This window comes from Aptenodytes patagonicus, chromosome 3 (genome assembly GCF_965638725.1).
Source record: "Aptenodytes patagonicus chromosome 3, bAptPat1.pri.cur, whole genome shotgun sequence".
NCBI lineage: Eukaryota > Metazoa > Chordata > Aves > Sphenisciformes > Spheniscidae > Aptenodytes > Aptenodytes patagonicus.
In genome coordinates this window covers 78,728,933-78,972,028 of record NC_134951.1, presented here as the reverse complement: position 1 = coordinate 78,972,028, position 243,096 = coordinate 78,728,933, and the positions used below count along the sequence as shown (strand labels likewise).

The following is a 243,096-nucleotide window of genomic DNA, read 5'->3' as shown; positions in this document are numbered from 1 at the left end:
AAGTAAATCATTGGGTGCAGTAAGCTCAATAAGCAACACTTGCAACAAGTTAGGAAGGATAAAGCATACTATCAACTCTGAAGACTGGTTGGCCCCATGCTGACTTAATTTATCTGATTCAGCGTTTGACTACTATGGTGGTGGCTGATCTAGACAAACCCTACGCAGAGATGGAGAGCTGCAGTATCGCTCTGAACAACTAGATTTTGTTCCCAGGCAGCAAAATTCTCATGCTTCCTTTAGTTCCCCTTCAAGCAACAGAAAAGCCTGAAGAAGACAGCACCGGACCAAGGCTGCCAGAAGAAGGAAACCCCATGTCTAATTGGTCCTGATGGTCCTTCAGCAACTTCACCCAGATGTATCTGACAGCACAGCATTGACAGTGATTCAGCAAAAAGAGGCAAATGTACTACTTCACATTTTATCTGACTTGATTACAGTTTGTAAGGAAGTATTTCCATCTCTAATTAGCAAATTTAGAAAAACACCTCTCCCTTTTTTTCAAACATGTTTGTCTACTGATTCCTATTATGTTTATTTGTGTATGTATTTCCCCATGTGGTTCCCTTTGTGTATCATCTACTGATTTCCAGCTGTGGCTTCTCTTCAGATAGTTAATGCTCTAGCAGTTTTCAACTTGATTGTCTAGGAACTACTAGAGTACATGCACTGAGAGTCCCTTCTCATATTATGGGTAAGTATGTGCAGACCAGAAAACATTTAAATAGCTTTAAGCAAGCAGTAAGGTAGGCAAGTTGAGAGAAGCTCATTTAATCATATGGAGAATCATATTTAATGTAGCGGTTTGTGTATCTGCAGGGATTTTTTTTTTAGAAATCAGGTCATATGCCATTTTGGTTTTCTTCATTATTATTAATGGTGCTTTTTACTTTGCTTTTAATTTGTTTTTCTTGTCTGTGTCTCCACTTTTCTGAATAATGGAGTAATGGTTCTATGCCAGTAGATAAAATATGCAACAAGACATCACCTGTTACATTATTTTTTGGCTTTTATCCCTAGAAAGCTTGAGGAATACACATAACCCATGTAGCCAGGGAAGTGCCATTATCTGTATTTTACAGTCAGGGAATTCAGTTCAGAGAGCATGTCATGGTTTAACCTCAGTTGGCAACCGAGTACCACACAGCCACTCGCTCACTCCCCACCCTCTCTGGTGGGATGGGGCAGAGAATCGGAAGAGTAGAAGCAAGAAAAACTCGTGGGTTGAGATAAAAACAGTTTAATAATTGAAATAAAATAATAATAACAATAATAACAATAATAATGTAATAATAATAATACACAAAGCAAGTGATGCACAGTGCAATTGCTCACCACCCGCCGACCGATGCCCAGCCAGTCCCCGAGCAGCGGCCCCCCCGGCCAGCTTTCCCCAGTTTATGTACTGAGCATGACGTCACATGGTATGGAATGTCCCTTGGGCCAGTTTGGGTCAGCTGTCCTGGCTGTGCCCCCTCCCAGCTTCTTGTGCACCTCCAGCCTTCTCAGTCGGTAGAGCATGGGAAGCTGAAAAGCCCTTGACTAGTGTAAGCACTACCTAGCAACAACTAAAACATCGGTGTGTTATCAACTTTATTCTCATCCTAAATCCAAACCACAGCACTGTACCAGCTACTAGGAAGAAAATTAACTCTAGCCCTGCCAAAACCAGGACAGAGCACAACCAGACTACATGGAGGCAACAGCTCAAATGCACACCTGCCCTTTCCTCACAACTGCGGAAATCTGTGGCTGCACCAAAGTGGAGGCTACCTGTGAGCCGGCACGGTGATGACACAAGCTCAGGGAAGCAGGAAGCAAGTTTGAAGTTTAAGGTCCAGAGGACACCAGTATGACATTAGGGACACAAAGAAATAGTAAAAAAAAAGGTAGGATTTTCTGTGGCCTAAAGAGTAGTGACCTAACCTGATATCCTTTGCAACCACTGGGAATTTCACCACTGGCTTCACTGGGACAAGGCTAATTTAGAGACTTTGAAAACACCATTTAGTTCGACTTTTTAGCAGTACATAGGAGAGCTCTGGGAGAACTTCATGTCCCAGTTTCTTCTTTGTCTCTTTGTTAGTTGAATATTTCATCTACAAAACACATTCACGCCCACTCTCTCCACCTCATTTTAGTGCAAACTAAAATCCACCAAGCACTGATGTCAGACTTGTTTTAAAAATCTTTAGTTAAGTAAAGCTGAAGCAACACACTGTATATTCATTCTTACATGGTACATGACTGTATTGTCTGCCTCATAAACAGTAATCTCGACAGCCTGCTAACTTCATCTGCTGGTTACCAGGCCCGAAACTGGTTGGATGAAGACCTCAAGTAATGATCAAAAGATAGCGCTAAAATGAAAAGCAGCAATCAATAAATAGTATTCAGGCACTACTTCTGTTGGAGCCAATATAATGTTTTTCTTGGAATGGATGCTAAATGCTCCAGAATACGTTCAGACAACTGAATTTGTTTATGCCTGGAAGCTAAACCTGGAAAGCCCTGCACTGCTCTTTTCCAAAGTAAAGAGATCACAATATGGTAAAAGGGTTTGAAATTTTTTTAATGAATAGCTGAAGTCCATGTGTTCCACAGCTGATGGAGTTAAAAACAAGCTACCTCACTAAGCTACACTGTGCTTAGTAATACAACAAATGCCAGGTTTGCTTTTTTTTTAAATCTGCTTCTCAAAGGCAAAAATGACTGTGATATTTACATTAAAATCAGTCAGTTAATGAAGCTGAAATCAATTCTGATTCAAGCTTGTAAGTTTTAGCAGTGGTGTAACTGAATCTAACACTAGACCAAAATGTTACTTAGTCTTTCCTTAGCAAATATTAAGGTGCTTATTAGCTGAGTTGCAATCACTCAGGTCCCTTTCTTATTTCAGAAGTACAATGATCAAGGCTATTCCTATTGCCTCATTCTGTTGGATTTTACAGAAAGCAAACATAGGCTTCAAAACAGTGCTAGCAATAAGTTCCTGCATGGTAGGATATCTTCTCCTGAACTAGTAATCTCTTCTCGTGTGACATTTAATGCGCACAAGTTAAAAACAATCAATGGCATTTCATTTTTAGTCCTCTTCTTTGTGTAAGCTTTGGGTTAGAATTGAATAAATAAAAATATAAAGCCAAGTCAACACAACAGAAAGCCTACTTTTCTTGCTGTTCCAGTACAGCTATACCACAGGCCTACCCAATACAGTATACCAGCTTGGTAGACCATTGCGGTATACAAAATAAGCTGTAAATCAGCAAATTTGCATATTTATTTATGCCATTATATTGCACTATTCTTTAAGACCTTTGCCAGTCTCGAAAACTCATAAGCCCCTTCCCTCCTCAGGAAGTGCCCGTTCCAATAGATCCCTGCAATGAGTGGTCGCTGGGGCAGTCCAACTGCTTGCACATAAATTGTATCATCATCTGGGTGAGCTACGGTACAGATTGCTCCCATACAGTTTGATGTTTGTAAGCGCTCAGCTCCCACTCAGGAACCCAAAAAAGGCCAGGTTGTCAAAGGTCACCATCAGATGTAGTTTGAAAAAAAATACCTTCTTTTGGTGTCTAAGCAAAGGTAGTACACATACATAAAAGAGAAGAGTTGAAATTTTTTCTCTGATTCTGGATGCTGAGCAGTATGGAAAAATCTGGCCCTGAGAAACTTTAAATCAATAAGTTTGCTTCTTCAAAAAACAAAGAAGTCCATGATCCAGAGCCCTTTGTGATGAGTGCATCCAATGTCACTTTTTTGTTACATTTCCAGCAAACAATATATACTTCATACTATTTTGCTATGTGCTTATTTAAACATTTGTATTAGATTGTAAAAACCCTTAGCAGAGCTTTAGCAAGTCTCAGATAAATGATGTATACTTATTATTATGCTTGATCCAAAGAAAAATGCGTTTTCTTCTTGCCTTCATCCCACTATGGAAGAGAGCACTATTATTACAAGCAGTAGGCCTTGACAGATAAGACGATCTTATGAGGTCCCTTCATATGTTCCTACAGTATTGTGTTGGCCTACTCCCAAATGAAAATTCCGACTTTGAGGACTATTCAATCAATTATTTAATTGCTTGCAGAAAGAGAGAGAGAGATCCAGAAGCCTTTCTTATTAATGCAGTCATTGTCTCAGATCCAGCAGCTTCCCTTGCTAGTCAATGGCATTACCAGACAGATCTCCATACCAGGAGGTTCTTCTGATACTTAATGCCACCTAATTTTTTCCCTTTCATGATATTAAGATCTCAGGAGCAGAAAGGTCTTGCTGGTTTGTTGTGTCCAGCCCACCATCACAGGCACCTTCTTATGTAAGTCTTTCCATAAATTTACAGAGTGCTCTTGCAAGCAATTTTTATTTAAGTCCCATTTGCTTTCATGGCAAGGCAATTCTGGAACCTGATTCCAGCTGCTAGTGATGAGAAACCTTTTCATTCCAAGGTGTTAATGGCCAGCTTATAATTACTTATCATTATAACAATATGGTTTGTAAGCTTAAGGTTTTCTTTTCCCATTTATGTTGCCTATTCCCTTCATCCCCTGATTGGATGGAGTAGACAGCAATCATATTTGCACTCCATTTGTTTTATTAGGCATAATTGGCCAAGCTCAAAATCTTGGATCACCATTTCTCTAAACACCCTCGAATCAAGTTATTCCAATTTTATTTTACCTTTTTTCGAATACGAGTGATGGACTTTTGCATACGACGGCACACGTGGTTGCACCACTGCCTTCTGTGGCACTCATGCCTCCGTGTCTCTATTAGAAACACTTCTGACACATGCCAGATCACAACATGTTGTTCACAGAGAAATCATGCTGGTAATTCATAGTCATCCTATGATGGTCTACATCACCCAAAGCCTTCCTCACCTTGTTTCCAAATGATGCACTTCTGATTTATCAGATATCTACACTTTCTTTCTGATTTTATTTTTCTGTTTCTGCATTTATACAGTGCTAGCTGGCTGCTGTGTTGCATCTCAGGGTACAAGCAAGTTACTACAAAGTGAGCAAATACAGGAACATCCTTTGGTAATCATCCCTGTACACATTTGTATTCTGTTATAAATGTTTTTGCCAGATGCTACAAGAGCATTTTTTTACTACTTTACAGTACTGTAAATCTGCTATGTTCAATGAATCAAGGAGCTTGATGGGTTAGAATACCTCTAGTTTGGTAACTTATTTAATTGTTTGCCAAACCTGTTTCAGTTCTTTACCCTCAAGGTTCATCTATTACTGCTATTGGTAGACATCACATAGATGTAGATGAATGTGGTGGGTTGACCCTGGCCAGCAACTAAGTACCCACCCAAATGCTCACCCACTCCCACACCCAGTAAGCTGAGGCAGAGACTAGGAAGAGGAAAAGCAAGAAAAAAACTCATGGTCAAGACACAGACAGTTTAATAACTGAAGGAAAGAAGAAAAAAAAAAAAAGTGATAACAAAAGCAATCACTCACCACCTCCCACAATCAGATAGGTGCCCAGCCCAGGCCCATGGCCATTGCTGTTATCAAAATGTTCCCAGGCACAGCAGGGTAAGATGATAAGCAGTACAGCAAGCAGCGAAAGCAAAAAGCAGCCACTAATGAGTACTAGACTCTAATATACAGTAAGGCAAGCAAGCCCCATGGCAAGCACAGGAGCCTGTCAGTTAATAGCTAAACAGCTATAACAGCTATAAATTCGATATAGCACATTCCAATCAAGCCTGTCATTATCTCAAACCCTTCGAGCCCCACGTTGGGCACCAAAAAAGGACTGTCGTGGTTTAATTCCAGCCAGCAACTAAGCACCACACAGCGCTTGCTCATTCCCCCCTGGTGGGGTGGGGGAGAGGATCAGAAGGGTAAAAGTGAGAAAACTCGTCGGTTGAGATAAAGACAGTTTAATAGGGAAAGCAAAAGCCGCGCACGCAAGCAAAGCAAAACAAGGAATTCATTCACTACTTCCCACCGGCAGGCAGGTGTTCAGCCATCTCCAGGAAGGCAGGGCTCCATCACACATAATGGTTACTTGGGAAGACAAACACCATCACTCCGAACGTCCCCCCATTCCTTCTTCTTCCCCCAGCTTCATATGCTGAGCGTGACATCATATGGTGTGGGATATCCCTTTGGTCAGTTGGGGTCAGCTGTCCCAGCTGTGTCCCCTCCCAACTTCTTGTGCACCCCCAGCCTACTCGCTGGTGGGGTGGGGTGAGAAGCAGAAAAGGCCTTGACTCTGTGTAAGCACTGCTCAGCAGTAACAAAAACATCCCTGTGTTATCAACACTGTTTTCAGCACAAATCCAAAAGGTAGCCCCATTCTAGCTACTATGAAGAAAATTAACTCTACCCCAGCCAAAACCAGCACACAGTCTCTGAGCAACCACTACTTTAGAAAGACAGCCTCCCAGGTTTTATCACTGGGCATGACATTATACGGCATGGAATATCCCCTTGGTCAGTTTGGGTCAGCTGTCCTGGTTGCATCCCCTCCTAACTTCTCGTGCACCCCCAACCTACTTGCTGGGGGGCAGAGTGGGAAAAAGAACAAGCCTTGATGCTGTGCAAGCACTGTTCAGCAATAGCCAAAACACTGGTGTGTTGTCAACACTGTTTTAGTCACAAACCCAAAACACAGCACCATACAGGCTGCTATGAAGAAAATTAAGTCTGTACCAGCCAGACCCAGTACAAAAAGCTTGCTTTAAACTAGCTGGCGCAGGATACTGCTATACATGTGGTCACAGCAGTGTAAATTACCTCCTCCCTTGGTGTCTCTAAGTGTTCTGATGCCTAACAAGGGTTGAACTAACGAAGTTTTTTTCTCAGTGTGAGTATTAACAGGTTTTCTGTACTTGACTGGCAGCCTATTTTTATAAATTTAGTATCTTTGAGATCTTTTTGCCCTGGCAAAATCTGATTGAAATTGGCTAACATTGAAAAGCTTCTGCGGGAGGGCTGACAGACAGCTGCACAAACAGACAGATTTGGACAGCAAAGAAGCTAGGCTAAAACCCAGACAGCTACATTAAATTCTCACTGATCTACTGGCGAGTGTGGAGTAAAGTCAGAGAGATGAAGCTAAGGAGGCTAAACAGCCTCATTTTATCATTAAATGATGGCTACACAAAGCATTAAGCATTCCCCAGTCCAGTCTTAATTTCTACTTTAAATTGAGGTCAGAAGTTCCCCATTAACTTAAGGGGAAAGGTATTGCATAAATTTGGATAGGTGGCTGTGATAAATGGATTAACTCCCCCCCCCTCACTCTTTTGGGGCTGTACAGGAAGCATGAAAAAGTTTGTAGGATTCAACCCAAAAGCTGGGCCTTGTCCTGTGGTGTTATTGGGTGTAGTTTCTACTGACTCGTGGGGAGAATGAAGTTGGCATTAATTAAAATACGTCAGTGACGAAAATTGCAGAAATTATCTGATTCTTTTTCACCAAGTGTCTGCCTGTCTCTTTCTTGACTACAGATGAAGTTTGGAGCAATCACACTCCTAAGTCGGGTATCTTGGTTAAGTATCTCGAGTTGATGGGATGACACCAGCAGCAGAGAGCCTGCTTTTGGCTACTATTTAAAGATCAGTAAGACACATGCAGCACAACTCCCAGCTCACCAGAGAGGACATTCAAGTCACGGCTGGTTACAGTCAAACTTCTTTCTGTGGTAGCAGTAGCCCGGTGATACATGGATTATGGAACCAACCTTCTCACTTCATGCAGCTTCAAAGCATGTGACACTCAGGGGAGAGATGAGAGGAGGAAGGACATAAAGGTGGCTTTCAGTGATCTTGGTCTTCGATCTGCCAGATTCCAGGCTGGGCCCAGTTTATTGGCAAGGAGGGAATAACAAGAGTTTTCCAGAGGGGATTATAATGGTTCTTTATCAGTAAGTGTCAGTGTTTGAAATAATGCCACATAATCACATCCTTATATTTTCCTACTTAAACATCTCATGGGGGATTTTTAAAAGTACGTTTTGCTTCTTTTTTATTGAACTCGTTGTACTATATTGATTGGCAGAATATAAACTGTATCGCTAGATAATAACTTTTTAAAAAAATTTAAATGGGACACATTTTTAATGTGCTTTGCTTTTTTTCACTCTTGATTGCAGTATCTAAGAAACCTAAAGTTAAAATAGGCTTTTGTCTTCTCTGCCATTTATGCACTTTTGAACATTTTCCCCAGAATTAGTTTTGCCTTATACTACCTAGTAGGGACTAAATAAATTGCATTCTATAGACATTGAGTAGAATATTAAGAAGGTATACCACATAGCAGCTATGATTTTATCTCCTATATATGCTTCTTGGAACATATAATACTTTATAGCATGGATAGAGTTTTCATTTCTTTCTGTAGGAAGGAATAAAAAAACTCCTAAAGTCTTTTATAGGATTTTTTTTTTTCATAAGAAAACAAAACCAAAACACTTCACTGGTCAGAAAATTATTCCAAAACACATATAACATTTTAACAAACTCCTTAGTGGAAAACCCAGCAGGAAATACAGCACCACTGGCTAAGCGGCCTCAGTGCACCCTCTCTGCAGAAAGCAATGGCTTGTCAGAAACGATTTCTCCAAAATATGGTTTAATGCTCCTGGACACCCTGAGACTCCCATACTCTGACAGCAAACATAATAATATTAAAATCTTTTCATGTAGCTATAGATCCTGTGCAGTTCATTCACATCCTACTTCAGGGAGAAAGGAAAAAATAAGCCTTTTATGTACAACCTTATCTCTTCATTATTTTCTAGTTACAGACATTGCGAATCTTGCATTACAAACTTCATGAACAGTGGTACCATACACCTGCTGAACTACCACAATTACAGGAGCAACACTTCGGTCAGGATTCATTCAAAAAAAGGTAGTCTTTGCATCAACAAATGAACTTTGTTATAAATACGTCAACCAACACAGGAAGTCAGTAAAAACGGATTATGCATCCTGACCTGCCTCTGATGACTTGTCTGGCCTTAAGCAAAGTGCATTAATGTGTACTTGCAGATCTCTGGCAGAATTATTCTGTGACAAGGTATCTCCTTCTGTAGTAAACTGCTGAGTTTACTGTAGTGAACAGTTGCTCCAAATATTACTCAATATTTCTCATTTAATAGCAAAAAAAAACCCCAAACAAACCCTAATGGGTGCTTTTGCTTCAATTCTGGCTTCTTATTATCTTAAATAAACAAAGCAAGCACCTTGTAATTTCACCAAGAATTGAGTCTTGAAGAGTGAGCAGTGGTAGGAAATTTCAATTTGAAAGCTGAAAGGTTTCTAGGGTTATATGAGATTGGAAGAGCTTTGCTATAAAGGAAAGCATTAGGCATGCTTTTCCCTTTTGCTGTTACAATCTCTTATATCCTGACTGTAGTTTTCATTAATTACAATAGTAGCTATTATATCTAAGGGACAATGTTTTGACCCTGTGCACACAAACAGCTGGGTTATCAAATGTCCTGTATTATAGTACAGAGGAAGTTGTTAAGTAGGACGATAAAACAATTTCATCCTCTTTCCTCTGCCACTGTTTCAGGCTGTCTCTGCATACTTTAGTCTCTGCCAGCCAGGAGTGCCGTGCATTATGACTGAAAGAGGCTGCATATGAGGATTTATGTGACTAGAAACTGTACATAAGATAATGGAAAAACTGCATTTTCAGAACAACATCTAGACTTAATGACACATCTCTCTCTCATCGACAATCCAGATTCCTCCTCTTTGAACTTGGTGTCACATTCATTCTACATCTCGCTGATAAGAACATAACTCATCCAGATGATGACTATCATGTTCCCACATACCTTCCTGGTGCAAGGGGGGCATTTAGAAGAAGCACAAATATGCTGACTCTAAAACAGCCCTGAATTTTCTTTCCTTTTTCTGAAGAGCAGCACCAGTAATCATGAAGGCAGTTACTCACCACTTAGAGTTAAGATGGCAGAATCAAACTGATGCCCCCGGCCTCACTTCACAGACAAGCTGTGAAAATAAACTTGGACACTGTAACAGTCAGTACCATTAAAAATGCCCATGAGGGTTTAAACAACATGCAATAAATATGAGCTTGTGTTGCTGCCACACACATTGAACAAGGAAGAAAAAACAGTTTTGAGTAACTCTCATTAAATGAGGCTTGTTTGGTCTGTGCTTTGAATATGGGAGGGGCTCTGTGGAAAAAGAACTGGACAGCCACGTAAACTCAAACCTACACAGCATATGAAGACCCACAGAGGAGGCCACTTTCATTCTGGCATTCCATCTTTGAGTGGTTGACTTTGCAACATACCTTTTGCTATTTATGGGTGTGTAGCATATATATCTAAACTGAAACAGTGCATTAAAACACTTAGGTCTATGAAGTTTGAAATCTCATGCTGTAGCCACATTTTGCTACTCAGACTCATTTCAAGATCTGTTGCACGTTTGTGCCCTCTTCCCTCTCCTCAGGAGAGCTAACTGTGGAAAGTAAGTCACTGTTCCTTCCATACCTTTCTGCATAGATTCAATTTCAGCGAGGACCTTGGCAAACGTCCTCTGAAGAATTTTGCTGAAGTGGCTGAAGACACTATTATGCCCGTCTGTGTACTCTGCCCTTCTTCTGTTACTTGCCTTATTCCAATGAACAGTTAGCATTGAGCAGTTCGCCTTTGGGGATGATTTTGCTGAAAACTTGGGCTATGCCTTGGAGCAGTTAAGACACTGGCACATGTTGCTCCTGCCTCTTCTATAGGATCAGTAATCGAGGAGGGTAAGAAGGACAGCTAGGAGACCAGTAACATCTGAAAGTGCCCCTGTGAGATTTGCCAGAGTCTGTCTGCTAAAAAGTCCCTTAGCTATGTTGGTAAAGCACAGTTAGAGGGACACTGTCTTCTCTAGTGTAAACCGGTATCTAGTGTCATGGAAATCCATGGAGCTACACCAGGTTTACACCAGTTAACAGTTATACCTGTCATAGTTTATGCCCTGATAAATATTTAGCCAGCAGAAGGCAAGGTTCCCTATACTCTACACTGACCAGATGCATGTCAGGCCAGGGCATATCTTCCCTCTACAGAGCTGCAGGTCCATCCCATCCCCACCTGCCCCCACATCACCCCAAACAGAGCTGCCACAACCTTCCCCAAAGTGATTTGCAGTAACTCAGGTAGCGAGCTGAATGCAACGTTAAGGAATTCAACTGTTGTCTAATTAAGACGATGCAATCAACTGGTCCACAAACACTTAAGGATCTTCTTAATAACTCTATTTTTATCAGCTTGAGTGCCAGACACTGTGGTGCAAGGTGATCATTAGTGCTGATATTTGAAGTCAGGGAAGTTTTATCTTACTGTACTTTCCCTCATGAGCATTTGCTCTCTGCTAACCCACTCCCTCTGCCATTACTGTGCTGGCTCCCATTTGCTGCTAGCATCCAGTATAAAGTCATTTGCTCTAAATTACTTTAAAAGTACTGATGGCCATGCTTCCAAAAATACACTCTTAATAACTAGCTTCTAGGAACGATTTTAGGATACAGGAAACTAAAAGAAGAAAAGGAACAAACTCGAATTGCTTTAAGTGAAAAAATTTGGGAAAGAAGGTTTTCAAGAGCTACTTTCTTGTGGGAAGATGCATATTGTCTATTTGTTTGCCTTCATTTCCTAACTCAGAAATGGCTTTTAGATTCCCAAAGACATTTATAATAAAATAGTTTATCTATAAAATTAAACAACCTCTGTTGCCCAAGCCTGTCACTTGCTGCCTCCATTTAGCTGTGGAGTATTATTAGTAATATTTTAGCAGTTCTTACAAAGCCTTATTGCGCTTCGTATTGTCTAGTGTTATAGGAAAAGAAGACTGCTCACGCCCAGGTGGCTGGTATTTCCTCCCTCCCACTCCCTCTTGTGAGCTCTACTGTAGTAAGAGAGCAACAGTCCGAGGGCAAGTTACTCTTGGAGACACATCAGATTCCCACAAGGTCCTATTCCATTAAGAGAAGAACTGGAACTTGATGGCAAAATCCACAAAATGCTAACAAGACAGCTGGACCCTCCAGCTACGATACATAGTGATTCAGCACACAAGCCCAGGAATCTCTTTTGGCTGTTGGGTGAAGCATACCACTCCATGCTGAAGTCTTTACCACGGGGTTGTGCAAACCTCACTTGTTTTCCCACATGATGGAGTCTCCTGCACATGCAGGGCATTGCTGTTTCAAAGTCCTTATGTCTTGGTGAGTGAATGTAACACTGGCTGTAAGATCCTTATGCTGCACTAAACTGAGCACTGGCAAATCCCCTTGTCTTCGTAGAAGCTTTATTAATTTCAAGTGGATTTTGGGAAAGTCCCCTTAGCACAATTCAGTGCAGGAGGGAGGGTCCAATTAGGATTGCAATCATTTGACCAGTGCCAATGCATAGGATTTGTTTTCAGAGTTCATTTCTTTGCCTAAATAAGGTATTTGAATTAAGAGAGAGAAAAGCATTTCATACCTGCCAGGTAGAAAGTTTTCCCTCTGGCAAAAGCCTTTTTAATTAGTTGTTATGATGGTATCACACTGTCTGATGTAGGTCTTGTAACAGTGCTAGTGTGAGGTGGAGATTTTTCAGCCATGGGTTTTGGAATTCTATCGCCTGTGTTGAAATAAACACTGATTTTTTGATTGTTTGTGATTCCCCTTATGAAGAAAAAGGGACAGGAAAAGAAGACAACAGGACAGAAGAGACATTTCCAGTGTATAAACAAGCTCAGACTACTAGGTCACTGATGTCTCAAATGCTACAACTCATTGTGGGTGGCAAGAGAAAGCGATGTTTAGGGAGTCAGCTGCAGCCATCTGTCTCCAAGGAGCAGCTGGTGATGAGATGCTGATATTAATGAAATGGGATTGCTCAGTGCTGTCTTTTACTGCAGTTAATGTGGCCAATTCTGATACCTGCTACCATTATGGCTACCATGCCTGGGAGGCAGCAGGCTTTGTTGGTAGTATTGATAATACTTAGGACACCTGCTTCAAAAAAATTGTGAAAAGCAGTAAGATTCAGAGTGTAGACTGTTTTGTGGTTGAATGGCCAGGTGACGGATTGACAGATCCCAGAGCTCAGAGTTTCCTGCCCTAGTGATTCTTAGTCATCGGGGAGTTGGTGAGTAGGAAATGACATTAGCTATGTTATTCAGATTGGAAAAAAGTATGAAACAGTAAGGGTTGTAAGATTAATAACATACTGGTAGCATGGAAGCGAGCATACAAATAAGACTGTGTCAAATCACTCTGAGAATGGTTGTGTTAAAGCTGCCGCTACACCAAACAGCTGGGTCTGAGCTCCTAGATCCAGGAGCTGGTAAGGACAGGGCTCACCAGGCTGTGAGTGTGCACAACAAGCCTTTTTTTGTTAACATTGATGGCTTGAGCTCAGGGGCACCTGAACTCCTGTGAGAAATGACAGTCAGTAGGATGACATTGAGGATTCTCTGTAGAGCAAGAGGTGTCTCTTAACAGCAATCCAGGTCTTTCGCCCCAATCAGTTTTTAATATATCATGCAAAAAATACCAGACATGTAATGCACTCAGCTTTGGTACTTCTGTATTTCCTACTGCATTTTCTATAAAACGGCATTGTTGATGTTTTTATGCCTTCTTCTAATACAAACACATGCCTAGTCAAAGCAATTCTGATGCTGGGCTATAGAGTCGGTCTTTCTCAGAAAACAAGCCATCCTGTATACTGTATATAACAGTTTTCATGAGGGATTATCTAAACTTCTGGTTTTGACACTCATCTGACACAAGGTCTTGGGTGTTTGAGTCCCATTTGTGAAGCAGACAGCCCCCTGATGAGGTCTCGCCTAGCGACTGTTTTTAGGTACCTCCTTAGTACCTTAGTACCAGGCTTAGGTGGCCATCTCCAAGAGGTTTGCCCCTCCAGGGCCAAGTGGGAGAATTGCCCAATTTCTGGCTGAGCCATTTGGGCATTTAGCCATAAGGTCACTTAGCACAGTTTTCTACTAGAGAGGTATTTGGAGCAGGGCCTTTGCCTCATGCTTGAGGAACATATTAAATTGGTGACAAGGGACCCAGCAGTCTCAGGCAATGCGATGCCCAAGGAACTTGAGGATTGGTTTCAGGACAGCCTGCCAATGGTTTGTAAGAGGTTGTTAATTACTATCAATTGCAGTGATTTTTTCCAAAGGAAGTGGATTGCAATTGCAAATTCACAATTGCAATTTCACATAGACCACAAAGGAGTCATATGAATAAACAGCCCTTGATTCACCACCATCCTTTGCTGGATTCAAACTGCTGACTAGCTCCATACCCTGTTGTCACACCCCCAGCTATCCCCTAGGCCCCGAGCTTCTCACAGGATCAAAGAACAGAAGGGAGGAAGATACAATGGGGCAGCTTGTGCCATGAAGCAAAGATGGAAGGGCTGATTTCTAGCGCACACAGAGAATCAGGGCCCTTATACTGAAACAGTGCTGAGGGTTGCTGTGCTTTGTGCTGGAGGCCACACTTAGGACTGAGGCAGACAAGAGTCCAGACAGCACAGAGGGGCAGCTGGAGGCAAAAGCAAGCTGTTACATGAATGGCCTGATCTTCTGTGTGTGACAGTGGTCGTGCAGAGGCTCTGCCACTGCACAGTGACTGGCACTGTTTTGGAAAGGGAAAAGGTGTAGCATCATCACTTAGTTTGCACCTACCCAAAGGCATCCCTGCATTACAAGCCTTTCTTACATCTCTGGCAAATCCTCTTAAGCATTCCCCATGCACAGGACAGCAGGGCATGGTACAGAACTGGAACCAAACACGTATAAAATACTACGGTTAAGGATTCAAAGGTAAATAATTAGTAGATGCCGGCAAGGCACCCAGAAAATCTTTCACATTGAGGCAATTTCACTTCAGAAAGTATAACATCCCTCTGTCAACAATGTTTTGTTTTCATTACAGCCTGCCTTAAGAGCATTGTGCTGTTTTAAATAGCCTAAGCACTATGAGGCCTGGGCTTCTGAGAACTACTTGGTCATTTTTCTCACAGGTGTCCAGTCTGCTTTTTGTTTCCTGGATCCTTTTCTTTTTAAGCGTCTGCTGCTGAGGGAATGATAGGATGTCTCGATGAGATTTCCAGTTATTTTATGTAAAAACATTCCTGTTTTAAGGTTTTCATGGTCACTTAAGAGTTTTATATTTGGGAATTATTTTTCTTTTCTCTGGAACTTAGTATTTTTCTTAATACAGCATCCTTATGCAAGAGCCAGTTCTGGAGCTGTGTCTACATCCACTGAAATCAATGAAATGCCACTGGGAGCAAGACCAGGCCAAGTCATAGAAAAAGAAGAACTAAGGGGTCAAGGCAGGAGACCTGTCTCCTGCTGTGACATTGGAAATACGTAGGTTCCCAAGACCACAGCTTCAGAGAGGGAGAAAGATTAACTGGAAGAAAAAAGAGAAAAAGTAGTGTCCTGTATGGTTTTCACAGAGGACACAGATTTGCTGTATTTAGTGGGATAAGGCAGTCTAAATGTATAGTGTACTGTATTGTTTTCAGTGGTATCACAGGTATTTGGCAGCCCAAGGCAAAATCAGTACAAAATCTTACCTGACTCTTTCACCCCTTTTCTCTAAGTCCTGAACTTCTAATGCTGTTTGTCTCTGTATTCCCTGTTATCATGTCTTATGCAATCTGTTTCTGTGATTTAGTATCAAAGATGTCCCAAATTTTTTCATTCCTTAATGTGCGTAATAGACATTTACAAGAACTGTAAGTATTCAGCTTTTACCCAATTAGCTTTTAGCTAATGCCTTTTTATTTAAAAATCTATTTCATCATCCACCAGCTCATTTTAAGAAAGAAAACAACAGTACAGAATGCCAGTTATCTCCATTTTTTGAGGGGTCAACTTTGTTCACACTGAGTATCTTATTCTATAGGGTGTTCTACTAAATTTAACCCTTGAGTCTTCAAGAACCATACTTCCCAGAATGTCTCTAAAGTGTGGGGTCTTTATGAAAAATTAGTGGGTTCTATTAAAGTATACAGAATAAAATTTGACACAAATCTGTTCTTCAAATATATCAGACTACACAGAAATAATAAAAAAATATATCCACCATCCATATAAAGACTGCTGCATAGTGGATATTTCCTGCCACCTAACCAGGGCTTATCCCACAATTTTCTTGGGAAATAGCTCCCTGATCTTCCCTTCAGATAAAGCAGTCTTTACAAAAGTAGCACATAAGAGAACACTGGATAGAGACTGCAACAGCTGATCAAGACGAGAGTTGTGTCACATCTTGTGTTTCCGGTATGGAAAGCATGGTGCAGGGTTGGTGACAGGAGCTGCAGCAGGCAACAGTTCTTCAGTGAGCAACATGTAAGGATGAGTATTTTGCCTGCCGCTTCTTAAAAGTTTTTTTTTTAAATGACCTTTCCAATTCTGTGTAATTGAATGACAAGGAGATAATCAAATGCCAGCTTCAATGTAAATTTGGCAAGGGAACTAGAGTTGCTCCCTGGCAGAATGAAGATGAATACTTTAAGTGTGGCTTAAAGCTGCTGTCTTTTATGGGCAGGGTGAGCATGCAGCCTTTCACAGGGTGAGGACACTGCTACAGAATTCATTATGAGCTAGATAAAGCAGCACACACTTACTGCAGAGATATTGCCATTTTCTGTAAGTTTGTAAAAGTTCAAAATGGCAGGCTCGCATAGCTTGTCTCTACACATTATTGCAACATAAAGCAGCCTTGTCCTCATCATACTGAAATAATTATTTCTTCTTCTAGGTGAGGAAATGTACACGTACAAGCGAAAAGAATGGTTGTGTGGATTTGTTTCTGACTGTTAATGTCTGTGTAACTATATATGCAGATTAGGTATTGCCCTTGAAGACCTGGAGAGCAGCCAGTGTGCCTCTTCCCTGGTAAACTTGATGTAAACAACAGATCTATGCATAAGCAGCATTTGTTATTACAGGGTCTGAGCTACTCCAGCTTCCAAGTCGTTCAGACCAAGATTTTGTTCTACAGTTTCTTATTTCTGCTTCTGGAAGAGTGGCAGTTTCCTGAGTACCCTCTAAACAGCACTTACTCAAGCTCCAAAGTGATTTTTCCTCTAAGATCTTAGAGGAATTTCACACACACACACACATATCCATGACCATGACATTAACAGATGTTGGCATCTTTGTGTTTCCAAGGTGCCATTGAAGCCCTCACCTTTTTGTCACCCTCTGAACTGTGTTTGATCAGAGTTGCAAGATTTCCTCCTACCAGAGTGGTGTTGGGGTGTATGTGTGCTGGGGGTCCTACCCTCATTTTAAGTTATCATTGTAATGCAAAAAAAAAACTTGTAGAAAGAAGACAAGATCAATATTAGTAAAATGTCAGGCTTGTCTGTGCTATGGCTTGGCAGAGGAAATGGCAGCCTTGCAACACTCGAGCAGAGCATGCCACTTAGCTGGCACAATCACTCTCCTATGTATGGTTCACTATAGTTTATATACTAACAGATTTGGGCTATTTGTATTTTTCAGCCTGACATTTAAGTCCAGGTGGCTTAGCACTGCTTGCATCTGAAAAATTTCTGCTCTGTCATCTGCACATACAGGTATCTCTAAAGCCAGTTACCTGAGCCACCAAGTTTGGGCCCGAAGTGGTCCACGCAGAAGTCTCCATTTTAATCAAGCTTTAAGAAAACAGGGAAAACAAATCTGTGGCATCTTGTATTAGATATGTGCGTAGAGAGAAATAAAGGCCCCTCTTCTCCTCATAGGTAGCCTAAGTTGAATACTTAAAACAGCCATGGAGATAATATTTGCACGTGTGTAAGGAGTGCTTATTTTGTGGATGGCAGTAGATGTGAAAATATTTGGTCTAATTCTGCAAAGAGTAATCTGGAAAACTGTTAGTATGGTATGATCCCTGGTATTTATTAAAGGAATGGTATTCCTTAAAAATGATAAATGCACCATAATTGATTAGTAGCCATGGACTTGTTGCAGAAAATGAAGCATGCTGAAAAAAGAAACATGTTAAAAGAAACATGTTTTTTCTGCATCTCAGCCAGTATTCTTTCTGTATGTACTAGACTTCGTAAAGGGTCAAGTTGGACAGTCTGGAGCTTAAATTCCTGTAATGCATCTCACACAGCTCTTTTGCTAATGTGTATTCAGTTAAAGAATGAGTCTATTCTAAAATTAACGGTGGTCCCAGGGTTTTTCACAGGATGTTTCCATTTGTGGGTACTGTGTGGCTTCTGTGCAGGGAAGTGGGGTTTTCTATATAAAAATAGTGGATCCACTGTATAGCTGAGGTAGAGGAGAAGCTGGCAGGTGTCACAGTTAGGGTTAGTCTGCACTAGAAAAACTTGCCCAGAAAAGCTAGTTACACAGGCTATAAGTGTGTGATTTTCACACCACCACCCCCCACTGGCATATTTAAACTGATAACCTGCATCTGTATTAGGACTTCTATCATTATCTATCAATGCATTGTATCAGTACCTTTCATTTTTGGTTTCCATATTTAAATAAACTGTTAGCATATATCAACCTACATACATGTATTTTCATCTGGTTTCCTAAAGGGAAAAAAATTGTGCAGTCATGCTATACGCATCAATCCTTACAATAGTTCCTGAACTTGTTAGCTGATTTTAATCAAGCCCAAAAAAGCAGCAGAGATCTCAGACACAATTACTTTCCCACAGATTTCATAAAGATGGATAAGCCAAGTACAGGAAAGACTTCCTGTTATTGCCTGCACGGAGGGACAGCCTGCAGTTCAGCCTTTATTACACTCAACCTACACAGAAGAGGACCATTATGAATGCTTTTAAATGCAGGAAACATGTCTTTTATAATCCACACCTTATTAGATATTAGAGAATCTAACCATAAGACATGCAGCAAGAGCAAACTGGGCTCCTTGAGTCCAGCTGCTCACGGCAGCGCATCATAGCATATCCCTATATAGTATCTGCTCTATCAGTCTAGCAGCATCAACACTACAGGTGCTGCCTCCTTCTCTAGGCTGGCATAGCTAGAACCACAGAACTTTCCAGAATAGACAAGCTTTTAACTCCAATTAAATTTGTGAAATGGAATTCACAAGGCACTCAAAAGTGCATGTGGTGAGCAGGGTTGGGGTCCAGCTGTTAGAACCAGCAAGCAGTTAATTTCACTTCAGCCAAGAGAGATACCTGGGTCCTTACCGATTGGAACGCGTGCTTTGCCCAGCAGGAGTCTGGGGTTTTTTGGTTTGGTTTTTTTTTTGTGTGTTTTTTTGTTGTTGTGGTGGTTTTGGTTTGGTTTTATCTTGCAGGGAAACTCATTGAAAGTCATCCATTTCATGCACAGACCTGGGCTTAAATGGAGCCCTGGTCCACGGGCAGAGCGTGTGGGTGGGGGTTCCAGGTGAGGCTGATCAGGGTCATTAACACCTAGTGGTGTCGTCAGGGCCCTGACAAATTCCTGCTGGTGGGGTGGGTAAGTATGTACTGTTCAGGAGGTCAAGATTTGGCACCCTTCCTCCCATTTGGTCATAAAGGACTTGAATCCAGCTCACTGACAGCCTCAGGCTAGTGGTCTAACTGCTGAACTGTTACATGGAGGGACATTGGTAAAGGGTATTTCTCCAGCCTTACTTTAAAAGACTGACCCTGTGGCTGCATTTTAAAAAAGGGACACTTCCAGGCACAGGGAGAACACTTAAAATCCCTGAATAAGGTACTTAATTCCAGAGCGTGGCTAGGCTTGTAGCACAGCTATGTCCTACGCATCCCCTACTAGCCACTTTAAGCAGCTTTGTGTACTACACATACAGATTTTTGGGATATTATTCCAAGGCACCTCACTCAGGGTCTAGGTGTTATCCTGAGAGCCAAGGGTCCAAAAGTCAGGCACCCTGATGCTGAGTGTGGTAGTACCTGAACATCTTTAACTTATCTGGCCTTGAGACCAAACTCTCTGCAGCTGGTTATTTGTATGTTCCCCATTTTCTGGGAAGCCATAATAAAAATCTGGCTTCTTGCTTCCATTAACGTTAAGCTGCAGCTGAATATAACAGGATTTATGGATGCTTTACACCTGAGAAAACTCTCCAGTGGTGAGAGAAATCCTAGTTTTGGTGCAGTACACCTATTTCTCAAAAGTCTAACCAGGAAAATGTGAATAATAAACCCCTCATTTAAATTGGGGTTTAAAAGGTAAATTAATCTTATGAAGCTGTTAGATACCATGGTAAAGACTGAGACTGGAAAGCTCATAGCAAAAAAATACTTCTGTATCAAGACCAAGGTTTGCAGGGTCCTCACTGTGTATTTTTTAAGTGCCATGAACAAAGAGGATAAAAACGAATCAGACTATCTTTCTCTTTCCTTAAGTTCTACCCTCCAGAGCACTGAATAGAGTATATTAAGATTTGTGCAGCTAATTAAAAAAACGCCCACCATATGGCCAAGGGCAGCTAAATTAAGTTTCTTCAAGTCTCAGTTTTGGCATTTCCTTGTTCTGAGTTCTTGAGTTTGCAACCTGAATGAAGTTCTTTCCTTGTCGCTTGTGGGCATGCAAATACCTTATTTGCATTGGGCAAGACTCAAGAGTTGAGTCAGGAACTTACACCAGGCGATGACTCCTCCCAACTATCCAAGGGCCATTTTGTAAGTCTTGCTTACACCCTCCTTCTGCCCGTTTAATGCATAGTACAACTTCCATAGTTCAGTGTTTGCTTCAAGTACTTTTAAAAAATAAAAATGAAAAAAATTACATCGAGGATAAACAGTGATGCTTTGTGGCTGTTATGGACCAGAACTGTAACAGGGCTCTGCTCCAGACAGCTCATCCTAGCCTCCCCCTGCCAGACCCCAGGCTCAGGAGCCCTCCAGCCCCGCTGCAACCGCACACCCTGCAGAGCTGACAGTGCTGTCCCAGTGATATGTCATCCCAGGTATTACCACCTTCCAATGCTCTGGGTGTTTAATAGACTCGGTTCTCGCTATTCTCTATTCAGGGAAGCTGCTCTTCACTCCGCAATCACAGCCTGACAGCAAACGTTTGCTTTTTCACAGACAGCGAATATTGTGTGTCAGGGTACTCGGTGCTTGGATGACTGCCACCTGCATTTATTTTTCTCCACAGCACCCAGGTCATGGAGTTGGTATTCTGTTCCCCAACTTCTACTTGAAGTAGCAGATACTCACAGGTGCCCTTCACCCTGCGACAGCTTGCAGCCTGCCCTCCAGGAGGGCCTCCGTGCAGGCACGGCACAGCCCAGCCCGCCCCCTCCATCTTTACCCCACGTTTGTGCCCGTAAGGGATGACGAGTAGTCGGCCCAGACGCCGGCGGCCCCCAGGGGACTGGGGCTGCCCTGCACTCCTTTCCCCGGGCCGCTGCCTCCCCCAGGGGGCCGCCCCCACCCCCCGGCTCCAACTCTCTCCTCAGAGCCGTCCCCCCGCGCTCCTCAGTAGCGGACCGGGGCCGGGGGCCGTGGCAGAGCCCTCCCGCTCCGGCCTCCGTCGGGCGGCGCCCCGAGAGGCAGGCGAAGCGGGCGCGGGGATGGGGCACCCCTTCCAGCCGCCCCGAGAGGAAGTGACATGGCGGCGGCGGGGAGGGAAGGCGAGGGGCGCCCTTTTCTTCCCGGAGCCGCCCGGCGGGTGGAGCCTGGCGGCCCCGCCTGAGCCGGCCGCCTCCCGGCGCGTGCAAACTAGTGGCAGTTGGTGCGGCTCAGCTGCTGCCCCGCCGCCCGCCCGCTCCCGGCGCCTCAGCGCGGCACGCGTGCCAAGGCCCGGCGGCGCCAGGTATGTGCTCTTCCCCGAGCTCCTCAGGCGTGGGGCCCCACTGGGAAAAAACAACCCGAAAACAGACCCACCCCAGCCCCCTCCCCAGAACAGCCGCCCCCCGGCGTGCCGTAGCGGCGAGGCGAGGGGCCGCTAGCCGCCGGTAGCCGCCGGCGGGCTGTGCGAGCGAGGCGGGGCGCGGCGGAGCGGGAGGCAGGCTGCGGACAGAAGTTCCCCGATTTATTCGCCGCCGGGCTGGGTCTCCCCCGTCGCCCGGCCCCGTCGCGCCGTTTCTCCTGCGGCCGCCGGGAATTTTCCTGCCGCCCGCGGGCCCCCTTTGTGTGGCGAGCGCGGCCCGCGCCGGAGTTTCCGTGGAAACGGCAGAGCTGCGGCGGCCTTGCCCCGCTGGGTCCCCCTCTGCCGGCGGGCGCGGGGCGCTGCCGGGCGGGCACTCGCGGCGGCCCCTTCCACTTCGCTTTCGGTCTTCCCCTCTCTCAGCGGCGGGACTGGCGGTGGCAGGGGGAGGGGGCGGGTAGGGCGGTTGCCGTGGAAACGGGCGGGTGCGATCGCCTGTTTGCTGCCTCCTCCCCGCGGGCGCTTCTCCGTAGCGAGAAGGCGTAGCGTGCCCCGATCGCGGGGGGGTTCGGAGGGGACGTGCGAGTGCACAGTCACAGGTCGCGGTGGCTGTTTCTTCCGTGGTACCTACAAGTCCGTGAGCCGAGGCAGTGTGAGCGGTGGTTAGGCGGAGGAGTCTGCCTCCCTGGTGATGTGTTCACGTGTTGTAGGAGCTCTGTCTTTCATCTGTGTGCGTCTCTTCATAAAGATATTTAAGCCGAATTAAATAATGGCCACAAACTGACTTAAGGTGTGTCGACCGATATCGTCTGGTGCCGGGAAAACTCCAAGGGGGGGTATTGTTTAACTAAGAAGTAATCCTTCGTAGCATTTATTTCAACAAGTGAGCACTCACTCGTATGGCTGAAAAGACAACCAAGAAAAGAGTCCGTTTGAACAATGTCACACGGAGATTTCTAGTCTTTATCTTTGTTACGCATTTCTAAGAGTTGTGTTTCAAGACCATGTGCAAACATCTAAGAATGATCTACCTTATGCAGGTGCTTGTGTGGGAGAGAGCAACCTTGCTGCTACATGAAAACTGAAAATACTTTACATGAGATGGAAGGATGCAAGAAACTCTCTCAAAAAAAAATCCCCCAAGCATTTCTTTAAAAACAGTGATGTGTCCAGCCCAGGAAGTTCTAGCAGGTGATTGTAGCCTCAGCTTGTACTGATAATCACTTCACACTAAGAGTGAGTTGCAAAAGAATTAAAAGCTGGTGGAGTAGAGAAACTATTGCAGAACAACTTAAGCTGAAATTTGCAGCCTTTTTTCTTCTCTAACTTCTCATGTGAATGATAAGATTACTGTAAACATACAGAGGTCTGTTTATAGTGTGCCTGGACTACCTCTGTATAAATACTGCATGGATCACTAGAATAGTTGATGTGCTGTAAGTGTTTGCTGTCATTTACTGACTAGCAGCTTTCTCCAGCTGTTTGATCTAGTGCTGTGTTTTTCCAAATACTATGGATTAAAATACACTTTGATTCATTTTAGGAATTTGTGTAAATACTATGCATAGCTTTGCTCTTTCCCATTAATGTTTTGAAAAAAATGTCTGAATAAGCTGTATCTAAAAATGAAACTTTAACTGTATTTTATGGAAGATGGAGGGCCAGGATTCATGTGGAAGAATATATCAGAAAGCCTGCAATGAACAGAGAAAGTATTGTAAGCTGCTGATGGATAAAGGTTGCTCTTAAGCAAAGTTTGGTTGTGTTGTTGACAAGCACTTAAATAACAGATTTTAGTAAGTGCTTCATGAGAAGCTGTAAGTATTATATTTTAGGAGTGGAGAAACTGCTCAGAGAGGTCAGCGCCTGCCCAGAGTCACAGAACAGAGAACGCTGTGCCCAGAGCACAGTAATTAATTGTGTTTCTTGAAACCCAGTAGGTGTCAGTTTGGTGGGGAGGTTGTTTTTTCAGTCAGTCTTGCTCTGTCCAGCCAAGATCCAGAGGCACTGAAGCAGTGTTCATCTTCTCTCTGAAGTGAGGCATGCTTTCCTGGAGTGACGGTTGTACATCGCTTATAGTTTAATGTACTTACTGTACCATAACGGAGAAGAGCTTCTCTGTAGGAGAAGGGTTCTCTTGCAGGTGATGTATGAGGATCCTACGACTGTGCTCTGCCCTGCTGAAAAGAGGGGGTTTATTGTTTTCTGTTATATACCCTGATTTTATTGCTGGAAGGTGAAGACTGCCAATAATGCCCCTTGAAATCTCTTCAATGCAGGATGATGCTGTCACAGCTGTGCTGAGGTTAGCAAGATATTATTCTCATGTCACAAATGTGCACTTGTGGCCCTTAGAACTTGTATTAGTAATTTGGTCTTAAACTTACAAAGTCGAATGTCCACTGCATGATGTAGAAGAATACTTCCCTAACTAATTGCATCACTACTACTGTTGTTGCTATGTCCTGATAAGGGGGCAGATAAACAAGAGGGTAAGAATGCATTGTAGTGCACTGTGCATGTGCTTTAGTCTGCGAAAGCTTTTGCAGCTGTGGGCCTCCCTCATGAGAGAAAATGTTACATGAGTCAAGGCAAACCGTCTCCTCAGGTGTGTTTGATTTAGCTGTACTGAATGCAGTGGGCTTTTTTGTAAGGAAACTAGAAATGTGACTGAGAGCAGTACCCTGTATGCTTTGTTGCATTTCAGCACTGGTACGCAGCAGCTGAGTATGTTATTTTTCCCAAGTGCTTTGTCTGTGGGGTGGCTTTCCCCAGGGATTCAGTTTCAGGTGTTTGGGAAAGTTTGCCCACCAATCTGTTGTTTGGTGGTCTTAAGCTCATTCACATCTGACTGTGTGGTGAGTACCCTGATCACCTCTGACTAATGCTCATGTGCTTCTCAGAAACTGCTGACTCACTTCATTTTCCTGCTTTTCTCTTGTCCTTCTCCAGTGCCTTGGACTAGAGATGTGGTAGAGTCAAGGTAAGGTCAGGGAAAGAGGAAATGGAAATGAATGAGAATAACTGTGTGTTGTGGCAAGGATGAAGATGCTGCAAAGACCCTTCTTTGATAATGTGAGAAAAAGGTGATGGCTGTAATGGACTTCCTGAAAAAGTACAAAAAACATGTATTAGGAACTGGGCAGAGCAGTCTAATAACTGTAGTGAGCCCACAGTTGGGAGATGCTGGGTTATGGTCCTGCTAGTGGTCTGCTCTTCATTTTGAACTTAAAGCCTTTTTACTTACATGCCTCCGTTTTCACCTTCAGCCCTTCTATCTGCCTTGTTACATTCTGCCATGAAGAGCTTAACACTGAAGTAATTTTCTGCCGCTTGCAGAAGGGCTGACCAGGCTTTAGGTTTCTGCTGTAGCATAAGTAACAGGAACAGGGAAAGACAATTAACAAGTTCTAGGCTGGAAAGAAGTCAGAGGTAAAGGTCACTGAGAGAGGGTTTACCTGCCAGAAGGTTAGGAGCTGCAGGCAGAGATGAGCACAGTGATTTCACGTGCATGTGTGACTGTTCATTAACATCTGAAAAATTTCTGACATGCACCAGGTTTGCTTTGATCAACAAAGTTAAATTTCAGTCACATTTTTTCAGCAGGATCCAGGTGAATGAAAAGGTTTGCATGTGCAGATTCAGTTGGCAGATTATGCAAGTTTTTTCACCTATCAGAAAAAGGGGAAGACCTGACTTAAACCTGCTGTTAAAGACAGGGAAAGAATATATTTGGGGGAAATCTATGTGTAGAAATAGCACATGATTTTTAATCCATTTCAAGTGACAACTACTGCGTGAAAGTTAAACTGTGTCCTGTTTATTCCCCTCTCCATGTTATCCCTGTCTTCACACATCATAGATTGCCTTTTCTTACTATGTTTTTCAGCACTTTGGAAAATACCATTACTACAGATGCTGCTTTGCACTTCTGGAAGGTCTGGAAGCATTCGGTCTGCAGTAGCCTACACCTCCACTTGAATCATTTATGAGGTTTTCCCCCTTCAAGTCACAGGTGGTTTGTCAAGGGTTAACAAGGCTTTAGTTTATTTTATGGTTCTGAGGATATGTTTAGATAGTGCTGAAACTTGCACAGACATTTACTTTTTTTTTTTTTTCCCCTTGATCTGGTATTAGTGAAAATTACTGTAGAACAGTGCAGTAACATCAGTGTTGTCAAATGTGCAGATGGTAAGCAGGAGCAATAACACTATATTCCCACAACCAACAAATGCAAAACAAGTATCTAGAGGATCAAAGTAATTGAAAGAAACTGTCCGTTCCCATTGTCCAATAGTGGAAGAGACGCAATAGGGTTTTAATTAAGCAGAAAGATAACTAGGAAAGTGTTATTCCCAAGTTCACTGAGCCTTCAGTGTGTCACTGTCTGGTTTTTACATGCCTATGCCTGTACCTCTGAGAGTGTGCATAAATACTGCATTTCACCCAAGATGGAGAGAGAGAAAAGCTTCATTCTGAAATTAAGCCTTGTAAAACTGTCACAAATTCATTTGAAGTTAGCAGGACAAATGCTCAAAGTCAGGCTTTTAAAAGGATTTGGGCACCTGAAGTTGTGCAGAGATGTTGTAGAAAATCCAGGTAGGTGTTGATGTATCTGATGATTAACGTAGTGCAAAATTTCTAAAAATGTTACTGGATTCTTACCAGCATGTTTAGGAACTGTAACATCTGCACACTTGCCATCCAGTAAGGTAAATGCTGTTGGATCAAGCACTATCTCTGAACGATTTTGCTGAAGTTTAAGGTGGTTTTGACTAGCCCTGGTTTAGGTGCTGAGAATACAAGTTCATTGATTAGTTATATCACATCTGGCTGTTTTTGAGGGATAATGTTTTCCAAACAGCAAGGACTATTGAAGCTTGTTGGCAGATTTCTTTTGGCTTCAGCAGGATTTGAATCAGGTCCAAAATGAAACCTCCCTTTATTATTGGACTTGATAAATCTGGTGCCTGTGATAAAGGCTTTTATTTTCTGAAGTTCTCAAATTCAATCAGGCTGTTAGGGGACTGATGATTGGGGAGAATGAGGAGGCTGAAAGCATTCTGAGTTCGTGGTGTAGCAAAACAGTTCTGAACACTCATGTGTCAGAGGCAGAGGTGAGTGAAAACTGATGTGGAATAGGACCACTGAAATGTGGGTAAAGCAGTCACCATGTTTATTTTAATTTTTACCTGGCATCTGGATGTCTGATTGTTTTTTGTGTGGGTGCAGCTGAGCCTTTCACTGAAGCCAGCATCTTATTTTTTGGAACCATGCCAACCACATCTCAGCTGTGAGACATATGTTTTTCTAAGTATTGGGTGTTACCTCTTTAAGGCAGGAGTTGGTTTTCTTTGAATAATAAATCTAGAATCTTCCCTGCCACATTCATTCTTCAGTTAAACTATTTTCTACGGAAAGAAGCATTAGAAAACACTTAATAAATATTAATATCCTGTGTATCCCTGTCTTGGTGCGGCTACATCTTGTGTATGCATTGTCATGTCCAGTTTGGGGATGTGATTTTCATAAAGGAGAAATTCAGCTACTTCATGCTCTTCAGTGTCATATGATAGAATACAGCCAAATTAAGTGAATACTTGGAGGTTAAAAAAAAAAATGTTGGAAATCTTTTTGTTTAACACTTCCTTAGTATTCAAAGAACATACTAATGAATGTTATTTCATATTAATTAAAAATATGCAAATGGCTTAGCTGAAGGAGGCAGTCTGCTGTCATAGAAGATCAAAAAAACTAACAGCTCACTTGGAGTTGTAATCAGGTGGATGGCACTTTTCATTTCCAGCAGTGTTAACAACATCTTGTGATTTGTACTGGAAGCTTTTGGATCGCCTCACAGAGGAGGTCAGCGCTGTTCCCTCATATCCCTGTGATTAGGAAGCATGGAGGATGCGGTCTGTCCCATGTACCCGATGCGTCTGTGGCAGCGTTGTCAGCAGGGCTCAGATCTGCCAAGTGGGAGAATGTGGTTTTCTCCAGCAGGCCATACAGGTGCTTGGAAAGAGACACTATGTTAACAGTATTTATACTGTTTTTTGGGGGACGGTAGAAAATTTGTTACCAGCCCACAGTCTGGTGGTGGAAGTCCCACTTGTAAACCAGTGGTACTGCCACCATGGTGTTTTTCTCAGCTCAGTGATTTATGCCCTATCTCTGCCAGTTTCCAGATCTTTTTAAAAGATTTTTGCTGCCACAAATCCTATATTGTTCATTAGTTGCGTTTTCTGTCTTTCTTGATTAAACAAAACAACAAAGCCACACAAGTTAGGAATTAGACTTCTAGGAAAAGGCTTAAAGAGGCTGCCCAAATTTACTAAAATGTAAATCACAATTCCAGAAAATATGAAGAGGTGATTTATGGGAGCGTATTGAGGAAAGTAAATTACCCTTTTCCCAGTGCTGATGATTTTTATCTTCTGATTGTTGTCCTTGAAGCATTTAGCAATGCCTTTAATTCTTTCTTGGGTAGGAATAATGAGAGAGATGCATGTTTGTGTGCACATGCACACAATACTGTTGGCTTGGTCCTAAAGTAACGTTAGTTGTACAGAACCATCCAAGTTGCTGAGTACTTAGTTTTCGTTTCTTGAGGAATGGAGAAAGGAAGGGAAAGTAGAGTTCATTAGATCAGCGCATACATCCTGGTTTGAACCATCTCCTGCATTTATACCCGTTCCATCATCTGCTGCCACTGAAAGTCCTTGTGGGATGTGTCCGTTCCCTCTCTGCTCTCTGTGCATGGCCTGTGTCCGTTCCCTCTCTGCTCTCTATACGTGGCCTGTCAGAAGCTGTTGCAAGGAAAACTTGAGCGTGGGCAAGAAGGCAAATAAAGGAGGATGAAAATTACTGGTTTATGTTGAAAGCTGGAGCCTGGGGAATTGGCAGGTCGTGGTTCTGGAGTTGGCTCTGCCATGGATTTGCCATGTGACTGTCGCAAGCTCTCTAACAGCGTTGTTTTGAGTTCCTGGTGTATAAGATGGGCAGCAAGACAGATCTTGCCAGGCTTACTTCACTAGCGTCTTCTAAATGGCTGGAGCTTTTCATATGAAAGGGGATGGATAAATCCAGGAAAGAATTGTCAGAAATCCACACTGTTTTCTAATCCTATCCATAAAGGGTTTGATCCTGCATGTAGAAGTGGACTTGCTCATGCTACTAAGTCTGCTGAGTGGATGTGAAACTTCTCTGCCTGGATACAACTGCTTGTATGTGTTTGTGGTGTGGAAAGCTGTCTGTTGCAGAACTGGAGTTAGGAGGTCATACTTTCGTAGTCCAACTTTGTAACTAACTCATTGTGGGTAAGAATAGGAGGATTAAATATTTAAAGCTTTGAACTAAACATATGATCCATGTTTCCTTGTTGCCTTGTGCCTAAAGCTGGTTTGAATGCAGGCGGATTATTTTGTCTGTTGGGAGTATAGGCACCTCCTGTACCTTGCGCGGACCCGTTGCGTTGCTGTGAATGTAATTTACACTTCTTTAAAACAAGATGAGAGTGATCAATGTTTGGCAAGCATAAACCATGAGTCTTCATAGAAGAGACCTCCTTTCCAAAGCTTATCTCTTACCAAGAGAATGTTTGGGCTCCCAGCATAATTTAAAAAAAAAAAAAAAAAAAAAAAAAGCAACCCTGGTTTTATACCAGCTCCTGAATGATCCTTTGTCTGCCTCCCTCCCTTCCTCCCTCCCCCCCATTTCTTTGGGCTCTTCTAAAAGAAATGTTTTTGTAATAACCACTGGAAAACTCAGTAGCCACATCTGTGTTGGATCTGTTCCTGAAATGCCCAGTGCAGAGGTGATCAACCACAGTGCTGTGTGCCCTTGATGCTGGATAAATACCACGATGCGGGTGGCAGCATCCTACTGTACTGCCCCTGCTGCATCTCTAGTTTTTAATGTGTTAATTTCCTGCACACCGCAGTGATGGTGTGGATCTCACCATTGAGAGATTTCTCACAGGCCGTGCATTGAGGACCAATGGCTTAACTAGACAGACTCTGATCTCTGTACCTCAAGTGTACAGTTTCCTCAAATGGTCCATGTTCTGTACACAAATTCATGTATCATAAACACAAAAGCATCCGTACTTACGTGCATACATATTTGTATTTGAGAAGGTTTAGTTTGTTGCAGACATTCAGATACTGTTATTTGATAAGCCTCCTGTACTTCTGCAGCAAGCCAGATCATTCACTGAAGTGACTTTGTAGAAACACATTTTGGGGGGGTTGATTTTTATAGAGGAGGGTGCCAGATGACAGTAATGTGTTGGCCTGGTTACCTTTGGCTAAGCACTTAATGTTGCCTATGAGAGCAAATATTAAATTGGCTATGAGCACATGATATATTTGCTTGTCCTAGACTGTTTGTTGTTGTTCACCCTGGTTATTTTTGAGGAACTATCCAGGTTGCTTACACTTGTGTGACAGCGTAGCCCACATCCTGCTTAGATTCTCAGTATACTTGCTTGTAAATTTTTGTTTGCTGTTTAGTCCTGCTCCCTTGCTCAGTCCCTAAATTTGACTTGTGTTTGTTATGTTGCCCCTGTTGGCAGCGCAAGTAACTTGTATGATTAATGGAGCCAGATAAAGTAAAAGAAGAAACAAAGGGATTCTGCGGTCCCCAGAGCTGAACTCTGGGGCTGAACTCTGATAGACTCCTCCAGGTCTTAAATATCTTAATGCAGCTCTTTATTTTCTGAAGCAAATTGCAGATAATTGTGTTTTGGAGAAATACGTGTATATAAATATATATATATATATATATAAAATGTATTAAAATACAGAAACTTGGGTGGGAAACAGTTGAAGAGCAACACTTGGCATGCTGGAAGGAAGCAACTTGCCTTCCACTGCTATTTTTGTGAACTTGATGTTCTGCACCCGAGAGAACTTCTCCCTGATATATTTTTTTTTTTAGGATCTCTGCAGGAGCTTGGAACAGAAATGCTTAACTTCAAGGGGTTTACCCTCTTCAAATAAATGCCTGCCTCAGCATCAAGCCCTGCAGTCCCTAAACACTGCACCTCCAGGAGTTCTGTATTGCCTTGTGTTTAAGCCCAGCTCCCTACAGCTTCCTTGTTCAGTTCCCTCCTCCCTGAATATTTCGTGCTCCTGGAAGAAGGAGCAAGACTGAACTGCTTCTCACCAGAACTTGGGCAGCGGCTTCCCATCTTTCCCTCTCCTTCCCAGACTATGCGTGTCTCTCCCAGGCTGCCGTCATCCTCCTTGCCTTGCTGTATAAACACTTTCTACGTGGTAAGGGGACAAGCAGTGAGGGTGTCAGGGCTAACAGCAGCTGTGCTGTGCATTTTACCAGCAGAGAGTGTGCATACACAGATAGAGAACTTGCATCCTGGCAGGCATGTGGTTTGCATAGCTGTCTTGCTCTACATTAGATCACAGCAGGAAGAAAATATAAAACGGGAAAGCATTATTATACAGTAACCATTTCAAAAACTCCTGGGTTACTTTCATTTCTTCAGTTTATACTCTGTTGTGCTAATTATCTCCATGCTCAATAGAAAATAAATAAAAATTCAGTTTTATAGCAAGTCTATAAATTGGGAATCCTAAAACTGGCTGGTAGATGGTATTCATTCTTCAGCCTTTGAAACAGCCAAACTGACTGATCTCTCCTTTGTAGCGGTGTGTGTTACAAAATATGCAGTTTGGGACTTTTCTGAGAAGGTGTGCTGGGTTGACCTTCGCTGGCTGCCAGGTGCACATCAAACCACTCCCTCGCTCCCCTTCCTCAGCAGGACAGGGGAAGAAAATAAGATGAAAAAGCTCGTGGGCTGAGATAAGGACAGGGAGGTCACTCGCAAGTTACCATCATGGGCAAAACAGACTCTGCTTGGGGAAGATTAATTTAATTTATTGCCAATTGATAAAACAGAGTAGGGCAGTGAAAAACAAGAGACAAAACTAAAACTACCTTCCCTCCAAGCCCTTTCTTCTTCTCAGGCTCAACTTGACTCCTGACTCTTCTACCTCCCCCCTGCCACACCCTGAGCAGTGCAGGGGAATGGGAACAGTTCCTCTCTGCTGCTCCTTCTTCCTTTCGCTGTTCCCCTGCTCCTGCTGGGGTTCCTCCCACAGGTTATGGTCCTTCAGGAACAGACTGCTCCAGCCTGGGTCCCCCATGGTTTTTCCTGCCAGAAAACCTGTCCTGAGTGGGCTCCCCTCCATGGGCTGCGGTGGGACAACCTGCTTTACCATGGTCTTCACCATGGGCTGCAGGAGAATATCTGCTCCGATGCCTGGAGTACATCCTCCCCCTCCTTCTTCGCTGGCCTTGGTGTCTGCAGGGCTGTTTCTCTCACGTTTTTCTCACTCCTCACTCACGTCTGCTGTGCAGCATTTTTTACCCATTCGTAAATGTGTTATCACAGAGGTGCCAGCAGCATCGCTGACGGGTTCAGCTTTGGCCTGCGGTGAGTCCTTTCTGGAACTGGCTGGCACTGGCTCTGTCTGACATTGGGGGCAGCTCCTGGTGTCTTCTCAAAGAAGCTATCCCTGCAGCTCCCCCCACTACCAAAACCTTGCCACGTAAACCCAACACAGGAAGTAATGCTCTACTAGTTGCCTTTGGGGGAGGTGGGAAGTGATTCAAACCCTAATTAAGCATGAGGCAAATAGATGGATAATTCTTCCTCCAGACTTGGGGTTTTTTTGTGTGCCATGTACAGATATATTCTCCTTGAAGGCAAATACATACATGGACACAACCTCACTTTTGCTAACTTTTGATGCTCACTGACAGAAAAGAGCACAAGGGCTTCCTGTGACTTGCCTTGCATATATATTTCATATACAGAAGCATTGTTAAAATGGACTCTGATATGAAATACAGTGCTGCTATTTGTGCTGTTCTGATGGCAACTGAAATTCACTTAGAGGCACTACTGAAATTGCTATAATCTGACCTGAGCATATCTGACCTGGCCTCTGTAACGCATCCATCCAAGAATCTGGTTTGGATGAGAAAATGCAAGAATGGGCATCATCATCATATGCTTGGTTGTTCTTAACTTGCAGCAAAGCATTTAAGGACTTTATCAAAGAGTAGATAAAAGTGAAAACCTTTGCATAGGCACAGAACATGCTGTTCTGAAAATAACCGGGTATAGTGCTGTCTTGCATCTATTTGTAAGTATGGACAATATTAGCTTAGTCCAGATGCTGTCAAATCGGTACCATGTTGCTTTCTACACTCCAAGGACTCTATTTACTACATAAACTTTGGACAAGGTGGGTGAGAGTTCTTTGCTTCATTCTTGTGCTTTCTATAAAAGTGCAAACAGTTGTGTTCTTTACGAGATCTCTAGTTGTAGTCTCAACTCTTACAGTCTTTGAAGTATGAAATAGCATTGTTAATTGGCTGCAGCCTCTGCCAGAAGAGAGGTGTTCACCTTGCATTTCACTGGTGTAACATTGCCCTTTCTTCTATGTCCTCCTGGTCAGTTTTTCTAAGCAGAAGGAAATGCTGAGAGTAGTTGAAGTAGAAATCACAGTGGATCTTGCTGAAGAATGAAACTTGGGGGGAAAAGCAGTAGAACGAATAGTCATGGAGTTTGCTTTTAAACCTGATCTTGTGATCTCTTAGTCACATGAATAGATGCTTGTTGACTTGCTCCCTAGACAGACATTTGAGGTTTGAGTCTTTTGTTCTATATCCAAAGGAAAACTGTTATTAAAGAATGTCCCTATCTTTTTTTGATGCTCTGGCTGGCCATTTTCTCCTAATTCATTTAAGGGGTGTTTGATAGAAGAGAGCTTCTTGGCAGCTCTCCGATCTTAATAGCTTCTGAGAAAATGCATTGATTGGCCCTTTTGTTTTCAAAAGATTGCTGTAATTTTCAGTCATTATCTATAAGGAAATCAGTGTAATTTATTAAACCGGCATCATGGATTAAGAATTAAAGACGTGATTCTTTATCACTTAAACTGGTGTTATGTTGATGTTACCCATGAGGAACTTTAGTACAACAAAGAGCAAGTGGAAGAAGTTCCTATGAACTCTTAAAAAGCAAGCTTCTAGACCTCTTTCATAAGCTCAGAATTGATTCTTGAAAATAAATTTCTACTTTTTTGTTGCTTGTACCAAGAATAAACTGCATTTTTTGGAGTTTGGAAAACAGTCCAAAAAGTATCATATTAAAAAAAAAAAAAAGTTCTAAGAGTGAGCTTATGCCTGAGAAACAGAACACTTAGCTAGCACTCTGTATACAGTGTTTGGGTTGCAAATTTTGTAGGGAATACAGTTTGCATTTAATCAGAAGAGAAAATTAACCTCTCTAGTCTCGTTACTTTTCAGAAAAGCAAAACTTAAGCAGTGGCTCTAATTTCTTGCTCCTTTCATAAGCAAGTTAGGTTAGATGCATTTCAGTGGTACTGCTTAGGTAGATTTAGTTTGCCTTTAAAACATGTCTTAGAAGCTTTACAGAATTGAAATTTGATGACTGAGGTAGGAAAACAAGGAATAAATTACTTTCAAACATTCCATTGTGGCTTCATAAAATTGTAAGACAGTAATTATGTTTTATCAGGGTCATCTCATCTTTGTTTATTTTAATTCTGTGAAGTTTTGTTTTAAAGACTCAGTATGAAGTAAATGATTCACATAAACATAACATTTTAATGCAGTTTGATTACTATTACAATGAAAAAAACCTGAATTGGTGAACTAATGTTCTGGTGAACTCTTCCTTGTCACAAAATCTGTTGATCAACTGCTTACTACAGTAGATTTCTGTTGATTGTATCAAATAGTGAATTTCCAGGTCTCCACTGTAAGTAGACAGTGCTTTAATCTTATTTTATATATGGATTTTTTTTTTTTTTATCCAGTCCCTATGGTTTTTCTTTATCTCTGGGAATTACATTAGATTAGAGTGATTCTGTGGGATGGAATTAAACAGGCCAGCTAGCACAAAAAACTTTTGATCAGTTTTAGCCAAGGATGGTAGGATAAACCCAATCATCAGGGTTTCGGGCACTACACAGTCTTTTAAACCATCTACTTGTAAGTAACTGGTTGCTTCCATTCTGACTGTTTTAAAGAAGTGATCTAATCCTGCTACTTGGTGAAGTACAGTAGTCTGAATTAGGGAAGTGAAATCGTGTATCTTTCACTGTAAACTTACTCAAAACTTGGGTTTGCACTTTTTTTAAGTGTTTGGCTCTATCGTCAGAGTTCTGTGATGGAGGGGCTGAGGCATGAATCATTGTACCGGTTCCTACAAGACAACATTTCTCATTCTACTTAGCCTTCAACAAAAACAGTCTTTGGTCAAAGCCTATGCTAATAAATTGTCTGCCACCCTCAGAAACGTATCTTTAGTAGAATGGTTGGTTAAAGCTGGAAAAGCTTTTTGCAAGTATCATGACAGTAGTTACTACAATGAACAGAGGCCCGTTCTGCCATTCTGTGCTACAGATGGTGTCTGCTTTGGTGCTGAATAGTACAGCAAGATAAAGGGAACAAAGTCTGTGATACACAAAGGGCACATTTTGTCTCCTAATAATAGGCTTGGGACTGCCATAAATTCTTTATATAAATTATACAACAATACAGATTCTCTTTCTTAAATTTTTCTTCATCTTCCTTGTGGTTGAAAACCTGGCTAAATAACTTCCTATCGCTTTGCAGCAATTCTTGTGTGTGCTTTTTGCTGTGGTAAGCATAGTCAGCAAGGGCAGTAAAACAAATGTTTTGGGACACCGATCTAGACTTTGTGCCTCACATAATGGGGTCTCATATAAACTAAAAGGATAGGCATAAAGGTTTTTTTTTTTTATCAGTTAATTCCCTGGGATGCTGACAGCTGCCGTTGTGCCAGTCATAGGCAATAACAAATTCAGAAATACTGTCTCAGGGCTTCTTCCCTGGGCAAACTCTTCTACACCTCAAAGGGAGAAACAGTATAGGAATGGAATGGGATGGCAGCACCTTCTGCTTAACTGTATTCAAAATATTGTGGTGTTGTTTACTGAGAGATCATGTCTTCATATTTTTTCTCCTAACAAATGAGGCTAGCATTGGTGGTAGTGATGGTGGGGGGAGGTCAATACGGTATTTAGAATCATAGAATCATTAAGGTTGGAAGAGACCTCTAAGATCATCGAGTCCAACTGTCAACCCAACACCACCATGCCCACTAAACCATGTCCCTAAGCGCCTCATCTACACGTCTTTTAAATACCTCCAGGGATGGTGACTCAACCGCTTCCCTGGGCAGCCTGTTCCAATGTTTAACCACTCTTTCAGTAAAGAAATTTTTCCTCACGTCCAATCTAAACCTCCCCTGGCGCAACTTGAGGCCGTTTCCTCTTGTCCTATCAATAGAATCGTGGAGTACTTGGCAGAGGACGCTTCCTCTGAATGCTCAGCTGTTAAGGTTGGACTGGTCCTTTCCAAAATTATACAAACATTTCTTAAGTACCCTAAGAGTTGATTTTTTCTGGAAACACTGCTGGGTCATGGGTTGGTACTGTTATTGATGTTTCCTTTCTGGGCTTATGGAGTATAACTGACAGAATTACAGTGTCAAGGAATAATTGAACAAATTGTGTGTATTGTGCATAGGCAAGCTTTTATTCTCTTGCCAAAATCAACTGATATTTGAATCTGACAAGGGAACAAGCCAATAAAGCTAGAATTAAGGAACTACTGCTACCTCTTGGTTGGGGAACATGGCTGGCATAGCCTGTAGAAGAAGGCACAACTTCTAACAAAAAGCTGCAAAGCTTGCGTTTACTTTGGAGCTGCTCTTGAAGATAGCAGAGGCCACAGTATATGTCTTAGGAAGTACAGACAATTCAAATCAAAATACAAGTGGATTCTTTTGCTCATATCTTATCAATAAAGACCTGATAGAGGAGTATTGTAGTCTATGGAATGGAGTCATATGCTCATGGGTTTTGCAGAATTAGGACTGAAATGTGAAAATTTGTTTCCAAAGCTGAATGTAAGTTGATTCAGAAATACGGTATTCTCTTTCCATGCTTACTTTTGCAAATATTGTCATCGGGCCTTTTTCTACAATAGAATTAACTTTCATTTTAGTGTATTTAAGTGTAAAACAGGAAGTCTATATTAACAGTATGTTTATAGAAATAAATGCACTTTGTAACTGCTGATACTGCTTGGTTTTGCAGGTTGTCTTCTGAGTTTTGGGTCTGAAGGTACCCTCTTGCTTTCTCAGCAAACCATGGACATCGTTGGCTTTCTGAAGTCTCAATTCATTTGCCACCTTCTGATCTGCTACATATTTATAGCATCAGGACTGATCATTAACTTCATTCAACTCTTTACACTTATACTTTGGCCAATCAACAAGCAACTGTTCAGGAGGATCAACTGCAGGCTGGCTTACTGCATTTCAAGCCGTAAGATTTCATTTTGTTTTTTAAAATATTTTCATATTTTGTCTTGAGGGAATTGGTAGAAAAGTTCTGAAACAGATTTCAAAGTAACCTATATAAAGGTCATTACTGCTTCCGACAGCACTTGTATTTGTGTGAAGAGGTATATGCTTTGTTGAAATGTCCTGTTCTGCTGAAATGTTTTGCTCTTTTATATCGGGATACTTGCTTGACTCAGGATGTTGAAGAAAGAGTGCCTCTCATTTGGCTATGCATCATGTTCCATTAAGCCAAATGGGAAATATTGACCAAATAATAGCTGAACTTGCTGAGATGCATTATCTGTAGGCTTACAGTGTTAACAAGTCACTTCCAATAATGCTTTCAATCTTTTTATCATGCGTGATTTTGTTTATGATCTTGGTTTAAGTGTTTCATGTGCAAATACTGTTCAGGACTGGGAAATAACGGTAAAAAAAGGAAAAAAAACTTTGATTCCATGTGCTTCTTTCTTAAGCCAGTTGTAAACTGTTGTTTCTTTGAATAGGCATTTCAGACCTTAAGCTGCATCTGTATGTGTTCAGTATGTGCATATAGTTATAATGTAGAATACAGCAGGTAGCCTGTAAGCATTGAAAGAAGCGGGGGTTGCAATTATTTTTATTTTCTGGGGGAGATGGGAGCATAAGCTCTGGATATTACTTGTAGAAAGACCAGACCTTTGTAACTGCTGGGAGACATGACAATTCACTGACACTTGACTAAACAGGTAGTTCCAGTGGAATGAATGAGACCTGTATCCATTAATTTCTTCTTTGTTAGTAGGAGGTTGGTAGAATCTCCACCCATCGACAGTGGATTATCAGAGCATGTGTAGTTTTCTTGATATTATCAGTCTGCTTATATATTTCTTTTTAAAGAGCTATGTCTGCAGTTTCAGCACTGATTTATTGCAGTGCAACTTCTGACTTCCACATAATTGCTCTCAATTTACAGCAGGGAGCATTCTCCACAGAAGCTTTTAAAAAATAGAGTAATGTGCCTGTGTTCGGTAGCTGGGAGTGTGCTGTTAAATGTGTCTACCTTCCAGAGAGATTTCCCTGGGCCTTTCTGAAACTCAAAAGTACTTTATGAAAACGAAACTGTTGCAAAGTGCATGCCTTTTGAGGCTTCCTGAAGATTATTCAAGTGTGATGTCACTGTCAATGCCGAGTGAGTTATGGATGGTTTCATACCAGGGAAGACAGCCCTCCAACACAGCGTTTTAGAATTGTGTTGCAGAAATGCAGCAAAATGGTTTCCTGCAGGTCACCTGTTCTGCTACTAGGAACCTGAAAAGGGAAGGCATTGTTAGTATTCATAATGAACTGCTTGAGGGAGAAATCTGCCACATGCCTCAAATTGGAGGCCACTAGGGATTATTTGTCTCTCATCAGTGACTCTGATGTGCAACTATTCAAAGCATTTCTTTTAAACATACTTTTGACTTAAATTTCAAAGCTGCATCAGCGTGTATAGACGCGAATAAATTGGGCATGCTGTTTTATTATTTCTGTAATAGAGAGGATGTTCCTGCTGAAAAATTTCATTTTTGCTGTCCGTGTCTATGTCCCTGAAGTAGTGAGTTTGCAAGTACTATTCATTTGTATGTACAGTGGCATGAATATGGCCAGGTTTTTACCTTTTGCCTGGTAGCATAGTATATGTTTGAAGCCATGGAATGTAGAAGATACTGTACAGCTATATACAGGTATATATATAGGTATATTATTTTTCATGCAATGCCTTCTGCCCCATTCTTTCTTTTGGCTACTTAGTGCAGAGACATCAGCTACTCTAGAGTCTCCACACTGAATCCTTTAGCTGCTCTCAATCTAGTCTCATCTATACTGGGGCTGGTCACTGCATAAGAGTGAGCAATACTGCATGCTTGTCCTTGGTTGGGCAAATGGCTTTGTACTCAGGGTTGCTGATCTAGTCTTCAGTGTTGACACCACTGGAAAAGGTTGTGTTGTGAGATTTTTGCCCAATCATGCTCAGAACAATCTCTAGGTTAAAGACAGTTATTTTAGCTTTACAACAGAGCGAGCTAAGCATTTGATATGAGTCACCCTTATCTGAGTGATATTTGAAAAGAGGAAAATGATAGTTAATTTTAAAAAGTATTTGGAAGGACTGAAGAACGCGGTAGACCAATTAATCAAAACAGATATGTTTTTGTAGTAGTGTACATGTAAGATAATGCCTTTTGGGGGACACTGGTGTGCTGACTAATAAATAACTTAAGTTGGGTCTGTATGGGTCTGATGGAAGTCATGGAAACAGCTTACAGTTTGAGACAATGAAGCTTGGCCTTGGAGGATGTAAATGGTGACAAGCATCATGTTGCTTCGAGGGGCTGGTACAGCCTAAGTCAACAAAAGAGTGAAACAGAGCGGGCATGGTTTAACTTAAGAATGGAATGAAAGCAGCAGCTGCCTTTAGGCCTTGCAAGTTCAGTCAGTTTCCATTTGATGTCAAAGGTAGAGATAAATGGTTCCATAAAATCAGGGGAGAGCGTTTCATCTTTGACACTGTGCTCTTTGGGAAAGTTTTTTTGTATTTCAAGTAGTGGTGGTGTTTTCTTCTACCCCTTTTCTTCCTATCTCCTTTCTAATATAAGAACTAATATTCTCACTTCTCCATGTGCAATGTCTGCTGTCATACTGCATATGGGAAGCTAAACTGCTATTGTGATTAATGACTTGTCCCCACTTCACTAGCCTAGCTTGAGTTGGGGGTGCTTATCTGTTCACGTGAATCAAGCCAGACTAGTTCAAGTAAAAGTATTCATTGAATCATAGAATCATTTAGGTTGGAAAAGACCCTTACGATCATTGAGTCCAACCGTAAACCTAATGGTGCCAAGTACACCACTAAACCATGTCCCTAAGCACCACGTCTACATGTCTTTTAAATACCTCCAGGGATGGTTGCTCAACCACTTCCCTGGGCAGCCTGTTCCAATGCTTGATAACCCTTTTGATGAAGAAATTTTTCCTAATATCCAATCTAAACCTTCCCTGGCGCAACTTGAGGCCATTTCCTCTTGTCCTATCACTTGCTACCTGGGAGAAGAGACTAACACCCACCTTGCTACAACCTCCTTTCAGGTAGTTGTAGAGAGCAATGAGGTCTCCCCTCAGCCTCCTTTTCTCCAGACTAAACAACCCCAGTTACCTCAGCCACTGTTCATAAGACTTGTTCTCTAGACCCTTCACCAGCTTCATAGCGTAAAATGGCTGTATGGAGTAACTGTGGTTTGGTAGTTGAGGACATGTAGTTGTGTGAGCTGCTGCTTCTCTATTGTGAGTATGGCAACAGCACTACAGCTTTTCACTGTAACTACTGACAACCCAGCAGGCTAAAGCCACAGACTTCAAACTTCTCTTCATCAATGCAAGTTAGAGAACAGGTAGAAACCTGGTTTCCAGTTTGAATTTACAGTGGAAAGGATTAACTAGAGCAACAACTTGCTTTTAATGGAACAGAGCAGGTGTAATGGCACATCAAGTTACCTTCAGTAATTGGTGTTGAGAAGTTGTTGTTCTTCAAACCAACTGTGAATCCTGGGTTGGTCAGATAGGGTGAGTTTAGCTTCTCTACTGTCCTGCTTCATTATATATTAGCATTGGGGAGAACTTTCTAATGACAGCGTTGCGAACGAAAAAATATTGTTTCTGATAAACTGCCAATTTTGCTGCCGTGGCTTTTTATGAAATTTGAATTGGGTAAATGTTCTTTAATTGCAGATTGGAAGCCTTGTTTAGCTCGAGTCTCCTGCTCCCCAAAGGGTGTGTTAGCCATTTACCAGATTGCAGTTTGGGTTGCTTTTATATCTCCAAGGTACTTTTCATGTTTTACTATGAATAAACTCTTCCTGTTTGATCCCATTATCCCATTTGACAAATATCTACAAGGTAATGGTTAGTTCTAGTCCTCCTTCCTCTATATGTCTCAACCTTTACTGAAGAGTGTTAGTTGCAGAGAGTGGACATTCAGCTTGAAAAGAACAGACTTTTGTCTGTGTTGGTCTTGAAATGAGCTAAAAGACTAGTAAGGGTTACACACCCTCTGTGGCGTTTTAAGTTTAAAGAAACAAAACAAAAAACCAAAGCCTTTGGGCTTCTAACTTTCAGAAAATATTTTCTGGCTCCAAGTATATTCACTGACTGGTTCAACTGCCTGTTAATCCCCCTTTTGTAAAATGACAACCCTGAAAAACTCTCCCTAATACTGAACTCCACAGAGTGAACCTCTAATAAAGAAGTTGAACACTGCAAACCTCAACAAGGTGATAACAATAAAAATTTTAAAAATAAGCGTGCTTGGAAGATGGCATTAGAACAAAGGTTGGGCAAGAAATCAATCTTATTTTTTATTTTTAAATAATTTAGGGACATTTTGTCCTCAATCTCTTTTTCCAAAAGACTGAGAGCCAAGATGTATGCCAAGGAAGGAAGCGCTTAGTGTGGAATACATCACAGTTCCCATGGATGCCGTTTGTGCCCGAATTGGAAGAGGTGGGAATACATCTTCCTCTTCCCCCTTATCTGAGGACAGCAAATTACCACAAAGGGTACGTGTGGCTTTTCTGCACTAGCTTGTAAAGTTGGCCAAACACATTGAGGGAACAGGTTGTCTTCGGTGTTAGTGCCATGTGTGCACATGGCTGTGTAGCTTGCTGGGGCAGTGGGAAAGTGGTTTGTACTTCCTGAACCAGTTTGTGCTTGATATGCTGGTGCAGTGCTACCCTGGAGTGAGCAGAGCGTACTGGGTTCCTGCGGGCTGTTTGGGACATAACTCTGCCATGTGCCAAGACTATGAGAATGGGACATACACATACCAGACAAATGGCTTCTTTAGTGGTGCTGGGTGTATTTACTCAGGAAGGTATTTGCCTGTGAGTGGAGCAGTGGTTGATGACTTGTCCACTTGCTGCCACTGTGTTGGGGAAAAATTAGCTTTTCCTTGTGCTGAGATCCACCTTGTGCTCCCAGGGTGGGTGGCAAACTGGCCTCCCGCTGATTCTCTGCACCAGGTGAACTTTGCATAAACAAAAGATCTGCCAACAATGGCACAGTCATGTGGACAGGTGCATATGGACTTTAAAAGCTATTGACTTAGCTTCTAATCTGCCTCCATAAATAAATTATAGTAGTACTAATACCTGTTGTTTTGCTATGAAAGGGATGTTATTACACCTCTGGGTAAAGTTACACTATGTAGGCTGCAGTTTGTAAATCCCTGTGAGGGGAAGGCCCTTCTTTGCATGGAAGGAGGCACCCTGATGCCTGCTCATTGACTGCAGCAAAAACAAGATGGAAACTGACTCTTTTTATGACTGAGCTTTCTAGAAACAAAACCAGAGGAAACTGAGAACTGCTTCAAGTTCATCATCTTGGCTTGCTGTTACGAGACAGTAAAGCTAATTCCTTCCATGTACATGGGCTTTGCAGTGTGAGAACTGGGCATCCAAATAAGGCTCTGTGGTAGTATTGGGGCCATGTTAATCCTCAAGATTATTTTGTTTCCCTGTATGCAACCCACTGCCCACTTGGAGTTCAGAGGAGCCCTTGGCCGTTTTGCTTGTTGTTAATACCAAGGTGGTGCTGGGGCAGAATTCTCTCCTGGTGCAGGAGAATTCTCTCCTCTGGTGCAGCTGAGTAGGTGGGAAGGGGTGGGAAGCAAGAGGGCCCCAGAGAGGCAGGGATTTCTTCTTCCTCCACTTCCCTCTACTGCCATCTTACACTGCAGAGGAAGCAGTCTGCTGTTGTTCAAAGTATGCCACAGTGTCCTTATTATAATCCTGTAGTGTTCTATTTATAAAACAAACTGAGTTATGCTTGTCAACGTAGATGTAGCAAAGAGCTTTCATAGGGCGCTTAGGACTGCTTTCTTAGCCTGTTTGCAATGTTGTTTTGAGTAATGTGTGCAAAATGACTTTCTCAAGTGCTACTTGTCCATATAAGCTTTTGTTATCTTGGTTCCACACACCACATCCATACGAAGCCACTGATAAAGACTATGAAAAGTTTGCAACAAATACTGAGGGAGAAAACTGGAGGCCAGATTTGGTAGTCATGCAAAAAGAAAATGTTGATCTGAACCTTTGGAGAGCTAGACCATCACCTTAGCCTTCTTGTTTTATCTCAAGCCATGCCACGGGGATGACTCTAGAAATAGAGTGTACTAAGGAAATGCCAATGTTAGTTTTAATCTAGATAAACTCTGCTACTGAGGGCAGGATAGTTATGGTAGCATGGAGATCTGAGTAGGCAGGTGTCCAAGTACCCATCCAGGCAGTGAGGTGTTTGTTGCAGCCTGCATTGAGCTCCATGCTGCTGTGACAATTTTATTCTCAGCACTCAGGCTACCTTGGGTATCTCTAGACAAACCATTGCCATACCTCTTTCCTGTAATGTAGTCTTAGGTTTCTTCCCATGTTCCCTGCAAATTTGAAGTAGGGGTTTACATGTCAGACTGAGGGGGTGTCCTGCTTGTAAGTTCCAATCTTCGGTGTTGATCACTGAGCTGTGTACAGTAAGGTAGATGATTAGCTTTCTTTAAAATCTACTTTTGTTAGAATGATGAATATCATTGACTCTTTGGATTCTTCTGCTCTCAAAAATTAAATTCATAGGGGTATATTGTGTGTGACAGAGTTTGTTAAATATAAAATACGCTTGGAGCAGAGAAGAGTGTATATATATGTCATCATACAGCAAGTTTGCAGATGACACCAAGCTGAGTGGTGTGGTTTACACACCTGAGGGACGGGATGCCATCCAGAGGGACCTGGACAAGCTGGAGAAGTGGGCCCATGTGAACCTCATGAGGTTCAACAAGGCCAAGTGCAGGGTCCTGCACCTGTGTCGGGGCAACCCCTGGTATCGATACAGGCTGGGGGATGAAGGGATTGAGAGCAGCCCTGCCGAGAAGGACTTGGGGGTAGTGGTGGATGAAAAGCTGGACATGAGCCAGCAATGTGCGCTCACAGCCCAGAAGGCCAGTCGTATCCTGGGCTGCATCCAAAGAAGCGTGGCCAGCAGGTCGAGGGAGGTGATTCTTCCCCTCTACTCTGCTCTGGTGAGACCCCACCTGGAGTACTGCATCCAGCTGTGGAGCCCTCAGCATAAGAAAGACACAGACCTGTTGGAGCGGGTCCAGAGGAGGGCCATGAAAATGATCAGGGGGATGGAACACCTCTCCTATGAAGAAAGGCTGAGAGAGAGTTGGGGTTGCTCAACCTAGAGAAGAGAAGGCTTTGGGGAGACCTTATTGCAGTCTATCAGTACGTAAAGGGGGCTTATAAGAAAGATGGGGACAAGCTTTTTAGCAGGGCCTGTTGTGACAGGACAAGGTGTCATGGTTTTAAACTAAAGGGAGGGTAGATTTAGACTAGATATAAGGAAGAAGTTTTTTTACAACGAGAGTGGTGAAGCACTGGCACAGGTTGCCCAGAGAGGTGGTAGATGCTCCATCCCTGGAAACGTTCAAGGTCAGGTTGGCCGGGGCTCTGAGCAACCTGATCTAGTGGAAGATGTCCCTGCCCATGGCAGGGGGGTTGGACTAGATGGCCTTTAGAGGTCCCTTCCAACCCAAACCATTCTATGATTCTATAATGTTTAATTTTCTAACTTGCTTTGTCTTCCTTATAAGTAATGTAGTAACATACTTAGCACTGCATCATAAAAAAGATCTAGTGAAAAATGAGCAAAGTGACAGGAGTGATCTCACCTTTTGTTGCTAGCAAGGACAATAGAATATGAGCGAGTAGTATCTGATTCATTGAAGCCATCGAAGTAGGGGCAGCAGGAGGTATTCCTCTGATTTAAAAATAATATATCACAAGTTATGAACTCTGTAGCAGTATATTGTTAGCTTCTACAGCTAGATTGTCTTTTAGTGTTTTAAAAAAAATTCCATTAATGTGGGGTGAAACGATGCTCCAATTTTAAACAGTCTGTGTATCTAAATTTTATGACTTCAAGGATTTGTTTTTGTTTGCCCAAAACATACTAGTAGTTGTCAGTCTTGCAAAGAGCGCTCTGGATTGTACCTCTCCTGGAAACATGTCTGTTGGTAAACAAAATGTATCAGTATTTGTTCACAAAATAATGCTGTGAGATCAGTAGATTAAATGTTTCAAGCTATGAAGTACGCTGCAGCCTGTATAGGTGTGTTTTCCAGCTCTTGCTTGCTTCATTCTGGGGTCTGCGTCTTCTAGGGGCAGGGAGACAGAAAGTAGACTTAGGGATGTACACCATAATACTGAAATATGAACCTCTTGTCTCTTCAAGTGATAGGCTGTATAATGCCATTCATAAAATCAGTCAGGATCCATTTTATGGGTAGTAGAGAGATCACACTACTTTTGTTCGTGGATGTGATTTTGAAATGTTTTCTTTTTGTTGCTGAGTATTCTCTTGTCATATGATGGCATGTGCCCCAGTATTCTACTGTTGAGTTGTCTGAATTATTGTCCTGCAAGCTTGTGTGTGCATGATCACATATGAGCATACACAGTTTCCTTCTGGTAGGTCATATTTGCTCTTATGGTTGATTTCCCTTTTGAAGCCTTCCGAAGGGTCCAGGTAGATCTCTCTCACCCCGAAATGAGTTTTGCCCTCAAAAACTATTAGTTTCCTTTGCTTTGACAATGTAGATGTTTTGTTAGAGTAGAAATCATCTACTCTAAAGTGTCATCTACGCTAATTCGTTAACGCCTTCCTCCAGCCTGCTTCCTAATACCCTTTTATACCTGTTATGTACTTGTGGCAATGCTGCTGGTATCTGTACAGTTCCCCACTGAGACCAAACCTTGAACTTCTCTACTTTAATTTGGAAAGACTGAAGGAGCCAATCACTGCAGCAGGTTCTCCATTATTTTGCTGGTAGAGTAAGATAATGCGTTTGTTCTCTGCATCCATCACAGCTTGAACTCCCTTTTTTCCAGATTGTGTTAGCTGAATTACATTCATCACTATGAATAAGTCTTCTGCAGTGCCTAGCAAATGCCTCCGTATTTTCCATACTACCATTAGCTTGCTGTATCAACTAATAACATTTCAGTCCCTCTCATTCTATGCCCCTTGCAGGCGTTGTTATCCAGTTTTCATAGTGGTTCAGGTATTGAAGATGAGCTTTAGTGGATCAACCAAGACTGTATGCTGATTGCAGGCATGCTGTGTGAGCATAGTGCTGTTCTGTTCATGAAGGTGTGATTGAATGACATCTGTGCGTGACCTTTAGCAGAATTCCTAATTCAACCTAAAAGGGATATGGTCTGTTATGACCAGCTCTTAGTTTAGGAGAAAGGGACTGCTTTCTGGGAAAATGGATGTGAAAAAAACCTTTTGATGCTGATGCTTTCTATCCAAGACTAGTGAAGAGCTAGAGAGGCACTTAGTCTGATCTTTATTAAAAAGAGCAGCTTCACTGTCACTGATATTATTTTGCTGTTGCTAGAGCCTTTGTAGAGGTTGCTTGTCTTCATTTTCCTTTTTTTTTTTTTTTTTTTTTGCCTCAGATTCCTGATCTGAAGAAGGGTGATGGTGATAGCCTGCAGACTGGAGAGAGGGATGGCAGGGAAGCAATAGAAGGTGAATCACATTCTGTTTGGTGTCTGGCATCTCACATCACAAAGTTTCTAGCACTTCTTGTTAAGCATTAGATCTGGCCAGCAAGCTTCCTAGATTCCTGAACTGGGGTAAATCTGGAGTGTTTTGTACTTCCATCCAACACGACATAACTCAGGAATATGATATCTAATGATCCAAGTCATAGCACAGAACATGAAGACATAAATATTTGCACAAGTTTGGTGCTACAGTTGTTTATTCGTTAACGGTGAATATCACAATCCAGAGGATCAAATTCTTCTTGAGAGACATTGCATATTTGTACAAACCCCATTTTAACTATAGGGCTGATTTTAATTGCTAAAATGGTACTAAATCTGAAGGATAGCCTCTTGATCTTATGTAACCTTCCTGCAACGATGCAGAGTAGCTTATTGATCACCAGCACCAGTTACAAGCAAATACAAACTAGCAGTAATCCAACCCTGTCTGGGGAAGAGCACTGCTTCCATAGGCAGAACTACAGGGGGAATTCTGAATTCTCCTGTGTTTGGTCAGGGAATAGATTTACTGGTGTAACATCCAAGTGAGGTGCAGTGTGTCTTGTCTCATTTGCTATTGGTTGGCCACATCTTCCACCCCCCTGCTCCCTCTTGAGCAATGTTCACCACTGAAAGTGTATACCTACGTGATTCTCCCTCTCCCAAAAGCATGAAAGTCACATAGCAGCAAGTTGTTGTGGAGTAGGTTTTCGGGCTCATCCTGCTGCGAGGATTTCAGCAGCTGGTCCAGTGAAAATATCTGGTGTCTGACTAACTTTTTGCAGGAGGATTTCTAAACGGGTAGGAAGCAATATTTCCTTTCAGCAGGTACTTGAGGTCTTTCAGTGTGACACTTGAGATGAAAGAGCTTCTGAGTGCACATGCTTGGTACTCCTCTATGGCTAGGTGGTTATTTCCTGTGACTTGTTTGCAACCTTCAGGTTAAGGCTTCTGTCGTCGTTTAACCCCAGTTGGCAACCAAGCACCACACAGCCGCTTGCTCACTCCCCCCCCACCCTGGTGGGATGGGGGAGAGAATCGGAAGAGCAAAAGTGAGAAAACTCATGGGTTGAGATAAGAACAGTTTAATAATTGAAATAAAATAATAAAAAAAATTGTAATGAAAAGGAAAGCAACAAGAGAGAGAAAAAGGAACAAAACTCAGCAAAAACAGGTGATTCAACTGCTCACTACCCGCCAACCGACACCCAGCCAGTCCCCGAGCAGTGATCGCTGCCCCCCGGCCAACTCCCCCCAGCTTATATACTGAACATGACGTCATATGGTATGGAATATCCCTTTGGCCAGTTTGGGTCAGCTGTCCTGGCTGTGCCCCCTCCCAGCTTCTTGTGCACCTCATTGCTGGCAGAGTATGGGAAGCTGAAAAGTCCTTGACTTAGTATGAACACTGCTTAGCAACAACTAAAACATCAGTGTGTAATCATATTATTCTCATGCTAAATCCAAACCACAGCACTATGCCAGCTACTATGAAGAAAATTAACTTTATCTCAGCTGAAACCAGGGCAGCTTCTTACTTGAGGATTATGTTGTTTTCTCACTTTGGACACTGTTGCAAGGTAGCAAGGTCTAAACATATGTAGCAATCTAAATGTATGTTGCTGAATTTCCTTTACAACCATCTTGGCGTAGTCTGTGCTTAAACATGTTTCTTCCAACACAGTGTTTAGAAGTACGAATCCTTTAACTCTGGATAAGAAACCAAATGGGAATGTGTGCAAAACAATTCTTTCATCTGCTTGGTTTTGGGGAGGCAGTTACCCTTTTGGCAGACCCATTTTGGTCCTTGCTGAAATAATGTTTGAAACAAAATAAGGAACTACAAAGGGATAGAGGTACAAGAGATTACAGTGCAATTGTTTGTGGGTAGATTGTTTTGCTCTTCTGTTAGCCCATTTTTATTAGTATTTTACATCTGTGTGCTTTTTCTGTACTCAAGCAAACTGCATTGGAATATCAATAACATTTCCTTTCTCTCATGGTGTTAAAGTGGGAAGTACACTTCAGCCTGATTATTCTTCAGCTCACTTAGCTGTGTTTCTAAATTGAATCTCTAGTATATCATATCTCTGACTGTAGGGTTTTCTTTGAAAGTTAAAAAAACAGTGAGCTTCCTAATACATGAGAGTTTTTCCATTATTTTTTCCATTTTTCCACATAAATTTCTTACTGCTCAATGGTACTTATGTAGCTCTGTTAAAACAAAAAAGTTCAGGAATCAATATGTACTGCTAATGAAAGATTTTGTTGAATGAATGTATCTGCTGCCTGCGTTAGGTAAGGAAATACAGAGTGATTGTACAGATTTAATTTCTTGCTGTCACTTCTAAAGAAGCTTACCCTTGGTTTTTGGGAAAGCATGGGAGATCTGCAGCTGTGAGGCTTTTGACAGGGGCTTTCATTAATATAGCTTTGCTGCTGTAAAGGAGCTCCTTTCTTATACCACCCTCGAATGCTGTGGAGAGTCTTTTATTGGATTTTTTTTTTTCCTTAAAGCAAACTAACTCATGCCATTCTCTGACATTTTCCAGGCTTTTTCCCTAGCTCTTATGGTGTCTCATCTAAAGATGTGCCATGTGTAGTTTGCTGCAGACTCTATATTGGCAGGTTAGCTGTAGAGAACTGAAGAATCTGTTACTACCTTCAAACTCAAACCATTTATCTGTAGGGCCTATGTGATAGACTTGTAATGCTATTCTTTGTACAAAGGCAAAAGATAGGGAGGGAGATGATAAACTTGCAGTATTCAGAAAAGTGCTTTCATTGGCTGGCTTGGGCTATATTTTCAGAAATTGAATGCAAACTGATCTCAGCTGAATTTTTATCAATGAATTGTCCTACCCGCCAAAATACATCAATTAAAGTTTTATTATTTGAACATGTATTGCCTTTTGTGCTCATAAAGAAGGAGGAAGATACACAGGCAAAATAGCTGACATACCTCTTTAGTTTCCAGACGTTCTTAGTCTATCTAGAGTTTAAAATTGAGACCACAGTCCGTTTTCCTTTTTGTATGACACTGTTTTCAGTATTTTTTTTAAATGCTAAGAGTTCAGAAAATTTCTGGTTGGATTGAAGCTTACCATGGAGTTTGTCTTCCTTGTGTCTTCATAGGCTCTGACTCAGTGCTAGAAATCTGCATTAATTCATGCCTAAAATTCAAGGTTTCCTGAAAGGTGATTTAAATTTCCTTAGTTGTATGGCAATAGCTTGTAGCTTCCTGTAGGTGCATGCAGTCCTCAGGTGAGAATTAGAAAGGCTGGAATGGCAGATCCATGAGTCTTTTTGGGATACGGACTTTACTCTGATAAGAAGTGATAGATTTCTTCATATGGAAAGCAAATGATGGTTGATAAGTAGACCATTATGCAAATGCAGGTGAGCAGAACAGCAAACAATGTCCCAGGAGCATCCCAAGCCATGTGGGTTACACTATTGGACTTAGTGACTTAAAGTTAATGGGAAAGACAGGACCTGATATGTGCTGCTACTCGATGTATGTGTCTTCTAAATAAGTCCTTGAAAAGTTCTTTTTCTATGTTGGAAATATGGGAATTGGACCTCTATTAAGAGCAGTGATATGCTCTTCTTCCTCTGTTGTGTAGGATATTGGAGTGCCGTAGCAATCTTCAGGACTGTTTTTCAAAGGTGGTTCCTGTGAACAATATGAGAAAGTTGGAAATACTGTTGAGTGCTTTGTCCCAAATGGGGTGGGAATGATAATTCTGTCTCTGGCCTTCATACAAAGAGTAAGAGTCAGGATGCTGGAGTCTCTCCTTTATTTCCAGCTTGTGTCATTGATTTGTTGCTGTAGAAAAGTCCTGTAATCATGATCGCATTTTTAAACAGGGAAGACCAAAAAAGTATATGAAGGTTGTCTGCTCTTATATCTGAACAGTGCCTGTTGCAGGTGGGTACTTTTGTAGGATGTCTTATGAAAAATAAATGTTAGTAGAAGAAACCCGTGGGATCAACTTGTTTGTCTGGAAGGGCACTTTTACTGAATTCTGGTATTACAATTGGAAGGTCATTCCTGCTGCTCCCTTCTGTGCCTCATTAGGTCTTCAACAAGGAGTCGCGTGCTGGCCTTTGGGGGCAGTCCTGGTGGACTGGAGGAGCAGGAGGAGGAAATGCCCGCTTGATTGTTACCTGCACTGGCTGGTCCTGTTGCCACGAGGAACTACTGGTTTGTTGAAACGTAGGAGTATTGCTAAATTCCTTGGGGAAGAAGGATAAGAGAAGCCTTCAAATGTGAGACAAATATCTCTGACCTGTGGCTGTTAAGTAATTAATTTCCCCAAAGGGTTTGAAAAGAGCATTTCAAAACACTGACTACTGCAGATCTGTATGTGTGTTAAACCCGTTGTACTTGTGAGGCTGGCTTTGTTCCACACGCTGTGTAACTTGGAGAGAAGAAGCTGTTTTGTAGGCAGATTGTGTACGGATAAAAGACAGAAAAAAGCTGTGAAATGAAACGTTTGAAGTGTGCAGCTGTTTTTTCTGAAGGGAGGGTTGCTTTAACTTTCAGTATGGAGATAGTTTAAAAGGAACAGTGGCTAAAGAAATGAACAAAACTTGTTTCTGTGTTCCTCCACCCCTCTAGCTCAGGACTGCACTAGAGAAGGCATCAATTTAAACCTCTTTTTTCAAGAATATATATGCTGACTTAAAATTTCTTCTTCACCTGAAGAAAAATTGTGTTCCAGTTTTGTGGGCATTATGTTAGAAAGAGAGAATCTATTTGGTCAAACTTGAATGATCAATTTGCATTTTCAGAGGGAAAGCAATATGGGAATGGGAGCTGGGGGGAAGCTGGGAAGTGAGGTGGTGTGCCAGTACACACGCAGTAACTGGAAGGGTCCTGTGCAAGGCTTGTGCCCAGATCAGAGCTGCTGGCTCAAATGCTAGAGCATGCCTTAACGTACAGGTTTTAACCACAAGTTCTCAGTTCCTATCATAGGCTCTATGAGGATCTGAAGTACTCTTAACTTTCAGGATACGTTGAAGGCTTGTGCATTTAAGATCTTGCATTAAATCTGATTCTTGTCGTGGTTCCCAAAGCAATTACAGCTTGGCTGTGTTACAGGAACACAAGCTTGGCCATATTAAACTGTCTGTAGTTTATCTTGCTTGGTATGTTTCATCTGAAAAAACATTGATGACACTCCATCAAAAAGGGTGAAATGCTTTTTATCAATAAAATGTTTGTTGTCTTCATTCTGTAAGAAAATGAAATGGATCATGTTTATGGAGCTGAGGCACAGCAAGCACTAGAACTATCGTTGTGTAATGTCGACTTTCAAAATTACAGCCATAATGTTTCAATAAAGCAACATATTTTTCACTTATTACACTAGCCAGTTCATGCATGTGTACATGCAGGTTTTAATTCTATGACTAAGCAAGCATTGAGGTTAAATTGCCAAGAAGATCAAACCACAGATAAAGCTTTAGCTTTGTAATGGGTGTGACGAGTCTAATCCTTATTTTGTGTAACTCAGCATGGTGTAACAGTGACTACACTGGAGTCGAGGATTATTTTTATGCCAGTTGAGGATCTGGCCAACTTAAGTAAATGTTAGTGTATATTTGGGGGAAAAACAAAAAGTGGGGAAAAAAATCTGTGTACCATCAGTCTTCAGGAACTAATGTTTAATTATGACTAATGCAAAAATCACGTTTCAGCTTAAAGTTGCATTCGATTCTTATAGTTTACAGAATCTGCTGGAGGGGGTACAATTGGCTTTTTTTGTTTAGTTGGTTTGGTTTTTAACTACATACTATATCATCCTCTCCCCTAATCTGTGATTTTTATCTTGAAGTTATGTTGACACGTTACTAAGTGTTGGGAGGAGGTAGTTGTTATCACTTTAAAGTGGTAGCTTTGTACTTTAATATTCCAAATGCCACACTTAGGAAGTGTTCCTTTTAGCATATTATTCTTTGCCAGTCACAGGCTACCTCTGCGTAGAGCATGCCTTTGAGCAATTATCAGTGAGCTCTGCTTTCAGCAGCCTGTGCATGCCCTGTGCTCTGTAAAAGAATGCCACCTTGCATGCTTGCGTGGGGACTGTTTCTGTACGCTGCATGCCCTGCCTTTGCTCTCTACATCTAAAAGGTGAGCAATGGCAGTGGGCTCTGTGGCCAGCCAAGGGCTCCCTCTGTGCGCCCCACCTAGGGATGTCAGATGAAACCCTGCTTCCTGTCCACATTCCTTGTTGAGTTGTGTGGCCTTTTTGTATAAATGGCCAGCTCGGGTTTGAAAATCGAAGGGCATTTTAAAACTCTTGGTTTAGATTTATTTTTCCTTTGCTGTTGAGCTATTTTTTCTTAGCTAAGAGCAGAGATAGATGACTTCTTCAGGTTTGGGGCTGGCCCCTTGATGTGGACCCTCTGTAGAAGAAGCTCTACTCCTTCCCATGCATCTTTCTCTGCAAGAGGATGTACCTCTTGCACAAAGTTCATAAATCAAAGTCTTCGTTACTGAACTTTAAGATCTGCTTGCTTGGCCCACTGCTGTACTGTGTGGAAGCCTCCATGCAAGCCAGGCTTTTTGAGGGGCCTTTGCATGCCATCTGTCTGGAGTGTTGTCTTCTGCTCCTGTGCTGTTTTTTCACAAGCTTCTCAGACACACCCTTGGCAGTCAGAAAAAAATTGGAATCGTAGAATGATTTGGGTTGGAAGGGACCTTAAAGATCATCTAGTTCCAGCCCCCCTGCCATGGGCAAGGGACACCTTCCACTGCACCAGGTTGCTCAAAGCCCCATCCAACCTGACCTCGAATGTTTCCAGGGATGGGGCATCCACAGCTTCTCTGGGCAACATGTTTCAGTGCCTCACCACCCTCGTAGTGAAGAATTTCTTCCTTATATCTAATCTAAACCCACCCTCCTTCAGTTTAAAGCCATTACCCCATGCCCTTGCAAAAAGTCCCTCTCCAGCTTTCTTGTAGGCCCCCTTCAGGTACTGGAAGGCAGCTATAAGGTGTCCCCTTATCTTCTCCAGGCTGAACAACCCCAGCTCTCTCAGCCTGTCCTCATAGGAGAGGTGCTCCAGCCTTCTGATCTTCTTCGTGGCCCTCCTCTGGGCTCGCTCCAACAGGTCCATGTCCTTCTTATGCTGGGGGCCCCAGAGCTGGATGCAGTACTCCAGATGGGGTCTCACAAGAGCGGAGTAGAGGGGCAGAACCCCCTCCCTCGACCTGCTGGCCACGCTTCTTTTGATGCAGCCCAGCATGCAGTTGGCTTTCTGGGCTGCAAGTGCACATTGCCGGGTCATGTTGAGCTTCTCATCAACCAGGGGGATGGAACACTTCTCCTATGAAGAAAGGCTGAGAGAATTGGGGTTGCTCAACCTAGAGAAGAGAAGGCTTCAGGGAGACCTTATTGCAGTCTATCAGTACGTAAAGGGGGCTTATAAAAAAGGTGGCGGCAAACTTTTTAGCAGGGCCTGTTGCGACAGGACAAGGTGTCATGGTTTTAAACTAAAGGGGGGGTAGATTTAGACTAGATATAAGGAAGAAGTTTTTTTACAACGAGAGTGGTGAAGCACTGGCACAGGTTGCCCAGAGAGGTGGTAGATGCTCCATCCCTGGAAACGTTCAAGGTCAGGTTGGCCGGGGCTCTGAGCAACCTGATCTAGTTGAAGATGTCCCTGCCCATGGCAGGGGGGTTGGACTAGATGACCTTTAGAGGTCCCTTCCAACCCAAACTATTCTATGATTCTATGACTCAACACCCCCAAGTCCTTCTCCTCAGGGCTGCTCTCAATCCATTCTCCGTCCAGCCTGTATTCGTGCTTGGGATTGCCCAGACCCACATGCAGGACCTTGCACTTGGCCTTGTTGAGCTTCATGAGTTTTGTACAGGCCCACCTCTCAAGCCTGCTAAGGTCCCTCTGGATGGCATCCCTTCCCTCCAGTGTGTCAACTGCACCACACAGCTTGGTGTCATCAGCAAACTTGCTGAGGGTGCACTCAACCCCACTGTCCATGTTGCCGACAAAGATGTTAAACAGTATACCGACCCCTGAGGAACGCCACTTGTCACTGGTCTCCACTTGGACATCGAGCTGTTGACCGCAACTCTTTGAGTGTGACCATCCAGCCAATTCTTTATCCACCAAGTGGTCCATCCATCAAATCCATGTCTCTCCAATTTAGAGACAAGGATGTCATTTAGCAAATGCTTTGCACAAGTCCAGGTAGATGATGTCAGTTGCTCTTCCCTTATCCACCAATGCTGTAACCCCATCGTAGAAGGCCACCAAATTTGTCAGGCACGATTTGCCCTTAGTGAAGCCATGTGGGCTGTCAGCAATCATCTCCTTATTTTCCATGTGCCTTAGCATAGTTTCCAGGAGGATCTGTTCCATGTTCTTCCCAGGCACAGAGGTGAGACTGACTGGCCTGTAGTTCCCCGGGTCTTCCTTTTTTCCCTTTTTAAAAATGGGGGTTATGTTTCCCCTTTTCCAGTCAGTGGGAACCTCACCGGACTGCCACGACTTCCCAAATATGATGGATAGTGGCTTAGCAACTTCATCCACCAGTTCCTTCAAGATCCTCGGATGCGTTTCACCAGGTCCCACGGACTTGTGCACCTTCAGGTTCCTTAGATGGTCTCGAACCTGATCTTCTCCTACAGTGGGCAGTTCCTCATTATCCCAGTCCCTGCCTTTGCCTTCTGCGACTTGGGTGGCGTGGCTTGAGCACTTGCCAGTGAAGACTGAGGCAAAAAAGTTGTTGAGTACCTCCGCCTTCTCCATATCCCGGGTAACCAGGTCTCCCATTTCATTCCAGAGAGGGCCCACATTTTCCCTCATCTTCCTTTTATCCCCGACATACCTATAGAATCTTTTCTCGTTGCCGTTGATGTCCCTGGCCAGATTTAATTCTATCAGGGCTTTAGCTTTCCTGGCCTGGTCCCTGGCTGCTCGGACAATTTCTCTGTATTCCTCCCAGGCTACCTGTCCTTGCTTCCACCCTCTGTAGGCTTCCTTTGTGTGTTTGAGTTTGTCCAGGAGCTCCTTGTTCATCCATGCAGGCCTCCTGGCGTTTTTGCCTGACTTCCTCTTTGTTGGGATTCATCGCTCCTGAGCTTGAAGGAGGCGATCCTTGAATATTACCCAGCTTTCCTGGGCCCCTCTTCCCTCCACGTCTTTGTCCCACGGTACTCTACCAAGCAGATCCCTGAAGAGGCCAAAGTCTGCTCTCCTGCCGTCCAGGGTCATGAGCTTGCTGTGCGCCCTCCTCGGTGCCCTAAGGATCTTGAACTCCACCATTTCATGGTCACTGCAGCCCAGGCTGCCCTTGAGCTTCACATTCCCCACCAGCCCCTCCTTGTTGGTGAGAAGAAGGTCCAGCATAGCACCCCTCCTCATTGGCTCCTCTACCACTTGGAGAAGGAAGTTATCATCAGCGCATTCCAGGAACCTCCTTGATTACTCATGCCCTGCCGTGTTGTCCCTCCAACAGATGTCGGGGTGGTTGAAGTCCCCCATGAGGACCAGGGCTTGTGAATGTGAGGCTGCTCCTATCTGTCTATAGAGGGCCTCATCCGCTTGGTCTTCCTGGAAGGAATGATGCTCGCAGCAGCCTAGGTCATGAGTCATTTCTGTCCTTCAGCTGAACTTGCTGACATTGCTTCTTCCACTGCTATCAGGCTACATGGCAATTCCAGTTGGAGAAAGATCTGAACTGGTAAAAATTACACAGTTTTCAAATAAACAGGCCCACAATGAGAGAGGACTGGAGTACCTCTTGGCTCTTCCTGTCCCTTCTTTTTGGTTCTGTTGTGGTGCAAACTGTTGCAAAGGCATTGCAGCAGCAGTGTTGATAACACAGGAGGTTATTGTCTAAGCCTTCAAATAAGGTTGGTAAATTCAAATACTGAATAGCGTTTATTTGCACTGGCTTTCCGCTTTCCAGCCTTTTAGACAAGACTTCTAGAGAAGATCCAAATGGCCTGCACAGAACCTCAAAGACCTCAGGCACAGTGCCAGCTGGCAACCTAACAACTCTGCAGTCTGGCCTCGATGGATCTGATATAGCAACAAGAACTGGTGCTATTACCGTGCTTCTCTTAATTTCAAGTGGCTGAGGTCCTGTGAGAAGTCCAGATGACCATCAAGAAGGGTTGATCTTAAAAAGCTGTAAGTCTTCCTAATGCCAAGAGGAAATGTCAGTGTGCATGAGTTAAAGCAGAGTATTTCAATCAGTTGTACATCAGTAGTGTCTACGGCCTAGAGGATGGGAAGAAGATAACTTTGTTTCCATCACCTTGCAAGCTGATAAATGCTGCATCCAAGTCAGTGAGTCACATGGGTCCTGTGTATCTTTAATTTTGAGAGAATTGGGGTAACAAAGGTGGTAAAGATAATTCAGAAAGGATTTCTCTAGCTGAGTTCAGGGAAACCACTGACTTGCAATAGGCTGCTGCCTTTGTTCTGGGATTTCTGTCCAGTTTTGATCAGTTTGTCATGGCAGAAAATTCTGGTACCTGATGTACTTTGTGTAATGTTGTATCCCCTGCTTAAATCTTGAAGTTTTTCCTGTTTTTTTCTGAGATTCTGTTGTGCTAGAAATACTTGTGATAAAGTTGAAAGAAATATCAATAGTGTGCATGCATCTGATCTTGTGATAACCTCTCTACTCCCACCACATGCATGCCTTGTTTGCATGATGGGTCTTTATTTTGCTAGTGCTGTGACAAGTCAGATCGTGCCTTTTAAAGGAAGCAATAGCTGTTCCTTCTGTACCTACTTGAAATGGTACGTCTAGCTGCTACTCTTCATAATTTGCAAAGCATTGAATAGGAAAATGTCTTGGTTACCAGAGAAGCACAGCCTGCCTTTTGTAACTGGCAGAGGCTGTCTTTTTGGAAACTGAATAGAAGAGCGTAAACTCTGAGCCTGTTGATAATGCAAGGTTGCCATGTACCATGCAAGCTAAACCTGTGCTTCCTAGGAAAATTATTCAACACAAATAATTCTAAGAGTGCAATACTGTTGCAGCAGACATGCAACAGCAAGAAGCTAGTTACCTCTGTGCACAGTGTTTCTGCAGTATTATATTGAGCCACTGGGACTACAGAGCAGGAAGCCAGTAATGCTTTTTTTTGTGGGCACCCTTTTTGTTTGAGCAGTGAGAGGTTAGGCCAGTTAGTGGTATCTTCACATCCTCACCTGCTGGAGCACACGAGCTGCAGGCTGTCTGAGCAGGTCATGATGTTCTGCCTGTGGATTTGTTTTCTAACTTTCTTGCTGCACTTAAGTTTTGAGGAAATATTAATGCAAGCACTATCAAACTAAATGTGATTTGAGAGGTACTGGTGTCCTTACCTGTGGTGTAATATAGTTGTATACTTTGGGTGTATGTGTTTCTTAACAGAATGTACTATTTCTGATGTGTATTACGTTCTTTGGTAAGAAAAAGTGGGGATTATTGTGTATTTATATATTTGAATAACTTCAGCTTGAGGGGTTACACACTACACCCAGTACAGAAATCACAGCTTTATGTGTACTTGATAGGTAAATTTGATCTGTAGTACTTTATTTTTTAATTCATGAAAGCCATTTATTTGATTTATACTTTCTGACCTTATTGTCCCTTTAAAGAACACTTTGTGAAAGTCACTGTTAGGGATTAAGAAGCTAAAATAAGCACCGGGACATGGTTCTTGTCTCTCAAGACCTCACGTGATGAGATGCTGTAAGATTACAGGCAGAGACAGGGAATTCATGGAATGCAAGTGAAAAATGAGTAATGGTTTTGTTCTGAACAAAGTTCTCAAAGTGATAGAGGTTCCATGGCTATTCACCATTAACTCTGATGATATAATACAGGTACTCAGTCAGCTTTTTGTTTCCAGTCCTGAAATTCAGATAGAATATCTTGTGCATAAGAAGACTAAGTAGAAGTTATCTGCCTTGACTTAAATCTAAAAATAAATTGTTTGTAGCATATTATTTCTGGTAATATATGGGTATTTCTTATGAGTGTGCTAGTTATCTGAAATCAAAAGCCAAATGCAAATATTATTGGAAAAGTACAGAAACCTTAGATGCCATTACCCCTAGTTTTCTTGTTCTGCTGTTTTGCAGAGATGGTAATTCCGTCTTTTTATGTGTTTACACCTCTATGAAATGTAACTCTTAGTAACTAGAGGCTTTGTTTAAAAGCACTGCAGATTTTCTTAGGATTTAAATTACCTTTTGCTCAGTTTCCATATCAGATCCACTTTTCTTCCAATTTGTGCTAGAGACTGCTTTCTTTGGCAACTGGTAGTCTCTTTTATCATCAGTCATTTTTCTTTGAGATAAATTCGTATCCTTTCTCATCAGTAACTGAAAATGCAGGTTAAACATGTTGAAAGCATGGATTTAGAGCAACAAAAATAATGGGATTTTCGCTCTTGACGTGCTGTTTTGTTCTGAAATGCTTTCTTTCCAAAGTCCAAATTTTTGTTTGATTTGAAACTAAAGAAGATAAACTTGCTTTATGTAGAAATTAAGACTATTGTAAGAGTACATGCTAGAAGGAGAGAAATTATGTGAAAATAGGTTTCCTTCCCAAATATGTGGATTAAACATGAAAGATTCACTTAAGAGTCAAATAACTTCCCTAATCTTTAGGGGAGTCTGTATAAGCAATGCATATGGCAAAAAAACCAGTCGCGTGAACGTGTGGGCTGTTATTCTGAGTGAAAGTATGAGTCGTAAGTATGGGCAATGTTGATAGCCCTATAATTAAAGAAATGCTAATGATTTGTTATGTCGAAGAAGTCAATTGTGATTGAATAAATACAAGTTAAGACTATGACATCTATTAACTTGGTTCACGTTTGCTTTTGTGCATACTTGAGTTTTCAGATCCTGGCCCCCTTGAAGGTGATTTTCAGCTGAGGACTCCTTTGGGAAAGGTTGCTGGCTGGTGCTACCCTGCTTAAACAGAAGCCTTTCCATATTGCTGCAAGATACTGGCTTCCTCCTTGTCCAGTGAACGCTTCTTGCAGCCTGTGGTGGCATAACTCTGCAATGTGTTTCTCAAGCAGTGATGGAAGAAAGGAGACATTGGTCTATAAGAGAGTCTGTTTGGAAAATCTCACTTTTTTCCTAATGACAGGAAATAGGACTAGAAAGGCGTTCCTGTATCATTGAAATAAATTCATACTGTTTCTAGCAGCAGTATAACGTACTCCTTTGAAGATGAATCTTGTTCAATTTATAAGTGGTTGAGTCCCCATCCCTGGAAGTATTTAAAAGACGTGTAGATGAGGCGCTTAGGGACATGGTTTAGTGGACATGGTGGTGTTGGGTTGACGGTTGGACTCGATGATCTTAGAGGTCTTTTCCAACCTTAATGATTCTATCATTCTATGATTCTGTAAAGCTGTTAGGTATTTTTAATCTGCCAAAGCAATTAGAAGAAGCTTCAGAATATCAGATATCTGCATTTTTCAGTCACTTTAGACACAGTTGTTCTTGTGCTAGTGGTATTTAGCTTAAATTGTTCTTTTTCTGCACTGTTAACCTCCTGCATCCTTAAGCTGTATTTGTGGGGAGCAACCCAATCCTCTTTCAGCATTTGTTTGATAGCTTGAGTGAGCCAAGCTTTTCTGTTTTCCGGTCATCCTGATAGCTGAGGTCAGCATCTACTTTATTGCAGCTTTTCCTTCCTGAGTGTGGATGTCTGGTACTGATGTGCTGACCCAGAGATTATCTCAGTAGTGCAATGCGCACTCCTTTCTCTCCAGGAACAAACATCCTAATGCCATCTTTTTCCTTCTTAGAACTGCATAATACGAACAGAGCAGAAACTTGCAGTGGCAAGGTGATGTTCCCAGATATCTCTCTCCTCTGTCATTTCCAAATTATGGGGCTCTATTTTATTAGTTCTGCAAGGCATCACACAATGATCTGTCCTATCAAAATTAATTCAATTTCTGTTACCTCTCAAGGTCATCTGATTCTTAAAGTGTGTTCTGACTTTGTATCATCCACAAAATTTATTAATTTGCGTTGAATGTTTTAGTCCTCAGAAACAGTTCAAGGAGATCTTTCTTTATCCAGATTGACCAAAAGACAATAAAAACAGATACTTGCACTTTTTAGTTTAGTTCTCCTTTACAGCTGTTTCCTAATCTCCAGTTCCTCTTTGGTTTAATAGCAGTTTCTTTTATTGGACCATATGAATGGCTTAGTATAGCCTGGGTGCGTTAGATTTGAAGTCTCTCTTTTGTCTATAAAATCAGAGTTATCAGATAATGACATATAGACCTGCCTCTGAAAAATTATAGAGGGTTTGTTTTCCTAAATTCCAACTCTTGCAGACATCCTTTCTGAATAACTCTTTTTTTGTTTTTGTTTTGTTTTTGTTCCCATGTAGTACTGAGGTCTGATTACTGTGTTTGTAGTTACCCTGATGATTTATGTACTCGCCAGTCTAAGTATTAGTAGTATGTTTCTACTCTTCTCTACTTTTAAAAACATGGTGCCATGCTCAATCTGAAACTATTTTTTTGATAAGACTTCATTTCACCTCTGATTCAGTATTCTGGGAGGTCATCTGAGTCTCCCTGCGTTGAAATTCGTTAGACTGAGTTCTGCATTACCTTTTCTTTCATACTGCTTCCTTGTCAACAGTCTTCCTTGCTGCTTTCTCATTGGTGATACTAGGGCAACAGTGTTTGTTTTGTTGTTGGGACACTCTTGCTTATCGAAAGAAATTTCTCTCACCCTGGCTAGGAGTGACTGAATGACTGTCTTAGTCATTAGCTGTAGTCATTAGTCTGCTCACCATTCAAAGACAATGTAATCATAAAGAGTGAATTCTTTATAGTTGTACTGGATCTAGCTGGTATGGATTTTTTTTTTTTTCTTAATAGCCTGTATGGTGCTGTGTTTTGGATTTGTAGCTAAAAGAGTGTTGATAACACACCAGAGTTTTGGCTATTGCTGAACAGTGCTTGCACAGTGTCAAGGCTTTTTCTTTTTCCCACTCTCTCTGTCTCCCCAGCAAGTAGGTTGGGGGTGTGCAAGAAGCTGGGAGGGGATGCAACCAGAACAGCTGACGCAAACTGACCAAGCGGATATTCCATGCCATATAACGTCATGCTCAGCAATAAAAACTGAGGGGAGGGCTGTATTTTGGAAGGCAGTCATTGCTTTGAGACAGGCTGGGCATTGGTCTGCTTGTGGGAGGTGATTGCTCTTGCGTCACTCATTTTGAGTGTTTTTCCCCTTTCTGCTTCTTCTTTCCTTTGCTTATTGAACTGTCTTTATATCAACCCATGAGTTTTCTTACTTCTGCTCTTCATATTTTCTCCACTGTCCCACTGGGGATGGGGGGGAGTGAGCATGTGGCTGTGTGGCACTTAGCTGCTGACCAGGGTTAACCCATAACAGTCCTTTGTCACACCCAGTTTGGGGCGACACAGCTGAGAAAGTGTTTGAGAAAGGGAAGAGAATAATCTGGATTCTTCTGAAAGCTGATTTTGCCATAAAACAAAGCAGGGTCAAAGGACCTTCATGAGAGATCCAGTTTGGGGGAATAATGTATCAAGATGGGCATCATAACATCGCAATCCTCTGGGGGTATAGAGGATCCAAGGCCCACAGGATCCCGAATGAAAAAGATATTAGCAATGTATAAGGCGGGTTGAGCTGCTTCAGAAATAGTTAGTACAGCAGTACAGCTCCTCCTAGCTCCTTGGCTTAGCTGCTGACCGGGGTTAACCCATAACATGTTTTTCTCAAATAATATGAAAAAAAAAATCCTGCCATAATCAAATGAAATATGGAGTTCATCAACAGACTTCTGGGCCTATCCAGTGGAATGGATTATCCATGCATTCCCCTCCTCTCCCATTCGCTTAAATCCAAACCGACCTGACTTACTCATACTGTCTTTTCACAAAAAGAAATATCATGGCCTCAGTTATTGAGAAGTAAGAAGCAAAAATCTACTTTGTTTAAAACTTAAGTTGCAGTCCTAACTTACGCTTCCAATCTGTCTCTCCTAGCTTTTTCTGTACTAGCAGATGGGTTCTTTTTTGGCTTCTACCATGCAAAAGTTTACAAATGTATCAGGTGTTTCTTACTGATCTCTGAAATCCTGGTCAAAACTGGTAAAATTCTTTAACTGACTGTGCCCGTCTAGTGGCTCCTGTGTTTAGCAATGTTTGTAATTTTTTCTTCTTGTTACCTAGTGAGTTTTTTTACTTGTGTTTGCATCTTCAATTATTTGCTTTTCTTTCCTCTGTACATGCTGTAAGTCCTTAAAATAGCTGATGTTTCTTCTGAAAGTTTATTAAGTTATGCCAGATTCTCAACTTTTATTCAGAGCAAGTTGCTCCTAGCCCTTCTGGTATCAGGAAAGAGCTTGAACTATAGAGATTAGAATACCTGGTGGCAAGTACTTGTCTATGCATTTGGTGTTTTATAAAAGTTTGGGAGCAGATTTGTAACCACTGCATAATTATTGGATTTGATTTTTTTTTGAGTCTATCAATTTAAACATAAGCAAGTGCCATCTTAATATAGGTCACCTTGCTCTCATTTAAGCTTCTGTTTTGGGATTTAGACAGTAATATGCCACGCTAACCATCAAAATGAGAACCAGAGTAACCTCATATGTACTGTTCATGCAAGCTATCATTGCTGCAACAACTTCATCAGTGGGACACAGAAGTTAGTCTTTGCACACTCCCCTGGGTAAGGCATGATGCAGGGTCATGCTTGATCAAGGCATGCCAGGAGAGGGATGTGTGATGGATCAGGTGGTGTTTTGCTTTGTCCCAGGGTGGGTCTGTGTGCCAGAGTATGAAAGTTGTTTGGTTGTCTCTTTAGAAAGTGGTTGCTGTGCAAACCCAAGCTAAACTTAACTGATAAGGGCTATCAAATGCTGTATTTCTGATCAGTGCAGAACACTTAACACCTTCTTTTAAGTTGTTTCTCACCTACTCTTTTCTTGTTTCCTCTCCCAGTACTCATGTCTTATGCCTGTCAGTGCTCCTACAGATGAACATACTGGACTTCCTGGTTTGTGTACATCAAATACTGAATAATTTAATAAAAAGCATAATCTAATATTCATGGAAACCTGACCTCAGCTACTGCTCACTGAGATAAGATGCTTCCTTCTAGTAAGGACAGAGCAAAACTTTTCCTGATACTCTTTGTGTACATTTCTCATTCAGGAAAGCTGACAGTGCCTGTCAGCATGGATAACAGGAGGCCATAGTGTATCTGGTCTTTACTGTTTGGGATGATGTTGTCTGATTGGCTGAAGGCAGTTGGGATAGAATTAAGAAAAATGTATAATATAAATGATTTGCAGTCAAAAGTATTGTTTCTTATTAGACTAGTTGACATACCTGGAAAACTGGAAAGGATTTGCATGCAGAAACCCTTCTTCAAGCTTAAGAGAAATTGCAATCTTCAGGTTAAATTCAGATTGAGAACAGTTGATCGAAGGTTAATTTATCTATTCATCCATTAGCCTGTAAAAGGAAGAAGGGTTGGTACCTGTGGATTTGGGGAGAGTAGGGATACAGGACAGAGAAAGACAGGGAATCATCTGTGGAACACTGATACTAGTTGGAGGTACACAGGCATTCTGTCACACACAGGTGACAGAAATCATAACTTCATAATCATCCTTCCCAGCTGTCTTCTGACTGGTTTTAGTCTATTATAGACTAGGCTTTCTTTGAGAGGAAGCAGAAGTCGCTCATATGAATCCACCAGCATGGAAAACATGCATGTGTGCTCAGGACACATATTATGTTGTTTCCTCTTCCCAATTAACCTTCTTCTGTAAGGGCATCAGTAACTTCTTCCCAGAAACTTCTTGGGGATCGCTTGCTAGCTGTTGTTGGTAGCTTTTGGACTTTGTTTCGGGCTGTCATCTCCCTCCTGCTGATAACTAATTCCCATGAATGTTGAGGTCTTTATAATAAACCTAATGGTCATAATGTACCATTCTTAACAGTGAAAAGGTTTACTCAGAGCAGCTAAGTAGGGACAGTATTTCTTTAATTAAAGATATGCTGGCTTAAAAATAATAAAACCTACAAACAGGCCAAGGATGCATGAAGAAAAAATTATTTTCAGAGTGTGTGTATATAGGAAGTTGCTTAAAAGAAACTGTTGAAACAAGACTGGTGTTCCTTTTGCACAGTGACTTGCAGTGGATGCACTGTAACCATTTTTCTTTGCTGAGCAGTTCCTCTGTGGTAGTGTTCCTGTGCACAGTAGGAAAAAGCCAATGGTGTTTTGGGCAACAAGAAACCACATCTGGAAGAGATGCAACTGCCTGGTTTCATGCCCATACAAAGCGAATGTTGGTATCATGGGAACTTGCCAAGCAGCATGTTGTCTTTCACCGTTTGTTGGTACTAACTCCTTTGATCAGCAAATGCTATACTGATCTCAGTCATCTGTGGCAAAAGCAGCACATTGTCTTTGTTGGAATATAAGATTGGTGAAGAGAAGTGCATTAGAAGAATTTCCTGCAAGCAAATGCTGAAATAAATGGGTCTCAGAGCCTGAATATATGAAAGGGCTGGGCTGTGTTTATCTTTTTCCTTGCAAGCACATCCAGTAACTTCTTGTGATGGGTGGGGAATTAAAAGTCACCATTCCTGCGTTCCTCTCTGTTGGTGATTTCTGTCCCTAAAAGCACAGCCATGTAATTCATTGAAGTATTATTCAAGGGGAGTTGCTTACAGGATCTCCTGGGGGGACTGGGGCAAAAATCTCCAAAAGCAGACCTGCAGGCAATAGAGAAAGGTTTTGTTTGTTTGCTTTTATTTTTAAATTTGTGTGCATGGTTTTCCCCCCATCAGCCTCCCACCTTTTGCTGCAAGACAGCTTTAAAGGAGGGGAAAAGAAGTCCAAAGACAGTAGTGATTATATCACCAGCTAGGGTAAATGGGGGGGTAGGTGATGGGTGGTGGTGCTGAGGCAAGAGGGGGCTCGATTTTGTTTTTGTCTTCTGTTTAAACCAGTCGACTTAGGCGTTTTCCTACAGGTTGAAGACCAAGACCTCTGTCTTGGAGTGGACCAGATTACTCCATTACATCTCACTGGTGCTCACACGCACACCTGCATGTGTTGCTTATGCAGAGTAAAGAATGGGAGGGAACCTGCTTTGAAGCGGAGAGCTGATACCTTGTGTGGCTGGGATCCGTGAATGACTTCCTCCTCATCTTGGGGAAGTGGGGAAGGCATTGCTTGACTTTCCAGATGCAGGTTTTTTTCCCAAGAACTAGCTTTTTGTTCCCCTCACAGGAAATACGTATGTGCTTTTTTATAGTAATGAGTTATTTTAAAAATTTTTCTTGTAGATGTGTAATAATGTTCCAGCTTTGAGCTCTACTTGTTTCATGTACCTAATCAGCGCAAGCTTACAGCAGAACTCCTGCCTTTAAGTTTTCTTCATAATTACTTGTAGCTCCTGCAGAGAAGAAGGGAGTAGAGACCGGAAATAAATGACTGGTCAAGTTAGATGGCATAGTGAAGCACTAGAATAGCCTGTGTAAGGAGGCTGTGGAGTCATCAATACTTGGAAGTGTTCTGAAAACCTCCTAGGCAGCTTTGCATTTAATGTAGTAAGTATCATTCAGGGGTTTAACCCTGTCTGTGGTACACAGAGGGCTTTTGAGTAGTCCAGAGAAGATAATAGACTTGCTTTTCTTAGTTACCTGTAGACTTAATTCTTTCTGTGGAAAATGTTTAGGAGGTACACCTAGTAGATGTAGTCTGAAAATCTGGAAAGGTAGTAAGTTATTATTGTAAGTCATTCTTTCACAGGCAGACATGGACTGGACTACACTGTCTGTCAGTCTGTCTTTAGCCTTACTTTTACCTTTTTTTTTTTTTTTTTTAAACACTTTCCCCGGTCTTCTATGCAATGTACTCATTCATCACGCAGCCATTCACCCTGTCTGGTCTTCGAAATGGTGGTCACAGCTTGCCCACTTGTCTCGCTTTTTATTTGTATTGAGAGCTTACTATGCTTTTACCATATATTCCCATAAGAATTTTTTAAGTTCTCTTTCTTGGTGTTGCCTTGATACATAGATTAAAGAAAGTGAAGAATGTCAGAGGGAAACAGTTCTGTTGCTCTTTAAAACAGGTTACGTAGTTACTTGAGATCTTCAAATTATTGTACTTATTGAGTCAATACATAACTATGCTTTTAGTTGCATTTTAAAATAGGCATTTTATGGTTAATCTTGTAAGCAAATGTTTCCATGGCTTATCAAGAATAGTTAGCTAAAGGAATTACTAACAACTTCTATAGAAGGACAGTGTTCACTGTTTTAATGACTCATTCTTGCAAAACTTTGAGGTGGAAAATAACAAGTCTCAGTAACCTGTCTGCATGTTCCCCTTCTTCCCTTAAATGTTTTTCATATAACTAGTTATAGTTCAGGTCAGCCTTGGAGTTGTTTTCTTTTTAGTTATTTGTTCTGTAAATGCAGGCATTGAGGCAGTTCACATTTGTGCAGTGAAGGGCTAGGAAGCAGTCTACTCTCGCAGGAGGTAGGGGCCATTCTGTGTAGCAGGGTGAGGGTTTCTGTTATTCCAGAAAGGTAGAAAAACTCAAAATTCTTAAGCAGACAGAGTATCTGTATTAGGCATTTGAAGGCATGTTTTCTCCTTATCATCAGCCTCTCCCGAAGCTAGTTGTAATGTACTGCAAGGACTTTGCCTTCAAAGCAGGGATTTCAAGTTCTTTTGTTTTTTCCCCTTCCTTTGCATTAATTGTGCAGAAGTGTCACTGGAGGAGTTGCTTTGCAAAGTAGGAACCCCCATGATGTGGGTGAATGTGTATTTACCAGCTCAGTTGTGATGTTCAAACTCCAAAACCTCATGTAAAGGGGCTGGGGAGAAGGCTTAGAAATCTTGGACCAGCCCTGGTTGGGAGCAAGAGAATCTTTTTCCCCCCTATATAAATTGATTTTTAGTTATACAGTCTGACTGGTGTACAAAGAGGAGGAAACTTGCACTGATGGTCTACACTGTGAAGGAGGGAAGGAGAGTGTGTATGAGTGACCTTGTGCTGCTGAGCCACCACAGCAAGTTTCTGGGTAATAAATTTCTGTGGCAGGTTGTGGAAGTAAGCTGGTGGCATGATGCAAGAGTAGCGCAAACTGACAGTGCTTATCATTGCTTGAGAACCACAAAGAGAAAGGAAGCTGGGAAGAAGGGGAAAGAAAGAGTAGGGAAGATGAGGGGAAGAAACGTGTTAAGAACTTAAAGGCTGGCAGATGGTATTTATTGTATTCAGTATGGAGGCATTCAGTGCCTGCTTTGTGTTTCTGCGGCAACTGCGTGACCACATCAGTGACAAATGGGCAGGCGAGGTGAGGAATAGGGACCTATTTCTGCAGTATTTATTCAAACAAAAACCTTGCTTATGTGAAGCCTGAAGAATCAAACCACATATAGAAATATTTTTGTCCATGCTTTTTTGGAATGTATTTGAGACTGAAAATATGTAACTGAAGAAAGAGCTGTATGCATGTGGCACACCTGAATAGTGAGATTTGTGATGTATTACTTGTTTTGTTCAAATTCCTTGGGAAAAGACAAAATAGAAAACACACACTTGAAGTGGGATGGCTTTGAAATTGTTTTATTCTCAAGTAAAGTTGGCTTTTTCTTCAAGAGGGCCTCACAGTTATCATCTCTACTTGTTTGTTTTAGGCAATAGGTTTAATGGCAGTAGAGGTTAAAAAAGAGAAGATCCCATCTGGCAGTCAGTTCTTCTCTTAGTTGGATTCATAGTTAAGCAAAAGACAAACTAATGCTGTCACTAACATCCTTTCTTTTCTGTGATCGTGTTCCGCCCCAGGATGTGACTGTAGATTCTGTAAAGGTTTGCAAATTACAGTGTGGGTTTTTTTCCCTAATTATTACTCAATTTTGCTGTGCTTTGGGGAGCGGAGGGCTTTTATTTCCAATACAAATCTAATAGAAAGCTACACCCTTAGAAAGATGTAGAATTGTGAATGTGTGTCACAAAGCAGCTCTTAGCAGGGGAAGTCTGGAAGCGCAGCCATGTATACACTTCTATATCTCCACAGCGCTCTCGCTGAGATGTGAACATCTTTGGCTTTCATTGGGAAATCAGTTTCCAACCAGTGAAATCATTGTTCAGTTAACATATGTCAGTTTAGGTCTCCTTCCGCATCTCTGACTATTGTTTTGATGCATAGAAACATGCATTGAATAATATGTACTCCTGCACGGTAGTAGTTTCTACCCGGCTCTGATTAGAAATAAGCAGGGGGTCTGACAAGTCAGTCATTTATCTGGACCATAAACGTGGTTTTATCATATTAAGGTAATGTTATGAATAGAGATTGTCTATTAGCCTGGCTGTAACACTGTTAGTTAAAATTCATTCATGTCACTAATGCCTGTTCTCCAGTGTACAGCACAATGTCATCCAAAAGCGTCAGGCAATTAATTTTGCTAATGATGACTGAAAATGTAGACAACTTGTCCCTAGCTGTTTTCTGGTTTTGGTCACTAGTTGAGGCCAGTAGGGGACCTAAATTGAAAGGATTTCAGGAGTGTTTCAAAGACTGGCCTGGTTTTGATCTTCCCTGAGGTGAATGAGGATTTGTGGTGCTTTCAGGCTTGCCTGAAGCTAGGAGAGCATCTCAGGTGTCTCATCCTTCCAGCAGAGACATTCATATGGCACTAATATGCCCTGAGAAGGGGATACGTTTCACTTAGCAAAGAACAACCCCTCACATTAGACCTTTGCTTTGGTGCAGAAGTTTTGTGATAGCTTTGACAGGAAGCAAACGTGTCCCTTAACTCCTCTTCTTTTCCATCTTGACAGACAGCTCTCATTAGTCCCATGGTCCCCTCAGCTCAGGACATGGGTTGCTTGAGGAGAACCACTGCTTTTAGATTTTCCTTTTCCATCTCCATGGAGATAGAGCTCTCCAAGCTTGTCGGCTTTACTGAGTCACCTCAACTTCCCATGCCCCAGACCAGAGAGACTTTGCTAAATAAAGGTTTAATTCACAAGTCTTGTGGTCAGGCTTATAGTTACAAGCAAAACAAATATAAAGCCTACTTCTTCTTGCCTGTGCTTGGTAATGGGATAAGCAAATAGGAAGGTGAAAGCTGTGTGATAGTCACTAGGAGACTGCTGAGAAACCACTCTCCAGCTTGTAAGTAGAGCTGTGTTTTAAACAGCCCTCACTGTCCTACCAATCCTTGTATCATTTCTTACAGTTAGGTTTTGGGAACAAATCTGGGTGCCAATCCAGAGTGATTTTGAGGTATTTAACAGTGATTTCCCTGTTTCCCCCCGCCGCCTTTGTCCCCTGTTTGCTTCATCAGTTCATCAACTAAGGGATGTGCACATAGTTATGCTATTAATAACTATTCTTGGCTCTGTCCACTTTGGCAGCCACCCACCTTGTCTTTGGTCTGGGGATGGATGTTCTTCATCCAGTCTGAGCTATTGGCTTTGCTCTGGATGATTGATATACCCCTGTCAAATGTAGACTGCATCAGCTGTAGCAGGGCATATGTAGCAGGATGATGCATAAGGTGTACATGTAACAGACCTGGTTCCAGGTGTCTTGTCCAAACTGCTTTCTGGTCTATAATTGTGCAGGTTTTAGAGGAGCATGAGGACCTGTATGTGGCAGGAATAGGTCTGTTTGTTTCTCCTACAAGCTTGTTCTGTTCTTCATGTAATTTTGTTGTACTATTGTAAACCGTAAATGCTAATTTACATGTATTTTGGTAAAATAATTTGTAGCATTGAATTTGCAGATTTCAAATAAATGAAACTCCTTTTTCTCAATATCACTGTGGAAAATTCCTGCTCCCTCTTTCCATGCAATCTCCTTATTTCCCTTCTCTCCTCTGTCCCCCCACCTTGCTGTACCAAGATGTGTGACTCTGTGGTTTATGTTCAGCATTTCAACTTCATTACAGCCCTTTCTTTGCCATGCGCTCTTGAGGTGACTGATGCTTTTCAACATGTTACTAATTTGTGGCTTTGCATATACTTTGTACATTCATGTATTTCTTGTTCTTTATTCCAGAGATGGTGATGTTGCTGGAATGGTGGTCAGGCACCGACTGTACCCTCTACACTGACCCAGAGAGTTACCACAAGTATGGGAAGGAGAATGCCATCGTAATCCTTAATCACAACTTTGAAATCGACTTTCTCTGTGGTTGGAACTTCTGTGAAAGATTTGGGGTCTTGGGGGTGAGTTTTGATTAGCATTTAAAATGAAATTCCTCTTCTTGGATGCAGAAAAAAAAAACCAAAACAAATTCTTTGTGTTTTTGAAAGTTAACAAATCTGTGCTCAAATTTCACTCAGCCACTGTCCAGACTTAGAGAGGTGAACCTAAAGCAATGCAGTGCAGTGCAAGTGTGCAGACTACTGAGACAGAATTGCTTGGGCATTCACAGACATTTTAAAAGCATTGCAGTGAAAGCTGATGAAGGAGATTTTTTTTTTTTTTTTAACCTGTGGAGGTCATTACAGTTATTTCTCTCTGTGTGCTTGCTAGGTAACTATTACAGTTCATTGTGCTGCAGAAAGATGAGCTGTTCTGTGATTCTTTCCCAGTAAATTGTAGAATTTGTTTGCTTTCTCCAGTGTAGTCTTACAAATCCACAGCTAGAGTTTGAATGATGTAGTCTCTGTCTCTCAGAATCTAAGAGCTGCCATCTTTAAGTGAAAGCAGTAACCAGGTTATAGCTAGGAAGAGGTGGGGAAGGAATGAGTTGTCCGTAGTTGAATACACATTAGGCTAGGAGTACATGTGCATTTGTTTTCAGGGTGGTTTTTTTGTTTTCCCTGTCAGCTCATGGGGATGATTAAGTCAAGCCAGCTTGACTTGATTCTGTGCTGGTGACGACATTCTCTACCACAAGGGGTTTAGATAAGAGTTCCTCCCTCCTAAGAAAGCAGACTAATACCTCATTTTGGCAGTCTTCTGCAGCATCCTCTTCTAACTTTGCTACTGGCCACTGTCAAAAGTCCTGCCCTTGGACTGTGTGAACCTATGACTTTTTGTGGCCTTTCCTTTGGGCTCTTTGCATTTTCTGGACATTTAGGCACCGCTCCAGTCACTTTCACATTATAATAATGACAGTCTGCTTAAAAAAATAAAAAGGGGCCTTAAAACTGGAGGAAAATGAACCTAAGTATTACAGTCCCTGCATATTACCAAAATGATTGTTGGCTCCTGATTGCTGAGGAACAATTCTACCGTCATGTCTAGGACTTGAGCACAGAGCAGGAGGATAGCATGAGACAGCAGCAGATGTCGGGGAAACCTGTTCCTGGTAGGCAGATGTACATGCCAAAAACATTCTCCCTTTTATATGCTCATTATACAGTGGTGCTTTAGTATAGTCTATCTAATTTTGTAAGCCTAATGGCTACAGTTCTCTAAATAAAGCTGTGTTTTAGAGGGTCAGGTGCTTCTTCAGAAAGCACCATTGTAGAAAATTAAAGGATTATTTCTGTACAAACTAATAGGGGCCTAAAAGGTCAAAAATCTCTTGTTTTACATTGGTGCTGTGTGGTTGGATTGAATCTCATTAATAATTTTTTTTATAGTTTCCCAAGGTAATCAGGGTTATGTTTTAATTTTTTTATACTGTTCCCTATGCATAAGAAAACCACTAGGTAAAAGCATAGCTGTTGGACAATTACTGTGCTGCGCTAACGGAAAATAATTTTTCCTGTCTATAGATGCTTACAGTTATTACTCAGTTTGTATTTTTGCTAATCTTAGGATTCTTTTAAGAACTGATAAATGTTTTTTATTTTTTTAAACTATTTCAGTCTTGAGTAACGTACTGTGGTTTTACTTCCCAGAAACTGTTCCAGGAAGAAATAGTTCCCATGTGCTCTCATTTGCATAGATGTCTTTACACAGCAAAGCACTGCATTTCCCTGTTGGGGTGTCCTGGTTTCAGCTGGGATAGAGTTAATTGTCTTCCTAGTAGCTGGCATAGTGCTGTGGTTTGGATTTAGCATGAGAATAATGTGATTACACACTGATGTTTTAGTTGTTGCTAAGCAGTGTTCATACTAAGTCAAGGACTTTTCAGCTTCCCATACTCTGCCAGCAATGAGGTGCACAAGAAGCTGGGAGGGGTCACAGCCAGGACAGCTGACCCAAACTGGCCAAAGGGATATACCATATGATGTCATGCTCAGTATGTAAACTGGGAGGAGTTGGCCGGGGGGGCAGCGATTGCTGCTTGGGGACTGACTGGGCATCAGTTGGCGGGTGGTGAGTGGTTGCATCAAATTTTTTTTTCTTTCTCTCTCTTGTTGTTTTACTTTCCATTACAATTTTTATTATTATTATTATTATTAATTTATTTCAAGTATTAAACTGTTCTTATCTCAACCCACAAGTTTTCTTACTTTTGCTCTTACGATTCTCTCCCCCATCCCACGGGGGTCCTGGGGCAAGAGTGAGCGAGCTGCTGTGTGGTGCTTAGTTGCCGACTGAGTTTAAACTACAATATGGGGCAACCAGTTGAGGTTCATCTTAAGCCAGGTTAAAAAAAAAAAAAAGAAAATGACACACAATCAGTTTCCTGAATGGATTGTCTGTATTGGCATACTGGTTTGTGGCTTGGGGAAGCGCAGGAGTAGATGAATGCATAGGCATGGGGGGTGTAGCTTGGTTTGACTTTGTGCTGCATTACACAAGTTTGCTGTGTGCACAGCTTCAGGGTTTGGTGTGGCCATGTAATTAGGAATGTAAGAATGCTGAGGGCTGGTCTTGCTCTGTCTTGAACAGAGGCTAAAAGCAGATGTTTGGGAAAGGAGTTACAAGAAAAAGGCAAGTGTCCAGAGAGATTTCTAAGTGGTGTGCCAGCCTCCAGCATTTTGTGGCTCAGGAACTTTGTGAGCCAATGGGGTTTTATATTTAATGCTGTTTAATTTTATACTCCATGAAGTTTCTATGCAAACTTTAGGTGTCTACCAACACCTTACTAAGTTGATCTCGTGTCCACTGCTGCTGAAAAAAAAATCTTGCACATGCCATCCTGTCTCCTGCATCTGTTCTGGTGCTTGTCTGCCCTGTGTTGGCATGTTTCAGACACACCTTCTCTCTCTCCTGCCTTAACTAATGCAATGAAAAAAGGAGAGATGACTGGGGAGGGGGAAGAGGGCGAAGGTGAAGACAACTTATGGCTGAAGGAGTGGGACTGATTGTCCTTGGCTGCAGCAGGCAGACAGAATGGCTTTGTTGTGACATCCAGCTGTACCCTGCAGCCCTGGCAGACAACGGCAGTACTCGTAACAGTGTTCCAAGCATGTGTCCAAACTCTCAGTATTTTACAGCTTGAACTTTTATTAAATGAAGCCAATAAGAATGGTATTTTTTTGCTTGGTTTTGCTCACTTAAAATCAAAATTAAACTTCCTTAAACCTTTCTTGCCCCTTCTGGCCCCAAAAGAAAAAAGTCTTTCCCTTTTCCTCTGTTTTTAATCATGACATGAAAACTGTCCCTCCTGGTCTTAGTTGCAACATTCAATCTGTGCATTGTTCTGTTCCTTCTTTTGTCTCTCTTCTCTAGTACTGGCTTTCTCCTTACAGCCAAATTGCCACAGTCCCAACAGGTTTATAATGCTCTATCAGTGTGGTGTGTTTTTGGGTTTTTTTGCTGTTTGCAGGGGGTGGGGGTGGCATAGTTGTTGTTAGGTTTGTGAACCTGAGTCCCCTTCTAATGACTCAGTTCTTGTACTTTGGTGGCATGAGGTTCTCTGCTTTCATGAAGGTTTTTAAATGGCTGTGGAAGAAAAGAGAGCAAAAATAACTAAAGGAGATGCTAAGAATGTAAGAAGTGTGTGTGTGGAGGAGGGGGGAAAAAAGAAAAGTGGCAATTCTAACATTTTATTTATTTTTTAATTTTGTCTTTAATGTGATACTTTTGGAGCACCCATTGAAAATGCTAGGAGGTACTGGGTTGACAGTACTGAGTGAGAGCCGGAGATCTATTTTTTTTATAGTGGAGAAGGAGAAAACCACATCAAGAAGCAATTATATGCTCACTTTTGCTCTTGCAAGTTATTGTGGCCACTGAGATTGCCTTGCTAGCTGCAGTTGGGCTCTATGCAGCTGAAGTTACTGATGTGTAATTGTTTGCAGCACCAAACCTCAGAAGGTTTTTGGTGGTTGTTGGAAATTAGAAGAAGGAAGCAAACTTCACAAAAACTAGAGGTTGACAAGGATTTAGGCAAAGCTGTGTTCAGCCTGAACTATTAACGACTTGCGTGTGTATTCCACTTGTGGTTTTTTGTGAAGGGATCTTCCCGTTTTGTTTTCAGTCCTTGACACCCATCAGCCACACGTACCTGCCTCCTTATGCTGCCAGACCTCAGTGATGTGTGCAGGAGGGAGGGAGTATAGGGGTGCTTGAAGCCAAGTCAACATCATGCTGCCATGGGCAGCATGGATGTCCACGGGGACAGCTGAGTCCTGACTCCTCCTGACACAGAGGTGGCTGCAACAAGATGCGAGGGAAAGAGGAGCTGCGCTGGCAACTTGGCCTTCTGTAGAGTCGGAAACAGCATAGCCCCAACAGGACGGAGCTTTGTCCACGCCAGTGTTTCCTAATAAAAGGCAGAGCTGTTGTTATGATCCTGAGCCAGGGTGACTGTGATGGTTGCATTGCGGATGCTCTGCTTTTCCACCCCATGCCGATGCAATGGATGGGGGAGATGCCGACTCTGGTGTCTGTGTGTTGCTCCGTTGTGTAAATAGAGACGTGGTCTTGGTGACAGGTCCCTGCACTCTGCTGTGCCCTTCCCTTTTCCTGCCTGTGACATTCCAGTCCTAGGACTTTACCTTCTTCTTAGTGGTGGACAGCCTAGCTACTGTATCAGCATTTAAACACATTAGTAGCATTTAGTTTCTTCAAGGTGTGTGCTAAGCATCCCTTTGAAAACAGAACCACTGGACACCAGAACCTGAAATCAGGACATAGGCATGTTCTGAGAATGGAGGTGTTATTCAGGACTTACACCACAAGCACATTAATATGCTTCCTGCCAGGATTCACTGTACCCTTCTGCTTTGTTGCTCGATATGACTAAGCAGTGATAAAATAGCTTTTTTTAGTAATTTTAGTAACCCTTTTTCTGACATGAAGACATTTATATTAGCAAAAATTGCCTGCGCTTTAAAGCTAAACCTGCTGGTTTACCTGTTCATCTTTTGGTGTCTTGAGTTTCAAGTTATTAATGCTGGTGGCCTTTCTACCTTGGCAAAACATAAACATTATTCTGAGTGGCTCATTATATTGGCATAAAAATATGCGCATTTCCAAAAGAGGCCATAGTTGTTTATTCCTTGGCAGGGTAGACAAGGCAGAAAACCATTATGTAAAACTAGTTGTTAACTATCTTGCTTTAAATTTCTCATAAAAAATTGCTAAGCACATGTAATAATTTTTAACCCTAACTATCTGTTCCATATGCCAGGAAACCCAAATTTATTTAAAAGTTGTTTACGTTGAAGCTTGCTGTTGGAAAAACTGAGCATGTCCTTAAATACAGGTGTGAGAAGAGACTTCTGCTAAGTTATTGTATGGGACTGATAGGTGTGTGAACACAGTAGTTCATTTGTACATTTTAATATATAAATAGAAGTTAAGTAATTGTTCATGTAGGCAGCCAAAACTACATTATTATTTGTATTTAACATAGCACCTTAGCATATGCTTGGGTATACGTCCTCTAAAATATTGCTGTGTTACCTTTCCAACATGGAAAAGTTTTATTCAATATGAAGCATTAGAAATTAGGAGCCTAACTGAATTTCTGGAATCATAGCTTTGAGGGACTAAAGAAACATATCTTTCCATCTTGATGTCCCAGAGAGTATAATATGAAGGAGTACTATATTTCAAAAATAGAGCAAGTGGAATCATCAGAAGTATGTCAATGCTGAGGGCAGCCTGGAGAGCAAATAAGTTATGAGGCAAATTGCTGCTGCTAATGGTTTGCAGCTACAATGAATTTATTTTGAAACTGTGGAACAAATTTTGTTAGACGTCCTCAGCTTGCAGGTTGGTTTCATGCTGTTTGTTGCATTCTGTGATCAAGAGGTGTTGAATAACTGAGGCTGGACATATAAATAAAGATTTTCTTTCTGTGACAGCATAGCTGTGCAAATGCTTCTAAACTAAGCTTGTAAAAATTGTATTTTTTTTATGTGATCTTAGTGCAATCATTCACAAAAGGAGAACTTCATGGGTATTTCCATCTGAACAAATTTGGCCAAAAGAAATTAACTTGGATTAAAATGCTATTGCTGTAGACAAGTTGTCCCCATCCAGCGATAATTTCATTAAACATCTGTTGGAATTACACAGTTCTGAGCACTGAAAATGTTTGACTGCCTTCAAGAAGGCAGCTTACATGGAATAAATTAGCACTTTTAAATGAAATTCATTCTGTTGAACAAGCTGAATTTGAAGGTTAGAGGTGACTGTCACATATTTACCAAAGCACTTTGGTAAAGGAAAAGTTAGTGGCCGACGTCAACAAGAGCTGCATTTTTCTCCTCAGGTATTTACACAGGAGCTGTGCATGGGTAGACGACTGAAACAGAATAGATTGTAGCTCTAGTTATTGTAAGAGAGATGGTAGCTTCTGAGGGGAGGCATAATGTATTCCTCCCACACGAGAGCAATCTTGCCAGTATAATACACTGAAGAGTTTCCTTTCTCTAATTAGTTCTGTGTCATTAGCCTTCCTTCTACTCCTAGAATAGATGGGGTGCACAAAATAGCATAAGGTGATTTAGTTTCTTTTTATGTGCATCTAAGGAGTCGTACACTCATGTGTCTCAAAGAGCACTTTTTAATTTTAAAAATCTATCGGCACAGAAAATGAATAAGAACGCACCCTGGGGAAGAATTCAACTTCTGTTCTGCTTTTGTGATTATACCTGTGCTATGTGACACCTTAGCTCACAACATCATTTCTTTGTTTCACTGGGGAAAAAAAACCAAGAGTGGCAACTTCTCTCCTGCCCCTTGTTTAACTCATAAGCTTTTTAAAATATGCCAAACATTAGAAAATAGCTATGGTGAAATAGTTACTTTAGCTTGCTTTTTGAACTAGGATTCTTGTGTGTTAAAGTCTGGGAGGGAGGACTATTAGATTGTCTTGTCTGACTCTCTGCTCTGGAGGCCTTGAACATGCTATGCAGAGCACACTTAGATTTGTTTATGGTAGGTCTTATGATACTGAACACTTACTGTAAATAAACTTTTAAGAGCTTGGATGTTTTCTATTTTTGGGGGGTGACACTGTTGCTGTTTGCCTCCTTGTGCTGTGGCTTGCACTAGGCTGCAGCTGACAGCTGCCCTGGTTGTGGCTGAGGTGGGCAGTAGTTCCCTAAGGTTCTAGCTCTCCCTGCTCAGCTAGAAACACTTTGCATGTGTTGGGGTTTCTTGGGGCAAAGCCTTGGCTCAGCTGTCTTCTTCAGGCATATACAGGGAAGAGGAGTGGAAGAGCATATGAACTGGTCTGTGTGCTTTGAATGGAAGCTATACTGTATGGGGCCTTCAACAAAAAATGCTCTTTGGAGGCTTTTAAAGATACCTGCTAGAACTATTTACATTTATGTTGGAAATAAGAAAATTACTTGTATTAAGAGTAACTGAGAAAAGGAAAAACAGTAGTGTGGGGAAAAAAACAGAGCGAAGGAAAGCGGTGTGAGGAGAGCCTGTTTCTCTGTGGCCAGTTTGGAGAACTGGAAGAGGAGGCTGGGCTCAGCGTTGCTGCTGCCATGCAATAGGGACTAACATCCAACGTGGCTTGAAATTGAAATGGCAACAAATGTGCTGAATCCTACGGCTGCTTCTTGTGGGAAAGCTGGGTTTGGAGTCCTGATCTGGGCCCATCACGGGAATTCTGAAATGATCAAGAGGGAGTGCTTTATTATGAAGTGTTTAATCATTTGACAGAGATGGTTCCTGCATTCTTAGAAATGGAATTGTCTCATGTCATCTTCTGCTCTGTTTCTGTGTAACAGTTGCTAGTGAAGCTATGTGATGTGCACTTGCCTTCCAGTCTTATGAGCTTTTAGATAGCTTAATTATTTAAGGTATTTTCTTTCTCAAGGGAGGAGAGCAGATCAGAGAAATGAGCTGAGATAAAGAATTAGGTCAAGTCTCTTCCCCTAGTAACCAAATGAACAACAGTGATCAAAAAAATAAAAGCAAATCATTTCTGTTAATGGTAACTTCTACCATTAAATAATTCCTACTAGTCACGTGCGATGTCCTGGAAGCCATCTGCAGAGCACTTTGGTGGGATAGCTTACAATAATACCATGGGTAGAAAGTGGACTGTAATTCTGTAATTCATCTATCCTCTAAGAAAATGTCACTGTTTTTCAGGGAATGCTGAAGCAACAATTTCTGTATATACGCACACACACGTGCCATTTTATTCATTAAATAACAAAGTGAAATGTAAGGCAGCTCACCAAGGTGGGATGGCTTGGAAGATAGGAAAGGAGCAAATGGAATCAGTTCTCCTGCCCAAAGGGATATCAGTCTGAGACGATCACGGAGTTAAGTTCTGGAGTAGGATTTGAGATTTGAAACTTGTTGAATGCTTGATAAACCATAGACTTCTTCTGGAGGGTCTGGACAAATCACTTCAATGTCTGTCACACCTCTGAGACAGGAACAGTACTTTTTTGTTTGTTTGTTTTGTTTTTTACTCCAGAAGCATGCTTTGAAGAGAAATTCACTAGTGTAAGTATTTCTGCCCTTCCATAAACAAACCTAAACACAAATGAAGTATTTTTATTGCTGCTGTTGTTTCGAGTGTTGTTTAAGGTTTCTTCCATTGGTAAACCATGTGTATGGATCAATACATTGTTGTGCGGCAATGGCTCTGTGACTCTGCTTCTCATTCAGAATAGGGTTTTTTTGTCATGGTGAGATGTCCCATCTTTGGGGAGAAGTATAGCTGCACGATATCTTAAAGGAACTTGAGTTGCCACTGCCCAGGGTCTGCTTGAATTAAGAATTTCGTTTTATGTGGTTTGGGTCTTCTGCATGGATTCCTCAGTGTTTGAAGGAATTTGGCTTGTGTTTTGCATTTCAGGGTTTGAGTAGGGTAGATACACATACACATATATATATTTAATTCTGGAAGTCTTGCTTTCATGCAGAGATTAGATTTGACTATTCTGTCGTATGAGGAAAAACTTCTTTTTCTTTGTTTTGCGCTTGTGTTAAACTGGGACTGGTCGATATGAATCAATATGTTAGTGTCTAACTGTGCATGTGTCATACCCACAGAGAACTCTGAGTGGTGTAACTGTTTTACTTGCTTTGACTCTGTCTTGCAGAGTTCCAAAGTGCTTGCAAAGAAGGAGCTCTCCTACATGCCTGTCATTGGCTGGATGTGGTATTTCCTAGAGATAGTCTTCTGCAAGCGTAAGTGGGAGGAAGATCGGAAAACAGTCATGCAGAAGTTGCTGAATCTCCGGGACTACCCTGAGAACTTTTGGGTAAGTGATGACTAATAAGTGGAGTGTGAGGTGCTGTAGTGCTTGGGAGGAATGAAGGACATGGACAATATGTGATAGTCTCCAGGTTGCGCCCGAGAACTTTGATTCATGAGCTTCCTGGCAGCATCAGGAGAGTATTCTCTAAGAATTTAATTCTCTCTTGAATTTCCCATGTAATTGTCTTGTCTGTTTTCTTCCTCTCTAGTATGGGTCCCTACAGATGTTACTGCAAAAATACCTCCACTGTGATCCATTCAGTAAACTTTGTGGTCCTCTAAATGCAGGAGCTGGAGAGGGGTAGATGCAGGGGTTCATGGCGGTGTAACAGATGCATGTGACAATGTTGTATTGAAACACATTAGCTGTATTCTTTACGTAAGCTCCCCTCTCACCTTAGATTGCTGAGTTCTTACTAGTATTTTCTCCTTCCATTTCTCTGTGATTCTGCCATTCCTCTGAAGGTGCTAGGTCAGACATGGCCCAGTAGAAGTGGAAGCCACAGATACGTACCTGGTCAGAGAAGTGGCCCCTGGGGCCATCGGCTGTGTTACAGGGAAAGGATTGGTGTCATCTTTCAGTAACAGGAAAGTGTTACTTTTTGCACCACCATCATTTTTTAGTATTGAGCCTGCCTGACACTTCCTAGTCTGGAAATGAAAAACCTTTGAATTCAGTAATCAGAAAAATCCTGTTCTCGTGAGCTAGTGATGGCAAGAGAGGGATTCAGTTAAGGAAATGGTACCTTAAGCAGCCTCACAAGGGCCTACAGAAACTATTGCTTAAGAAGCGGTTTCCTAGTGAAGATGTATGTGCTGTATCTCTCATTCTCTGAAACAAAACTTTTTTTTTTTAATTGTCATTGATTTAAATGAGCACTAAGCAATCGAAACTAAGCTCTGTGCTTGGATAATGATTAAATGACTTTCAGGCAGGAGGCTCTCTAGCAAAGGGACAATTCTTGGTTTCTAGTTCTACTCTCTCTCACAGGGATTTGCCTGTGCTCTGCGACTCTTAAAAGGTGTTGAATGCCTTTCTGTACACCTAGGCAGTTCAGCACTAATTGGTGGGCACAAACCAGCACCATCCTTTATATACTGCTGTAGAGAGATTACTAAGAAGGAGCTATACCTGTAATAAGAGAGATACAGTTGATGTACACCTGGGGTTATTGCAGTGTGGAGTTTTAATTTGCCTTTGTATGGTGACATAATGTCAAAAGGCACAGCAATAGCACCTTGGAAGGTAGAAAGACAGAGCATGCTAAGTGGGCTAGAAGGATTTCCTCATTAGTTTCTGTATGTTTCATCTAGCTGTTTAACATTATGCATGTGTTACATGAGTAAAAGTGCTCTTAGATGAGCTGGAACTGAAGCTGGCTACTTGGCTAGTTTTCTTCAGTCTCTCTGTCTTTGTTGGCTAAACCTTTGCTGTGGGTTATGAGGACTTAGCTTGTGTGATTTGGCAATGCTCTCTGATGTGTTAGTTTGCATTCAGGCTTGGCAGAAAGCAGATGAGCAAGTGGTAAATCTCCAAAGATCTGTCTGCTTTCCCGTGCCTGTCAGTGGCGAAATTGTAATTGTTCATGTCTGAGCACTTCCACTGTATAGTTCATAACGGGCTGAGGCTTTCAGTTGTCCTGCATCTGCTGCCTTACATCTGTTATCAGCTCAGTCACTGGCATCAAAGTTACCGTCTGCAGTTGTCAGTGGTCCTCATGCCATAGTGAAAGCAAGGACGTTGGAGTGAGGGGAAGCAAGCTGGGCACTGAAACATTTCCTAGAAATGTGTTTGGTTTAGACACTTACGAAGTTTTAGATACCATGACACTCGAACACCTCACCATCAGTGAGAGATTGGCAACAGGAGGTATGTTTTGAGTGTTTTCTAACATCTCGTTAGAGATGGAGTGACTCATTTAGAGAAATCAAGTCATTCTGATGGCAAGCAGCAGAGCAAATGTTAAAGCCTAAAGGCTAGAGTTCAATCCAGAGGATGGCAGGTTGGATGGGTGGGGGCAATTGAGAGGGTTTGGTTTTGGCTTTTTTTTTTTTTTTTTTTTTTTTTTTTACTCCAGGGCAATTAAATTACCTTAATGTGTATGTGGCTACACCTGTCCCTGCTAGCAGTGTTCATTTGGGCTGTGTTGGTGGGAGAGAGGCCTCTGGTCAGACAGATGTAGAAGACCTGAGCTGCTGTCTAACTGTAGTTCTCTCTTGGTTTTAGTTCCTGATTCATTGTGAGGGCACAAGGTTCACAGAACAGAAGCACCAGATTAGCATGCAGGTAGCTGAAGCCAAAGGCCTGCCCAAGCTCAAGTATCACCTACTGCCACGAACGAAAGGATTTGCTGTCACTGTGCAGTGTTTGAGAAATGTAGGTAAGGAAAGTCACAAGGAACAATGCTAAATGGTTATTTCATCTAACTGCTGTCACTTTGCCATGTTTTTCTTTCCCCTGTAGCATGTGTCCTAGCGGAAAAGCCCTGGGATCCTTTCTGACCTTTCTTCCACTAGCCTGTGAAAATTAAAGATTAGGTTTTACTAACAAAGTCCTGGGGCAACTTGGTTATTTTTTTCATTTTTGTTTTGTTTTCTGTTACTGTGAGTGTGTCGGGGAACTCAAGTTGCGTGTTTCATACCTATTACCAAAGGATAATATTTCTTAGTATTTACTAAGCAATCCTATTCTAAATGAAGCAAATGCATCACTAGAGAATCTGAGGCAGTGTGTCTTAAATATTTTCTTGTGGTAAATATCTGCCTCAAATAACACCACTTCTAAATCAAAAAAATATTCTGCTTTAAATTTCTGTATAGATGTAGTCTTTAGAGTTTCTTTGTGGAGCTGGGAAAGGGGAGTAGACCTCGACTGAAGATACATGTAGGTGAAATTTATAAATAAATTATTTCTACATTACAGAACATGAGTAAGTTTTTCTTTGTTAATGTTGTTCTGAACTCCCCACCCCCCAGTTATTTCTGGTTACTTGCATTTGCTAACTTTAAAGTGACATCAGTAAGAATATGGCACATGTGCCTTTGAAGTTATTTTCTTTGACTAATACAATCCATCAAAGTCTTCTACTGTGTACTTCACGGGCAAAGGAAGGACAGTACTAAGTAGCCATAGTGCTACAGTATCTTTGGGGTTTGGTAGATTTGTGTGTTGTTAGAAGGCTGATATGTAAGAAAGACGAAGTGGTTAGTGGTTTAGAAGAAAATGTTCTAGCTTTACTGAAGTTAATGTCAAAGCTTCTTTTGTCTTTGAAGACATGTTTTCATGTGGCATATCTGGGATAGCTGCTGTAAAAAAAGCTTTGCAGTCAGCTGTCTTGCTATCTGTCATGTTTCTTCTATGTATCCTCTTGCAAGTCGGGTAGATGATATCACTGTTGTAGCTTGTCAGGCATCCACAGCTTCCCGCTCCCAAAATGGATAGCATAGCTTGGATCTTTTCGGATACATAAGGAAGACGTAAGTTACGTGCAGCATCCAGCAACTCCCTTAAGGGCACAGTTTAACCTTCCCTTTTGAATAAGGATGACTGTTTTGCTGAGGGCGGGGGGAGGTAGACTTGAGGTATTGAAGAAGAGCTGAGTCAAAACTCTGTGACCTCCAATGCCCTGAGCTGTGAATCAGGGACAGGCTATTTTGGTGGTGATTTTGTTCTTTTCACTACTCTCTGTAAAGCAAGCAAAACATGGTATGATTGTGGACAAGTAGCTGATTTGTGGGAAAATGTTTCAAAAGGAAACAATTTTAGGGAACCCAAGTGACATAAAAAGTTTTGGGCATTCATGTGGTACACTGCAGTAATACTTCTTAGGATCCTAAATATTTGAAGTACCTTCAGAAAAAGAAGACTGAGATTGCTAGATTACTTATACACTTAGGGAAGTGTATGTTACTACCTCAATCCAGAAGCTGTGACTTGCTAGATCAAACAGGGTAAGGCTAATAAGAAGGTAATATTTCCCTGTGAGGGTTCAAGGAGAAGCACAGAGAGTCATAACTTCTCATAGATAGTTTTTGTTGAAACTGTGTAGCGTAAAAAACCAAGGAACAAACCTCTGAGGGAAAGAGCTGATGACCCCACCTCGATGTTGCAAATTCCTCTGGGTATGTTGCTTTACTTGCCTTGTCACTTTTTGCAATGAGAGGGAGATAATAAGAGTTACTGTCTGGGTTACTATATGTTTCTCTCCTATAGAGGCAAGGGATACATGTGAAGAGCATTTGAAAGGCCTTTGTAAACAGTATCTTATTTTTAGAGCTCCTTGTAACATTAATATGTACAGGTAACAAGGAAGTCCGTAAGTGCCTTTTGAATAGAGAATGTGATGGAAGTCTGTTTTGACAGTCCATAATCTAGAAATGTAAGTTCTATCTAGAAATTATTCCTTTCTTGCATGAATACTGATAGGATTTGACCACTTATCTCTGTTAACCTGCACTGACATTTGGTACCCATGTTATAAGCAGTAACATGTTGTTGTAGGTGTCAATATATGCAGAGGCTATATGCTGTAGTAATTTGGGCATTTTTTTTCTTTTGAATATTTACGTTGATAAATAATACTATTTGACTTGTTCACTGTAAATCCCCAGAGTCTCATTGTTATGCTCTGCCTTATAATGTGGCCCAGCAAGTGACTGTATCCCTGTATTACAGCCTCAAATTACTTGTTCCAAACAGCATCAGTGTGACTGCTGAATTGCTGCTCTGTCTGCAGAAGAAGCAATGGCAACATGCAGATGTTCATAACTTCAGTTCAGCAACATCTCTAACGATCTACAAGAATGGCTCTTGCAGGCTGACCTGTCTCTCTTGCGGTACGATTCACATCCATTTCAGTGGCCAAGTCTGCAGTGGGGTATCCCTGCACGTCTCTGAAAGTGAGAGACTGGAGCTGGGCTGTCTGAGCCCATTTTGGGGCCTGCCACTTAGGCTAATGCACTTTCTGCTCTTCCACAAAGTGTGGTGGGCCTGGCTGGAGTGCTTTGCTAAGGGAGATAGATGCAGCATGACATAGCAGCGAAGGCAAGCCAAATGTTTGGATCCGGTTCCAAGCTGGGCGTGACAGAGGTCAGCGTTTTCTTTTCCTCTATTCTTTGTTCCTCCTTTCTGACGAGGGTGTGATTCAACCTGTCTGAGGCTGTAGTACTATAGGATGGGTGGATGCTGGTTTCTGTGGCTGTAGAGGTAATTCACCCAGGACATCAGTGATGACAGGTTGGTCCTTTTTGAAACTTTGTATCAACTCTTAATGATGCTACCCGGTGCAGTTGTTGGAAACAGGCAGTGGTGACATCAGTCTGGCAAGTCCATCTGTTTTGAAAAACTTAGCTTCAGAAGGCGTTTATTTAATGTGCGTACATGGGAAACTGCCTCCATACCAGTGGTGCCGTATCTGTCAGCATAAGCAGATACATTCGGATAAAAATGTCTTTCACACAAAATAACAAGTAAAGAACGTTCCCTCCTAACTCTTTTCTTTCATAAGTGATAATGGAATTATTTTCTCTTCAGAGACTTACTTTCACAAATTCAGATCTCTGCACACAGTTTTGATTCTTAAAGGCGTGCTTTTAATATTTTTTGAACTTGTTCTGATATTTTCATCGGTGGCCATCTCTACCAGTTTGGTAGTACAGACGCAGTCCCCAGGAACTTCATTTCTAGAAGCTGTTTGCCATCTTAATAAATTGCTGTTAGGTTGTAGAGTTTGCTACCTGTACTATTCATGGAAGCAAATGAAAATACAGATCTGTTTCTAAAACACTCATCCATTACTTACAGTAAAAATAAATGTCATAAATATCACAAAAGATATATTTAACTGTTACTTTTATTGCCTGGCTGTATATCAGGCAGTTCCTTTCAGCTGTTTTGATTTAGTTAAGACTTGTATTTTAAAATGTGCCTCATGATGGATTGTAGATAACTCCAAGCTGTCAACCTTTTCCTCCAATTGTGCATGCTGGGAACTACTGTCCTAGAGGGAACGCATGAGAATAAAATCCAGGGTGATGTTCAATATGACAGTGTTTGGGGGTTTTGCAATGACTTTTTTTCCCATGAAGTGCACTTTAGTCCTGGATTTTTTTTTCAACGTTTAGTGAGGCTCCTGGTCATCCTTCCAAGCAAGCTACAAAGTTTGAGAGGATGAGTGATTTTTGACCAAGTTGACCAGAGCAATGAAATGTTAAATCAAAGGATTGTGTCAGGCTGCCCAGGGAAGCGGTTGAGTCCCCATCCCTGGAGGTATCTAAAAGACGTGTAGATGAGGCGCTTAGGGACATGGTTTAGTGGGCCTGGTGGTGTTGGGTTGACAGTTGGACTCGATGATCTTGGAGGTCTTTTCCAACCTTAATGATTCTATGATTCTAAGGTGGCTGTCATACCAGCAGTACAGTGAATCCCACCGTCTCTTCCCCTCCCTTTCCCAGTCTTCACTTCAGATCATTTTGTGCTAGTATGAAGCTGTATGTAGGCATACTCATTGCCTGTAGGTTGATTTGTCAGATGATCATTCTGGCATAATCCACCATGTCCACAAAATAATGCATGAAATTCAGGAGGACAGTTGAAGTAAGAAAAATCCTCTCTATGTATGTAATCCGAAGATTTCTTAGGTTGAAATTAAGAAATTAAATCTTAAATTCTTAAGTACGTAGCGTTCTGTCAGAATGCTGTACAAGGAACCAAAAGTTAAAGATATAAAAGCTGGGCAGAGATTAGAAAACAAAACAAAAAACCTAGCCTTTTTTGTCAGAAAATAGCAATTCAGCTGGAAAAATTTTGTTTTAAGTTATGATCTGTTCTGAGCCTTTGAAAAGGCTTCCAAATATTGAATTGTGTTTGTTTTTTAAAGAAAAAAATGTTTAAGATAACTTCTTTGAGAAAATATTTTATTTCACAATTGAAGCAAAACTTCTCAAACATTGCCTAAATTATTCTGAGAGCAAGAAGGTTGCAGTATTTTCAAGATACTGTGGAATTTTTTCACTTGGTTTAGAATGTGAAATTTCTGGACTTTTCAGCTTTTGGATGAGAAAGTCATGAGATGTCCAGTTCTAATTATGTAATTACAAAATACACATTTAATGAAAAACAATTCCAGTGTGTCACGCAGCATGCTAGTGCTGTTTTGGCTGTGGAAGCTTTCTGGCAAATTTTAATTCCATGCAGTCTTTTTCTTTGACATTTCTACTGTTGTTCTTTTCCTGCACTTTCAAAATGGAAAAGCTTAAGTCTTGAGTTATTTTATATCTGGATATAACAGAGGTCTGTTTACTCCTGCATATGCTATCATTGTCTTGGATTTGGCATTGCTTCGCACCGAAAGATTTCAGTGTGATAATAAACAGCACTGGACTGAATATCAAACTACAGACCAGTTTCAAATTGGAATGGGATATTTTTTCTCTGGAGTGAAGGAAAACTCTGTGTATGGCCACCAGCACATAAAGATATTCCTGACTGACTCTGTAGAAGTTTTTTCAGAACAGGAGAAACATCTTCCAGTGTGTCTGAACAAGCACCCAATTCATATCAAAACTCAAATGTAGACATCTTCTAAAAGATGAGAGAACAAGTGCTCCATACATCATACTTTCCTTTATTGTGTCCCTGTTGTCGTTAGAATAATCTCATGCTATTAAAGAATAAACTAAGAAGCTTACCCTGTATAAACCAAACTGAGCTCTTGTCTTCCTTCAATTACATTGGATTAGTAAATTAGAGTAGATTAGTGAAATCCTTCTACGCTAAGAAGCTTAAAAATGGAGGTAGATAATTTATTTAAAAAAAGTAATTTCCTACTTATATTGTACAGGGAGAGTAGTGTGCTTGAAGTAGATTTTGGCTTATGTGTTGTAGTTTTGAGTTTGGGCTAAAAACCCAACTGTAGTAGGAAAAGAATAGAGTTGTTAATGAGCGATACAGTCTGTATGCAGTGACAGGGTTTTGGCCTCTGTTTTCAGGATTTACTTCATCGCTGAAGCCAGCCTGTTCTGTTCTGTGCTATGAATTCTGTTTTGCAATAACAAATGTTGTGGTGAGTTTCTGGGGACTGAATGTTGTGACCAAGCCATGTTTATCTCTCATAGCTAGAGAGGCTTCAAAACCAAAAGCAAATCTGTTCTGTGTAATCAAAGGCTTTCTTGGGTGGGTCGAGAGCTCCCACAATAAAGGTTCATCACAGTGATCCTTATTGCAAAACTCTGGAGCAGCAAACCTAAAATACAGCAAGCTACACGTGAAGTGCATGTTAGTCACTTTTGAGGAGGGGGGGGGGAGTTTTGTTGCTGGCATCGATCTTGGAATTCGTACCATGATGCACAGTTGGTTTCAGCATCAGGAAAATCAATTGCTCTCTGGTAATTTTGTGACATCAGGAGAATAGTGTCTCTAAGGATGTGTTCGAAGAAACTCTTTTGAAACACTTTGTCATTTAAAACAGTGAACGCTTTTTCTGTAGAAAGTGCTTGTTAATGCTTAGTTTAACTACGAATGACCTTCGCAAATACTTTTACTGTTACTGCACAGTCCTGAACTGCAGAAGCAGTGTTTTCTCGAGGCTGAAAGTTTGGTTGCAGTTTTTTCCTGTGGAACTTGGATGTTATATTCCTCACAGCTGCATGTCATCATAGCAGCAGCCCAGCTCACACAGGACGTGGTCTGTTATTCTGCCTCTTCCTTTGCCCTATAGCAAGTGCCTCAGTTATCAAATAATGGACATGAAGGGGAGATTGTCTTGAGCCCCAGCAATTCATAGTTGCATTAAGCCCTCTTGCTGTAGGATGTGTCTCACACAGACTTTACCTATTCTTAGTCAAACTGTATATATTGTTCATTGTTTATAAAGTGTGTGTCTGCCTGGTTATTTACCCAGATTTGGGGGGGAGTTGTGTCATTCACAGTGAGTTGAGAAAGCTAATAGTTTTTCAACCATTTGACTCCTAGGATGTCGTAGGTATATTAACTGTCAGAAACTGTAACTGTGTTCCCTATGCCCAGCATTCTGCACCTGATGGGGAAGGAGACAAGGGTGGAGAGCAAACCCTTCCATTCTACTGGTGCAGTTCCTGAAAGGGTCACTGGTTACTTGGCTTCTTAAAACCTGCATGTTGAATATTCCATTGTCATCTTTACCTTGGTGACAGCTCAAATTACGGTGCTATTGCTGATGACTTCATATTTAAATATGCTCCTTGTCTGAGAGAGACTGACTTATTTCCATTCTATTACTACAGTAATCACATAACCTGTTTCTCTTCTTGTAGTTTCTGCAGTCTACGATTCTACCCTCAATTTTAGAAATAATGAGAATCCAACATTGCTGGGAGTTCTAAATGGAAAGAAATATCATGCAGATTTATATGTAAGGCAAGTAATCCATATTTTAATTCCTTTTTGGCTTACAGAAGTGTGTACTTGCAGTCACAATTGCACAAGTAAGGAAATATTTTCAAGTAGGTAATGGATAGCAAATCTCTGCCAACCTGGCTTCACAGAACTGCAGATAAAAACTCACATGGGATGAGAAAGGTTTCTTGAAAAGTTCTGTGACTGTAAATATGTGGGGACCCTATAAAGCTCTACAGGATTTTTTGTTTGGTTTTTTTTTTTATTCACTTGTGTGTCTATTTGTCAGATCAGCAGCAACAGTGGGGCCTCTTTTCACTCACTTGGCCAGAATACCAAATGCCTACTAAGTGTTCAGATGCGGTGGCTTTACACCTGTCTCTGGCACGATAGTTCCCACTCAGGTGGAGGCCAGGCTCAGGACTGTTCCCATCTCTGGTGTAGTTGTTGATGTATTTGACTGCTGCTCCCTCCCTACTGAGAAGGGGGTTGTTTAATGAAAAAACAATTACCTGGATTCTGTATCATTAATATTTCTATCAGTGGTGACTACCCCAATGGCTTCCCATAATCTTAATGAGAATGGGCCAATTCCAAGGCCCTTATTCGCAGGCCAGGTTCTACTAGCAGCACCATGCTGCAGGCACTCATGGTATGTGATGGATTAGGGTTGGAGCATAGGAGCCTAGAAGTGATCCCACAAGTGATCAGGAGTTCATCATAACCCCATTATAGCTATAATTGCCTGGTCCAATTCGTTTATCTTGGGTACTGACATGAAGTGGAGTAGGGCAACCTTTTCTTCTTACCTCCCCTTTTCTGCCTGCTTGAAAAAATATTTTCTTCAGAATTGTTTTTGCCCAAGGGTAAAAAGAAACTTCCTCTTGATTCCTCGTGGATGCAACATCAGTCTGCGTTCCCACTTGGCTCTCAAGGGTAGCTCAGCCTAGTGGCCTTGTGTTTGGTGTACCTGGCCTGGGTGGCTAGTGTTCATGGAGGAGCAGCTGGCCCTACCTGTGCGGGCCATTCCTCCAGCAGTGTAGCGGTGTGCATCTTGCTGTGTCTTCCTTTATACCCTTCCAGCCTGCTGCAAGTCATTCTGGCAGAGCATGGAAATTGCTTTTCACGACTAGGGCTAGCTATTTGCCCTTCTGTCCTTCTGAGCTTCCTGAAAAGCTCTTACAGGCACGGTAAACCTCATGGCAAAATTTGTTTTGGCAATTAATTGGGGACCATCACAGATGTTCTTCAAAATCCTCCATATTTGCTTATTGAAGTGCTATAGGTGTTGCACTCGGTAGAAGTTTTTAAAATTTGGATGGCCTTGTTTGTCTCTGCTTAAATTGTGTTGACTTCTAATGTTTGTCATCTTATGGCTTTCTTATATAAAGGAACAAAACAGTAGTGTCGCACCTCTTAATGTATTAACTGTAAACAGGAGCGTCCTGACTGAAAAGTGCTCTCTCCTGTGCTGAAGGAAGTTAATTTGGCGTTGCTTTTAATGGATATTAATTAAAACATATGCTATATTGAAAAATTTAAAATTATTGAATATTGCTATTAGCATACCTACATGAAGATGACAAGGGGATTTTTTTCTGTCACAGGATTATTGACCAAAATTCACGTAATGTGATGAAACCTTTGTTTTGTCAAGAGAGGGTTTTTCAGTGATAGGAGCCATTTTTCTGGAAATTATTCAACCAAGCTGCACATAACAAAAATTATAGGAATTGGAAATGTTACCTGAGAAATACTAGAGTGCTTTACCCTAGGTATAAGGAGAATAGTTTGTTTTTTCTCTCTAATGCCTAGCTGATTAAATACAGCCTTGAACTCCATAGGTGGGATAAGAAATTAATTTGTTCAAAACCTTTGTTTGGAAACAGAAAATTGCAAACCTTTATCTAGAAAGTGGCTCTAGTGAGCTCAAACATAATGCATTACTATTTCAGAAATCTAAATTTCTGAATTTCAGATACATCTAAAAACTGAAGGTGGCTGTAGAAGCAAACTATACGTTGCTGATCTAGGAGCTGTTACCACAAATTAAAAAAAGGTGGAAAATGTAGTGAGTCTCCTGTCGGATAATCTGTCTGTATAATGTAAGTGCTGTTCATGGGAGCCGAAGTATTTAACATTCTTCAATTTCTCTTGTTTACTGTTGGCAGGCGGATTCCACTAGAGGAAGTCCCAGAAGATGAGCAGGAATGTTCTAACTGGCTCCACAAACTGTATCAAGAAAAGGTTGGTTTTTTGTCTAGACAGCACTTGCGAGCCACTAGTGCTCAGTTATTTATACTGCTAGTAGATCTTTACAGTGTGCATGTGTAGTGGTCCCGCTCTGGGGGCTTGGGTGTTGGTTGGTTTGTTTGTTTTTCAGGGTAAGTCCTCTGTTTCTCCAGATACAAACTGGTCTTGTGCTGTCAGTCATGATTGCCTTTATTTTGTACTTAAAGAGCAACAGGAAGAAAACTTAAGCAAGTTAGAGTAGTTTTTAAAACTCTTCTTTAGAAAATTGCATAAGGATACAGAAAACACAGCTACCTCCCCTTCAAGGCACATCCTAAATCAAGAAGTAATTCGTGGGCTAAATGAGGTATATTTTGCTTTAGTGTATTAAAATTTTTGTCCCTTGTTTTAGCCTGTCTTTTTTACCAAGGCAAAGATCCAGCATTAATAGGACAGGCTGATAAATTGCTTTCACATTGCATGCGTAGAAGGCGTGCATTTAAGAGTCCTAATTACATAGGATGGGGGTGTTGTGGTTTAACCCCAGCCGGCAACTGAGCACCACACAGCCGCTCGCTCACTCCCCACCGGTGGGGTGGGGGAGAGAATTGGAAAGGTAAAAGTGAAAAAACTCATGGGTTGAGATAAAGACCGTTTAATAGGGAAAGCAAAAGCCGCGCACGCAAGCAAAGCAAAACAAGGAATTCATTCACTCCTTCCCACCGGCAGGCAGGTGTTCAGCCATCTCCAGGAAAGCAGGGCTCCATCACACATAACGGTTACTTGGGAAGATAAACGCCATCACTCGGAATGTCCCCCCCTTCCTTCTTCTTCCCCCGGCTTTATATGCTGAGCATGATGTCATATGGTATGGGATATCCCTTTGGTCAGTTGGGGTCAGCTGTCCCGGCTGTGTCCCCTCCCAACTTCTTGTGCACCCCCAGCCTACCGCTACACTGGGGTTGTGTACCCCAACCTACTACTACTCGCTGGTGGGGTGGAGTGAGAAGCAGAAAAGGCCTTGACTCTGTGTAAGCACTGCTCAGCAGTAATGAAAACATCCCTGTATTATCAACACTGTTTTCAGCCCAAATCCAAAACACAGCCCCATACTGACTACTGTGAAGAAAATTAACTCTGTCCCAGCCAAAACCAGCACAGGGGGCAGAATAATAATGACTGTGTGTTTGTAGATGCCTGCTGATTGTTTTGTTTTTCCCCCCAAATACTTTCATATGCATCCTTCAGACTTTGAGAATCTGTTTCTCATAGGTTTTGTTTTTATGAACATAGGAGATAATGGTTGGGGGATGTGCTCTTTGAATACACGCAGCACTCCCATTTCAATCAGTGGGAGTCATAGGTATGCAAGGCATGAGGGCCTGGCAGCTCAGTTTGCTTCAATAAATTGATCTTAGTTATGTATTCAGACTGGAATACAGCAGTGCTTTGGATCTAGAAGTGATAGAATATAGTTACGCTTTGGTTTCCTCTCACTGGGGCAGCAAACTTCTGCTGTGCCATTTGTTGTACTCCACCCAGAACACCACGTTAGCATTTCTGTATTGACTATGTTCTAGCCTTTCTTGGCTTCAAACCATGACTATTTCTGGTTTAATTCATAGCCCCTCTAAGCAGCTTGCTTACAGGAATGTGAAAAGTAAATGTGTCTTGAGACCTCAGTTGTAGATCTACTAGCTTTGCCTCTGATTTCCCTTCTTGTAAATGGTGCCACTAACCTAATTCAGACGTGACCCCTAACACCTTTCTGCAGAAAGGCATTATGTTACCTATGGGCCCGTGCTCTCTCTACAGGCATATATATGCAAATGGACCTTTTGCTGAACATTGCAAAAGTCCATTTTCTGCTCCTGTGACTTTATCTGTAACCCTGTTTCATGTTCCTAAGAAATGTTTAAACATTTACAAGACAAGAACATAAATGGGAATGTGGTGATTGTTTTCCTGAATCCCTTATTACATAGTTTGCAGTAAATCACTTCAGTTTTTTTCTGTTATTCCCTCTTTGGCAAACACTCAGTTATTTTTAGTACAAACAGAGCATACATCTATCCTGCTTTCTTCAGAACAACTTAGTTTACTGGTTGGTTAAATCCATAGTTTCCTATTTAAGTATAGGAGGAAGGAATGTGTGTTCGGTTTTCCTTTCCATTAAGACCTTTTTGGTCATGTGGCATTTTTTTGATTGGTTAGGGGTTTTTTAGGTTTGGTAGTGGTTTTGGTTTTTTTCTGAAGGTGGCATGTTCCTCTTCCTTCAGCTCTTTTACATTAGTGAAACTGTTATTTCATTGCAGTCATTCCTGGTTTACACAAGCCCATGTCACTGTAAAATCAGAGTGGGAGAATACAGAGCAGGGACAACTTCTTCAAGAGTTCTGAGATGATGAAAGGCCACCTGCAGGGTAGAAACACAATTCTGTTTCACCTTTCTGCCATGCATCTTTAAAAAGATAATTGGATCTTAGGTTGGATAACAAGCAGCATTGCCACCTAGGTGTTGTTTCCAAAAAATTCTGTTTCAGGTTAATGTCTTGAGTCAGTAAATATTTATGATAAAATGTAACAAATCTGTATTCAAAGGGCAGTAACTCATTACAAGATATGCACTCATCCCCTGCTTTGTCTATTTTGGTTGTAGCACTCCACTTTCTGTTTCAAAGACAAGGTATGCACGCTACTGACAAACAGAGCCCCTATTTTATCTTGCATTATGGTTGCATGTGTTGTTGCTTATTCTCAATGATTTTCATAATTTTGCAGTACCTTCTCAAGACTTACATACTGTGTGCTGAATTATGCTCTAATAGCATGATTTAGTAGGTAGGGCGTGCCACAGGTACTAAGGTCAAGGCTGGAGTGCGGTGCACTTGTGATGATCAGGGATGTAAAGCTGCTTGAATGAGTATTGAAATCAGCAGTTAGTGGACATGAACGAACATGACTACTTTTTTTTTTTTTAATTGTCATTAGTAAAGGAGTGAGAGTCTTTGAGAAAAGCTTGTTCCATTTTTTTTTTACCTCATTGCCTGATCTCAGTTACATGTACCTCAGTCTGAGATACTGCTCTCTGGGAATCTGGTGTGTTTATGTTCTTGCTACTTAGCACTTCATTTTCTGGTTTAGCCACTGCTTCAAATGCAATGAACAGGGCCTTGCCAGATAAACAATGGCACTGTGCTGTTCTAAACCAAATACTGTTCTCCTTCCTTTTCCAGGCTTACAGTAAGCACCATGTCTATGTGCTTCTTCCTCACCTGGGGTGAATTTTGTCCTTCCACAGAAGGCCAGCACTGTATCAGTCAATGCCAAATTATGACAGAGGTGCAATTTGGGTTGCACATTACCTCCTTTTCTCCTTTTTCCTTTTCTCCTTTTTCCTTTTCTCCTTTTTCCTTTTCTCCTTTTTCCTTTTCTCCTTTTTCCTTTTCTCCTTTTTCCTTTTCTCCTTTTTCCTTTTCTCCTTTTTCCTTTTCTCCTTTTTCCTTTTCTCCTTTTTCCTTTTCTCCTTTTTCCTTTTCTCCTTTTTCCTTTTCTCCTTTTTCCTTTTCTCCTTTTTCCTTTTCTCCTTTTTCCTTTTCTCCTTTTTCCTTTTCTCCTTTTTCCTTTTCTCCTTTTTCCTTTTCTCCTTTTTCCTTTTCTCCTTTTTCCTTTTCTCCGCCATTGCTAGAAAGACTCCCTTCGACTTTAACAAGGATTGGGTTGAGCATCTTAGTGCCTGGTCTGAAGAGGTACTGTATAATAGTCACAACTCTGCTAGCCCTTGTATGTTTGTTTTCTTTTTTCAACTCCTTACAGCCTCAGCGCCTGCAATAGAAGTTCTGCTTGAGAATCTTAATTTCCACTAAAAAGAAAGCGAGCTTCTAACTTTTCTCACTTGTAAGAGAAGCATGGAAAATGGCATGAAAATACGTGCTGAAATGCCCTAGAGAATTAGCAAAGCATAAGTGAAAAGGGGAAGTGTACAGAACTGCAGTGTTTGCGAACAAAGGATATATTTTTGGATACTCATTCTTTGTGGGCTTCTCATGAAAGAGCAGTGGCATACCTCTGCAGTCAGACCTCCCTGGTGGGAGCAGGGAGGAAGAATCCAGTTAGCCTCTCACAAGATGATGGATGTTCCCTGATTTCACCCTACTGCATTACCCACCCAACTGTCTGAAGTAACTCAAATTTGGTGGGGGCATTAGGGGGAGCATGTTTCTATGTCTGAATATGATACTTGGGTGGGTGGGATTTATTACAAACTGAACACAAGCTCTGTTTGCAGGGAAATGAAAGAAACTTAATGTGAGCAAGGTGACTGAGGGAAATTTTGAGGTACATCATGGGTTTAAATGCTGACTTGAGCTGTTGATTGGTACCATAGGCACCCTTGCAAAAGCTTAGAAGACAGATCAACCCACAGATCTCTTCTGCAAGGAATGTGAATGTTTTTAAGGGTAAGGAATCATAACTGAATTGAAGAGCTGTTCCCCACAGCAGTGTAAAACGTGTAGCGGAGGTGATGGCATTGACATTGTTTTGCCCGTTGTATATTTCTTCCATCTGTCTCAAACCTCTTGGTGAGATGTGGTCAATGGTTTTGCTGCCCCCAACGCTGTGCAAAGCCAACAAAGAGAAAACTGCTGTGCTTGTTTTAAGTGAGTCTGTCTTGCTGTCTGTAGTAATAGGCCCCCTAATGGCGATACCAATAATACTCAGAAATTCTTAACTTTTCTGGGTAATACCGGTATTTAGAAACCTAACTGTATATAGTAGAATTCAATTTACTGATGATTAGTAGCTCCGTGTTAAACCAGTCATAAACCAAAATCCTCAAGGCACTGTAAAGAAAATTTCATACACTGTGTAATTTGTTGAAGACAGCAAATTAATTGGCTGTAGTGATCCCAGTACAATCTAGCTCGCATACGCAAAACAGTCATCATTTTTCTAATCTCAATAAAAAGAGCGCAATGCTTTAATTACTGTGTAATCTCTTAAAAGCTAAGTGTTCCCTTTGAAATAGATAAAATGGTAGCAGCCTGTAATTGCTCAAGTTGCCATTAAATAATTAAAGAATTGTCTGTGTCAGCTGGAGTGTAAGTAAATGTAAAATCATACCATAGTAGAAATAATCATCTTGTGGTTGATTAGGACAATCTTGGCTTTGCCAGAATTTTTGGAAACTGTCATGAAGCATTCCTTTCTTTGAAGAAATTTAGCAGTTCATTCTGACTAAATTGAGGTTCCTTTTTATGTGAGTCTAATTCTGACTTCGTTAATTAACTGGTTTTATGTGATAACAGATTAATAATCTTTGCTTTTGAACCACAAGGAAGGGTTTTTTTCCCCACCCACTTTGATATCTTGGGTTGATCACATTGCTAAAGGCAATGCCGTTCACCCGTATGGGCTCTAGAGGAAGGTACTGAATTTTAAGTTTTCTGTGCTTTAAAAAACACACACCACAAAACAAAAAAACCCAAACCTCACCCCATTATCTTCCTCATATTATACTAAAAGGGAGAGTGCTTTGGTCAAAACCAGTGAGATTTTTAAACTGTTTGCATGCTCAACTGTCTGTAGAGAGGTTCAGCACCCAAACTTTCTTCTGTAAGCTTCATGGGAACAAGAAGAACAAGACTGCATCTATGGGACAAAGCAGACAGGAGGGGGTGGTGTTCTTTGGAGTACAGGACAAGATGGTGTCTGCTCACCTTTTCTGACAGGGCTGCGGATGCTGTTTTAGAGCAGTGGTTGGAGAAAACATTAGGGAACAGAGGATCCGCTGCTGAACATGTAGCCCAAACGCTTCTCTGGCTTACCAGCGGTATTTGTCCAGTGGCTGTGGCCCTTGCAGGAGGTTCAACAGTGATGTCTACATTGCTGCAGGAGCGTACATCTCCTCACCCTTCTTGTTTTACTGGGCTTGTTACACTCTGTAGGCATGCCATTTTTCAGGCTTCTATGTGTAGGAGAAAGAAAGGATGCACACATCAATGTAAGCTCTTTTTTTTGGCTGTGTGTTCATTGACTTCAAAGTACAAGCTTTCCAGCCATGACTTGGTCTTTGATCTTTCCCCGTGGTTACAGGCGTGCAGAAAGAGGAACATCAAAGTCAGGAATGGCTGATTTTGTTGGCAGATGGGAATTTAATTATTGCCCTCCTTTGTTCTACTAGGATGCATTCCAGGAAGAGTACTACCAAACAGGAACCTACCCAGCAGTCCCTATAGTACCACCCCGACGACCGTGGACGCTTTTGAACTGGCTCTTCTGGGCCTTATTGCTGCTATATCCTTTATTCAAGCTGCTCATCAACATGATCAACAGTGGATCATCGCTGACACTGGCTAGTTTTGCATTTGTCATTGTAATGGGTAAGTTTTCTAAAACAGAAAGATTACTTACAGGGTAACTGTCAGACATGATTTATTGAGGCTGACTAAATATAAACATGACTTGTGAATTCAACAGACCATCTGATACTATATCTACTTTAGCCTGGAATAGGTTAAATAGATTCTTTTTTTTGGTTTATTTTTGTATAGTTTTATTATTTTTTGTAAGAGCTGCATACGAAATCTTCTGTTTCTGTAGAAATCAAAACAGTAACTTTCCAGCGGGCTGCCTACAAGAGGCTTTCTTTTCTTGTGTAGTGTGTTGCTGGGTTGCATTTTGAATGCCTAGAAGAGGTGCTCAATTCTTTCATCTAATCATAGTCTGATACGTCATCCACTGGAAATCCATGAACTTGTATTTAAAGACAGCCTGTTGTGGCCATCTACTCTGACTTACGTAGCACAGGACATAGACTATCACAGGTGATTCCTACAGTTCCTGTGGTAGTTCTGAACTGCCTTGGTTTGTGTTTAAACTAGTATGTTATTTAAGAGGAGGAAGGAAAACAAAACAAGGAGTTGGCCCACAGAAAGGGAGGGAGATCTCATTTGTTGTCCTTCATGGAAGCAGGAACCAGGTCAGTTTGGCAAATAACATCATATCTAGGTGTCTGTGCTTTATAGCATATTGAGTGCCTGTTTGAAGAATAAGTTCCCTTCCAGAATAAGCCATACATTTATAAAGCAAATGTTTTCTATTGCTGCACTGACCATCACATGTATTTATGGCTCCGTCACCTTAACAGCTATGTATATTACAAACATCCTTTGAAAAAGAAACAGAACTTCACAATCCTTCTGGCTTTGAGTGACACTGGATGCAGAGATATTAGAGTTAGCTTAAAAAGCCATGTCCAAAATAGCAACACAGATGAAATAGGAAAACACGGAGTGTTTTCTTGTCTCAGAAGTGCATCTTTGCTCCCTACCTAGGAAATTGTTCCTAACACATAATACTTCTTTGCATTCTCAAAAAGTCTGAATCTTGAGCAGGTCCCATGCTAGTCTGATCAAGATGAATTAACTAATCTCCTTTTGCCCATCTGTGAAGAGCTTGATATGGTAGGCACACAATATTCTTTTTCAGAAAGTGCCCACCAAATAAAACTCTGCATAAGCTACTATGGAAGCTTCTTAGAAAGATAATTGGAGAAGGAAGAATCTCTGTGTGTGCACGTGCGCAGGATATTTGCTTCGTGATGCTTTGGGCCAGAGCAAGGAAAACAAGAGCAAGGATAAGATCCAACATAATAGTTGGTACGTTAATGTGGGCAAGGTAGAGGGAAAGGGAGGGGAATCCTGTGCTCTCGTCCTCTGGAGAAATTGTTGGTGCTTTTTACCCTGGGAATGTTTTATGTAAAATGTGTAAGAATTTTTTGGAGCAGTGACTACAACTTAGAAGCACCTTTTTTCACCCACCTTACTTGTTGGAAGGCACAAGTAGTGCTCTCCCCCCTCCCCCCCACCTTCTCTGACTGGTGAATAGGATGGGAGCGAACGGTGAGCACCATGGTTGGGGTGTGCTCCTCAGGAATGGGAGGTGTTGGGTTCAAATCCCCTTCAGTTGCAGAGAAAGATCGATCGGTCTCCCCTGTGCTCTATCGATCGGTCTCCCCTGTGCTCTAGCTCAAAATGGGTATACAACAGTGGGCGGGATGAGGTATGACACTATTGCAAATGCTACGTCCCTGGCAATGGCACTCAAGAGGGCATTTGTTCTGCTGGCGTAGTCTATGTTTGGTACTGGGCTGTGGAACAGTGGCCTAATGGGGCACTGAAGCGTAGCTGTTGCAGATTTTTTTCTCATCTTCCCTTCAGTTTTCCTCTTAATTCAGCTTCTCCACTTGGTGGGCTGGTTGTTCAGGTGCCATTCCAAAGTGCCTCATGCCTTGCGTACCCTCCACAGGGAGCCTCACTGCATAATTCAGGGTTCTGGATTTTAGCCTCGGGGCTGGATGCTTTAGTGCTTGGCATTGTGGCTTCTGTGATGTTTCTGGATTTAGACCTTATTACTTTAGTTGAGTGACATCCCACCCCCCACCATAAGTGCAATACCATCTTGCTATTAGCGGCCTTTACAACTAGGTCACGTCTTCTCTCTGTCAGGAAGGGAGGGAAAGAACCTGTAAAGAAAAAAAAGCTATGATGCTACTAAGAATGGACAGCAAAAGAGCCCTTTTTTTTTTCTCTTTTTTTTTCTTGCTGTTTTACTCCCCACTTAGCTTTCATTTGCTTCTAGCCACAAGGAAAGATTAATAAGCAGGCTGCTGTGAGTCCTCTTTTGAACGCAGTGATAATCCAAAGATTCTCAGGTTATTTGTAACGCTGGAGCTAAGAGAAAACTAAGCAGCAGTCTGCTGCCAGAATGAACGTGTGAGCTCCCAGGCTGCAAAAGCAGAGCTGAGGAACACATTAAGAGTGGTGAGATTAACGGCCCACTGCGATGTGCATTGCTGCCCCATATATATCTGCCACGTTTGTGGGATGCTGCCAGTTGCAGTCTTCTGCAACCTTTGAAAGACCCCTGTGCTTACCAGCAGCTCCGTTCTCACTCTGAATACCTGGTGTGATCAAATGCAAAGTGCTTGTAATTGGCCAGGATTTGTGGTGCAGCGGAAGACACTGCATTGCCTGTAGTAGTGGCTGCCGCCTGATTAGACTCAGCCAGCCACCTCTGGCTGATGAGTAGGCAAAAAGGAAGATGATATCGTCATTTATTAGCAGATAGCAGCCACCGTGAAGCTGTGGAGGGAAGAGAATCTGTGGGAGTGGAAGGAAGCTCAGCCTTCAGTAAAAACAAACAAAAAGCAGAGCTGGTTTATCCTGGTCACTTAAAAGTGGATGTGCCATTACTCACCAAAAGAGCAACGGTTCCCTTAGTATGTTATAGTGTGTTTCTGTTTTACTATATCTCTTTAAAAGCGATGTTATTGCTAGTTGGGAATCATTGGTCTCTTTCTGTGGAAGCATCTAAAAACTTCAGCCCAAGTTGTCACATTGACTTTTGTAGCTAATAGCTGAGTTTCTGTAGTAAGGCTGTTCTCCCCAAACTGTGTTTTATATCCAGGGGTATCTCTGTCATGAATGTCCTGGGAGTGATGCAGCCGTCTTCTGACAGAGGAACAACCAGTATTTTATTTTGCAGTTCGTCTCCAGCTTTAGGCAAGGTCTTAGAAGTGACTTCTGCAATGGCTGGGAGGTAGCAGTAGATGAGCACAAATGTACCTTGGAGGTTGTGACTCTTGGCGCCAGCTGGAACTGTCTGCCTGGCAGATCCAGTTTGTAGCAAAGCAGGGAGGGCTGTATTTGCTGTCTTTTCCAGTGTGAGCAGTGATTGGTACCTGCTGGCTTAATAACATAAAAGGAAGCTTTTTCTGTAAATCAGAGGGTTTTATTTACCATTGTGATCAGGTGATAAAATCGCCTTTTCACATTGCTCCTAGTAGACCTTTTCCCTCAGTTCGTTAACTGAAGCAGCATAGGTAGCTTTGGGACATTATTTTTTTTACAGCAATTTGACAGCTCACCTGATATTCCAGAATCGGGAAGCTTATTGCAGTCCCTGATAGCCCATTATAAGTGGATTACTGTTTCTAAGGGCAGATTTCAGTACCTGATAACATTACCTTTATTAGCATAGGTGCAGGTAGCACAAGATATTCCTAAACCTTCTGTGGTAGGAAAGAGCAGAGGAACTAGGAGGTCCTTTTACCTGGTACCCTTTGCTTTGTTTTCAGTGTCATTTGTCTTTTAGACATTCTCTGCTAATTGTGCTCTCCAGTAAAACACTGGCTTGTAAGTAACTGTCTGTTCAGGTGGAAAGAACCGTAAGAGAAATGCCCCATGGCGGTCAAGCTGGAGTGAAAGCACTGTAATCCCTCAGACCCTAACTCTCAGATCCAAGGAATGAATAACCAATATATATATAGCTCTGCTGGTTCAGCTCAAACGATTTCAGCCCTAAATAAGCGATGTCTCCTCTTTATACTGAGAATGCTGAGCCATCCCCTCTTGCTTTGTTGTGCAGCAGTTTGGCTATTTATACTCATAATAATCATCGCATTGTGCTAATATCTAACTAGGATAAATGCTCAAGAAGTTTGAGGGACAAAAGTCTCTTTTGAAAACTGGCTTTAGTTTCATAGGACACATGGCAAGAGATTTATGTACTTAACTCACAACTACTATTTAAAACTTGGGGCTGATATTTTGGTGTTGAAGCAGTGAGCGAGTGTCAAATGTCAGTATTTGTATTTGACAGCAGCTTCTGTTTTTTTTTCCTCATCCTGCTTCCCCAATCTCATTTGGCTCCAAAGAACCCAGTGTTAGGTTGCCTTTCACGTTTTGGTAACTTGTGTTGAAGAGAATAACCTTCATGCTCTAGAAGTACTTTATTATGGAGCTGTCAACAGCAGTTAAAAGGGGATTGTTGGTTCTGTGTATGCAAAAGGTGAGAGGGCTTCTCTTGGCTTTTAAATGAAGAAGTAGCTCTTACATGTCTAATGCTAAAAGCATAATGGCATCTGGGCTTATGGCATGGAGCCAGCAGTTAAGTATCAGTTACAGGCAGGAGAAGTATTTCATTTGAACCAAGCGTAAGTAGTAATGAGCCAGCTGTGATTCTGCAGGAGCTGTTGTATGTCTGCTATACAGTATGTGCACAGTGCTATTAGAAAACCTGTTTCCACGGATCACAGTACAAACCGTGAGTGAGTCCTTGGTGACTTGACAGTGTCCAAGTGCAGAGTGTGGACCGAAGGGTTGGAGTATGAAGTGATCTGGGCAGCAAGGCTGTTAATGCCCGTAGGCGGAGATGAGTGGACGGTGAGGAGTGCATGAGCCAGCAGTGTTATGATAAGTTTTACAACAGGATATAAACCATGTGCAGGATTCTGCCTGTGTTGATTCTGCCTGTTGGTGGAGCTGCCAGACGACCTGGCCTTTCAGCCTGGTGCCCAAAACTGGTATTTTTTTTGTTACTTGCTTGTTTCTTCTCCTTTATAGTATGTAAGATAGGCCCTCAGTGGCAATTTCTACCATTCATATAAGCTTTAGTTGTACAAATCTTCATTTCAATGTATAACCTATATAACTCAGGTGTACAGCAGACTATATATGGGAAATTTTTATGCCCCTGCCTGCTGTGCTGCTTATAGCACTTGCTGTGTGGTACAAACCCCAGGTAACAAATGAGAAGAAATCCTGAGGTGTGAGAGAAAAGGTGGAAATCCTCTGCTCTGAGCTAAGGTTTTGCTGAGGGATGTGGTACTATGTGTGGAGGTGGTGGTTTTCTCGGAGCTAAAAAATGTTCCAAGAAAGAGATCACATTATTGGCTCTGTTGATTTGTGTTAGCTCAGCCCTCCCTCAGCCCCCAGCACTCTGGCAGGCAGAGCAGGTCCTCAGCAACCTCCTGCATCATTTGGCTGGTGGGTAATGATGGGCAGAAAGATGGCAGGAGCTCAGTTACCTTCTGTAGTTTGCTGTGGAGCAGTGCAGGGATGCCTCAGCTGTTAGCTTCTCTCTCCTGCTCAGGGTGGGCTTAAACTCTCACAGCTGATTGTTAGGCACAATTCCTGCTTGATCTCCCTTTCTCCCCTTCTTGTAGTAAAAAACCCTAAGTTACCCTTACTATAATTGTATTTAGAATCATAGAATCATTAAGGTTGGAAAAGACCTCTAAGATCATTGAGTCCAACCATCAACCCAACACCACCATGCCCACTAAACCATGTCCCTAAGTGCCTCATCTACACGTCTTTTAAATACCTCCAGGGATGGGGACTCAACCACTTCCCTGGGCAGCCTCTTCCAATGTTTAACCACTCTTTCAGTAAAGAAATTTTTCCTCATGTCCAATCTAAACCTCCCCTGGCGCAACTTGAGGCCATTTCCTCTCGTCCTATCGCTTGTTACTTGGGAGAAGAGACCAACACCCACCTCGCTACAACCTCCTTTTCTCCAGGCTAAACAACCTCAGTTCCCTCAGCCGCTCCTCAGAAGACTTGTTCTCCAGACCCTTCACCAGCTTCATTGCCCTTCTCTGGACACGCTCCAGCACCTCAACGTCCTTCTTGTAGTGAGGGGCCCAAAACTGAACACAGTATTCGAGGTGTGGCCTCACCAGTGCCGAGTACAGGGGCACAATCACTTCCCTAAATTTAAATTTAAAACAACAGCGGAATAAATCCTTAAACATGATGCTATCACTAGGGTGTGCACTAAGGCTCCAGGAGAGTTGTGGAAAGGAGGCAGGCAGTGCAGGGAGAAACCACTGAGGCACCTCAGCATTTATCCCCACTTTGTTTCCACAGGCTTGGCAAACATGAGCAGTCCCTTCTTCTTGCACCCCACCTTCCCCAGGGTGCTGAGGGCTGCAGGGTGAAATGAGGACAGAAGGGCAGTGACAGCTTCTGCCAGGGAGAAGAAGAAGAAAATCTGAACTGCTGAACTAGGTGTTTTTTGGTGTCCAGGCAGTGGCATTCTTGGAACTGGATGAAATCCCCAATGTGCTGTGTGGTTGCTATAACAGCTGCTCTTATTTATGCTCTGTGTCCATCTCCAGATGCTCTTTCTATCCCTTCTGGTTAAAATCTTAATGATTTCATGCTTACTATTATGTTATGATCCCACACTGCAGGCTACATGTTGGATCTTCCTCCTGTCTTCCCCAGCTCATGGCCATTTAAATGTCAGAGATGTTTTTTTCTTTTCTATTTGTGAGATCGAAACCCTTCACTTGTCCCAGTTGTGTGCGTTTCCATTCACGGACTAACAGTGAAGTGTAAGTGACAGTGAACTCCCTAGGAGCCATCTCCCTTTCTGGGCTGTTCACTGCACAGCTATCTGTCTGTGAGAGGGCCCTGCTTTCCTGGTGTCTCGGCATCCAGGAGACCCCATGGGCAGCCGAGCTTCCCCATCGCATCACTGTCTGTTCAGCCATCGCTGTGTCCCGCCAGGGATGAGTCATGTGTGACTTATCTCTGGTATCCAATTACCACTTGCACTTCTAAAGACTGTCACTTAATTTACTGTCATACTACAAAACACGAGTCTGTAGTTGATTGGTTTGTTTTCTAGTGCTGGTGTTTTGAAAGAACAAAATACACAGTGCCTTTCATCCAAGCAGCTCAGACAGAAGACTATGGCTGAGGTGGGAAGGCACCTCTGGAGATCATCTAGTCCAAATCCCCAGCTCAGAGCAGGGTCAGCTACAGCAGGTTGCTCAGGGCTGTGTCCCATTGGGTTTTGAGTATCTCCAAGGATGGAGACTCCAAAATCTCCCTGGGCAGCCTGTGCCAGTGTTCAACCACCTGTAGTGGTAGTAAAGAAGATTTTCTTCCTTTTTTTCTTATGCTCAGAGGGAACCTCCAGTGTTTCAGCTTGTGCACATTGCCTTCTGTCCTGTCACTGGGCACCACTGAGAAGAGCCTGGCTCCGTCTGCTTTACACCCTCCATCACATATTTATGCACATTGATAAGATTGCACCGAGCTTCTCTTCTCCAGGCTGTGAACAGTCCCAGCTCTCTCAGCCTCTCCTCATATGAAAGATGCTCCCTCCCCTCCCTTAATCACCTCTGTGGCTTTCACTGGCCTCGTGCTAGTATGTCCATGTCTGTCTTGTACCAGGGAGCCCAAACTGGACCCAGCACTCCAGATGTGCCTCAGTAGCAGGGTGGGAAGGATCATCTCCCTCAGTCTGCTGGAAACGCTCTTCCTAAGGGGAAGCTTCGTCCTCCTTTCCCACAAGGGCACAGTGCTGGCATCTACCAGGAAGCCCAGGTCCTTCTCTGCAGAGCTGCTTTCTAGCCTGTCTTCTTACTTAAATAATATATTCAGCTTTTTCAAGTTGCCTTACTTACAGTTGTAACATTTGTTCAATAGTCTGTGCTCCACTTCAGAACAGGTTGCTTGGAGCACAGGAGAGAAGCAGCTATTTAAAAAACTGACAGTTTTGCATGGTTGATGTGGTAGCGCCAGGTTACAGCTGGACAAGCGACTGGTAAAGCACAGGGCAGCACTGCTTACCAGCTGACAGCCCTCTCCCATCCTGTGCCATAAAGAGTCCTTTGGCTGGTGAGGGTCATATTAGAGAGGTAACAACTGATGGGAATGGGACATTTAGAGCACCTCACAGGACTGGGCCTTTTCACCATCAGTTAGGAAGAAACTGGGATTTGGAGGCTTAGGGGAGGTTGCTGGCTTTCTTGTTTTTTGGAAAAAGCATTCTGCACAGAGGGAGGGTGTTTGTGACTCCCAAGTAGGTTTAGGTCTGAAAGATGCATGGCAGTTCTGGCTATGTACAATAGCTGAGCAGAAGTTTGGGGAATAAGAGATTTTGGGCAGCTGAGCTCCTTTACACACACAAAAAAAAAAAGCTGTGAGGGGAGGGGGAGGGCTTAGGCTAAGTTGTGTTTATCTTAAACAGTCACTTCAGGTACTACTAATAAATTATTAAAAAAAAAAAAAAAATCCCTGTGCATGGTGAATTATTACTGCTAAATCAACTATAAAAGTCTTTTAAATTAACCTGGCCTCTTGTAATGGACCGTTTCATGAGCTGTAGTTAAAAAAAATGCCACAACTTACTTTTTTTTTTTTTTTAATCAAGATCTGAAGTGCCCTTGCACTCGCTTGTGCTCTTCCAGGCACGGGGGCTGTTGAAAGCAGGCAGAATTCCCTTCCCCCGTCACACCTTGGAGGCGGACACATTAGTATATTTTGTCACTCAACTCCTGGGAGCCAGGTAACACCACCGGCCCCAAAGCACCCCCATTTCACAGCCAGCCTTGTCTAGGGTACAGGGGTGGGCACATCATGCCTATGCCTCTTACTCTCATGTCGGTTCAGGTAGCATCTTCCCTGCTGGTGGGAGAGGGTGTGTCTAGCCTGAGGCCAGCAACCTTGGATCTTCCTTAATGAAATACCATGGGCAACTTACTTGATACAGGGGCGTGGGGGCGTACCTTTCATCAAAGGTCAAGTACAGGTAGTACAGGTAGTTACCTTTAACGCTGTGCTGTTGTAAGGCTGAGAACACTGTTCGTCTCTTTCAAAGTGCTACACCTGTACAGATGTTCAGTCTTTGTCTGCAAGCAGCTTTTAACTTTATTTTTATTTATTTTGCAGCTTCTGTTGGTGTCAGATGGATGATAGGCGTTACAGAAATTAACAAGGGCTCCACCTATGGCAACAATGACAACAAGCAGAAACAAAAGTAGTATCTTCAGAGACTGCTTCAATCCAAAGGGAACAAATGCAACTTCTGAAAACTCTTAAGTGCATATCATGGTCCTTCAAGTGAGATCAGAGGAAGGGTAGGATGAGCAATTGCCATATGTATCTGGATTTGTGCTCCTGTTATTTTTCTCTGGGGGTTTGGGCTGGATGACATGCTTGAAAGATGCACTCCTTCGTATACTCTCCACAACAGGCTTGCATTTGTTTGGTTGGTTTGTTTCCCTATAAAGTGTCTTAAGTTTTGAAGAAAAAAAAAATAAAAATCCTATGTGCTTGTATGATGAGACTCTACCTGGAAGCTAACCAGAGGTGCAGGCTTTATCTTTCTTAACTTGCTCTAAAGAAGGAATAAATGTCAGAAGATTGTTACAAGATGATTAAAATTGATAATTGTGTAGATCACATGTTAACAATTTAACAACCATAATCCGTCAGTGTTTAAATGCAGTAAGATGCTCTGCTTGGTTATACCATATTGGACTGAAGCAGCTCTACTGAACTGGCAGACCTGCAGTAGAGTTTCTCTACATTTAGAACTTATTCCCACAGTGTGCACCACATGCGCCCTTGAAAACTTCAGCCAGAACCTGGCTCAGGGCCCACTGTTAGATCGGAGCCTTGCAGTGGCATTAAGCTGGAGTGGAATTTGGCCTCATGACCTGAGCAGAGCTCAGTTACCCACTGCCACATCTTTCCCCAGGCAATACATCAGAGGGATAGCTGAAACCTGTAGTTCTTTTGAGTGTAAATGCCGTTTATAGTTTGGAAAAACTGAGGTAATAAATTCCTTTCAGCTTTAAACACTGATTAAAATTCTAGGCCTTCCTACCAATGGTGGAAACAGAACAACTGCTGGGTATGCTGTAAGTAGGTAATGCAAAGCGTGCATTAAAAGTTACGCCCCACATCTATACTATTGTGATCCCAATTAATCTGCTTGTCTGTCTTTTCTGATAAATTAGTTTACGTGGTGCCTCGTAACAGTCAGCCTGAGGTAATACTTAGATTATCTTTTGCTTTTCTTTTGGGGAGAAGAGAGGAAGTGGGAGAGAGACTGAGGACAGTGGTTGGCATAGTTTTTTATGGCTGTCTGGACTTGCTTTGACACCCTTCTGAATTAAATAAAACTAGAATCAAGGCCCTTGGGAAAACTGTGTTGCTCTGACATCCCTGGTACTGATTCCAGAGCATCCTCCTCTCAAGAGTTACGGGTATGCCTATTACTAAAAAGAGCTTGTTTAAAAAAAGAAGAAAGGAAAAGAGGGGACTTCCAACTATCAGCTATTACGATTGAAAAAACCCAAAACTTTAAAATCTAAAAATACTCATACTGAGCAGTGGGGATTATGATGGACGCTTGCAATGATGGTACATTTTCATGTGACTGAGCCATGATCGTCTAGAAATAAACGGCCTGTGTGTCTCTAGAGAAGAAAGTGAGCAGTCTTAGTGCCAGCAGCTGATATCAAAAACATTTCTCTTTTCCTATAATAAAACTGAGGCCAGAAGAAATAGGGGCTAATACATCAGAATATGAATCATTCCATGAAATATGCATTTGCTGTTCAGTACCTCAGATCACGTAGAAACTAGTCTTTTTAATATGCAGCACCTAAAGAGCAGGTGTAGTAGTGCTTTTAGCATGGGGCAGTAAGTAAAGTTTTTTGAGAGTGGAGGCAGTAAAACATACACCGTGAAGGAAGGAATAGGCCTTGGGAAGTGTGAGGGACTAGTTTTGGAGGCTTTTTTCCCCCCACCTGTCTTGTGTACACATGCATTCCCTGTGCTCTGAAGCTTTCTGGAATAGGTTGTATGATGTCATGAACGTAAACATGGGCTTTAGTGTAGTTTTTCAACACATGAAGTAAATAGAGCCTGAGATCTGAGAGTACTGCCACGCTTATAAAGGTATTCTCTTAATAAAGCACATGCCCTGCACCTCTATTTGCTAAAACAATCTTTAACAGTAGAAAACTGAGTATTATAACCTGTAGTAGGGTCCGAAGGTCCAGCTATCCCGTACTAATGCATCAGGCATGTTAATGAGCCAGGCCTGAAGACACTGTACACAGGACTTTGAAAATGGGTGGGGGTGGGAGAGGGAAGAGATCTCTCCGAGCTAGCATTTTACTGTAAACCTTACCTGGCAGATACAGTGGGCTTTTCTCAGGGTGGCAAAACCCTATACGCACAGGTGAGTAGTTCTGAGCAGCAAATACATAGTCCTATAGTGATAGAGACTAGCTTTTTTGCCTTTTTAGAGAGCCACTGATTTAACATGCTGGTAGGGAGACATTTAACATTCCTTATGAATCTTAGTCCTTTCTTCTCCAGCTGCATGCAGCGCTACTTCTCCCAGAGGAAAATACCAAACATGTAAATACTTCTGAAAGTATTTAGACTATTTCATACCCATTTCCCTGGGACCAACCCTTAGAACAGGCTGAGGGCCAAACACGCTGCTCCTGGATCTGTCCTCCTAAGCACTTCTACAAGTTCCGGCGCCCAAGGACTGCACCACTGGGCCCTTCCGGCGTTCGCTGGCAAGCAGAGAAAGCTTAATGGTACTTGCCAGAGTTAAACTCGTCCAGTTCACTGTATTAAAAGAATGACTCGTGTCGTCAGGAAGCAGTGTTTGCCCCTCATCTCCACAAGCAACTGTATGTTCTACAACTGCCTTAACAAAAGTAGTCTTAACATTTGTTTATACAAAAATAAAAGCATAAAAAGCTGACGTGCAGTGAATGAGTTTTCTTTTGGTCGGCAACAATGAACTAGTAACAGTTTACTCTTCACCTTTTATCCTGACTCCTAAAAGCTGTCTGCGGTTCCAGTTTGTGTACAAGGGCACCTGAAACAAGGCAGATAAGGACACAAACCGCTCGGATACTTCTGACACACCTCAACCTGAAGCACACAGCAGGCTGGGGGGGACTTTTACCTCAGGTACTTTGATAGTCTGTTGCTGAGGACGACAATGTAATGTACTTCCTCTCCTATCATAACTGAAAATAGAGAACTGAAGAGAAAGGAAAGTCTGTCTTTTTGTTTAAATTCAGCATTGTATTTCTTGAGAGCCTAGATACACTGCACTGGTGACCTGCACAGTGAGGCTCGTGCTTTTCTAGATTTAAATGTCAGATTTCGTGATACCTTCTCAACAGCTCACCCAGCTGCTACAAAGGATTTGTGGATTACGAGAAGAGACAGGACTCTAGAATAAAGCCAAATATTAAAAGCAAGTTCTCTGTTTTATAAGAAGTTACCCATTTTAAGGTCTAAAGCTTAACAGGAATATGTAAACTTAAAATTGTTACTTGTAAGCATTAGTGCAAATCATCTGTTTGTAATAGCAAGCCAAACAAAATAATAATCTAAATAGATCACATGTTGCAGACTGTTTCTTCTAATTGTTAACTACTTCTAACTTCTCTCCATTTTCTGAGACTGGTAACAATGGGGGGGGGGGGGGGGAGCAGGAATCAAAGTCCAGGATCAGAAATCAGCTTTAAAAAGCTCTTAACAATAAGTTCTTGTTTTTGCAAAACAGGACACAAGAATAATCTTAACTGATTCTCCTCTTGGCTACAGAAATGCCATGAAAACCTTCCCTGTTTGCAGTACTCAGATTCAAGAAGAAAGTTACTTATTTCGGACCATGACTCTATCCCTTATGTAATGGGTAGCGTCAGGAATTGCACATGACCTTACTTCCTCAGGAGAGGATGAAGGGGGGACCTTAATTCTATTATCACTTGTGCAGTGTAAGAAAGATGCTGCTTACACATCCTGAACTTGACAATACATTGACTACTGCAATATGGGAGAAGCTTATTCCAGTTCGGTTAGCTTAGCAGTCTTAAACAAGTGTTGAAAAAAAGTTTAAGATGTGACACGACCCCACGTATTTATTTTCAGAAGAAAAACCCTTCACCAACAACTCCTAAAATAAACCATTTATTGAGAAAAAACTTTTTTTAAAATTTCATTAATCAGCCTTGTGCATAACAAATCTGAAGCTTGCCAAAAACAAATAAACAAAAAAACCAGTAAAAGTTCACAGTCAGTGCACTCAACAAACAGATTAAAAAACAAGGTCCATAACGCCTGGTAACACTACAGCATTTTTCTGAACCTAGAGAGTTCAAAAATACTACATATTAACATTACGGTTCTCAATCAAATGAGAAACAGGAGAAAGAGCAAAAAAAGGTATGGTCCATATACAGTAGTAATGGCACTTTCACTGAAACATGCAGCTTCTTCCAACTTGCGGACACCGTCACGTGAGCAACATGTGCCAAGTAAAACATACAGGAGCAGCAGAGAAAGTGACGCTCGTCACTTGTGCAGTCTTCGTAAGTTCAACGTTTATACTGTTTCTCAGCACAGTCTTTATGTAAATATTACATACAGTAGTGATTAAAAGATATCTTGCCAGAGTAAAAAAGGCCAGAGACTGAGTAACTTCATTCTTCATCTGTGCAAACCTGTGAAGAGGACAAAAGGCAATTAATTCAATTGTCTCCCTGTTGCAGCAAGACGATGACAACGGATCCACTCCTTTAGCGCCTTCACCAAACATCTTGGAAGCTTTCTTTCTCCCTTGTTATACAAACAATGAATTACAACTATATACGTGAATACTGATGTTTCCACTGTGACCATGCAACTCCTCCGTGCCTCAAGAAGCGTTCTGCCTCTGCGACGGATGGGATTTGGCTACAGTTGCACCGATGGGAGCCACGGGTGTGATGATCCCAAACACGCTGTTATTGAACCGGAATACCAAAGTGAACAACTTTATGCTGGAAAAGGGGACAGACTTCAATAGCCTACTGTGCTCCTACTTCTTCAGAAAAGAAGTTATAATACACCTAAATTTGTAGCTGTGAATATTTGCCGTTCATGCAAGAACTGCAGATTGTTATGCCAATTGCCAGATAAACATTCAATATGAACTTAAGAAGGAACTTAAAAGAACAGCAGACCCTCGCACTGAGGATGGCAGAGTTCTCAAGCATGTGCTTGTTTCACTTTTTATGGAGGGGACCCTTATCGCTGTATTATAGAAGTCTGTGCATACATACTCGCTAAAGTTTTAGGCACATAGCCCTTCAGATCCAATTAGCTACCACTCAGTTGAAGTTTGACAAGTCTTTTTAATATACAGATAATGCATCTCAAAACAGCAGTGAAAGTTTATTGCATGGTGCGCACCAGGTTCTTTTAGTCAAATGTCCGCTAGCAACATCACAGGTGTTTCTGAGAAGTTGCCAAACCGTGTTTTCTGGACAGCATCAACTTGATACCAGCCTCCCACCGCGATGCAAAGCCCTGCAGCACAGCTGCAAAATGATGACGCCAACTCAAAGCTGTTCCAGTTCCCATCTACAGTCTTTATAGCCAAAGCCATGAGACAAACCTTGACAAAAGGATGATCGAGGAGCTGGCTGGCCGTCCACCTCATCTTTGGGTCACTTTCCAGGCAGTGGCAAAGGAAGTCTTTCCCTTCTGGGCTCACTTTGTCAGGAATAGGAGGCTTATGACCCATCCCCACTTTATACATGATCTGGAAGTTGTGCTCATATTCGTGCCAAGGCCTCTGCAACAGGTAAGAGAATTGCGAAGTGCCAGGTTTAGAGGGGAACTTGCTGTCCGATAGAGCATGTATTTCTGTACCCCAGGAAATTAAAAACCACCCCGGTACTTGTGGACTTACGTGTGACAAATTGCTGGGAGTGGGACCCGAATTTGCAGAGAAACTGCTAAGAACAGTTTGCACTCATTCAGTACATGAAACATCCCTACCTTGCCGGTGACCATCTCTATAACGACGCAGCCCAGGCTCCAGATGTCTGCTGCACGTCCGTGCCCTTCTCCTTTCGCTCTAGTAATTACTTCTGGAGCCATGTACGCTTTGAAACAACACATACGATGTCATCAGTTCATACAGCAGAAGGAACGGTATACTTTAAGTGATTATCTGGGCAAACCAAATGCTTTTTAATACATCTGTAATGAATTACCACTCAGCTTTTCTTGGTAAGTTTTGTCATTTGCTGGCTTCTCGTCCTCTGACATGTTTGCAGCATAACTATCTTTCAGTTTGAAAAGTGATAGTGAAAATGCTGGTACAGTACATGCTTTCAGTTATTTTCATTTTTTAAAAATAGATTAAGCAGCTCTTCAGTAAGAACAGTACTGTTTCAGTAAGGCTGCAGAGAAAGATACAACCCCAGAAAACACAAGCTCCAGCATCTTTATAGTTACCAGACAAGTACAATTTTATCTTTCCAGTCACATCGTTCACTGATTGTTTCTGGCTTCTGGATGTAAAGGACATCTAACTAGCTAAGCTAAAATCAAGTTTCCCTGAAACGTATCGTTTTACTCCAGCCCAGACTTTTGCCAGAGGTATCTTCTTTTATGGTAACTAGACAAATATCTGCCTAGCGCATGCTTCCTTACCCGCAGTCCCCAAAGTACTGTTCACTTCTCCAGGCATTGTCTGGGTGTTGTTCTTCAGTTTCACTGAGCAGCCGAAGTCTCCTAGTTTAATCAGTCCAGATGAGGTAAGAAAGATGTTGGCTCCTAGGAAACACAACGAAAACCAGTAACGCTTGTTAAACTAGGGCTGAATTGAGGAACGAGGGCTCCTCGATACACTCTTGGAAGTTACGCAGTAGATAATAGCTGAAGTCACACTTAGATCTTTGCCTGTGGAATATGACAGGATTAGAGATGGTCCCCAAAGGGTACATTACCATTAGCCAATGGGATTTTTGGTGGGTTTGTGTTAACACTAAGTGTACTGGAAGTTGACAACAAGAAGAGTTCAAAACACAAAGCAGTATGGCAGGCAAACTCATCAGCTTTCCATACACGCTCGTTATGAAATTACTCCTCCAGGCAGGAATTTATGAATTCCAGTGCTTATCCTTGTGAGCGCCGCACTGCAAAAAACCACCTGTCCTTAAGGAGCTTCCTGGCAGAGGCCATTGCTGCGTACCTCCCACTAGCCATCTTTTCAGTTCTGCTGGGTCAGGACAGATCATATCGTACAGCTGTGTCATCATGGCAGACTTGCAAAATGGAGCTTATAGCATTTTATTACATGTACTATGAAATGCCCACTCCTGTTGTGCTCTACTTCCAGAAGGATTTCTGGAGGAGGGCTACTGTTATAATAGGTGGCTACACTGCCAGCTTACGCTAGAAAAAATTTCCCTAGCATAGCTGAAAATCTCCAAGGGGAATCTGCAGTTGGCTTCAAGTCACTTGCTCTACACGACACTGCAAAATGAGCTAAGTGGTTTTGATAACCAGTGGTTTTCTTTCGTTCAACATCCTGCCAAAACACGTTGCCAGCCAACAGAAAACAGGTAGAGCAGAAGGAGCTCACTATGCATCATGTCAGGGCAAATCCTGGATTCTGCAAGTATCACACGATGAAACCACAAGTAGGCTGCAAGGGTCACCTGGCAGAAATACAGCCTGAGCTGTGATCTCTCTTGAGAAGAGATGAATGGTTTGCACAGAACAAAACTGCACGCCTACTCTAGGAGTAGGCAAACGCTGGGGGCTTCGTTACACATAGCCTTTTCCCATGTCACGCAGAAGATTCTTTAAAAAATGGCTCATCTGAATACAAGCTTCAAAAGTTTCTAACTTTTGTTCCACCTTGAACATAGGTCAGTGCAGGAATTCCTGGCTGCTCCTCCTTTGTGTTATGTTCGCTTAGTTAATGACTTTCTCCAGTTAGCTTGGCTGGGCATCCCCAAGATACTCATGGAAAATAAAAAGAATCCTCAAAAAGCTCAAGTCAAAAAAAGGCAGTGCAGGTCAATGATGCCAAAACCCTGCCCATTCCTCAAAGGGCTTCTCTAACTACTATGAGAATGCTTGATAACTAAAGCAAGATTTATTTAGTCCAAGAGGTGTTGCACAGAACTGCACTATAAAAGGGGGAGAGAAATCATTAACAGAAATAAATTCCAACCTTTAATTACATTACAATGTAAGCCTTTCACAACTTCTGAAAGAAGAATTAACTTCCAGTGAATACAACTCTTCTGCACATTGAGTCCGTAAGTTTTCCACTCCTGGCATTCAGCTGCCTGTACATACTCAAGATCAGAATTCTTTGGCTGGGTTCTGCAGTTTGCCATCAGAGGGTCATACGTGTCCAGAGTCACCCTGCAATCACAGGCACGTGTAACGGAGCTGGGTAGACCATCCCTCAGCTCCTTGAATGAAAGGGAATCCAGAAACACACCAACGCAGTACAAGGCAGCAGCTCGATGGGAGACTAAATATGGGCAATGCATTAGAAGAGTGACAGTTACTCTACCAGCAACTTTTTCCTTTGAACTACTGCCCACAGCTTTTCTTTTTCTAATGATTTTCAAGCAATTACTTGTCATACAGAAAGTAGACGCACTTAGCCCACACAAAGAGCTTAGGAAAAAAGGCCATCACTAGCAAACACTTAAAAAGATGTTTTGGAAACCTATGTTCCTGTTCCTCAAGAAAGCAACATGCAAATTTCATGGAAGGCTACCAAGTGGTTTCTGACTACTGCAGTGGGTGGAAACTGGCAGAGCTGAAGTGCAACGATTTCTCTTCTGACTGAATCTAAAGCTGTTGTGATAGTTCGGTTTAATACAGTTCAGAACCTACTTACAAGGCCTTTCAAACCAAAGTTTGTCCCTTTAAAAAAGTAATGACAATTTAGCATAAATGTTACTGTGAAAGTCTCTGTTTCGGAGAACAAGACCAAGCTCTGTAAGGAGTCTTTAAAAAGGGTCATCTTGTTAGACGAGACCTGCACAGAATCCAGCAGGACCTGGGTAAGAGAACAGGAGACACAAGGGCAGTACTTTGAGGACGACGGATCCCTTTTACCTTTGACAGTTAATGTGACCAGAAATGTAACAAAATTCCTACCATATCTGCATGGTTAATAAGCAAAATAAAACCGGAGACCATGGCTAAACCAGCAAAAAGGCAGAACACACCCATCAGTTTCTTCTCTCCTCCTACACATACACTATCCAAAGCATCTTCATGGGATGTACTTGGCAGAGGCAAGAGGTAGCCCAGTTCTGCACAGCCCTACTGCCATTGATACCAGAAGACCTTCGGGGCAGACTGAAAACAAAGAGCAAATGTCAAAAGCCAGTGCCCTTGCTAGAGAAAACAATAGCTATGACCCAAAGCATTTAAACTGAAGTTTCATGCCCTGCATCTCTGTGCCAAGTCAGCCCCATACTAAGCGCAGCGAAAACTGCGCTAGCGTGATATTCCAAAGGTGCTGATGTAAATACTGTGAGTCCGAGGAGCAGTACCAAAAGCCCCACTAAAGACTGTGGCATAATTCCACAAAGAGGGGCAGCTCATAGACATTCCTCAGCCAGTACTTAAGCAGTGCAGCAGCCAGATTAATTCAAGAAACAAGCAGGCCAAATGCCACCCTTTGATGAGAAAAATCAGCTTTAGCATCCTCTTTCACTCAAGTCTCTTAGAAAGTGTGACACATGCCCATAGTCTCCTGTTGAACAGCCTTCCATCTCTTGTTGAATGACCTTCCTTCCCTTGTGCTCATCATGAAGACACGAAGGCAGGAACGGCAGAAATTTTGAGCTAACAACGAAGTTAACCAGGACAATAACACAGTAACACTTTGGTGAAGACTTCCTGGCCTGGAGGGTCTCATTCTCAGGTTTCTGATTTACTGAAGCTTCAGATGCAATCCCTTCAGTTTCTGTATTCATTCTGAAAACGCAATCCGAGCACTCTTCAAGAATATGCCTTTCTCTCCCAGAGAGAAAGCACCAGGCATGACCTCGGTGATTAATTCCTCTCAATTCAGCACTTGCGAGACCACACTTGGGAGTGCTGTGTCTTGTTTTTGGGCTCCCCAGTGCAAGACAGACATTGACATACTGGAGCAAACCCAGCAGAGGGGCATCAAGATGGTCAGAGGGCTGGTGCACACTATGTACAAGGAGAGGCCGAGAGATGGGTTTGTTTAGCTTGAAGAAGGGAAGACTGGGGGAGAATTTATTGCTGTTTTCAGCTGTGTAACGGGAGGATATCAAGAAGATGGAAACAGACTTTCTCCTCAAAGGCACACTGTGAAAGGATATGGGGCAATGGACACAAACAGCAACCTCTGCAAATTCCAAGGAGGTACCAGGAAAAAGTTTTTCACAATGGGGACAGGTCAGTCATTGGGACGGGGCCCAGAGAAAGGGGAATCTCCAGCCCCGGAGATATGAGTATCTCAACTAAACAAGGTCCTGAGCAATCTTACCAAATTTGACATTGGATCTGATACTGAGGTTGGCCCTGTTTTGAACAGAGGGCTCAACCAGAGATGTCCAGAGGTTCCCTTCAGCATTAAATATTCCATCATTCAATCACTGAGCAGAACAGCTACCTTGCAAAAAGTGAAGTAATTATAATTGAGGAATCTGGGCTTAGCCCCAAGGGTTAAAATCCAATACCCAGAACAGAGATTAAAAAAGTAGCCCAAAAGACTTCATCACCTGCTACGTACTAGCACCAACTACTTTACACATTGATGCAGACTAATAAAAACCAGTGCAGCCAAGTGTTAACAGCCAGCCAAAACTACCCTCAGTTTGCTCTCACAACCACGGGTTGAAAAAGGATTCAAGGCAGCTGTGTCTTGCTTCATCTTTTACATTCATAGAACAGGATGCCATAATAGCATCTGAAAGACAACGGTGGCACAAGTGGACACTACTAACTGAAAGACTCAATTTTTGAGCACAAGGTACTTGCAGACACCAACTGCGAGATACATATAAACAATTACTCAAAGAATTGGTTATCTGCTGCTGAAAGATCAACAGTGACGTTTAGCAAGCTGGCCATGAGAGATGTAGTGTGATCTGACAGCAAAATTTCCATAGGAAAGCAGTTTTAACAGTCTGAATGACGTATTAGCATTCTTCCCTATCAGAAAAATAAGAGTGCCTGACTACATAAGAGCAAAAAGTAGAACCAGAGTTTTCTTTACTGCTGTTAGCCTGAAAACTTGGCGATGCAACGTTAGCATAAAAGGAGACAGAGAGCAAGAGACTTCCAATGTAACATCAGCACCCTTTATAAAAAAATCCCCTCTGTGATCTGTCTTCATATTCCGTCATTAAGTTTCGAGAAGGTCTATACATAGATGTGTCTGCAGTGACCCTCTGTTTATAGCTGCTGTTATTTTCAAGGAACACCCCAGCATTTGGTATGAGGAACCTGTTGCAACAGAAATGCCCTCAGATAACAAAGCATTACAGTTCTGTTAAACAGCTCTTACTTCACTGCATTTCCCTGATGAGAGGAAGACCTATTGGAAACGTATCCAGAAATCAGCAATGACAGAGCAGCACAAAAGAAATCCCTGTTAGCCAGCCTTGGATTTTGATCACAATGAGCTTCCAGGAGCGCTTAATCCAGCTAAGCGGAACCTGGATATGGAATGATCAAGTAAAGGGCAAGGAGGGCACTGTGAAAAGCACGGAGGGAAACCCACAACTGGAGAGAAACCTTTGGTCAGGAAGGAGAACCAGAAAAGGCAAGATCGATGGGGAATGGGAGTGAGGGAAAGTGTTTTCTAGGAAAAAAAAGCCAAAACTGACTCAAGAGTGGCCTACCTGGGTGGGAGGCCTCTGGATCGTAGATAGTTCTTTTCCCAAATGAGAAGCACGAGGCCAAAGGACCAAGAGCAACTGGGAACCTCCTACACTGCTGCGGTGATTCAAAACCCTGTGAGCAAGAGGGACATAGAAACCCAGCATCGTTGGGTTGCACTGCCTTGTCATAAAATGAGCATTCGCAGGGCATACTGTGTGCATTGCTTCCCCTTCCTTCCGTTAAGTTTCTGCCATAGGTGAGCAAAATATGCCAGACTAACAAAAACAAGATAACTAGACATGGAGGATGTTCTTGGAAGGCTCAAGAAAAGAAAAATGAATGTGAAATGTGGACTGACACTGGGTGCCTTAAGCAAATGCCAAAACCAACCCCCCTTCAGTTATTGTAGTTCCAGTCTGCTCATTTTGTAAGCAAAAGCTGCGAGCCAGGCATGAGTAGATAAATGTATGGCAAAAAACCCACTAGATAAGTAATTTTACCATATCCCTTCAACTTCTTTTAACAAGGCTTTTTTTACTGTTTTATCAACCATTTGTCTGAAAGACTAAAACTCTTCTGGAAAATGGGAATCACAAGGAAAAGTTCTGACGAACAACTCTAGCACTGTATGCTGCTTGTCAGCTCCCAGAAACACCACTGTTTCTTGCTTAGATGAGAAGAAAAACAACATTACGTAACTCAGTGTATTAGTACTAGAAATACAAGGACCCAAATTTGAGTTTGGATGAATCCCCAACAATCTTAACAACCTCTACAGAAACTATATAAATCATGGGCAGAATTTAGGAGTTTGCAATGCCAACTGTGAACTTTTTTTATGTGCTGCACTTAAAAAGAAGCGCGTAACTAGCCAGTAACTTGTAAATTGAAAATTGAAAAATGAGTGGAAGGCTTTATACACTTAATGGTTGTATAGATAATGTGCACTAATTCTGCAAATATGTCCCCCATCACTCCCCCCCACCCTCATCTACAACACTGAAACGACAACATTACCTTTTTTGGTTAACGTTACCTTTAATGTCTCGATGAACAATACCATGTTCATGTAGTACATTGATAGCAATCGTGATTTGCTTTGAGTAGAGCCTAATGACATGCTCCTGAAGGCCCAGTTTTGATACCTCCTCCAGAGTGCCCTCATCACAGTACTCCATGAAGATGTACATTTCTTCCTGTTGTGGGAACCAAACCGATTTCATTGGTTTTAATTTTTTTTTTAAAACACTGAATTAGGATCAAGTTTTCCTTCCATCCTCACTGTTTGTGAAAAGAGTAATGGAAGTACCATGTAATGTTTTAATGGAAGTACCTCTTACCATGGAATGTCCAATAAATCATCTCTTCAGAACTCTATTCTCTTGGGCATGCTTCAACCTAATATATTCTATCGCACAGCTATGGCAAATCTCTGCTACATGTCTATCTGCATCATTTGTAGGTATGTAGCTGATACTATTTGGCAGTATAAAATACGTTACTTTGGCATCAACCAAAAAGCACTCTGGAAATCTTGTATATTATTATTATGTAGGTATATTATGCAGAAATACAAAAAGATCCTGTGCATATTTAGAAAAAAGGTAAAAAGATGTTTTGGGCTTTTTGGGGTTTTTTTCCAGTCTCTCTCCCAGTTCCTGCAATATCATGTGTTGATTGCTTGGGGAGGGCAAGTTTTTTGTTGTCTGTGGCTTGAACAAGCACGCCAACTCTAGCTCACTTTAAGGAAAAGTTAGGTTCTTGTTCCCCTTCTCTGTCTCCAAGCCCAGCCAATTTCAGTCAGACTTAATTCATACGAAAAGATGGCAAAGACACTAAGCTCTTCGAACCAGCCTGAGAAACCAATGACCCAATGGCACAGACACCCAAAGTTGCGTCCCCAAGTAAAGAAATGCAGGCAGAAAGCAGCCTTTGTCCCCTTCTAAACCAGCAATGGGTCAGCAAATCAACCCATTCATATTGGGCAAATCAGTCAAAACCACACGTTGCTTTCCAGCCAGACACCAGGCGTCCTGTTCCCTGCCCACCTCACTGGGTAGAGATACAGAAAGGACCTGAGACTCACAGGGGGAGGTGGGAAGGGCACGTGGGAAGCAGAGAGTAATAAGAAGTAGGGTATCTCAGCACGCAACTCTGGACTCTAACTTCGTAAGAAAACCAAGCTTCATTAGTTCTGCTGCTCAAGCAAGAAAACTCATTTTTCCTTCTGAAGAGATGCTAGCTGAATTCCAAAAGATCTGCTTCCTTAAGATACTTGTCTGGCATCAAGACTTAAACGCCAGCACAAGATTTTTCCAGGAATCAACAAGATATTGGTACAACCTTTGTTGCTAACAGTGAAGGATTTTAGGCTGTCTAGTCTTTATCTACACACACAAGTTACCATACCGTATACAATATAGCTTGCTCTGAGAGCAGTTGAACAGAGGAGCAGCACAGAGTAGCTCCAGCATTACTTGCTCTATTCACTTATTGTGAACTTCTCTGTTTATGTACCAGTTCCAAAAAATTTCTCCAAACTATGTTTCCAGAGACTTCAACATTCAGAGGAAAAAAGACACACTGCAATTCACAGAGATATCCAGACAATTAAGCTAAACTAGAATGTTCTCAAGTAAAACCTCCATGATCCAAAGCTTCTTAAAATTTTCTCTCTGCCCTACAAAGAAGCCCCAATAATTTATGTTTTCTTACCCTATGGAGCTCCACACCAAAATAACGAACAAGATTAGGGTGTTTGATGCCTTCAAAAATCTTCAGTTCATCAGCTGTTTCTTTGATGGTTTTGTGATCATTAGGTTGAAATCTTATCTGCAAGAAAGATTTTTCATCATTTTGCCACTATTTCAAATTACTAAGGAACAACAACAAAAAAAACCCAAAAAAACCAAAAAACCCCACCCACCAACCTACCCCCCAAAAACAAAACAACCCATCCTAAACCCAAACCCAAACCACAAAAACAGCCAGAAAGCTCCCCCCCCGCCCCTTAAACAGCATCATCACACAAAAAGCTGCAAAATACCACCCCTTCATCCCCAAACTTAAACAAAAAAGAACACCAAACTATTTTTGGAAAACTACATACAAATATGATGATTTATAAACTTTATAAGAGCAAAATGCTGCCACTTAAATGTATAAATACACCTATGTGTGCACATATATCTCTCTTCCAAGCTTGCCTTCTAGCTTAAACGTGGTAGATAGACACAGCACAAGAGAACCTGAAAGTAACATCAGTGAGAGCTATCATGCAAGAAAGACTAGTGGCCAGGTACTTCATCAACAGAGATTCTAAGGGATTTCTTTGAGGGGTTTCTTCATTGAGAATGAGGCAGCTGCAAGGAAAAGGTGTGGCATGGAACAGATACAGTCATAAAGGTTTTGATGAAAGAAACAGGTTTTCATTAGTTCTCCTACAACATGCCGTGATGGATTTTTCATAAAGGAAAAAGTTATCAAATCTTCTGAAAAAAACTGATTTAAAGCTGCTATTGACACAAAGATAAGCCAAATGCATAGCAAGTTACGGAAGATGCTACTTTTACCATACTGGTAGAAAGCAGAAACTTCATTAATTGAGTACAGGACAACTGCTAGAGAAATAAATGCACATATTTTACCTTTGGTTGCTAGGATGTTATGATTGTTTTGTTCTGTATAACAATTCCAGGATACAGTTTGTACTCAAACAGTGGTAAAATTAAATTCATGGAGATTACAAAAAGGTGGCAAATGACATTCAAGTATTTTACGTATTTCCTAAGACTTCAAAGTTGCAATACTATTTATTTATAGTAAAGCTTGTCCACTATAATTTGTAGAGATTTTAACGACACTGTGGTTAAGACAGTAAAGTCTAAAGAAATCTCGGGGGGGTGGAGGGAATGCAATGTTTTTAACCAGTTTAAAAACAAATAAATAAATCTTCTCCCAAGGTACTCTTAAGGAAATCCAGAAAAGCCTTTTATTTGGAAGTTGCAAACAGTTTGCATTTAAGCCCACAGTGGGGAGTCAGGCAATGTTTCTTAGTGAAATAATTCTGGAAGTTAAAAATACTACAGGAAAAGGCAGCATACTGTATATTTAGCCTACTAGTAAAGTGTCTGTCAAACAAGGTCCATTTAACTTATTTGAACTTCTGCTAAAGAGCACACACCTGCTGATTTGTAAAAAGCACCTGCATCTAGAAAGCAACTTTGAATTCCAGAAACAGCGTGTGCTACTGATGGGGGGGAAATGTTATTTCATTGGGAGGAAAAACACCAAACAAAACCCCCACCAACAACAAAATTTCAAGTGTTGGTATTAGTTAGTCAGTGAATGAGTATGGCACAAGAAGTTAAGCACAAGCCCAGTCTTGCTTTTCCACACCTTTGAGATCACATACATATCGTGCGTGTGGAAGAACTGGCTCATAAAATGTAACTGCTCTAGCATCAAATGGCTGGCATGGTAACTGTTGTGAACAGTTGATGCTCGCAGTTGTCTGAAGACGCAGAAGTGCAATAAAACTAAACAATGCAAATATTTTAAGAAACAAGGTGCTGTAGGGAAAACGGATCTCTACGCCTACACAGCTTTACTTGTTTCTATCCTGAAAATTAAACTTTCTGTACCCACCAGGTTAGCCAACAGTTTTGTGACTCAGCCTAGCTCACTTAAACTACAGGAGAAGCTGAAAAACATCTGATGTGACACTTCCTATCTTTTGCTCTAAGGAATGAAGAAAAAAGGAATAAAATGTGAGATGAAATATTACAAAGTAAAATGTAAGTTTGTGTATTTTTTATTTCCAAAATAATTTAAGATCTCTTAACGGGAGTTCACGCATATTAAGCAAGCATTCATTAAGTTCACAACATCCCTGTGAGATTAGTAAAAAAACAATATCCATTTTATATACGTTTAAATTGAAAGTTGTAAACTGAAAAGAAAAAGCTTAAGCAACTTAAGGAGGAACAAGTGATAATAGCAGATGTGGCTACATGAAGAAACAATTTGTCTTCCCATCCTTTCCCAGTTAGCTAACAATGGTGTTCAGAAATCCTTAATGCCTGCTAAGTCATACATGTTTGGTTTGGAAAAAACCCAAGGGCAGCAATGATTCTTGTATGCAGAGTACTCACTTCCTTCATAGCCATCAGCTCTCCAGTGTCAACACTGATACAGGTATAGACCTTCCCATACTGGCCTTCACCTGTAGAATTAAAATAAAAATAAGAAAAATTAATTACACTACATTCAATAAGCAACATGTACATCAACAGCAGTAAGAAAACATCACTGAAAACTGAGCTTGCCAAGGTTATTTACCTTTATTTTCATTTAAAGTTTCAAGTAGCTTTTATCCTATAACACCTAATACTACATTCATAGTCCTGAATTCAAGCTGATTAAAAGTAAAAACATTAACAGGCTGACCTGAAAAAACTTCTCATGAATACGAGGATTTTCCCCACAAATCCCAAACCAGAGAGGAAACAATGATCACACGGGGGAAACAACAACAATATTGGTGAATTAAACAAATCCCAAAGTTTGTGCTCATTTCCATTCATATTTCTGGTTCTTCCAAAACCAGAACTCAAACATTTTATAGGGTTAAACACATGCAGGAATCGCAGGATCATACCTAATTGTCCTAACCAAATCCTTCTCCTCCTCTGTTTCTTGTTATTTGAACAGTGAAAACCTCACTGAAGTTATAAATAAAGGAAATCCTAGCTGCAACAATATTTTGTATTTTAACATTCCAATTTCAGTAAAGCTGATGCTACCTACACAGAGACCCAAGATTTCAAAAGATAGTCTTAGATTTCCTTCAAGAATACCAAGCTTGGTATTTTAGCCTGATAAATGAAGGTGTAACGAACGTACCAATTTTGTTTCCTCTCTGCCACTTGAAAGTCACTTTTCTCAAACCTACATGCATGACATTATCATAAGATTTCGGTGTGTCACAAACTTGGCCAATGATGTTCTTCCTCCTCATCTCTCTGTATCTCCTTTCTTCAAACAACTGAACAGACTTTTGAACAGCTTCAATCGGTGCTTGCTTGGAAGCAGTGTCTAAAAAGAGTGATGAACAATTTCCTTGATTGAGAAATATTCGCTGTGTTTATATTTTGTTACCTTTTGATATCACGTGAAGTGACCTGAGTTAGAAGACAACTATTTTGTGAGTCTAATTTAAGATGTAGGAAAAGAATAAAACACTGTAGCAATCACATATGAAACTATCACTTATGAATCACATATGAAACTAAAGTAAAATGGGAGTACTGGTAGTTTTCTAATCATCTCTTACTTGATTCAAGGAAATTAAATGTGTGAAATGCAACGCACTTGTTCGCATTTGGCCTGTAACCAACCACCGACAGATAGTGGAAATATGTTTGGGTCATTACGAGCACCAAGAAAAGAAGGACAGGTAAGGTTTTGCTCTACGGAAATAGGAGAGGTTTCTTGGAAAACTCATAGCATCTGTTATTTCAAAGATTTAGAGGTATTAGATAACTCCAGCTTTGAAGTCTTATCATGAAACTCACTCAGAATCCTAGTGAGTAAGGCCAGAAGAAATCTCAGGGCGGCATTAATTTATCCCCTCCTTGTAAAGCACAAAAATTACACATCTGTCAGTGTTGACAGACAGTAGTCTAACCTGTTTCTAACTCCAAAAGATCGAGATACTGATACTCTCAAATGATATATTTTACTGCCCACCTATAATTAATACCACTTCACCTACACTAAATCTGCCTCGCTGTGGTTTGAAACCAAAATCTTTGTCTTATTCACAGTGGACAGTAAAACCAGTTCCCATTGCAGCAGTCTTCCAGAAATTTTCAAGTTTTCCCTCATTCTTCTTTTCTAGTTTAAAGAAACTCAATTCCTTCAGTGTTTATGTTCTGAACAAAAAATAAGCCTTCTAGATATCAGAAAAAAATTTTGCCGTTCTTCCTGTGTTCTGTCTGGGCCACATAATGAGACCAGTTTTTATGTGACAGAAAACTTTTTTCTAATGTTTCATGAGGTTCCATCCTACCAGAATATACGCAACCAAGCTACATGTATATATCTGCACAGTATAGGAGTCAAGTTACTTTAAGTTTCATGAAAATAAGCAGCAGGACAGAGAGGAAGGGGCCCCACAATAGCCTTGAATTCGGGAAACAGTGTAGGATCACACGCTGTTAGACACCCAAAGTAAGAAAATGCCACGCTGGGGAGAGATCTTAGGCAGTGAGGAAGTGCTTCCTACTGTCATGCAATTCATAACTGGGCACTGAATAGGGACAGCAAACTTCTGCAGTTCCTATAGTGATAAATGTACTCATTTTGCAGAACACTGCTAGCACCTTTCAGAAACTGAAAAGATGTAACTTTTATGACGTTTAATTACTCCTACCTCAGAGAGTACACCTTGTGATTTCGTTAGCAGTATCTTCTATCTGCAATCAGGATTTTATTTTTCCCCTTCCTACGTACAAAGCTGTGAAAACCTTTTCACAATCAGCATTAAGATTCAACCTTTTATTACGGCACTAGTTTAACAGACACTACATTATAGTGACTCCTAAACACCTACCTTTGGTCTGGTTGATTAAAGTTCTGAGCTCCCAACTCCGCCGTGACGAGACACTTGAATCTCCTCTTGGATACGATGGTTCTAGAGAAATAATACTGTGAGCATAAAATTGGCTTTATCTCATATTAAGGATTATGCCACTATATTCAGCAGAAGCTGAGCTCTTACATATCAGGACTAATACACCCTACAAGTATGAGGCAATCACATAGCAATGTATGCTCTCGAATTCAAAAGTGACTTATCTTTAGAAAGCTATTCTGAAATAGGATTTAATTTATACAGGAACAGAGATCTCCTTCCACAACTGAGGGAAGCACTTCAAGTCAGGGCACCCAGAATCAAATATGTAAGAAATCCGTAGGAAAACAATCTTCTAAGGTTCCTTAGAAAAAGACCTGTATTCATTCCAACCTAAGCCAGTTTCCCATTCATACAGATACACAAAAAAAAGGAGTAAGCATGAGGCAGACAATATTTTCAACGTCTGCTTAAAAAAAACAAACCAAAAAAATCCCCCACACCTCTTTGTATAAATTTTTAAAGCATTTCTTTCTTCAAAATCCACTTCATTTTGCAGGATGACCACAATATCAGCTCTACTTCGCTTGGGATTTTGTACTTCATTTTAATTTGCACAGAACACACTATCTTAACAATCATTGTTTCAAAGTACTTGTTGTAATAAATACCACATACACAGGGGCTGGGGAAACCTGAAGGAGGAGCCCTGATCAGGACATCAAGTCACACACCCTGTCCCTTCTTCCAGGATACAAATACTTGCTGTTATTTGAAAGATATACCGCATATTTGAAAGAATACCGCAGTGGTAGTTAAAGAACTGGATAGAAAACTCTTCACTGTCCAGTTCATACCTCATTAACAGCATTTAGAAATTTACTATCAAATGGGGTATATAATACAGCAATCATGTTACTCATTTCATTTTGAACACTGTAACTTAGTAAGATACCAGGAAATTCCTTCAGGTACAATTCAGAAACAATATGAAAGGTAAGAGAATAATGGGTATGTCTGAGAACAGAATAACTTACTCTGACAATATAAGACTACAATATAAGCCTACAAGTTAAAAATCTAAGCTTTTTGAATGGAAAAAGGTGAAAAAGTTTTTTGGAAAGGGTAAGAACTTGGAACAGAGAGAAACATGTTAATGACATAAATCATCTGCACATCCAGGTCACAATCTGTTACTGTAACAAGCACCTTCTCGCTCTTCAGTGGGACTGGAGTGACGACTAAGGGATCTGAACTGCAACTCAGCTGCTATTGAAGCCAGTCGATCATTTTCAGGGACACTGGAACCCCTGTTAAAAAAAGCCATTGTACTAATTAACTTAGCATTGCACTAAATAACTACTACTGACGATTTAACTGCAGTTTTAAAGAGAAAGAACCTCTGAAGCCTAGGGCATGAACTATGAAAGTAACATGAAAGAGAAACTGATGCTGAGAGGTAAACTGAAAACCCTTTCTATGCTTTTTTTCCCCCCAAATGAAGACTTGTTATATAATTTTAGTTACGCCACTCTGTGAAAAAACCCTAAGCTTCAAAAGCATAAACTACTTGAAACTGTTACTTGTCCATAACAACAGAATCCATTTTAATGACTTGTAACATACTACTAAGACAGCTGCTGCAGGATGCAGCTAGTGCCAGGTTTGGATGTACAATCTGAAGTGATTCAGCTGGGTGATAACGTGAGCCACGTTATCAGATGAAGGGTGGTAACTGAATTCATATGCTCCTAGTGTGCTGCAGATACAGTCATAGTCCATAATCATTAAGTCAAAACTAGTGGGAAGAGCCACAAGCCAGCTGACAGGAAGGACAGTGTTAAACGACATCAGCTTGACTGCTTGGAGGCCCTAGCTCCTCCACACAGCACAGAGCAGAATTAGATACCTCAGACTGAGACCCAGATGAATAAGCACGCTGAACAGAAAGGGAAACAATACTGAGAGAAATGAGTCTTAAATCCTTAAATCTTCAGGAACCTTTTCTCCAGCCCAAGACATCGATCAATCCACCCATGTTTTAGAGCCATAAATTCCTCATTAAAGTCTTTATACAACTCCTCCCTTTTGGACGAGGCTCTCTTTCAATTTTTAAAGCATGGTCGGGAAGCGCTGTGACTGATGCCTCCTTTAACACAACACTTTAGAGGTATGAGCTAAACATTACTGGAAAGCGGGGAACATCGTTAAATCCTTCACTGAAAGCCAACAACTACAAAAAGTTGAAAGATACCTGGCATCACAAAGTGCACACACCTATGAAAGGACTTCCCTACAGCCCTAAAATTGCTTCCAAATTGTATCCAATTATTACCTAATAATATTAAAAGAAAAAAGAAAAAAAAAAAAAAAAAAAAGAGAGACAATCTTCACAATCTTGAGAACAGAAGCCAAAACCCAAGACACCCCATTCCTATGCGAACGTTCTCAATACGATGCTTGCTTTGCACTCCCTACTACTGCCAACTAGATCTTTCAAGTTTGAGAGGGAACTGAAACTGAACTAGTGAAAATCCTCGGTACTCTTCAGGAAGTCGAGGTTTTAATCAGCAAGAAGGCTGAGGTTATTCTCAGCACATACAGAACAACAATTCTAGATGCACAAAGAGCCTAAAACCAAGCAAAGCTAAACCACCTCTAAAATGAGGTAGTAGCTGAACAGAGGACCTTAAGTATCATAGCTTTGAATGCAGGTGACTAAAATCCATTTCAGGCCCATCTTAGCCACCCAGATCTTTTACTGTGTGTGTCCAGAAAGACTGTGTGCATGTTATTAGGCAAAGAAATAGAATAAGAGAGAAGGCGGCTTGCTAAATTTCTGCTCCAGTCCTGGATAAATATAAAATGATGAATAATAACCCCAGCTAGCTCAGAAATTAAACATTTCTAAAGGTCATTAGTATGAACATACTGTAAATGTATAACCATCAGAAAGCTCAGTGTAAACAACCAGGTATTGCTGCTTTGGATTTTACCTTCTAGTTATATTAAACTGATTTTTTTTTTTTTTTTTTTTTTTAAAAGAAAAACTTCAATAGAACTATGGTGGCATTTGTGCACTACGCACTGCCTAGTACAACTGATTTATCAAGTTCCCACATTCAATTTTTTATAGATATTTAATGCCTACAATCATGTCATAAATGTCTAAAGAGTTTCTGAAAAGCGTACAAAGTTTCTGTTTCTGTGCTATTCCAGCAGCTGGATCCCACGCTTCTTGCATACAAAACACTTTCTTGATCCAACAGATTCCATTTCTCTTTTGGAGCACAAATAAATGAAATCCATAATTAAGACTGCAATCTGTTAAAGTTTGCAACTTTCTTTTAACTATATTGAACAAAGAAATTTGCTATAAATATATTACGTTGTAGTATTTTGCCTTCCTCAATAAACAAAACCCCTAAAAAAACCCCAACAGCCTCCAAAACCCTGTCTCTGCTTTATATTTTTTTTCTTCAAATTCTTCCTAGGTAATACAGGGGGTTAAACAATGCTACTTAAAAATCCAGGCAGTACATTAAAAAAAAAAAATCATGGGATATTTTACTAATAAGCATTAGAAAAGTAAAAACTGAGAGCTCTAAGAAAAATACAAGTGTTTGAAAAACAGGCCTAGGCAATTCGACTAAAATGCTGCATTCACATCAACTTTCATGTTACAATCCATTAAAGTATTATGCATTTGATTGCAGCTAAGAAGTAGAATTCTCATTTCTTTTCTTCCTAATGACTATCTTCTTGAACTAGAAGAAACTGTCAAAATGCCAACCTTCACACTTTGATCAGTATTTGTGTAGGACACACATGCAGAAAACATTAAAAGAATATACCACTGTATTCAAGCGTGTCAAATTATAAACCTGACAGTTGCATTGAGTGGTATAAAATCACAACAAAGCCTACAACTATTAAAAACTAGTCTCCTATCTCCCTCCTGAAAAATTAACTAACGTCAAAGATATGCCTTGGCTCAAAGTGCTGTACGTATTCTAGAAAAAAATCCCCTTCATATGTTGTTTGTTTTACAATCAGTCTTTACACAAGTTCTGCATTTTCAAAATCATAAATACTAATTAACCATCGCCCTGTCAGCTTATAAAGCTGCCAGAACCTCTCAGTGAAAATTCTCTAGAATGTTACTTACTTGAAAAGGGCTTTTCAAGTGCGTAGTGCTGCAGACTACTGCCTATTCTGTCTTTTTCAACAGGGGGTTTAAAACAGAAGCATGAATGATATATAATAAACACATGTAGTTTGAATGACAAAAATTCAGGATGTATTTTCAACCAAAAAAAAAAGGGCCCATACTCACAAGCTGTACATCTAGAGGCTACTGTAGGGTGCAAGTCACATCTTATCATAAAAATAAACTGAAAAGAGTTGCAGGAAAGATTTTGTATAAAAAGTGGCAACTTACTTCCCTCTTAACACCTTAACGCATGCTTCTGCTGTGCATCTGGTAATAAATCTACAAACCACGATGGTTTGCTGGCTAACAATTGAAAATTAATTATTAAAAAATAAATAATTCATAATCAAATCATATCTAAGTTCACTTTGGTCACCATCAATCTGTTGTTCCTTTACTACCTGTTCTTTCTTTTCTCTACGGCTGTGTGATACAGTCAGATCATGTGTCTCCGTTCATACGAATCTCTTGTACAAGACAGCTTTTGGTACTCTGCAGTAGAAATAAGAATCCAAAATGCTATTTATAAACCCTAAGATAATATCATTGTGTGAATAGCAGGATTTTCACAGTCAGGGGTGCAGGGGGAAAAAAAAAGAAAAGGAAAAAAAGAGTAAATTTAGAAAACTTGGGAGATATGCCAACGGTCTGACTGTGGTATGGGAAGAAGGAACACCAACAGTCTGAAATGTAACAGCCAAATCAGAGGCCAAAAAGCAAGAAAGATACTAACATAGGTCTGCCAAAAAAATTCACTCGTGACCTCTGCAAACAGACGATACGGGAGTGGTTTCTGTTACATATTCTGATACAGGAATGGTTTCTTTCATATTAAGTGTATTCTGCACAACCCTAAGAAGCCAAAGGTGTAGCAAGAAATAAAAAAACCTTCCTGAAAACTTACATGTTTAATTCTGTGTTTGCCACTATATAGTATTTCAAAATATTTATGGCAGACCATAACAATACCAAAAGTGTTAGCTAACATTAAAAAAAAAAAATCCTTGGGCTTATTTGCATGTTATAGTCATCTTAGTGCAAAGTGTTAGTTATCAATACTAATTATTTAGTAAAATGATACCAATGAACTGACTGGCATACGTTAATTTCATGGACATTTTTACCGAGCAAATTTGTAATCTACGTCAGAACCGCATGCTTTAACTACCATACTGCTAGTCATTTTAAGTCTGAAAGCGGTCTTATCTACTTCTAAGACGTAAGATTTTGCTCAAGTCAAACATGAAGGAAGGAGCCAGTGGAAGACATGATGGGACGGAAAAGCATGGTGCAAATGATCTATTAGGATGCAAGTATGCAGAAACAGTTATATGGGTGATGTAAGTAGAATGAGGCTGCTACGTCATGGAGCGGAGCTACCTGGTATCATTTGCACCGCTGACAGGTTTGGGTTGAGCTGAGTCGCTACCGACAGGAGCGGGGCGACTGACAGCAACGCTGCAATGGTTCCGTGCATCACAAGGGACACTCCGCGTGCTGTGGCAAGAAGAAAAACTTCAGGAAACAGTTTAAAAAAAAATAAAAAAGTGTATGGAGTTGAAAGTTTATTTTAAAAATAAAATTTTGAAGTGTGCATAATGAGTCCCGATTTTAAAAGGTTTTCAAGTACATAAAGACTGTTATGTGGAATAATTCTGGGTCTCAGAAGCTTCAGGGGCTGCCAATATGTACAATAATAATCTTCAAAATAAAAATCTCCAAATCTTTAGAGTAGTACTAGCTTCTGCCAACAGCTAAGCAACTTTCAAAAAAAAAAAAAAAGTCAAGTGTAGAGTTTGACACTGTGCTGATCATCTTGAAAAATAAGGTCCTCTGTGTAAAAATATGCATGGCAAAGTTTATTTTGAAATTTTTAAAAACTATTTTTGCATTAATTCTCATGTCAACACTTTCAAAGGGAAGCAAAACCATCCATTGTTTTAAGCTCCTTCACAGCAGGTTGGTAATGACGCAGAAATGCCACCATATTCCAGAATGCTACATTTTTAAGTCTTACCTATGCTAAACTACAGAAAGCATTGTCACAGGCATGTATGCAGACATTCAAAGTGGGGAAGGACATAAAAGTCTTGTTAATGAGCAGTTTTCACTGAATTAAAGCTTGTTACATTGAAACACTGTTTTCAGGAAAGACAAAGGGGATAAGAATGACTTCAAAGTGAGAAAGCATGCATCAATAAAAACTGTAAAATAACTGTAAAATTGGGGGGGGGGTGGGGAGAGAAAGAGAAACTATATTGTCCTTAAAAGCACATCGATAAAATTCGGATCACTAACATGCTAATTTTTTCTAGCTGCTTTGCCCTCAACAGGGAAGAAAAGGTGTTCCACTTACTAACAGCATAGCCAAGAGAGGATAAACTAGTTTAGAACTCTGTACTAATGCTAAATACCTGAAGCCTTCAGGCGTGGGGATGATAAGATGAGGATTTGGTGGATCACTATGGCACCGAGGTACTTTTACAGGACGGGGACTGTTTCGATGAATAGCTGCAAACATAAAAAAGGTAGCACATTTACTCAGATGTCAGAAAAACCTCTGTTAGGGCCATTTCAAGACACAAAATTTAAAAAAAAAAATCCTATTTTACAGAGTTAAGTGTGAACTGGCACATATTTTCTTATCCTTTAAGAAAAATCCAAATTATTCCAATTTTAAATACATAAATTGTATGTATTAATATTATTCATTTTATTGTATCACGTAACTCATCTATAAAATAATGAAAATTCTCCAGTGAATTAAAAATTAGGAATTAGAAGATGTGTACTTACTTCACTAAAATTACATCTTCATTATTTCAACTTCACAGATTACAGATGTTTTGTTATCTTATTGCAAAATAAATATCAACAAACCAAATAATAATTAAAAAGCAAACAGTGTTATTATGTTCCTTTTGGATCAGAATTAGTTTTTGCAGACAATAATAGAAAGCAGAATGAGCTGGGGAAAAAACCCACATATGGCAGTTTTACCCATACTAATGGCCCCCTTGACAGTCTGCACCAAGGAAGTGGTACAAAGGGACAGGGTCAAACCTAAATGAGCCGTCATTGTCCTCACGCTTAGCTCATTCAGTGCCTGTAAGAGTAGTCTGCAGCATCTTCCCCTTCCCTCAACCCCTCCTTAATTAGCCAGAAAAATATTGTGGCAGTCACATCGCAAGATAGCTGACTGCCCATCAAAACATGAGTCAGTACTTTCTGCCAGGCTAGGTTAATCAGTGAGCTGAGTTTCTGCCTTGTTTGCACTACCAGGACAAGTAAAAGATGCCAGGGCCAGATGTTGTCCTGTTATAATTCACAAGGACACTAGCGGAAGACCCAGAAGGCAGAACCTAACCCACGTGGGTGGACATAGGCTGTTTCACAAAGCAAAAAGACAGGATAAAACACCAGGAGACCCACAGCTATGTGCCTACAGGCAGCAGCATGAACACAACTGGATCCTCAGTTGTGTCTGGGAAGCTTTGGGAAAAGGGGTAAAGATCACAGCGGGTTTAAGTCCCTCAACACGGTATGCAAATGGAACTAGGAATTATTATTTTTCTCCTGACCACAAGACAGAAAGGGGTATCTGCAATATCTGCAGCCAGGATACAGTGTACGTTTAGTTAATGTTTCTTTCACATGTATTAAAGTTTCAGCCTGCTGTTCAAGTCTGCGCCATCCATCTGTGTCACCCCCTCCCCATGCCTCTGAGCCAAAAGCTGTCAAGCAATTTAGTTAGTGTCATCTGCTGTGTCTGCAATAGCATTTATAAGAGTTTCGGTACTTTGGCATCATCGTGCTAGTGATTTACCTAAAATGGGCCTTCCTCTGAACAACAGTATCAAAAGTCAATGTACAGGTTTTGCGTCACAGTACAGAATTTGCCTAAAATTTATTTTAGACTATGCTTCTTTCCAAAGGATTGGACTGGCCTTCATTGTGAAAGGTTTCTCAGCTATAAGAGTTTCTCATCAAAATTATATCAAAACTGAAACTTTCCTGAAATACTGAAAAACCTCCTCTTGCTTGAGTCAAATTACCTTCCCTTCATGTCTTCTGCCATCAACCCTGTCCGGGAAGCGGACATCAGGAGAAAGAAAAGAAGACGTGGTATTTTGAAAGTTAAACCAGTCAATGGACTTGGGAGGAGAAAGAGAGAAACAGTGCTGAGAAAGAGATATGTAAAAGGGAAACACAGCTGAGGAAACATCCTTTTCTCAAGATAAACAATGAAATATGTTGATGTCACTCTAATGCCAAAGATAATTTTTACACTATGACAAATTTTGTGATATTGGAGAACTATTTCCCACAGCTCTATCGTCAAGCCCCCAGGTGTAAATCCTCTGTACCTCAATACTTATATAAAGTCCATCAGCAGTGTAAATATCTGCAGTGCCACAATTAAATTTTGGGAGAGGAAGCTGTAACTGCCTCCTTAAAGTTATAATCACTTCTTTACCCAACCTTTAAAAAAATCACAATCTTTTTCCAGAAGATCTGCAAGACTTCACAGGGATTCAAGGACAAAAATCAGAGGAAAGCATCTGTAAAGCTTTTAAAGTTCTTGAGTAAAACCCCCATGTATTTATTTATATTTTGTCAGGCAATAATGGTTTCACATCAACAATCATGAAAAACTTAAAACTTAAAAATACTTTTATTGGTATTTCTAGCATTTTAAAATTACTTTACAATCAAAATTCTGTAACAATAGCAGCAAAGCTCCACAACAAATGCCAGTAACTTCTGCCTTACCAAGGTACAAACCTGTAACAGGACTGTGTGGTTTTCCAATAACATGGCCAATGCACTCATTCATCAGAGCTTGTAAACTCTAGAAAAGACAAACAGAAAAAGTTGTGATGTTTTATGTTCAAGAGAGCCAACAGTCATATGGTAAAGCTAGCAGTAATAAAATGACACTGGTTAAGTGTGTAATCTGTCAAGTAAGCACCCCCACATTCTATCAATTATATTAAAGTTCTGGATTCACATTAGGGTTTTGACTACGTTGATCTTTTTTTTTTTAAGCTAGAAGTCTTAGTCTTGTCTTGCCTTTTGGCCTTGTCAAAATTACATAACCATAAGAACTGAACAATGATACATCATAAAGAACATTACATAATATAAAGCTAGTGGAACTTAAAAATATCCATTGTAAATAAAATTAAAAATCAAGCGTGCTGGAAAAAGTTGCAACAACCTCCTCTGCCCTCCCTCTCCCCAACCCAAGAAGAAACACCCAAAGAAAATGGGTGAGAGTATGACAGCCTGAATCACAAGACTAAAGTCTGTAAAACAACAAATATGAAGCACTGCATATTAAAAGAAATCCACGTTCCTTATCTGCCCATGAAGTTAGCAAAACTTTCACGGAAGGGTGTTTAATAGTTAAACCACTGAACTGGGGCTCAGGCAATCTGAGCCTAATTACTGGGTGTACTATTAACTGTGTATGTAACCTTGGACAAGTTATTAAATCTTCCTCTGGTTCAATTTACTTGTCAGAACACCAGGGATAAAATATGTCTTCACAATAAAGAATTAAAATTATGTTCTTAGGTACAGTTGCTATGAAGGCCACTTCTATACACCAGTCATTCAGACTAGTCAAAATTTCTTCCAGAAATTCAGAAACTTAGTGAAGACCAGGAACTTGAAGCTAGATTAACAAAAAAACCCCACAACTTAAAGAAGGAAAAAAAAAAAGAAAAAGAGTGTTTAGTCTGTGATTGGCATATCTTATCAACCCAGACTGAGCTAGAATCTCAGCTTTAGATCTAGACTGCCCTTCTTCTATGACATCAGGTATTATTTAAATAAGAGATTAGGATCGACATACGCATTTCTAGGTGAAATGCCATGACCTGTGTTATACAGGAGTCAGATTAAACAAAGTGGCTTCAAGTGACGCTCTCCAAAACTGAAATGCAGTTAAGAAAGCAAAAGTTCAGAAATGCAGTTAAGGTTTTTGTTTCCCACCTTTCTCTCCCACTTGCTCAAAGTCTGACTTCACTCCATCTTAAATAACACTGGCTCTGAATTCTTTTCTCGGTACATGTGAAACCTCTGTCATAAAAACATTCTATTTGAAGAAGTGCCGTGATATCGTAGATAGTTATCAGTCAACAGAAACAAACTCACGCATGATTGCTTTTTAACTCTCCTTCAAGGTCACAACAAGGTTATCAATTCCATTTTTGGACAAAGTTACCAGTTTATAATGTCAAAGGCAACATTAGATTTTCTGAGCTTCTTTCCTCCTTAGAAGCCTCCCTCTAAATACTGAAGAGATCTCTAGCAAGACAGTATCACTAAAATATACATGTATTACTCTTCAAAATACCAGGTGTTTTAGAAACTGTGTCAAAGCAAATAAAGTTGAGGGGCTACTTCCTAAAGCTAAAGTATTAGTGTATTTCAAATACAAGCTTAACTCTGCCATTTAGGCAGACAACCCTTTCCCAACAACGCACACATGTAAGTTACTTACATAACTTACTTGGGAGCTCTTGATAAAAATGTATGTGAAAAAACCTAAACTATACAGTTTCTGTATTACGTAAGATTAATGTGGTTGGCATTTCATAACACATCCTGAAATTAATAAAAATCAGGGATGCCGACACTCACATTCTGCTATTTTGTGGCAACTGTGCTTTCACATCTCTGTAGTACTGTACCAAGATCAGAGAAATAAATTCTCAGAATTTTATTTCCACAGGAAAACGGGGAAGGCAGAGCATACAAAAAAGCCAGTTTTAGTCTACTACTTTTTACATAGTAAATACAAAACAAAGATGCTTTAAAGTCTGTTTCACACTGACACAATTTGAAGAAATACCTTTAAACAATTGTGATTTTATATTCATACCCATAAATGAACTCTGGGTGCTAACTAAGCCTCAAAAGCTTATATTGAGAAATTTATTATGACAACTATAAATTGTAACTCTGCAGAAGAGGTCCTGTCAAATTTCCCAAGAGACAAATGGAGATAGCCTCCCAAGACAGTACCAGCAACTTTGTCAGCAATCTGAAAACATTAATGCCAATGGTCACAAGCGTACTCTATTCAGAATCTTAAAAACTGAAGAGGTATCAACATCATCAGTTATATACAACAGCAATTGTTTCAGAACAGCATCTGTATTCAGACATAGCTGTATAAAAAATATCCCTGATAACATATACTGATAGCTTCACATGTATTTAGAAATAAACAACAAGCAGAATAACTTATTCCATACCAAGAAGTCATCTTCTGGGAGAGCTGAAATAAATGCCGGCTCAATGGCTTGAAGAAAATCAAAACCTTGAGTTGCCCACCTATCTCAAAGAAAAAGAAAGGACAGAAAGTGAATTGCTCTTCAGCTAAAGCCATCATAAGAGTTTCAACAACATCCAACAACAGTAAATGGCAGTTACTTATTTTTCCTCTGAAAAATATGATAAAAGCTTTGTAAGAAAATGGATTAATATATGAGGTAATATATTTAGCTTGTATTAATATTTGCCAAGTTATATTCGGACAAAGTCTGATTTTAGCAAGGACACTGCCAACTAAAGTGAGCAGGCCTTGCTACATATCTCAACTCTTATCTGTGCTATCTTCAGGAACAGCATCACCAATTCACTCATAATATGTTGGCAACAAGCCAAACCACTATGTCCCCTGCCCGAATTCATAGAATCATAGGACATTCCGAGTTGGAAGGGGACCCACAAGGATCATCAGAGTCCAACTCCTGACTCCACACAGGGCAACCTGAAAGTTAAACTGTATATTTAAGAGCATTGTCCAAATGCTTCTTGAACACTGACAGGCCTGGGGCCATGACCACTTCCCTGGGGAGCTTGTTTCAGTGCTTGACCGCCCACTCAGTGAAGAACTTTTTCCTAATATCCAATCTGAACTTCCCCCAATGCAGCTTTAATCCATCCCCTCACGTCCTATCACCAGACACCAGAGAGATGAGATCAGCACCTCCCCCTCCACTCCCCCTCATGAGGAAGTTGTAGAGAGCAATGAGGTCAGCCCTCAGCCTCCTCTTCTCTAAGCTGAGCAAACCTAGTATTCTCAGCCGCTCCTCATAAGTCTTACCTTCTAGTCCTTTCACCATCTTCGTTGCCCTCCTTTAGACATACTGTAACATTTTTACATCCTTCTTATATTGTGGTGCCCAAAAGTGCACACAGTACTCGAGGTGAGGCTGCACCAATGCTAAGTATGGTGGGAAAATCACTTCTTTCAACTGGTTAGCTATACTGTGCCTAATGCACCCCAGGATATGGTTAGCCCTTTTCGCCACCAGGGCACATTGTTGACTCACATAGAGCTTACCATCAACCAGAACCCCGAGATCCCTTTCTGCAGCGCTGCACTCCAACCTCTTGGCCCCGATCTATATGTATATCCAGGATTACACCACTCCAAGGTGCAAAATCTGACATTTTTCCTTGTTAAATTTCATAAGGTTGGTGATTACCCAGCACTCATAATCTATCAAGATCTCTCTGTAAGGCCTCTCTGCCCTCAAGGGAATCAATGGCTCCTCCTAATTTAGTATCGTTGGCAAACTTACTTAGTATGTACTCAACTCCTGTGTCCAGATCATTGATAAAAACATTGAAGAGAACTGGCCCTAAAATTGAACCCTGAGGAACACCCTAGTGACTGGCCACCAGACAGATGTTACCCCATGTAACTCCAACTCTTTGAGCCCAACTCTTCAGCCAATTGTTCACCCATCATATTGTGCACATGTCTACCTGTATGCTGGACAATTTGTCCACAAGGATATTGTGAGAGATGGTGTCAAAAGCTTTGCTAAAATAATAATTAAAAAAAAACAACCCACAAACAAACAATCACATCCAGTGCCTTCTCTTCGTCCACTAGGTGGGTAACCTTGTCATAAGGGGATATTTAGTTAGTAAGGCATGGCTTGCCCTCCATGAACCCATGTTGACTTTGACCAATGACTACACTGTCTCTGAAGTGTTTTTCAATAACTCCCAGAATAATCTTCTCCATAATTTTACCAGGAACTGAAGTGTGACTGACAGGCCTATTATTACCAGGGTCTTCTCTCTTGCCCTTCTTAAAAATTGGAGTAACGTTTGCTAGCTTCCAGTCAAGGGGAACCTCTCCAGATTCCAAAGACCACTGATAAATAACAGAGAGGTCTCGCAATAACATCGGCCAACTTCTTCAGTACCTTGGAATGAATTCCATCAGGCCCCATAGACTTGCATGCATTCCACTGCAGTAGCAAATCTTGTACAAGCTGAAAGTCTTGGAGCTTATCACTCCCCTAGTTGTAGTCCTCCAACCCAGGGCTCCAGGGTGCATCATTTGTGTTAAAGACAGAAGCAAAGAAGGCATTAAATGTCTCTGCTTCATCTTCGTCCCTATTTGTGAGGCGACTAATCTCATCAAGTAATGGACGAATGTCGTCTTAAGTCCTTTTGCTGTTAACATACTAAAAAAAGCCTTTTAAGTTGTTTTGGGTTTTGTTTTTTTTTTTTTGTTTCCTTTTGTTTTTCTAAGATTAGCACACCAAGCTAACTAGCCTATCTGCACATGGTTCAGCCTACCCACTCTTTCCTCCTCATCTTCCAGCAAGCAGAACAAACCACCTCCAGGACACACTGATCAGCCCTATACTTTAAGGAAACAAAACTGTCACTGATGTGTAATCTGCTAGCACAGATCAATGTAAAGCACCTATTTTAATGCAAAAGAATTCTATTAAATTTCTCATATACCAGCTGCAAAATGCTGCAAAACCACCTAAATAAATCGAGTAATGGTATCATTCTGCTTGGGCCAGTTTCCCAGTTCCTCTGTTTACATCCTCAAAGTGATGTAACTTTAACTTTTTTCATTAGTGCCCAGCAGTACAGTTTCATAGCACAGACTGTAAGCACAATTTGAGACACCACTGGGCACAGTGGTGTCAACAGTGCCCAGTCAACACTGCTGTCAACAGACAGAAAATACTTCAGACTACAACAAAAAACATCCACAAACGCATCCACTATTGCAATCATAAACCTGAAGAATTTTCACCAGTGGAAATTCCTCATCTGTGGGCCATACTTTAGATGCTTTCAGAAGGGACTAATAAAAGGACTTCTACAGGAGGCTAATGCTCCCATATGTACATGTTTCCACAACTGGCATAAAACAATACTCCTTTCTCTGTAGAATACCCAGAGAATGACTGTTGCATATTCTGCAATCTTTATTGACTCCTGATCACATAGCACTTTTATTCCAACCTAATAACCATTATCTAAAGTCTTCTAATTGTCTGGGTCCAACAATCTCCACTTTTTCTTCCCATTTTCTGTCAGCTAACATGAGGCAAAGTGTTCCACAAAATCTTCTGCTAAGCAGCTGGAGTATTCATTTGGCTTTATGCATTCACTATTCAAATTACTTTCAAAATTTAACAGCCAGAAGCATCAATAGTTCAGAACTACTTCTAAACAATAAAGCATTATTCACAGTGTGAAAAGTCCTGCATGGTATTTAAACACAAACTACTATGGCAGTAACAAGTTGGCTGTTACCTGGGTCGAGTGCCTCGGCCACTCTCACATTTTGTTAGCACATAATTCATCCATTTTCTGGCAAAGCTGATATATTTGTCTCCAATTTTCTGCCTGAATTCTCCAGACATCAGACGAACAACTTCTTTATGGTACTGTAAGAAACCAGAGATTACTTTTCACATATTAATAAAAAGAACAAAAATACCATTTGCAGTATCAACTGGAGTATTTGCAGGCTAAACAAAACTCTACAGTATGGTAACAGTCACATCCTATTCTTAGACAAAATGATTTTATGCAAGCAGTTGCATATTTATAGAAAAAAAATCATGAAAAAGTGTGTGATACAAAATGTGTTATAGTAAGAGGCAGCACTGGAGCCATACTGCATTCTTGTGTGTATATGGGCATGTGCTGATGTTTAACATCATTTAAGAAACATCCTACATAAAAGCTCAGTTCTGTAATCAGAGATTGAACTGCAAAGTAGTGATTATTTTTAGTTATATTGCAGGTAACATTAGGGGATAAAGGAGTTATATATGTACATTTAAAAAATTAAACAGAAATACCAGCTGTTTTTTAGAAGACTATCCTTAGAAGTATGTTAGAGTATGATACAATCTTAAAAAAATTTACAAAGCTCACAGGAATCAAATAGTAAAACAGTATACTAAAAGCATCTGAACATGACATTTCCTCATCAGCACTCTAAGGCAGGCACTCAAAAGCTATATCCACTGCATCAAAGTACCACCATAAACTTTGAAAGAATGGCTCCTATTACAGTATTATGCTATTCTAGGCTGAAAAACTGCGAGAAGCCAAGTTACACAATGACATTCAATATCAAAGGATATTTCTGATTTCATCTAAAATGCTGCCAAGTAGCAGAGTCTACAAGACTACACCTGAATTCATCAAGTTCTTAAAGCTTTTGAGAGTTCCAAGCATTGCTAATTGGAGTCTGAATTTAATAGATCTATCTGTTCTTTTTCAACCATTTTCACATAAGATTTCTGTGGCAACATGTATTTTTTATGATGTTCTGCTAGAATTCTTCGTATTTCCACAGTTATAGTTACCTTATTTGCACCAATGCAAAAACAGACATTCCAATTGGTTTTTACCAATACTACAAAACAAATGTGTCATTAAGTTTTTGTTTCCTTACCTCAAACCCAAAATTATAACCCTGAATCATGGCTTCCCGGTAGTATTGCTGCAAAGTAGCAGATTCAGATTCATCAACTTCAGCATCAAACTCAGATGTGAACATGTGATCAACTCTATCAATGGCACTGCTTATCTTATTGCATAGCTGTAATGCATCACTCTGAGTAACAACAAGAAAAACGGATGCGGGGGGAGCATCAAATTATTATTTATATTCTACAGTGGACAAGACTAAGGCAAACATGAATCTAACAATTACATTATTTTAAATGGAAATGTACTTTAATGCCATCACAATTCATTCAGTCTTGGAAAAACAAACATTTTCCACCAGTTGCACTAAGCAAGTCTTATAATTAACTAAGTATTATAATTAAGTTTGTTTGCTTGAGTGAAACTTTAAAACAAAGACAGCAAAGGGGGGGGGAGGGAACACCCAAACAAACAACACCCAACCAAAATCAGACAGACAAGAATAGAGAAAATGAGTTTTACTATCTATAATGTGACCAAGCCTTTGGTTGTATTTTCACGCTGGTATGTGGACACAGCTTCTACTGAACTCAGGGGGAACCTGATATTGCAACTTCAACCTAACAAATCTTTGCTCTTCTGGGTCCTCCAAAAAACCCCCAAACAAACAAAAAAAAACCCACCAAAGAAAACCCTCATCCAACAAAAAAACTACCACCACAACAACAAAAAAACCCCACCAAAAACAAGAGTGAAAAAACAGAGAGACACCTACCCACTTCTACATCACAAAGCAGCCAGCTTCTCCAAATATAGGGAAAAAAGCTGTTTCTTGCAGATCATGAATTTTGGTAGAATTTATTTTTATGAAAACAAACACTTCCTTTCAATTCAATAGTGCTCTCATATGAAGATGTATTTATTCTGTTGCTATTAATATTTCTATTGCATTATGGACTTGTTTCCCACTTACCCAGTGCAAAAATGATTACACCAATATTGCTCAAAAATACACTCACGAATCCTTTGCAAAAACAGAATGAAAATTGTACTGAAAGTAAAGTCCATAGAGGTTGCATAAATTACAATTGCAGAATGTGTCATTAGCATTGCAATCAAGTCTCCTTACACATTTTTACTTATCAATGAACAAAGCACCATCAGTTTTGACTGAGATAATCTCAAAAACTGCTTACTTTTAGCTGTTGTAGAGCTTTGGCGATGACTGGTTGGCTGGATGTCTGTTCCTGGTGCAGAGATATGAGCCCTTCAATAGACTGCTGGAAAGCTTTTCTCTGACTCACAAGGTGGGCAGATTGAATGACTACAAGGAGGAGGTTATCAACCTAGGAATACAAGATACCACTAGTTCTTATAAACAAAATCCTCTCCATAAAAACATGTCCCATATCAGCAAATTCCAACTGGTTATTTTTTTAATTCTAAAGTATGAAAGACCTCTTTTGTCGCTACTCATGAAAATCTTTAATTCACACAGAAAAGCTTGATGCTGGCAACTGAACTTGATAAACTCTCATCTTATGAGCAGAGCTCTATTAGGGCAAATGCCACAGCAAGTTTGCAAGGGGAATATACTTCTATTCACTTCTGGAAAGGTTTGGGGAACACTGTATTAAAATTATCTTCAGAATAGTTATACACAGAAAGGCAGCATCTAAGCAAAATAATTATATTTTCTCAAAGCAGATGGAGGTAACAACCATCACATAAATAAGCACGTTTTATCCAAGTAACGTAATACACTTCAGGACAAAAACCTACTATTGAACAAGGAAAGCCATAGATTTACCACACAGTATTTGCTCAAATTTTGAAAGTTATTAAAATGTAAGAATATGTTTTGGAAACCAGACCTCTGATATTGCAGAAGTCTATAAAAGTACACAGTCACAGATGGTGTCGCCTTTGCTGCGGCACTATGAGTCACATACTAAGCTCTGTTGATTTCAAACTACAGACAATGCATCTGCAACAAGTGACTCATAAAACAAGACCTACTCCATCCAGATTTGCAATACCTCATCCCCAAAAAATATTTTCATGCTCAAAATTGTTTAAATGTTGATGAGATTCTTCTATTTTATGAGTATTTTTAAAATAACACCTTACATTTTCTCCAGTTTGCAATCAGAACATGTTTTTTAAAGACACAGGACAATCTTTCTGAAGGACTTTTTACTTCCTAACCTTTCAATATTGGATTTTCAAAAATTAATAAACAGTGTTATACACATATACATATAAACACATACACAAACACCCAGCATTTTAGGTACACTTACATATGTCAGATAGAATACCATTTGCAAACCAAATTCCATCTTTTGCTGTTTTCATTTTCTGAATGAAATGCTAACTTTGACAGAAGCCCAATGAAATTCTAAGCACTTAATCAAAGGCTGTATTTCTACTGTTCAGTCTGGAAGAAGTAACACGCTTGCACATTAAAAACAGCAGTATATACAGGAGTGACTTTTTCAACTGCCTGTAATTGCTAGAGCCCTCTGAATGCTAGAGGCCAGGCACAGCGACACAGAAAGTCACTCTGTTCGTGGACAGTAGAGCCCATTTATGGTAGGGATCCAAGGAACTGCATGACGTACCAAAAGGAAAATTCACTTCGCTTAACATAAGGATATGAGAACAGGAGGGGCAGGGAGCTGCAGCTGGCTCAGTTGCTAGAGCGTAGCAGAACTGCTGGCAGGGAACCCCTGTGGGCTTGGGATGAAGGGAAGTATGACTGGAAAGATTTCTTCCTGCAGAACATCCAGTAGCTTCCACAGAAATTCAACTTTAAATGTCACAATTCATCCAAGATTGAAAGTACCCGGTTTCATGCCTCAGTGTGTGTAAAGCACACAACTGCCGCACGTTCTTGGAGACTGGTGACTTCTTAATAAAATGTACAGTTTTCAAGTCCTATCCACACTTCTGATACTGAACCCCCAACTAGATATTGAAAGTATCTCTTTATTATAAAAGTCCAACCCTGAAAAACGGACATTGTAGAGATTAATCTTTGTAAGAATGCTAAAATCCATTTAATTTAATACTTGCATTAACGCAACCAAGAATCAACCCTATCCTTGAATTTAATTTTTTATTACCTATAAAAGGACACATGCCTCACTTAAATTACTGTGGTTAATCTGAAAGGATAAGCATTCACAGAAGTGTGGAGATCACATGAACAGGGAAAAAAAAACAACAAAACCCACCTGCATGGTACGCAGCGTATCAACAGTTTCTACTTGTGGCACTACTTTGACCGGCTGACCCTCCCATGCACTCCAGCTGTCATCTAATTCATGGTCTTTATCACTGTGTTTGGTCATTAGTAAATAGGCCTCATATGCAACCTCATCTGAATCCTTTGAGCAATCCTTTCCAGCAGCTGCATTGAGAAGCTGTAAAATCACAGATTTTTCCCCTGCAATACTATTTGGTACAAATACTTGTAAACTCTCAAGTCCAGGGATTTGTACCTGTAGAAAAAAAATAAAAATATTCTGAATGAGTGAGTCTCACTGTCTTCTATGATACATAAAATAGATAAATGTCATCTCATTTAAGCAGCAGGGAGAGTTTCCTTCTTAAACAGCTGTGCAATATATATACTAAACCAATATATTCAGCCATTTTTGCACTAAAACTCAAAATGCATTATAAGAAATTATTTGTCTTGAAATCCACCAGATCACCAACTTTCAGTGACATCTTTCCTTGCACCTTCAATTGATCCTTCTACATATTCTTCTAAAGGAATCCTGTTACAAAAAAGTCCAATTTCACATATATACTACATATGTGTGTGTATATGTATAAAATATATATACACATATTTTAAAAAGTAAATTAGTCAAGACTTATTTAAGACTTACGAAGCACACATTTTTAAGACTGGAATATTAAAAGAAGAAAAATTCCTTCAGGAGCTCTAAGAATCCACATAACATTTCTAATGGCTACAAGAGTAAGCAAAAATATGGCTAAAAAAATATCAGTTATTCTTTTACTATTCATGAAAGAAAGGTTCATTAAGTCCAATAAGAGTGTTTGCTTTTAATAAAATACTGCTTATACTACTTAAAAACTACTTCTGCATTATATCTGTCACATTGGTAACAATACTTTAACCAAGTCAGGCATCAGAATCAGACTGTGAAAACAATAAAATAGTTGATACCTGTGATTTGACATGAGGTAACTGACTTACAATGAAGTTTAATTCTCTCTTTTCAGAGTTTGATGTCATCAAGCTAAGACAAAACACTGCACTCAACTTTTTTTACCATTAGGCAGCCATATTTTATTAATTAAAACCATTATAATCTATAGCTCAATGTAAAAACTAGGTGGTTGTTACTGAAAGCTAAAATAGTTTCCCAAAACTAATGAGCATCTGACTGAAAAGGCTGTTAAAAATTTAAAGTCCCTACAGGATGTTAGAGGGACAATATATGAAGTGTTAATCACCAAAATGTGTGTCATTTTGAGTGGTGAAAAAAGGGGAGAGGTAATAAATAGAGAGGGATACATCTTGAGATCCAAATAATCTATCTAGATTATTTAACCCATGCGCTTACACAGATTTTTCAAACTCAAGATTCAATTTTTTCTTCAAAACATGTGCATAAGAACAGTGATACTATCTTTAACTAAAAGGTCTACCAAATTTAATACTGTGTCTTAAAGCAGACAAGAGTGGATACCTGGGGAAAAATATTTTTTAAAAGTAAACATATACTAATTTCCCTGACTATTCTCCCACTCTTAAACAATTCACAGACCAGGGTCCTGCTGAGCCAGATGTATTATCCATGTATTTAACAACCCTTTATGAACTTCTCTCCTATGAACTTGTCAGTCTCCCCTTGAACCAATTTCTACTTTTAGCAATCATTTACATCAATCTAACAAGAACTTTGTCATGCAAAAGTTGGTAGATTATTTCCCAGTTGGGTATTATATATATTAAAGTATGGAAGGACAAAAAAGAACAGCAGATCCAAGTAAATTTAATCTGTTGAAGCAATTTATTTACCTAAATTCAAACTACAATAAAAATTTTGTTGACCTAGGAATTTTTAAGGAATAAAGTGCAAAACCATAAATGCGGGAATTTATAGCGCCGTAAATATTGGGCACCGAGAGTTTAACCTACTTTTGCTGTACAACAGTTTTCTAGCAATAGTTATTCTGAAACAGAACACAGTCCCTGCATTTCTCACATCCTTAGTACTCTCAAGGAAGCTCACTAGAGCAGACCTCCACTATACAAGTACACAAAACACAGGTCCATAGTCTGAGATTATCTACTTAAACATGTCCATTTACTGATGTATCTGTTTACCTCATAAACTTTAAAGCATTTATTTTTCATAACACTCCCTACTAAGTGTTATTACTCCCCTCCCACAAATGAGTAAGTACTGTTGAAGCAAAATGGCTTTTCCTAAGTCAAAGAGAATTTTTGGGAAGACAAGGAATTAGACACTGATTTCCCAAAACATAGACTAGCATTCTCACTCACACAAACACAGGTACAGAAAATAATTTGACTGCCACAATTCAATATTAAATACACAACATTTTAAATGTTGAGATATAGATGCCATATTAAAAAAATCTAAAAGTATGTCAATAAATATCCTTTGACATTTTGCTTAGCATCACCACTCTACTTTCGTGCCTCTAAACTGAATTTACCTTCGCATACTCTTTTGTTTTCAGAGCGTTCAGAAGATCTCTCACAGGGGCTGACAATGCAAATTCTGCTGCTATTTCAAGGTCCTACAAGTAATGACAAAACAAAAGAATATGCTTTCAGACTGAATTTCTTTAAAGCATATAAGATGAGACTCTACTGTTAACTTACCTTCCTCAGCATTTTAGCAAAACCAAGAGCTTTGGAGGCCCTTTCTCTAGCTTCATGAAACAGTTCTTTGAGTGCTCGGCTGGTCTCTATAACAGACCTCCTGAAACATTGATAAGAATGAAGTCACAATGATTTATTAAATCATATTGCATTTTTATAGCTATTAGAAAATAAGGATTATTTACATATATGTCAAAAGAAAGAACATAGAAAAGATAAATATTTACAAGCAGCTGACTGAAATAAATTGAACTTGCACAGGCACATTTTTGGTAAGGATATAAAAATTGAATTTAAAGAATGTTACATAAACAATCTCTCATACCCTGAACTAAAAAGAAGGTTACTAGGCTTCGAACAAACAAAATGATGGTTCATTACTACTGCATACAGAAATATCAGCAATAAAGTCTATGGAGTCTTGCATTTATGAAGTTTTCATTCTAAGAAATAAAATGCAGTATGTACCTGTCAGGGCTACAGAAACACGAGTAAGTGTGTTTATTATTATTAAGCCAAAGGTCTTAGTACCTGATTTCATCTGATGCAGTACTGTCATCGGCACTGGCCCAAAATTCATCACAACTGTCTTGTAGTCCAGAATCTAAAAATATTCCTGTAGATTTCAGCAGCATTCCCGCAATATCACTGTAGCAACAGAAACAGTGGAACTTCAGAGTCTTATTCAGGTAGCATGGCACCTTAAACTTCTTCCTACTCTGTCCAACGCAAGACAGCAGCGTTGCTAAGTCCACCTGCAGGAACAAGCAGCATCTTGGGGGCCCTCAGTTACTCTGTATGCACAGGGCTAGCAGGAATAAGGACCTTCCATAGAAGCAGTCATTCCTGTTATAGCTAGAATAAGAGCAATCTGCACTTACTGCATCCTATAGCTACAGTCATTGTAGTAATCCATAAAGTCACGAAGACTATCAACTACTTACTGAGGCCTCAAGAAGCCCAGTCTGGGAACCCTGAACAAGTGCTGCCTTGAATACGTATCTGGTACAAATCAACACCGTAAGCAGAGTACTTAAATAAAACCTACCAGAATAGTTTTCCAGCTTGAGCTTCACCTCCTCTTATATAAGGAGTTATTTCTTTGGTGAAATTCCATTCTTCCTCCAACAGATTTTTTAAACTATGAGACGCTTGAGGTAACTGCTGTAGCATTTGGATCCAGCTTCGCATATAATCAAAGTAAACCTGTACATGGAAAGAGATAATTTAAACAGAAATCGTTACACAGATGTACTAAGGACTATAGCTTCTCAAATCAACAAACAATTCCAATATGATAAAAATTGTAGAAAATATTTCTACAACATTTTTTGTTTGCTATGACTGAAATGAGCTACGTGTTTCCACACAAAAGGTGCAATTTATGGCTCGGAAGTAGAAAATGCTACTGAAGTATTAAGTACTATTGTCTCCATGATACTTTTCTGAAAATACTGACAGTATCACCACCTTGCTTGTTGTGCTGCTGTTCACCATTGTATCAGTGAATACCCACAGTGGCCAGAGTTTTTAAAGCTGAACTACTGAAAAACAGTTTCTAAATCTTTAATTAACTGGATTACTCCAAAAGGCTTTCTCTGAACACATCCTCCTGCATATGGGTAAGTGCAGTGAACAAGCTTCTCAGATTCTACATTATACCTTGTGTTCCTTTATATCAGGTCTTATCTCTCACCTTTATTTAATTATTATTGTTTTAAACCAACATAAAAATCCAGGTAAGTACAATTCTTCTTCAAACATCTGCCCTTCAGGATCATACTGAATGCAAAAAATTAGCTGAAATTTGTTTTAGTTCAATAATCCATAATATCAAGCAATGTCCCTCCTTAGAAATGGTTAAGACACTTCCTGTTGGTTTCAGGTATTTTCGGACCACACTGTAATAATGCCAAGATCATAGAATCATAGAATGGCTTGGGCTGGAAAGGACCTTAAAGACCATCTAGTTCCAACCCCCCTGCCATGGGCAGGGACACCTTCCACTAGATCAGGTTGCTCAGAGCCCCATCCAACCTGACCTTGAACGCCTCCAGGGATGGGGCATCCACAACTTCTCTGGGCAACGTGTTTCAGTGCCTCACCACCCTCATAGTGAAGAATTTCTTCCTTATATCTAATCTAAATCCATGCTCCTTCAGTTTAAAGCCATTACCCCTTGTCCTATCACTACATAGCCTTGCAAAAAGTCCCACTCCAGCCTTCTTGTAGGCCCCCTTCAGGTACTGGAAGGCAGCTATAAGGTGTCCCCAGAGCCTTCTCTTCTCCAGGCTGAACAACCCCAGCTCTCTCAGACTGTCCTCATAGGAGAGGTGTTCCATCCCTCCGATCATCTTCATGGCCCTCCTCTGGACCCGCTCCAACAGGTCCATGTCTTTCATGTGCTGGGGGCCCCAGAGCTGAACACAGTACTCCAGGTAGGGTCTCACGAGAGTGGATATGGAAAACCTTAAAAGTCTACTCTGGCTTAGGTAGGTACTGTGTACTAATAGTCTCAGGCTGTAGCCCCATTCTTGACTTTATTTAATTCGCCTTTTGCTCTCAGCCTATATTCCTCTTCCCATACTCTTCTTAGCTACCTTGCCTACCTACACAAGGAATCCACAGGAAAAGACAAAGTTCCACCCCCCACCCCTCATTAATCCTGTCTTAACTTTCTGACTTCACAGAAGTTTTCCCTAACCCTATTTTCAGTCCAGATCATCTCTTCAGCTCTTTTTGCTCAGCTGTCCCAATCTTCTGACAATCTTGACCATTCATCCAATCTTTCCCCCCTGCTGCTGGCACCACAGTAACCTGCAACTCTGAATAGGCACAAACTGTGATTCTCTGAAGTCTGATATATTTATTCCTATTTACACAGTCTTGTTACCATTGCTTTCAAGACCTACAAAAAGCAAAATACTTATACAATCAAAACTGCCACCGAAGTTCAAGATCTAGCCTCAAAGCAATAAAACATTACAGCTACCTAAAAAAACAGGTAAGGAATTTCAAAGACAAGATGAACCATGGAATTTCAAAGACAAGATGAACCATTTTCCTGTCATCCAGCCACGTCATTTCTGCTGGAAGTTTCTAGAAATTTCAGATGGAGATGAAGGCAGGCACGCAGCATAAGAAACTTCAGGTAAAACATTGTATTTTCACCACAGTAGGCAATGAAAAGCATGTAATAGGAAAATCCATGTGTACTCAACAATAGATGGTATCAACAGCTCTGCTAACAAAACACTAGCGATTGTCTTGAAAATACTTCTTTGTGTTTAACTTATTGCAATAATGAATACACATTAAACATAAGGTATCATTAATAGATGAATGCAATACCAAGATATTAAGACATGATGTTAGTCAAACAAGTGTATTTATTTTTTTATTCAATACTAAAAAGTTATTAGAAGTTTAGTTTAAATGTATGGAATTTACAGTTCTATTTATGAACCATTTTATTGTAAATACAGGCAGTTTACAAGTATACTGTACCACAGTCCAGTAGACGAAAATCAGTATTGCTAAAATCATTGCTAAAATGGCAATGGCTACCGTGTTACAAGTCCATTAAAACAATACAATTATGTTAAAGTAGCACAACAACAAAAAAATAGCAAGACCTATACCCAACAGGAATAGTAGATTTCTATTAACAGTATTCAGATTAACACACTTACTAGAACTCCAAATACATTCTTCTTTTTGAAGCTTACCATTAACATTTTATGCAGGTCCTCTTCGAAAGAATCAATGTTGCAATCAATCTTTTGTAAGTCATCTAACACCTCCCGTAACATAAACTGGTAATATTGCTTCATTAACAGGCCACCCTTCAGAACCTCTTTACACTCTCTCACTAGCTGCAAGAGAAAAACCCCAAAATTGCCATCAGTCAAGACATTACTCTTAAATGCTCCCTGGGAAGTGAAAGCTTAATTTGTGAGTCCAGTTTGTCTAAATATGTTAGTTTATCACTACATAACTTCTACAGTTTTTAGAAATGCATACAGTCACTCTACATGTCTGCAGGAAAGACGTGACTAGTTTTCCAGGATTATTTAATTGCCATCACACCATTTGCCACATAACTGTAAACGGAGATGGAGGCAGATGTTTCAGACTTCATTCCCTGCACAGGGCCACAGCAAGCAACTCACTGGATAGTTAAAAAGTTTAGAAGTGGGCAAGAGGGCTCACAATCATCAAATCACCGGTTTAAATGGAAGCAAGTCAGGAATAATATGCAATGTGTTTGACAGATGCTTAAAGACCTATGAGAAATGTTTTACCACAGGAAATTCATTGTCAAACTATTGGGCAGGTGTCCACAACTCTAAACCCATACCAGACCTGAAAACAGTTGGTATTTCTTCTGTTGTTTCCCTCGGCACAGTCAACATGACGGAAGTTACCTTTTCAACCATAAAAGTGGTCACTTTTGGCCAAATAGCTGTCACCACTCCCTGAAAGCTTACAGCTTTTTTTTATTTGAAGAAACGTGCACAACCACAGACATAGGAGTACGCAAGCAGCAAGAACGGTTTCAAACCTATACTAACAAACGCCTTTCTTTCAGAAGTCCTTCCAGTGCTAAGTGTGTATTCTTCTGAAATTATTATTGGTCTCCAGGTCTGACAATCCCTTTCTTTTCTGAGCAACAACTTCATTAAATCAAGAGTCTGAGAGGAAGAGAGGGGTTCATTTGGAAGGTCAGAGGGAATGGAATTGTTGGTTGGTTAATCTGCTTTTTAAAATCTTGTATAATGGCTACCCTGGCAAAATAATATATCACTATAGTGGACTCAATGCATGAGAAATTACAATGGCATGAAAGCAAGAAAACATACAATAGTGTTATTAATGTAACAGGAGTCTTTGGAATCTTTTATAGGCCAGAACACATTACACTGCACTCCCCCGCATGCAGGGGAAACACGGATATTATTCTGAACTCTGTAGTTTAAAACTTACCAATGTTAGGTGAAAAATAAAAAATTACTATTTTTTTTCCCCTAAGGTGGAAATCCAATAATTACACATTTATATCCCTCACATGTCATATTTAGAAATGAATGTGCAGTCTTCACTCTCCACTCAATCACATCCAGTGTACTCTGTGTTAGCCTATTGGGTTTTTTTGCCCTTGGATCCACAAAGAAAAACATAATTTGTTAAAAGAATTTAAAATTGGTATTTAAATACCCATTATTCACAGAGACAGATGGGACTTGGCAATATCACTTATCCATAAAAGTTTACTATATAGTATGGCATATCTTACAGATCCAAGCAAAGTTCACTTCTAAAACTTGCAGAGTAACATTTGTGTATTCCAAAATAAAATACTCTCAATACTTCATTAAGATAGAGATTTTCTGTTTAAATAATACTGCTATACAGTCATGTGTAGTGCTATTGAATAACAGAATATAGGATTTACAAAAAACCCTGTAGTGCTAATTTTAAGTGTCAACTTTTGAAACTGAAACTCACAAGGCAATAGGCAAACAAAAATATGGTCTATAATGAGCACACTAAAGAATGTGTATGTATATAACTATACCCGATACACAAAACCTGATTAAGCAGAACACAGTAACTAGTCAGTACATTGTGGCCCTGCTCCAAGTGGTGTCAGTCACTTATCAGAAACCAGGTAGGTGTGACTTTTCACTTTTCAACTAGGTCAGACTACCTTAGAGTTAATGCATGCCACATGACAGTAACAGACCATAAGCAGTCTGCACAAAATGTTGATGGCTGACATAAGGACTGTTGACCCAAAAATTCCAGGAGGTACCACGAGCTGTTAAGATCATCTAGACAGAGTGCTGATCGTCAGATATGGATTTCCCCATCCAAACACACATCCTGTAGCTGGCTTCTTTAATCATCAAAACATGTTCAAATATTACCTGGTTAACAGGTGTGCGAATAACAACTGGTAATTAAGAAATCAGCACCTGCATCAACATACAATATGCTATTGTGCTTCTAGTTATAGACTTAAATGGTTGTTGATAAAGAAGAAATTACTTATTTGTAAATTGCATTTCTCTATTACAGTATCCTATAATCCTGAACTAAAAATCTTCTAGCAGTATTGACCTAATTTGTCCACTGATTTTTGTAAGGAAGAAGCTTTTATGAAATGACAGTATCATCTGTCATCATACCTTTCTGAAGATACAAACTGGTATGAAAGATCCAGAGAGATCTGATAGTTATTTTGCAGAAGATCATGGTGCTCTAAGACACTCAACACAGGTTATAACAGACAAACAGTGTCTAATTTAACCACCTAACAGAAATAACCCATGGGCACGTGTACATACACACACACCCTTCAACTTCTCAGCACAAATGCAGAACCTGAGAACCATCTTGAACTGTTCAGGAACTACACTGCCACCACATAATGGCAAATTGCCATTAAAAGAGAACAGCTGTCTCCGATAATACAGGATCATCAGGATCACAAAAGCTATTGCTAAAAGTGGAACATGGACAACGTGGCTCAAAAAGGGGAAGCTAGCAAGAAAGGATGGGAGAAAAAGCATACTGTAGGAAGCATATAACCTGTGCTGGTCTTCTTTTTGTGTGTATACTTTTTCTTGCAAACCAGATTTTTTCCTTTAAATAGAATTGACTTGCTAGTAACCCAAAAAATTAACCTCACCTTGGAAAAGTTGAGTATCAGGACTAGCATGCCTGACACATTCAAACAGTACTGCTACACATTTCAAATGGTACCAAAAAGGAGGAGACACTTAAAGGTCTCAGTACCCCAAATGACACCCACTAGGTCAATCACTATAGAAACCAAACTACCCTGTGCTACATGCATGTGAAGAACAATTCAAGGGATTGGGTTTGTTCAACCTAGAGAAGAGAATAGGCAAGAGGAATCTAATCACAGTTTTCCAATGCCTAGAGGGTAGTTACAGAGAAAACGGGGGCACTCCTTTCACAAGGATGCACGGCGACCCGACAAGAGGCAACAGGCACAAGTTGCTTCAGAGAAATTCTGTCTGGATACAAGAAAAAAATGCTTTACTGGGAGAAAAAATAAACGCTGGAACAGATTGGCTGGAGAAGCAGTGGAATCTCTCTCTCACTGAAAGTATTCATGATCTGGCCTAACAAGGCCCTGGATAACCTAATATAGGGCCCAGCTTCCAGAAGGTTGGACCAGAGTATCTCCAATCCAGACGTCTCTGTAATTCTGTAATATTCTGTGAACTTGCAGAACAAAACAGAACCCTAGACTCTGTTTTGAGCCTGCTTAAGATTTTAGGAAATATAATTTTTCAGGAAACAAATAGATCTATTTGTGAAACAGCCTCCACAGCTCCTTTGCCTGTTCAGAAATACTGCGTGGGACAGTGAGCATTTGCTGAGTTCGATTCATTTTTTCCAATGTAATTAGCAAGACAGTATATCATCAAAACAGTCTGTAACAAACACATTGTTTTCCAGGAAGAAACTGTCATTTTTACTTAACTCAAAGTCCACAAGGAGAATACAAAATATAAGGGCAAAAAAATAGCCCCAGTCTCTGGGGAAAAAAAGGATATATTGTGCTTTACAATACAGTAGGCTGTACTATATTTTACTGTAACTAGGACTCTTAAGATTGAAATTGTAGGCACTGTGCTTTTGGATATAAGGGCATCCAAAATCCTAGTATACCAAGGAAAGAAAAAGAGGGGGAGTAAAGGCGGGGGGTGGGGAAGGGGAAGAGAGAGGACTGAAATTTATTTGGGACCATAATGTAACTTAGCAATTGATTTTGGAGCAGCAGATGACTGGAATGTGAAATCAGAATCAGCCCAAGAGCTTATTTAAATGTTTACCTTTAAAGACCACCTGATAAAACCCTGATCTGGTTATGCTTGCCAGGGAGCAGGGAGATTACTTCAGACAATTTTAGTATGTCCTGGACTACACTTTGAAAAATGGCATTGATCTAAATAGCCTTCATTGTATCAGATAACCACCAGAAAATAAATCCTCATACAACATTCTCAACCAGTGACAGGACTGACAATCTTGGATCACTACCCACAGAAAATATCAGATATTTATATAGAACAATATGCTGGGAAAGTAGAATTTTTTTTTTCATTCTGTTTTTCTTCTTAATCAACTTCTACTATGTGTCCACTGCATGCTGGCAGAGGTCTTATATTTGCAAAGAAAAAAGGATCAAATCAAAGAAAAAAGAAATATACAGACCCTTAAAACTGGTTAGCTGCTTAAGAAACCCAAATGGAGGAAGATGTGCTGGACGAGGTTAGATAATTTATAATGCAAATGGAACAAATACTGTTTACCTTCATTGGCTGATAACTCTTTTATCACCAGTTTTGATTCCTGGAAGTCTAAATCAGAGAGGTATATATGACCAGTTGTTTACTACGCAAAAACCAGATCTCCATATGAAATACAAGACTATTTATAAAAGTTATTACATAATTATACATTGTAATTTCTTAAACTAATCCTCTTTAAACCGAAAACCTTATCATAACAAAATGACAAAGCCATTTCAAATACGCAATATAAAAAAGAAACAGTTGAAGCAAACCTGTTTAATACTCAAAAGAGATGGTTCCCCAGCAGGTCTTTGTTCCAACCTTAGCTTGAGACATTCATGGATAACATTGAGCAGGACTCGGCAGAGGACCAAGAATGCAGGTTCAAAAGATGGTAAGTCCATAGATTTCAGCTCCTCCCATGATACGGTGCTGCATTTTTGCTCACAACAAGGTGGAGAATTTAATAACGGCACATAATCTGAACACAACATGGGATCTGGAAATTCTGAAAACTGTAACAAGAAATAGGTATCATGAAAAGGATCCTCAAATTCTTTAGGATTTAGCATTTGTTTAAAGTAGCATGCACAAAAGTCTATTTTTAAAAGGTAAGATTCTATTAACCAGCAAATCAACCACAGAAGTTTTGATTTCTCTCCCCCCCCCCCCCTTTTTTTTTAAAGGTAACCTTTTTTATTTTTTTTTATTTGAGGATCACCAGGCTGAGGAAAACAATTATGGAACCTTGGGAGTGAACAAAAAAATCTCTTACTTTATATTTCTGTTTTAAAATGATTAAAGCATCCATTAAAGCTTGCGATCACCTCACTACACAGGAAGAAACTGCCGTTTGTTATCATTGTTATGATGAACCTACAAGTTAAGCCTAACATAAAATAATGACCTGAGTATGTTCCTATATAAGATACAAGACTTTGAGAATTTCAAAATACATTAAAAAAATAAATAAATCAAAAGGTCTTACACTAATGACTACATCTAGAGAAACAAGTGTGCACTTGGCTACGTCAGGTGAGTAACCTTGTTCCTTTTCAAATACATAGTGCATATATTATATAAAACTCCACACTGTAAAGTAATGTAGTATTCAAGAAAGTGTCACTAGCTGAATTGAACAAAACTATTGAAAAATTAACTTATGAACTTCAGTAGATGTTAAGAAATTGAAACTGAAATTAAAAAAGAAAGATAAAATATAAAGAGATCAAGCTGGGTTTTTTTCAATTAATAAACTTATTTTTCATTTAAATGAAAATTACATTTAAATGAAATGACACTTCTAATTAGAGAAAATAATTGAAACTATCTGAAATAGACCTCCTAGATATCTAAACTATATAACTTGTGATAACATTCGAAGCAAAGCTGTACATGGAGGCGCTCTGGGGTTTAATTTAGAAAGAAAATTTGGACTGCAATATATGTGCAGCTCTTAAAGATAACAACACACTGTACATCATCTAAGGATAAGATTTGTTTCAGATTTAAGGTTTTTTTATTCTAATTCTCATTTCACAGCTGCTAACTATGACACCTGAATATCCTTCATTCATATATTAGATATAACTAGCATTTTTTAGTTTTTTCTTCAGTGCCAAATTTAAATAATATCACTTCAAAGGAGGGGAAACATTACCAGAAATTAGATCAAGTGATTAAAGTGCTGCCTAGAAAGTTAAAAAAATTTAAGCCACTTTTAAGCTTATTATCTAGCAGAAAAAAAAAAAAAAAAAAAGAAATTGTTTATTCCTTTACACCTACACACACATTTTTGACATTTGTGCCTGCGATGTTGTACAAGCTCTGCTTTCTCAGAAGATATACACAAAATTACAGTTACTGACAAAGTCAGTTTTCTTAGTGTTTTTGGGTTTTTTTTTAATATTGTGATGTTTCTCAACTGTCATGGGGGATGGAATAGCATATTCATTACTGTCTAACGTTGGCACAAAACGTATTATGCACTGCAGATTCTTAAGTGGTTTATAAAACCACTAGCTCATTATGCAGAGATAGCAAACATGCATGAGCGGGGATTTCCTCTATACCAAGTTTAGTTGAAGTTTAATCACTAACTGATCTACAGTACAAGAACTTATCTTCTTAGATGGTGTATTAATGTCTTCTTTTTACTAACTCTCTTTTAAAGAAACACATAGCACCAGAGCTAAAGGCTTTTATACAAGAAGTTTTCATTAATAACAGATCATGAAAATACTACACTTCTACAGTACAACAAAATATTTAAGAAATACAATCTTCATTGTGATGCAAGTATAGCATTGGAAAATTTAGTTCTTATAAAAATATTAAAGAACTAGTCTATGAGCAAAAATAACACAACAAAATTGAATAAATATGTTATTTCATTTTCTAACATCAAGGATAACAGCACATGACATTAGGGCTTAGTATCAGACACCTAAACTTCTATTGTTCAATTTGACTAATCTTAATCTTCAGAGGGCCCAATCTGAAATGTTTCAAGTGACTACCAAATACTTCTTAAAAACCCCCAAGAAAACAAAGTCCAAGCCATTTATTGAGATCATACATAAAATCCATACTCAAAAGTGCAGCCAGTTGAATAAACAACAAACAGGGTACACGGGCTTAAATACTGTTCTACTAAAATAACATCTCTGATTTCTTAAACTAAAATAAGATATATTAGCCATTTTCTTTAAGAATCAAATCATACAACTTCTACACAAAACAGACTCTATAGTGCCTAGAGCCTTGTTAAAGTATCAGAGCCTATGACGAATGAAACTTGTACTTTAAAAAACACTAAAAACAGCTATTTACATATATTAAAGATGAAATGAGCATTAAAATGCATACAGGGGAAGAATCCAGAAAGCACATTTTAGATGAAAGATAGTGTTTAAGTAACAATAGAAATGAAAGTATGTCCAGAGATTTTGAAGTGTATGTACACACATAAACACAGAGTCAAGATATAAAAAAACCCAGAAGTAACAAAGATTAACAAAACATTAACAACTCCGGCTGCATGCAAATATCAAACTGAACTGCACTAAAAAAAACTAAGACACTACATTCAAAGTACTGTCAGATGCAAAGACCAAGCAATTCAAAAACATCTCTTCTATTTTAGTCTTATGTCATCTTTTGCTGCAGTAGGTACCACACTTCTAACAAACAGTATTTTCTTTTTTTGACAGCATTCTTTTAATTTTGGGGCAGGAAAGAAGTTTACAATTTTATAACATTCACCTTTAGTCATAAAGTCATTTCTTAAAAGAGAACAATATTCCAAAGAACATGTAATAATTACTGAAAATGAACATTCAAAGAAGTCACAAGGGTAGAGAAGGAGGGAGAAAAGATTAACCTTACATCTTACACAAGTCATCCAACGCTAAATTACCAGAAAGTTTAATTCTGTGAAGCTGCAGCAAAGACTCTAGCTACTAGTGTTTCATTAACTTGTTTTAAGAACCCTTATGAAGTCAAAACATTTGAGGTGTTTAGCAATCTCAAAAATACGTTCAAAGTAATTTTCAATACCCCCAAATTATGTTTTATTTCCTTTGGTTTTTTTAAAGGTATTTCTACCTATATATTAAGCTGAACTTTCTATTTAAGTTTATATGGTTTGGGGGTACTTTTTGTTACTGTAACAGATACCTGCAAGTTCTGTTTAGGCACATGACTCTTTAGAAATACACAAAGATTTTCTTAATGCAAAACTTCCTAGAACACAAGTTGAAACCAATTAGAGAACAAATAAAAATTTAACTAATAGCTTCATTTTTTACAGTAATATCTACATTAGCAACAGCACAAATAAAAGCTTTTTCAAAATCAAAGAACTTTATAAATATAAATTTATTCATCCTAAAAAAATAACCTCCAAGGGAGATAAACAATGTTTGTTCCTTTTGCAAATGTGACAGTCAGCACTAAGAGATCAGCAATGTGTCAAAGACCACATGTGGCATCCATATTAGAACAGGCACATTGGCTAAGAAATTCCTTCATCCAGAATCCACGGTTAGGCCCCACACACAGTGCCACTTTATCAAAGAGGGCAAGTAATCCTCACTACTAGTTCTTCCCAATATAAAAATGCCTACAAGTTAGGTAACAGTTTATACTAAGAAACAATATTCTGCCTTGAAAGAATTAATGACCACAACTTACCATATGAAACTTCAGCTACTGTCCTTCATTTACTGCTTATTTCATAATTTTGTTTTTATTACCTCACAATCATTCTTAATTAAGAATATAAAAAGACCCAAATTAAAAAAAAAAATTAAACTAAGAGCCGCTGAAGAATGCAACACGCTAACATGACTTGCTTTCAGAGATTTCAAGGTTAAGAGAGTCCATTCATTTATCCGATCTGGCCTCAAGCATAACGAGCCACCACAGTACTTCATTCATTTAGATGAGGAAAAACCCAGAACAATAGTGACGTTTTCATAAAGGATGTCTTGCAGCGAGATATCCAGTCTTGTAGACAAGAAAAGGAAAATGACCACTTCCATAGCTAATTTTTCCTCACGATTCAACTTTTGTGCCTCAGTTTCCATTGTAATTTTTCTGACTTAGAGCTTTAGATATTAGAAAGTGTAATAAGCGAAGATGTTATCATAAAAATGTCATTTCAATTACAAACGAGAACAGAGAACTAGCTTGTGCTTCACACAAATTCTAATTCAGGTCAAATGACAGATTCATTTCAGTGGAAGCAGAACTGGGCTCTTAATCATAACATACACTATCTTTCAAAAGCCAACAGAGCAACCAAAACTTTCATAAGGTTACTATTCCTCCAGTTTCAGTTAGAAACAATACAGCAGGGGAGGTACTCCTGTTATCCATTTACACTAGTAGCAACCTACCTCCAGCTGGTGATCACTCCTTACCAACGCCATACGGGCCCTTTGCAATGAACCATGCATTAGCTTGTGCAGTCTTAAAATTAGCTTCCTCAACCCCATTTGCTTCAGTGCTTTATCTACAAACGGCCTGTAAATAGAGGTCAAACAGTGTTGGCTGCAGCTTGCCTCAGCACTGCATTCTGGAATAACCCAAGAGGTGGAGTCATCCTCAGATTCAAGCCTATCAAGCCTCCTTGAAAACTGGTCCTGAAAGTCAAAATTTGGTTTATTAGTAAAATTGTTCTTGATGGCTTGTCTAAGTTCTTCAACATTCTCCTCAGAGATTTGTTCTTCACCATCGCTCTCCTCTGTGCATGTTCCTGAGGATTCCTTTACTTCTGTTTCCCTATCAACTTCTTCATCCTCTGGATCCTTGTCCTTAGACGGTCGAGGAGAAGGAATTTCAAACACTGGCCAGCCAATGTCAGAAAGATTTTTGATGCCCAATACAGTTCCCATAATCCTTAGTTTTTGATTTAAGTCTTTTGTAATATTTAACCATAGACAGAGTGCCTGCACTCTGTCTTGGAAGTCCTTTGCAGCATACTTTTCATAGTCCTTTTGAAGAGCCTGCAGAGATGGATAAAGTGCTTCTATATACTCTAGCAGCTCCATTATCCGCTTTACTTGCTCAAATGAGACCCGCTGGCGATGGAGGTGTTCATGGTAACTTGAGTAACCCAAAGCACTAGTTCCATGTGTTGCTTTGCAAACTCCTTCTCCTGAAGTACCATTGAGACTGGCTCCATTTTTTACACAGGAGAAGCTTCCATAGTTCACTTTGAAGGTGAGGATTTCATTGATGATATCAGGGATAGCTTGACGGGCTGCATAGAGATAGAGGTCTTGGTCATTAATGCTCCGGCCAGCATGCCAAGCTTGCAGCTCCAGCCAGATCAGTTCATTGGATCGGTTCAGCCAGACAGAAGATGTGTTTTCCTGTCCTCTTTGCTCCCTGTCCTTTTTCTTTGAGACTGAGGTAAGTTTTAACAAAAGCCGCAGGGTTTCAAAGAATTTTAAGCGGTCTGCCGGGCAATCAGTCCTAGAAGTTTGGCGTGCAGTTCTGGGTATTGGCATGGGCACAGAGACTGGAAGCTTAGCATTGCTACAGCCAAGGCTGAGGTAAGGCTTATTGAGATCAACATCTGGAATTGTTTTTTTTGGCAGAGACCCACCAACGGAGTCTAACATAAATGAGCACTGCACATTTTTCTTGTGATCTCGTTCTGTTGTCCTTAGGGCGTCTCGGATCTTTTTCCCTTGCTTATAGCTGTGCTCCTCCACATTCTCCATGGTTTTCCCATTGTCTTTATGCACAGACTGAGTTGGCACACTCATCTTTTCTGTAAGAAAAGAAAGAAAAGAAAGAATGTGATTGCAGCAACAAGAAAAAGCATTGTTCAATCCAGGTCCCAATCACATTTCTTAGGTTGAGCATAAAACATTGTTTAACACCAATAAAACAAAACAGGCATGGGTAGAAGTAAAATGCAGTCTTGGAAATTACCATTTGTATAGCTAAATCAATAGTAGCACCAAAGGAATTTTTTTTTCTCCTTTTGCTTTACCTCTTCTGTAGAAAGGACCTCAGAGAATTCTCATCAGAGTACACCATCTACTGAGAACTGAGTATGATCAAAAGGAAAACAATGGTTTCCAAGTTCATTTTCCATACATTTGTCACACAACCTCCCAAACAAAAACTCTAAATGCAACAGAGCAATATTAAGGTTTCCAAGTCAAACAGAATCAAAGAGAACTGCACACACAATTTCATAAAACCTGGAGCATGTCTGGATTCTGAAATTTAGCTTGAATGATCCAATCCTGGCTCCTGAGGGGCTTGATCTTAGTTCTGGGAACCCCTCTGTAGTCTTAATACACTGCCTTAACACCAGGAGCCTACTTCTCCACTCTCCCAACACACAAACACTTGCCTTCTCCCTTACCACGTAACAGCAGCCCTTTCCTGACTAACTGTGCAATCTCCTCTTCTCTTTCTGTTCTTTCCTCAGGAGCGGCAGACCTTATCACTCTTCTGCAGCACTAACAAAAGTGCTTCAACCTAGGCTTTGCAGATCAGGGCAGGGGGAACTACTTGGTATTAAAACAGCAGTTCTCTCTCTCTCTCTTAAGGAATTGGTGGCAGGCTGGAGAGAAGCACCTGTATGTAGACTAGCTGCAGTCCAGGGATCAGCAGTTGAAACACAACAAGCTATGCGGTCACAGGGCCCCTGCTTATTCAAGAACAGAAAAGACTTTCAGAACGATGACTGAATACTTTGTCTTCTTTTCACTGTGACTCTAAGGATTATCTGCTGCACATGGCTCATTCCCCACTCTAGAAGTAGTAAAGACTCAGTCTTTGCTATTGTGCTCCTCACTATAACATCCATTAATACCAGAAATACTAATAAGGTTATTTGCAAAGCAGGCCTGCTCAGTGGAATGTCCTCGTTTCGGCTGGGATAGAGTTAATTTTCTTCCTAGTAGCTGGTACAGTGCTGTGGTTTGGATTTAGGATGAGAATAATGTTGATAACACACCAATGGTTTAGTTGTTGCTAAGCTAAGTAGTGCTTACACTACTCAAGGACTTTTCAGCTTCCCATGCTCTACCGACTGAGAAGGCTGGGGGTGCACAAGAAGCTGGGAGGGGGCACAGCCAGGACAGCTGACCCAAACTGGCCAAAGGGACATTCCATACCATGTGACGTCATGCTCAGTACATAAACTGGGGGAAAGCTGGCCGGGGGGGCCGCTGCTCGGGGACTGGCTGGGCATTGGTCGGCGGATGGCGAGCAATTGCATCGTGCATCACTTGCTTTGTATATTCTTCTATTATTATTATTATTACTATTTTATTTTATTTCAATTATTAAACTGTTCTTATCTCAACCCATGAGTTTTCTCACTTTTACTCTTCCAATTCTCCCCCCCCATCCCACCGGGGGGCGAGAGTGAGCGAGCAGCTGTGTGGTGCTCAGTTGCCGGCTGAGGTTAAACCACAACAGGAAGAATAATATTATTCCCTTTCTATATATGGAAAATCACGACAGAGAAAGATCTGTCAAGCCAGCATACTTTTGGGTGCCAAAAATGGGAAGAGCTATTGCTTAACATTTCAGAACATTGAGCACTTAGTGTTCAACGCTCCCTGACTTCAATTGCACCTTGAATTTTCAACAATTTGCAAACCACATCCCTGAAATCTTATTCCTAGCTTGCTTCTAGGAAAACAAGAAACAGACAGAAGATTTTAATTTGTGCTATTTGCCTAGCATCACACAAATTTTCGTGACAGAATGCTGTAATCATATGATGCACTTCACTGACTTAATTATCAGGTGGCCCTTCGTTCTTGTTTTATTCACTACATATCTTCCAGCATCTGCAACAAAAGAAGGTACAGTCATACAGAAATGTTTCCTTCATCACAAAATTCCAAACAATCTCTATTCATGTAAGACAGTGGTTCTCTGGAAAAGAACTGGTGTGGTAATGTAGCTCAAAGACTGTCAAATCTATGCACACAAAGGAATTGTATTAAGGTTGCAGAGATGTCTGAAAGAAAAGTGGAGAGGTTTGTGGCCAGAGCACCTTCCTTTGCTTGTTTCCATTACAAACCCTGTTCTCAGCTGTTAATGAGCAATAAGCAAGTTAGTAAAGGTGTGACCTGCCACACTGCCTCCTTCCAATCCCCATATCTAAAAAATACAATTTAACCCTTGCCATAGTTGTGTAAGATTGGGGCAGGTCACAATGCGTACAATGGCACTTAACTCTGGAAAAAAAAAGAAATTATATTCTGAAGGATATGAGGAAGAAAGAAGAATCACAAAGTCATCACAAAAACTGTTTCTTGCAAATATGGACTTTATTAGTGCTTCTTATACTACTTTTATTTCAGGTATTCATACATCTTTCCCTGAATAGCTACCAAGTACAACAGCAGATGACATAAAAACCTAACTCAAACACAGTTTTCCTCCTGGAAGTGGAAAACTATCAGTGATTTTAAAAAACTTGCTATGGAATTCACTATCATTGATTTTACATTTATCTACTCAAAACACTACTGTCAGACAGCGGTACCTCACCCTCACTGGTTACTAACTCATGAAGTTAACCAGCACCAGACAGAACACAAGACTAAAAGTCAGGACAGGCAAGCAGCAGGAAGATGCGTTCTGCATTGGCAGGAAAGAAGGAAGATGAAGGAGGCTGGCAGAGATGAAACACACATACACACTCACCCCAGACTCTGAGATAGATTAGAAATGGATCAACTTTTAACAGCACTTTGATCTTAAAAGATCTTGGTGACCTTACAAAATAAATGAAAACCCTGGCACGTTTAAAGATCTCTTTCTGAACTTACACTCTAGCTACCAGGAGGTCCTCTAAACCCCTTCAGTTTGTATTTTTAACATGTTATTCTCCTTCAGTATTAATCTTCAGATTCTCCACCCCACCAAAACAGATTGAAAGAAAGGTAAGCTAAAAATATGATCCATAATTAGACATCCAAAATGCCCTAATACTTGAATATTCATCATTCTTAACAAAGCCCAGGCACAATAATCTACAAATTGTTTCAAAATCCTCTCATTTTATCAGATAAGCAGGCACCAATGATTCAAATATACATGACAACTCTGCAACAAATGAGTATCAATGTTACAACTGTATGAGTTCCTACTACTAGTTTTATTGCAGTTTTGTAATATAGGCTTAAATTAATTTGTAAAACAAGTTCAGCTGTATTAACAAATTTTGAGTTACAATTACCTTTAGTGCTACACGGGGCAAGTAGGTTTCACGACTAAGCAACGATCGGTTGGTGAGAGGGGGCACATGGTAGAGTCTGAGATCTTAAACAGCTCATTAAAAAAAAAAAAAAGACAAAATGAACTTGAGGAACTTGATGGGGGTAAGAAAGTGGGGTGGACAGAGGTTTCCCTTCAAGTATGAAGTTGCAGAAGTTTCATACAAAAAAGCAGACGGGGCACTGTTTTTCATATAGTCCAAGAAGCTAATACTTCAATAAGTAAGCAAGCATCGCTGGACTGACATTCCATACCCTCTGAGTCAGAAAAAACAAGCAGGAGACACACATATGTCTTAGGAGCAACTCTGAAACGCGTTTGGCTTAGAAAACGTGAATCCCATGGGTCTTGGGCTACAGGAGAAACGATTCAGAAACTAGTTTAAACAGATAATTGCACCAGTTTATTTTTTGATACTAAATGCAAGTTATAAGAAACTTGGTGTGACAGAAATTAAACAAACAAACATTGGAGATGCAAGTAAGCAAGCCCCTAATACCAAAAATTCTTTCAGTTGTCTAAATAAAGATACATTAAATCTGTGTTATATGTAAACAGCTGAAAAGTTATTTAAAATTTACTTTTTAAACCGATTAGTTTCATCAAACTAACCCCTGAATGAATTCTCTTACTGAAGTAAAACCAATTCGATCTCATAACAGCATATGCGTACACATTCAATGTCAATCAACTAGTCCACTTTGAAGTTGTTGGTTTTGGGGTGGGTCTGTTGTTTGTTCACCCCCCCTCCTGCCCCCCAATACAGAATAAATTTTCTGAGGTTGTACATATAGGCAAAGTTAAACAAAATGAACTTTGAACTTTCCAGAAAAGACATTTACACAATACAACACTATCCAATTCATCAAAAAAAAAACCCCAACCCAACCATATTTTAAGATACACTCACAGCAACCAAGAACAGGATATTATTATTCCAGAAGCAAGAACCATTCCCCTCACAAGTAGAAAGACAGAGAGAGACCTTGGTCCAAACACTCAAAATCTATTAGCAGGGACAAACAACAGCTCCCTATTTCTCATAAAGGTATCGATCCTCAATATGTGCTCGGCACCAAAGGGTTACTATGAAATATTATGCATTACAGTTCTTTAGTATCACAATTTCTCTGTTTAGAGACTAACCTTTTTTTTTTTTAAAAAAAAAAAAAAAGCACAGAAAGAAATAAGAAAAAAAAAATTCATAGAAAGCAAGAAAAGTTATTACATAACTACCATATTCAGAACTAAATAAGGTTAATGTTGCATTAGAAGAGTTTAACTTAGCCAAAAGACAATTAAAAGCCAGTAAAAGAAGCTTAATAATTCCAATGCCTACACAACTAACTGACAAGTATAACAAGATTGCTCTTCAATTTAGTTTAAGGAAGAAGTCTTTTGGTTAACGGTCTCTTCACAGTGACATTATTCAGAGGCTGCATGAAATGGAAGGGAACCAAAAGCTTTGGAAGATGTTTGCATGAGCCCTTCTCTTATTATGAACTTGCACTCCACAACTCTATGCAACTGAAGAATAGACTGTATTCCCTTATTCATGCTAAACCATTTACCTTCTTCTCCCCTACACGTTACCTTGAAAATGTAATCCTTGCAAGTAAATGCACTCTGTGATAACATTTCCTGTTTCATGTGAAGCAATTTAAAAAATTGCTTCCAAAATATTAACTAGCAATAGCCAAGCTGCCATAACAACTCTGGCAAATAACCTTGTCTGATCTAGGTTTAAAAAAAAAAAAAAAACAAACCCACAACACACACACACACCAAACCCAAAGAACACCACCACAACACAAAACCTAGGTATGTTCTATATGAAAATACTGAACATACAATCTTAAAAATGGCTTTTTTGCACCCATCACAAGCTCAGAAAAACCACTAAAATTGCACATTTTTTCTTTTTTTCCTGGAAGGGCAGCTTGAAAAGATGTAGCTACTGCATGTTTTTTAAAATTAACTTTTCAACAAGCAATTACTGTATTCTATATCCGCTCAAAAGTAAAGAAAAAAAGCTTAAAATTCATACTTTAACCTAAAAATGTTTTTATTTAGTATTTGATATCGTTACTTAGTAACATTAGGAAAAAACGTATATCAAGTATCTTTTGTTTTTTCCCAGTTATGACTTTATGACTAAAGCGTCAACAGAAGTAAACAGTGGTAACTACAATTTAATTGCTTCAGTGACACTAAAGAGTAAAGAATAATCACTGAAAACTCTGTTTTTCTATAAAATAGACTGTGAAGTGCTTCAGAACATGAAACTGGGGCAAAGAAGCAACTACACCATTACTAGAAACTATAGAATCGCAGAAGAAAATTGATTGGAAAATACCTCTGAAGGTCATTTTTTCCAACCTCCTGCTCAAAGCAGGGTTTATTTCAAAACTAGTTTAGCCTGCTCATGATCTTATCCTGTTGTGTTTTGGAAATCTCCAGAGATGGAGACTCAACGCTCTGGCAAACTGTTTACTGTTTGACCACTCTCATAGTAAAATTTTTCTTCTAATACCCAAAAGAGTCTTGCCTTGTTGCAACTTAAGACAGCTGCCTCCTGTCCTTTCATTGCACCTCAGTATCTGGCTGCATCTTCTGTGTATCTCCTCCATGAGGTAATGAAGGGCTACTACTATGACTTTACAGTCATTTTAGGAAAAAAAACAAAACACCACACCTACCTTTCAAAGAGGAGCGGCTAGCAGGTCTCCCAACGTTATTTTTCTGATGCTTTGTTGACATACGCTTCATCTGGCGGGGCGTACTAGGAGGAGAAGTTCCATAGAAGGTGTCAGCACTTGCTTCATCTGATAATTCCTCAGGGTCAGATTCAGAGATTTTGCAAGTAGCATCTTCTGATTTGCACTCTTTCCTGTAGAGAACAAGTTAAACCATGATGTTAAAGAATTTTTACTTGCAGTATCTGTTTAGAAAGCTAATCCATTGATAAATCCCAACCACAGTCAACCTTCTATATTTTCCTGCCACAGCCATGTATATTTATCCCAAGTTTTTTCACACCCATAAGGGCAACTTTCCAATCAAGCAAAGTATAGGCAACATACAACAAAGAGGAATTATAGCCAGTGTCACTAGGAGAACACAGTGTAAACATACATGTAATATGTAATATATTTGTTTCTGAGAAAACTTGTGGCAAGCCTAAACTAAGAGGTACATGAAACAAACAAAGGTTCAAAAATACAAACATAATGCAAGACAGTCAATCTAATCAGTGGCAGAGACAACAGCAGAGGTCTTCCCTTCCATCCTCCACCCCCTAACTTGCACATACCATGAAGGCAACTTCTAAGTTCACTGAAAAGGCTCTCCACCCTTCACAAAACTTTTATCTAGCATAGGAGACCTGAATGTATTTTATGTATTTTCCACTGATTTTAATATTAAGTAGGTTTAACCTCAAATTTTTTTTTTTTGGTAGCAAAAAAAAATAACAGCGTCTCCATAGTAACTTTTTAATTAGCCTCAATTACTGTGGCTCTTTGGAAAAAATAGTGGTAATACTTAAGAAGTAAGTCAGAGCTCACACAAACACAAAGTTAAGATAATGTATATATGTTCTTCAAACCGCAAATCCAGATGGTCAGCTTAACCACTGGATTCACTGAATCAACACTGGACCACTGAATTCAACAGAAAGCATGTATCTTTGGACTGACATAGGTACTAATCCTGCAGAGTCAGGCACAATAGCTTTCCCACCCCACCCCAAGTAGGACCTTTCATTGCTATTACCTCTAGCGGTATCAGCAAACATTGTAGAGTAGCATTACATACAGTATTACAAAACATTTCATTACTTAAAAAATGCTGACTTGTCTTTGTAATTTTCCAAAACTCTGAACTATTTTGATTTAAATTGTTCGAAGATAAAACTAGAGGGTAACGTTTTTTTTCCTTCACTGAGGAACAGGCCTTTAAACAAAAAACAACAAAACAACAACTGCATGGTATCACACAGTTAACCCTAGCAATGGCACAATTCCATTGCAGAACAAGACAATCAAAGCCCAGACTGCTACGATTTCAGTCTCCCCTTCTCCCCAGCCAGAAACTCCTATAGCCTTTCCTCTGAGTCAATTCTGGCACTCACACAATTGCCCAGTAAGCCAACACCAGGAGCTCATTTATTTGTAAGCTCACATGACAAAAAAAAGAAAAGCCATCAGTTTTCATATGTAAACTCTGGGCAAGCTCAAAGACAACTTCCAGTGCCAGCTTCCACTCATAAGAAGAGGTCAGATGTAAAACAACCATGATGGGGGGCATGCATGCACTCTTATATTAGGACTTGCTTTAAAAATAAAACATGACAAATACAATAAATGAGTAATCATGTCAGATACCCTTTCCTTCCTCCTGGACACTTGCTCTGTCCCACCAAATAAGATTACTTCAGCAGAGTGGCAGTTGGACATGATACCACTAATAGCTGGATCTCCTCTGCATGATCAAGTGACACACAGCAACGAAATTACTCTCAGACTGTGAACAACCAAACTTCAGTACATTTTATGCTGCTCACTGACATATTAGGAAATTTCAAATCCATACATGGAAACAAACTATTTTAACACAATCTGTGAACTGCATCATTGCCTCACCAATAACATATCATTTAAATTCTTCACAATGTTAAAAAAGCCCCACGAAATAATGAAATTCTCTGGTCAATTCAAGCTTCAGGGGAAAGTAGATGGCAGCAGGACAGGGTTTTAACCTCTCTTGCTATCCCTTTATACCCATCTGATGTTTACCTACCCACCTAGGTAGGTAAATAGAGGGAAGGAAGAAAAAGAGAAGGAGGAAGAGTGGACTCCAGGGCCAAAACAAGTCCCTAACTGATTAAATCCCACGGATAGGCTGGAGCTCAAAGTGACACCAAGACCTCTGCCTTCTCCCAGAATATGGGATCCATTACCCCAGCACAGTCCTCTCATCACCACCACTCCCCAATGGTGCCATACATGCAACTCTCTTGCTTTAACATACATTTGGGGGAAGAACATGCACCACTCTAGCTTGGAGGAGGGAAAAAATGCAGTTTGCCTCCGTCCCCTCACATTTTATTTCTGAAGTAGGCATGCAAATAACACCATCTTGACTCTGGTAAAAGATATGGAGGCAAAGAAACATTCAACCTAAAACAGACAGTGCAAGACTAGCATTAGTACCTGATAAATTCAATTTCAATTTCACTTGAAATCACAAATGACATTTTACTTGCTACTATTTTTGAGGCAGACAAGAAATGTTACTCATGCTTTGGTGGACTGAGTCTGAGTGTCTGCAGGAAGAAATATGCCAGAATATTGCCAGCCAGTAGAATAGCAGTAAGGCAAAAAAAAAAAAAAAATCAGATACTACACTTTTTCTTTGCATTTAGCTATAAACAAAAATAAATACCTTAACCTGCAGAACAGTTATGTTCTCTGCAAAGCCACAGAAACATTTAGTGTGTGAAATTACTCTTCTCACATTACAGCTTTGAGAAGAAGGCAGACAAGTTCACCAACTACTGCAGATAAACTTTAGAGGTTACCTAAGAAAAACGACTCAGGTGGTACCATAGCACCACCTGTAGTCTAAGGAAAGCCCTACAGTGAATTTGGCCATTACGACAACCACACAGAATCACCAATACTTATAGCCTAGTTTCCTTGTATTGGGAAATCATGCTGTTTGTGTGTCTTCTAACAATCTGATTTAATTAACCACTATTGGTCGAATATAATGAAGAAGTCTTAATTTGTTCCCACAGATCTTGTGAAAACAGGTGGATAAATAACAGAAAAGGATCTTGTAAATGCTGAACTGGGAAAGCAGAACACAAGTTTACATCTTTTTGGACACCAGAAAAATTTTATTCCTGAGAACTCTTGCAAACAGCCCTACTGCAGAAAAAACTTCAGGCAGAGCACACCCCTCTGATTTTGCCAAAGACAAATCAACCACAAGAGACTAAACCACATGAAACAAGAAGTCATTACTTCCAGTGCTTATGGAACTATTTATTTTTTCAGTGATCTCACTGGCCTGGCAAGGCACAGGGTGGGGTGCCGATGCTCTTGTGGAGCCTGGCTGAGCGGATCCTGTGGCACTGACATCAGGTCTCAGTTCCAAGGAGGTTTTAAACTAGGACAAGTTACCTCGTTATAAAAGACCAGTGAAAACATTGTTTTCCTTCTCTTTTTAAGTGAGTAACCTCTTCTAAGAGTATAGCGATCAAACCTCTTCACCAGGCTGAATGAACTGATCTTTAAAGACCATAAGCTGGTTCTTTCCTCAACAGTCACTACCTTGTTTGTTTCTTGCTATGTCTGATGAGAGGGCATGAAGTCCAAAAGTATTCAAAACACCCTCCAATATCACAACTGAATTACATACATAGCTATACAGTGGGATCCAGTATGACTTACTTAACATTCAGACATATTTTTTTCTGGGTAATTTAGTAAGCTATTCTTTAATTTGTTAAAAACCACAGCAGATTTATCACAAAACATGCAGCACTAGAAGTCACATCACAGAACAGCAATCACGCTCTACAGAACCACTCTTGCTAGCAGCTGACGAGATGATCTAACTGGAGCTGGCTGGTCTGCTTAGAGGGAGGAAGACACAGGTCGCAACTCAAGTTTAAGAATTCAGCATGCTCAGTTCAGGATTTGTGTGCAAAGACTGTATCTCGACTCAGAGCTCAAATCAATGCCAGTGAACACAAAGACTCAGTTTCAGCAGTGAAAGCCTTATTGTACAACAATGCACTAGATATATAGGGTCTGAACTAAAGCAACTACATCAGCTTAGTCATGCTGGTATCAATTTTTCTCATCCAGACAACACCAGATGCATATGATCATAGCAGGAACCCTCTGGTATTAAAACCAGTTATAATTTTAACAGTTTACTGACATAGCATTTGCAATGCTCATGTGCTATTTACTTTTATGAACTAACCAAAGAGTAATTAAATCTGCAAACCTATAAAATGCACTGCTGGCAAACCTAAATCAGATTATAGTATTGGTTATTACATAGAATTGTTGGTTCCTAAATACTGTTGCAACCAGAGTTGGGAAACAGTAATCAAAGATAATTTCTTGTTTGCTACCAAGAACTGAAGATTCTGTCCTCCACAGCCACTGAAAACCACCCTAACCTTAATTAGGCATACACCCAAAAAGCGAAAGTTAGAAGTGTGACAGCTGAAGTTACTATTTGCCAAGGACAGTTTAAAGCCAGTGCTTACGAGGAAAACTGGAAGTGCATAGTTTTCACATCAGTCTATTTACAGGCTGCTCCCAGCCTCAATTTTAGGGAGCAAAATGCTTCTCATCAATTTTATCCTAGGAATATAGAAGGGACTGTAGCCAGGATGCATAAATCAGGAATACTGGGAAAGTTGCAAGAGCAGTATGGTAAAAAAAAAAAAAAAAAATACAACCAAACAAAACACCTTGACAGCTCTGAAATGCAACAAAAATTAAATAATCAAGAATATTTCCAACAAGTAGCTACTGTATGTTACACCAGGGTGCATTTCAACCAGAATCTGAAAAGACAGAATACAGAATTTCTTCAATTTGCATAGGTAGATGACAACAGGATTTTTTTTTTTTTTTTAACTAAGTCAAAGTGTTGGCAATGTATCTACAATTCCAGCTCAGTCATGAAAACTGAGATAAATCTTCTAGATTTTCAAAGGCCTGCAAACAAAAAAAGAGGGGGGGAAAATTGAGGTGTGAAATTTGAAGCAGCAGGACAGGAAGCAAAAGGTCTGGTAACTGTCACTGTTGATAAAGGCCATGAGCCTCTGGAAAAATACAGTCATTTATCATTAAAAATAAATTAACAAATGAAAAGGCCATGGCAGATCACATGGGGACGTTAAAATTAAGTAGGCTAAAGTCACACTGAAGAGTATGATTTTTACCAGTATAAACTTTTTGCACTTTACTGAAGCATTATTCAAACTTTCAAAGTTTGTAACAACCAATAATAAGAGGTCATGCTAAAAACTGTGACAGCTATATGGGGGAAACATTTTTTTAATCTTCCCTTTATATCAGCTACCCTTGATCCTCATAAGCAGGAGTTCGAATGTATTGGGCACTTACGTAATTAACTCAGGTTCAGCCACTGCTTATCATCCCACACACAGCTTAAAAGCTTGCTGGGAATCAGAGCAGTAGAGGTCAACTGACTGGACTACAAGCACACAGCAATAAATTTGAGTTAGGCAATTACAACGCAGTAGCCAGGATAATCACCCACCACTACAGTTACGAAGCTGCACGCTCCACAGGCTGCTGCCATAAACGGCTTCCTGCAGTTTCAAAGACATTACACCATTCACACATCAGTATGGCTCTTTCTCAACACTTCCTATGGCACCCTGCCATTTCCATACAGAGAACTGCAAGATCTGTACAAGGTCCACCACCAAATTACCAAGCACTTGTTCTTCACACTCAGTATCTTTGTTTTAAAGGCAAAGTGTCTTATTTTTCAAATATATAGCATATATATCCCTTAGCAGGGATTCAGCTTGATAATTAAAGTATGTAGGTAGACAAAGTTTCATTAGCCTGTTCTTAGTAATGTGCATTGTCAATTAGCTAAAGTAGCAGAAAACATAGGCACTACACATTGCCGATCAAATCCTTTTAAACCTAAGGTAGCTCTCCCTAAATGTAGTTGCAACCATTCTATTTCAAAGATAAACAATATTCTGTCAAGAACATAATTGCAAATTGTCATCATCCCACAGCTGCTGGTAATGCAAAGAGCAAACAGGATTTTTAGGTAACCACCTCTGCAGCTGTCAAAACTGAAAAACAAAACGGTATCCAGTTAGAGCTGCTAAACACCACAGACAACACAACTCTGGAATCAGCAGCTCTAACTTCCGTGGGGCAGTACTGGGTTTCATTTTAACTGTATAGCACCAGAGAACGTGACAATACTCTTGGACCAACAGCACAAGGAAGGAACTTCATTAATCAACCTGTAGCACTTTGGGAAACCAAGACTGAGGATTAGACAACCTACTCAGGAAAACAAGTTAAGATGAAATGAACTGAAGTTCTGCTAAAGTACAGGACTGCTATCTGGTGTAGACTCCTAGTGTTACGTTCCAACATTATGAAAGCATCACACTCCTATTTTTTTAATCACCTTTTAAAAAATTCCCTGTTCTGAGGGAAGCCTTAAGCTTAAATAAATGGACTTGATTCTGAAAAGTTCATGAACTGAAAGCAGAAAGGACTATAAATCCGATTTTGCATACAGTTTTCTCTTAAAGATCTGCTACATCTGTGAATACTAAAAGTAAGTGCTTGTAGCTATTGCATTCAAAGCAGTTACTACAAACTGCTGTGGGCAGCAAAAGAAACAGTAACAAAAAACCTTGAAGGACAGACTGTAAGTGCAGTTCTGAGGAAGCCTTCAGTAAAAAAGAAGAAAAAATCTTGCGGGTTTTTTCATTATTTTATTTTTTATTACAGAGCAGCAGGAATTTGCTCACAGTTTGTACAAATAAAACTATTTTTTGCTAAATACATCCTGTGTAAATCTGGCACAGTGCTTACGGAGGGAAAAAAAAGCCTGGTTAGCAAGATACGAAAATTCTGTCACTAGCATGGACATTTAAATGGTGTACATGTCACGTATTCTATTGTGACTATACCTCCAGAGACAGTAAAAAAAACTTGTTCACATTAAAACCTAATACTGACATACAGTAATGAAGATACTTGACCTTGTATTCACATTTGAATCTCATATGCCTGAGCTCAGCATCTCTGAGCAGTCAATGTTAAATCTTAGTCACCAATAACTTCTGATTGCTGCCAAGATATTAGTAGGACTTACTGTTACAAACTTGGTAATATACTTGATAAGATTTTTAACAGTATAATTAAATTTGACTTGAAACTAAGGACATGTCTGTACCTCCGGAGAAGGCAGAGGTACTCAATGACTTTTTTGCCTCGGTCTTCACGGGCAAGTGCTCGAGCCTCACCACCCAAGCCGCAGAAGGCAAAGGCAGGGACTGGGAGAATGAAGAGCCACACACTGTGGGAGAAGATCAGGTTCAAGACCATCTAAGGCACCTGAAGGTGCACAAGTCCGTGGGACCTGATGAAGTGCATCCGAGGGTCCTGAGGGAACTGGCGGATGAAGTTGCTAAGCCACTATCCATCGTATTTGAGAAGTCATGGCAGTCCGGTGAAGTTCCCACTGACTGGAAAAGGGGAAACATAACCCCCATTTTTAAAAAGGGGAAAAAGGAAGACCCGGGGAACCACAGGCCAGTCAGTCTCACCTCTGTGCCTGGGAAGATCGTGGAACAGATCCTCCTGGAAGCTATGCTAAGGCACAGGGAGGACAGGGAGGTGATTCGAGACAGCCAGCATGGCTTCACCAAGGGCAAGTCCTGCCTGACTAACCTAGTGGCCTTCTATGATGGAGTGACTACATCAGTGGACATGGGAAGGGCTACAGATGTCGTCTATCTGGACCTCTGTAAGGCCTTTGACACGGTCCCCCACAACATCCTTCTCTCTAAACTGGAGAGGTATGCATTTGATGGGCGGACTGTCCAGCGGGTGAGGAATTGGTTAGACGGTCGCATCCAGAGGGTAGTGGTCAACGGCTCAATGTCCAGATGGAGACTGGTGATGAGTGGCATCCCGCAGGGGTCCATGTTGGGACCGGTACTGTTTAATATCTTCATCAATGACATAGACAGTGGGATCGAGTGCACCCTCAGCAAGTTTGCAGGTGACACCAAGCTGAGTGGTGTGGTTGACAGAGGGACAGGATGCCATCCAGAGGGACCTGGACAAGCTTGAGAAGTGGGCCCATGTGAACCTTATGAGGTTCAACAAGGCCAAGTGCAGGGTCCTGCACCTGGGTCGGGGCAACCCCCGGTATCAATACAGGCTGGGGGATGAAGGGATTGAGAGCAGCCCTGCCGAGAAGGACTTGGGGGTACTGGTGGGTGAAAAGCTGGACATGAGCCAGCAATGTGCGCTCACAGCCCAGAAGGCCAGTCGTATCCTGGGCTGCATCCAAAGAAGCGTGGCCAGCAGGTCGAGGGAGGTGATTCTTCCCCTCTACTCTGCTCTGGTGAGACCCCACCTGGAGTACTGCGTCCAGCTCTGGAGTCCTCAGCATAAGAAAGACATGGACCTGTTGGAGCAAGTCCAGAAGAGGGCCATGAAAATGATCAGGGGGATGGAACACCTCTCCTATGAAGAAAGGCTGAGAGAGAGTTGGGGTTGTTCAGCCTAGAGAAGAGAAGGCTTTGGGGAGACCTTATTGCAGCCTATCAGTACTTAAAGGGGGCTTATAAAAAAGATGGCGGCAAACTTTTTAGCAGGGCCTGTTGCAACAGGACAAGGGGGAATGGCTTTAAACTAAAGGGGGGTAGATTCAGACTAGATATAAGGAAGAAATTTTTTTACGCTGAGGGTGGTGAAACACTGGAAGATGTTGCCCAGAGAGGTGGTGGATGCCCCATCCCTGGAAACCTTCAAGGTCAGGTTGGACGGGGCTCTGAGCAACCTGATCTAGTTGAAGATGTCCCTGCCCACAGGGTTGGACTAGATGACCCTCCCTGCAGGGGGTTGGACTAGATGACCTTTGAAGGGTCATCCCTTCCCTTCCATCCCTTCCTATTCTATGGTTCTTTTTAATTTGTTATCCTTAAGATAATTTGGGTAAGCTATAGGAAAGCACCAAGTTTTGGGGTTTTTTTTGAACAAGAATCACTACCACAAAGACAAATTGCAAATACAGTCCTTCTTAAAGTTGTTCTTGTGTAAAAAATGTGTAAGAACAGAAAAGTCTTCAAATTATGAAGGGTGAACACAATTAGACTTGTAAAAAGCACTACGTCTCTATTAAGGCCCGGAACAGCTTCCTCCTGAGAAAAAAACTTTATTACTTTTGGAAAATATCACTGCTTGGCAAATGAACACCCATGTTTTTGGGTAGGAAATTGGAAGTAGTATCTGTTACGTGCCGCCTTCCCAAATTTTAGAGATAACAAGAGCACACAGACCCATGCCACATCCCACCAGTAGAACAAAAAGCACTGAAAGCGACTTTGAGCTGGAGGGGAGAGCTGTAACAAAAGCTTTGTTGTTCAAAGTTTCCAGCTCACAAGGATCTTGTAGACATTACTTTACTCTAGAAAAGAGGCATTTGGATAAATTAATTTGACAATAAAGCCTGGCAGAAAAACATCTAACAGCAATCTCATAGTGGAAAAAGGGAACTTCACAGTATCATCTCTTCTGGCATGAAGACTGTATAAAAAAAGGCAGGGAGGAAGCACAAAATAAAAACAATGTTCTCTAAAGCACTTGTTGCCCTTGCAACTCTTCCTTCAGTTGGTAAGTAAAAAGCAAGATTCTAACTCCTTTAATTTCTCAGGACCTGTTTTTCAAGCACGCTTCTCTAACTCAATTTGTGTATCCCTATGATCATCCTTACATCTGCACTATTCTTCCTTTCTACAGGAGGTGGTTAATCCTATCTAGTTAAATGCATCCATTTCCCATCTCTTCTGAAAGCTAAGACATAAATATTTGAGGGTCACATTCAACCTTTCATCGATTTCTCTAACCATAAAAGCAGATATTATGTAAGGCACACCAATGTCAAGGCTAAAATGAATAGAAAAAAAAACAACTTGAAACTTACCTTAAAATTAGAAGAAAGTTTGAAGGAGACAGAGATGCTAAAGATAATGCCTGGAAATTTGAGGAAGGGAAAAAATATTTTGTCATGTTGTTGTCTTAAAACAACATCCTAAGGCAGAAACCTCGGGCTTTTCTGTATTCACTAAGTATTTCAAAATAATGTTTTAAAGAAGAAATAGTACCAGTATAACAATTTCAGTTCTAAGAAATATTTGAATTCAAATTCAGCTGTACATAGCTACATTATTCCTCCCAGAAGAATCAGGGGAAGGCAGGATATGTGATCAGTTGTCTCTATAGTCTAGGAATGAACAACCAGCATGCTGGGGAAAAAAGGTGGCACTTGGGCCTGGGGGGGGGGGGAGAATTTGCTTATAACAGATAGTAATTTTACCATTTACTGCTGACACTAGCTGAAAAAAGCACTTGCATCTTTCAGCAAGTAAGTCTGCAGACGCAAGTTTTACAGAATCTTGTTTTCATCAGAACACCTTACAGCAGAGAAGCTTCTAAGAGCACAAAAAACATGAAGTAATATTAAAAAACTTTTAAAATCAAGTATGAAAAGTAATGAAGCTTATTCACACAACTTTCTACAGGGATGAAGTAAAGAGCCTCACAAATTACCAGGACTATAGTCACAGTAGGCTGACACAAAGGGAAACCTGTTCCAGTGCACCTTTTGTCTCCCAGGTTGCACATGCCTGCCCCCTCTGCACAGAAGCCAACAATCATGTGAAGTCAGTCACCAATTTGATGGGGAAAAAAAACACATTAATTTTTTGGTGCATTAGTTACCCATCAGATCAATAAGCTGAAGTGAAAACTCTACAGACACATGACTGCTAGATCCAGAAAGAATGCAGTGGAGAAGCTTGGCTTCCTCTTGGGGAGAGACCCAGGGGAAGAAAGTAACCTGCTGTTCCAACACATTGAGTGTAATGTGAAATTGTGCCCTCAGTCACCCTCTTCTGGCTGTAGCTGAAGCAATTTCTAAGATGATTGTCCTTTCTGCTTTCCAGTGACACTTTGCCAGAAGTCACCAGCCCCCAAGATGCACACATATAACTGAAAGTACCAACCCTGGTTCTTCACTGGTGCTGCCATAACAATCCAGCTTAGCTGGAATGTCTTTGTTAGCAGGATTTTTCCAATTTCAACCACTTTAATTTTGATTAGGCAACCAAATGTACTTAATGTTATGCTATGTCGTGGTTTAATCTCAGTCGGCAACTGAGCACCATGCAGACACTCGCTCACTCCCCCCCAGTGGGATGGGGGAGAGAATCAGAAGGGTAAAAGTGAGAAAACTCGTCGGTTGAGATAAAGACAGTTTAATAGGTAAAGCAAAAGCCGCGCACGCAAGCAAAGCAAAACAAGGAATTCATTCACTACTTCCCATCGGCAGGCAGGTGTTCAGCCATCTCCAGGAAAGCAGGGCTCCATCACGCGTAACGGTTACTTGGGAAGACAAACGCCATCACTCCAAATGTCCCCCCCCTGCTCTTCTTCCCCCAGCTTTATATACTGAGCATGACGTCACATGGTATGGAATATCCCTTTGGCCAGTTTGGGTCAGCTGTCCTAGCTGTGCCCCCTCCCAGCTTCTTGGGCACCTCCAGCCTTCTCAGTCAGTAGAGCATGGGAAGCTGAAAAGCCCTTGACTAGTGTAAGCACTACCTAGCAACAACTAAAACATTGGTGTGTTATCAACATTGTTCTCACCCTAAATCAAAAACACAGCACTGTACCAGCTACTAGGAAGGAAATTAACTCTAGCCCTGCCGAAACCAGGACATGCTAGCAAGTTTCATATGGCATATATTCTTAGTTGGGGGGGGGGGGGGGGGGGGGGGGGGCGGGGAAGAGAGGGATGTCAGGACATGAGAATAGTAATTTCTAGTCTGGGTCAGCTGCAAAACTAATGCAGTATTTTACTTGCAGCAATGATAAAAGCAAAATACTTGAGCAGGAAGATGCTTAAGGTAATACCTGTGTCACTACCAAGAACTGATTGAATTACGTAATTCCAGTAGCTTATTTATGAATTAACCTACGAACAAGGGCTCGTCAACATAGAAATAATTACAGAAACACTAAAACTTAATTAGTAAATAGTCAGAATGTAATAGTAGCCCTGCAATAGCCATGCTTTGCTTACTATTTACACTTTGTTTATCTCTGAAGACTAACCTGTAGCATGGCTGCACAAATGCAAACACCCAAAGCTGCTATGAAGCCCTGACCTACATCTTGCCACCTGCTTGCCAACTATGGGTTTACGTTACAACAGCCCTGCTAACAGTTAAGCACCAAGTACAATAAATCCCAGATCAGCTAAGGCCTGAGAGAAGTACAAAGCAAGTATTTCTGCTGCAAGATCCACAGTGATTTGTAGCAAGACTTCACTGTGATAGAACAACCACTATTTCTGCAGAAATCTACAAGGAAAAAACGTCATTACTGGGGAAAAGATAAATACAAAGCTTAGAGCTAAACAGTTAACCTTTAATTGATTCCCAATGACATCTTTTCCCCCTTGGTAACTCTCAATTAAGCTGTTTAATTAGAACAGAAGGACCCAGCAAGTGTGAACACACTTCATTTCTACAGTAGACCTCAAGCACATGTCTGACTGTAGCCAGTTCCCCCCATTACAAAGTTCCCTAGAGCACTACTGTACTGACTAGCAACATTTATTTTAAGAGAGAAATTCAAAGACAATCTTCTGCTTCTCAAGACCTGGAAACTACCACAGTCAGTTGTGTAAGTTACTACTGCTTTGACACTTTTCCCAAAATTCTCCTATGTTCTTGGGCAGAAGCTTCTAAGTGCTCGATTATTATATTTACAACAGAAAGACACAGAGTCACAGAAAAATGTAACAGAGGCTATTGAAACAGTGGAGAGGTGTTGAAGAACCTTTTGACTATAAAAAATATGGTAAACTTCAAAACGACAGAAATTGTCAAACAATGAGTTAAAAATAAATTAAGTGAAATGCAAATTAGTATTCATCATACCTTTTTCTTGCAAGCAGAGATAAGAGCTATTGAGACCTATTTAAATGGTCTAAGGAAGTAATTTTTCTTCTGCAAGTTACACCAACTAGACATAAGTATAAAAAATAAATAAAATAGAGCTCATAACAGTTTTGGCAGTTCTTCATGTTCTCATCTCAGAAAAAATAATAATCAGACCTTCTTGTTCTTTTTACTAGTAAATTTGGAAACAGAGAAAGGCTAACTAATTTTTCCATCTTGGATTATTACAAGTTTTCATGCAAATTTGGATTATGACATAACAGCATTTATAGAATATGCATGTACATTCCGCTCTGAGCTTTTCCCCCCCATTCACAAATAGATTATTTGATTAAAACTATGCCATATGTTATTTCAATAAGAAAGAACAACAGACCTATTTAATTCTGACATTGCTCTGCATAATGTGTAAAAAAGTGTGAAAATGTTGATGGGTTTGTCAGGTTCCCACATCCACATTTAAGTCTACCAGGTGAGGCTGCAAACGGATCAAAGGTTAGAACTGTAGAAACAGGAGCTAAGAGAGCTTCACCCAGCCCACCTAGTATCCAGCTCTTTTCTCTTCAATGCCTCAGAACAACTAATGTCAAAATATTAATTGGTTTCAGTCACCATGCTTCATCCTTAGCGCTACTTTTTCAACCTCAACTATATCCTAACTCATCTTTGGGAAAAAAATATTTTTTTAAACTGAAATTTCCAAGAACAGCACTTTATCTTTTTTTTTTTAATGAGGAGCTCTGAAATATGTTTTCATCACTAAAGTAAAGATGGTTGAGCATTACATAGCACAGTATAAATCCAAAGGATAAGTGCTGCAGTTAAGTTCTTGGCACTAGCACAAATCAGATCCCAAGGTCTCATGCTACTCAAGCTACACACTAAGAAGATAAAGTATATTTAATTAAGAACTACTTATGAAAAATCTATACTAACACATCTGGATGGATTTTCATGAAAATTTAAACCACACCAGGAAAAGTTACATACTACTGGGAAAAGAGATACTGTGACAGAAAGCGTTAGGCTGCTGGGCTCAACTATAAAAATATCATATATAACAAGTGATAAATCGGGAAAGACACAGACCTAGGATAAAAGATAAGAAGATCTGTAACAGCCACTCTTCCCCCACTCTCCTGTGCACAAACTTTACTCTTCTGGCAGCTAGATAAGAAAAAGCTACCAACTGGTTTTGATCCCAAAGTTTCAGTTCATCTTTTAGATGAAGTCAAAGTCTACAAGAACCCTGAAGGTGAAGCATTAAAAGTTAAATATGTTTTTAGTGGAAGCTGGTGCCTAAGCACTGGATGCTGGACTACTAGGCCGCGACCTTTGGAAAACTCTGGCAATGCAATGGAGCTGCAGTATTCTGCACTATTTGGAGCATCCCAAATGCTCAATGGACATGCCCAGGAGAGTTCTACAGCGCAGCTGAGAAGTAACAGAGGCATATGTAACTGTGGTCTTGTTATCACTTACTGGATGGATGCTTCATAGCTAAAATGGTAAAAAACTTTACAAATACTGCTCTCAGAGAAGCCATCAGCAAGTAAACCAGCCACACACGTAAGCCGAGGGCAAAGTAAGTCATACATGTGTACCACATTAGAAAGCAACACATGACAGTCAATACCATTAAATGTCAGCAGGACACAGAAGGAACAGAATGAATTTCCTCCTTCTACCCCGTGACAGAAGGATACATTCATCAGGGCAATAAAGTTACATCCCATCTTGTCTGGATCCAGAATAAACCTGATCAAGGTTCATGGCAAGCTGACGTGATTTTACATACAAGGTTCTTGGACTGGACATGAGTGAAAATTTGACAACTCAGTAACACTCAAACTCAGGTGTTAAGAGCAAACATTTTGGTTTGGCTTTATGTTTGCAGTTGGCCACGGATGAGCATGGGACAATTATCAGCTCTTTAAATGAATAAGCTTCTAAGTTATTTTTAAAAATTCAAAAATTTAGTTAATAGATTACAGGCTAAACATAGCATCAATGCAGTTGACACCTGAGAGCAGAAGAAAACTTAAGGAAAGTAATAGCCCTGCAAACATAAATGGCATATACAACAGCAAATCCAACCACGCAGCTGAAGAAATATGAGCCAAGATACCCTTACCCTCCTGTGCTGACAGAGGACAACATACTACTTGACTAGCAGTGGTTAGTATAAAAAAAAAAAATTGTCTTCTAAATCTATTTTAAATGCAGTTTAAAAGAATGGCTTGTATATAATTTAAGAAATGTGGTTGTCATGGAAGCCAAATCTTTATAAGCCTCTAAAAATCCCAATTTGCTCCCTAAAATAAAAATTACTGCTTATCCCTTACCCTTTCCTTCAAATTCAGTAGATCTGTTTTTCATCACAGCACGGTTTGCATTCCACAAGGGCCAATATCACTAGCTTACATAATAGTAAACCCAACCTTGACACAGACAGCACTAATTAACAGACATAAAAACAACTCAAGCAGCCACACAAGGCAGACTAATCCTTGCTGCTACAAATGCCAAAGACATCTCAACTAGCACTTCGTGTGTGTTTGCACGTAGGTGGAGCAGTCATTCATCCCAATCTTGCACATGTAAACAAGAAAATGCAATACATGAAGCATAGAGATTACATCTTACCTCATTTAAACGCATGAAAAAAATAATAACAAAAAAAGGATGGTAAAACTCTATACACTTAAATAATTTTTTCCACTGAAGCTATAATCCTAAATTAATAAAATAATTTTAAACTCTTTCACTGCTGATATACCATCAGTCATACAGATAGTTTGGCAAACAGAAAAATAGGTTGAGCACAATTCATGACATGACCTCAGGCTTCCCCCAAACAACAGATGCTGCAGACTGACAGCGCAATTCATTGTCATCATAGAGCCAACAAATCTCATAGACAGACCACTGAAAAATTCCCCAGTGCAGAGGAAGCCTCCACGTTATTCACAGTTCTGTCCCGCTTTACTCACAGCCTTGCTCCTTCCTTCACCCCTTGCACTGGACATATGCCAGGAGAAAAGAGGGCTACAAGCAATCAAGGCACAAGTTAGAGTAGCCCTACGGCTCTTCAAGCCTTTGCAGTGCCACCAAAATTGGCATCCCAACAAAGGAAATGCTTGAGGCCTCATTTTTCTCTATAGTGGATTTTGTGCCAGAAAATTCTTGGGAAAGCCTAAAATTGGGCTCGGAAAATTTAAAGCCTATAGGCACCAAACACGTACCTGTTTTAATTAGCGTTCTAAATTATCTAGGTGGGAACATCTTACCTTGAAAACTTTGTTGGCTTTGTTACAAGGATTGATATTTAAATGTGAATTCTTCCCAAAACTTTTTAGTAGTATCTTTTCATTTATCCATAACCACTGCAGGCTGTCCAATGTCCAAGTGCAATCCTATCTCAAAATCAACATCTGCTCATACGTTCCCTGAGTATTTTTCAGTTTAGAGCTGCCTCCCCTCTCTCCCCACGCCAAAGTATATGTTTCAAAAGAGAATGGAAGACCTGGGAAAAACAGTCTGCTTTTGGAGAGGGATTCTCAATCAAATGCTTTGGACTAAGGACTGTACAATTCAAAAAAAGCCACGAATATATTTACTGTATGCTTGCCTTAGATTTACAACATGTACGTTGCATTTGTACTCTGACAAGACACAGAATCCTTACAAAGACAGATTTTCAACACATAAGGCAGTGTCACAACAATAAATCAATAAACTTTCTTTTCTAAATGAATGTAGGTGTATTGTTAAGGAGAATGACTGAGTACTTCTCCAACAAAATTAAATTTAACTTAAAAAGAATGCATTATACCAATGCACTTCAGTGCTAGCCAGAAGAACTCTTTATCATAAGAACACATTCATACTCTACAAACAGGATTAAAAGCTATCTGCCATCAAATGGATTTCAAATTCTCAAACCTGCACACAGTCCCACTGATTTCAACAAGATTCTGACCTCACAGCCACAAGACTGAACACCTAATAACTCCAAAATTTAAATCAACTTTAATCATGTTGAAAAAGCTTCCGATACTTTTTCTTAAGAGTAATACAACAGTAAAGTATCACATAAAGCAAGAGAAGCAGTTCTGTTCTAAACCAGACGTGAAGTTGATACACAAAGTACACACAGAAGTGAATCACAGTGGAGTACATGCATTACCCTACACAAATTAAGGCTACCTAATTGTTTTGAGACATCTCCTTCCCACGCAACAGCTCACTCTGAAATAACTAATTCAATTTTCATTTGCTGGGTAAAGTTGCCACCACACTATCCACACCCACATCCGACTCATATAAACTGTCTTTTAATAAGCAGAATCCAGCAGAGGTCAGAAATGGCCCTAGACAGGAAATGCCTGGGTGTTTTCTATTCAGGCACTGCAGATTACTCTTCTACGTGAAGACAGCCCAGGTCTAGGGTCATGCTGTTGTACAAACTTAAATTTAAATCATTTGCTGCTTAACCTGCACTATTACTCTTTGAAGATACTGTAAAAAGGAACTTGGAAGCTTACGAATTCAGTTGCCCTACTGGCATTTCTATTTCATAATATTTCTGTTAAATCTAATTAACTGTTATACACTTTCTGGTTTTGACATTCTCATGACGTAAGAAAAACAAATCATTAAAATACATTAATACATGAAAACTCAAACCAGACATTGTTCAACTCCATAGCCTCAATCCAAACCGGAGTGCATCACCACTTCCCTTTTATTATATCAGTACAAAACAGTAGCTTGTAATATCTAAGAATGATCTCCAGAATGTGACAGCATAAAGCTTTTTTGCACAGCACACCTGGAATACAATGCGCCTGACTATTGCCTTACAGTACTAATTGATCACACAAGCATTTTAAAAAATGTTTCCTGAATGCCTCCTAGTGAGAAGTGAAGTGCATCAACAGGATGTTATTTTAAAAGGAGAAATAATTGCCAGGGAATTAATAACTTGGACTTATGTAACACTTCTACAGCCAGTTGGAAACTCTAAACCATGAAGTAATTTGCATCCCCATCTCTCAGCAGGGCACAGATGGAGACTTGCAAAAAGCCAGTCTGCAGGTCCGCACATTCAGGAGGTAACAGCAGTTGCAAAAAGCTTGAGGCATCGTAGTGCTAAGCCCTCTTTGTAGAAGGTTTGTTTGTTGTTTTTTTTTTAAACTGTATCTTCCGACAAATACCTATTGCAACGTTGCCAGGAACGATACTCCAAGATCCTGCTGTTTTATCGGCGTGCCAAAGAGAACCTCACTACCTGGTTTTAATCACGGCTGCTATAAACATGAGATACCCTTCTAGAAAGCAGCGTTTTTATCACTGCAGTTCACAAGTCAACGAGCATAGGTCACGCTTTGTCAGCCTCGCGGGGGGCTCCAACAGCTACTCCCCCTCCTCTCTGCACGCTTCTTAACCACCGGCTCCGGCCCTAACAACCGTAGTAGTTTTCCCCGAGAGCTGGCCTTACCAGTGCCCCAGAAACACCCGTTTGCTCCTGCTGCTCAACCAGGGGGGAAGGAAACGATTATGCTTTTAATTGCAAAGTGCCCACAAAACACTGCCTTACCCACCGCAGCCACCAGAGATTTCTTATCGAGGCACTTTCTCACTCGGTGGGCGCTTTACAGAAGCGCTGAAGCAGCAGCAGCAGCCGGAGCTTTTGCATCGCGAAGGGACCGGGGGGGGGGGCGGGGGGGGGAAGGTTAAAAACGCACCCCCAGCAACGCAGCACTCTTGACGCCGTGCCCCGGCGGCGGCGGGCGAGTCGGCTGCGCCCGCGCAGAGCAGTGCAGAAGGGGCGGCTGGCACTCACACCCCCCGGCCCGGGGTGGCGGCCCCGGCCCCGCACCACAATCTGGCAGCAGGCGGTCTGCGCCGCTCTCTGCACGCAGCTCCCTATTTGGCAGCGCGGGGTACTGACCTCCCCGGCGGCGACGGCTCCTCCATGGCGGCGGCGGCAGAGACCAGCGCGGCGACGTCTCTCATGCGTGCACCGAGGCCGGCATGGCGGCGGATCGCAGTGCGCGGCCCGGCCTGACCCGCTGCGGCACCGGGGGTGCAGCGAGGAGGAGGAGGGGAGAGGGAGGGGGGGGTCTCTACCCAGCTGCAGGAACCCGGCCGCGCAGAGCCGCCCGCGCGGCCGCCATCTTGAAAACAGCCTCCGAGGGCAGAGAAGCCGGGAGCATCGCTACGGCGCGCGAGGAGGGACCGGCCGAGCCAGAGGCGCTCGCTCCGCCGCGGCCGGGCGGGGAGCGGCTCGAGGCGTGGGCTCGGCCGCCCCTCACGCAGGCGACGGGGACGAGGCGCGCTGTGAAACTGCGGCGTTTCCCTCTCGGGATGCGGGAGTTGTTTCCCCGCGGTTCTCCGGGAGCGGCCGGCACCCGGGAGGGGCCGCGTCTATTCCGGCGCCAGGCGGTGGTGGAGGCGCGGCGGGAGCTGCCGCCCCGCCAGCTGGCGCCTGGCTCCCTCCCCGCCCGTGACAGAGCTGTTAGCTGTTATCGACTGCCATTCACTACGGGTGCCAGGGGTCTCCAAAACGGCAAGTTCCCACAACCTTAGCAGCCAGGGATAGAAGAAAAATCGAATTACTGAGAGGAAGATGGTTTACCTCAGCAGGTACCAGTTCCCTGCAGACTACTTGCGTGATGGCCAGCCAACGCGTGCTGAGGCTGGAGCTACCACAGCCTTCTCCAAATAGTTCAAAGGCATGAAAGGCCCTCAAGGTCCCCTTGAGGGGGTACATGGAAGAATGAGCAGGGGTGCTCACAGCTTTGCAGACAAAAAAAAATAAGCAGGCATCATTTATTCTGCTGCTTACGGAGCAACTTGTTTCATTTTATAAACCTGGCCTTTCTAAAGCCTCCAGCAGCACTGGTTATCGGCCTTGAACAGAGAACTGGAGCCACGTTATCCATTTGGAAATACAGGGAGGAAAAATGTAATTTCCTGAACTATAGCTTGGCTGGAATATCAATGTTAACGCCCTTCAAAGGCAGAAAAGTGCCATGAGTTATTTCATTGTTACAATTGGTGAGAGAGAGCCTCATCTTTTGTTTTAAAGGGCTGGAAGCAGAGCAGCAAACCCTGGCATCAGTAATGTGTATACAAACAGTATATGTTATTTCTGAAGAGTGAAATTTGAGCTTGGACTGGAATCAATGCTGGATTCTGCTTTATGCGCAGTTCCTTCATTAAGTTAACTCTACAAGAAATTTACACAGATTTCTAGCCTGATACTAAAGTTTAGTTGTAAAGTCACTGTTCATGATATAAAGTTGTCCATGTATCTGTCCAAGTTTAAGAAAAGTTTCTACAAATTTATTTTAACATGCCCTTTGAAATAAGAGATTTTTTTCTTTTAAAGCTGAAATGCAGAAGATACTTCTGCTATACATTTATCGTCTTAATAAGTGCATTAAAATGTGGGACCAGATGAATAACATTATGCAGGAAGCCAGTTCCCTGTTTTCTATAGGTCAAGAAGAATACCTGGATCATCATGACCCTGATGGTCATGGCATTTAAACATCAAGACACTCGGCATTTATGTGCAGAATTATTGCTTAAGATTACCTCATATAATGGAAAAAAGCAGTATTTAGTATGTTAATGATTTTTGGTCAAATACTTGAGCACAAAACCAAAAAGCGGTTCTAAAGGCAGATACACACAATACATTCCTACTAATCTGTCATTGTGAACAAGACCTAGAAACTATAGATGAAGCAAGTCAACATTAGAAATTCTGAAGTGCTAACCTAATAAATTACTTGTCATCTCCATAAAAACATAAGTTCTCTAAATCTGAAGCAAAGCTGCTTATTTCACACTTTTTTTAGTATGATTGCAAATAACAAAGGCTCAATGTCATTGATGAAATAATTGCATAGCAATGGCTTTTAGCCTTCTTTTCAGCTATGTTATGGATTGTCGTCTGACACCATCTCCAGCTATTTGCAAGGCAGAAAAGTCTTTAGCAATCACAGCAAAATTTTTCAGCTTCTTTGCTTCTTCAATCAAAACAATCAGTGTAGTGGTATGTTGGAAGCACAGAGTTTTCATTAACTAGGAAAAAAAAAATCTGATATTGCCTTGTGCCACAGATGTGATGGCATGATGGTGTGGATGCGCAGACATCCCAGGGGCCCTTGGCAAAGGTGGAAATGGGGACTGCCCGCTGCCACTACTTTCTGTAAATGTTAAGATGATTTACTGAAGCAAATTGGGGTTCACTGCAGCCTCTCAAACGAGGGCCAGGATGAACTTCCCTGCATGCCTCTTCCCCTTTCCCTTTAGGGCAACCCAGCATATTGGGTTGCATCACATTCTTGTGGTATACCATAGAGAATATGCTAAAACTACAGATAACTGGCCAAGCAAAGCGAGGCTGTAAGTTTGATACAATGGCACTTCTTTGTCTGCAGTAGGCCATAGTGAACAACATAGCTCCTGGCATCAAGGAGAAAATTGTAAGAGGAGAGGTTTATGAATGGCCTAGAGAGAACTTGGAAGGAAAGGAAAAGAGATGCAGGAATATATGGAGCTGATAGTACAGGAAACAGCAGATGACATAAGACTGTCAGGGCCTATATAGAGATAATATTTAGCAAAGACAAAATTTAAACAAGTTGCAGAGGTCTTACAAAAATGGATATGCACAAAATTCTTTTAATTATTTTTGTCTCCTTTTAAGGAATTTCTTTTTATTTTAAAGACTCCCTGACTGCCAGTTTGTGAGTCTAAACATATCAACAGTGCACGGGTGCATGGAAATTGATAAATGAAATTGTTCATTCTGGTTCCACTACTGGAACAGAAGGCAGCACAAAATTAAAACAGACACCACAATAAATGATATCTTAATCTGTCAGAAAATTAAGTTAAAATATTAGTTATATTAATGGATTTTATTGGATTTTTATGACCCCAAAATTCTAGGTTTAAAAAAAAAAAGGGGCAACTGTCAAAATAGACAAACTTTTTCCGGTTTAACTTCTGTTTTCTGAAGTTTTAGGATTAATTTTCTTCTTTTTCTCGGCAACCATGTGGGTTTATATTTTTAGCAGCTACTGCGACGCTTAGGAATTGCTTTTTATTCCAGCAGCATGCCTTTTATTACACCAGCAGTCCTAGAACTTGCAATAAAAAATTAAGAGATGGCAATAGCATCCTAGTAGCAAAAATAGGTCTTTCCAATAGCTTTTTATTAATTTCTACTGCAACTACCCTTTAAATTTCTATCTATTCCTGGGGCATAGATTCTGTTACTCCTTTCTCCTCATTTCATCACAAGTATCGGACAGGATTGTACATGCAGCTGTGCTTTTGTCATTTGTGAGTTCTACAGCTCTTTTCTATGTACAAAAAATACTAATGAAGAGAAAGATTGGGTTCATGTAGGTAATTAAATATAAGAATATCTTTCAAAATGTTTCTCCCAGTACCTGTCACAAGGCCAAACTTTTATTTCACTTTATGAATGTTATGCAGAATAAGGCACAACTTGTTGTTTTTTTTAACCAGTTAATGAAACGAAGTAATCAGATGGTTCTTCACTGTGAACTACATGCAAAAATGAAATTCTCGACAAAAACAGCTTTGTAGATTCAGTTTTTCCTTCCAATAAATTATTTATTTTAATTCCACTGAAAGCTGTGTAAAAGTAAAAGCAAAGTTAATTAGACATAGTCGCACTTTCAGCAGTAGACACTGGAAAGCAGCCTGTTAGGTATAGTTAGTCTAGATCTAGGTAAATGCACTAAAGATAGAATTTTCATTTTTTCTTGGTCACAGATTAGAAATGCTCTTCTGCAATGCGATGAAGAGTAAAACATGAATAATACCTGCATTTAATATCTAGAAGACAATTGACACCATTTCTTTCTTATGTAGATATTGCAGCTAGCTACTCCAGAGTCAAAATAAAATACCAAGATGTATTTCTACCTGGAAATATGCAGATTCTTCCATCTACAGTTTTGTTGCTTTCACAGAAGATCAGGTTGGGGTTTTTTTTTTAAAGAAACCGAACTCAGTTCTCAGCGTCGTATAACTTGAGCTTTGCTGCAATTGATTTGAAGTGTGAACCTCTAAAAGAAATTAAGGAGTCACGCTGTATATACCCCTGTTCAATCATCCGTTACCACTGTGATTCATTCACTTCAGAAGCTCGCATGATAGCTGCCAGAGCTTGTTCAGCAGCATGGTTTAACACCCATGCTATAATAGGAGCCAGCTAGCTTGATGGAGGTGGAATATTTCTGTATAAACACTGTCATCTCACATGCTGCATGTCAGATCCCACAGGGCTTGATATCATTAACTCATCACTATTAAAGGAGTATTTGTTAGTAAGAGTAGCATGAGGTCAGAAGCATTCCTGGGATTACTGTCTTATCACTTCAACTTTTTTTTTTTTTTTTTTTTTGGTACTTCCTGTCCTAAAAAGCAACCTTATGTAACACTGCCTCTGCCGTTATTAAAATGGCATGACCCACATAAGTGAAGTGTAAACCTCAGTTGTGCTTAAACCAGTATGCTTTTACTGTGTAAAGCTGGTCTTTGGGCTTAGTGTCTGGCATAGCTAAAACTGCTGGCTGGTATTCAAAGGTACCTAGACACTGGACACAGAAATTATTGTCCTTAGATATAAAGAGACTGAAAATGTTTCTGAGTCAGCGCATGTGTTGTGGCAGTCTGGCTACAGTAGCTTATGTCTCCCCAGGAACCGACCTTGGACCTATGAAAATAAGCTGCACTGAATTTAGTGCTACTTGAACCTGACTATCAACAACAGAGTAAGCTTCCTTAAAGCTAGCTTGGCTCCTGCTAGATCACACTATAATTCTTTCCCCAACTGTATAATAGACATACTCAGTGACCAGCCGTGGGACATTGATAAACAAGACCAAGGTAATTGCAGTGCTCGTTTGCATTCGTGTCCAATATAGTAATTTCATGTTCAAGGAATCTCCACTGACGAATTGGGGCCCATCCTCTGAAACCATGTTTGTAGACCCAGAGCATATCCATCTGTTTTCTGTGTGTGTCTGACAGTGCAATCTAGTGCATTGTTGCGTGCAACTCTCCGTGTTTTCAAGCATCTTGCAAGTTTGAACACTTGCTTGTATTAAAAGTTTTAAAGTGATGCTATTTATTTTCATCAGCCCAGAAAGCAAAAAAACGTTCCAGACTGTATCTTTTAAAATATCTGGTTGCGCATCTGAGATTCTTTCTATATCCGCCTTACAGCAGCTGCGTTATCCCAGCGGAAAACAGCTGTGAGATCTATATCAAACTTCCCTGCCTAGGGATATCTTCTACAGCTCCTGTCCATCTCTCCTCTTTCCAACAGCTCTTTCTATAAAGTGAGAGTAGTCACAGAAAAGCAGCGTAACTGGCATATTCTTTTACCCAGCAGTTCCTGGCTGTTGCATCAGCTGTATGGTGTCATAAAGCAGCCATGAGAAAATTGTAATCTTCATTTAACGTTAATACCTGCAAACATTTGTATACACATCAGTTCACTTATATAATAGGCATGCTGAAATCAATGGGACAACCCTGGGAGAACAGTTACTCATATATATAAATGTTTATAGGATCCATTTCCTCCTTCTACTCTGAATCATTTGGAATAATTTAGCACCCGCAACTTCACAAGGTGAGTTTCGTGCTGTAATCCTGTTGACGGCTCAGTTCTGGTGAACAGCAATAGGAACTAAGATATTCTCCGCTTGTCTCCATGCCCCCCTAACCAGAGGATAGCAAGATAGCAACTCATTCTACAACTCCCAGTTGTCTCCAGTTCTGCAGTGTTTCAGGTTTTATCTTACACCTTCATTTCTGTCCACTTCATTACTTAAAAAAAGCTGTTACCTCATTGTGAACATAACTATTTTCATCTAAATACTTACACAGTTCCTACAGTATAAAACACTTTGAAGAGATAATCACCTGTCATTTGACATTATTTCAATGCATTCAGAGGTTTTTATTCTCATTTGAGTCTTACTGGCCCCTATCATTATTTCTATAATTGTTTTGCATTTCCTTTTCTTCACAGGTACTGATGCTTATTTTAAGACACATCCATGCTAGGAAACATAGCACACAGCACTTGAAATAACTGTTGAATGATGTGAGCTAGTCTGCTTTCTTGGCAGCAGCAGTCTTTCCAGCTACAGCCAGCTGAGGAATCCAGTTTATGACCCTTGTATTAGGGAGCTGAGATCCGTGTGACATTCTCTGCTGAAGAGCTACAGAAGAGGTAGCCTCCATGCATTTAGCACCTCTATGAGGCAGTTCAGAAGGAGTCATGGATGTTAGTTATGAATGGCACTTCTTCTGAAACCTTCCTAGACAAAAATAATGGAGAACCACAAAGGACGGTGCTGGAATCTCTGGAAGAGCTATGAAAAGCTGGACAGCAAAGCTTAACAGCTCCTTCCCCCATTTTTCCTTCTTGTCTCTTCCCTCCCCAGAGACCTTCAACCAAGCAAACCTTGTATGTTCTATAGGATTTTAAAGAGTCTTTTTTCCCTGTCCATTTTTATGACAGAGTTCACACATCCTTCTGCAAAGAATCAGAGCACCACAGATCTGCAGGTATCACATGGCATTTGGCTGCCCTACTTGGTACCTTCCACTGAGATCAGAGATCCCCAGGATCTCCAGGTGCATTATAAATACATACTGGTTGTTGGCCAGGTGATAAATTGTAAGGCAATGTATTATGCCTGTTGGTTTGCTTGACTGAGACAGGTTTCTGAGCCCTTTTCCTCTGACTTTTTCTCTTGCCACCTTAAGCAGCTCTCTGCTCATCTCATTAGCCAGGAGACTCTCTAAAGTTGTTTAGGGAGGCTCGTGTCTGGGACTGAGGAGGCCAAGTAGCAAGTGAAGTGGATGATCTAACCATTCCTATTATCCCAGAAGCATAGGAGGGTGGATTAAATAAAAGAAAATGAAGAATCCCAGTGATCTCAACTGTGTTATTTGTAAGATCCATAACATACACAGGCTCTCTCTAAGAGTTTCAGAATTTATTCAGCATGGCCTTCTTGCATTTGTGAGTAAAAAATGATGCTGCATCAAACATATTTGTGCTCGTTGTCTTTCTGAAACCTGCCTTCAAGTACTCTACATTTTGACCTCTCCTAAGGATGGATAGAGGTTCAAATAACATGGGTCAGAATAGAAAGCAACACCAAGCTGACTGGCTGAACCATGACCAAAGTTACTGAGGCATCGTGTGACTTCTGACTTCAGAATTCCTGTATTTTCATCATTAAATTTGCAACTAATATTTCAGCACTGGCATGTATATGTGTTTCATCTTCTGAATTAGACTGCATATTAGCTGAAACAAAAAACTCAATCATTTAACCAGGCACTCTATGGAGATGAAGTATTAACATTTACCCTGGAATTCAAGGGATAAAACTATTCCAGAACAAATGTTTTTGGTACAAAGACAGGAAATCAGATTGTTGGGGGTCTTTTTCTGTGGCTGCAGAATCTTCTTATGGAGTTCTACAGAAGTATGTAGTTGCAATGAGCACAAATCTTACCCCAGTTACACTTTTTTCTAACATCCTCCTTCCTCTCCCCCATTTGCCTGAATAATGCTACATGCATCCATCACAATTGCAGAGGCTGCACAGAACCAGCGGAACTACCTCTGTAGGTGACATGAAAAAGTTTTGCCTTTGCCGTTGGATGCCCTGTGGAGTTTTGTATATCCCTGGTAATCCTATTATCCCATGCATGGCATAACAGTTCCTTCTTTTTTAGTTGTTGACGGGAAAATATGTTACAGATAGATGAAATATCATCTACTTTTACTATGTTGGCTAACGTGATTTAGATTTACCCATGTAACCATGACGTTTTTGAAAAAGGAAAAGAAATTTTGGGAAGATTTGAAAAGTGTTGTTAGGTTTTATTTTAGTGTAAGTATTTTTTATTACCATAGTAATGGCCTTAGTGAAAGTGTGAGAGGGTGCATCATTTTGCTTTTTTTCCTAGGCTTATAATTTTCCAAAAATCTTCACAATGAACCAATACTTTCCAGAGTCAGACTCCATCCGAGAAAGGGGTTTGTCAAAATTTGGACAAAATGCATTTAACAATTTGGAATCCCATTCATGTTCTTTCATTCCTAAGGAAAAAAAAATATGGATTGTTTTTATTCTTTTTTCCTACAAATCAAAATTCGAGAAAACCCAGTGAAGTGGCATTGAAATATTTCAGGTGAAGAGTAAAAAATCATTTACCGATATAACCATGCATACATAGGTAATCCATGTGAAAATTCACCTCAGTCTAAGGCCAATGCAGTTAGTGCTTTGAAGTCGCTACCGTACTAATGCTCAGGGAAGAGCAGAATGTCAGGGAAATAATTATTTCTAGTGCATCTGCCAAAGGAAAGTTCAGTAGCAGAATCTGAGACAGCAGTGTCTGTTAACAAGCGTTGGATGTTTATATTGTTTTGGTTTAAAAGATGAAGATAAAGTTCCTATTATCTTTACGGGTATATAGTTAGTCTCATCAATATATGACAATGGTATCACTGATACCATGACTGTGTTTTGCCTGAGATAAAAAACAGTGATGTCAGTGATTTTTAACCAATTAAGATGTTAAAATATTATGTAACCCAAACATAACTTGTAACTTTATTCTGTTTTTCTTAGCACTGCAAATGCTTTTGAAAATGCTCTTTTTTTAAAAGATGGTTGCTATCATCATCTTTGGGTGGATTTCACTGTGACTGTGAGGATACAATGGGCTTTGTTTTAGGAGTAGCTATTTTAACTCTAAATTGCACTCTGAAGCCATTCAATTCCACAGCAGTTGCTCTCAACTGTGGTGATAATCAAAAACACAAAGAAAGATGCCAAAATTTTGTTAGTTCTTGTTTCTATCCAGGGAAAATAGAATGAGGTAGTGTGTTGATGGAGAACGGGATGACCTTGTTGAAGCTGAGGATCTGTCATTGCCCAGTTCCTCCTCTCTTACAGGCTGAATGCTATGGCGCGTTTGAGCCCAATTTCTGCTGTTTATCTATAGATAGTCTGAAGTCTGGGAGAGAAGTTTTCTTCACCCTTAATCCCAGCAGAGACACCAGTCAATTAGCCCTACTACTTAGCCTAGACATTAAGACACTAACATAAAATATACTGAACTTAGTTAAAAGACTCCAGCTTTCTAACAATGCATGGATATTGCAGCATACAGAGCTAGGAAGAAAATTCTTATCTGCAGATTCAGCACCCAGTTTTCAACAGGGCGAGCACACATTATTCTTTCAGTAGTACTGGGGAAGGACTGCTGACTAGACCTTGCTTGTTCACCTGTTGGAAGCATTCGGTATGGGTCAGTCACGAAACTTTATCACATGTTGCATAACTGTAACCTGCCTGAGATGAGATCACAGAATTATTTATCTTCTGACTAACTCTTTAGATGGACATTTGAGCTATAGCCCATCTGTCTGAGGTGGTCTCTCGTGGTCTTCGTTAGGCATAGATGACTGCTCACAGAATGAGAAGATATGTTATTTTATAAGCTATGGAGGATGACTCTAATACATACTATATTTCTAAAGGGACAGTTAAGGTTAATATAAGGATAGGACTGATAATCTTATCTGGGTTTAAAATTTCAAGAATAACACTTCAGTTAAAACTTTTGCATTAAAATGTAATATTTACACATTCATAAACCACCTCCAAATGACAGCTGAGTTCTGGGCTCCCCAGCACAAAAGAGACATGGACGTTCTGGAGTGAGTCCAGTGAAGGACCACAAAGATAATGAAGGGTGTGGAGCATCTAAGATCTGTGGAGAGGCTGAGAGAGCTGGGACTGTTCAGCCTGGAGAAGAGAAGGCTCAGAAAGGATCTTACCAATGTGTATAAATACTTGATGGGGGGGAGTAAAGAAGATGGAGCCAAGCTCTTCCCAGTGGTGTCCAGTGAAAGGACAAGAGGCAATGGGAATGAACTAAACCACAGGAAATTCTGTTTAAACATGAGAAAAACTTTCTTTACCATGAGGGTGGTCAAACAATAGCATAGGTTGCGCAGAGAGGTTGTGGAGTCTCCATCCTTGGAGATACTCAAAACCCAACTGGTTGTGGCCCTGAGCAACCTGCTCCTGCTTACCCGGCTTTAAGCAGGGGGTTGGAATGAGGTGATCTCCAGAGGAACCTTTCCACCTCAACCATTCTGTGATTGATCTCATAAATACTTTTGAATTACAAGCAATCTCTAATACAGAAAGTTCATTATTTATCATTTTGTCATAAATTGTGGGGTTTTAAAATTATGGATTTTGAATAAGGAACAATTGCAGGTAAGAATTAAGTTATTCTAAAATACATCATTCACACTGCTGTTAAGTAGCCGCTTCTGCATATTAAATTGTAACTTCCTGTCAGAGGAAGGTGCACAAAGACTGTTTATATGGATATAAGGACAGCTTTGTGAGCAAGTCCTTTTTATCCTCCTTTCCAAAGTTGTGCCATTTCTTACTAATGAAATTTTACAGCCAGGCTGACCATACCACCTTTTTTTTTTATTTTATACTTGGACTGTAGGTTAATTGTTCTAAGAAACTTTTAAAGAACAATTAACATTACAGTGTCTTTTGCTTTTGTACTTCAAGTGATACAAAATCCTGATATTCAAATTCTATAAATTATAAACCATTGCATTTTACATGTCAAATAAACCACGCCTGTCGTTATTTGGATGTGGTCAGCTTTACTGCTCCGCAAAAAGTGAATATGACACCCTTATTCATTTGTACAAAGTCAGATTCTGAAAATCTTAGACTCCTCTGATTTCAACAGTTGTTTTCCCCGTGTGAGGTTTGCCCAGCCAAGAGATGAATTGGCTCTGTGCTTTTCCCCATTCATGGCACTGCACCTCAGCTGAGCTTTCTGATATATTTTAATTATTGCACTGCCTGTATTTGAAAATAGCCTGTAAGCATGTTTAGTGTGGCAAGTACGTAAAATCTATTTATATTGCCAATATTTGTCAGAGTTACATTCCATCCTACGCTTATTACAGCTATTCCTAATCTCCTTGTCGTATCCACAACAGCCTGCCAACCAGAGTGTTGAATAAGAGGATTTAACTGTGAATGGATCTCTCTCCCTGAAGTAACTAGCTCACATAGACTTCAGAAAGGCATGTTTTGCCTGCCTCATCACTTGTCTAAAGAGGGTAAGGGCAGAGCTATCAAAATTACTCTCTGACGTAATGCAGTGAGCATGACTCTCCTAGAAAGCTGCAAGTTGTAGGTGTCACAGTCACAGCTGGTAGTGTTATCATCACAGAGTCCAGTTTCCTGTGAACTGTAAGGTCAAATGATCTTTATGTGAATTTAAAGGATTTCTGCCTGAGAAAGCAGTAACAAGCAACCAGCCTTTTAAATATGCCATTGAATGCCTTTCCTATTTGGTCATCAGCATTTTGGTCCACAGCTCAGTAACTAAAGTGCACTGACAAGTTTTCTTTGTATTATACTATTTGCAATTTTTAGTGCAAACCAGAAGTGAATCTGATTACTAGCTTGACACCCACAGAGCCTTATATTCATGCATAAATATGAAGATTCAACATAAAGCAGTTGTGCTCATATTGGTCATCAGAGTCCTAGAAGCTGATTAAGAAGATGTGGCTATTTGCATATAAAAATAATCTGAAAGATACTGTTTAAATGTACAGTGTCTGTATTCAGAGCCACTGTGCTGGTTTTGGCTGGGACAGAGTTAATTTTCTTCACAGTAGCTAGTATGGGGCTGTGTTTTGGATTTGTGCTGAAAACAGTGTTGATAACACAGGGATGTTTTCGTTACTGCTGAGCAGTGCTGACACAGAGTCAAGGCCTTTTCTGCTTCTCACCCCACCCCACCAGCGAGTAGGCTGGGGGTGCACAAGAAGCTGGGAGGGGACACAGCTGGGACAGCTGACCCCAACTGACCAAAGGGATATCCCACACCATATGACGTCATGCTCAGCATGTAAAACTGAGGGAAGAAGAAGGAAGGGGGAGACGTTCACAGTGATGGCGTTTGTCTTCCCAAGTAACCGCTAGGCGTGATGGAGCCCTGCTTTCCTGGAGATGGCTGAACACCTGCCTGCCGGTGGGAAGTAGTGAATGAATTCCTTGCTTTGCTTTGCTTGCGTGCGCGGCTTTTGCTTTACCTATTAAACTGCCTTTATCTCAACCCACGAGTTTTCTCACTTTTACCCTTCTGATCCTCTCCCCCATCCCACCAGGGGGGAGTGAGCGAGCGGCTGCGTGGTTAAACCACAACAGCTACATAAAGAATCAGCCAGCATGATGTTACAAAGCAAGTCCACTAGGTTTTCTAACTTCCTCTTGTTAACATACTTCATCCTTTGTTTTTTTTTTAATTTTAATTTAGAAATATAACATTGCTGTTGTATAATGGGGGGAGGGGAGAAATTAAGAAATATCCTTAGATAAATACAATTACAGCCACGACAGGGCACATCCAGATGTGATATTTAATGGTAGGTTCTGTTAGTAATCATAGTTATATACAGCAGATACAGAAAGGATGGATAGCAGAAACAAGAGGATGTTGTAGGTACTGCCCTTCTAGTGTAACTTGAGCCTTATACTAACCTGGTTTAAGTATTCATTTAGCAGTGGTTGACTGCACTGAATTTAGCTCATTTTTTTTCAAAGTAAGAAGTCTGCCTTAAAAAGAACTAATTGAGGTTTAATTTATGGCCTTTATTACGATGTGTTTATGAACCATGCTTCCCACCTCTGTATATTGCTTGATTTTTCTGCTTCTACATGCTTGGATTACATGACGCTTTGTTCCAAAGCATTCTCACTCAGAGCGATCTTCATTTCTGTATGATCTGCCTAGCTGAAGAAAGTTTTCTTGGTGTATTTGTATTGGGAAAAACTGGCAGAACTATAAATACAGCTCCAGCAGTGCTTATGAGCATAATTGAATCTCTTCCCATTGCAGCATAAAACTATAATAAAGTGTGCATTTTTTACCAGTATAACTAAATCAATAATAGAGCTGCTACTGGCATACATCAAAGACACCCATCATTAGCTTACTGTGAAAGTCTCATTTATTGTGCATACAAGTAGGAAAAAAGTTTATTCTTATCAATAAAATAAGACCCAGTTTCAGTGCCAGAAAGATGCACTTTTTTTTTTGCCAAGGGCAAGGAACTCTCTAAGGAACAGGCTGCACAGTTCAGCTGTTGAATGCTCATCCAGCTGCGTGCTCCCTATCTGCCAAATATATTACCAGAGCAGTACCCAGATTCCTTGTCTATAAACAAAAGCCTGGATGTTCTCCTTAGTGCCACCAGCAATCCTTGATATTCAAGGTTTATATTTCCTTAAAGTGCTAGATAAGGAAAGAAATTTTTCCAAACCTGTAACCCCCATCCAAGTAAGAAAGATAATTAATATTAACATTTTTCAGTCTAGTTCAAGGTCTTTAAACCAAGCTGGCCTGTTTTGCTTTTTCTGTGTGAAATGCGCACAGAGAGAATTGCAATGTTCAGTGTCTCTGAACATCTTTGCAAGGGTATGTAGCTGTGCATTTAATCTGCATTTGGTAGGGCTAAACCTTAAAGAAAACATTTGCAAAATCAAAGAGCTGCAAATTCAGCTCAGTGACCTGGCCAGAAATCCCTGTGGCTTTGCAGGAGGATGAGGTCACAGCAGAAGGCCAGACATATCCTAGGCCAGCTCATTTTTGCTGCAGGCCTCCTTGCTCCTGGTCTGCAGCGCCCTGACCTGCCATGAGCCTGAAGGCGAATTGCTCTGCAGAGCTTCTGCTTGTCTCTCCCTTGCCCGAGTGCTCCATCCCCTTACCTCCATGGGTAGTAGCAGAGTGCATGGCCCATACTGACTTGACTTTCAGGTGATCGTGGTGTGACTCATAGCCCTGCTACATGCTGCATGATACCTGCAAGGGTAGGGGTACAAACAATGTGACCGGGGAGGTGCTTTGCCTCTTGCGTGGACGTCAGCACTCAGCCACAGGAAGAAAACCCGGAAGAAATTGTTCAGGGACTCTGGTTCTTCCCCCCAAGCTCTCTAGTACAGCTGGAAGAGTATTCAAGTTACACCTGTTTAGGGAAGGTGTAACCTCTGACTTGGGCTGCCTAGCTGGCTCAACAAGCAGGAACGGGTCAGGGTGATGCAAGCCCTGCCCATGCCCTTCCCTGTCAGACTATTTGTTCCCTCATAGGTATCAAGCAGACTCTGAAGCTTTCAAGCAGGGCAGAGGGTAAAATAGACACACAGCCATCTTTTTGAGAGCTACAGACAAAAATAACCTGGCATTATTACAGTATTTTTACAGAAATACATTTTGTTAATTTATTTAGGCAAAAGGATGCCCCTGTAAGGCAAAACACGGAATGCACGAGAGCAAGCAGAGGCTAGAACAGGTATTCGGTGAATGGCTACCGAACCAATAATCAGATGTTATGGTGCTAGGACAAGTTTATTAATTTTCAGCAAAGACCAGTTGAGACTCTTGCAATAGAAAAGGATGCTAAAAGTATTTTATAGAAGGGAAGCTTGCTCATCTGTACTACTGAAAAGGCCAATATACTCACTGTGTATGAATTTGGTTTTGAGGTGTTTCCAGGAAAAATACAATAGTGAATAAAGGGTGCTTCATCCACAAATTTATATTTTCAAGTGCTCTTAGAAAGGAAACAGTCACCAGCTCTTATGACACTGATTGCTTAAAAATGGATCCTTTCAAGGGAAGGAGGATAATAAACGATTCTTACAGGAAGCTTCAGTCGCTAGCAACATTGGCCAAGTTTAAAATTTGCTGGAGAGTAGGAGCTGAGGATGTACTAAATCATATTGGGCTCAAGGTTACAACTGGACAAGCAATATATTATTTTCATTTCACTGGACAAAGTTAGATCCTTGTTCTGCTTATGAGCAGGCTATTAACAGCTTTTAAAATTGCAAAACAAAAAAAAAACCCTCCCAAATGCGTCACAAATTGGAATTACTTGTCCAAAACATTCATCAAACAAGTTTAAGCTAATGCTTGTTGCAAGTATTCCTCAGAGTATTCGACATTTGTGCCATGATATTTGTGTGCTGTGTGACATTCATGATGCATTTATGCTGCATGGGCAAGTGCCTCACTCAGAAGGTTGCTGCTGTTCTGCTGTGGGTTGACTAATGTCACCCCTGTACAGGGAGGCACTGTGGTTCCCTGATATCACAGCTCTGAGAACAAGGGAAGGTGGGAGACGAATGGTGCCTCAGTCCTCTGCTGGTCTGTCTGTTCACTGGTGAAATTCCTGTTTTTGATTAAAGAAATTTCAGCTACCAGTATGACATACGCTTTGGCAGAAAAGCAAAGGAAGTCTTTTGGCTCTTCTCAAAGAGCTAATAAGAGGTGAGACCATGACGCAAAAAAATTATTTTACGATGTTTCCCAAGATTTCCACTTGTCTCAGAGCATTAGGAAGAATTTTTAAGTCCCAGCTCCAGGAGCCATGTGAATTAGAGGCAAATATAAACTCAGATTAAATTTCTATCTTCAGTTTTGAAGCAAAGTGCTTGAAGACACAATCCAGAAATATTCTAAAGTTTCACTAAGCAAACCAGGCAGCAAATAAAAAAGGACCTACATACTTAGGCCAGCCTTCTCATTCTGGGGACCTGAATCATGAGTTCTGAATGCTTGGGTTAGCAATTCTGTATTCAGCAGTGACCAAAATGTTAAAAAATATCTTCTCACTATTTGTGCAGCTATATTTATGCTTGGTAAAAGCCATGCTAAGCTGCTGAAAAAAGAAACCCAGACCCTGGCAGTTAGCAGGGCATGTCCACAAAGATCAATATGCAACATTGCCTCTTGAATCTGAAGTTCTCTACTATTGCGCCTCTGCAGTGACAGAGGCTGATGGGAGCTGCTCCGAAGCACTCCTCCTCCTCTTCTATCACTCTTCCTTTAAGTGCCATGCATAAAGCAACAGTATTCAAATTGATTGAACTTCCAAAAGGGCAGATGCACCGGGCAAAAAATTTATTTCCTTTTAAAGTGAAAAAAACGGTGATCTCATAAGCTACATAATTGGAAAACTGTGGCAAGTGCTCCTGGTTGGATGCAGTCAAGCCTTAACCAATTACCTGCATTTCCTGCTCTTGTCTGCCCCAGTCTGATTTATTTGTTGATCTTATCCACTCACATACGTGTTATCTTTTAGACAGTTGGTTCTTTGGGACAGAAACCATCACTTTCCATGTTTTTTTAAGACAACAATGGATAATCTGCCTGGACTTTTTCACTTGCTATATTGTAAGTGTTAAAGAAATAACAGTTTTGGTCAATTCCTAGTCTCTGTGTTGTGTCCAAAGCTATAATAGGAAGCAAATGAAGTACTGGAAACCAATTTGTTCGGGCCTCTATCTGGGAGACTTTCTCATTCCAGAACACAGGGTTTGAAAGCTGACATCTGGAGTGATACAGAAAAGTTTTCTTCTCCACCACACGTGCCTTCTGACATATATATGTGCTTTAGATGGAAATTAAGACTGCTATGTTAAAAATGTGTCCTTCCTGTTATATGTTGGCAGTCTCAACACTATAGAAACTTCTTAAAACTCCTCCAGTCCAAATCCCGAATATGGGTATGTTAATGTCCAGAATCAGAACCTGGCCAACTCCTACTCAAAGAAGCAACCAGTCTCTTCTCACCCTAATGTGGTTTGTGCAAGTGCCAGTCAGTCGCAGCTGCACCTCCTCAGGGCACCAGCTGCTCCCTACGTGCTAGCCTAGGAGAGCAGGACAGACCACAGGTGGGCCTGTCATGGTATTGATCAGTACAAACAAACCCTCTAACCTGAAACCAAAGAAAAGACTATAAAAAGAGAATGTATACTGCTCTAATCAGAACAGGGGGCTCTTGTGGGAGACTCTTTCTCTCTAAAATCAAACAGAACAATATTGCAATACATGGGCCTGTATGCAAGCCTGTGCCCGCACTACTGCCTTGAACATACTATGATGGAAGTTTCTCCATGTCTCGTTTTGATTTTCAAGTGACTTATTCTGCCTAGAATTCCTGTATGTCCTTCCTTTCTAAAACTTGTATCATCCTGTCTCTGTGGTGCAAAATCATATGTTGTGTTATTTGAGCTATTTGTTGCTATCTGTACATTTCTTATCTGTACATACCTATATGAATATGTTACATACACTTTAATGGGACATGTTTATAAAATACTGGCATATGCAAGTCTGGTAATGAATCTAAAGATGAACAGGTTTAAAACTATGCCAAAGGTGTTTTGGATGACTGTATTTGCCAAATGTAGCTAGCTGTGTAATGATGTTTTGATAGCTCCTGCATGGCAGATTCTTTCACATTATTCAATAGAGCTTAACTTAACTTTTCATTAAATATGTACAAGAAGGACATGGAAGCATCCCTGATTTTTATCTCTCTAGTGTCCTTCAGGAATCAGCTGCCGTTGTTCTGGATTATATGGGAATCACTCCATTTTACACCATTAGTGTATCAGTGAGAGGTTAGGACACATTGCCAAGCAATTTATCCAGTTAGTGTTAGAAATTACGATTATGTGTAAGATAAAAAAATATGCAGAGTCAACTACGCAAATAACTATGCAATGTGACCTGTCACAGCAGTCCTTCTGCATCAGTTCCTCCGAAGATTTTCTGTCACCTGAGAAGCTGCGCTTCCTCCCCACCTTCCACCTTCCCTCAGGGACAGCAAGCTGTCTCAGCAGCAAGACACTGAAAAGCAAACAGGCCTGAGCCCCACAAGATACAAAAGGGGTCTTCTGTCCTTCTACGAGTTCTAGCTCTGTAGGAGTGAAATCCTGCTCTTCAGTCAACATTCACACCAACTACCTGGGGAACCACCCTTTCAAGACTATCTACAAAAATAATAGTAAGAATTTTTTCAGTTGAGTTCTTTCAGCCTGTTGCTGATATATATATAAAACTTTATATATAAAAAATATTGCAAAATAGATATAAAAATTGCAAAATACTTGGCTGTACTTTTTTTTAAATTTGCATATTCTGTAGCTCTGTCATATTACAAAAAAGACAAAAACATTTTATTAATGGTAACTGCTATTATGCTACTCAGTTGCCTAATGAAATGCTTTAGAGTGAAACGCAAACCCCACGTGCTCTTCCAGAGGATTTAAAAAATGTGATTATAGTAACAACACACTTTCTGTTTGTCAGTCCAACTTCCAACCCTGTGCCCAGCAGGAAAAGTCACAGTGAACGTAAGCATGGAAAAAAATATGTAAAAGGTCCTTGCTAGTATTACATTTGTGCATCTGTGGGGACAAGGATGACAGTTAGCCAAGTGCCCTGAACACTCAATTTCTCCTTTGAGAGAAACTGTGTTCACAGTTTTTTCTCTACAAAGACGCCTCTGAGCTTGGATTCTTTCCTATGATGCTGAATGCCAGCTTGTTCCGCAAAAAAAAAGGAAGGGAGTTAAAAGGACATGAAGCTAAAGGACTTCTAGATAGATGGGCAATTATAACTAAAGAAAGTTTGCATTATGTAGAGAGGCAGAACTTCTTACTTCATTGCAGTATGTGCACAAGATCATTTTATTTCTGTTAAATAATTTCCTTTGCTTGTAATGCCCTTCTTGTGTCCTAAGTGACTCCTCTACCTGTGAAACTAAATAGCTACCAGAATGGCAGGAGGAGGCCCTCATAAAAATTGTACGACCCGGCATTTCCCCCCGCCCCCTGCACTAAGACCATATGACCCTGAGTGACTGGCTGAAAGCTAGAAGCCTTCTCTGCAGTTCTTGGTATTTGGGAAGTGTTTGCGCTATTTATTTTCATTGTCTGTATTAGACCTCTCAGTTCCCTGCCCTCTGTTCTTTCCTGCTTAGCCCTGGGGAGGCATGTCCTGAGGCAGAACCGGCACCAGCAGCACAGGCCGAATGAAAGGCTTTTCTTGGCCGTCAGTGAAGCAGATGGGCTTATTGGTTCAGCTCGTACACCAAACTTCGCCTGCGCTGGCTGGTCAGAGCAGTCTGGCAGGCTCCGAGAGCTGCAGCTCTGCAGTCAGGCTAGGAGAAGTTGCACCTTTTTCCATTTCCATCTAAACCCATCGCATGGCAAGGCCAAGCTATTTTCCTCAGACCCTGTCTTGAGCCAAATAAAAGCCAGGCTTGCTGTATGTTTGCTTGTCACTCTCCGGGGAATGATTTACTGCCTGACTCGTTTATGGGCAGCAGCCCTCCTAGGCGGAGGGAACCAGCTGGGGCACCCCAGCCAGGCGGACACCCCCTGGGTGGCTGGGCCTGGCATTTGCAAGACATGCTGGGGCAGAAGCTGAGGGACCAGCAGCAGCGGGACAATGGAGTAAAGACAATTTACGGAAAGGAGACTGCTCCTTCCCACACTGGTCTATAGCTGGGGCTCTGTAGCCAGCAGCAAGGCTGGACAGAGGTGACTCAGAGGTGACCTGTGATGGAGCTCGCCTCTGACAGTATCTGCTCTTCTGACCAGAGTTATTATGGCTGGCCAGCTGAGAAGAACAGCTGCTGTGGGGCGTTCCTCAGTATCAGTGGGAGCTGTCGGATTGTCTTTGGGGCTGGGGAGACTTCACCTTCTTGGCCCTTTGGCACACATCACCCTGCCATCTGCCAGAGAGCACCTCTGGCAGCAGGTCTCCCTGGTTAAACCGTACATGTGGCCTGAGCCAAGCCCTCAGGTTTTGTATTTGAGGACATGCGGAGCACCCGCAGATCCGCCACTGGTATGCAGCAGGAGGTGTGGGAACTCACGCGAGCCTGCGAGAGAACGAGCACCCACAGCAGAGGTGTGGGAAGCAGTCACACCTCTGGCCATTGGAGGATGGCCTCATGCCTATCAGCCTGTTAGTCACACAGCTGGGTACATACTGCAGCCGCTGACTGCAGCTTTAGGCATGTCTGCTACCACCACAAGTCACATCACCCAGTCTCTTCTGCTGCCTTAGTCATTTCAATCTGCTTTTGTAAAGGGAAGTCAGGTGAACTCTTATGATGAGCTGGATTAAAAGATTATCATCCCAGCTGTTTGCTGCTGCTTCACCACTCCAGTGCTTTTACTGCGCAGCTCTTCTGTTCTGTGAAATTATGTGAACAAGAAAACAAACCCACCCATTAATGGCAGAATATAGAGGGATGAGTTAATGGTGTGAATAGTCTGGGGGATAATCTGGTCTCAGGGACAGCTGAAACATTTTGTCTGGCTGCGAGCTATGTCAGGTTTTATGCTGTTTTAAACTGTAATGGCTTAAAATGTTACCATTTCCTAGCTATCCCTTGCAGTGTAGTGTTTTTCTGCTGCAGACTACTGCCCATCTAACTGAGCTTCACTGACAGGTTGCTTGCCTGAATGCAAGGCAGTCAGCTTAGACTGAGCCACAGCAGATGGGGGCTTTTAAGCTCAGCCAAATAACTTTGCCCAGAGGCTGGCACGTAGGGCTCAGATGATGTGCTCTTTTAGGAGGGTGATCAAAGCAGACAGCTGAAGACAAATGGTCAAATGTAGGCAATAGTATCTTAAAGCACCAAAGCTGTATTGTGAAGGTTAAGCCATCCTGTTTGTCACTTTAAATTCCAGCTTATCTGAATTTTCTATGTACTTGTAAAAGGAATATTTTAATCATTAATCAAAGTAGTTCTACAAAAGCAAAGTATATTTTGAGTATTTTGTGGATATACAATGATTTTTAATGTTTTCCCTCGTATGTCTCTGAAAATTTCAATGTATAACTCGGAAAAGCTGCAGCAGACCATCATATTGGATTTATTTGCCAGCAAAATCCTCTCAAAATACAGAAATAAAGATACTGAATAAAACACTGAGATAAACTTGATGGTTTGCTAACTTTATGTAAGTAACTGTAATATCGTACAGTAATAATATGTAAGCACTTCAGTCAATTTTTCTAGGATGCAGAGGGCACTGAAATTTTCACATGACCCAGTCTGATTGCTTGTTCTCACGTAGGATAACTAATACACTTCCCAAACACCAGGGAAAGAAAAAAAAAAGAGAGAAACAAAATTATTGTCTGACTTCCCCTAAGAAACAGCTCCCGATCTAGCCTAAAGCATCTCTGGAAATATACCACACCTTTGGGGCTTCACAGGTTAGGAAAGCATGAACAACCAGAAAATAATATTTCTTGACCAGAGAAGGAGAGCTCACTTTGTCCTGAAAACACAGAGGTTCTTTTATTTTTAAATTAAACTCAGTTCTACAGTGATCTCGACAAAATCATAAGGGCTAGATATTTAAAATACCAGCTCCCCCACATGTTCGGTAGGAACACACCTTGAGGCTCACCAATAACTCACGTAGCCATAACACTGAGCAGGTAGGCAATGCTTTTAATTTTTAAAGCTGTTAACAAGCACAAACTCGTTACGCAGAAATCGAGGAAGCAGATAGGCACGTGTTGTCACCCTCATTTTACTCACAGGGAGCATAAGCACTGCTTTACCCAAAGCGGGTCATCAGGTGCTGGGGTTAAGCGTGCAGGACTTGGGGTGCCACCCCCAGCCGGTGGTGGCCACCCCACAGGGGCGCCTGGGCCAGGGGTGCCTGCAGAGGGCGGCAGCTCCCCTCTGCCTCCTCCACGCTCTCCCACCGGAGGTGGAAAGGGAGGTGGCGTGGAGTGAGAGATGTTATGTGAGAAAACTGGACAGCGCTTTGCAATGAGCATAAGTGACTGAGGGTTTTGGCCTCATCACTCTCTTGTTCCCTAACCTTGGTCAAGATTTTTTTATTCTTCGCACCTCCGTTTCACCTCCGAGGCCTTTTCTCTTGACCTGCTTGCCTGTATGGCACCACACCCTGGGTCCTAATCTCTGATGGGAGAACTCATAGCAATACTAATCAGGATGATAGTCATGATTAATAAGAAACAATTCTTTTGAATGTAGCATCTTATATAACAAAAGAAAAAAAGAGCTACCAAAGCAATCAAAAAACCCAGGCAAGACTGGAACCCAAAGAAAGCAAACCACAAAAGTTAAAAAAAAAACCTTTTCTACTTACTGCATATATAATGGCCTGTTGCAGAATTGTGCTGTGCCGAACATATACTGGGGTCCAGTGGCTTGGGTGGAGTGGCAGTGGGTAAGAAACAAACTGCAGAAGCAGCAGGAACAGATTTAAAGGTCACCAAGCTCATTCACTTTAGAAAACAAGTGAACACTGCAATACTGTGAACAACACTGTGCCTACTGTCTATTACACCACTCCCCGTGACTGTTATCCTACTCCTTTTTCACTGTCATTACAATATATTTCTCAGCGGAGAACTGTGAAACATCAGATATCAGAGGAAAAAATGCAGGGAAACAAAGGAAATAGCTTGCGTACGTGTCCATGGTGGAAGGGTGATGTGCAAGTACTCACACTTCATGGAGACCATGACTTGCTGCTGGCTCCATATAACAAGTCAGCCCGAGAATGTATGAAGAGCTGAGTATGGAAATGATTTTTCCTACCCTAATAAAATACATTTAAAATGGAAGCTGTGTGTCTAATTTTCCATTTACTTGTCTAGAAAATACTATTGTTTCCTTTTATGTTCCCTACACTTGTTTTCCTCCAGGGTCCTGTAACTCAGTTCTAAGGCATACACACCAGATAACAAAAGGCTTGACAGAAAGTGCATGGAGGCTGTTGGAAGTAGTTCCTTGCCACTGCCTTCAGGTGTTTGGTCAAATAACTCAGTAAGAGAAAGGGAGTCCCTACCCCAGCTCCTCCCAGGGCTGTCGCAGGGCAGCTACGGGCATCATGGGCCAGGTGGGAAACCTGCCAAGGTGAGCCAAGGGGTGGGGGACTCTCCCCAGAGCACTTTCAGATTGAGGGGGGGTTACCGCCTAGGGGGTATGGGACTCATGATGGGATGCAGGGGAAGAACATCTTAGGATTGTACAGTACTTATTTGGGGATGTTTAGGGGAGGAAACAAAGGCAGGGAATGGGAGGTTTTAATGTCATTTGGGGTGGAACAAGTGTGGGAAAACAGAGGGGAAAGGGGATAAAAGGGGCTGATAGCGTGTAAACGGGTGGGTGGTCAGTACACGTGTCTAGCCACGCTCTGCACCTGATCAGTGCTGTCTATCCTGTCTTCCCATTAAACTCCATTTCTATTTTTCTGGGTGGGGAGTCTCTATTCTGTGTGCACATGTGTGTATGGATGTTTAAGTGCAGCAACTGGAGTGAGACCATGGGTCACAGTGGGAAATAGAGAGAGCAGTGTGTGTATATTGTATGTGAGTGTGTACGTCAGCGTGTGGTCACCAGCGAGTATCAAGGCCAACTAGCCAGTAAGTAGGGTAGAAGCTTGGGAGCTAGTTATCAAAGCAGCCGTAAACCTGGCCCAGTTACTGGAGATACCAGAGAGACCGAGAGCTGGTTACTGGGAGGACAAGTGGGTCCCATGGTCATGTGGCTGGCCATGTGTGTATGTGTAAATGTGTACGTGGTTGTGTGCACGTTGGGAATACGTGCTCAGCCTCGCTACGGGCTGGACCTGGGAACATTGAGCTGCAGCAGCTCTGTCAGGCTAATGGATTTGGCAACCCCTAACAAAAGGTATACATATATGTGTTCAAAGTCAGTAAAACAAAGCTGAATAATACTTCCTATCGATATATTGCTCTGAATCTTCATCTTTCCATGTTATATGCCTCATCATATGCTTCATATTTTCCATTTGCTGCAGTTATTGCGATATTTATAGAGTCAGATTTTTGCAAGCAAGTTTTAAGAATTCATAAGATTAGTTTGAGACCCTCAAATACATGTTCTTTCATTACCCCACTGTTTTTTTCCCTAAAATGTGTTTGCACATTAAATAAAATGTTAAGGCACCTTTTCTAATTAATGGGTACTGAGGTCTTCTAGTTCAAATTGTTGTGAAAGCTTGATTTTTGGCCTGCTTTTTTCATGCATTTAATAGCATTTTCATAGCTTTGTCTCTCATTACCCTTTTGTTGCCAATGTCTGTGTTGTGGCTTTCCTAATTACTTAGTCTTCTTCCACTTTTTGTTTCATGTCTGCTCCTCTTTTCTCACCTGGGTTTAATGAAGCAGGAATCTAGCAATACACTTACTAGGGTCAAACTTTTGCACCCTCAAGAGTAGGATGAGTTCAAGGCAAAGCTACTCTGAGCAGTTCTCATTTCAATAAACAATTACTTTCCTAGGGAGAGAAAGAAAGTGCCAGTTATCTGGCTCCCAAGCTGCAAGATATGAGTAAAACCTTGAATTTTCTTACCTTTACTTGGACCTTCCTTGTCATTGTTACTCGGTTTATTGTTGCAGGCGGGTTCAAATTAACAAGACACCATTCGTGTTATGGGAGCAATCCAGCTCTGGAAATAATGGCTACAGTTCTCTGCAACATTTCTGTGACTTTGCAAATGAAAACAGGTGAAAGTCTGTCTCTGGGTATCATGTTTAAATTCTCCATTGCACAGCTCTCTTCTCTTTCCATCAGCACTGACATTTCAATCTTGAATCACTTCTCCTTTTCCTTTCTGGTCCTTTTAATCATTTCAACAAGGGAGAAAGAAGCAGAGGGAAAAAAGAAGGGACTGGAATCAAGTTTCTGTATAAATTTAGCTCAGTGGGATGGGCAAGGAAATAGCAAAGGAGTTGTGAATTAACTCAGTTAATAACCAGATACCTCCTGCCTACATGTGACAATGTGGTTACTAGGATCTTTATCGTTTTGGAACTTGTGCTGTTATGTCTTTTTTTCAAATAAAATGTCATAAGCAGCACTCTTCCAGACATACACAGAACAGCACTATTTTAAAGAAAATTTGTACAGATACGTAGTAAGATCAAAGGATCGATTGGATCAGCAAAAATTCAGTTTTGATGCTTTTAAAAGCAAAGCCTACTTTAACTTCCATCCTTCTGACAGATCTGGAGACCAAGGCAGATTCAGTGGCAAAAAAAGTTTCAGTACTATCTTCTGCCCAAATTGAAGTATGATTTCAGATCACATGTCTATACTTACACTATATGACTTTTTGCTGCCTAAGGACAAAAAACTGGCTCCCAAGTTTCTTATATAATGCTCAGTTAATTGCAACCACAGTATAATATTTTGTAAATTGGAGCTAGACCAATTAGAAGGTACATGGAAGGTACATGCATTTTTTTCCTATTTTTGCTTTTTCCCTCAGGAAATGAAAACAATTTGTGGAGAAGGAAGAGATTTTCATTGCTGTTACACATTCTTGAGCTGTGATTTTCAGTCCTCACTGTCTTCAGTGATAAACAAATACAGTGAGCATGGCAAAGAAGTGATACAGGTAAAAAAAAGGGCATAACTGTTGAAATGAAAGAGTATCAGTGGAAGTTAACCATGTCTGTGTTAATGCCATACCTGTGCAGCCTTAAATTGAGAGATCTCCTTCTTCCTTGAAAGAAGAGGATCTTCTTCCTTATAGACTTCACATGCTGCCTGCTACAGAAAAGACCTGAACATTTGTGGGTGTGTGTGCTTCCAATGGAAAAAAATGTACTTTGGGTTTTTTTCTTTTTGTCCTCAGACTTGATTACTGGAAGAGGTATTGTGAGGATTTCAGAAAGATGTAAGGCATTTCTCAGTCCAGTATCCTACACGTAGAGTAAAAGAATAAATAAAAAGGGCATTTGGGATATTTGTCTTATTTGTGAAGTCTGACTCAAGACATCTTGAACCACAAATAAGCTGAATTTGTCCACAAAAAGGAATATTAACAATACACTAGCTGTTTTAATATCAGGATATATATTCTCAATAGCAGCAGCGTACACTATTATTCTAAGAAAACAAATGATGGATGATAATGTCCAAGAGATCTCGCTGGACTAACTTGAGTTTTACAAGTGTGCATGAGTTTAGACTTGGATGCCATACCTTAAGTAGCAGATATCTTCTTGAGAAAATAGAGTCTTTTTCTTAATGGACTCATAATAATGCTTCAGTAGAAGCATAAAAAAAGTTACATTACTATGAACTGAGAATACAGATACAGCATTGCAAATAGACCAGGTATTATTCAGTTTCTTTTCTTTATGCATGTACATTTTAAAGTCTGCTCAGCTGTCTGTACCATATTGCTGAGGATGTATTTTGACTCCATTGAAGTCTGTGACAACTCCCCTTGATTACAGCGGTACTTTGATGTTTTTGTTTTCATGTACACATTGAATGAAATACAGTAGTCGTTCATTTATTTGCCTGTTTAGCATTGTTATTTTGGTTTGCGCAGAGGAAAGACATTCTTACCGGTTAATGATATGACAATAAAAGCTAAATAATAAAAAGAATAAAGTGATGAGTGATAAACAACACATGGAAAGGTCAAACAAACTGTTTTGATGGCATGAACATATCTGTAATATGGAAAATGAAGAAACTTTGTCAAAGTGTGCATGAGGGCCACTAGCATGGAAAACTGCATAAATGAATGCTCTATCAGTTGCACATCCTGACTAAAGACTTTGAGTGGCAAAGGTCCTTAGATATTGCAGTCATCGTAAGTAATAGTCTGCACCACAGTACCTCAAAGATCATCACAAAAAACATCAGAGGCGTGCACTGTCTTGTTTCAAGAAAATGTCAAAATGCTGAAACTTCAGCAGCTTCTGGGGCTCTTCATAGCCAGCTGGGTGACTCCTGCTTAGAATGTAAATTCTCTGTACATGCCTGTAAAATTCTTTTCCCCAGAGTCTCCTCCTTTTCCAGGGAAGGGGAAGTACTTCACTTTTTTTGTTCTCTCAGCTAAATTCTGCCACCTGATTGCAAGTATTTGTCTCCTCATAACTTAGTGAAGTGGCTGAAGCATTAGCCTACCTAGGTATGAGAAAGAAGAAATATCAATAAAAATAGAAAGGTAGTGCGCAGAAGAGTCTGTGGTCATATATAAAAGCTTGCATTATGGCAGAAGAGACTGCCTGACTACTTTGTCCAAAGAAAAGGTGTGTGGTCACAGCCCCCTGACCACAAGGATCTTGATGACATATCGGTTATCTCATGTAGTCTCTCAGCAGCAAAGAAAGAGTAAATAAAAAGGCCCAAAGGTTCTCTGTTTTTCCCATCCCATTAATGGTGATCATGTTGAAGTGGAAGGAGAACTTGCTCAGCACATTCTTGAGAACAGATGGAAGTGAAGCAAGCTCTCTTTCAATGGGACTGTGTACACTGTAGGTGGATTTATCTGATCAAATGCAGAGATCTATAGTGTAGATGTCTCCAGCCAAGTTCATCACACTAAATTGCTTTTGTAGTCAATAAGAGAAATGAGAATTCCCAGGATGTGGCTCATCCCAAAGTAGACATATATGTTTAGTCAGACAAACTGTTTCCAAATACCTATCCCTCAATTGATTGGAAAGGGAATCTGAAGGGTGACTAATTAGTCACAGACTAGTTAGATATCAGTATTTACCTAATATCTTAACTTTATCTGAAGTTAGGTAAGTTGAATTCCACTCTGCATTTCTTTTCTAGTAGGAGCAGGAGACCAAAAGATTTTCCTGTATATTCCCCGGTATGGTGCTGCTGTTTCACCTGACTGTATGCTGGGGCTCAGGGGAGAGGTACTGAGTTTCAGAAAATCCCTCTATTATCTGCCTTTTGGAGAGTCCCTGCATCCTCCTCTTCATTTTGCATTGTTTATCCCCGGTAGTAATCACAGGCTTCACTATTTGAACTTGGTGACTACAATTTAAAAAAATCTTATTTTGGTTGTCCTTTCCAGAGCTCAAGTCCAAAGGGCATACCTTATTTTTCTGCTAATTTAATTTCCCTGATATCCAGTAATGCCATAAATGCTTGAGTATCTAAAATATTTGAGAGCATTTAGTATATTCTCAGTGCAGAAGAGATAAAATATTAAAATGGCAAAATTAGCTTGTAGGATATTTGCGTTATCAGAGAGCCTGAAAACATAAAGCTGGGCTTCTCGCAACCTGTTCAATAAGATTCAAACCCTCTTCAAAGGTTCAAACTTTGAAGTTTGAACTTCACTGGAACAGGAAAATGAGACATGGGGAAGTGGCCTAAGACACAGCGACATTTGTTTTGGAGCTTGTGATCCCATCCATCCTTGTTCCAAGTGCCAGACAACACAACTTCCTGGACATACGGGATTACAGAGAATTGAGGTCCAAGATAGTAGAAAGTTTCAGAGAAAAACAGGTTATCTGTTCTACCCCTCTCTCCTACAACAGTGCAACTTGTTCTACATCAGTCCAATGAGAGGTTTGCCTAGCCTGTCCTTAAGGCATCTTTTCAGCTGATCTATTTCAGGGCTTTCTCGTTATGCCATGGCAGATTGTTCTTCATGTCTGTTCTGAGTCTTTCAAACTTAAATTTAAGCTTATCCATCATGAGTACAGAACCTCTTACACACCTGAAGGTTTCTATTGTGTCTACCCACTGCCACAGAACTTCAAGTTTTGTCTTCATGACAAGAAACCTGTGTCTTGCAGGCTTTCTTCACAGGTAATATTTCAAGATGATTGACCATTCTTAGTGTCAGCTCTCAAACTGTCTTTGGAAATGCTGTGCCAAAACTGGACGATTTTGGTACTAAGCCCTCTTCAGCTTGTCAACAACTGGAATGCTCAGTCTCTTTTTCACAGACTTGCTACACATCTAGCTATTTTCCACTCCATTTTGCATAACTCTTTTGTCTGGATAAAATGAAGGTCTTGCACTTCTCTTTTTTCCTGACTGCTCCTCCAGTTTGTCAAGATAATGTGGAATGCTACTGCTGTCCTCGAGTGTAACTGAACACAGTCAAGCTTTGGGTCAATGTTAATTATTCCATCATACAGCTGAGCCATGGATACTCTAAGTGCTGGAGAGTCTGGTTGGTAAAGAAATTTGACCTCTGAGGTCAAATGCCAGGACTGTTGTGCGTTTTGCAGCGTTTTCAGTCCTTCTTTCTTGAAAACTGCAGTTGCATAACAACTATACATTGTCAAGCCAAAGGACAACTGAACCTTACGTACTGCTTTGTCTTCCTCTGCTCAGCCATTTTTCCCCATCTGTGATGAGTCTGGCTTTCAGGTGGCACCTACCTCCCTAGACTAAAGCATCTCTTCTCTGTCTCTGAAGCTAGGAACTTCCACAAGTGAAAGTCAGTTTTAATAAGACACTGGGACTCCAGGCAGAGCCTGCCTCTAGGGAGACTGTGCACTTCTAGGCTTTGCCAGGTGCTTTCAAATAGTTTTCAGTACAAACAAACTTCTGTTAGGAGATCCTATTAGAGAAATTTAAGTTAGAGAGAATTCACGCTGAATTCTGTGAAATTTCACAGTCTTGTAAATGATAGCTCATCCAACTCCTTCCCAGTTTACATCAGTCCTTGCTTTTGTGTTTTCACCAGAGCTGTAAAAGTTAAGAACAGCCTTCCTGGTTGGAATAGTATGTAGCAGATAAGCTTTCAGCATACACAATTTTACGATGGACTTTGATAATTTTTTATGTGTGACAGCATGGTACAACTCTCCAATTGCAGGGAACTAGATTGAAGGTCCTTTTCAGTCCTGTATTCCTTATCTTGTAGGTAACCCTAGCACAGACAATTGGAGTTGAACATGCAGAGTCCAGGATTCTGCTCAGAGACATTGTCCATGATTTCCAGCAATATTATCTACATCTTTAGTTAAACAAAATGAGGCATAGCAATTTCAGAATAACAGCATGCTTAGTAGGATGAGAGCGCCTTCACCTTTCCCAGCACCCAGTACAAACATTTAAATATTATTTTGTAACATCTTAGATTCCAGGTCATGTTTGGAGATTAAAAAATGGAGATTGGAACTGAGGAAATGATTAACTTCATTTACCACATTTGTTTGCTGATGCATAACTCCAGTGGGAATCAATAAAACTTCATGCACTCACACACACGGCTTCCAGCCCGAGCCGGCTGGGCCAAAATAGGGATTAGCAAAGCTGTCTTTCTCTTGCATTTCTATGCTCCGGTAGGATTTCTTTGCCTTACATTTGAATTAGTAAATTTAAAACCAAGTATTTTCAAAATCAAGTTTGTGAAGTCAGGTTGTGATTTTCAGATTTGCTGACCAACTGCCACAGTCACTGCAAGAACATCAGGCCCATGATAGCTGAGGACTGCGAAAAATCAAGGACCTTTATTAAGGTGTCTGACTATCATCTGAAAATGGTGATATGTATATTTAAAGCACAAATGTTAGTAACTTTGTTCCACATTAGAGACCTGTATCATATCAACAGAATCTGTAGCTCTCATCTTGTCTTTGAGAAATACCTTTTGTAGGGGCTGGCACAGGCATGAAAATGGGTGCCACACTCCTAACAAGCTGCTGCAAGATTCTGTATGGTTTAGGGATGGGCTTAAGATACAGAACTCAAGTACCACACTTGAGTGGTACTTGAGTATCAGGCTTGAGAAATTAAGCTGCAATCAAGCTGGTGTGAAAACGGCTGGCTGGGACAGTGCTAGAGAAACTGCCGTATTTGGATACCCTGTTATCCAGGGTCATTTCCCTGGTTATCCCTTTATAATTACTGTTGGGAAAAGGATACAGTGTAGACAAGGATGTCTTTCTGATGTTCTTAGAATTAGACTTTTAAAAGCCTAAAAAAAAGCCCTATTTCATTTCAGCTAAAACATCTATTAAACTCCATTGAAATGTGGATCTGGTCCTGTGTCTGCTTATTGCCTCTGTTACTATGAAATATTTCAAAATTTAGCAATCCTAATTTTAATCCTCCTTTTCTGAAATCCAAACTTTTAAAAAGCAGCATGAGCAAAGGCACAGAACATTCACTCTTCTCTGTGACTACATGTTGATGAGGCTTTCTTATTGCATATAAAAATAGGAGCAAAATAGGCTTTTAGCAGATTAAAATATAATTTTCAGTTGCCTAGATGTTACAGGATTTGTTTTTCAAGGAAATACAAGTGGATTTACAAAATTCTAAGCAATATGGTAAACTTTTAAAAAGATTTATGTTGCTTTTTAGTTTATCTGTAAAAGCTTTGGGCATTTAGGGTACACATTTCAGTGAACACAGTACACAATCAGCTTTTGTGTAACATCAAAAATATTAGTGTATTTTCATTTAGACATTAGATAAGCCTATTTTATTGTTGTAGCTGCATTTTTAAGATACAGTAACAAGCATGTCAGTACATTTTGTACAATTATGTAGTATTTCAGAAATACCATATGACGAATACATAGAAAAATGATAAAATATAGCAGGAATGTGCTGTGTGTACACTGGGTTATTAAGAAAGAGTTATCTGATCATCCTTATTACTTCCAGGTAATGCGGTATTGTGCCTCTTAAATATTTTGGATTAATCCAAGTTCATTTCTAAAAGAAGTGTCTGCAAAGCAAATAGATCAGTTTATTTTTATGGTTGTCCTGATCAATTTTCCTGTGCTATTTCTGTGCTTATAATAGAATGGGCTTCAAACCACAATGATGCATATTGCTTATGTTTTTAAATCAGGTTTTAAATTTTTATTTTGAAGTCCTTGTCAGTTTAAGCCACATTTTCCTCTTCTTGCTGCTGCTTAGATATTCAGTTAAGTCTCACTCCCACTTGAGTATGCATCCCACCCAAATTCTCTTCTGTTTGCCTTGAACCAGCTAGGGTGCACATTTTTTTATGAGCAAAAGTGAATGAGTAGCTGAACTGGAACCATTTTGAAGAACAAAAGGAATTTGAGATTAGAGATGGAGAGAGTCACAGATGGTTCACAAATTCATTGCTTTATAATCCCGTAAGGGGGTGTTAGAGAAGTGAAGTATTCTGTCTCACTGTCTGCGTACTTCCAAGGTCCTCCTTGCTATCACATTTGATTATTTCATAACTTTGCATATATTTATTCTCATGACTCCTCTGTGAACAAGGCATTTACAAGATAAGAGGCTAACATGCAAGGAAACTACAAGTGAGATCTAAAATGGAATAGTGCGAAGTCTCAGGGCATTGATTGGGAAAACCCCTCTGCCATGTACTAAGCTAATATTTGTCTTCAGAAGCAATACCCTGTACTGATGAAGGCTCTGTCTTTGCCCTGCCTTCTCCTGTGTTCTTCACTACCTATTTCAGCAACACTACCCTGTACCGCTCCCAGGAGAATGAGCTTTATTCAGTTTGCCACCATTAATACAAATGAAAGAAATAACATCTTAACACAAATGCTACACGGGAAGCTGGAGACAAAGTCACACACTGCCAGAAACTGTAGCAGGAGAACAGCTTGAACAAAATGGCCTATTGCTCTTCATATGCTGTCCCCTCTCAGTTTCAACAGGGCCTTCCTGTTGAAAACAGGACACCTTTAATGAGTTTCCTTGTGTAAGTACTCTGTTAATATCTCTAATTTTCTTTTATTGATGATAGTGGAATAACATGCACGTTTGTGTAGGACCGAGGTTTGAAATTTGCCAAATATGTTATAACAAGTGCAGAACGTCAGTTCGGTAAGACATATGTAAAGTGATACTGACTCATCAGCAGTGTATTTTGTTTCAGTTTATCTTCTAGAGTGCAAGAAAAGAAAGGGGGAGGATTGCAGAGGAATAAAAGACAGAACTCAGAAGGGGGTGCTATGCCAGAAGTGGGCGGGTAGCACACTCCACACATGAAAGTCTTCTCACATTTGTCTAAATATTATGAATGATCCTTTCTGAACTACCCATTAATAGTGTGCTTTAAGCAATTCTATACCATAGATTATCAAAGACGGTTACTTATGGCTGAGGTTAATTTATAATGAATAGTTTCCTCCACACATCTCTCACTCCGACTTTTATCTCTTACCACAAAAATAAGCAAGACAGATATGCTTTTAAGACACTGTGTAATTTGTCCCATTTTGATCAAAATGGTATGATATGCTTCCAGTTTTTGTGGTCCTTGTTCGAGCAAAACACTCACTTGAAAAAAATAATACAATGGAAATTTCATCCTTAACTTAAATGGGGCCAGGATTTTGTTGTTTAGGTAAGAGATAATACGTGAAAAATGAAACTGAAATATTATCATTATATTGATGAGCCTTTTCGCTGCTAATATGTTATTGTTACTATATGAGAAGCATGCAGGAAGGTCTATCTGCTCTTCAGGTAGATTCACACAGGTATGACATTCGTGTTACTGGAAACCCTCTGTTGTTTAGTCAGTGTCCTCTCTCTGTATCTTCCAAAGAAAATGTCACAGTTCTTTATGTGAACTGTTTTTAAACCTTGTAGGTTAGAAACAATAGGTATGACCATAAAAGTCAAATAGATCAGCTGCATGAAAATACAGAGGAGTACTGTTGCCCTTTGAGACGGTTGAATTTCCTGTAAACTGTGGACATGAGGCTGGTGGTTCTTCGGGGCATTCCAGTGGCGACAGAGAGACTTTTTATGACAGCTTATCTTATGGAAAAATATTCAGGCAGAGACATCAGATCCACAAGAGGAGTATCTATTTTCTTGGCTTTCAGGTTGCGTGAACTGAGCCACAAACATTGGAAAAAAAAGAAAAATTCACTTCTGTAATGGTATTTTTCTTTCTATTACAGCTTTCCACCTGAAATTTTCGCTCATGTGGGGTTTGAAGAAAACTACTGCAGGAATCCTGATGGGAATGAAAATAGACCATGGTGTTTCACAACCGATCCTGCTACCAGATCAGATTACTGTGGCATTCCAGAGTGTAAAGGCCAGAGTATGTCTGTTTCTTCCTTCCATTCTCCCCACTATGTTCTCTACCATGATTTTTCTTTTGTTAGATATATTTAAGTATGAGAGAATATTCAAATTCTTCTGTGTTTGTTTTATTTTGAATCAGGGATTTGCTTTACATGTGAATTTAGAGCATTTTTCTTCATAAGGCTGAATTTGTTCATGTGGACTTGTGGCATAACCCAGCCACTAGAATGTTGTAGTTTGATAAAGTCCAGTTACTGTGCATAGAATAATGGACTTTGGTTTGGCTTCTCCTTAGGCTAGGGTTTGGCTTCTCCTTAGGGTAGGGTTCTTCTACTTCTCTGTACCCTGCAGTGCTTCTCCTCATACCTTAGTCTTGTCTGTTACCCTCACTTTTTCCTGCTCTCTCCAACTTTGCTGACATTTCACATTTTTCTTTCCAGTACCGCTGCTCATTCACCTACCAGTGCTACACTCTTGAGCCTCGTGGAGTGGGATCATGTTGAGCTTGGTCATGTTTCTGCCTGATTGCTGTTAAAAGGAAGTGCAGAACACACTTCAGAAGTCTAATTATGTTTGAAAATGTATTATCAAGGTAAAATACTCCCCGCAAAAGTCAGAGTACATCTCCCCATAACTGGTCCAGTGCAAAAGCCACCTGAGACTGGTCAGCATTTTGAATATGAGCCAGTCTTAGTGCACTAGTCAGCTGCCAGTACACATACCTTACAGTAGGCTTATTTTACTGCAAGCATAAAGAGACAACTTGAAGTATGAAAAACTAATCATGTAACGGCCAGCAAAAGAACATCTATTACAGGGTTTGTTGATCACTTCCAAAACAGTAGTTTATTGAAATGATGTGTCTCTAGTGTGAATGAACAGCAACATGGGATGATGTTTTATCTGTGATGATGACACTCTGGTAAATAAAACTAATATTAAATGGGTCAGGAAAACACTTTATACCTTCATATAAACAGCTGGTTTCAGACTTCCAGAATGCTGTTATTTTCACTCTATGTCTCTATTTCAGGAGTTTAGATATAAATTATTGTAGGAACCCAGATGGTAAGAAGAGGCCCTGGTGCTATATCACCACCAACACAATGTGGTGGCGGTATTATGGCATTCCTCAGTGTCCAGAGACAGCATCAAAAGCCCCTGGGAAGATGAGGGGGGGGGATACAGCTGTGCTACAGAAGCACAAAACACAATGGAAGGTAGTAATTTGTGTTGTAAAAATCTCTACTAAAACTCTGCTCAGTACCGTTGATTGTTTATTGATCTTGTATGCATGCTGCAAAGCTTTCTCAGTCGTGGATAGAACATAGGGCCTTTTGATCACAGGGGAACTGACACTGAAGGTTTTAAGTCAACAAATTTAAGTCAAGATGGACAAATTAGAGAATTCTAGTTTTCTTTTTATATGTAAGTAAATATAAGAACATATCAGAAATGAACACAACTAAAGATATATGGTAAAAATCAAAATACTGGGCACCACATCTCTTATTGCATGTATTGGCAGGGTGGGGGGAAAGTGGAAATGAGGATGAAAGAAAAAAATAAATAAAAGGATAACAATCAATTTTTTTAAACTCTGAACATTAATCTACTAAATCTAAATAATGAAAAATTACATTTGAGTAAATTTTAGAGCTGTATGTGAAGGTTTTGCTTCCATAATACAAACAAATGCAGCATGCAGAAGTGAAATTGAAATGCAAGTGCTCCTACCAAGTACCATCTGTTGCATGAAGTCGTTCCAGACACCCTTACAAATGCCTTCTGGTCTTTGTTCTCAAACATTCCTGTAACTGCTTACTAATCTGTCTGATTTTTCTAACTCACTTTTACCTATTTCCTGAAGGTTCTGGGTTTTTTTTATTTTTTAAATTTAAACACGTAAATTAAATTAAGGGACTGATTTCTGCTGTTCATTACAGATGCTGATATGTCAACACAGTCTTCAAGTCTAGAGGAGTGCTATCGAGAGAGAGAGGCTTGGATTACCATGGAACAGTTTCTTTTGCTGTCATGGGAAAGAAATGCCAAGCCTGGAGCTTGGTGATGCCACATCGTTACAACAGAACAGCAAGGGATTTCCCAAATGTGTATGTTTGTTTTGCGTTTTTTGTCTTATGTTAGCCAGTTGTTCTTGCTTTCCACACAGTTGCCTTACAGTACTTAAAAGTAGAAGGGAATGTGCTTGATAAAAAAAAAATCACGTGTCCAAACATTAAAAATGACCCTTCAGTAATTTTTTCACAAAACTTAAATTGTGGACTAAATGTAAACAAAGAGGGTCCCTTTAAATTGCCCTTAAAAAATTTAAGAGTTGTCATTAATCTTCAAGAACATATTGAAGAACAGCCATCCAGACATATGGCAAAATAGCTGTCTGCTTTCCAAAACTGTCTCTTTATAAATATTTGAGAGAGCTGCAATAGCCTTTAAAGTGCTTTAGAGAGTAATAGATGGAAGAATTGAACATCAATGGCCTGGACTGTGTTTTATATGGCAAAGCAATCACAATGGCTAGGAAGCCTACCCTTAGTTGTAAACTGGAATGGAAACGATAAGACTAATATAATTAATTTAACTGACTCCTGTCCTTTTCAGCTTTCTCATCTGTCATTTTTCCTCAAATCCTTCCAGTGTATCGTTACTTCTTCCCACATAAATCTCTGTTCAAATGTGCCAACAGCTCATCTCTTATTTTCTGTTCCATCCCAAATCACACTTTTTTGATCAACATTTTTTTGTGTGTGTGTGAAAGGTTTCTTTTGTGAAACTGTTGGAGATTTTGTGACTGTTCTGATTCAAGACGGAGAAATTAATTGAGCTCTTTAAATTTCTTGGGGAGAGGAAGACCATTCCCTTCACTGTGCTATCCAGCCTTCACTGTGCAAACACTTATGTGGGGAAATGCTCACTGAATTCAGTAGAACTATTGCTAGATAGGAATCCCTACTCAAATTCACATGCATATGTGTTCATGGGTCCTTGGACCTAAAAATTATAAGAGACTCATCTGTTGTTTTCTCAATTTCTGACAAAGAAAAAAAAAATCTTTTTAATTTTATGGTAAGGTCCTACTTATAAAAGATATGGATATATCCAGAACTGGATATTTTCTGCAGTTGCATATATGTTCTAACAAATGTCAATAAAGAGGAATACAATGTCATCAGGCATTACTCAGCCAGTCAGAACATTTGTACAGCCTGCGGTTAAGACTCTACAAACATTGTTAGGTTTTATTAAGAATGAAATGGACGCTGCTTGCTGGGAAACTCCCTAGACTCTGTCAGCTCCCAAACTGTGTCTTGGCACTGTGTGAGACCATGCTAGCCAGCATGGGCCAGAGCCATGCCAGGGAATATGCTAACAATTAAACAGCTTGCACCGTCATGGGATAGTGTGCAAGCCCAGGTTCTGGCCATGTTTAGTTTCCTAGCATAGACATAGTCTTTGTCCCCTCTTCAGCAGACAAAGGACATTTTGATACTGAAGTCATTACCAGTCAGGCTGGAAGGACTAGGATTACTGCAAGAACATTCCAGCATTGGGATGAGTGGGGGACAAGGAAAAGACTTTATGTATTTATCCAGGGAGTTAGTAGTACATCCAGCTCTGGGCATGGACACAGATTACCCTCTGAGATGGGTTGTAAATGTAGCTGCTGAGGTGAAGACAGTCTTTTGTGTGTAATTCTGAGTCAGCAAGAGAAAGTATGATCCTGGCAGCATGGCAGGTCACACTAAAGGGCTGGCAAGAGTGGCAGATGACTTAGGATTGAGGAGTGCACCAGGGCAAGGGAGGCTGGATGGCACAGTGAGGGGAATGGTCTCACAAGGCACAACCACAGCTTAATAAAATGGAAGCAAATTCAAAGACAAACAGAAACCCTTGCCCTTCCTCAAGTTCACAGGAGCAAAACTCTCAATGAAGGGGAAGGGGAAGAGGAAGGTAAAATTCTCTGAAAAAGGACAATACGGCTAACAAAACATTCCCTTTGAGTACTGCAACAGAAAAAAGTTCTCAAACTTAGTCTTTGCTATTGTCATGGTTTAACCTCAGTTGGCAACTGAGCACCACACAGCTGCTCGCTCACTCCCCCTCCGCCCCGATGGGATGGGGGAGAGAATTGGAAGAGTAGAAGCGAGAAAAACTCGTGGGTTGAGATAAAAACAGTTTAATAATTGAAATAAAATAATAATAGCAATAATAATAATAATAATAATAATAATAATAATAATAATAATAATACACAAAGCAAGTGATGCACAGTGCAATTGCTCACCACCCGCTGACCGATGCCCAGCCAGTCCCCGAGCAGTGGGCCTCCCGGCCAGCTTTCCCCAATTCATGTACTGAGCATGACGTCACATGGTATGGAATGTCCCTTGGGCCAGTTTGGGTCAGCTGTCCTGGCTGTGCCCCCTCCCAGCTTCTTGTGCACCTCCAGCCTTCTCAGTCGGTAGAGCATGGGAAGCTGAAAAGCCCTTGACTAGTGTAAGCACTACCTAGCAACAACTAAAACATCGGTGTGTTATCAACATTGTTCTCATCCTAAATCCAAACCACAGCACTGTACCAGCTACTAGGAAGGAAATTAACTCTAGCCCTGCCAAAACCAGGACAGTTATACACATGTATTTATGTGCATAATTACTTATGATTGTCCACCTGGACAATACATTGCACTACTGAAAAGTAGGAGGGAACACAGACTGTGCTACGGTCATTGTTGCCCTTTGGAGGATGCATCCCCCTGCCTATCAAACACACTCCTCTTCGGCACTTGTCTCAGGCTCTGAAGGAACTTGTAGAAAATTGATTTGACTGTAATGTGGGTAGATGGTGAGATCGGAAATGCACTAAAAATAATTCAGGAAAGATCTAGGTCCAATTTCCAGCTAACATAGTGAACTGCGATTAAATTCAAAGTTTCATACATATTCCTAACCTAATACTACTTTCTTATATACCTACTATAATAGGTATTATAGTACTAATACCTACTATAAACAGCCAGTACACTTCCCTTGCAATGAACTCCTCTGTCCTTCAACTCTGTAGTATGAAGTTCTTCATCCTAACCCACTGACTGTGCTTATCTTTCTCTGTCCTTATTGCAAGCCTGTACATTGCTCTTAGAAGCTTATTTTTCTAGTTCTTTTGTCCTGTCAATATATTCACTGATTTCCTGTATTATTGTTTATGACTGTATTTCAAGTTTTTGCTTGATTCTCTAAGCAAATCAAAATTCTCTATTAGTCTTTGTAGTTCAGTTCTTAGATTATTACTCAGGTAATATATGCTCTATCCTCCATCCAAAATGTAAGAGCTGAAAGGTATGCACTGTGCTTTGTCCTTCCTTTTCTAGCGCTTGAACTACATGACTGCACACCACATTATGCCATCCTTTTTTCTGTTAACAGATCAGGAAGACAGGCTGCAGAAAAGGACCATCCCATTACAGCTCTTGACTCCTAAATGACATGAAAGATCTGTCCAAAAACTAATTAGCCATTGCTAATCAAAAATAACCCCAGAGACATGATGAAGACTCAGGAGCCAGCATCCCTTGTTCCCCACCAGTGATCCTGGGCAGACCGCTTGGATGCATAGAGGTCCAGCACCAAGAGGTGCTTGTTGTGCGTGTGGGTGTAGGTGTGTGAGCAAATAAAGTTCATGAGAGACTGAGTTAGAATGGGTATAATCAACTCCTGTAGACATTTTGTAAAAGAAATCACCTCCTTCCATGAGTTTTGTTACATTGATCTCCTTCAGTGCAGATTACAATGCAGTGCAACAATAGCGCAGATAAGCTCCTGTCAGCACCTGAGCTGCTGCTGCTGCAGAGGACTCATTACCTCCCGTTGAGCACCGCACTAGTGCTCCCACACAACCTCAGGAGAGGAGCCTGTATCTTCTCTGGATTTCAGTAACCATGAAATACAATACATGAACATACTATCTCAGACAAGCTCAGGAGTGTCTGTGCCAGATGCTGTTAAGGCTGATTACTTTAGCTGCTATATCTTGTTGATGTGGCTACCTTGCTTTTTACTCCGGAGCAGAGTTCAAAGCTCTCTTGGGTGAATCACATACCTGGCAGAGACAGGTAGGGGGGGGACAGGGAGGATTGTAAATGAAGAAAAGCAGTCTGACTCATTACATGCCGTTTGCAGAAATAACCCCTCACATTGTTCTGTAAAAATATGAAATAAAAATATGAGAAGTAATGACATGAAATGAATTGGAGAATGAAATGACATTAAATAAAAGGCCAGTCTTAGCTCCTGGCTGCCTCTAGAGCTTTTATGCCTTTATAGCATACAGATTTATGATATTTGTGTAATAGATAGGGAGAAGAATTCCCTAGGCAAAGTTCAGGTTATGCTATTTATTTGCCCTTGTACAGCTGTGGTGATATGTTCACTCCACTTCTGTGCCTCCTTTTTGCACATTACTGATTGCTGATGTACTGTCACTAGCATATTTACATTCTCTCTTCTTCAGGGAGACAGTGGAAGACCTTTAGTTTGTCTTGTCCAAGATAGTTTTGTCCAATATGCACTCACCTCTTGGCGTCTTGGTTGTGCCCTGCCTAAGAAACTTTCTGTCTTTGTCAGAGTTTCTAATTACACTTCTTGGATTAAGAATACGATGGCAGCCAACTGATCCTGGGAATGGACTGCCCTCTCCTGGAAAGCAGTATGCATATTTGAAATATGAGATTCCAAGTGCTACATTAAAATTATATTAAATTTTAAAAATAAAAATTAAATATAATCCATTATAAATTACTGTAAACTAACACTCTGATAAGTAGCCAAAGTGATGGCTTATTCCCCTCTTTCAGTATGCCTTGTATTTCAGTGCATTCTACAATAAAAACAGCTGAAGCACCCATTCAAAACATCCCGTTCTCTGCATAGCTGAATCTCACACCTGTTCCTAGCTCTCATAGAGGTTGTATTATTCTAGTTCTTTTGTGCTCTCAACATTTTCACTGACCTCCTGCATTATTAGTGGCCATAATTCCAGTTGTCTCTCAGGGCCTCCCATAGGTCATGGAGACATCAAGTTGAATTGTGGGAGACAGAGATTCTCCATAGACAGGCTTTGGACTGTGAATGCCTTTCAGACAGCAGTATGTGGCTCTGGTAGTCTCCATGCTCTGGAACCTGCCTAACAGCTGTCACGGCGATTGCCAAGCATGAGGATTATTTTCTCCTCCAGATGCTATGCAGGCAGAGGAAAAGAGTCAGCAAAGAACCCTTCTGTTTCAGGGGTTTCTCGTACTTGACAATGGGCATTAGGCAGGATTTTTGCAGGGTCTGGTTTGGTGGAAATGGAAGAGACTTTTTCTTCATTTTTGTGTATGGCAAAATGTTACTGAGTCTCAGCACTGGAGTACACATGGTGCAGCAACTTATCAAACGGCCAGCTCAAAAACTTCTCCATTGGACAGGTTGATACAAGTCTTCAGAGCTCTTCAGCACTGTTGTTGACAACCGATTACAGTGCAAAGTAAAAATTACATCAGATCCTTAGTACCCACCTTGTCTCAGTGTGTAAACATCAGAGGTAGGATTTAACTGCCCAAAAATAGATGGCTAGGGTCATTTAGAAATCTTCAGGTTCTTGAGACATGTGGATGGGGCTGGCAGAAATGTTACAGGATATGAAGGAGATGCAGTCCTTTCTGAAGTGACAGCTGAAGTCCCTGGAGGATTCCCTAGGGAGTCTAAAATGGTATTAGATGCTTTACTTAAACAAGTCCCAGCCCAGCTGCAATTCTTCTGCCCTATTTGGAAAGAATTTATATCACAGTAAGGCTAATGAAGGTTTTTCCCATTAGCTATTAAGATACATAAATAACTTTTACTGCTCCATCATAATTTAAGACATGCAATGGAGGAAAAGAAAACAAAGAAGCTGTAATGCATTTGAGTCTTTGCCATGCCTTAGAATAGTAAACTAAAGAACCATCAGATCTCAGCATAGCTATTTTAATGTTTCGTTTTGCATTGGCACATTCATTCTTCAGTAGCCCACTCCATCATGGTCGTCCCTGCATCCAAAAATACCATTTCTCCCAGAATGTGTCATAAATAGCATTGCTTTTCTTTCTGACAATATAAAGAAGTGCCATCTTTAAGAAAAAGACTGACAAGCTGTCTAGAAATGTCAATACACCCAAAAAATCATCTGCAGTCATAGCCCCAGGAATAATTTTCACCCTGTGTTGAAATAACAAGCACCCTGGACTAGATTCAAATATCCATTGCACAAGACTTTCATCATCCTGCTCTTCTTCTTGGAGAGCAGAGAATAGATAGAAATAATTTTTAAGGACTTCAAACTCTTTGAGCTGTGAATTTTGCTGCCTGTGGTTTGGTCATATTAATTTACTTTTTAAAAAAATGCATTCTTTGTTCATTTCCCTGCAGAGTCAACACATATATCAAAGGCCAGCCTGACTCTTATTTTTCCTCTTCAGCATCTGTTTTGTAAATTCCAGTGACAAAATCTTTATTGCCTACAATGACATGTATGGCAGGAAGAGCACTGTTTCAACCCAATCCTAAAGCCAGTTTGGCTGTATAATATTATCAGTTAAAATGCTGCTGTCTTTTATCCCATGTCCTCACTTGCTACTTTTGCTGGTTCAGTAGAGCTGAGAAAGCTTTTGAGTAATACCCTAGTTATTTCCCACATTGAATATTCTGTACAGAGAAAAAAGAGCAACTGAATAGCTATTCCTTAAAATATGTGTAGAAGTTATTAGATTTATTATAACAAATGCACACTTGTACAGTAGAAAGAGAATAATGGCATAGGTCAGGTATTAATATCAAGTAAATTTTCTAACAAAATAAAACCCTAACAGTTGTTACCATGCCCATTATCTTGGCAAAAGCTAAGCAGATGTATATATCAGAGAGAACATTGCTGCAACAGTTCATTTTCTAACTGCACAACCAAACTTGCAGTTTTTATTGTTAAAGTATCTGCTTCATACATATATTCATATGCAATATGCATTAGTAGATATACCCAGTAGACTCTGGTTATCTTATTTGATTGGATAATACTGTACTTTCATCACTTATGTTATTAGAAGAGTAACAGTAGTCCAACGTGAACTTTGCAAGTGTCTTGACTTCACTGTCTCATAGACACAAGGCTAAAACATCTCTATTACTTGACTTACAAAGCTTTCAAACCCAACGCATTAAGACATTACAAAATTAATTGTCCATATCACTCCCCTAAAAATGTCACCCCTCTTTCATCTTAATCACTATGCACTTATTGTCTATGGTTTCACTTGTGCTGTGCTTAATAATCTTACATGTATGTAATAGCAACTGATAAAACTTTTAACCACGTCTTTCAAAAACCTGATTTGTTTCTATGTTGATTCTATCTGCCCGTTTTGCTAGAAGGCTTAATCTAAGTAACAAAGACTAGCAGTGAGTAGATATTGTTCCTTTTTTCTTCACATATGAAAATCCTATAAAATGGAGAGAAAGAAAAAAAAAAACCTCAACTCAAATGAACAAAAATTACTTTGAAAACCAGAAGAATTTGAAAAAGGATGATTTACTTACCCAGGCAGTTTTTAGCATCAGTTTACACAATTCAGTAGAGAATTAGACTGATTTAAGATTACTCATCTGATTTGGTTTTATGTAAATTTTGTCATTCTATTTTGCCTTTAGGGACAGTGCACTTATTATAATAGCCTACATATTTCTCTGTTACATACTGGTTTAGAAGGCATAAGCTGCATAACTCTATAGTTTTTCATCTTCTGTAGGAGGCAGAAATATTTGACACATCAGGTGTTACACTAAGGATTTTATACCTGCCTCCTAACACCTTTCTCCATGGTAGTGGTAAGGATACTATAGCATCAGTAACTAGTTTTATTAATTATTTCATTGAGTTGCTGTATTGTCAATCTCACCCTTGCCTGTGAACTAAGTTTTCTGGTTTATCATGGTTCTAAATGTGAAATATGCAAATATTTTGATAAAGATTTTAAAAAGTCGCTGGTGGCTTTTAATATAGTTAAACTTAAAAAAACCCTCATTACTATACTGATTTCTTTATAGCAGCTATTGTACATAAGTCACAAAAAGTTCAAAATACTATTTTGCTCTTAAACAGAAATTTTCTAGCATTAGCCTCTTTCAACCAGATGTTCTTGTTTAGAAAAGTTTGGATTAAATCCAGTCAGCACTTTGGTGTTCTGTGTGTGAGATCACTTCCATTAGGGAGAAAGTAATACTCTGTTACAAATTCTGTTTTTCTTCAAAAATGAATGAAAAAAAAGAATTTAAACCAACATTGAAATACTGCTAGATGATGTGTAATACCAGGATCATATCAACAGTGTTGGTCTCTGTAAATTTATTATAAGATGGAATTGGTTAGCTAGATCAAATTTTAGTATTCTGAGTAAGCCTATAAAAAAAAGACTTGCTTCAAAGTAAATAATATGCTCTTACAGTGTGTGTGAACGAACCAACCTGCTCTATCTCACCCCTGTGTATCTCTTGATTCTCCTGCTACCTCCTTTATTGGCCCAGCCTACCACCTTTATCAGCACAGCTAGCATGGCTGGAAAAATTAGATGAGCTTTTAGGCACAAAGAAGGGCTTGTGTGCACAAACACTTGTCTAATTTTTCCAACTATGTTAGTTGATCTAACAGAAAATATTAACCCCACCTATAAATCTTGTCTTGCCCATGTCCTTAGACCACCATCACAGCAAGGACAAGCAAACAAAAAGCCTTTTCCACCTTTATTTGCATGGAGTGGAACTCTGTTCCAAAGGATTCTCAGTCCACAAAATGATTTCCACCTCTTTAGAAGATAACTGAACTGATAGACTTTTCCATCTTAATTGTTCTGATGTAGTTATACTCACAAAAATACCCAAAAGTAGATGGAGTTATGGAAGAGTTCATACTAATGCAGATTCTGGCTGTGCCCTGCCCAGCATAAGCTGCACTTCTATGTACATTTTTTACTCCTATATCCGTATCTTTATGAGGGTTTTTACTGATGTGGCTTTGCTAGCTAAGCTTTCTAAAGGAGATCTAGCCATAGCTTACCTGTGACTTTTTGCTTAAGATGCACATAGATAAATCACTATTCTGACCACTAAAAGTGCGTCCCCTAGAAGTGGATGAAAAAGCCCAGTCTTTGCTCAGTGGGAGGAATAATTTGTTGAACAAGCCACATAGCTGAGTTGCTGAATTTTAAATAGTTTTCCAATCCAGCTGCATGCTCTATATGCCAAGCATATTATCATAGCAACACCAAATATCCTTGACTGTGAACAAAAGCCCGGATGCTGCTTTAGTAGTAACCCTCTTTCCTCCCTTCTTTTTAGCAGTAGGTAAGGTCGTTGAAAGAAAAGACGTTTTTCAAACATAAATAATAGTTTATCTCCCTGTGTAAAGGGTGAGTAAAGCTAATACGCTTTCTGGAAGGATTCCCAAGATGGACAGCTAAATCCATTTCTAGCTCACTAGATCAAGTGGGCTTGTTTTGCTTTGTTAATATGAAGTTCAGGTGCAGAATAGGAATTGCTTTTGTACAATGTCTCTGAACATCAAGGCCTCTTTCCCAGCGTACCTAAGTATGCATTTAATTTGCAAATGTAGGGCTAAATCTTAAAAAGCAAGCACCCAAATCTGCAAGTTTTGCAGATGATTAAGGGGCCACACTGTACAGCTCCTGCTTTCTTTATTGTTGCCCGAGTGCTCTGTCCCTGGCTTTGCTCCCACACATGGAGGCATGATTGTGGAGGAAGAGGAAAAGGACATTTTCTGTAACTGTCCAAAGGGACATTTTCTGCAACTGTACTACCTTTAGGTAGACAGGTCTCTCCTCCCTGTCACCCCGGGCAGCCAGTTTAAATCCTTTTTTATACAAATACCTCCTAGTGTGTCTAGCCAAGAAGCAGCAGAGCTAAAGATTGTATTGTTTCACTCTCCTCCAGGAAAAAAGCATAACCTCTCAAGAAGGAAATCTGCATAACCTGACAGTCTGAAACTCCAGAAGCAGGGGAGAGGCCAGGGGAGAACCTGAGCAACAGTTGCACAGAGGACAGAGGATCATGGTGCTGAGAAGCTGTTTGCTAACTCACCAGGGAAGAACATGGCATGACCTCACATCAGAAAAGGGAGGAGAATAAAAATAGTTCATTACAGCATGGGTTGGTCGGCATGTCCTAATATAAAGGCCAGTAGCTTCTGCCTGTAGGAATTTAATGTCAATTTGTTTCCAAGGAAAATAAAATTGTTATTAAAAGGGACTTTATTCAAAAGCATGTATTCTAAAGTGGTTTTAGAGGTGGAACAGTTTCAGCTCTTGTGATTTCCTAAAAACATGTCCTTTACAGGAAAGAGAGTAATAAGCTTTTTTTTTTTTTGCTAGAAAGCCCAGTTGCCAACAACACGAGCTAAGTTTCAGATTTGCTGGAGAGCAGGAGCTGAGGGTGTCTGAGATCAATTTAGGCTTAATGTTACAACTGGACAAACGATATATTGTTTTCATTTTACTGAACAAAGCTCCTACCTGTGTTCTGAGCTGACTGCTGATAATTCATTTAAATTAAATGTATGCAGTCATCACAATTGTTCGGCATTTATTTTATGCTAGTGAATTTCAGTCAGCAACAAGTGACCTGTGACAGGATATGCAGCTGATCACTGCCATGTCTATCAGGGGGAAAGGAGAGGTTTGGGTGGGAAATGTTATCCTCAGATGAGAAGGAACAAGATTCCCCTCAAAGGGATAGGCCCAGTTTAGGACAGAAAAAAAAATTTCAACATAATACCTGAGAAATATGGAGGAAACTAGGCGAATGTAAGGCTAAATAGTCCATACGTTGTGCATGTAAGATTTTGTCCAGCATTATAGCTTGCTGTGTTCTTATGTACAGTTTTGACATTTACTTTAAGCCCAATAAAATATGTACTAATAGATGCTATAGAAGATTATTATCTCTTTGCTCAGTAAAATGCCTCTGCGAAATGAGTAAGTTCTTCCCAAGGGCTGTAAGAGGCGATTGCACCACTGGTCCCTGTGCCAGTCCATCTCCCAGCCCTGCACTGTGCAGGAAAAGTCACGGTGGACGTAAGCATGGAAAAAAATCAGGAAAAAAGGTCCTTATTGGTGCTGCATTTGTGCATCTGTGGGTGCAAAGATAAGAGGCAGTCAAGTGTCTTGAAGTTTCAGTTTCTCCACTGAAAGAAACTGCTTTTGCAGATTTTTCTCTACAGAAATGCATCTGACCTTGGACTCTTCCCCATGGCGCTGGATGCCAGCTTGGTCTGGGGAGAGCAGGAAGGGATTTAAAAGACATGGAACTAAATGGGCTTCTTCTGGACAGATGGCGTTTATAACAAAAGAAACTGCGTGTGCAGAGGAGAGGGACTTCTTAGTTATGGCATGGGTGCAAGACAGGGAAATAAGCTCCTGTTACCTCATTTCCCTGGCCTGTAGCTGTCAGGGCCCTGACTGTCCCTGCCCGGCCCTCCGAGGCTGCCCCATGGCCCAGGACCCAATGTCATATCCCTGGGGCCATCAGCCCCTGCCCCAGCAACACCACAGCAGGGCTCGTCTCCGGCTCCCCACAACCCTGCTCAGCCCAGCCATGGGCCCTGCCGAGCCAGGTCCACCCACGGGCCCATGTCCCGGCCTGGCCTTGGCCCGTCCCCATCCCCAGGGAGGTGCCTGATGCCTGGGGCTGGGGCTGGGGCTGCCCCGGTAACCCCCGGCTGCCTGCTGCTGGCTGGGGGTGGGATGGGCCCTGGATGCCAGGCCCTGCTTTGTTGGACCCATGGGGATTTCCTTAGGGAGCTGAATGGTTTTCTCCATGGTCCTTGCCATCAGGAAGGGTTTGTGCCTTCCTGTTTGATCCCCTGCTCACACCTTGGTTGTCTCCAGGTAGTGATTCTCCCAGTGGGGAGGGTGGCGAGTCAGAGCCCATACAGGAGCCGATGCACAAGAAATGTCTGCCTCGTTCAGGTGGGGCAGGCAGGGTGACCAGCTCAGCTCTCTGGCAAAGCATCCTCCCAGCCGGCCGAGCAGAGCCACTTCACAGACTTCAGAAGCTGTCACACTCTACATTCAACCCAGTAGTACTTTTGCTGTCAGCAGCCCTACCTGATCATGTTTCACAGCAGGAGCAGGGTAGACCCCCTCATGTAAAGTCATCCTGAGACAGGCTTTATCCTGAACTAAATTTCTGGAAGAGAGCCCTTAGCCCAAGGTTTACCATCTGCCACAAGAGGGTATTTATCACCTAACATGTCAGAGTACCAGCAGATCTAGCTTTGTCTGCAGCTACAACAAAGGTGATCTAGTACCACTTGTAGGAAAAGGATAAACATGAACAATGTGGGAAACAGCAGGGATTTAGCCTTTCTTGCATTGCCTGTGTGCAAGCTTTGCTGGAATAAGGAGCAGCCTGGCTGGTACAATTGGAGCACAACTGGAGTAGAGTCTGGAGCCACATGGCATAGGGGTGGCCATAAGACTGTGGCTCAGTAGAGGGCTATGAGGCACAGCAGTCATCTCAATAAGGTCAGCTCAGATATTTTTTCTCAAACAGCTTTTTGAGCCACTACTGTCATACACCTACTTGCTTTAGCAATACTGAAATTTGTCGTTAATATATAATGACTATGTATTAGTTATATGAATATGTATTAATATGTATTAGTTATACGTGTTTTACTTGGGGTGTTCTGCATGTAGTTCAAACTTAATATTGCACCCAGTTGTCTGAATGCATTTCAAAAAAGCCTGCCATTATATTTGTTATGTAAACATAATCCATCCACGCAGACAAACTACTAGGAACTATTAGGCTTGTACTATCCTGGGTTATTTTTTACAACCCTGCTATTCTACTTGATGCCCTGCTAATTTCTCACATACTGTAAACTGTATTACAGCAAAAAGCTTTAGGTTAGACATCAGGGAAGCCTTAACTGTAAGGATAATTGTTAACTGCTTTCCTGAGAAGAGTGCGGAGTTGCCATCCTCGGAGGTTTTTAATCTGTGGTTGTTCAAGCAGCAGTCAGGAAGGATGTGGTAGACTTGATTCTGTCTGAGGGAAGGGAGATGGACTAGGTGGCTTCTGGGGACCCATTTCCAGCCCTTCCATTGCTATAGCAAAGGGCACAAATTCACACTTTGGGTGTATGCAGCACATTTCAAATTAAAGATTCAGTTGTTTGTATCCACATGCAGGAGAAGAAAATATGGGACCAAACAATTGCGGGAGGAAATGAGGTCTGGGCCTGTGCTTCAAACCTTCCTGAAAGGCAGCAAGCTATAGAGACCTTCAATTTTAGAAGGAGTTAGGCCTGGACAACCAGCTGTTTCTGACTATTAACAAGGACATCATTCCTCTGAGTATGCTCCCTCAGAGTGCTCTTGTCCTTCAGGTGGGTCTCAATCATATACCAATATGTGCAGGTCATACAGACTAAAATGAATATCAGTCTCTTATTTAGCGAGGTTATTTAGGCCAAGATGTTTTTCTGAAGCATTTTATTATCTGATACTTCATTATCTGGCTATTCCAAATAAAGAGCTTTCAGCGGTGCTGGGAGCATGCTGGTAACACCCGTGGTGCTGATGCTGAGAGAGGCTGGGTGGATGAGAGCCTGAGGCAGGAGAGCAGCCGCTGGGTGGAAGCTAGAGGCCCAGTTTGTTGGGTACCAGGAGGACACAAACTCTGCCTCACCAGCTGCGGGAGAACTGGCAGAGGCCAGGAGATCAGGCCTAAACAAGTCTGACTTGTATGTATTTCTCATCATAGCTGGGGGGTACTCCAGATACAAACAACTGAACTCTCAAGGTGAGGCAACTCCAGAAGTTGCAATTATGTTGTGAAAAGCAGGGGCAAACCAACTGTGCTAGGTGTGCCCCTGGGCAGGGGGAGCTGTCACTTGAATGAAATGATGTCGCTTGTAGGCTCATACTGGAAACATTCTGAGAAAGGAGATTTCTGAGTGTTCCCAGGGCAGTTTGGAGAAGAAGAGATTTTTCTTCTTTCTCTGAAGAGAGTTATTCTGCTCAATCAGTCTTCCTGGGGCAAGGATTCAGTGTGCTGTACTCTTCCCAAAGGAAACCAGAATGCTCTAAGAGATGACCTACAGCACTGAACTGCAGCCTGCCAACTGAGCAGAGCACGTAGATATAACCAAGGTGGTTAATGGGGACAGTGGCTGCAGGACGTTGAGTACGTAAAGCTGTGGAGTCCTGGAAATGCAACATTTCCTCTTTTCATGTCTACGAGCCTTGAGAGGAGATCAGTGGAGAAGGAAGGCAGAAGGTGCAAAAGCCGTCCTGCAGAGAAAAGAGAAGGATTACTGCCAATGGCTTATAGAAAGTTGCAGTACAGCTGTTTTGAGGAATTGTTTAGGTGTCACAAATCTAATTCACAGAATTAGAAGAAAAAGACGACAAAAAGGATTATCTAGTTCAACCATCATGGCGTAGGAACACATACAGACCCAAAATGTCTGTGAGACATTTATCAAACCTGTTCTTGAAAATTCTGGTCATGAAGATCTCACAAACTCCCCAGGTAAAATTCCAGTGCTTCACTCTCCTTCGTGTGAAAGAGATTTTTTTTTCCTAATCTTATTCTGAATCTCTTTTGTATATTTGAATCCATACTGCTTGTCTTATCCTCCACATTTATGGTGAATAGACTATCTACTCTTCTTTACAGTAATTATTATATATATATGCACACACATACATACATACATAAATATGTTATAATAGACATATATTTATATGTCTATATATGAAGATTCTTCTTGTGTATTCCTCTAGTAATATAATCTCTAGCCAAAACAACCCACTCTTTTTCATTCTGTCTCCTTTCCTCTGACCCACCCCACAGAGCTTCCCAGCAAGTTTTGTCTGATTTGCAGTTCTTTAACTTGAGAGGAGTAAGATGTTTCTCTGTCAGACAGACTTATTTGATTTTTCAGGTGTATGCATGAGGCCTCAAGTCAGTATTATTTATAAGATTTCAATACTTATCTATAGATTTTGAACCATACCTGCCTCAGAGCCTGGTAAAAGGATTATGCTTAGCACTTATGCCATCTTTTCCTTTCGACTCCAAAGTAAGCCTGAATTTACTAACCTCACAGCAGACAGGCAGTGAAGTGTTTGCTGCCCCTGTTTTATAAATAGGAAACTTGCTGCAGTGTTTTGTGCAGGCGACACTGTCGATGGGACAGGCATTAACATGCAGGTGCCTCAGAAACTGTCCTGAGCTCCTGGTACACGTTAGGCAGACCCATTGCTCCAGGTGGGGATGGCACTAGCTTCTTGCCTTCTTTTCATCTCCTTTCTCACAGACACTCTGCTAGTTAGAAATGCAAGCAATAGGCTGTTGTGTGTGAAGCCAAGAGCTCATGTGCACCAATTTCTGAAGTGGGCAGGGCCAATGTGGATTTCTGACCATGCCGCTGCCTCGGCCATGCCATTTTATTTCTTCACTCCTTGCCTGCTACCAGAGTAATCTCTTCAGGGTGAGAAAGTCTCATATCTATCTTGAGCACCTAGTGCTTGGGCTCTGATTTCAGGTGGAGGCTCTGATATTAATAGCAATCATCATCATCAGTGGCATCATCTGGAAAAAATGTAAGTATTCATGAGAACAAGCAAATGATCAGTAATGGAGCCCCCCAAAAATGAGGTACCGAAATCTATAAAAATGGCTTTCACATGTTGCTGATGAATGGAGCTAGGTCCTGCTCTGTGCTCAGTGTATCTGAACAGTGCCCTAATAGTCTACCTGATTCAGGTTTGTCTCAATGGACAAAATCTACCATGAAGCAGGAAACCATTAGAGAGTTAGAGGACACTGCGCTCATTCCCCTTGGAAACCAGCTTGGGGTTGGGAATTCTGTGACTAAACATGGAGAAGTATGAAACTGAAAAATAAACAAATTGGCCAACCAATACAAAAGCTGTGCCCACCACTCACTACCCACTCTATTACTTCTGGTGGCTGATCTCTCACCTGCTACTCCTATCAACGTGTCTTTACCAGGAAAGGAAAATTAGGGATTAGAGAAAGTATGAAGTACTTTAGAAACTGGTTCTTCGGAACATATTTGCATCTGATGAGGAAACGATAACTAATTTATATTTCATGGAGTTTGTGACTCACATTATTCGGTTCAGGAAAGTATAGAGAGATGGGTTTCAGAGGAATTTTTCTGTTACTATTTACTTGCAGAAGGAACTGTCCTTGATGAGGGATATTTGATTTCTCACTCACTTGTTTGGAGATGCATTCATTTTCTTTTCTGTTCCTGGATTTGTTTTCCTCCCAAGAGTCTTTAACTTGATTTTAAGAATTAAAAATTATACAAGGCCTGTTTAAAAGCCCTCTGAAGTCAGCAGAAATATTTATATTCCACTGACAGAATTTACTGATCAGTGGCTGGAAGTATCTCCTTGATTAACTGACAAGTCTCCTGTTCATCACTTAAAGAAAATACACACTCCAAGCCAGTGCAGCAGAGCTGCATGGTGTTCCCTAGCAAAGGTGTAGAATGAGCAAGCATGTACAAATCTCTCTTTCTTCAAGCTGAAAGCCCAATGAAAGTATTTTATAATTCAACACTTGGCATTCAAATTCTTTTTTGTTTTCATTACTGTGCAGCTCTGTATCTATGCTTTTCCAAATTAATTTAAGAACAATAGTTTGAGCTCACAACTCATTTATTCATTTTATCTGTGTTTATTTTCCTTTTCAAGGGAGTTGTTTCTTCTCCTTCTCATTTTTCTAATTTAGATTAAATCTGTGCTATGCTCTCACAAAATTTGGGTTTTTTTTCACTGTGTCATAACCTTTATTATGTTTTTCAGTATCTTACAGTGATAATATTACACTTGGCTTTTTTCCTCACTCTTTCTCATTCTATTTTTTCTCTGTATTTCATGCTTGCATGCCGTCTTTCCTACATGGAATATCGCTTTGAGAAAATAAAGCTTTTGAACCTGTTAGTATTACATAAGTTCAAACCAATCAACTTTAAGCCTCTTGTATTGTGGTGGGAAGGAAAAGGGAGAACTAAGAAAGAAAAGAAAAGCATATTTGCATAAGAGAAATTTCCTTATAAGCTAGTGCTATGATATGAGCAACGAAATAATAAATGCCTTGGGATTTTTTCAAGCTTATGGACAAACATCTCCTGCCAATGTATCATGAGTGCTTACTGACACCTTTGCTTATTCTGGGGGTTTAATGTCACCTACTTTGTCAAAAAAGTATCATCTGCTGCACCCTTCTGGACACTACCAGGACAGCACATTTTCCAGAAAATCCCAAACAAAATCAGGTAGGATTACAGCATAGTTTTCATGAGCAAAGATGTGGCTTCCATTGTTTCTAATCGAAAACGGGCATAAAAATCTCTCTGCTTTTGCTTGGTCTAAGATTTAAATGGGATCCAAGAGAAAAGACTTTTCCATGCCATTTACTAGCAGATCTAGAGTGGCTTCAGACTTCTGCATCTGTGGCCTACGGTATTTGCTATCTGAGGGCAGAGCAAGTAATTCTGTCAGTGGCAGAGCAAGAGAGGCTTGGCTCTGCATAGTTCGTATTCCTGCTCATCATGTCCTCCTGCATCTCTTGGTGACCCCACCTCTCTCCTGCATCAAACTGGGAAATCTTCAGGTCCTCCATGCCCTCCTCACTCCCAAATGGTCCCCTAATCCTGCTTCTTCCCATTCACGTCCCCATAATCTCTTTGTGAGGTACTCCTGGCTTCCATTAAGACAGCCTCTCTCTTCCACGTCCATGTATACGAGGTGGATGTTCCTGGGATTCACCTATGCATGTGCTGACATGCTGGTTGGAGGGTACAGACCTGCTGACTGCCAAGCAGAAGTGAATGGTGTTTGCTTCCACCATGAGTGTCCTTATGGAAAACAAATTTTGGTTTCTTTCCTCTGTCCGACCACTGATTTTCTGAAGCCTTGTAGGAACATCGGAGTTCTATCCCTCTGCCAGATGTGGTGGAGGTTGAATGATATGCTCAAAAAGTGACTGTGGAGGTAGGAATGCAGGCGAGCTGTGGATGTGATGGCACATGGACACAACTGACCACAAAACAGTTACCAAGACCAACCATCTGTTTTCCTACTGGCGTCACTTCTGCCTATCCTGACTGCAGGCTACACACTGGCTTCCTACTGAGAACCCTCTGCAGTGTCTCAGAGCTGAGGCAGAAAGACCACTTCCCACTGCCTCCCCACCAGCCCAGGGTGCATTTCCCACCTGTGCCCTGGAGGCATGTACCTTTTGACCACTGCTTTTACCCCAGGTGACTCATCTAGTCATCAATGCTCATAGGAATGTGGCTGCTGCACGTGGCCTTT

General features: G+C 40.7%; 2 protein-coding genes across 11 annotated transcripts; one reads left to right on the top strand and one right to left on the bottom strand.

The window, feature by feature from the left end:
* Window positions 1–21,735: 21,735 nt before the first annotated feature.
* AGPAT4 (1-acylglycerol-3-phosphate O-acyltransferase 4) lies at window positions 21,736–110,489 on the top strand. Of its 3 annotated transcripts, none has more exons than XM_076333955.1 (9): window positions 21,736–21,811; window positions 37,048–37,278; window positions 71,029–71,198; window positions 80,352–80,513; window positions 82,737–82,890; window positions 89,801–89,903; window positions 92,054–92,129; window positions 98,299–98,497; window positions 107,648–110,489. In XM_076333955.1, the coding sequence occupies exons 2-9, from the start codon at window positions 37,101–37,103 to the stop codon at window positions 107,737–107,739; spliced, it is 1,134 nt and encodes a 377-aa protein (XP_076190070.1). In that variant the 5' UTR covers window positions 21,736–21,811; window positions 37,048–37,100; the 3' UTR covers window positions 107,740–110,489. The 3 variants fall into 3 exon arrangements, with proteins under 3 accessions (XP_076190070.1, XP_076190072.1, XP_076190071.1); XM_076333956.1 differs by lacking the exon at window positions 21,736–21,811 and adding an exon at window positions 46,826–46,898 and having other exon boundaries at window positions 37,228–37,278; XM_076333957.1 differs by lacking the exon at window positions 37,048–37,278 and having other exon boundaries at window positions 21,738–21,811.
* Window positions 110,490–111,699: 1,210 nt separating this feature from the next.
* MAP3K4 (mitogen-activated protein kinase kinase kinase 4) lies at window positions 111,700–188,992 on the bottom strand. 8 transcript variants are annotated; one of them, XM_076333947.1, is made up of 27 exons: window positions 188,751–188,992; window positions 169,695–169,885; window positions 162,129–163,510; window positions 157,500–157,742; window positions 152,623–152,769; window positions 149,943–150,100; window positions 149,426–149,542; window positions 148,895–148,994; window positions 148,726–148,809; window positions 146,235–146,501; window positions 144,192–144,341; window positions 143,021–143,182; window positions 141,865–141,998; window positions 138,534–138,612; window positions 136,039–136,117; window positions 133,680–133,776; window positions 132,646–132,762; window positions 128,262–128,362; window positions 127,032–127,112; window positions 125,321–125,512; window positions 124,570–124,640; window positions 122,132–122,248; window positions 120,453–120,612; window positions 114,230–114,352; window positions 113,570–113,676; window positions 113,184–113,363; window positions 111,700–112,248 (listed from the first exon to the last, which is right to left on the bottom strand). In XM_076333947.1, exons 1-27 carry the CDS (start codon window positions 188,813–188,815, stop codon window positions 112,228–112,230), a joined length of 4,725 nt encoding a protein of 1,574 aa, XP_076190062.1. In that variant the 5' UTR covers window positions 188,816–188,992; the 3' UTR covers window positions 111,700–112,227. The 8 variants fall into 8 exon arrangements, with proteins under 8 accessions (XP_076190062.1, XP_076190063.1, XP_076190064.1 ...); XM_076333948.1 differs by having other exon boundaries at window positions 136,051–136,117; XM_076333949.1 differs by having other exon boundaries at window positions 143,021–143,068.
* Between the last annotated feature and the right edge of the window lie 54,104 nt (window positions 188,993–243,096).

Coding starts and splice junctions, on each gene's coding strand:
- AGPAT4 (XM_076333955.1), top strand. CDS start 37,101: ATGGACATCGTTGGCTTTCTGAAGTCTCAATTCATTTGCCACCTTCTG. Junction 82,891..89,800: donor GCAGTGTTTGAGAAATGTAG/GTAAGGAAAGTC, acceptor CTCTTCTTGTAG/TTTCTGCAGTCTACGATTCT. Junction 89,904..92,053: donor CATGCAGATTTATATGTAAG/GCAAGTAATCCA, acceptor TACTGTTGGCAG/GCGGATTCCACTAGAGGAAG.
- MAP3K4 (XM_076333947.1), bottom strand. CDS start 188,815: ATGAGAGACGTCGCCGCGCTGGTCTCTGCCGCCGCCGCCATGGAGGAG. Junction 163,511..169,694: donor TAGCCGCTCCTCTTTGAAAG/GTAGGTGTGGTG, acceptor CTTTTCTTACAG/AAAAGATGAGTGTGCCAACT. Junction 146,502..148,725: donor AAACAAAAGAGTATGCGAAG/GTAAATTCAGTT, acceptor TTTTTTCTACAG/GTACAAATCCCTGGACTTGA.